The sequence below is a fragment of the Dipodomys merriami genome, unplaced genomic scaffold, assembly GCF_024711535.1.
Source record: "Dipodomys merriami isolate MVZ:Mamm:240054 unplaced genomic scaffold, mDipMer1.0.p SCAF_5, whole genome shotgun sequence".
Lineage (NCBI taxonomy): Eukaryota > Metazoa > Chordata > Mammalia > Rodentia > Heteromyidae > Dipodomys > Dipodomys merriami.
The window spans coordinates 74,068,275-74,308,274 of record NW_027206068.1 but is presented as its reverse complement, the minus strand read 5'-3'; the positions used below and the strand labels follow the sequence as shown (position 1 = coordinate 74,308,274).

At 42.6% G+C, this 240,000-nt stretch overlaps 2 protein-coding genes and 1 non-coding gene across 27 annotated transcripts; 1 reads left to right on the top strand and 2 right to left on the bottom strand.

Annotated features, from left to right (window-relative positions):
* Positions 1 to 31,655: 31,655 nt before the first annotated feature.
* Ezh2 (enhancer of zeste 2 polycomb repressive complex 2 subunit) lies at positions 31,656 to 97,400 on the top strand. 20 transcript variants are annotated; one of them, XM_069996984.1, is made up of 20 exons: positions 31,656 to 31,791; positions 58,255 to 58,378; positions 58,928 to 59,029; positions 70,103 to 70,219; positions 75,515 to 75,635; positions 76,473 to 76,613; positions 77,962 to 78,064; positions 78,936 to 79,099; positions 84,532 to 84,623; positions 85,980 to 86,220; positions 86,855 to 87,024; positions 87,484 to 87,578; positions 88,620 to 88,660; positions 89,092 to 89,217; positions 90,352 to 90,530; positions 92,677 to 92,772; positions 93,398 to 93,479; positions 94,682 to 94,762; positions 94,876 to 94,960; positions 97,062 to 97,400. In XM_069996984.1, the coding sequence occupies exons 2-20, from the start codon at positions 58,262 to 58,264 to the stop codon at positions 97,120 to 97,122; spliced, it is 2,214 nt and encodes a 737-aa protein (XP_069853085.1). In that variant the 5' UTR covers positions 31,656 to 31,791; positions 58,255 to 58,261; the 3' UTR covers positions 97,123 to 97,400. The 20 variants fall into 20 exon arrangements, with proteins under 20 accessions (XP_069853085.1, XP_069853083.1, XP_069853080.1 ...); XM_069996982.1 differs by having other exon boundaries at positions 78,936 to 79,114; XM_069996979.1 differs by having other exon boundaries at positions 58,928 to 59,056.
* A 3,930-nt stretch (positions 97,401 to 101,330) lies between these two features.
* On the bottom strand, positions 101,331 to 179,004 carry Cul1 (cullin 1). 6 transcript variants are annotated; one of them, XM_069996973.1, is made up of 22 exons: positions 178,990 to 179,004; positions 151,702 to 152,001; positions 138,785 to 138,959; positions 135,620 to 135,787; positions 131,318 to 131,368; positions 130,984 to 131,074; positions 130,213 to 130,376; positions 125,056 to 125,218; positions 123,005 to 123,135; positions 117,065 to 117,172; positions 116,879 to 116,985; positions 113,059 to 113,107; positions 112,614 to 112,745; positions 111,563 to 111,680; positions 110,166 to 110,242; positions 109,631 to 109,762; positions 105,672 to 105,764; positions 103,970 to 104,017; positions 103,809 to 103,891; positions 103,223 to 103,328; positions 102,825 to 102,938; positions 101,331 to 101,840 (listed from the first exon to the last, which is right to left on the bottom strand). In XM_069996973.1, exons 2-22 carry the CDS (start codon positions 151,839 to 151,841, stop codon positions 101,760 to 101,762), a joined length of 2,331 nt encoding a protein of 776 aa, XP_069853074.1. In that variant the 5' UTR covers positions 151,842 to 152,001; positions 178,990 to 179,004; the 3' UTR covers positions 101,331 to 101,759. The 6 variants fall into 6 exon arrangements, with proteins under 6 accessions (XP_069853074.1, XP_069853071.1, XP_069853069.1 ...); XM_069996970.1 differs by lacking the exon at positions 178,990 to 179,004 and adding an exon at positions 178,783 to 178,834; XM_069996968.1 differs by lacking the exon at positions 178,990 to 179,004 and adding an exon at positions 178,484 to 178,579.
* A 53,382-nt stretch (positions 179,005 to 232,386) lies between these two features.
* LOC138810263 (small nucleolar RNA SNORA51) lies at positions 232,387 to 232,517 on the bottom strand. The gene has a single exon (XR_011367070.1). It is a non-coding gene; the product is annotated as a small nucleolar RNA SNORA51 (small nucleolar RNA).
* Positions 232,518 to 240,000: the final 7,483 nt, after the last annotated feature.

Genomic DNA, 240,000 nt, shown 5'->3' with positions numbered 1-240,000 from the left:
AGAACTGATCGAAGAGGGGAGATAGGGAAGTTAGCCTTAGGTCTTTTTTTTTCTTCTAGTATTTTTATTTTTATTTATTTACTCTGTGTGTGTGTGTGTGTGTGTGTGTGTGTGTATGCACATACGTGTGTATGTGGGCTTGAATTCAGGACTGCCCCTGAGCTTTTTTGCTCTACTTCCAGAATTTTTGGTAATTAATTGGAGATAAGAGTCTCAGGGGACTTTATTGCCCAGGTGGCTGTGAACTGAAATCCTCAGCTCTCAGCCCCCTTACTAGCTAGGATTATAGGCGTGAGCCACTGGTGCCTGGCCTCTACTATTTGTATAAAACACCAATACAAGAAAAACTGACTATATTTTTATGGGAGTCAAAATGATAAGAAAGGAAATGAGCCAGGCCAGGTGGTTTATATCATATTTCTAGGACTCTGGAGTCTGAGGCATAGGATGGAGAATTCAAGGCATAGTGAGACTTTGTCTCAGAAAAGAAAACCTACTTCTTAGTCCATGCATCTTTCACTCATGTTCATTAAGGCTCTGGATATGGCTTCTGGTGAGGCGAATGCTCAGAAAATGTGCTAAGCAATGACGGGTAGAGTTTTTCTGGGTGGCTTGTTGAAGGCCTTACGGGAGCTGAATGGGGAGAGATACAGGGACAGGTGTGAGGATGGCAGCAAGAGACAGGGACTTCCGTTTTAGGACAGGACATGACTTGCTTTGACCCTGTGAAAAAAATGCTCCTTAGTCAAACACAGTGGTGTATATGTGTAGTCCCAGTTACGGAGAGGCTGAAATGGGCTGAAGTCAGGTGATCAAGATCACCTGATTCCAGTTCGCTTGAGACCCCATCTCATAGGGAACAACTGCACATGTTTTCAAATACAAGTCTGTCTTTTGTTACTGCCAGCTCCCTCCACAGGACCTGAGGTGGGAGATCAGTTGGGTTGGATTAGATTTGGCAGCCGGTGGCTATCTAGGTCAGCTGTCCTAGTGACCAGTAGAGTATTTAGGGGTAATTCTGCAACTGTTCATAGTAAGGAACACAATCAAGGGTCTAAGATTTGAAATTAGTTCTCCTGAAAATTCAAATGTTTAAGGATTTGGTCTCATTCGACACGAAATGTATTTAAGGGCTGGTAGGTGGAGGCAGGAAGGGATGGAGGAACTGACATTTGGTCATTTATTTTCTGGCCTGTTAAAGATATGTGTGTGTGTGTGTGTGTGTACATGCATGTGCATGCGTGCACGCATAGGTGCTGGTACTGGGGCTTGAAATCGGGGTTTTGACAGTGTCCCTGAGCTGTTCATTCAAGGATGGCATTCTACCATTTGAGCCATAGCTTCACTTCCAGAATTTTGTGGTTAATAAGATATGAGGCCCATGGACTTTCCTGCCTGGGCTGGAAATCAAATTGTTGAGCCTTGTACCAAGATGTGTCCTCAGGAAGCTAGAACTGAGCACTTGGGGTTTAAAGACCTGTGATACAGGATTGTGGAGGGCAGTTCTTGGCTCTGGTGTTGGCCTTTCTAAAATGGCTTTTATTGAATGGAATGAACAAATGGCCAACTTAAATCTGAGCTCTGGGCAACAGCAATAGTAGCCTTATAATTCTTGGCCTAGCTGCCTGCCAGTTTGTTTTTTTCCCCCCATAACAAAACCTTGTTTCTTCTTTAAACAGCAGCAGCAGCAACAACAGTAACAAAACTACAGCTCTTTTGGTCCTGATCCCTGAACTCAGATCCTGGGCGCTGTCCCTAAACTTTTGTGCTCAAGGTTAGCACTCTACCACTTGAGCTCCAGCTCCACTTCTGCCTTTTTTGGTGGTTAATTGGAGATAAACACCTCACAAACTTTTCTGCCTGGCCTAGCTTTGAGCGGTGATCCTCAGATATCAGTCTCCTGAGTAGTTAGGATTATAGGTGTGAGCCACCTGCACCTGGCTTGTACTTCTTCACATTGCATACAGTTCATAAAGATGGATGGATTGAGTGAGAGTCAGCCAGCCTACAGGACGTTAGCCATAGAGACCAGGAGGCATGGCCCTATTTTCTTATGGAAAATGGAAGGAATATCATGTCTTCATCCTACAACACAACAGTGCCCCTCTTCTCATGGGGCAGGACAGGAAGATGGATTCAAAGCTTTCAAGGGCCCCAGACTGCCAGAAGGCTTCAATCAGGGGCTGGGGAGAGGGCCTGGGCAGCTGCTGGCAGATGTGATCCTGGGGATTGCTGCAAGTCCTACCTGCGATCAGAGCTGGCACACACTGAAGTCCACTGGGTGATGGGCTGCATTAGAGAGCAGAGAAGATGGGCTTGTGGAGTGAAGGCCTGGGCCAAGGGGCAGAGCTCTAGCCTGGAGTGAGTAAGCCCTGTGTTCACGCCAATACTGGAACAACAAAGAGCAATGGAGGCAAAAATGCTAATTCAATTGACATAGACAGACAGATCAAGGATGGGCAGATGCTAATATCTTCTAGAAAATAACAAGGCTGCTGGGCGCCAGTGGCTCATGCCTGTCATCCTAGCTACTCAGGAGGCTGAGATGTGAGGACTGCAGTTCGAAGCCAGCCTGGGCAGGAAAGACCGTGAGACTCCTATGTTCAATAAACCACTAGAGGCGCTGGGAAGGTGGCTAAGTGGTAGAGTGCTTGCCTTGCATGCATGAGGCCCTGGGTTCGATTCCTCAGCACCACATAAGCAAAAAGAAAAAAGCACTAGCCTTGAGCTGAAGAGCTGAGGGACAGTGCCCAGGCCCAGAGTTCAGGCCCCATGACCGACAAAAAAAAAAAAAAAAAAAAAGAAAAGAAAGAAAATAACAAGGTTTGTCCATCTTTTGAAGGACCTAGTTTATAGACTTATTTTTTAATTCTCTTAATAAAATGTCCTTAGCCGGGTGCCGGTGGCTCACACCTGTAATCCCAGCTACTCAGGAGGCTGAGATCTGAGGAGCAAGGCTCAAAGCCAGCCCCTGTGGGAAAGTCCATCAGACAGTTATCGCCAATTAACCACCAGAACACTGGAAATGGAGCTGTGGCTCAAAGGGGTAGAGTGCTAGCCTTGAGTGAAAGAGCTGAGGGACAGCGCCCAGGCCCTGAGGTCTAGCCCCACAACTGACCAAAAAAAAGCCTTTTAAAAAAATCCTCAATTGTGAGAGGAAGTCCATGCTGCTTTGAGGAGTTCTTGCTGTTGGCTTACCAGCAGCTCTGGGCAAGCCAGGCAGGCAGGTGGGGCCTTCTCACAGACTGGAATTTTCCACAGGGCGAAAGCAGTGGGTACTTTCAATGTCTTGTTCTCACTGTGTGTAAATTTGTCCCAAGAGCAAAAATCTAAATGCCAAATGACATAATTACCATCTAGCTCTCCCTTAGCTTGTTTCATAATCAGACTGAGCAGACATGACAGGCCCAGAGTTTGATACGTTTATTATTATTTTACAGAAGTTACATCATCAGTCTCCGAGTGTCTCCTGTGATGCTGGCTTCACGTGTGGCAGAGTGACAGCTCAGTGAGGTGATGGGACATGTCCCATGTCACCTTCTTTGTGTGGATGAGTCGCCTCGCGCTGTCATAATGGAGGACCACATGCTGGGTGGCTTAACACAGCCACCAGGAATTGTCTCATAGTCCTGGAGGCCAGAATTTAAAGTCAAAGGCCATATTGTCTGTTCTTTGAGACTTTGATAGAATTCTCCTGTCTCTTCACAGCATCTCAAATGGCAGCAATCCTTGGGGGTCAGTGCCTTACAGACGCAGCTCTCCAACTGATGCCTCTGCTATCCTATGACCTGTGTGTGTGTGTGTGTGTGTGTGTGTGTGTGTGTGTACACTCACGCGCGCACACACGCATGGGTTTGTGTTTTGGTCTTCTCTCTTCCTGTAAGGGCTGCAGTCATATTTGATTAGGGCTACTCTACTCCTAATGACCTCATCTTAACTAATTCCATGTGCAAAAATCTTATTTATATCTAAGTCACATTTAAGACTTCACTGTGTGTGTGTGTATATATATATATATATACATATACATATACATATATATACATTATACACACACACACAAACACACACACACGCCAGAGTTGCAGCTTGAACTCAGGGCCTGGGCACTTTCGTAGCCTTTTTGCTCAGGAGTGTCACACTTCCTCTTGAGCCACACCTCCACTTCCAGCATTTTGGTGGTTAACTGGACATGAGAATCTCATAGATTTTCCTGCCCAGGCTAGCTTTGGACCACAATCCTCTCTCAGCCTCCTGAGTAGCTAGGATTACGGATGTGGGCCACCAGCACCTGAGGCTGTCATTGAGCTTTATTGTTCAAGGATAGTGCTCTTTTTTTTGGGGGGGGGGGAGGTCCGGTCGTGGGGCCTGAACTCTGGGCCTGGGCACTGTCCCTCAGCTCTTCAGCTCAAGGCTAGCACTCTACCACTTGAGCCACAGCACCACTTCCGGCTTTTTTTCTTTTTTGCTTATGTGGTGCTGGGGAATCGAATCCAGGGCCTCATGCATGCAAGACAAGTGCTCTACCACTGAGCCACCTTCCCAGCTCAAGGATAGTGCTCTAATCACTTGAGCCACAGCTCTACTTCCAGCTTTTTGGGAGTTAATTGGAGGTAAGAGTCTCACCAACTTTCCTGCCTAGTCTGGCTTCCAACCATGATTCTCAGATCCTCAGATCTCAGCCTTCTGGGTAGCTAGGATTACGAGTGTGAGCCACCAGCTCCCAGTAGCATTTACTTTTTCTAAGTGATATTCTTTTCTGTCTTTGGTGGTAATTAATGCTCCCTTCAGACAGCTGGGATTGGATGAAGAAATCTGAACAATAGCTAGACAAGACAAAGCCTGTTAAGTCATATGTAGGCTTCTCTGAGTACGAATGTAGCTTAGAATTTGATGTTAGGAGCATTGTATACTAGAAGAATATTGATTTCATTTCAGATAATGCAATTTACAGTTAATAAGATAGGTGGGTCCACAGAAATATTTATTTCCTTCAATAGCATTAGACAGAAAGCATAAATAAATACTGCATGAAGAACCATCTTTTTTAGTGAACTTCAAGGAACATACTACCCGATGGCTACATATTGGTGGATTTTCATATTCCTAAAATCTGCAAAGATGAGTGGGAAGGTATCTCAGTGGTAGAGCGCTTGCCTTGCATACATGAGGCCCTGGGTTCGATTCCTCAGCACCACATAAGCAAAAAGAAAAAAGCCAGAAGTGCCACTGTGGCTCAAGTGGTAGAGCACTAGCCTTGAGGTGAAGAGCTGAGGTACAGCAGCGCATAGGCCCAGAGTTCAGGCCCCACGACTGGACCCCCCCCAAAAAAAAATCTGCAAAGATATAATTCTTTGCTTTGTGAATAGCTTCTTTGGAATTGCACTTGCTTTATTTATTTATTTTTTTTGTCGGTCGTGGGGCTTGAACTCTGGGCCTGGGCACTGTCCCTCAGCTCTTCAGCTCAAGGCGAGCGCTCTACCACTTGAGCTACAGCGCCACTTCCGGTTTTCTGGTAGTTTTATTGGAGATAGGAGTCTCACGGTCATCTCTCCTGCCCGGGCTGGCTTTGAACCGCGATCCTCAGATCTCAGCCTCCTGAGTAGCTAGGATTACAGGCGTGAGCCACCAGCGCCCGGCTGCACTTGCTTTAATATCAGAAACCTTTGCCTGGGATTTTGTATGCTACTTTTAATATCTAAGGATGATAGTGGTATAACAGGACATACATTTTGATGTCATTGTTTTAGAAGTCCATACATGTACAAAAAAAATCTCTAAAAGATTAAACACCAGATTTAATGATCATAACAGTACACAGCAGGGTAGAGTAACAGCATAGAGTATAGCTTTAGAGTAAAAGTACACTGTGATATTTGAATTTTTACAATAAGCACATATTGTTCTTTTGTAGTGAGAAAGAGATGTATTAATGTGCAGAGCCTGAGTTGATGACATTGACAAGAAAATAGTATTGCAAAGAGCTTGCCTGTGATCTAGCTACAGACTTGTTGGCAGCCGATTCCTGCTTGCACATAAGAAGAAGGCATGTGCTCCAGCCTGGCTTCAAGTAGCACAAGACCTGCCCCCCCTCAAAGTCTGCCCCAGAGGGAGGGAGAAGATGGCCATGGCGTCCACATAGACAAGGATCATTTTGTAAAGGATGAGTGATGACCATGCAGTTAGGAATGAGTTTTTTTTTTTCAGTTTTGTACCATGGACTTGGGCCTTGTGAAAAAAATTAGGATGGCAGCATGGCTCTCACTGTAGAGTATTTGTCTATACTTGTCTAGTAAGCACGAAGCTGGGTTTAAACCCTAGTACTACCAAAAAAAAAAAAAAAAGGAGATTAATAGGCTAAGCTGGGGGACATAGCATGCATGAGGCCCAGGGCTGCATCCCCAGCATGACACACACACACACACACACACACACACACACACACACACACACACACACACACACACACACACACACACACACACACACACACACACACACACACACACACACACACACACACTTGAAAAAGATGAAGTTTAGATTCATAAATCTAAAAAAGATATATTTTTTTTCAGTCATGGGGCTTGAACTCTGGGCCTGGGCGCTGTCCCTCAGCTCTTCAGCTCAAGGTGAGCACTCTACCACTTGAGCCACAGTGCCCCTTTTGGTTTTCTGGTGGGTTAATAGGAGATAAGAGTCTTGTGGACTTTCCTGCCTGGGCTGGTTTTGAACTGTGATCCTCAGATCTCAGCCTCCTGAGTAGCTAGGTTTCTTTTTTTTTTATTTTTATTTTAGAGATTGTTTTTCTCTTAAAAGTGCTGGGGTTGGGGCTGGGAAGGTGGCTCAGTGGTAGAGCGCTTGCCTTGCATGCCTGAGGCCCTGGGTTCAATTCCTCAGCACCACATAAACAAAAAGAAAAAAGCCGGAAGTGGCGCTGTGGCTCAAGTGGTAGAGCGCTAGCCTTGAGCTGAAGAGCTGAGGGACAGTGCCCAGGCCCAGAGTTCAGGCCCCACGACCAGACCCAAAAAAAAAAAAAAAAAAAAAAAAGTGCTGGGGTTTGAGTTCAGAGCCTAATGCTTGTTAGTATGCTTAAGTGGTATGCTGTCACTCAAGCTCTACCTCCACTTTCTAGCTTTTTACTGGTTAATTGGAGATGAGTCTCACCAATTTTCCTGTCTAGGCTGGCTTCAAACTGTGATCCTCAGATCTCAGCATTCTGAGTAGCTAAGATTAGAGGCATTCCCAATCCTTTTGGTTTTCATTTGTTTTTCAGATAGGGTCTTGTGCTTTTCCTAGCCAGCTTCTTATCTCTGCCTCCTGAGTAGCTGGGATTACAGGCAATCAGAACGTTTTGCCTGGTCTACCAACTATACCTTGGGACGACCACTCTAGCAAGGTAACTTGAACTCTGACTCAGTGAGTTTGCTAGGCAAAATGCAACAGATTTTTCTTATGCTTTACATTTGTGAGGCTTCTGCATAAAGAATATACTAGATGGGGAGGAGGCTGCAATGCTTGGTAAGAAATGTATGCATTATCCTGCCCATGTAATTGTAGCCCCTCTGTACAGTATGTTCTCAAATAAAATTAAATTAAATTAAAAAAAAAGAATATACTAGATGGCACACAGGGGAATGAAGCCTTGTGATGTCATCAAGTAAAAATAAATGCAGTGTTTTCTGATTTCTTGGGACTACCATTTTCACCTCTGAGGAATAGGAACAGTCTTTTTTTTTTTTTGGTCCAGTCATGGGGCCTGAACTCTGGGCCTGGGCGCTGTCCCTCAGCTCTTCAGCTCAAGGCTAGCGCTCTACCACTTGAGCCACAGCGCCACTTCTGGCTTTTTTTCTTTTTGCTTATGTGGTGCTGAGGAATCGAACCCAGGGCCTCATGCATGCAAGGCAAGCGCTCTACCACTGAGCCACCTTCCCAGCCCCCAGTGTCTTCTTAAGGCTGTTGTGAGGCATGAGTGTGAATAGGAAAAATGCAGAACCCTCAGAAGCCCCTGATACTCATACTGGTGAATTCACTCTGGCTGGACTTCATGAAGGCTGGCAGAGAGAGTCTCAGGGTATGGGGAGTCCTAGTTTGTTTCTGTGATGGAGCTGGAGGCAGCTTTCTTCCCGTTTACTTCTCCTCTACAGAAAACTGGGGCTAAGCCGGTGGCGCCGGTGGCTCCCACCTGTAATCCTAGCTACTCAGGAAGCTGAGATCTGAGGATCACAGTTCAAAGCCAGCCTGGGCAGGAAAGTCTGTGAAAACTTAATCTCCAGTAGATCACCAGAAAACTGGAAGTGGCACTGTAGCTCAAGTGGTAGAGCGCTAGCCTTGAGCTGAAGAGCTGAGGGACAGCGCTCAGGCCAACAGTTCAAGCCCCATGACAGACAAAAAAAAAAGAAAAGAAAAGAAAAGTGGGGCTCACTAGATGGTCAGCCCTCAATGAGGGAGATGTTTCCTCTCCTGAGATGGCCCAGTGAAGCCCCTTCGAAAGGTGGAAGGTACTCTGAGTTTCAGGAACTTGTCACTTCAGCCAAAGTGTTTCAGGTCCCTTAGATGACTTTAGCACAAAGCAAAGAGAAAGCACATAGAAAGGGGAGGGGGAAGAGACCCCACAAAACTTGGCATGACGGAGCTGGGAAGGTGGCTCAGTGGTAGAGCGCTTGCCTTGCATGCATGAGGCCCTGGGTTCGATTCCTCAGCACCACATCAGCAAAAAGATAAAAGCCGGAAGTGGCGCTGTAGCTCAAGTGGTAGAGCGCTAGCCTTGAGCTGAAGAGCTGAGGGACAGCGCCCAGGCCCAGAGTTCAGGCCCCACGACCAGACCCAAAACAAAAAACAAAAACAAAAAACAAAACCTTGGCATGTCACCTCTTGGGAGTAAGCTGTGCATTTTCTGGGACCCAAAATGTTTTGAAAGGTAGAACTGGGCTCCCACTAGTTCATGGATAAATATATTCAAGAGGTGCCAGTACTGGTGGTTCATGCCTATAATCCTAGTGACTCAAGAGGATTGCAGTTTGAAGCTGCCCTAGGCAGGAAAATCCACTAAAAATCCATCTCCAAAGTAACAAGCAAAAAGTTGGTTAAGAGGCATGGGTAAGGTGCTTAGTAGGATGATGCTTACTTCTAACAAAAATAAGATGAAAAAAAATAAGATGAAGAGGAAGAGGAAATGCCCAAAGAGAGTATAGCTGAAAGTTCTTGTCTAGTATAACTGAAAAGCAACCAAGCAACCAGCTTAGGCTTTGGCAAGAACCTCTGGGAGGGACATTGTCCTTCAAGTTTGAGTGCCACAATAAAGCAAACTGCTCAGTGGGCACCACAGTGGCACAGATCCAGCCATCTGGGGAAACAGGGATCTTGTCAGTGGCATCTGATATGTGGACCCTACACCCAAGAGTAGACCCAGGAAGGTCTCTGCTTTCAGAGTTCTCTTTCTTGAGACTGCCTCCAATCTCTTTCACAGTTACTCTGAGTCATGCTCTTTATCTTGATGGAGTGCTGAGTGATTCAGGGATTGAGGTGAACTGTGAGAGAAGGCTGTGTCCTCTTGCATTCTGAGTAAGAGGCAGGTGGTGTGGGGCCAGCTGCCTGAAGGCTGAGGTCCAAGCTGTAATTTGTAACAAGAGGCAGGGGAGACAGAAGAGAGGGGAAAAGAGGAGAGGGGGGCAGAGAGAAGGGAGAGAGCAAAATATACAGGCTAACTCTTGGTAGATTTCTGGAGGAACACTGTTCCCACGCTGAATGATTTTAGCTATTCCCCATCTCTCACAACGGCCCACTGAGGGCCTGGGGGACTGGACAGAGATAAACTATTTCACCTACTGTAGCCAGGGCAGTGTCGGACCCCTGAAACAATTTCTCTTCTAGACTCCCAGCCAAATTCGCAGGGAAATGGATGGAACTAGAAGAAATCATGTTGAGTAATGTAAGGCAAGAGCAGAGACAAAGGACACATGGTCTCCCTGATAAGTGGATGTTAAATCCAAAACGTAAGGAGTTATGACAAAGTAAACCAGACTCAAGAAACAAAGGGCCGGGCTGGGAAGGTGGCTCAGTGGTAGAGCGCTTGCCTTGCATGCATGAGGGCCTGGGTTCGATTCCTCAGCACCACATAAGCAAAAAGAAAAAAAGCCAGAAGTGGCGCTGTGGCTCAAGTGGTAGAGCGCTAGCCTTGAGCTGAAGAGCTGAGGGACAGCGCCCAGGCCCAGAGTTCAGGCTCCACGACCAGACCCCTCCCCCCCCCCAAAAAAAAAGAAACAAAGGGCCTTCACTCATCTGGTGAATCATTAGTAAATGACCCCATGCTGCTGACCACATATATGGTATATATGTGCACATTGGAGGGAAAGGAGGAAGCCACAGAAACAGGGAAACGGGAAAACATACAACAGCGGGACCTATCAGCTGCACTGGTCATTGATCAAAATGAACTAAGCAACTCAATGGCAGCAATGGGAGGGAGGGAATGAGTGGGAAAGAGGGAACAGCTGACACTAAGCAAAAGGAAAGAAATGTACATATTACCCACTGTGGAAGAAATAACTGCATTGTCAAATTTCATTGAACTTATAAACATTATAGACCATGATAAAGACAATTTGACCCATGAAGGTTAGAATATGTATGTGACGTTAACTAAGTATCACTACCCCACAATACTGTGAAATTTGTGAAATTTATGTAAGCAATCACAATAAAAAATTGCTATAAAAAAGTCTCCTAGCTAAGAGAGGGAGATAAACTACAAACAGTTCCCATAGATGAGGCCGAGGGGCAATACAAAGGCAGTTAACGAAGACCTGGGAACAGGGACATGCCTGAGAACAAAGATGGGGGTCTTTATGCTCCGTTGGGCCCCCGACCCAGACACTTGGATGCTCCATGAGAAAATATGTCCTGAATGCATCATTTTACAGATGAATATGATTGGAATGCAATGATATATAATTATGTATGTTCCTGACCCATCCAGGGCTCAGCTTCCTGGGCTGTAAAAGGAAGGTTTGGGATGTACGGATCCTTGACTCCCTTTCTATTTCAAACATACTGTAATAGTGTAATAAATGTTGTGGAATGAATGAAGTCCCAGAGGGAGTGATTTGCCAGAGATCATACAGTTGGTTAGGAACAGAACGAATTCTGTTGTAGCCATTGCTTTCTATCGAACAGGTTTCAAGGTTTTAACTTAATCAAGATTCTGATTTTAAAAAACCTCATAGAGATGGTCAGAACACCCTTAAAAATGATACTGAAATCAAGTCAAACTTTAAAGGAGCATATTTCAATTTTCTCTCTTTCTGTTTGTGTGTTTTCTTTTGAAAGTACTGGGGTTGGAGTCTCATACTAGTGAGGCAGGTGCTCTACCAGTTGGGCTACATTCCCAAATGCTTTTGCTTTTTATTGTTTTTCAGATAAGATGTTGCTTTTTGCCCAGATTGGTCTGGAACACAGTCCTGTTTATGTTTCCAACATAACTGGGTTGACAAGCATGCGTTGTGTCTTTTTTATTTTCCTTCTCCTTTTTTAAATAGCTTATGTTACCATTAGTTGAGATGTGGTCTTGCATACATTTTCCCTTTGGTTGACCTTGGGCTGCAATCCTCCTGATTTCAGCCTTCCAAGTAGCTAGGATTTTAAGCATAAGCCACTGAGCCCAGATTTGTGTCCACTTCTTAATCACAGACTGGCTTCCTTCCCTTGTATGTTTAGCTTATAAACAGAAATGCCACAAAAGAATGTCAGCCATTGTCCCCAGATTCTATTGCTACATAGAAAAGTTCTATAAAATGAAGAGACAACAAATCATTAATGGATTGAATTGTGTCCCCTTTTTTCCCCCTGTCTAAGTTTTTTCAGAATCAAAAAGCAAAACACAAAATCCGCTTACTATATGCTGTTTAACACTTTAAAGACTGAGGAGGTGGAAGGAGTGGGGTATGTGGGTGGGTAGGTATTGGAGATGTTGATTCCAGAGATTCAGTACTGATGTGATCTAACTGCACAGTTGCCTCAACTTCCCAAATGCTTGAAGAAACAATCTTTTTGCCTTTTTTTTTTTTTTTTTTTTTTAACTCTGGGCCTGGGTACTGTCCCTCAGCTCTTCAGCTCAAGGTGAGCGCTCTACCACTTGAGCCACAGCGCCACTTCCCATTTTCTAGTGCTTAATTGGAGATAAGTGTCTCACAGATTTTCCTGCCTGGTTTTGAACCGTGATCTTTAGATCTCAGCCTCCTGAGTGGCTAGGATTACAGGCGTGAGCCACCGGCACCCAGCTTTCTTTTTGCCTTTTCCAATTACAAAGTAGTTGAAAAATGAGAACAGAAAATAAAAATTTATTGTAGCAGTTGCAAAATACACATAAATTTCAGCCAAGAAGAACTTAATTTGACTAATGTAGTGGTATAATCAGAACCAGCAAGACTATAATCCTCCTGGGGATGTGCATTTGTTCCAAATACCCTTATCAAACATTTATGGGGACACAGGACGGTATTATTTTTAAGATCCCTGCAGGGGGAGGGCAGTAAGACAGATGGAGGGATGATACTAGCCGTCACATGCTAGCCTTGCTTGGAGAAAACTGATGAAGGCTCAAGATACCAACTATAGGGCTTGGTCTGTAGGCTGGGGAACCTGACCTCCAGAGCCTCTTTGTGACTACAAGGAATGAGACACAGATGTGCCCTGAGCATGTGGCTCTGATTTATATCAGGGAACTGGAGGCTCATGGATGATCCCCTGCCTCAAAGGAAACTGAGAACACCCTTAATCAGTTAACATCTTATTAAAGTCCTGCACCATCTGCTCTGATGGGGCCTCATCAGGAAAACAGGGAGAGATGTTTATATAACAAGTACTCATTAAATGTCTTCTGTGTATAAGGCACAATGCAAAATAATGGAAATATAAAGGAAAATAAGATAGATTCTGTGTTATCAGGCTAAGAATAGACTCCAAACTTCTGCCTAAGAAGTCATAAAATCCAGTTTCTCACTGGGCGCTGGCAGCTCACACCTGTAATCCTAATCAGGAGACTGTGATCTTCGGATCACAGGAAAATCTGTGAGACTCTCATCTCCAATAAACTACTCTGAAAAAGTGGGAAGTGGAGCTGGAGCTCCAGTGTTAGAGAGCACAGGCCTTGAACAAAAGAAACTCAGGGACAGTGCCCAGACTCTGAGTTCAAGTCTCAGGGCTGCCCTTGCCCCCCAAAGGAAAAAAAAAACAAAACAGTTTTTCCACCTGTAAGAGGACAAGCTTCCTAGATGCCTATAGTTACCATGAGATCAATGAATGGATAATATGTGAAGCAAGTGACATATATTAGGTGCTCGTTAGTTGTTAGTCCTCCTCTACATATTTTTATCTTCTTTGGAAGCCTTTTTCCTGAGTGGGCCATTTTTAAATATTTCAAGTCTTGCTCAGTCTGGTCTGTCCTGCTAGGATAATTCCATGAACCCAACCCTTGACCTGACAGCCTTTTCTGCAGGAGGCTTGATTGCATCTGAGCTCATCCTTGAGATGTACCCTACCTTGGAACCAAGGTGTCTCATTATAGGACAAGTATTAATCTGGATTTCATATGTGAATATGTTTGGGTTGCAACAGTGCTTTTGGTTTGTAGATTTCACCATGGTTGTGCTATGAAGTAGTGTTGGGGTTTTTAAATTTTATATGCATTGGAGTCTTTGAAATTGTTCATATATATATATATAGAAATCCAAATGAACTATGAGTTCTATTATACAGAACATCTTTAATACTAGAGTAAAATGGCTTTTAGATTACTAGAATGTCAGGTTTCTGCAGTAAATTCATGCAGCAAAAGGCAAAAAACAAAAAAAACAAAACAACAACAACAAAAAACCCAGAGGAGCTGGGAAGTTGGCTCAGTAGTAGAGTGCTTGCCTTGCATGCATGAGGTCCTGGGTTCGATTCCTCAGCACCACATAAGCAAAAAGAAAAAACCCAGAGGTTTTTTTTGTGACTCAAGCGGTAGAGCACTAGCCTTGAGCTGAAGAGCTGAGGGACAGTGCCCAGGCCCAGAGTTCAGGCCCCACAGCTGGACCTCCCCCCCCCAAAAAAAAAACAGATATAGAACACAAAAGGAAAGTAGAGGTGAAGTCACTGTTCTTTTGATTACATTCACAAAGAAACGTCTATCCTGTTTTCATTGGGCTGCAGACATTTCTCCATGCTACAAAGCCAGGGAAAGGTTTGGATTATTTATGTCAATCTACTGGTACTCAGAGCAGTTTACAACTGCTGGACTTGACTGAGTTGGAGGCCAGGCCAGAAGGAAATGATAAGGCCGGAAGTAGTAAGGGGTATAATTGTAGGCAGTGTCTAACAAACACAGACTTTAGCTGCCTGGCCTCAGAGAGGAGGAAATAGGATCTCACAGCCACTGGGCTGAAACCTTAGCCCGATCCTCCTATGCTTGCGCAGGCCAGCCCATCTGTGAACCACAGTTGGAGGCATTCTGATGTTTCAGCTCCGTGGGTTTCACTGAAGCCACCTCAACAGGATGGCTGGGGCCTGAGGAAAGCCTGCCTAAGGGCCTCTTCTCCGTGAGTTAATTCCTCTGTCTGCCTTAGGCTGTTATTCTATGGGAGATGTTTCATAACTGCTTCTAGAATGATTCAGGTCTTCATGAAGTCAAAACCAGTGCAAAGTGCAAAACTCTGCAGACCAAGAGGAGGAGATGTGGAGAGTGTCTTGTTAGAGAAGAAATGTGATGAGCTGAACCACAAACTTAGAAAAAAAAAGCATAAAGTTGCATATGATGTTAATTACTGAACAAAGAAATAAAATTTGACAAATTATTTCTAGTCATAAGAAAACCTGCCAGGGGGCTGGGAAGGTGGCTCAGTGGTAGAGTGCTTGCCTTGCATGCCTGAGGCCCTGGGTTCGATTCCTCAGCACCACATAAGCAAAAAAAGCTGGAAGTGGTGTTGTGGCTCAAGTGGTAGAGAGCCTTGAGCTGAAGAGCTGAAGGACAGTGCCCAGACTCAGATTTCAGGCACCATGACTAGCAAAAAATGAAAAGAAAAAAAAGAAAAACTGCCGGGTGCCGGTGGCTCACGCCTGTCATCCCAGCTACTCAGGAGGCTGAGATCTGAGGATTGCGGTTCAAAGCCAGCCGGGCCAGCAAAGTCCATGAAACTCTTATCTCCAATTAAACCACCAGAAAACAGGAAGTGGCGCTGTAGCTCAAGTGGTAGAGCACTAGCCTTGAGCTAAAGAGCTGAGGGACAGCGTTCAGGCCCAGAGTTCAAGCCCCACGACCAACAAAAAGCAAAAAAAACTGTATTTATATTCCCTTTCCTCCCACCCTGTTTCTCTTTTCTCCATACTTGCCTTTTTTTTCCTGACAGAGAATCATCATTCTGTCACCAGGAACTTGTCTCATACAGCCTACAAAGTTAGGGACTTCAGGTGCTGGGAAGGTGGCTCAGTGGTAGAGCGCTTGCCTTGCATGCATGAGGCCCTGGGTTCCATTCCTCAGCACCACATAAGCAAAAAGAAAAAAGCTGGAAGTGGCCCTGTGGCTCAAGTGGTAGAGCGCTAGCTTTGAGGTGAAGAGCTGAGGGACAACATTTAGGCCCAGAGTTCAAGCCCTACAACCGACCCCCCCCCCCAAAAAAAAAATCTGGAGTCTGTAACAAATGATTTTTATAATTTTGTATTTTCAAAATAGGTGACATTTCTAAAAGCAAGCATAATATTGCTTAATAACATTATCTTCTCTCTCTCTCCCTTTAGTGAACTAAACATTTTGAGTGATAAATTCTTAGGTAGAGGATGAATGTTTACCAATATAGCTTATTTGCATGTATAAAAATAGAACAATGAATGATGAGGGGGTGATGCATTGTACTCAAACTGACATGGTGAACTGAAACTCCTTTGTATTACTTAAAAGATAATTAAAAAAACCAAAAAACACCCAGAATGATGAAACCTGTTGAGATTGTTTTAAGAAGGGAGAGTGCAAGCCGGGCGCTGGTGGCTCACGCCTGTCATCCTAGCTACTCAGGAGGCTGAGATCTGAGGATCGCGGTTCAAAGCCAGCCTGGGCAGAAATTCCATGAGATTATTTTTAAAATTAATTTTTAATTATGAGAATACCGTACAGAGGAGTTACAATTACATGGGCAAGATAACGAGTACATTTCTTTTTTTTTTTTTTTTTTTTTTGTCGGTTGTGGGCTTGAATTCTGGGCCTGGGCGCTGTCCCTCAGCTCTTCAGCTCAAGGCGAGCGCTCTACCACTTGAGCCACAGCGCCACTTCCAGTTTTCTGGTGGTTTATTGGAGATAGGAGTCTCACGGTCTCTCCTGCCCGGGCTGGCTTTGAACCGCGATCCTCAGATCTCAGCCTCCTGAGTAGCTAGGATTACAGGCGTGAGCCACCAGCGCCGGGCACGAGTACATTTCTTATCAAGATTGTTGCCTCCTCTTTGTTTCCCCTTGCCATCCCTTCCCATACTTCCCCCTTCCCCCACCCAACCCCCCCCCAAAGTTGTAAAGTTCATTTTTCGACATAACGACTTGTACATTTCATTGTTGCAATGGGTCCACCTGTATCCCTAGTTAAACGATTTGTTTTTTTCCATTCCCCTCCATGAGACTTTTATCTCCAAAAAACCACTAGAAAACTGGAAGTGGCGCTGTGGCTCAAGCAGTAGAGGGCTGGCCTTGAGCTCAAGAGCACACAGACAGTGCCCAGGCCCAGAGTTCAAGCCACACAACCAACAACAACAACAACAACAAAAGGGAGTGTGCAGCTGGGTTCCAATGGCTTTCGCCTGTAATCCTAGCTACTGAAGAGGCTGAGATCTGAGGATCATGGAAAGTCCAAGAGACTCTTACCTCCCATTAACCACCAGAACACTGAAGTGGTGCTGTGGCTGAAGTGGTACAGTGCTAGTGTTGAGCAAAAAAGCTGAAGGACAGTGCCTAGGCCCCAGGTTCAAGCCTCACAACTGACAGAGATTTAAAAAAGGAGAGGAGGAGAGTGCCATGGAGGAGTGATAACAGGGAGTTAGACTGATCAGAATACATTGTATGGAAATGTCACAATGAAGTTCCTCGTGTACAACTAATAACCCTAAAGAAAATTCTTAGCAGGAGATAGAGCTATGTTTTCTTGAGTACAGTGGTTTGCAACTATGTACTTGGCATTGGGAATAGTTTAAAATGGAAACTCAAGTTTTTAAGTTTCGGTCTTTTTACTTTTAACCTAATGAAATGAAAATAACAGATTTTTGTTCTGTCATTATAGATCCTGTCAAACTTCTTCCAGTGCAATCTCGGTCACAGAGAGGCGGAAAGATGCAACAATACCAGCAGATGCCCAGCAGCGTGAGTGTGGAAAGGCAGAACAGGGAGCTGTATGCTGTGGAGGACCAGGTTGGGCTGAGCAGACTCCAGAAGCTACCTTCATGTAATCATCCATGGATGGGTTCAAAGGCTCTGGAAATGCCACTGATATCCCATTTGGGAATTTGGGAGTAGAATCAGTAGCTTACGAGATGCACAAAATTTAGATGTCCCCATTCTCTAAAAAGGTCAAAATTACATTCATGCTTTGTTTTCCCATTGAGAAGAACAGCTATTGAAGAGCAGCTCAGGCAATGTGCAGGTGATTATCCGGCTATCCAAGCAATCTCTTTTCTTTCTGCCTGGGTATATGAAATACCCTAACTCAAAAAAAAAAAAAATCAAGAGGGGCAGGGAAGGTGGCTCAGTGGTAGAGTGCTTGCCTTGCATGCCTGATGCCCTGGGTTCAAATTCCTCAGCACCACATAAGCAAAAAGAAAAAAGCTGGAAGTGGCACTGTGGCTCAGGTGATAGAGCGCTAGCCTTGGGCTGAGGAGCTGAGGAACAGCACCCAGGCCCAGAGTTTAGGCCCCACGACCGGACTCCCCCCCACAAAAAAAAAAATCAAGAACACTTGATTGTTTTCTTGAATGTACGTGTTTTCCTCTTATAATGAAACAAGATGCTGTAAAATCAGTGAGCTGGACTGAAGGTGTGGTTCTGGTAATGAGCACACACACGAAATTACAGCGATATGTCACGTTCCCTTCATCCTCCTCCCTTTGTCGTAAGGCTTGAGCTCAGGGCCTCAGGCTTTCCCTTAGCTTTTTTTGCTCAAGGCTGGCACTCTAACATTTGAACCAGACCTCTATTTCTGGCTTTTTGGTGGTTAATTGGAGATAAGAGTGTTTTGGATTTGTCTCCCCAGGCTGGCTTTAAATTTTGATCCCCAGATCTCAGCCTCCTGAGTAGCTAGGTTTAAAGGCATGTGGCCAAATGTCACTTTTCTTTTTTTTTTTGGGTCCGGTCGTGGGGCCTGAACTCTGGGCCTGGGTGCTGTCCCTCAGCTCTTCAGCTCAAGGCTAGCGCTCAACCACTTGAGCCACAGCGCCACTTCTGGCTTTTTTCTTTTTTTGCTTATGTGGTGCTGAGGAATCGAAATCAGGGCCTCATGCACGCAAGGCAAGTGCTCTACCACTGAGCCACCTTCCCAGCCCCATAATTTAACCTTTTAAAAGAAGACAGTGATCCCTCACCTATTGAGGGAGTTATAGTCCAGAGATCGGCGATAGGTGAAAATGCACTAAGTAGCAGCATTAGTCGTCCTTCACTATACTGCAGTTCACTTATTGCTACTTCATGGACTTTACCTATTATAGAGTCTCTGGAGCATAACTTCTGTGATAGGTGAGGGATCACTATTATGTAGTTAAAAAACAAACCTGTGATACAGTGAAGCCAAAGTAATTGAACCATGATATAGCGAGGATAGACTGTAATCTCATTATTTTTGGCTATAATTCAGATTTTAAAAGGACATTCATTGACATATAAAGTAATAGAAGGAATGCTATACAATGAATTTAGGAGCAAAAATGAATAAATCTTTTTACTGAGAAGGTTTGGCTGGTGTTCATTAAAACACTTTTGCTGTCAAAAGATATAAATTATTGAGCCATTGATAATTCTTTTAAGATTACCATGTGTTAGTCTTTGTATGTGATCATTCAGAGTTGAGTGTGCAAGCTTAATATCCAGTGCTATATTCTAAGTTCAGGGCTTCTTTTCAACATAAAATTTACAGGTAAGCTATGTGAGAATATTGTAAACTGAATCCGCTCTATCACTTGAAATATTGCCCTGAGTTTCAATTGGCTGCTTTTTAAACATATGGCTCCCAGCTGAAGTTTCCTCACTGCTACTGTTTCCTTCCCAAGGATTATACACCAGTTTGATAAATTTCATCAGTAGGAAAATACTTTCTCCTCAAATTAGGAATGAGTTTCTGCAGTTGGAAACATTTCTCACGTTTAAAACATGGAAGTGAAGCATGTTCTTCTTTTAATAGTAAGAATAAATCTTTTTTTAAATTGCATTTTCTATTAGCATACATTGGTTGCACATGGGGTGGAAGGGATTTTCATGACATTTCTACAAGTGTTTACAATGTTTCCCAATCAATCTCATCCTCTTTCACATTCTTATCCACTTCTTAAAATAATTTCAGCAATTTTCATTGTCCTACTTTCATATTCTTAATCTACTGTAACCATACTCATCTTTCTTGTTAGGCCAAACCTCTCCCACTTGTACCCACTCTCTAATAGAGCCTGTTTCCCTTTCCCCACTCCTCAAACTCCTAGTGATCAACAGCTTTCACTGGGGGTTTTATGCTGTTTTTATATAGTTGCACTATACTTAACAATTATCCACTCTTTCCATTATTATCATTATTATTGTTGTTGTTGTTGGTCATGGGGCCTGAACTCTGAGCCTGAGCACTGTCCCTGAGCTTTTCAGCTAAAGCTAGTGCTTTACCACTTGAGCCATAACACCACTTCTGGCTTTTTCTGTGTATGTGGTGCTGAGGAATTGAACCCAGGGCCTCATGCATGTGAGGCAAGCACTCTACCACTGAGCCAGCCACCTTCCCAGTCCCCACTCTTTCCTTTTCATAGAGATAAATTTTTAGTTATTAGAACACTGAAAATTGCAAAGTAACATGTCAGATTATTGTGGAACATCTACATTTGTCTATCCAACCAGGTGTTCTGTGCAGACAGACCATAGGTGTCAACAGGGGTTATGTGCCACAGCAGCCCGCCCACTAGTTTGTAGGCAGGGAGGACGTGGTGACAGAGAACTATGTAGTTCCAACCCAGTAAGGACATTCAAGAGTTGGAGGGTGTCACACATACACTGCATCCAGAGTGTAAAAATGTAAACATCTGCTGGGTGCTGGTAGCTCATGCCTGTAATCCATGAAGCTCCAATAAACCAACAGAAAACTGGAAGTGGCACTGTGGCTCAAGTGGTAGAGCGCTCGCCTTGAGCTGAAGAGCTCAGGGAGAGAGCCCAGGCCTAGAGTTCAAGCCCCATGACCAACAACAACAAAAAAAGCAAACATTTTTGAATTGTATGTTTGCCTGATTATACTGTAATTTTGAGTAATAAGTTAACCTTGTTACTTACAAAGAGATTATTTTTATTTTTATTGTTCACATATAGTAATTATATAACATGAGGGGTTTCATTGTGTTTCTATACATGCATATATTTTGATATTCAACCTTCTTTATTACTCTAAGAATACCTTGAGGAGAATGCAAGGAATGTTAAAATATTTTGGGGTTCTGTGAAAAAAAATCCCCAAACACCAAAGTTCACTTTATCCAGAAACTTGGATCATTGATTCATTTTTCAACTTTCAGCCTACAGAATTCCAAATGTACTGTCTTCATTTAGCAGACACTCTTGTTATTAACTCATATCCTTCATTTGTTTCCTTGACCCTTTTGTAAACACCTCAATAGTTCTTGTTTTGAAATGTGATGATAAAGTGTGTTGCCTTTTTAGACCTTACTTTTAAGCAACTAGTTTATCTGATTCCTTCTTATGGATTTTGCCTGACGGCTCATATATTTATCATATGTAGGGGATTTATTTTCATTTGGTTTTTTTTTTTTTTTTTTTTTTTTTTTTTTTTTTGGGTCCGGTCGTGGGGCCTGAACTCTGGGCCTGGGCACTGTCCCTCAGCTCTTCAGCTCAAGGCTAGCACTCTACCACTTGAACCACAGCGCCACTTCCGGCTTTTTTTTTTATGTGGTGCTGAGGAATCGAACCCAGGGCCTCGAGCATGCAAGGCAAGTGCTCTACCACTGAGCCACCTTTCCAGCCCCTGTAGGGGATTTATTTTAACCCCATTTTCTCAAACTTTTCTCTTCTCTTTGCCAGTCAAGGGTTTGAACTCGGCATGGGCACTGTCCTGAGCTTTCTGGTCAAGGACAGTACTTTACCACTTGAGCCACAGCTCCATTTGCCGTTTTTTGGCAGTTAATTAGAAATAAGAGTCTCACGGACTTTCCTGCTGGGCTGGCTTAGAACTGCAATCCTTTGATCCCAGCTTCCTGACTTGCTAGGATTACGGGTATGAGCCACCTGTGCCAAAAAGCTTTCCTGCTTTTAAAAGACTAAGTATACTATAATTTACATACTATAAAGCTCATCTGTTTAAAACTACAATTGAGGTTTTCAGTACATTTAGAATTGTGCAGTCTTCATAATCTAATGTTAGAAGATTTCATAGCCCTTAAAACATCTTGTATAATTTAGTATTATCTCCTTCCCTTCCAATCCCTCCCATACTAGCCCTTAATCGACTCTGTCTCTATAGATTTACATATGCTAGGTAAGTCACATACATGATGGAACTATACTATGTGGTCTTTAATACCTAGTTTCTTTCTTTTTTTTTGTGTCCGGTCGTGGGGCCTGAACTCTGGGCCTGGGTACTGTCCCTCAGCTCTTCAGCTCAAGGCTAGCGCTCTACCACTTGAGCCACAGTGCCACTTCCGGCTTTTTTTCTTTTTGCTTATGTGGTGCTGGGGAATCGAACCCAGGGCCTCATGCATGCAAGGCAAGCGCTCTACCACTGAGACACCTTCCCAGCCCCATTGTGGCTAGTTTCTTGCCCTTAACATAATAGTTTTGTTTTGGATTGGACCTAAGCCTTCATACATAAGCAAATGCTCTGTTACTGAGCTATATCCTAGCCCCAAAGAATCTTCAAGATTATCACTCAGATTTCCATGTGTTGCTGCAAAGTGTTTATCTATATTATTGTAGGGTAATCTATTATGCAAATTTGCCTCAAGCTATTAATTCTTTCATTTTGGGGAGCTAGGGTTGGATCTTGAGCCTTAGGCATGCCAGCAAGCCCTCTACCATGATGGACATTTGGATTATTTCCACTTTGGGCTATTAAGGATAGTGTTCTTATGTACTTGTGTATGTGCTGGTACCAGGGCTTGAATTCAGGACCTCATACTCTTTTCTCACTCGTCTTTCTTACTTACAGCTGGCAATCTACCACTTGAGACACACCTCCAGTTGGGCATATTACTAGTTAACTAGAGATGGGGTCTTGTACACTTTTCTGTATGGGCTGGCTTCAAACTGTTATCCTGCAAATCTCAGCTGCCTGAGGAGCTAGGGTTACATGTTGGAACCACTGGCCTTTAGTCTACACAATACTTTTGTCTTTATTGCCTCCTGTGTTACAGCCTAGAATAATAAGATTCCTGTTTCTTTAAATCCTCAACTGTCCTTTGCAAATGAGTCAACATAGGTTGTTTGAAACTTTTTTTGTGTGTGTGAAACACTAAGTTTCATATTTGAGTTCTTTTTAAGACTGCCAGGTAATTTCTACACAAGGTTTCTTTTTTTTTTTTTGGGTCCAGTCATGGGGCCTGAACTCTGGGCCTGGGCGCTGTCCCTCAGCTCTTCAGCTCAAGGCTAGCGCTCTACCACTGGAGCCACAGCGCCACTTCCGGCTTTTTTCTTTTTGCTTATGTGGTGCTGAGGAATGGAACCCAGGGCCTCATGCATGCAAGGCAAGCGCTCTACCACTGAGCCACCTTCCCAGCCCTCTTAAAACTCTTAAAGGAAAATGGTAGCATCTTGATCAATTCAGCTGCATTCGTGTTTGGGAGTGATTAGTACAGGATAGCTAGAATTTGGGAGTGACAGAGGTATACAAGAGGTGAAAACATAGCCAGTTTTGTCGTAGCAAGGAATATGAGAGGGAGGAAGGAAGTAATTTTCTTACTCATTTTGGAAATGAGTAAGAAAATGATACTTTATTCTTTTGGTCCATATTGTCTCTTTAAAAAATCCTGTTTTCTTTCTTAGCTTATATTAGTTATAGGAATTCATCATGATGTTCTCACTCTACTCCAACCAATCACACCCCATTACTTTCCTTGTCCATTCCCCCCCCCCAGGTTTCATTGTTCCAATCTATTTCATTATTGAACCTTCTTCATCTTCCCTAAGCCCCTCCCACTAATTAACACCCACAGAGTCTGTTTCTTTCCCTCCTCTCCATTCCCTACTTTAACAGCTTTCATAGGGCTTCTCCTCTATGCTGCCCTTATATATACTTGTGATGTTATTCATGCTCTCCCTTTTCCCTCTTTCCCCTCACCTTCTCTTCCCAAGTAATCTTTTAGTTTCTTTTTAGATCCATGTTCTCCTTTTGGGCCATATTCTATCAGAAGCAGGTCACTAGGCAAGCCCACACTCAAGAAAGAGAATTAAAAAAGGCTGTGTAATAAAGCATTTTAGAGGCTGACTACCATATGCCTCTTTGGCATCTGGAGGTGACTTCCAATCTAACTCGGAAAAGGATTAGGCCAGCCTAAATCAAAGCCAAACTATTTTATCACACAAAAAATTAAGGGGTCTCTATACTGCTACATAGCTAACCCAACCCAGCCTGTTCTCAGTCTGAAGTGTAATGCCACTTTTTCTCTTTGTGAGTGTGAGTGTGTACTAGGGTTTGAACTCAAAACCTTATACTCTCTCTTGACTTATTTCAAGTGCTCTACTACTTGAGTCACACTTTGACTTCTGGCTTTTTGCTAATTGGAGATAAGAGTCTCAACAAAGTTTTGTCTCTTGGTGTGGTTTAGAACCTCACATGTGTGAGCCATGAGCAACCAGTCTCCACGCCTACTCCTTATGTTATCCCATCTTTGCCCTTTGATACTCCTTTGGTGACAAACTGTTTCTTTATTTTTGTCGGTCATAGGGCTTGAACTCTGGTCCTGGGCACTGTCCCTCAGCTCTTCAGATCAAGGTGAGTGCTCTACCACTTGACCCACAGCACCACTTCCAGTTTTCTGGTCATTTATTGGAGATAAGAATCTCACAGACTTTCCTGCTCAGGTGGGCTTTATACTGTGATCCTCACATCTCAGTCCTCCCCTCCCCAGTAGCTAGGACTATAGGCATGAGCCATTGGTGCCCTGCTTTCACTCATATTTTACTTATACATCACATCATTTTTTTTTTGTCCTCCAAAACCTTTCAACTATTTAATTTTGCTAAGTACATAGAGCCAAACTCATCTATTTTGTTACTTTAAGACCAAGAAAGGAAACATAAATGCAATGTCATAATAATCTAAACAATCACTTTACCCCAACCAACTCTGCATACTCATTCCCATAATCAATAATGATCTCAATCAGCATCTATATCAATCAGAGCTGATCTTGTCCTAAAATAACTTCTGCACCTCTATTTGTGACCACATACTCTTCATACTCCAAGCCAAGGCTAGCTCCTCTCATCAGGTGCTGAGGCCCATGTACGTTCACCTGGCTCAAGCTTTGGAGCCCATTCTTTCTGACATATTTAAGGATGTTGCTCCAGCAACATTCTTTCTTCCCTGAATCATTAATTTTTCCCATCTGCATTGGATCTTTCACCAGAATAAAATATTTCTCCTAAAGATATTAAAATCTGGCCAGGCGCCGGTGGCACACGCCTGTACTCCTAGCTACTGAGGAGGCTGAGATCTGAGGATCACTATTCAAAGCCAACCAGGGCAGAAAAGTCAATGAGACTCTTATCTCCAATTAACCACTAGAAAACCGGAAGTGGCACTGTGGCTCAAGCAGTAGAGCACTTGCCTTGAGCTGAAGAGCGCAGGGATAGTGTTCAAGCCTAGTTTTCAAAGCCCCACGACTGCCAAAAAAAAAAAAAAAAAAAAATTAAAATCTGGGCCTGGGAATGTGGCTTAGTTGTAGAGTGCTTGCCTAGCATACATGAAGCCCTGGGTTCAATTCCTCAGTGCCACATAAACAGAAAGAGCTCATGTTTGTTGGCTCATGTTGTAGAGTACTCGTCCTGATCAAAAGCTCAAGGACAGTGCCCAAGCCTTGAGTTCAAGCCCCAGGACTGGCACATACACACACAAAGATATTAAAATTTCCCTTGAGCTCACTTATGACTCCAGCTATATCTTTTTTTTTTTTTTTAAAGCAAAGTTAGAGTAATGGTAGATGCTGCTGCAATCAATGGATGGAGGCTTCCTCAGTCATTTGGTATAATAGCTGAGATTAGGTGCTGCCCTGGACGTGGCAAAAAACAAACAAAAAAAACAACTACAGAGTAGGAAGATGGTGAGGAATGGCTTAGCAAAGCAAAGATGAGTATGAAACATGCACCTGTATAAAGGCTGTTGAGATTTGGGGTTTTATTATTCAATGGGATTAGGGTACTAGTTGGTACAGACTGAGGCCTTTCCCTTGTGTTCCCTCCTCACCTGGTCTGACATCACACGCCTGTGCTTTTGAGAAGGTGAAGACAAGTGCCCGAGTATTTGATCTTCTTTGCCCTTCCCAGTTCCTTGCTGCCAGTGGAAGGTGTGACCTTGGTATGGAAAGGAGGCTCCATAAGGATATAGTAGCATTACTTTAAATCACTGGTCTAGGGTTTGGACCATCTGTGGTTTTAAGGTATAGAACCTGGTGGCCCAGGACATTTCCTATCTGCCTCTTTTAACAGTATTTGACCTCTGGTGGAGTTATGCCCCAATAAATCATCACTAATGGAAATGATCATGTAAAAATTGCATGTGCTGAACCTAATGTGTTGTCAATCACAGTTTAGCAGCACAGGATGTTATAGGGCTGGTTCTCCCCTCTCAAGACCTCATGGCTCTCTGGAAGATGCAACTGGATGATTTTACTTAGCATTTTGAGTGGCTATACTGCATATCACTAGTATTGGAAAAGGCCAAAACTCAAGGGATGGTTTCTATTGAATGAATCATAAAGTCAAGTTATCCTGTCAGGGACTGTCTGTAACTGGTGTCTTAATCTTCTCTGATTCCCTATGAAATCTACTCCCACTGGCTCTCCTAGCCGCTGTCCACTGAAATTGTTCTAATCCCAGGTCACTAATAACTTCCATGTTGCTAAACCCAAGGGTCAAATCTTACACTTGTTAGCAGTATGCTGTGTCACTGACTGCTCTCTTTTGAGTCACTCTCTTCTTCTCTTTCCAGGACACAGTGCTTTGCTACTTCTCCCATTCATTTCACTGACTGAGTCTTCTCTGCCTCTCTGGTTTTTCCCCCTCTCTACAACTCCCTCTTCAAGGAATACTTCCTGATTTCAGGTGCCACTTACTCATCAATGGTCCCAACTTCATATTTCTAGTCACAATTTTTCTCTGACTCCAAACTTGTATAACAAAGGGACCAAATGTTGTTAAGAGATCAAATTGATTCAAAGCGAAAACATCTATAAATATGATGTGAACTTCTCTTGTTGACTAAAGCAGAATCCCCAACCCTAGTCTCCCAAATCCCACTGACCTTGGGTACTGACACATTAAAAAAAAAAAAAAAAAGGCAAAACCAAATCTCATCAGGACTTTCACCTTTTGAAGCCCTAAACCACTTCCTTTGCCCCTGTCTGTGAGCTACTGTGTGAGTACTTGAGTATTCGTAAGCAACTTTTCTGTTATAAATTTACTTTTCCTTTTTTTTTTTTTTTTGGGTCCGGTCGTGGGGCCTGACCTCTGGGCCTGGGTGCTGTCCCTCAGCTCTTCAGCTCAAGGCTAGCGCTCTACCACTTGAGCCACAGCGCCACTTCTGGCTTTTTTCTTTTTGCTTATGTGGTGCTGAGGAATTGAACCCAGGGGCTCAGGCATGCAAGGCAAGCACTCTACCACTGAGCCACCTTCCCAGCCCCTACTTTTCCTTTTGCTACAAATGATAATTTGTTATAAATTTACAGAATGTCAGCCTAGGTAGGCTGAGGTCCTAAACTAGTGGAGGAAAGGTTTTCCTTCCAGTAGTAACTTAAAACAGTGTAGAGTTGACATCTCTACTTGGTTGGAAATAGGCATTGCAAACCTTGTTATGTCCCACATTCCACCTGCATCTCCAAACATCCTACAGTCCCCGCTGCTCCCAAGAACTTCACAGGCTTATATCCAAACTTGATATTTTGCTTCTTAAATCCCATCTGTCAGCAAATCCTATTGTCTCTGCTTTCAAAATATATCCCATTCTGATGCCCTCCCTAACTCACTGGTTCCACTTTCCTTGGCTCCATAATCACTCCTTGTCTGGGTTATTACAAGATTTAGCACTGTTGGGCTGGGAAGGTGGCTCAGTGGTAGAGCGCTTGCCTTGCATGCATGAGGCCCTGGGTTCGATTCCTCAGCACCACATAAGCAAAAAGGAAAAAGCCGGAAGTGGCACTGTGGCTCAAGTGGTAGAGTGCTAGCCTTGAGCTGAAGAGCTGAGGGACAGTGCCCAGGCCCAGAGTTCAGGCCCCACAACCGGACCCAAAAAAAAAAAAAAAAAAAAAAAAAAAAAAAAAAAAAAAAAAGATTTAGCACTGTTCTCTCTGATTCGATCAGTGCTCCAATTCCATATCAACACAGATCAAATGATTTTGTGCAAATGGTAAAAATTAACTTTTTGCTCAAAATCTTATCACTTGTCAGTCCTATGTCATCTTCCCAAAGACTTCCCTGATCATGCTGTTTTCCCTCTTCCATGCTCTATTTTTCTCCATTTCATGTATTACCATTTAGGCCTGCATATTTTTATTTTTTCTTTTGGCTGTACTTGAGTTTGAACTCAGGGCATCAAGCTTGCTAGGCAGACCCACTACCATGTGAAACATACCCTTAACCCAACTTAGTTATTATTTTCTTGTGTTAGTCCTGGGGCTTGAACTCAGGGCTTAGGTGCTGTGTCTGAGTTTTTTTGCTCAAGGCTAGTGCTCTATTACTTGAGCCACAGCTCTACTTGTGTGTGTGTGTGTGTGTGTGTGTGTGTGTGTGTGTGTGTTAAACAATTGGAGATGAGAGTCTTATGGATTTTTCTGGTTTGGCTGGCTTTGAATCACCATCCTCAGATCTCATCCTTCTAAGTAGCTAGGATTATAGGTATGAGCTTCTGGTACCTGGCAACTTACTTCTCCCCAAATAGAATGTTAGCTGAGTGTGTGCAAAGGTTCTGTGGGCCCACACTGTACTCCTAGCATCGAAGCAGTGCCCTTTAAAGTAAGCCTTCCATAAGTATTTTAAAATACCGAGTAAACAAACAAAGAGTAAGAAACATATCCCTTTCATGAGCTGAAAGGTAAGGTCTGTGATGTTAACAGACTTAATTTTGCACCTAACTTCTTTGGTATTCCTAGTAAACCCTGAAGATCTAAAGAGTTTCAGTAGAGCTTAACCCTAGGAATATAAAAGCAAGCAAGGTACAACTACTTCCTAACATTACGGTTTAACTTAACTGCTTTTTGGTTCATCTCTTTTTCATTGAGTACATGACTTACTAGAAGTGTCTTGAAATGTGACCATCTTGGTGTGTGTGTGTGTGTATGTGTGTGTCTCAGTTGTGAGGCTTGAACTTGGCCTAGGCACTGGTCCTGAGCTCCTCAGCTCAAGGCTAGTGCTCTACCACTTTGAGCCACAGCCACTTTGAGCCACAGCACCACTTCTGGTTTTCTGGTAGTTAATTGGAGGTAAGAGTCTCAAGGACTTTCCTGCTCCAACTTGCTTTTAACCTCAACCCTCAGATCTCAGCCTCCTGAGTAGCTAGGATTACAGGCATGAGCCACTGGTGACCGGCCAAGCCTTTTCTTTTCTGTCTAAAGATGGGCTAATGCCAAGCGCCTGTGGCTCACGCCTGTAATCCTAGCTACTCAGGAGGCTGAGATCTGAGGATTGAGGTTCAAAGCCAGTTGGGGGAATAAAGCCCTTGAGACTCTTATCTCCAATCAACTACCAGTAAACTGGAAGTAGCACTGTGCCTCAAAGTGATAGAGCGCTAGCCAAGAGCTGAAGAGATTCTGCCTAACTTTCAGCTTCATCTAGGCTTCTTTAGTAACAGGTATTAACATCCACACCTGCTCCCATTTAGGATTCTTTACATTAAATCCTTTTACCCCAGTGAAATGACAACAAAAGAATGTAGCTATTTTCTTCTCCTGGATTGGAAATCTTCAGTTAATTTTTCTATGTAGCAATAACAAAATACTTCTTAACTTTCCAGTACTTAATTGCAAAAATTAGTTGCAAGTCATCAAATGCTCAACATATACAATGAAGCCATTTTGCAAGGTTTCCAGTTACTGATTTATACTGCCTATCACTGTGATCTAAACTATTTGGCTTAACTGGTTAATGTCATCACTAAATAAAGACACTGTTCTGACTCACTGATATTCCCCACCCCTCTGTTCCAATCTAGTCTTTGTATGTAAATATGTACATTAGCTCTCTACTCACTCTTAACAGAAGAGTAAACATTCACATCCATTACAAATGCCCTCCCTACCCCATTCATCTAGATTTATTTGTGCTTTCTTTAGGAGCAGAAGGTTTTTCTAAGTTTTTTTTTTTTTTTCCCAGGAAAATCTTGAGTCATCATTTCTTGATTCTAAACACCTTAACAATTCATTTCTTTACATTTATTTGCTGATAGTTTCTAATGTTTCCTTGAATTTTCTTTATTTTTTTGTCAGTCGTGGGCCTCGAACTCTGGGCCTGGGCACTGTCCCTCAGCTCTTCAGCTCAAGGCCAGGACTCTTACCACTTGAGCCAAAGCGCCACTTCCGATTTTCTGAGTGTTTTACTGGAGTCTCACGGACTTTCCTGCCCGGGCTATCTATGAACCACGACCCTCAGATCTCAGCCTCCTGAGTAGCTAGGATGACAGACATGAGCCTCGGGAGCCCAGCTTCCTTGAAATTTTCTTAAAAAAACTGCGTGTGTTAATATTTAATAGGGGACGGTAACAATCAGCAACATTGTAACAACTTAAGGATAAGTTAACTTTTGGATAAGGTAACTTTTTTGAGGTTTAAACTATTGTTCAGAAAAGCAGTGTGAGGCAGAAGCATTTTATCCTGGAAAATGTATCGGTCCTTGCTCATTAATGAAAACAGCTAAGGTTTGCCACATTATTTTATCGATATGTCTGAGTTGCATAACATCTACTTTTGCACTGATTTATTAATAATTTTTAGACACAAGGCTGCTTTTCCTCTCTATCTTTTAGATCTCCTGCACGTGCACTTATCGCTCAATTTGTTCAAAATATACAGGAAACTGGACGAAAAGAGGGGAACATCGTGAGTTAAATGAGATAAGAAGCCTTAGATCATTAAGTCATAGTTCTATCACTGAAAACTTTAGTCAAGTCATTAAGAATACCAAAGCACCCTCCACGTTTCCTCGGACGTCCCCAGCCTGCCTTTCCAGTCCTGAGTCTCAGAGCCGAAGGGTGGTTGGGATTTTGCCCTTTTAACAATCAATCCTGAATGTCCTAAACGTCACAGCCAGCTGCCAGCGGAGTGTCCCGGGCACAGTATTCCTGTTTCTCCGGGGTTAGGGAGGCTCGCTTCTAACCGTGCGGGCAGAGCGTGGCCATCTTCCCAGCGTCGCGCGGAGACGCCCGCCTGGAGCAGGTGACCCGCTCCCCCTCCACGCCGACGCGGGTCGGAAACTCTCCCGACCCGGGAGGTCCAGACAACTTCCAGAAACCCGAGATCGCTGTCAAGGGGCTCTTTCCGACAATTTCCTGGGGGCGATGGGCTCCGCGAGCTCAGCCCCGTCAAAAGTCACCGCACCGGCCGCGATCGCGATCGCGCGGTCGGACGCCCGACCCTGGCCCAGCCCGGCGGGTCGCGCGGGGCCGGCTGCGCGCCACCCTCGGGGCGGACGCCGCCTCGGCTCCGAGCGCCGGGCGGGGGGGGGGGGGCGCGGGAGGGAGCGGTCAGAGCGCGGCGGTTAAAAACCGTTACCACCGCTGAGTTTTGAACTGGTTCAAACTTGGCCAGGGCGCCCGCCCCTCCCCTCCCCCTCCCGGGAACTCCGCGGCGCCGATTCCCGCCAAGAGCCGCGAGCGCGCAGTCCCGCCCTCCGGCCGGTTCCCGCCACCCCGCCTCCCGCTGGAGGCGGGCTCTGAGCTCTGCCGAGTCCCCCGTCCCCGCCTGCCTGACTGCCCACCGCCTTCTGGAGAAACGTCGCGCGTTCGGCAAAAGAACAAAGACGATGGCCACGGCGGCGCTTCCACACTGCCAGCTGCGTTCCTCTACGCGAGCCCTCGCCCGCGCACGCGCCGCCGCCCGCGAGTCCCGAGCGCCCTCAGCGTGGGGCGCGCTCGACGCCTCCGAGCCCGGCGGGCCCTATGATTGGATAGGCGCCCGCTCGCATTCCGCCAATCAGAAAGGCGCTTAGTTGGACTGGGAGGGGGGCAAATAAAAGCGATGGCGATTGGGCTGCTGCGTTTGGCGCTCGGTCCGGTCGCGTCCGACACCCAGTGGGACACAGAAGGCTGTGAATCCGGAGCGGCGGCGGCGGCGGCGGCGGCGCGCGGGGGCGGCGCGCGGGAGAGGCGCGGGCTGGCGCGCGGGACGAAGGTAACGCGCGCTGTCGGTGGCCGGCCGCTGGGGCTCCGGAGTGCGACCCGGAGCGGCGGCGACGCGGGGGTCCGCACAGTGGTTTCCCGGCCGGTCCCGGGAATCGCCCAAGCGGGGCTTGACCCCGGCGCGGCTTTTGTAGGCGCGTGGAGGGGGGGGCGGGCGAGGGGGACCCCCGCCGCGGAAGGGCCGGTGAGGTGGGGGCCGGACCCCGCGAGTGGACCGCGCCGATCCCCGGAGGTTTGGGCTGGAGCCCGGAGGGCGCGGGGCAGGAGGCTCCCGTCCCCGTGGCTGACTCCGCCGGGGCCGGCGCGGGGGGCGTTCCGGGGGCCGGGCCGGGGCCGGCAGTCCCGGGGCTCAAGTCTCCTTTGTGTGGCCGAGCGCCCGGGTGGGACGGGGACGGACACAAGTTGGTGGGACCGTGCCGCGGGTCCGTACTCAGACAAAGGACAGACCGAGTCGCGGAAGGGCTCGGCGCGAGGGGAGGGCGCGACACCCGGGGTCCCCGCGGAGGCGGCCGGGGGCGTGGGGCGGCGGCGCGAGTGGGCCGGGCCGGTCCCCGCGCCTTCTCCCGCCTCCCACCTCGGGACGGCCGGTGGCGCCCGACCGGGCTGCCCCGGGACCGGCGTGCGCGACGTGGGAACTGGGACTGCCCGGCGGTGACATTTCCCCCGAGCGCAGCCTCGGGCTGCCGGCCGAGCCTTTCCTCCCGGCGGGCTTTGTGCTAAGTTGGAGGGGAGAGTCGATCTGTCCACCCCGCGCGCTCGGGTTGCGGGGTGGAGGGGGGCTTTCTGTTTGAGTCCTCCCGCTTCTTTGTGATCGCCCCCGCTCCACTCACCAGCCGATCTGTGCCGAAGGGATACTTTCTCTTGAAAATGGGAGAAATGGAGAAGCCGGGGCTTTCGGAAAACTTGGTGAACGCCTCGGGAGTTCCCACTTGCTAAAGAACCGTAACCTTAAAAAAAAAATGGGGGCTGTTTTGACCAACTTGTGTGATACCTCAGAGAATGGCGACAGGTGCTAACGAAATCAACTGTCATTCGGTCAGCGATCCCGGCCCGAATCCTGGAGGGTTGAATGTGGATGAGATGACAGAGAGAGGTGATCGAGACGAAATGCCTACGAAAAACGTGGTGTTAGACCAGAGGGTCGGCGGATCCTTCCTAATTGGTCTTGTTTTCCGTGAACAATAGCGTTCAGTGAGTCAGAAAAGACTGGATGTAGAAACGTTCGTTGCTTAAGACATTGAATGTGTGCTGCCCACAGTTCAAACTAAAACTTCCTTTGTTTATCGCACCCGATCTTTAAAATTTACATTCGTTTGGAACTGAAAAAAAGAATCTGTCTTTGGCATTTAAAAACATTTTACCAAAAGGCGTTTTAGGGTTCTGGAGGTCTTTGTCAGTTTAACTTGATGAGGTTTTAATGTTTCTTAAAACATTTACAAAATAAACCTTTCAGGACAGGCATAATGGCACACTCGAATGTAGTTTATACTTGGAGGGTTTTTGGAGTTTATTTTTCAGTATTTATAAACATTAGCCACGAATTAATATTTCACAATAAAATGCAGATGTATGCAATCCTAACTAGATTATTCATAGTATTATTTGCAAAAAAACGAAAGTATTTAAGCTATATTTTAACTTAGTATTCATGGTCTGGAAAATTAGGAATAGATTGGATTTTTGTCCGTACACAAAGAGTCCTGTTCTCTTTTTGAAGATGAGTTGGGGAATGTGATGTTTAAAGTCCCAGAAACAGGAAAATTTCATCTTAAATTCTCATTTTTGTGGGAAGGGACTATATTCCAAGAAAATAAATTAGGAATACTTAGGTCTTTTCTGATTACATTGTTCCCTCTGATGAGGACATCGTGCATCTGCCAACTTAAGGCTCCCTGTAGAAGTGGAGACAAAGAAATACAATGTAAGAATTTGTATTGCATTTGTTTGGCAGTGTTGAGCATCACTGAGCAGACATTCTAGGTGCTGCTTAAGTGGTGAGCTTGTGAAGTAAGGTCTACATTTATACTAGTAACTAATTATATATTTAGAAATCTTATTGATAATCTCATTCATTATATGAGATGAGCTAGTTGTGCAAAGTTTTGGTAGAAACTTGGGTATTTTAGTACTAAAATTCTAATTTTACCCTTTGTGTATTTTGTATTTAGTACTTGGTCTTATCCTTGGCACAAGGTAATTTTAGAACACCTTTTTTTCGGAATTGGTGGGAAATTTTGTTTTAAGTTGTTTGCCTGGTTAAATTGGGAGTCTATTTAGGCAGTCTAAAGATCAATGATAGAAAAGAAAAACACCTGTTGATTTAGTGTAGTTAGGGGGGAAAAAGTTAGCCTTTTGGTACTGGCTTTGTTTAGCCATAGTACCTAGAATGCTCATCTTTGTGTTGGCTTTTTAAAGCGTTGCAGGCGGATTTCTCCAGATCACATTGGAGTTTTTTCAGAACATACTTTGAGAAGCATGCTCAAGAAGTGTAAATTTATTTGTTTTAATCTTTAAAAATAAACAATGATTTAGAAGGTTGATCTGCATTTAAAAATTAGCAAGGAGTTTATGGGTTTAGAAAGGATTTATGAATTAGCGTTGAAGTTTTGGTCTGTATAGATGATTGAAAAATGTTATGAAGCAACTGTGTGGGGACTGAAACTTTGAGGGGGAGCATAAACTGGAGAAACAGTTTCATTAAATTGAGAGAATAGTTCATCAGATGATGTGCTTTCCCTTGTAGAGGCTGTCCCTGAATTCTCTGCACTGCACTCTTGCTTCTCACACAAAGTTTTATTATAGGATCACCAAATTGTAATTGTAGCAACTACACTCAATAATTGAATCAAGGAAATAAGAAAGATAATGAAATAATTTAGCAAAGAAATGTGAAAAGCAAACAGGATATATTTGTATTTATGTCTTCAAGAATTTTGGAAGGTGCTTTCCATTGTTTTTGAAACTGTGTTTACAAAGAAAAATAATTGTCAAGGTACCTAAGTTCCAAGGTCTTCTGTGATATTGTAAGCTGGAGATCTATCTATCTGTCTGTCTATCCATCCTTTTGGTTTTGGTTGTGCTGGGGTTTGATCTCAGGACCTTGTGTTTGCTACACAGGCTTGAGTTCACACCTTTAGCTGCTTCTGCTTTTGTTATTTTTGAGTAGGATTTTGCTTTTTGCCAAGGATGATTCTCATAGCTGGAATGACAAGTGTATGCCATTGCACCCAGGTTTTATTGACTGAGAGCCAGTCTTTCTAACGTTTTACCATGGCTGGCCTAGAAACGCCATCCTCCTGATTGCAGCCTTGTGAGTAGCATGAGCCATGGTGTTTGGCTGAAAATGGCAAATTTTCTAGGTTCAACTGTTGATATTCATGTCTGATATTTCAAGTAACTGGAAAAGGTTTGATGAGTCATCTGGGTGTTCATTATAAAAATGTGTCTTGTACAAAAATGCCAGGTAAAATTTCGTATATTTGCAGTTGATACTGGTAAGAGAGAGTGTTGTATATCTGATATGTGATCACATGTGTGTATGTCTTTTTCTCTTTCTCTCTCCTCTTTAATCAAGGTATTAATATATAGCTGCCATGGATTCACAATCCTCTTAAGCACTAGTATTACATATGTGCACACCTTGCTTTTTTTTTTTTTTTGTATGTGATCTTGCTGTGTTGCCTAGTTTAGCTTGGAACTTTAGGGCTAAAGTGATCCTCCTATCTTGTAGCTGAAATTTCAGGTATGTGCCACTGTGTATGGCTTGGGAGTGGCATATCTTTTAATTGAAGGGTGTGTTGTTGAATTTAAGTTCCTTATTGGCATATTTTCAAGTAGATTTTAAAGCTAAAACTGAAGAGGAAGCATGGTAATGTTAATTGTGGGCCACAATTCTTATAAAATTGTTGATATATAGGTTAGTAAATCTAATGCTATCTCAAAAGCTATAGCTGATAGGGTTCTAAAATGGTTGTATAGTCTCAGATCCTGCCATTGAAACACTACTTGGTATAAAATGTGATGAAGAGTAAAGAAAGGCATTACTGCATGATGAAAATGTACACTGCTTAATACAGTTTGGTCAATGAAGGACCATGTGTATGAGGAGGATTCCCTAGAGTAATTGCCTAGTGATACTGTAGCCATCTTACTTTGTGTAAGTACATTCTATTCTGGTTGTTCACACAATGAAATCATTTACCAGTCCTTGTCATTATCCAACACATGACTAATATAAATAGTGTCTACTATTTTCCAGACACTTGCAGAGTCTCACAGACTTTCTTGCCTGGGCTGGGATCCTTAGATCTCAGCCTCCTGAGTGGTGTGAACCACTGGAGCCTGGCCAGACACTTTGGTTTACTCTAATATTCATCTCAGATACTTTATTTTTAATTACTGTAAAACTACTTGTCATCTACCAACAGATGAAGGAACAAAATAGGGTGTGTACTTGCAGTACAACATTCTAACATAAAAGGAGTGAGATTCTAATATATGCTGTGCAACTTGGGTGGGCCTCTAGGACATAGGTTAAATAGAATGAATATTCCAGTTGCAACATTTTATACACAGCATTAAAAAGTGAGATTCTATTTGCATGATGTAGCTAGATTAGGTAACTTCATTGAAGCACAAAGTACAATTTACCAAGAAATGAACAGAAAGGTAAATGGGGAGTTATTTAATAAACAGATTTTGTTCAGAATAATGAAATAATTCTGGGGATGGGTGGTAGTGATGGTTGGAAAATGAACTAAATATACAGTCAGGGGTTTCATATCTGGATCCAACCAACTGATGATTGAAATACTACTCAAATTAAGTTGTATTTTTCAGCATTGGTGTCTCACACCTGGAATTCTAGCTACCTAGGAAGCTGAGATCTAGAATCAAGGTTCAAAACCATCTCCTTCAGGAAAGTCTGTGAAACTCATCTCTAAGTAACCACCACAAAGCCAAACCTGAAATTGTGGCTCAAGTGGTAGAGCACTAGCCTTGAGCAAAAAAGCTCAGGGATAGCACCCATGCCCTGAGTTCAAGCCCTAGTTACTAACACAAAATAAATTATATTTGTATTGAACATGTGTAGACATTTTCTTATTTCCCCCTGAACAGTACAGTATAACAACTGTTTCCATAGCATGTTAATTGTATTAGGTGCTAGAAGTAATCTAGATACAATTTAAAAGTACATGCACTAGTTGAGTGTCATTGCCTGCCTGCCTACCTCTTATCTACATAGGAGGCTGAGGCAAGGGGAGAGCTTGTGCTCACGAGTTTGAGATGAACCTGGGAAAATGGCAAGAACTTTCAAAACAATAACCAGGAAAAAGTATAGTGTACTAACTAAAGATGTAAGCGATTTCAACCTTCTTAGGTTTTGATATCCCAGGAAGGGTATGGAACTTCCTGTTTTTGGATAGAGAGGGACAGCACTTAATGCCACACAATTGGACATTTAAAAATTAATTAACATGGCAAATATTACATATATTTTTACCAGAATATAGTACTTAACACACTCTGCTAACCTTTACTGATATGGAAATGAAGGACCTTAATGAGGTTAAAGTTTTTCAAAGTACATTTTTTATTTAAGAAGTTGTACGCAGGAGTTGCCATTCACCAAAGCAGTTTATGAATACAATGCATCTTGATCCATGTCCCCCCTTTCCACATTCTCACCCCTCTCTCCTAACATACCCCTTCCTTCACTTAATTTTGTAGGATATACATTGGATTATTGACTGCATTCTCATCACAACTTCTGAATCTTTAATCAGATAGCCTTCTCAGATTATGTACCTCAGCTAACATCCCAGTTACCAAGGAAAGCACAATAAAACAATTACTAAATTACTACTAAATTGTCTTCTCCAAAGCAAGTTTTTAGTAAGATACAACTTGTTTTTTAAGATCAAATGGTACAGCCCAAAGCTTAGTTTGCCTGAATTAAGACTTTGTCCAGAACTGGAATTTGGAGTGAGGATCCAAACTTAGGGTTTTTTATATACCATATCTTTTTCATTTAAAAAATTAATGTTTTATTTTCCCTATATAGAAGTTTGAACTTGGCCTCATGTTTCTTAGCTGATCCTCTTATCATGCCTCCAGCCCTCCATGCTACCAGTATTTGCAGATTACTGATAATTAAAGATATATCTGCTCCAAGAAGAGTACATTTCTTTGAATCAATCAGTTCATCTAAAGGTAGACCATTGTTAGCTAGGTGCAGGTGGCTCAGGCCTGTTATCCTAGCTACTCAGGAGGTTGAGATCTGAGAATCCTGGTTCAAAGCCAGCCTGGGCAGGAAAGTCAAGTGAGACTCTTTATCTCCAATTAACAACCAGAAAACCAAAAGTGGCAGTGTGGTTCCAAGTGTAGAACCCCAGCCTTGAGCCAGAAAGCTCAGGGACAGTGCTAAGGCCCTGAGTTCAAATCCAATGACTGACTTCCCCCCCACCCCCACCCCTGCCTATAATGAAAGATAGACCATCATGGTTGCTTCTAGACAGATGAGGATTTGATTTTTTTTTTTTTTTTTTTTTTTTTTTGTCAGTCGTGGGGCTTGAACTCTGGGCCTGGGCGCTGTCCCTCAGCTCTTCAGCTCAAGGCGAGCGCTCTACCACTTGAGCTACAGCGCCACTTCCGGTTTTCTGGTGGTTTATTGGAGATAGGAGTCTCACGGTCTCTCCTGCCCGGGCTGGCTTTGAACCGAGATCCTCAGATCTCAGCCTCCTGAGTAGCTAGGATTATAGGAGTGAGCCACTAGCGCCAGGCCTTGATTTGATTATTTGTATCTCAGCCATTGCTATAATAGTATGCATGTATGGGAAGATATAAAGTGGTTGCTTGGGCTTCAGTTTCTAGCTGTCAGTTTGTGCTTGGGGTAGTGTCTTCTGGATGTCTTGAGTTTTCCTGTCTATAAATTGATGATGGTAATAATAGCATCTGTCCAATAGGGTGGTTGTGCAATTAGTACTATATCTGCCATAAAGTTTGATCAATGGTTTTTAGTTATTATCGTGCCAGTATTGTTTTTAAATGTTGATGTATTTTTCTCATTAATGGAACCAAACATTTCTTATGTTTAAATGTCTGCTTAGGGACTGGTCTGTAAAGGAAATCTTAGTTTTATCTATTTCTTTTTAAACATGTATTGGTTTTGTTGGGCATAGTGGCTCACTCCTGTAATCATACCTACTTGGGAGTCAGAGATTGGGAGGATTGAGATTCAAGGTGAGCTCAGGCAAAAAGTTGGGAGACCCCCATCTCAGCTAATGAAAGCTGGCTTGGTGGTGCACAGCTGTCATCCCAGCTATGTAGGAAGCATAAATAGAAGGGTCACTTTCCAGACTGGCATTGGCATAAACATGAAACTTTGAGAAGAAGGCAAAAGGGGCTGCAGGTTTGACTCAAGTGGTAGAGTGCCTGCCAAGCAAGCATGAAGCCTTGTATTCAGAAACCCAGTACTACCAAAAATAAAGTCTTTGATTAAAAGTAATAGTGCAGTCATGGTATTCAGAATACGCCCCGTGGAAAATGAGCTGTCTAACTTACAGGCAGGGATGGGAGTGGGAAAATGGGAGAAAGCAAAGGAAGGGGTGACATTGTCCAAAAAAGAATTGTACTCATTACCTGACTTAGGAAATGGTAACCCCTCTGTACAACACCTTAATAATAGAAGTATATTTAAAAAAAAAGAAGTAAGTGTTTGACTTACAAAACGGAGGCAGCGTAGACATTTGTAAAGTGAAAGCCGTGGTCCCTAGAACCCCTAGTCATTCTTCCCAGCCTTTTCCCAGTGTTCACATACAAATTAATGTTTTTACATAAATGCTATAAAAATGAGACCAACTGACTTAGTGGCCTCCCCCCACTTTTCTCTTTAAGATAGGGTCTCATATTTACCTCTGGCTGACCCAGAATTCATGATCTTCCTGCCATAGCCTCCTGAATACTGGGGTTACAGGTGTGGATCAGTTGACCTGGCAAGCTGTTTAGTGCAGACACACTGTCTTTGGTTGATACCAAGAGATCTGTCTAACAATAGCTGATCTTTCTTTAGGGGTTACCATGTGCTTTTCCCTATGTGCTTTACTTTTTATTATCTTCTATAGATAAAATCTTAGTACTAAGAGATGGAGAAATTAGGAGACAAGGACTGCTTAGTAATGATAGAGGAAGGATTTGAACTTGGGCATTTTGGTTTTAAAGTCCTCTGTTTTATCCAGGAGCTGCACCTGGGCAGTAAGGGGATCTAACCTGGAGTATTATACCCTGTGTAATAGACTAATAATAGTGCAATACAGCTGTCAGGCTACATTTCTTTGCACATGGAGTGTACATTATTCCAGTTTATGAATGTGTCACCATACAGTAAACAGATCCTCTGTTCTGCCCTAGCCACTGTTCTATCTCCTCACATGTAGTGAACATACTCATGTATCTTTGAATACCCATCTGACAACTTTCTGTAGGGAGAAATTACCTTTCCATGAACACTGCCTTTCAGTACTGGGTATTGAACCTCACATGTGTTAGGCAAGGACTCTACCACAGAGCCACATCTCAACCAAGGATGATGTCCATTTCACCCCCCGCCCCCCCTCCCCCAACCTGGTCTTGAATTTAGAGGTTGACATTTGCCTGGCATGTGCGCTGCCATTGAGCAGAACCTCAGTGTTTATGCATCTAGCCACTGATATTGTCAGATTTCTTTCTAGAAAGGTTCTAGTTTTTTTAATATATATTTTTTATTGTAAAGATACTGTACAAAGGGGTTACAGTTACATGAGTAAGGTATAATGAGTGCATTTCCTGTCGAGCACTGTTAATCCCTCCTTTGTTTTTCCTCTACCATCCCTTCCCAAAGGTTCTAATTTTTTAGTTTCCGAGTCAACTTTTTACATGAAACACAATGTACACAAGATACGCTCACCCAAACAAACACATACAAACATACACGTATGTAAAATAGTGCCACCATCTTGTTATTCACTCTCAACTGATGAGATTTCACTTTTTAAGAATTTTTTGTGAATGGAATTATAATTATACAGTATATAATTCCATATTTTGTGACTAACTTATTCAGCATGTTTTTGAGATGCATCTGTGTGGTTTTTACCAATAGTTTATTTTCAGGTCCTTATCCCATTATGTTAGAATACTAGACTTTTTGTTTTGATAATTCATTTATCTTTTGATGAATACATGGGGGCTGTGTTCAGGTTTTGGCTATTAACAGTTTTAAATATTTGTATAGGTCTTCTAGATATTTAGTTTCTCTGGTAAATAGAGGTAGATTGCTGTGTCATGTGGTAAATATTAATTTCACTTCCTGAGATATTGCCAAATGTTTCCAAAGTATTTGTGCCAGCTGTGTTGGAAATTGCGGTTCTAGTTGTAATTGTGTAGGGCCTACAGTGTCTCCATATTCTCAAGATCTTGGTGTTGTCAGTCTTTAATGATGGCCACCTAAGTGTTAATTATTTCATTGTATCTTAATCTATTTCTTATATGATCAGTGATCTTGAATATCTTTTTATATGCTATTGGCCATTTATACATTTTGTGTTCAAACATATCACCCACTTTAAAAATTAGATTGTCAGGGCTGGGAAAGTGGCTTAGTGGTAGGGTGCTTGCCTAGCATACATGAAGGCTTGGTTCAATTCCTCAGTACCACATAAACAGAAAAAGCTGGAAGTGGTGCTGTGGCTCTAGTGGTAGAGTGCTAGCCTTGTCCAAAAGAATCTCAGGGACAGGACCCATGTTCTGAATTCAAACCCCAAGACTGGCAAAAAAAGAAACAAAATCAAAAACAAAAAAACATTGTCTCATTGAGTTGTGGGAGATCATTATATTCTCTGTACATATTCTTTTTTTGTTTTTGTTTTGGTTGGTTGTGGGACTTGAACTCTGGGCCTGGGTGCTGTCCTTGAGCCCTTCAGCTCAAGGTAAACTCTCTGCCACATAAGCCTAGCGCCACTTCTGGTTTAGTGGTTAATTGGAGATGGGAGTCTCACAGACTTTCCTGCCTGGGCTAGCTTTGAACCTATCCTCAGATCTCAGTCTCCTGAGTAGCTAGGATTACAGGCATGAGCCACCAGCTCCCGCCTCTCTGTACATATTCTTTGTCAGGCTGTATAACACATATCTTTTTAGTTTGATTTTGAGTTTTAAAAATGATATAGGGGCTGGGAAGGTGGCTCAGTGGTAGAGCGCTTGCCTTGCACGTCCGAGGCCCTGGGTTCGATTCCTCAGCACCGCATAAGCAGAAAAAAAAAGAAATAATCTTATAAATGTGTTAGAAACACATGCATGAAAGAAACGAAAGCATTAAAATACATATTTAAGGGTTCATTTTCCTATCATCACATTATCTGACCTTTTCGTTGCTTTGTATGTCCCTCCCCCACAGTGCAACCCCCGCTTTCACTATATTTGATGTCAGTATAACATGTGGAGGAGATGGGGACAAACAGGTCGTTTAAGGATTCAGGTGGACCTGTTGTAACAATGAGAAGTACAGAATGTCATGTCAAAACCAGCTTTACAATGTCGGTGTGGGGGGGGGGAGGGGGGTATGATTGGGTGGGGGGAGAGGGGAGGCGGGGAAGGGAGGTGAGGGGTGAACAAAGGAGGAGGCTGCAGTGCTTGGTGGGATATGTATGTGGTTGTGGCCCCTCTGTACAGTATGTTCTCAAATAAAAAAAAAAAAGCCGGAAGTGGCGCTGTGGCTCAAGTGGTAGAGCGCTAGCCTTGAGGTGAAGAGCTGAGGGACAGCGCCCAGGCCCAGAGTTCAGGCCCCATGACTGGACCCCCCCCCCAAAAAATTAAAATGTTATAGATCAAATATTAATACTGGCAGTATAATAGTTGAAATTCAGTAAAACTATATGAAAATTCATTTTTAATTCACAGATGATTTAATTTTTAGTGGGACAAAATACTAGGTGTTTACAGAAATGTAAACCCAAAGTACATATTATATGACTATAGGCATGGCTGGAAGAATTTTAAAGTTATGCGAATTAGTTTTAAAAGCTGTTCTTTAGCAGTTAAGTTTTTCATTTTGCATTGCTCAGATCTTGACATAAGTTAAACCTTAAGTTTTTTCTTAAAAGGACAAATATTATTGTAGTAAATTAAAAGTAATTTTTATGTTAGCCTGTGGTATGTAGAAATGAGGATTAGATTAACAGCTTAGTTTACTTATTGTGATAGTTCAGTAATTTTTTGTTGTAGAAGTGTAGTTTTTCAGAATATATACTAATTTGTTCCTGCAGTAATTTTTAGCTTCCTTCAAGTGAGGCGGATCCTTTCCTTTCCTTGTTAAATGATGAGCTGGGGAAAACCTTTGGGCTTCTTTGCGGGGGGGGGGGGGGGGTGTTTGGGGGGGGGAGCCCTGAGGCTTGAACTCTGGGCCTGGGTGCTGTCCCTGGATTCTTTTTTGCTCAAGGCCAGTGCTCTACCACTTTGAGCCACAGTTCCACTTCTGGTCTTTTCTGTGATTAATTGGAGATAAGAGTCTCATGGACTTTCCTTTCCAGGCCGGTTTTGAACCGTGATCCTTGGTGACCCCCCCCCCCCCCCTTTTTCAAGTAACTAAGTTCTGAGGCCAGCATTTGAAATAGTCTACAAAGTAGTCCAAACGTTAGCCACTCTCATTCCGAGTAGTTTTCTTGTATCTTTTCCCTGTTGATCTCACTTGGTCTTCCAACGAGTCTATAGGAAATTTTTTTTTTTTTGTTGGTCATGGGGCTTGAACTCTGGGCCTGGGCGCTGTCCCTCAGCTCTTCAGCTCAAGGCGAGCGCTCTACCACTTGAGCTACAGCGCCACTTCCGGTTTTCTGGTGGTTTATTGGAGATAGGAGTCTCACGGTCTCTCCTGCCTGGGCTGGCTTTGAACCGCGATCCTCAGATCTCAGCCTCCTGAGTAGCTAGGATTACAGGCGTGAGCCACCAGCGCCCGGCAGGAAGTTATTTTTGAGTACATCTGAGGGATGAGATTATTGGGATATGTCACAGAATCATTTGTTCTCTGGAATCTTTTCCTCACCATTTTGGCACCTCAAGAATCTGTTTAGCCTGTGGTTCCAAACAGTTCTCTTCCTGTCTCAGACCAATTAGGTGGCTTTTTTCCTTTAAAAGTAGTGCCATAATGCACACAATGCACATACCTAGGTATGCTTTTCTCCTAGACCCTTTCATGTTAAGCCCCCCCCCCCTTTTGTGCCTCTACTGGGGCTTGAATTCAGGGCCTGGCCACTGTTGCTTAGCTTTTGTGCTCAAGGCTAGCAGCTACTCTACCACTTGTGCCACTGTGCCACTTACGGTTTTCTGGTGGTTAATTGGAGATAAGAGTCTCATGGACTTTGCTGCCCAGGCTGGCTTTGAACCGTCATCCTCAGATCACAGCCCTCTTGAGTAGCTAGAGTTACAGGCGTGAGCAATGGTTGCCCAGCTGACTACCTTGTTTTAATGGATACAGTGAGATAGGCTACCATGAGAATTATGGGTCAGAAAAGGGTGGAAACTACCCATCTGGAGTGGTCAGGGGTATTTGGAGATGGCAGAAATAATATTTTTGGGACAGGCATGGAGGATGAAGGGGTTTGCTAGAAATGTCTAGGGATGTTAGGCTGTTATATAGGAATAAGGATACCAAATTGAAAGGAACTCAACACGGCAGAGTGCACATCATCAGCTAAAAATCTGGCAAGCAAGCTCACAGAGCAGGTAGGCTGTTCTTTTTTATTTATTTTTTATTGGTCGTGGGGCCTGAACTCTGGGCCTGGGCTCTCAGCTCTTGAGCTCAAGGCTAGAGCTCTACCACTTGAGCCACAGTGCCACTTCTGGCTTTTTTCTGCTTGTGTGGTGCTGAGGAATTGAACCCAGGGCCTCATGCATGCAAGGCAAGCGCTCTACCATGGAGCCACCTTCCCAGCCCAGGCTATTCCCTTTTTATCCCTAATTCGGCAAGCCCTGCCCCTCTGCTGAATTGTGGGAGCTCAGGTTCACTGTCTGTTCTTGATTGGGTAGTTTTAAGAGGGTAGGCTATATCTCCATAAATAGACCATAAGATTAATTATTCACATCCTTTGTTCCTTTCTTGAACAATCTAGGGTGTGTCTTACTCCTTTTGGGAACCATCAGTTTAGACAAAAACCTTACATTTCAAAAACCTATGCTTATTCCAAAGCATTATCTCTTTCCTTTCCTTGTTATTGTGTTGGCAGAATAATCAACAAGAGGCTAGCCACCGGGGCAGAGCAGGAATATGTAAGCCATCCACTTTGGTAGAAAAGGTGGATTTTCTTCAATGTTGAGCAGTTGTCCTTTATTTAGTAATTTTGCCTCTTTGAAGAATGTTTACCTGAAGTAGAGATTTCAAGTTAAATTGCTATAATAAAGATAGTTCTCTATAGACTTTTTTCTTTCCCATCAACAGTATGATGTTACACACACACACACATGTACACACACGTGCGCCGTACATACAAGGCTGTAAGTGTGGTTGTGCCATTAAATTAGTATTTCTGTGGCTTGTACACCTTGGATTTCATCTTCATTGTGAAACAAATGAGATGAGCATATAAAGAATTTTCCTACAGAAAGCGAGTCTTCATTTTGCAGCTGATGAAATGGAGGCCTGCTGAACGTTCAGTAACTTGCTTAGAACCAATGGACCTTCAAGGTTGTATCAACAGGCTTTTGTTGCCTTAAGAGTCCTTTTTAAGCTCAAATCCTGGGACTCTACGCGCTTGATTTCTGTCACCCAATTAAAACTTCTCTGGAGAGTTGGGGAAATACTGGCTTAGGTTCATATTACCATTAGAGGTGGTTGTGTGATTCTCCCTAGCTGGCACTTAATTGTGGTTATATGTATTATGTGTATTTCTCACAAAGTCCTTATAAATTAATCAATTCATAAAACATCTAATGCTGGTTATAGGCCTGTTTTTTCTTTTGTGTCTCTGCATTACGGATGTAATAGAACCTAAAAGGTTTTACCACAAAGAATAGGCACTGAGTTGCTTGACTGCACTAGCTTTGTACATAACCAAATCTAAGCTGGCTTTTTCAAACTTACTAGTTTCTAACACTTACAGAATTTAAAATTTTAGTTGAAGAAATAAAAGTTTCCTTTGCCTTTGTTTGGTGACTGTTGCAGTATAGAAAATAAAATGCCTTCAAAGTACTTTATGGGTGGCGTACCTCAGTTCCCCAACGCTGGGTTGGGGAATGCTTGGTCCATACTCCATATAAGGCCCAAGGAATCATTTGGTACATGAAAGACTCGAATTTGATGAGAGCTAAGCCTTGGGCTGATTCCCCCATAGGCACATGTGACTTCTGGTCACGGGGCAGTGCATACATGTTTGGTGTTATCGTTACCTTTTCTATAAGTTGTACCAGAGCATCCTAAGTTCTTTTTTTTTTTTTTTGGTCCGGTCGTGGGGCCTGAACTCTGGGCCTGGGTGCTGTCCCTCAGCTCTTCAGCTCAAGGTGAACGCTCTACCACTTGAGCTACAGCGCCACTTCCGGTTTTCTGGTGGTTTATTGGAGATAGGAGTCTCACGGTCTTTCTTGCCCGGGCTGGCTTTGAACCGAGATCCTCAGATCTCAGCCTCCTGAGTAGCTAAGATTACAGGCGTGAGCCACCAGCGCCCGGCCTATGTTAGGTTTTTAAAAAGAGGTGGCCGAGTAAGAGCCGCACCATGCACGTGGTATTCAGGTAAGGGGTAGGTTTATTCATCATTCCGACTGGCACCTGGCCCTGTTGGGCCTCCACCCGGCTGCAAAAGAGAGTGTCTGGGCCTGGCTAAGCCTTATCTAGGGTATGGGCGGAGAAAGGTGTGGCCACATCAAATTCAGATGTGACCTCCGCAGATGCAGATGTGATCTCTTCCAGGTGTGCCAGTTGCCTAGGTAACACAGTTACTGGGTGGAGACTTTGCTGGGAGGAGGGTGGAGTCTGCTCACCATCCAGGAGTGGACCTTACAATATGCTTCTTGGCTGTTCATCGTCTGTATTGGTAATTTTGTATGGCCCTCCAGTGATGTTATAAATATCCTACTAGAGCTACTCAAATAAAAGGTGAGATAGCCTCTAGAAAGAAAATACCAACTTTTAAATCTAGACTACTAAAAAAGCCGTCTGGAGTCTGCATTGCTTGAATGGTAGCCACTCATCCCACTCCTCCATTTTGTTCATTTCCTGTATGGGATTATGGGTCTAGCAATGCCTTCTCCACCTCCACCACATCCTAGTTTTAGTCTAGAAATGGTAGGTGATAACTTCAGGAGTTATAACTGGCTTGTTGTAAGAGCCCATTTTCCCTCTGGAAGGAGAACATTATGTTGTGGGTTGTTGGTGTACATTTTAGGGGCAGTGGTAGCTTGTTTTGAACTCTTCCTCGTGGTTGCCAGGTCCATACCTCCAACGTGTGTATCTTCATATCTGCAGGCACACACACACACACACACACACACACACACACACACACACACACACACACACACACACACACACACACACACACACTTTTTACACACACACACACACACACACACACACACACACACACACACACACACACACACACACACACACACACACACACACACTTTTTCCCCCCTGAGATAGAATCTTGTTTTATGCCCAGGCTAGCCTGGCTTTCCTGTATTGCTGTGGTGACACTGCAGGCCACTGCTGGCTGTTGTGTTTCCCCTGTGGCTGGGAGAACAGGCTTGTGCCACTGCCTTCAGCCATTGGTGAGATGAAGTTTCCTGAACTTTTATGCCTGGCCTGGCTGGCCTGGAACTGTGGTTACCCCTCAGATCTCTGCCCTCTAAGTAGAGAGGATTACAGGTGTGAGCCATTAGTTCTCTGTCTTCTCTGTAAACAATTGGATCACTCTCTGTGGCTGAGGCCTTGGTAAGACACCTGTAGAGAGCAGGCCATGAGCTTCAGATTTTGTCCTCATCTCATGCTAAAACAGCAATAGATTTCTGTACTCACCTAAATTGTACTTTCTCTAAAATTTTGCTCTATGTGTTAGAATTGTGCAAGATGAATGGAGAGAAGAGGGCAAATACAGTCATTATATTCAGTGTACATGTGTAAAAATGGAACCAGGTAACTTGAGGGTATGGATAGTGTTGGGAAAGGTGGGGAAAATGATGGAAGGGATGACATTAATCAAGGACAATTGTACTTATAAACTGACTTGTTGAATTGAAATCCCTTTGTACAAATAAACCCTTTAGATGTCACTTTAGTGTATCTGTTTTATCTGTTGTTCAAGCACATTCTTTAAAGTATTTATAATTCATTTTCCTAATTGGTTTCTTTTCTTATCAACTTGTAGTACTTTTCAAACAAAAGGAGTTCCATGTTGAATTCGATGAAATAACTTTTTTGCTGGAGGAGCAAAGTGATCTTTTTTTTTTTAACTGAAGAATCTAACATTTGCTATAATGGTCAAGTTTATGTTTATCATTCAGCTAAAATTGCTAAATTACCATAATTTTCTAACTTTAAATTTTTTTTAATGGTACTGGTAAACTAACCCAGGGTTTTGTGCATATTAGGAATGCCTTCTACACTGAGCTATATTTCCAGCTTTTGTTTTTGTTGTTTTTTTGGCCAGTCCTGGGGTTTGAACTCAGCCTGGGCACTGTCCCAGAGCTTTTTTTTTTTTTTTGGGTCCGGTCGTGGGGCCTGAACTCTGGGCCTGGGCGCTGTCCCTCAGCTCTTCAGCTCAAGGCAAAGCACTCTACCACTTGAGCCACAGCACCACTTCTGGCTCTTTTCTTTTTGCTTATGTGGTGCTGAGGAATCAAACCCAGGGCCTCAGGCATGCAAGGCAAGCGCTCTACCACTGAGCCACCTTCCCAGCCCTCCCAGAGCTATTTTGTTGTTGTTGTGTTTTCTTTGCTTTAGGCTATAAGCATTACGCCCACCTTTGATCTTCAGCTCCACCCAGACCTGAGCTCCTCCCTGCCCTGGAGTTCCTGACAAGCAATGGCCCCTCCCTCTCTCTACCCAGACCCACCAGAGCTCCCACCTATCTCACTTCCTACCCTCTGACCCTGCTGTGCTGCTACCTAGATAGTGGAGGCTGCCAGGCACTCTTCTAATAAACCTTGTAATAATCTTTCTCCTGTGCCTGCCTGCCTCTGTGTGGTTCCCTGGGATGGATGTGAAGGATCCTTTCAAAGGCTTGTGCTCTACCATTTGAGCCACAGCGCCACTTCTGGTTTTCTGGTGGTTAATTGGAGATAAGAGTCTCATGGCCTTTCCTGCCCAGGCCAGCTTTGAATCTTGATCCTCAGCCTCCTAAGAAGCTAGAAGCCACCGGTGCCCAGCTAATATGGTATTTTTTAACACTTGTTTTGAATGGAATTTTACAACTAACTTGATTTTGATTTTATTAACATGATTCCTAAAAACGTACAGATACAAACTCCATGTGGTAAAACCAAAGCATATTTATTAAATGCCATTACATTAGCCATACATTTTAAACAATCTTGTTTTAAGGCTGAACAGCAAATGTTAGAGCTTACAATAGAATGATATAGCCTTGAGACTAGTTTTATAATAAATTGGTATCTTAATGCAGAGAAATACTATTTGCATAAATGTTTTATAATACAATCTTACTTAACTTTTAGTCCTCTTTATTCAGGATAATTGGATATACTAAGCAGAACAGTGCCAGCTAGCTATTCTTATATGCCAGTCTTAATGTCAATGAAGAGACTGTAAAGCTTTGTTGATCATTGAGGCATTGTAGAATTCCTGAAATCTTAATGAATTAAATGGACATTTAGTTATTTTTGGAATTCTTATTAGAGAAAAGTATTGACTTTTTACTATTAGATTTGTTAATTAGAGTTATTTGTTATTATTTGTTATTAGAGTTGTTGCTGGTTGATGTGTCTTAATTCCATCTTGAAAAGACACCAGTTTAAGACAAAACCTTAAATTTCCAAAACCCTTCCTTATCCCGAAGCAGTTCCTCTTTTCCTTAACGAGAGCCAAGCCACTAGGCAAAAACAGGAACTTGTAAGTTTTCTATTTTGATGGGAAAGGCAGTTTTTCTTGTAGGTCTATTCATAGATTGTTGTCTGTTAATTTCTGTTGTAGACCCTGCCACAGAGCCTGCCATATATTAGAAATTCAATAAATACTTGTTAAATGAAATGAATATGTAGACATTTTCTGTTCAACTCCCTATTCAGATGCTCTTTTCCATGTCGTAGGCTCCTAGCTGGGGGCAAAGGTGATGTTTTTCTTGGACCAGTTTAAAAACAACTATTAGCTCTGAAATATACATCATCGGTTGATTTGTTTGATCAGTCCAAGTACCTTGGTGGCAGAGTTGACCCCCTTGATTCAGATGTTGTATTCCTAATGATATAACTTAAAATGGATCGTCATCTCAAATAGGTGTGCCATCATACAGGCTGTCTCTCCCGTACACACAGCATCGTAGAGGCGTGCATTGAAAAAAATAAAACAATGCTCGTTACTCATTCCAGTGTTCTAACACATTCTCCCTACGTATTCTTTTTATTTTATTTTGGTTGGTAGTGGGTCGTGAACTCGGCTTGGGCGCTGCCCCTGAGCTCTTCAGCTCAGGGTGAGCACTCTACCACTTAAGCCACAGCACCACTTCTGGTTTTCTGGTGGTTAGTTGGAGATAAGAGTCTTATGGATTTTCCTGCCCAGGCTGTTTTGAACCACCATCCCCAGATCTCAGCCTCCAAAGTAGCCAGGATTATAGGAGTCAGCCACCGGCACCTGGCTCTCCCTATGTTTTCTTAAAGGAGTGTCATAGTTTCAGGTCTGTCTTTGAGCCTGTGGTCCATTTTGAGTTGATTTTTTTTTTTTATTGTGAAAATACCGTACAGAGGGGTTACAATTACATGGGCAAAGTAATGAGTACATTTCTTATCAAGCATTGTTGCCTCCTTTTTTTCCCCTTCCCATGCCTTCTCAACCCCCCCCCCCCCCCCCCCCGTTGATTTTTGGAAGAGTTGGAGTGTAGTCTCTTCTCCTGTATGACACTCATTTTCCCCAAGTACCTTTTACTGTTCTAAATGCATGGTTTTGGCACTTTAGTCAAACCACTTGATTGTAGATCATGAATATACTTCTAGGCTCTCCCCTGGCCCGTTGGTCTGTAGATCATTTTTAATGTTAGTGCTTTGCAGTTTTCAGTATTAGGGGAGGTTGAACTCTGGGTTTTGTGCTTAGTGCTTTACCATTTGAATCATTCCTCTAGCCTCATTCTATTTTTTTTGCCATTATAGCCTGTATTGTATTTTGATGTCAGGTAGTGGAATGCCTCTTTCTTCTTTGGTGGTACTGGCATGAGACTTGAATTCAGGGCTTTGAGCTTGCTCACCTTGCTCACTGCTGGCACTCTACCACTTGAACAATGAATCCAGCTTAATGTTTTTTTTTTTTTTTTTGGTCTGGTCATGGGCCTGAACTCTGGGCCTGGGCACTGTCCCTCAGCTCTTCACTTCAAGGCTAGCACTCTACCACTTGAGCCACAGTGCCACTTCCGGCTTTTTTTTCCCTGCTTATGTGGTGCTGAGGAATTGAACCCAGGGCCTCATGCATACAAGGCAAGCGCTCTACCACTGAGCCACCTTCCCAGCCCCCAGCTTAATGTTTTGCTGGTTAAATAGACATGGAGTCTCCTGAACTTTTTTTTGCCTGGTTTGGCTTTGTACTTAGCTTCATGAGTAGTAACTAGAATTTCAGGTATGAGCCATCTAAACCAAGCACTCCTCTGTTCTTTTTGCTCAACCAAGGTTGTTTTGGCAACTTTGGTTATTTTTAGAAGGTCCACTGCGGCGAATGCCTTCTCGACCAGCGAGGAAGAACGACCACCACACCAGGAGTCTTCTCAGATCACACTTTATTGGAGAGCCTTCTTACTTGTAGGAGAGCTTGAGCGCGAGAGAGCGTGCACAGAAAACATGGCCACTTATATAGGGAATAGGAACACGTGTCGTCCTATCATTGGTCGTCTGCCTTTCACCGTCACCAAGTGCCACGGGATTGGCTGGGGACTCTACGTGGCTCACGCATGCACAAAGCCCAGGACCCGCCAAGCACTGCCTAACATGGAGTTGTTTACCTCAACGCTGGAAGGGAGTGGGCGGCGCCATGTAATGGCGTTAGCCCCGGCTCCCCGCAGTCCACATGAATTTTAGGATTATTTTTCCCTCTTCTCAGGTAGACAGATGGTCATAGAGGCATTTTAATAGGAATTACATCTAATCTATAGATCACTGTACATAGTACGGATTTTTTTAACTATTGATTTTCCCATTCTGAACACAAGAGTGTCTTTTTCGTGTGTGTATCTTCAGTTTTTATCATGAATGTTTTATGTTATTTTTCTCTGAGAAATTTGTCTTATATTACCTACGTTTTACTTTAGTATAGATGTAGAATATTTTCATATTACAAAGATGTACCCTTGTGAGACACACATTTGTGATGTTTAGTGCAGTTCTTTTTGTCTTAACCTTCTTCTGTCTAGTTGAAACATTTTCAAAAGTTACATAGGTTAGCACTCTCGCTTTTCTAAGAAGTTATGAGAGTGTAATACATTTGGATTTATTGTATAGTCTGTTCCAACCTGAGATCTTGTAACTTTTCAATGTTAGTTTGTTGTCTAACCTATTTAAATTGAAGATCTTATTTATTTGTCATTTTTGTTAGTTGATAGCCATAGAGTGCTTACTCTTTTCCAGGCATTATCTATGACTTTCTATAAATTTACTTCTCATTATGACTATGAGGTTGATGCTGTTGAATTAAGCTCTTTTTAATGAGCAAAGTGAGGCACAGAGGTGTTAAATTACCTGGCCAATTTCATGCACAGCTAGTTAAATGGGAGAATGGGGGTATGAACCCAGGTAGTGTGGCTTTGGAATCTGTGCTCTAGTATAGGACTTAGAGTCTGAATGTGGTTTGTTTGGAATGGAGACTGCTGCTGGGTCCATTTTTGCCTTCTATTCATTACAGGAACTATTAATCATGAGAACACTTTCTCTTGAATTAGACTAGGCCTGGCTTCAGAATCCTAACAGATGTAGCGATCAAAGCATGTAGATGAGATGAAGTGTGCTTTCATCTCTGACCTTATCTTTCTTGAATCCTGATTCTCTTAGTGCATAACATTTTGCATCTGATTTCTTGAATTCTTAAGTCTTCCTTTCCAAAGGCTGAATATTACAAGCATTTCCCCTCAGATCTAAGATCCATCCCTGAGGTAATTAATAGTTATATGTCATTATCTTTACTTATGATGTCATTAATATACTTTTCATTTAAATATTTAAATACTATTAACATTTAAGCATTTAAACATTTAAATACTATTAAGGACTGGGCTGATTTTTCAAAATGGGAGTGTGTGTGTGTGTGTGTGTGTGTGCGCGCGTGCGTGCGTGCGCGCGTGTGTGCGCGCATGCGCGCACTCAGGTGGTGGGGCTTGAACTCAGGGCCTGGGTGCTGAGTTCCCCTAGCTTTTTTGAAGTCTTGAGGCTGGCAGTTTACCACTTGAGCCACAGCTCTACTTCCAGCTTGAGGTTAATTGGAGAATAGATGCCAATCGTAGACTTTCCTGCCTGCATTTACTTCCAATCTTGTTCTTCAAATTTCAGCCTCCTGAGTAGCTGGAATTACAGGTGTGAGTCACTGGTGCCTGTCAAAATAGGCAATATTATGGCAATCTGGTCATGCAGTGAATGGTTTTTAGGAAAGATATTGTAATCATACTATATGTCATTTTTTTGTTTGGATTTGACTTTATTTAGCCTAATACTCAGTTAAGAGGAATAGTTAATGCTATTTAATTTGGTTTAGAAAGATAAATAGTATTCGTAGTTTATTATTTCATTTTTCTAGACAAGTAGAAACAGACTTGTACTTGGCAAGATGAAGTAGAGGGCTGCTGCCTTGATTTGGCAGATGTGTTAAGACCTTGTAAAGCATCAGGGACCACTGGCAGTGAAGCAGCAGGACCCACTGGCAGTGCCTAGAGACTTTCTTTGCTCCTTTTCAGCTTTCTTAAGTTTTTAAATCATTGACATCTGAGTACAAAGAGGTAGGGTAAAGGCCTGTTTAGGAATAAGTGGAATAAGTTTGTACTTTACGGGGAAGATGACTGGATCCTTCAGTTTCTGTGGCCTGGCTACCTGCTAGGTTAGGAGGCTATGTGCTTTTCGGGCCTCCATCAGTCTGGAAGGATGGAAGAGGATGGAGGTGGCTCCTTCCTGGGTGAGCAGAGCAGAGAACCAATGTGCAGTTTGGGGTCACTTTGATAATCCATTCGTTACCTACCAACCAGATCCTTCCGCTTTTAGTTGCCACCTGTCTAGCTTTCTCCTGCTCAGGTCTTTCGTTTGCTTCCCTTCTTCCTTTGTGTTGGAATCAGCCCAGCTTGGGGTTGAGTTCATTTGTCAGCTTTCCATCCTGTATTTCCTAGTTTTCTTTTCTTGCCTCAAAATCCTTTTACATATAAATTTTATAATGTAGCTTAAAAAATTATATTTGGTTGGGCCGGGAAGGTGGCTCAGTGGTAGAGCGCTTGCCTTGCATGCCTGAGGCCCTGGGTTCGATTCCTTAGCACCACATAAGCAAAAAGAAAAAAGCCGGAAGTGGCACTGTGGCTCAAGTGGTAGAGTGCTAGTCTTGAGCTGAAGAGCCGAGGGACAGCGCCCAGGCCCAAAAATAAATAACCGGACCCCCCCCCAAAATAAATAATAAAAAAATTTATATTTGGCTTTATTGTCTATGGTTAAGTGCAAACAAAAAATGAGACGTATTTTATTTTTTGCGTGTCTTAAAACTTCTTAGGAGTATATAAGTTCCATAAAAGCAAGATTGTATTTTTTTTTCCCCTTGGCTCCAGTCCTGGGGCTTGAACTCATGACCTGGGCACTGTCCCTGAGCTTCTTTTTTTTCAAGGCTAACACACTCTACCAGTTGAGAGCCAAGCACCACTTCTGGCCTTTTCTGTTTATGTGGTGCTGAGGAACTGAACCTTGGGTTTCACGTATACTAGGCAAGACTTATCACTGAGCCACATTCTTTTCATATTCGTTTTATTCAACTTTGTGTACCTTCTGCCTGGTTCATAATGCTTATTCCATGCTTAAGAAAATGAATTTCACTGGGCGCCGGTAGCTCACGCCTGTAATCCTAGCTACTCAGGAGGCTGAGATCTGAGGAACTTGGTTCAAAGCCAGCCTGGGCCAGGAAAGTCTGTGAGACTCTTATCTCCAATAAACCACTAGAAAACAGGAAGTGGTGCTGTGGCTCAATAAGTAGAGCTCGAACCTTGAGCTGAAGTGCACAGGGACAGACCCAGAGTTCACGCCCCATGACCGACAAAAAAAAAAAAAAAGAAAAAAAAAGAAAAAAAAAAGGAATTTCTTTGCTTCTTTCGACTCTGTCCCATTGGTGGTTGAGTATTCTGAAGAAAGATACCCATTGTGGCTAGTGAGAGAAAAAGGAAGATACCCTGGGCATCTTACTTTTGTATAGCTTTGCTAAAGTACTTGCAGGAACAACTCAAGGCTCAAGGCTTCAGGACATTGCTTTGTGTCATGAGTTTGGCAGTGTGTGCTGGTGTGGTAGGGTTGTAGTGGAGGGAGTTCCTCACTTTGTGGCAACTAGGAAGCAGAGATCAGTGCCCTCACCCTTCAAAGACACGCCTTCCCTCCATCGGGGCCTGCTTCCTGCGGACCCTGCCTGCCAGTCTCTGTCGCTGCCCAGATGAGTGCCACCCGCTGGCACTCACCGCTGGGTGGATTGTGGGTGATGTTTCATATTCAAATCCCAATATCCAGCAACCTCAGGGCTTTTTCTCTCCCTCTAAATCTCCACAGAAGTTCTCTCTATTCCTGAGGGTGTTATAACAAATGCAAATGAAGTTCTATGTAGGTAACTCAGATATATTGGAAAGTCATTCCCCCCGCCTCATTTGTCATATTTAAATCATGGTGGAAAAATGTCCTAAGTAATTTTTATTTTGTACTTTGGAGATTGAACTGAGGGCTTCATACTGTTTTATGGTAGGTATTCTACCACTTGAGCCATGCCTTTAGTGCCTCAGTAACTTTAGTTCACTTTTCTTTCCTTGCCTGTGTTGTCTAAAGCGTGTGTCCCCTCTTGTTTAGAGACTAGACTGCTGCACAGCCGGTTACTACATGCTGTCAGCTTGGTCTTTTCAGACGTGAATGAATAGCCACACCTCCCCTTTTAAAACAGTTTGATTTCCTCTTGCTTTTAAGATAAATAAAAAATCATTACATAGTTTAGGAACTTTTTCACTCCCCAACCGTAAGCTGTCCTTCTAATCTCTTGAAGATACAGTATGTTTTAAATAATTTTAGGAGAAAGTGTTCTAGAAAAGGACACTTTGTTAGATTTAAGGTAAACTAGACATTGGGTGAACTATATGGCTGTCTTCCCACAAACATAATTGGTTCTTAGAGCCTGCAAGTAAAGATAAGACTTAACATTTACTTTGCAATCAGTTGATGTATTCCTCTTTGCTCTTGCTAACAGGTATATCTGGTGTGAATAGAAGTGGCATAAGAAGCAGAAAAACAGACTATCACAGTGTTTAAATAGGAAGCATGGGAGTCTTTAACGCCCGTTTCTTGCATGGAGAAGAGGAAAATTTCTTCGGGCTGGGAAGGTGGCTCAGTGGTAGAGTGCTTGCCTTGCATGCTTGAGGCCCTGGGTTTGATTCCTCAGCACCATATAAGCAGATAAGGCTAGAAGTGGCGCTGTGGCTCAAGTTGGTAGAGTGCTAGCCTTAAGTTCAAGAGCTGAGGGACAGAGCCCAGGCCCAGAGTTCAGGCCTCCCATTACCAACCCTCCCCCCCCAAATTCTTCTACTTCAACACTTATACTAAAATCCTTGATAAAGCTTATACATGGGAGCTGGGTGCTGGCGGCTCACACCTGTCATCCTAGCTATTTAGGAGGCTGAGATCTGAGGATGGTGATTCAAAGCCAGCCTGGGCAAGAAAGTCCATGAAACTCTTATCTCCAATGAACCACTCAGAAAACTGGTAGTAGCACTGTGGCTCAAGTGCTTGCCTTGAGCTGAAGAGCTGAGGGACAGTGCCCAGGCCCAGAGTTCAAGCCCCACAACTGACAAAACAAACAAAAAACAAAACAAAAAACTTACATGTGGGAGAGAATATTTTAATTTGTATGTTCATTGTATGTCCCGTTTTATTGTTTTACACTTTTTATGTTCCATGTGAATTCTACTTTTTCACTTTCATCTCTGTCAATTGCAGTAGTTCCTCATTAGTGGAAGGGAATTGGTTGCATTACTTGGATACCAGAATCTGTGCTAAAGCCTCTTTACAAAAAAATGGCAAGATATTTGTTGTCTGTATATGTTAGGTCATTTCTAGGTTAAATTGTTTTTGTTTTCTTTTTTTTTTTTTTGTGGTCATGATGCTTGAACTCAGGGCCTGGGTGCTGCCCCTGAGGGTTTTTTTTTTTGGCCACTTTGAGGCCACAGCTCCACTTCTGTTTTTTTGATGGTTAATTGGAGATAAAAGTCTCATGGCTTTCCTGCTCCAGCTGGCTTCAAACCTTGATCCTCAGATCTCAGCCTCCTGAGTAGCGAGGATGACAGGCAGGAGCCGCCAGCGCCCGGCTTTCTGTGTTACTTACAGTGCTGTGGGAGGAGTTGTTAGGTTAGACTTGTACAGTTTTGCGTAGGGAACAAAGACAAAAGTCTGTCCATGTTCAGTACAAAGACACCCTCTGTGGACACCTAGCTACACAGAGCAAAATGAGATGTGAGGTGACCAGTGCCCAAAGGACAAGCATTGAGAGATTGAACCTCTGTGAAATGGCTGGAGACTTCCTTGAACCCATTCATTGGCGTGCTTGGCATACAACCAATTCCAAGTTCTGTTTTTGGGACTTTCTGGAGACATTTTTTCTAAATATTTTTGATCTTAGGTTGGAGGCCTTGCATATGGAACTTGTGGCTATGGAGAGTCAACTCTGTGTTACACATCACATCTTGTTTCTATAATAGCTATCTTAGTGAGAAAAGAATCTTGTGCATGTTTTTGCTTCCACTTAGGTGGACCTCATACAGTAAAAAGCAGCTTGTGGTATGGTATAGTTAATTCCTGTAACGAGCTCATACTTCTGTAAGACTGTTGTTACTTTGAAGTATAGAATTTTTGTAAATAAAAGTGTTTTAATCCTTAAAATAGCTTAAGGTCTTAACCATAAAAATCAATTCAGCACCTTTCTATAAATCTCAATGGTATATGTTGTTTGTTTTTAGTTTTCTGGGGGTTAAAAGACATTCAGGCTGGTTAATTAGTGATTTTAATGTGAAATCATTGCTTTTAGAATAATCATGGGCCAGACTGGGAAGAAATCTGAGAAGGGACCAGTGTGTTGGCGGAAGCGTGTAAAATCTGAGTACATGCGACTGAGGCAGCTCAAGAGGTTCAGACGAGCCGATGAAGTAAAGGTATAATTCTATCTTTCATGGAAATGCATATACAATTTGGGCTAGTTCCCCTCCTCCCATGTTAAATGAATTATAATTTGAAATAGTACATTTCAGCCAAGGTTTACAGTGAGGCTATTGGAGACTTGGAAACTGAGGTTCTTAATCTGTCTTAATTAACATTGTGTTGTCACACTAATGATAATGGAAATACTATTTGGAAATCAGTTTTTTTTTAAAGTATATCTTTGCATTTCATTTGTAGACTCAGGGCCCAAATACAAAGAAATGTGTTTCATAACTGTTCCTTACTATTTTTTAACAGTTAACAAAGAAAGGATAGGAATAATTTCCTGTTGCTTTTTCACTTGGGATGAAATAATACATGTGGTATTTTTATTATTTGAATGTGGTAAATGATAGCCTCATTCATATAATCTATATGCATTTGAGAAAATGTTCCTGACATTTTTTGAGTAATTATATTTTTTAACCTGCTTTAGAGATGTTACACATTCTAACAACGAACAATTTCTCTTTCCCCCGTCTCTTTTTTTTTTTTTTTTTTAGAGTATGTTTAGTTCTAATCGCCAGAAAATTTTGGAAAGAACAGAAATCTTAAACCAAGAATGGAAACAACGAAGGATACAACCTGTGCACATCATGACTTCTGTGAGCTCATTGCGCGGGACTAGGGAGGTTGGTTAACACAACGTGTTGTCATTACCAGCACATTTTGGTTTTCTGCTTATTGGAATGTTGGTTTATTGGAAGAAAGTCATTGTCCTCAGGATGACCTTCTTTTTATTGCTATTTCCTTTTTAGTGTAAAATTGTTAATGGATGCCTTACATTGTACTAGTAGCAATTCCTTAGAGTTCTAAGTATTAAGAATATATTTTGTTATGGGTACAGTCCTAGTTTTTGTAAGACTACTAATTTAAAATAACAACAAAAAACAACTCTTATCTCAAATATTCTTAATGTGCTTATCAGATCAGAATTAGAGCAAGGCTTTCTGACTCATAGTTGCCTTCATTCTCCTTTTCTCCACTATGAATTAACCATGTGGTGAGAAATTTTTCTTTATCTATCCATGGGTTAAGATGGTTATATTTTATTTAAAATTTTAGGCTTTTAATAAGAATTTAAAAATTCACTGTTGGGATTGGAATTTCTTTTTCTATAGCATTTCCTGAGAGAGGTAGATCGTAATCACTCCAGGCATCTCCTGTTTTCAAAGAAAGCAATGAATCTGCCAGCAAGATGAGAGGAAAATGGCAGAATCCTAAACAGGATAGAACTAGTCAGTGGGGTTCTGGTATAGGCACTTGTGTTTTAAGTAGCTTATGTTTTAAAGAAAGACACGGTGTAGGATATTACCTGAAAGCTGAAGGAAAAGGAAGGGGTAAAGATTTAAGAATCAAGATTAAGTTATGTAGTAGATGTTTATCTGCATATCTAAACATGAAAAGCATATAAACTGAGCTTTAAAAATAATTTTCAGTGAGCAGTCATTTTAAAAAACGCAATTTTATTATAAGAAATAAATAACCAGTAATGAACTACAATGGGTTTATCAAGATAGTTTGACATACAGGCTTTAAACAGTTAATGTGACATCTCAGTAGTTGCAGACATGATGCGAATGATGACTTTGGTCATCTTGATGGCAGTAGATAATTAGGAACGGTTCCTAGTATCTATTCATTTTGTCAGGTGAAAATCTTTTTTTTGGTGTCTATTGCTACAGGAGCTTAAACTTAGGTCCTTACTTCTGTTTTGCTTTTTTTCTCACAGCTGGTGCTCTACCACTTGAGCCAGACCTCCAGTTCCAGCTTTTTGTTGGTTATTTTGGAGATAAGAGTCACGGATTTTCCTGGGCTGGTTTCAGACCACATCCTCATATTTCCTCCGCCTCCTGAGTAGCTAGGATTATAAATGTGAGCCATCAGTGCCCAGCTAGGTGACAACTCCTTAAAGCCTGACTTTCAGTTGATAAATATGTATTTTGTGCTGACATCTTCCTCATGATTTGATTCAGAGTCTAGATATTAGAGTAAATGGCATTTTATTAACACTAAGGGTAACATTCTCAGAATAGGCATGGGTAGAGCTTATTCTCTTTGAAAGTTTGTCTGGTGGCTTTTGGGAAATTTTGAGGTAAAAAAACCCTTAAAATTAAATTTTCTCCCTGGAGGAATAAATCTTAGAAATTTAGAGGACTGTGGTGGAAATAACATGAAATACTTATATTTGATATACATTATCAATATTATGGAGCTATTGACAGCATTATGGAGGTATATAATAAAAGCTAACAGCAGCACTATTTCCAGCATTGTGCTAGGTCCTTTGTATGCAATTTCATTTCATCTTTATAGTGATTATGCCTTTTACCCTTACAGCCTTATAGCCATAAAGTCACTTTGCTTTCTCTGATCATCTGATATCACTCAGAAGAATACATTTTACATAATATGGAGTAGTAAAGTCCATTATTTATGTGCAGCTTGAATTGCTCCTGATAAAATATTGCTATTAAATTGAGGAGTATCAAGTACTCAAGAAAATATTTATTTACTAGTTAAATTGTGTTTTTAGTTTGTCAAGTGAAGTTATTGAATGTAAACATTCTTTTTTGATGTGGGAATTTATGAGATACTGTGAAGAGATTAGCATTTTAATAAAATGGCTTTCAAAATTTAGTACTCCTACAGTACCCCAGAAAAGTTGAGGAAATTAATTTTTTTAAACAAAATATTGGGTAGAAAGAGGAAAATAGCCCTCAGCCTGAGGAATTTAATTTTGTTGCCCCAAACTCTGACTTGGTCAAGGTCATTAGTTTTTCTGTTGAGCCCTGTTGCTGCCGCTTCTTTTCAAATGATTCATCTTTTATATTCCCTACCCTGACCCCTAAAACCCAACAGCCCTTCCCCTGAATCTATTGTAAATAATTTTTGAAAAAGGAAGATTTTGTAGTTTGTGAAGATTTGTAGGCTTCTTGGTATTGCCACAATAAGTCATGAAGTTTCATGACTTTAACCAGAAAGGACTTTACTGATACTATAGTCTAATCTCTTCCAGACTTCTTGGATGAGAGTATTTCCCGATGATTCTTTCTTTGTTTGAACATTTCCTTCCTTCCTTCCTTCCTTCCTTCCTTCCTTCCTTCCTTCCTTCCTTCCTTCCTTCCTTCCTCCCTTCCTTCCTTCCTCCCTCCCTCCCTCCCTCCCTCCCTCCCTCCCTCCCTCCCTCCCTTCCTTCCTTCCTTCCTTCCTTCCTTCCTTCCTTCCTTCCTTCCTTCCTCTTTAAGTGCTTTAGAAGTTAGAGTATCAAATAGGTCAACCAGGAGGAGAAAAATAAAAGTAAAGCCTGTTTTACAGAGATGGTTTGGCAGAAATTCAGACTGCAGTGTTGCATCCAAACATGTGATATCTATAAGCCATTTGAAGTGGCATAGATGGAATTATTTTAGTTATCTGCTTATTTTTATGTAAGTGCTGTCACCTTCAATTGAGAGTCTTTGCAACATGACAGATGAACAGCATTTTCTAGCCTTCAAACAAGCCTTATGCTTTTACTCCCTTTGTAGTTGTAGAAGGAGATAGTAAATTTTGCAATGAATTTTAGGTTATTTTTGTAAAGAATGTCTAACCAGAGTTGACTTTCTGTCCTCCTGGAATTCCGCTGTAGGCATTGACTTAGATGCAGGAACTTTTTATTTTGTTACTAGATTATTGGTAGAACCACTGTTTTCCTGGTTTGTTTGTTCATTAATTTGTATTCTCCTTCTGACTTGAAAATTGTGACTGTATGTTTTATTTCCTTTATACTGGAATTTGAACTCAAGGCCTTGTTACTTACTAGGCAAGTGCTCTACTAATTAAGCCATGTCCTCAAAGTCCCAGTTAATCTTTTTAAGGAACATCCAACTTAATTTGTCATTCAGCCAGGCATTGGTGGCTCACACCTGTAACCTTAGCTACTCAGGAGGCTGACATGTGAGGATTAGTGTTCTAAGGCAGCCTGGGCAGCAAAGTCCAGGAGACTGTTATCTCCAGTTAATCACCAAAAAGCCAGAGGTGGAGCTGTAGCTCAAGTGGTAGAATGTTAGTCTTGAGCAAAAAAGCTCAGGGACAGCACTCAGGCCCTGAATTCAAGCCTCAGGACTGGCACCAAAAAACCCAGAACCAAACCAAATCAAACAAAAAAGAAAATGTCATTCAACAATAAGGCTAAAAGATGTCCTACCACATTGCCATAATAGATGGCTATTTAGAAATCATTGATTTCTGTGTGGTGGTTATTACTTTGTCTGAACCAGTAAAAATTATTTTCTGTAAGGCTTCCTATTAGTTGTCCTATTTTTTCAGTGTCTTTTTCTAGTTTTAGTGAAGCAGTTGCCATTGGAGATTCTCTTGATGTTTTCATTAGTTTCCCTCTCCCCCCCACATCCCCCCGCCCCCCATCTTCTTCATGTCTTGCTAGAAACTGCAAGATACTTTTTCCTGGATACTTCCTTTGATTTTGTTTTTTAATATCTAAAGTTTTCAGCTGGCATAGTATATCATCCTAGCTATGAGGAAAACATAAACGAGAGCACCATGGTGCAGGTTAACTGGCCAAAAGAGAGACTATTAAAAAAAACCCAAACAATCTGGGCACTGGTGGCTCATGCCTGTAATTCTAGCTACTCAGGAGGCTGAGATCTGAGGATCACGGTTCAAAGCCAGCCTGGGCAGGAAAGTCTGAGATTTTTTTTTTTTTTTGGTCAGTAGTGGGGCTTGAACTCTGGGTCTGGGTGCTGTCTTTCAGCTCTTCAGCTCAAGGTCAGTGCTCTATCACTTGAGCCACAGTGCCACTTTCGGTGTTCTGAGTGGTTTATTGGAGATAAGGGTCTCAACGGCCTTTAATGATATGTGAGACTTTAGTTGGAAATACTAGTTAAAATTTTTTTTTTTCCATTTTGATATTTTGCTATGTTTGGTTATATATAGTACTCCCCCCTCCCCTTTTGAAAAAGGTTTTATGTTTCTTATGAGTTTAGGAAGTTTTTTTCCACTTAAAAGATTGCAAATCGGGCTGGGAAGGTGGCTCAGTGGTAGAGCGCTTGCCTTGTATACCTGAGGCCCTGGGTTCAATTCCTCAGTACCACATAAGCAAAAAAGAAAAAAGCCGGAAGTGGCGCTGTGGCTCAAGTGGTAGAGCGCTAGCCTTGAGCTGAAGAGCTGAGGGACAGCGCCCAGGCCCAGAGTTCAGGCCTCACAACCGGACCCTCCCCTCCCTCCCCCCCCCCCACCAAAAAAAAAAAAAAGATTGCAAATCGAGCCATGCAAATCGAAAACAAAAACGAGAGCACCATGGTGCAGGTTAACTGGCCAAAAGAGAGACTGTTAAAAAAAAAAAACAAAACAATCTGGGCACTGGTGGCTCAGCCTGTAATCCCAGCTATTCAGGAGGCTGAGATCTGAGGATCTCGGTTCAAAGCCAGCCTGGGCAGGAAAGACCGTGAGACTTTTATCTCCAATAAACCACTAGAAAATCGGAAGTGGCGCTGTGGCTCAAGTGGTAGAGCACTGGCCTTGAGTTGAAGAGTGCAGGGACAGTGCCCAGGCTCAGAGTTCAAGCCCCACGACAGACCAAAAAAAAAAAAAAAAAGGATTTCAAATCATCCCATCTTTAATTTTTTTTTTTCTTTCATTGTCGGTAATAAGGCTTGAACTCTGGGCCTGGGAACTATCCCTCAGCTCTTCAGCTCAAGGTGAGTGTTCTACCACTTGAGCTACTGCACCACTTTTCTATTTATGTGGTGCTGAGGAATCAAATCCAGGGCCTCATGCATGCCAGGCAAGCACTCTTATCATTGAACCACCTTCTCAGCCCCCATCTTTTAGTTTTGTGTTTTCATTTTGGTGTTCTAATAATTATACACCCCACTGAGAATTTCCCTTGGCATAAAAAGTGAGCTGTCCAGTTGCCTCAGCGCTCCTTATTGGCTAATCAGTGGACAGTTGTGGACAGTTGTCAGTTTGTCGGTGGCCTTCGATCCCAAGACTTGAGAATGGCTCAACCACAGTCCTGGGACAGTCCTGCAGTTCTGCTTGTGCATTTCTAGTGGTGATCTGGATACTCTCCCTTTCAGTAAGGCTTTGAAACACCAGTGCTGCCCCGGCTTGTGGAAACCGTGGACTCACATAACACTTGGTTCCATTTTTAAATTTTTGTTTCAGTTTTTTTTCTTTCAGAAACACAAACTTTTATTTTGTCTACATAGGGCCATTTTTGGGTTAGATACTGGAGTTTGCATGTAATAGATGAGTTTTGCTCTGGTTTCCTACTATATATATAGACATATACATACATATATATATATAAACATGTACTATTTAGTGTGTGTATATATATATACATACATACATACATATATATATATATATATATATATATATACACATACATATACTTTTTTTTTTTTCTTGTCAGTCGTGGAGCTTGAACTCTGGGCTTAGGCGCTGTCCCTACACTCTTCAGCTCAAGGCGATTGCTCTACTGCTTGAGCCACAGTGCCACTTCCTGTTTTCTAGTGGTTTATTGGAGATAATAGTCTCACAGACTTTCCTGCCCGGGCTGGCTTTGAACCATGATCCTCAGATCTCAGCCTCCGAAGTAGCTAGGATTACAGGCGTGAGCCACTGGCGCCCGGCTCTATTTAGTATATATATTTGTGTGTGTGTGTGTGTGTGTGTGTGTGTGTGTGTGTGTGTGTGTGTGTGTGTGTGTGTGTCTGTCTGTCTGTCTGTCTGTCTGTCTGTCTGTCTGTCTGTCTGTGTCTGTTTGTGTATGCAGAGAGAGAGAGAGTGTGTGTGTGTGTGTTAGAGTTTACCAGCTTATATTTGGTGACTGCTATTCTGAGAGCTACGTGTAATGAAGGGGCAATTCACCCTAACAGCTCCATTCAGACACAGACTGCCTTGTTTTTTAACCTAAGATTATTGTGTTTTTAAGATTCCTGTCCTTCAGAGTCAGCCTTCTGAAACTGAGGTTCTGGGAGAGGTTTTAGGGGTCTAAATTTCCTAACGTTGTATTCTGCCTGGTCTGTGTTTTCTATTAAATAGGCATATTATCCCCCCAGGAGGAAGTAGAAGGACTGATACAAAACAAAGTACAGTTGGAAATAAACAGCCTTATGGTCTAGGTGGACGATCTTTTCCCAATCTGAAATGACTCTGTTACAAACATTTAATAACTGCAAGAATGGAAATAATTTACAGTGTTAGATGAACCATTTTTTATTCCTTAACACCAACATCTTTGATTAATTGCTTCCATTAGCATATTTGCATTAAGATTTACCTGGATTTTTTTCCTCTCATTTTTATTTCTGCTCCTCTCTTGTTTGAGACACTCATTTTATTCAAGAATTCCTCTTTCAATCCCCTTTCTCTTTTGCTTTCTAAATCTTGTTAGGAAATTTACCACCATTAGTGAGCTTCTTTATCCAAACTTGGTATTTGTCTCATTTCAGTTTTTTCTTCAGTTCTTCACCTAAAAGTAGTCTGAATTAAAATTAAATGTACTCATTTCACCAGAATGGCTAATTTAAGACCTGGGTGTGTGTTACCTTTTCTTCCCTCAAATCCTGAAGGAAGAATAGTTGCAGAGATGGCCTTCAGCTCTTTCTGTAGACTTGGTTATTACTCCTGACCCTTCCCTACGAGGCAATGATCTTCCCGCACTGTTCTCCCGTTCTCACGTGGGAAAGCTAAAGGATATTAGACAACAGCACGGTTTCTTGTGTCTCTGTATGAATTAAGTGGACCAACTAGTATCTAAAAACATGATTTTTCCAACCTGCCTACTTGTCTGATTAGTTGCCCGTACCCTGCCCCTTTATGGAAGTTGGGCTTAATCTCTCCGATGTTAAAAATTATTCAGAGACAGGATAGCTATAGCTGTTGTCCTTTTGAAAGTCCTGTCTTAAAGTGGGAAGTCCTATCTGCCTCACAGGGAAGTTGTGAATTTAAAGGAGTTAACTTTGGTAATTCTCTAGCACAGTGCTTGGCACATAGTAGGTGTGTTAATTTCTTTCCCTTCCCTGCAGGCCATTCACCTGCTCTTCCCTCTACGATTTTCCATAACACTGTTTTTCCTTGGAGCCAGTCTTCTGCCAAGAGTCTCAGTTTGGTTGTGTACTCCTACAACTACTATTTTTGGCTTGACTTCCCTCTCCAGCTCCCAGTGGTCCAGCCACACAGTCGCCTCTTGTACCAGCTGGTTGATGTAAGTCTTATCGATCCTTAGCAGTCAGCTGTGCTTCTCTGAAAATGCAGCATCCTTGATGCCTGGGTTTTTTCCTTCTTCACTATTGTTGACAAATCATCTAATCATTTCCTTGTGTGATCCTCAAGCTGGAACTAGAATTAGAGAGCTTAATGTGCTGATCCAGGTCTCCTCATGATTTCCTGAGTTGAGGACACGTAAGTGATCAGGTGAAGTGCTGCTTCTGTCACTGCTCCACGTGATGGGGCACTTACACAAACCGTAAGGATGACACATTTTCAAAGAAAGTATAAGTTGCTGTTAAGTAACTGGGATTTTTGAGTAATTTTCCTGTTAAGTAATTACATAAGAGTTCCCAAACTTGTTTTACCAGCAAATAGTGGTGCATTGGAGCATTATTTCATAAATGGGAAGGATCCAGTTATGAGTGGTTAGTGGATTCTAGTGGGTAGTCTGCAGAGGCTCTGACTGCAGAGCTCATGAGGGATGGGGCAGACGCAGTTTTCACTTAGGTGCTCTCCGAACTTTTAATAGCTCCAACTCCCCATTAGCAAGAGTCAGCAAATGCAGTATGTTGATTCCAGAAACACTTTTTTGAGTGTCTTCTTTCCTTTTTTTTTTTTTTTTAGAGTGAGTATTGTTTTAAGACAGAAAGGTAAAACCACACTTTGGCTTAGTTGCTTTTGCCTTCAGAGAGCTTATTTCTTGTCCCTTGGTGATTCTTCTATGACTCAGATCTGGGAATATGGAGGAGGTATGGGATTGGAAGTAGTATTTAGTGCTGTAGCTGGTGTCTTCTTACTTCTGTGCTTCTGTGAGTTCTTCCTGTTCACAGAGGAACCCAGCTCTCATTTGGTATGCCCAGAGCAAACATGTATGATTGGAAGGAAAGCCAACACCCTTCCTATCGTGTAGTTGGATATTCAACCATCTAGCCTTATGTGTGACACCTCAGAGTCAGATGCTGTTTACACAAATGGGAACCTCGGAGTTGATGAGGTAACTACTCCCAAGCAGTTTTTTTTTTTTTTTTTTTTTAATGCCAGCGCTGGGGCTTGAGCTCAGGGTTTGGGTGCTGTCCCTTAGCCATTTCTGATCAAGGCTGCTCTACCACTTGAGACACAACTCCACTTCTGGCTTTTTGCTGGTTAATTGAAGATTGAAGATAAGAGCCTCACAGATTTTTCTGCCTGGGCAGGCTTCAAACTGATTCTCAGAGCTCAGCCTCTAAGTAGCTAGGATTATAGGTGTAAGTCACCAGGGACAGGCTCTCTAAGCTTCAGCGACAGTTTCTCTGCAGAATTAAAGACACAGAATTAATTTATTCCTATAAATAAAAACCCTGACAAGTTTGCTTTTAAGAAATGAAATAGATTCTATACATAGTATCAGTAGGCCATATATTATACTTTATTTAGTAATTACAATCCTCCAAAATACCTAATTAATGAGAGAAGGAAAGAAGGCATGACAGTAAGGAAGAAGCTGGTGGAGGAGGTGTTCTGTGCTGATGCCATGTTGGTGTTTAGATAGCATATATTGCTGGGCTATGATAGTGATTTTGCCCTATGAGTTGAAGGGCAAGAATTACAACACAGTAATAATTAGCTCTTGGATATTGCAGGTCAAGACTTAAGTTTTAATCTGGATTTTGTAGTTTACTTTTCTGGCTAGGTAAATTTAGTTTCTCTGAACCTCTGTTTTTCACTTGTTGGGGTTATGATGTTGAAATTGCATGATAAGATAGGAAATATTTAACATGTATATAAGCACTTAGCACAGTGCCAGAAATATAGTATGTGCTTAAGAAATGTTAATTGCTGTTATTATTGGATGGTTGGGTGCATAGATTAAGGATTGCACTAGAGGCTAAATAGCCAAAAAGAAAAGATTGTGGATTTGGAATTAGTCAACTGTTCATACCTTATTATTTACTTGACCTGTCAGCTTTCTATTGTTATCTCTATCTTTCCCTGTTTGGAAAGCCAGTTAATGACTGAATCGTAGTCACAGTTCTTTCTGAATCCTCTATCCTTAGCTTTTACTTCCATGATAGAAGGGATTCTTTGTGGGTGTGAGATTAATTCATGAGCCTGATATGCAGGGCCTGGTGTGGCCTTTGTGCATAAAGATTTCTACTCTGATCTCACAGGTCCTGGTCTTGTTATAATTAAGCTATCTTAAATAAAAATTAAAACACTGTATATATGGTTGATTATTTAGGTTACACTTCATTCTTTTTTTGCTGTGTTTTCACTGATTATAGATTATGAATCCATGGTTAGGGGCTTTTTGAGAAGGCTGTAAAGGCCTGATAACTCAGTCATAATACTTTTTAAAAGCTGGATTCCTAGACAGGATAAAAGAACTGTAGTTACTTGGGGATAAAATTTTATTATATTTCACAATATGAATGATGCAAAATTTTTAATGCTTTTAACATTTTAAAACAATGTACTTATGATAAGATAGATAGCATTACATCAATTTAGTTGGCTTTATTTTCTTAGTGATAGAGAAGAAATAGTTTGTGTCAATATTATATAATTGTGTCACGATTGCATAAATGAAGTAGACTCAGATATGGTGCCATGGGTGTGGATAAAAGAAGGGTCTTGAGTCAGACTTGTGGGGTTTAAATTTTAGCCTTATGAACTGGACCTTGAACAAAGCACTCATCCTTTCTTTACCTTAGGTTTTTCACCTGCAAGACAGGAGCTTCGTCCCCATCTTATAATGTTGCAGTGAACACTATGATAAACCATGTAACATGTTGGAAGTAGTAGTGCCTAATACAGGAAATGTGCTAGAAAATTACCTTTCAAAAACAGTTGGAATTCACATGGTTACAATGGAAACTCTAATACTTTAAATATGACAGTGTTTTCAAAGGGCAGATGAAGATAAAAATGTTTAGCCAGGCATGGGGGTTAGTGCTTGTAATTTCAGCACTTCCTAATAGTCAGAAGACAGGAAGATTCTAAGTTAGAGGCCAAGATGAGTTCAAGGCCATTCTGGGCTGTGTAGTGTCAACAACAAAACAAGGCAAATCTTCCAACAAAAACCCCAAAATAACAGAAAAGGTTAGTATTCACAAATGTTCTTACTCATATGTGTGTAGTTGTGTGTTGTGAGGTCAGAATGTTGAAGCAGGAACTATGAAATTGAGAGTGAATGTGTGGAACCAAATCACGTTTTGGTTCTGATTGTAATTGGTAAGTAGGAAACAAGTTGGAGTGTTTTGAAAATTTGCAAAATTTGGAGAATTTTTTTTTCATACTTGAGGTTAAGAAAAAACAAGAGAGGATGAATCTGTTTGGTTTTTATGAATTTTCCTGTTCTAGGTAAAGAAATTTTCTTTTCCAATTATTTGAGTAAGCAACATCTCTTTACAGTATGGTGGCTACAGCTTAAGATTTTCCTTTTATTCTTAAGAGAAAATCTTATTTTTTTTCTATGTTAGTGTTCGGTGACCAGTGACCTGGATTTTCCAACACAAGTCATCCCATTAAAGACCCTGAATGCAGTTGCGTCAGTACCCATAATGTATTCATGGTCTCCGCTACAGCAGAATTTTATGGTATGTAAGTAATGTATCTTCTGCTTATTTGGTAATAACTTACTTGAAATAAGAACTATAGATTACTTACTTGTCATAGTGAATCAAGGCAGTATTAAGTATAAACATCTTTCAAAATGATAGATGGTTGGAAGAGATGGGAGAGAATTAAGAAAGGGGTTACATTGATCAAGGTACATTGTACTTATAACTTGAGTTCTGGAATTGAAACTTGTAGTACAGTGCATTGTATTTATACACTGTTAGGTTGAATTGAAACCTCTGTACAACTACTTGATGATAATAGAAAATAAAAATAAGTGAATTAAAAATGATAACTAGGCTGGCCATCAGTGGTGCACGCCTGTAAATCCTAGCTACTCAGGAGGCTGAGATCTGAGGAACGAGGTTCAAAGCTAGTCCGTGAGAAGTGATGGAAGCCCGGAAGTGGCGCTGTGGCTCAAGTGGTGAAGCCCTTGCCTTGAGCTGAAGAGCTGAGGGACGGCGCCCAGTCCCAGAGTTCAAGCCCCACGACCGACTCCCCCCCCCCCAAAAAAAAAAAAAAAAAAGGTAATTGGGCTGGTTGCCAGTGACTCACTCCTGTAATCCTAGCTACTCAGGAGGCTGAGATCTGAGGATCTTGGTTCAAAGCCAGCCCCTGCAAGAAAGTCCATGAAACTCTTTTTTTTTGGTCGGTCATGGGGCTTGAACTGTGGGCCTGGGCGCTGTCCCTCAGCTCTTCAGCTCAAGGTGAGCGCTCTACCACTTGAGTTACAGCGCCACTTCCGGTTTTCTGGTGGTTTATTGGAGATAGGAGTCTCACGTCTCACGGTCTCTCCTGCCCCGGCTGGCTTTGAACCGCGATCCTCAGATCTCAGCCTCCTGAGTAGCTAGGATTACAGGCGTGAGCCACCAGCGCCTGGCTCCATGAAACTCTTATCTGCAGTTAACCACCAGAAAACCGGAAGTGGTGCTGTGACTCAAGTGGTAGAGCTGAAGATCTCAGGAACAGTGCCCAGATCCAGAGTTCAAGCCCCACGACCAACCAAAAAACAAACAAACAAAAATATATATAATATAATTGGGAGTGATTCTTAAAAATTAATAGTTTTTTTTGTTTGTTTGTAAAAAAGCCTTTTCTATTTCTATTTCCCTATACTTTTCAAGAAAAAAAGATAAACAAAAGCCCAGAGTTAAACACATTTAAAAGCTGCTGCTGCTTATCATTCCTATGCTTGGAAGGTCAGTCTGTGTCCTGTCATTTCAGTCTCTCTCTTTTTTTTTTTTTTTGGGTCCGGTCGTGGGCCTGAATTCTGGGCCTGGGCGCTGTCCCTCAGCTCTTCAGCTCAAGGTGAGTGTTCTACCACTTGAGCCACAGCACCACTTCCGGTTTTTTTCTTTTTGCTTATGGGTGCTGAGGAATTGAACCTAGGGCCTCAGGCATGCAAGGCAAGCACTCTACCACTGAGCCACCTTCCCAAAGCCCCTCAGTCTTAGTTTTTGTTAATTGAAAACTTACTAGCTTAGTAAGTTGCAGGATAGCCAGTGATAATGTGCGGTGGAAATATTCTCAGGATTATACAAGTGCAGACACATCTCTAGATAACACTGCCCTCAGCTTTGATAATAAAATGCTCATATTTAATTCTTTATAGAAAGAGACCAAAGGAGTGTGGAACAAAAAAAATTCAGATGTGCATTCTTGACTTGTATTGTTAAATAAACATGTATGATTTACCCACTAACTTGGCACACAAGGTGAGAAAGTAAATGAAATGCTGAGGACTAGGGACTCCCTATCCTTGGTAAATTTAGAAAATTGCTTTACGGAATTGCTTACTGGAGTTTTTCAAAAAACAGACATTTTTAATGATCTTTAGTGACTTTTGTCTTCCACATCTTACAGTGGAGGCTTAAAGGTAGACTTGAGTTAGTTTGTGTACATTTGCATTTAAGGCTTTATTCAAAAATTTGTATTGTTAAACTTTTAGGGAGGTTTAATATTTCAGACTGGAATTCTGAAAGCTGTAATATTTAAGTATTAACTGTTCCTGTGTTTCTCTGGTCACTCGTCCAAGCAAATTTGGTAGTCTATCTTTATTATGGCTAGAACATATCTTGGGAACACATGTAAGAAGATACAGTTGAGGAAACAGAATAAGAAAGTATGATCTATAATTTTGGCCTGATCTAAACAAATGAATCTTAGTTTAAGTGGAATTAGTACAAGCAAGATGTAATAAAAACAGGACTCTAATGTGTACTTGCATCTGAATAGATGAATACATTAAAGTCTAAATTTTCATTTTGAATTTCATATTCTTTTATCTCAATTTTCCTTTTTGTTCTTTGTTTGAGGTACTGATAAATTATGGACTTTCCTGTTGTCCAGAATTTTGTTATGCAGCGATTATTTGAGTAATTTCTTCTTCGCTGTGTGCTGCTGCCTGACACCCCCGTGTGTCGTGGCTTTTCCCATTGTGTTCTTCCCTATTGATTGTGATCACAGTCTGGTTCCAGCTCTTCTCATCTTACCCATGTGTGCCTCTGTAGTGCTAGCTAGTTTATTCTGTTTATCAGCATTATCTTTCTAAAATTGCATTTTTAACCAATATCCTGTTGAAAAGCCTTTTAAGAGTTAGGCCTGGGCTGGGAAGGTGGCTCAGTGGTAGAGTGCTGGCCTTGCATGCATGAGGCCCTGGGTTCGATTCCTCAGTACCACATGAGCAGAAAAAGCCAGAAGTTGTGCTGTGGCTCAAGTGGTAGAGCACTTGCCTTGAGCTGAAATGCTGAGGGACAGCGCCTAGGCCCAGAGTTCAAGCCCACAACTGGCCCCCCTCCCCCCAAAAAAAGACCACTTTAACTGTCTGAACTGTCTTGTCTTCACCTATAGTTACTGTTGCTTTTGTTCTTCTTGAGCATTCTGTTTCTCCTGTGAATGTCAGCTTTCTGACTGGGTATCCCTTCCTCCCTCCCCTCCCCTACACGCCCCCCTCCCTCCCCAACTGAGAACCGAACTCTGGGCCTTACACTTGCCAGGCCAGCCCTCTTCCACTGAGCTAATCCCCCAACCCCAGCTCTGTATTTCCTTCATCTTTCCCTTTCCCTTTGGTCATGGGGCTTGAACTCTGGGCCTGGGTGCTGTCCCTCAGCTCTTCAGCTCAAGGTGAGTGCTCTACCACTTGAGCCACAGCACCACTTCTGGTTTTCTGGTGGTTCATTGGAGATAAGAATCTCACAGACTTTCCTGATGGGGCTGGCTTTGAACCAGGATCCTCAGATATCAGCCTCTGGAGTAGCTACGATTACAGATAGGTGTAAGCCACCAGCGCCTTGTCCCTGTGTATTCTTGAGTACTCAGTGCTGCCTGGATTCTTCTTTGACTGACTGTTCCCTGTAAGACTAGCATACTTTTTCTTCCCCTGTCTTCTAAACCATGATGTCAACCCACTCATCATCTTACTGGTACAGTGAACTTAGACATACATTTTATTTATCAGAGTATCAAATAGTTTATTCAATTTGTTTTTTTCTTTTGTGGGTCGTGGGACTTGAACTCTGGGCCTGGGCACTGTCTCTCAGCTCTTCAGCTAAAGGCAAGTGCTCTACCACTTGAGCCACAGAGCCACTTCTGGTTTTCTGGTGGTTCATTGGAGATAAGAGTCTCACAGACTTTCCTGATGGGGCTGGCTTTGAACCAGGATCATCAGATCTCAGCCTCTGGAGTAGCTAGGATTACACAGGTGTGAGCCACCGGTGCCCAGACAATATTCTTATTTTACAAGGTTGAATCCTTTTTGGTATAAAATTTAAAGAGGCATTCAATATTCTATTTTACATTCATACAGTTTTATTATATCAAATACCTTAGTAGCTTGGTCAAATGAAATTTAGAAACCTTTTCTTAGTATGGTTTTCTTTTCACATGGACATTTGTATTTGATTTCTGACAAACAGTACTGTCACTTCTAAGACATACATCTCCCATTCTAACATGAAATAGGAATGGCTTAAAATTAATATCTCCTCATAATCTGCAGCATTTTCTCCTTCTTTTTCTTGTGCCAGTACTGGGGCTTGGACTCAGAGCTTCCCAAGGCTGGCATTCTACCACTTGAGCTACATCTCCACTTTCAGCTATTTGCTGGTTAATTGGAAATAAGAGTCTCTTGGATGTGTCTGCCTATGCTGGCTTCAAGCTGAGATCCTCATAACTCAGCCTCCTCAGTAGCTAAGATTACAGTGCCTGCCTTTTTTTCGGGGGGTGGTTAGGGAGTGTGCTAGTAACAAGGCTTTTACTCATGGCTTTCAGTTTTCCCTTACCTCTCTTACTAGTGACTGACGTTCTGCCATACCTCTACTTTGGCATTTTCCTCGTTAATTGGAGATGGAATCACATACTTTTCTGCCTGGGCTGGACTTAAACCTAGATTCTTGGGGTCTCAGCTGTCTGAGTAGCTAGAATTTCAGGAGTGTGACACTGGCACGTGGCAGCTTGTTTCCTTTGTTAGAGGTACTTAAAGTTTGATGGTAAAATATATTAAGTACAATATTTTTCTCCCTTGCCCCATTGATAGTTTGCTTCGTGACTGATATTAGAGAATGGAGTAAAGACTCTCCTGGAGAGCAGTTGTTCTCTTCTCGTCATTTCCCTTTGTTTTTGGTGGTGGTACTGGCCATCAAGCCCAGGACTGGTTGGTACATGTTAGGCAGACACTAACACTTAGCTACATCTGTAGGACCTTTCACATTGAATTAAAAAAAGTAATAGTTAATATTCATCTGTTTTTGTTTTCATGCTGATTCTGGGGCTTGCACTTGGGGTCTGGGCATTGTCCTTAGCTTTATTGTTTGAGCCACAACTTTATTTCTGGCTTTTTGGTACTTAATTGGAGAGAAAAGTCTTATGAGCTTTCCTGCCCAGGCTGGCTTCAAACTGGGATCTTCATTCTCAGCCTCCTGAGTAGTTAGGATTATAGGTGAGGGCCACCAGAGCCTGCTCCAGTACACCTGGGTTTTTTTTTTTTTTTTTTTTTTTTTTTTTGTCGGTCATGGGGCTTGAACTCTGGGCCTGGGCGCTGTCCCTCAGCTCTTCAGCTCAAGGCGAGCGCTCTACCACTTGAGCTACAGCACCACTTCCGGTTTTCTGGTGGTTTATTGGAGATAGGAGTCTCATGGTCTTTCTTGCCCGGGCTGGCTTTGAACCGCGATCCTCAGATCTCAGCCTCCTGAGTAGCTAGGATTACAGGTGTGAGCCACCAGCGCCCGGCTTACACCTGGGTTTTAAATAATATTTTTGTTTTGTTCTCACTTTAGGTGGAAGATGAAACTGTTTTACATAACATTCCTTATATGGGTGATGAGGTTCTAGACCAGGATGGCACTTTCATTGAAGAGCTAATCAAAAACTATGATGGAAAAGTGCATGGAGATAGAGGTGAGCCCCGTGATTACTGTTTCGAGAAAGAAAAAGCTAAGGAATTGACCAGAGTTTATTAATGTAAAACATAAAAGACATTTTTAAAACTAAACTTTATTTGACTGGCCTGGACTCATAAGCCTGAAATTTCTAGTGGTTTTATTTTTTTTAAATCAGACAATTTTTTTGACATCCAATAATTATTCATAGTTGGTTATGGGATAAATTGCAATAGCAATGGTGTAAATATAATAGAAATTGTGTGTAGATTATAAGACTGATTAGTAGTAAAATTATTTAGAATTAGGACTCTACTTATGTGGCCTCCTGGGCTCCAAAAACCCCTCCCTGCTTGAAAACGCCTGCCCTCAAGAAGGGAAGCCTCACTCCTGAGACTCAGTCACCACAATCCTGGCTTTGTTTCTGTGTCCAGGAGGCTCTGTTAAGTGTCTGAATGGAGGGTAATGTCCTATTAGCATCATCCATGGCCATTTTTAGCGGAGAACAAGGTCTACAGCAGTCAGGTCAGTGACACACAGATTTTTTTTGGAGGAGATGAAAGTATAGTTGGTTTTCAGAGGATTAGGGTAGTACCAGCTTTGGTACTGTCACGAGGACTGACACTGTTATAGAAGACAAATTTTGCTTCTTAACTTTACTAAAGGCCAACCCTGAAAATGGTCTTATTAGCCCTCTCCATTGCAATATTAATGTTATAGTGCTCATAGAATCGGGTATTTCTTCCAAATTAGGGAAGGACTATAAAGACTAAAGACCTTTTATAAAGTCATAAATTAACCTTGTCATTACCGCTTTCTTTGGTGTGTTTCTGACATTTGCTTTAATGAATTTCAGAATGTGGGTTTATAAATGATGAAATTTTTGTGGAGTTGGTGAATGCTCTTGGTCAGTACAATGATGATGACGATGAAGAGGATGGAGATGATCCTGATGAAAGAGAAGAAAAGCAGAAGGACCTACAGGATGGCCGAGATGGTATGTCTGAGAACAAATTTTTGTGCAGAAATGCCATTCTTTCAAAACAAACAAAAAAGTCTAAGACTGGCACCAATGGGTCATGCCTGGCTGGTAATCCCAGCTACTAGTGAAGGTGACATCTGAGGATCAAAGCCAGCAGGAAAAGTCCTAGAGAGCTGTTGTTCAAGTGATAGAGGATTAGCCTTGAGCAAAAAGAGCTCAGGGTCAGTGCCTAGTCCTTGAGTTTAAGCCCCAGCACTGGCACAAAAAAACAAAAACAGAAAAAACCCCACCAAAAAACAAAGAATAACCACTGGTGGCTCACGCTTATAGTCCTAACTACTTAGGAGGATGAGATCTGATGATTGCAGTTCAAAGCCAGCCTGGGCAGGAAAGTCCATGAGACTCTTATCTCTAATTCACCACCAGAAAACCAGAAGTAGCACTGTGGCTCAAAGGGTAGAGCCCTTCGCTTGCCTTGGGCTGAAGAGCTGAGGGATAGCACCCAGGCCCAGAGTTCAAGCCCCACGACTGACAAAAAAACCAAAACCAGTCCAAGTAGAAATTAGTTCCTTCTTTCTCCTCTGTTAAATATCACATCAATAATATTTGCCACATCTCACTTGAGCATTTTTTTCTTTCCTTTGGCTAATAAAAGAACACAGTCCTTACTTTTTTGGACTGCACGGAGCAATTTGCATAATCATCATTATAATGATAGCATTGCTTTGGTATCTACAAGTTGTATGCTAATCACTTCCAAGGCATCCACTTATTTAATCCTCACATCTTCAAAAGGTAGATGTTATTATTAGCTCTATTGTATATTTGAGGAAACAGATTTAACGAAGTGAAATCCTGAACCCCTGAGATGTTAACCTGAGCCAACTTGCCTCAGAGCTGTGCGTTTTCCCCTGACTACTATGGCTTCCTATAAACCACCTGCTCTCAAGCCCTGTTAAAAGCAGTATGTATGGATGGATTCAAGGGAAGAATTGAAATTCCGAAGCAGCATCCATTTTTTAAGAAAACATATTATAATGATAATCTACTTCAGTTTCTTCATATTATAGATGAGGAAACATCTAAATGGCTTAAGTAATAGCAGACAGTTGAAATCTGGGGTCTGTGTATGTCTCTGTGCTCTTGAGCCCTTCAGAATTGACTTTTGTGTTTGATCTGCAAGTATTCCACAGACTTCTATGTTAGAAGTAAGTGCAATACAGGGCTGGGCCTTGAACTTAAGTATTTTACTACTTGAGCCACAAAAGACTAAAGTTATTGAGATACTACTATGTGGAAAAATTGAAGGGTTGAAAACTTATTTCCATTCTCCTTCCCCTCCCTTTCATAATTCTCTATGAAGAAAAAGAAAGCCGCCCACCTCGGAAATTTCCTTCTGATAAAATTTTTGAGGCTATTTCTTCAATGTTTCCAGATAAGGGCACAGCAGAAGAACTCAAGGAAAAGTAAGTAAAATTTGCTTTTGAGGAATTCTTGCCTTGTGCTGTTCCAGGTGATAAGCCAGCCACTCAAGTTTCTTCGTAGTGTTCACATGATATTGTAAGTAGAGTATTTATTTGTAGTATTCTGTGCTACCGAATGCTATTCAAGGGGGAGTAAGTATTTATGCACATGTAATTCACAGTAATGAATTATAGAAAAACTTTTCTGAATACTGGTGGGAATTTCAGAATAGTTGATGCTTAATAAAAATGAAAACAAGTCCAGGATATACCCAAACCATCAGGTCAATTGTTATGCCACACATAATATCTTAATTCTTAACAGAGCATACATAATGTTTATGCATAATGCTTCTCTTTCTTTCTTTCTTTCTTTCTTTCTTTCTTTCTTTCTTTCTTTCTTTCTTTCTTTCTTTCTTTCTTTCTTTCTTTTTTAAAATAATTAACAAATGGGCACTTTATTGAACAGTTCACAAAAGAAGTACAAATAGCAAATAGTGCTTACTTATTTCTTTTTTTTTTTTTTTTTGGGTCTGGTCATGGGGCCTGAACTCTGGGCCTGGGCGCTGTCCCTTAGCTCTTCAGCTCAAGGCTAGCGCTCTACCACTTGAGCCACAGCGCCACTTCCGGCTTTTTCTTTTTGCTTATGTGGTGCTGAGGAATCGAACCCAGGGTCTCAGGCATGCAAGGCAAGCGCTCTACCACTGAGCCATCTTCCCAGCCCTGCTTACTTATTTCTTGAAGTAAAGACTTTTTGTAAGGGGTATGTGTGTGTATGTGTTTCAGTCAGTAATCTTTAAAAAAACATGGAAACTTTAAAAGCTTTACATTTTTTTCCTGATTCCCTCCTATTCTTCTTCTTGGTTGATATTAGATATAAAGAACTCACTGAGCAGCAGCTCCCCGGTGCTCTTCCTCCTGAATGTACCCCCAACATAGACGGACCAAACGCTAAGTCTGTTCAGAGGGAGCAGAGCTTGCATTCATTTCATACGCTTTTCTGTCGGCGATGTTTTAAGTATGACTGCTTCCTACATCGTAAGTGCAGTTATTGTACGTTTTCATTTTCTATCTTTGTTGTGGAATTATGTTTAAACTAGCTTGAAAAGTGTTGTAATGTATTACAGTTAGAATTCAAATTTATCATTTAGTTTTATAATATAAAAGGATTCTAGTATTGTTACTTCTATTTCTTATACTTCATTAAGAGAGCACATTATCTTTTGCTGTAATTTAAATGCAGGTATTTAAAAAGCTACTTACTCGGAGAATCAAAAATTAAGGACTTAACGTGAAATAAAAACTTGTTTATAGAAACATCTTTTTTTCTTTTAAATTTCTGGATTTGTAGTTTTACTGTTATTAAAATAGATGCTAGGAGTACCTTTTTCTTTTTTTCCTTAATAAAGAAGATGTTTGGATGGTAGAGGACTGATAATCCAGCCAACCTACAGGCCCTGTATAGTAGACACATTTCCATCAAGGGGATGTAAATGTTCTAACTAGCCTGAGGGATAAAGGGTTTTAGTCAGGAACTAATCACACTTTTATGTTCCAAAATCGCTTTAAGATACAGTTCTTTTTTGTAAGTTGGAGGCTGGCAGTTCTGACTTTGGGCCATGGAAAGTCTTTATGAAAGCTTTAGCCTAGAGGAATCAGGACTTACTACTAGACTGACTTGGGTGTACACAGATAATAGCATTTCTAGTGGGAGGAAGAATGAGTGTGACAAACCAGGATGGGTATCTGCGCTGTTGAAACAGGACCCAGAGTAGAACTTGTCATAGAAAAATGTTCTGTTATGCTTCCTCGTAGTTCAATATCTTTTGGGAAAAATCAAATTTAAGTCTCATACTGTGTCAGTTTGTCCCTTTAGATGTTAATGTGAAAATCTTGTTTTTAATATTCTTTCAGAATGTATATTGATGTTGCTTGTAGAAAAGATAATTTCCCAAATGGTTAGAACTTCAAGGAAAATATTTTTAAGTTTATGATCAATGGTTAACATTTTAAAGAAATATTTTGGAATATGTAACGGTTAAACGTTCAGACATAATGTAATAACTAGCAGCCGTCTTTGCCCCTCAAACCTGGGATTTTCTTTTTTCTTTTTTTTTTTTTTTTTGCCAGTCTTGGGGCTTAAACTCAAGGTCTGGGCACTGTGCCTGAGCTTCTTTTGCTCAAGGCTAGCACTCTACCGCTTGAGCCACAACACCACTTCTGGCCTTTTCTGTGTATGTGGTACTGAGGAATTGAACCCAGGGCTTCATGCATGCTAGGCAAGCACTCTACCACTGAGCCACACTCCCAGCCCCCTGGGATTGTCTAATGTACGCGAAGATTAGATGAGATAATGCCCCTAGCCTAGTGTTTGCTTCAAATAAAGAAGTTATTACTAGCCTCTCATTACTGCACTGTCATGGTTGTTATCTAGGTTCTGGTGATCGCACTCTTTATGAGGTATTCTTTGTAAAAGTCCAGTATATGTGATATACACTGAAGAATTTCAGTGAAAGTATAATTCAGTAAGAATTTATTCTTTTTATTTGTGATGATCCTGGGGCTTGAACTCAAGGCATGGGCACTATCCCTGAACTTCTATCACTTAAGCCACAGCTTCACTTCTGTCTTTGGTACAGGGGGGTTACAATTACATGAGCAAGGTAATGAGCATATTTCTTACCAAGCATTGCTGCCTCCCTTGTTTCCCCTTACATCCCACAGCTTCACTTCTGTCTTTTTAAAATAGTTTATTGGAGATAAGAGTCTCATGGACTTTCCTTTTCCAGGTTGGCTTCAAATGATGATCCTTAGATCTCAACCTCCTAAGTAGCTAGATATGAGTTTATTCTTGCCACTGAATTTACTGAAGAGTGGTTGAGATCAGTAATTTAACCAAAAGTTACTAAAACCGACAGGGGTGTTGATCTATGATCATTTTTCACATGCCACCAAGCTTTAAGAGGTGTTCAGAAGAAGTGGGGTTTGCAGTAATATGATTACAAAAAATGGAGTAGAGAAACCTGAAGTTGTTTCCCAGTGGTGGCGAGCCCTTTTTCTGCCAAGAGCCATGTGGATATGGCAGCGTCATTTACAGGCCATGCAGAATTAACACTATGGGCCTTGGGGAGCTGACAAGAAGCATATGTGTCTGTCCTGTCATGGACCAAATGATTTAAAGCTCAAGGGCCAGATGTTCCCCATTTCTGTAGCATAGTAAAACAAGTACTGAGTGAGGTACTTAGACAAATGAGCTCTTTGTTCCTTTTTCCTAATTTGAGCAATCACCACTGGAAACAGGTAATGGCTAAAGTTTGATCTCACCATTCTGTACTTAATGTATCACTTGGTGAAATATGAAGATACTAGGGAGTTACTGTGGGTACTGTAGAGCCATTTTCTAAAGCTGCCATGGATCTCACATAAGGGATAGAGAACAGATGGAATTATGCACTATGATTTCAAAGTTTTCTTGTCTTGGTTTGAAAACACTTAAGATTTCTTATCAAGCTTTTGTAGATTAACTTTGATAAAGAAATGCCCTCAACATTCCTGTTTTTGCTTTTTTGTACAATTTTAAAAAGTGTCTTTAGCTGTGCGCTGGTGATTTAGGCCTGTAATCCTAGTTACTTAGAAGGCTGGGAGATGAGGATTGTGATCCAAAGCCAGGCCAGACAGAAAACACCACTGGATTCCATATCTAAAATAACCAGCAAAAAAATGGGCTAATGGCATGGCTCAACTGGTAGAATGCCAGTTGTGGGAACAAGCAAAACCCTGGTACCAGGGAAAAAAAAGTAGTGGAATAGCTGGGCGCTGGTGGCTCACGCCTGTAATCCTAGCTACTCAGGAGGCTGAGATCTGAGGATCGCGGTTCAAAGCCAACCCGGGCAGGAAAGACCGCGAGACTCCTATCTCCAATAAACTGCCAGAAAACCGGAAGTGGCGCTGTAGCTCAAGTGGTAGAGCGCTCGCCTTGAGCTGAAGAGCTGAGGGACAGCGCCCAGGCCCAGAGTTCAAGCCCCACGACCGACCAAAAAAAAAAAAAAAAAAAAAAAAAAAGTAGTGGAATGTGGTGAACCGTGCCTATAATCTCAGCACTCAGGAGGTGGAAGCAGGAGAGGCAAGTTCAAGGCCGGTCTGAGCTGTGTACAGAGATCCCATCTTAAAACAATGTAAGGGGGTGTAACTAGGGGTGTAGCTCAAAGGTAGATCATTTGCCTGCCATAGGCAAATTTAGGATTCATTCCCAGCAGTATATAAAAAAAAGCATCTTGCATAATTCTTCCCTTTTCCTGATGGGGAATTTAATGTGATTTTCCCCATATATACATAGTTTGACCCCTATGGGTTAGAGAAACCTTGGGCCAGTGATTAGATAGAGTTTGGGTTATTTGATAAACTTTGAATCCTGACAGGAGTGTTTGGAAGCTTTGTGTTCAGTCCTCCGGAAACGAAAAACACTGAAGGCATTTTTCTCAGCAAGAATGGTTTATATAAGTAGTTTTTCTGGTGATTTAAGGTTTGGGATTCTTTCAAATCTAGTTATAAAGATTTTTTTTGTTAATTTTAGCTGAATACAATGTTAAAAACAACATTTTGTTGTTTGTTAGTTTTGTGTGGGTCCTGTGACTGAACTTTGGGCCTCAGTATTGTCTCTGAGCTTTTTTTCTCAAGGCTGGCTAGCTAGCACTCTGTCCTTGGGCCACCCTTCCACTTCAGGCTTTTTAGTAGTTAATTGGAGATAAGAGTGTCACAGACTTTTTTCCCTGGACTTGCTTTGTACTGCAGTCCCACAGTCTCAGATCGCAGCCTCTCCTGGCTGCTGTTTTAAAATTGTTTAAAGTACCATTCAACTATTACTGTGTTAAGTTTTCCTTTTCAGCTTGACTTGCTTGTGTGCTAGATTGCATAGTTGTAATTTACGAATGTTCTGTGTTCTTGTTCTGATCTGATGAGACACCTAGTTCAGGACCAGCAGAAGGCTGCTGTGCCTTAGCTGTGCACTGTGTGTGTCCATCTGTTCTCTGTACGCTCTAAATACAGATGTGCTAGAGGAGGCGACCAAACTAAAATAGTCTTCTAACTAATGAAGATCTGGGTTTTTAGATGAATACGTTTCCTTGCTGTTGATAACTTTCACCTTCTATATACTCAGTGTTTGTATGGATAATAAATTGCCAACTGAGCCATCTGGTATTAGGTTCTCATTCTGGAAGAAACAGCTCATAACATACAAAACTGACTCATCCCAGCTCCGCAAAAATAAAATGTTTCTCGGCTCTCATTATTTCTCTTTAAATGTAAGTTTAAGTTCATGTATTTTTAAATTTGTTTTGAGCCCTCCCCACATCTCGAACATACCAAAATGTGTGGTAACACACTTAGAATCGTAGCCTTGGGCTGGCTGGGTAAGGCCGGAGGATCGTGAGTTCACGACTAGCTCGGGCAACATAGTATGACTCTGCCTCAAGAAAAACATCCCCAAACTCCACCAAAATGTTTTCTGAATATATCACTTTTTAAAAATACAAACTAAGTAATAATTCTGAATGGATGATTTTAAGCATTTGCTTTTATCTATGAGGAAGCAAGCTCCTGAGAATTTGTGAAGTTGGCACTAGTGTGTTTACGTTGCTTTTCCTATATTTCATGTGCTAACATTTGAATCTATTATTTGGAAATTTTGCTTCAAAGATTTTTTTTCTTGGGGCTGGGAAGGTGGCTCAGCAGTAAGAGTGCTCGCCTTGCATGCCTGAGGCTCTGAGTTCGATTCCTCAGCACCACATAAGCAGAAAACAGAAGTGGTGCTGTAGCTCAAATGGTAGCATGCTAGCCTTGAACCAAAGAGTTGAGGGAAATGCCCAGGCCCAGAGTTCAGGCCCCATGACTGACCATCCCCCCCCCCCCCCAAAAAAAAAAAAAGATTTTTTTCCTTTCTAAAATCTGTTATATTTGATGATTTTCCTGTGGAAAAGCCAAGCCCTCATTAGGTTCTTTCATTGGTTGTTCTTCACAAAAATTGAATGTTGGTAATTTAGGACTGTTCTTGTAATTGAGTTTTAAGTAATATTTTAAGCAATATTTCCTACTATTCCCATGTTTTGGCTGTTCTGAAATGAAGAAATTGTAGATTGCAGAATTTACTTGATAAAATAGGAAGTCTAATTTATTTGAGATGGTCTACTGCTTGTGTGGAAGATGTTGAAGACAATATTTATAATTATAGTTTCTGTACATCAGTTATTAACGCAAAAAATATAAGCAAGAAACTCATCACTCCATAGTTGACTATTTCTACCTTGCTTAGAGGAAACTGAAAGTTCAGTAGAAATTTGGAGGCAAGTTGTGTAAGGTAATGTAAACCATCCACTAGCAAAATACAACCAGTGATTCAGGGATCTGGGGAAATGAAACATTAAATTTTTTCTACTTACGTTCAGATACTTTGTCTTTAACTTTCTTTCCAGCTTTTCATGCAACACCCAATACATACAAGCGGAAGAACACTGAAACAGCCCTCGACAACAAACCCTGTGGACCACAGTGTTATCAGCACCTGGTAAGATGTAGTTGTTTATTATTCTGGAGGGTTCGTAATGCTGAGCTCTGGTGGAGGTGGTGAAGCCAGCGTTCATATCGTCCATCCCTGCACTTCTGTTGGCCAAGAGACAGGCAGTGCTCTTACCCATGTTCTTTCCTAGCTCATGTACTGCACAATTTAGTCCTTCAGGGATCTTTGTTGTTTATCTGTTATCTCTTTAGCAACATCTGAAGCCCCATAGGATCCGAGGCTCATAGGTCTTCCACAAAGTGACAGTTGTGAGATTCGGCCCACTTCACACCAGAATCTCAGCAGTCATGCGCAGTAGCCCCTAAGAGTTCTCAGGACCATATCCATTCCGCGAGTGCTAGGCCCTAGGTAGTTAGAACTACTGTAGAACCAACGTACAGATTCTTTTTAAGTGATGGAGAAAAGGTAAGGGATTAGGAAGATATAAGGTAGGAAACTTGTTTTTACGGGTACTATCTTATTGTTTACCGTTTCCCCTCTTTGAACCAAGCCACTCCTACCTAGGAACTAAATGGGTATATATTGCCTGTTGGATTTTGGAGAGAAGATTCAATGAATGGCACCTGCAGAAGGTATCCTATTTTTAAGCAATTTGGTTTTGTAGACTGAAGTATAAAACTGTTAGCTGCTCTCAAACTTTTCCCTTCTATTTCCACTAAAAAAATGGAATTCTTGAGCACTGTTGTATTGTATTCTTTAAAGGTAGAACTATTATTTGGCTCATCTAAAATGTTTCTGTGGTCTCTCTGTAAAACATGCTCTTACCATTGTTTTATACTTTCTGAGACTGGATTACTTCACAATGCAAAGTGTAAGCCTTGGAGTCTGTTCCTGAAGTTCCTTTCATGTCTTCCTGTGGCTGTGCCTCCTTCACAGGAAAAAAATATTGGATGTTTTAATAGTAAGACAGAAAGTGACAAGCAATGTATGCATGTTTCTGTTTTGTACTTTTCTTGTATTCTTTAAATAGTACCTTTAAAGAGGTAAGTGTTACCATAAACTGTATAGGAACTCTTGACTCGATGCTATTAGATAGGTGATTCTTTTGGCAAAGATTCACTTTTAAATGAACTGTATTTTAATCTTCTAATGTGTGTCACAAATTCACCGTGTAGAATTTTCTTGCTTGATTTCATGCTACTCTTGTAAGATATCAAACTCATTTACATTCTGAAGTTTTCAAATCATCAAAAGTGAGTATATTTAGATATGCGATGATTGTGTGATAAATGGGTACATTGTGATAAATCTCTGCGCCCCTTTGCCGTATGCAATGTCTTTGTATTCTTTTTTCAAGGTGAGGTTTAGATCTGGACACTGATGCAGACCATTTTCATTTTTCAGGAGGGAGCAAAGGAGTTTGCTGCCGCCCTGACTGCCGAGAGGATTAAGACTCCACCGAAGCGGCCTGGGGGCCGTCGGAGGGGCCGGCTTCCCACCAACAGCAGCAGACCCAGCACACCCACCATCAATGTGCTGGAGTCCAAGGACACGGACAGTGACCGGGAGGCAGGGGCTGAGACTGGAGGAGAAAATAATGACAAAGAGGAAGAGGAGAAAAAGGACGAAACTTCTAGCTCCTCTGGTGAGACAGAACTCCTCTCTGGGTGTTTCAGCATTGCTTTGCCCGTTCACATTGTGAAGATTAAGGACGTGGATACATGCAGTACTTGAGGTGGTTCTTTTGATTAAACAAGCAGTCTAAGATGAGGGAATTCTTTTACGAATGTAGCTGAATTGTTGCAGATTTTCCTCTCCCATGAGGTTTGCCCTTCAGGGCTTCCAGAAGGTTCAACCCAGAGTGCTCTCACCCTTGGGTGCTTTCTTTTCTCAGGGCACTATGAAATTCTGATCACGGGCTTTTAATGTTCTTGATATCATAGGAGTAGATTTGGTTAGAAAGACAACTAGAGAACATGGATGAATATTTTACTGATTGGGCTTTAGTTGTCCTTTCAACTTTAGGAGTTATACCACTACTAGCAAAATGCTAGAAAATGAACCGTGTTCATTTTCCTAGAATGTGGCCTTATAGTCCACACAGAAGAAAGGAGCAACTTCATGATTGGGATGGGAGAAGAACCTTCCCATGATTGTTTGTAGCTTCATTTTATTCTAAGATACAATTCACTTCCTTCTGTGGCCTTAAGCATACTGTGAATTTTACTTCTTACACTGTTCATACATTTCCTGACTTGTGCTAACATTTGGCTTTATAGAAGCAAATTCTCGGTGTCAAACCCCAATAAAGATGAAGCCAAATATTGAACCTCCTGAGAATGTGGAGTGGAGTGGTGCTGAAGCGTCCATGTTTAGAGTCCTCATCGGCACTTACTATGATAATTTCTGTGCCATTGCTAGGCTAATTGGGACCAAAACATGCAGACAGGTAGGTATTTCTGGTAAAAATAATGACATATATTCCTTGTCCAAACAAGAATTGCCTTTCTTTTTTGCCCAGTGTGAATGACATAATGCCATTTTTTTTTTCACATTTTTTTTGAGGTGGGAGAGGTACTGAGGCTTGAACTTGGGGCCTTAATGCTGACTAGGCAGTCACTCTACCACTTGTACCAAACCTCCAGCCCTTTAATGCCATTCTTTAGTTGAGTTAAGCATTTCCTCATTTGAGATGTTTAAGGTGGGGCTAATAGATGTAAAAAGCTAGTAAGCTGACACTAGACACCACTACTCGTGACCAGAATGTTAGTGCTGTCCTTCTCCTGAAGTGGTGGAGGGGCAGAGGCGTCCACTGGGCCCCATTGCCAGCAGTGTGTGGTGTGTGGGAGCATGGGCTGGTTCCCTGACGTCAGACGGTCTGTAGAACTCCCTGCCTGTGCCTCCTCAGGTGTATGAGTTTAGAGTCAAAGAATCCAGTATCATAGCGCCTGTCCCCGCCGAGGATGTGGACACTCCTCCACGGAAGAAGAAAAGGAAACACCGGTGAGTGCGTGGCTGAGTTCTAGGCAGGCACAGAGAAGGAAGGCCTCTGTAGACTGGGGGTGGACTCTGCCTTCCCTCCACTCGGACTGTTGAAGTAAAGACCATAAACTGTCCTCAGAGACAGGCCAGTGGAAGGTTGCTGGTATTTTTCTGTAATGTACGGCAGCTTCCGTTATTTTGGCATGTTGTAAGTTATACAAATTTTGGTTTACCATACTGCATCTTGGTTAAGAAAAACAAATTAAGCTTTTGTAGTAAAAGCTACATAAACAATTAGCCGTTTGTTAAGAAATGTTCTAAGACAAGTTTTGTGCTTTGAGATCTGAGCCAGGTTTTAGAAGTGACTGGTAGTCTAGGAGCCCAGGCTTTCGGGAATGCCCTTGCATTCTGATGTTCTTAAGGACCCTTTTCTAAGCACTTGTGGACGCTATTTTTTGCAGAGGCTTCTGTAAGTGATGATGTTTTTAGCCTGATGTGATTGGCAAATGTAGAGCCCCCCAAAATGGTGCCTGGGTTCCTAACCCAACCCACCTTTTTAAAACGAGAAGCAAATTTGGATGCATAAGGGAACAATTAGATTATGCTTCAGAAATTTTGTATAGGCTCATTTACTATGGTAGTTTACTAAATAATTTAGAGCTTTTGAGAAATTAGGAACTTTTCCCATAGGAATTTAGGCGTTAGTAGCTTCTTCTGAATTTTTGGTTGAAAGGTTTCTGATGGCGTAGCGTGCTTACATGGTTAATAAGACTGGAAATTGACCAAGTGTGAGCATGCGTATACCCCACATCAGTACGTCATTTAGCGAGGCACAGCCCTGCCACAGGAGGCTCCTCAGCCCTGCCCAGGTGCTGTGGACAGGCACAGGAAGTGGTTCTCCCATCGGGCTTCGCACTGTGGCCCAGCAGCATCAGTGAGCAGCTGTTCGAGTCACTGAGCTGATGGGGTAGCTTATTAGGACTCCTTGGCTAGATTAATGCACAGGCAAGCCCAGCTAAGTAGCTTGGCTAGAAGGTGATGTGTTTTTCTCTGTTTTTGCAGGTTGTGGGCTGCCCACTGTAGAAAGATACAGCTGAAAAAGGGTGAGGAGCTTTCCATTTAACTTTGTGGTTGTAACAGTGTCTACTTCCTTCTCATGTTTTAGAATAGTAACTGGATTGGAGTTGGGATTTAATTGTTTTCTATACAACAAACTAATTTAATTCAAAGATAACCTGTTGCCGAGTCTCCAGTCAGTTAACTTTTGGAAAAAAAAAAAAGCTGATTGGATGGAGTGAGCCAGTGAGAAGCGCTTTGGAAATGGGCCAGAGATGTGAGGCCATGCTCTTGAGCTCTTGGGGGTGGGAGGTGATTTTTGCCATTTGTCCACGGAACATATGCAGCACTGTAAGTACGGTAGCAGAAACCCAGTAGGGTGCTCCGAAGGCAGTGGGGAAGGATGTACTCTTGTTAACTGTGTGATCATTTCCCATCTCCCTGGATTCATTGGCTGCGTGCTGTTGTCTTTACTCAGACGGCTCCTCTAACCATGTTTACAACTATCAACCCTGTGACCATCCACGGCAGCCTTGTGACAGTTCGTGCCCTTGTGTGATAGCACAAAATTTTTGTGAAAAGTTTTGTCAATGTAGTTCAGAGTGTAAGTATTTGTTGCTTTGATGCAATTGCATGAGAACCGAATAGGCCTTTGGTTGGCAATTTAACATAGCAATTTACACCAAAGCATAAAGACATGGCGTGTTCCTTGTCATTTACTTTAGGAAACCTATTTATTCTACACGTATTGATTGAACCCCTAATTGCACTGTCTTAGTGTCCGGTCAGTCTCGTGTGTGTGTGTGTGTGTGTGTGTGTGTGTGTGTGTGTGTGTGTGTGTGTGTGTGTGTGTGTGTGTGCGCGCGCACGCGTGCGTGCGTGCGTGCGTGTGTGTGCATGCAAGTTAGTCAGAGTTGTAGTGAAGTACTTGATTTTTCTTTTTTTCTTTTTAAATTATTCTTTGATGACTTAATTGAGTGATAGTATATTGGACATAGACTGTAAGGGGAAATCTAGAAGTAGCTGCCCAAACATTTTGGGGCACTAGCAGTTGTCAGACTTAGGGTTTTAGTCTTCAGAATGAAGAAAAAGTAGCATAAGGGTAATGGATTTTTTAGTCGTTTAAAGGCATTGCACAGAAAGCTTGCATTCTAAAGAGCAGGCTCCAACTTGCAGGGCTGTCAGACTGGTCAAGGACCATGGATGCTCTTTAGTTCAAAGTTGAATAAAATTCATATACTCCCCCTCCCCTTTTTTCTGTTGCCAATACTGGGGCTTGAACTTCAGGCCTGGGTGCTGTCCTTTGGCCTTTTTTGCTCAAGGCTGGCCTTCTACCACTTGAGCCACACCTCCAGCCTTTTGGGGATCAGTTGGATATAAGAGTCTCATGGACTTTCCTTCCTGGGCTGGCTTCTAACTGGGATCTTTAGATCTCCGTCTCCTAAGTTGCTAGGATTGTAGGTGTGAGCTGCCGGTGCCTGGCTTCACTCAGCATTTAATAAATATGAACTTGGAAGCAAACACTCACCAATCACCTTCCTTGGTCCTAACAGTTTTTGCATTTGCGGTTCCGTCCTTTCCTCATCTATACAGTGGAATGATAAGATGGTTGTGAAGGGGGAAATGAGTTCATCAGGTGCTGTGCACAGTACTTGCCACTACCTTTATGCAAGTGTTTGCCTGGTGATGAGTGGGGGTGATGGTGATGGTGATGATGATGAACTTGTTATCTCTGAAGGTCAGAACCGCTTTCCCGGATGCCGGTGCAAAGCACAGTGCAATACCAAGCAGTGCCCGTGCTACCTGGCTGTCCGAGAGTGTGACCCTGACCTCTGCCTCACCTGTGGAGCAGCTGACCACTGGGACAGCAAAAACGTGTCCTGCAAGAACTGTAGTATTCAGCGGGGCTCCAAAAAGGTAAGCAGCCGTCACCGCGGGAAGGCTGTTTGTCTTCTGATGTCACCCAGCTTTAGACAGACCATTGGCTGGGGCAGCCGAAGTAAAGGTGCAGTTGATGAGGGAGAACACGACCACATTTTCTTGGGGGCTAACTATCGTCTTTTGCATTTCCCACTTGGTGGGAAGATAAACTAGGGCTTAGGAGTTATTTTCTAGTTGTTTAGTAATTTTAAATATCTCTTTCAGTTAATATAAGTTTTCATCACTTCAGTCCAAACACATGCAGTCCGAACACAGTAGAGCTATCTGTTCTCATCAAGTGGTATCTTTAGGTTCTTTTCTTTTCAGAATGAAAGGTAAACTTTCCCATGCAAGATTTTGTAGACGTGTTTTTATGTAATACCTGTGAAAGGAGGTTGTCCGTGGTGGGGGGGGGCGCCTGGGTGGCTGGGCCCTGGGGCGAAGGCAGGAGGAGGTCTCCAGTTTCTTGCTGGCCTGGCTACACTGTGACTCACAGCTCAGGCCGGGCTGTATCACGAGATCCTCACATACAATCAAATAAAAGCTTGGACACCATACATCCAGGCGTTAGGAGTTTGAAATTTGAGAATAGCATTGTAGGTGATTTAAAATGAAATAAACATTAAGCAGTTACTGAGCAAGAGAAACTTTAACAATCATCTTTTTAATCATAATAGCTGACACTTCTTAGCTACTTAATATTATATATTTAATAAACAGCCCTGAGTGGTGTGTGTATCCCTGTGAGTTAGGATTATCATAAATTCCGTTTTATAAACAGGGAAACCCCAAGTCACAGGACTCACAAGTAAAGGAGCAGGTGGTGAGCTTTGGGCTCTGTGTGTTAACTACAGCGCCATCCTGTGTTCCTCCGGGGGGGTGCGGTGCCTGCACAGCCCAGCGCTTCTGTCTGAGGTCACCCCGCTGTTCAGAGCCACTTGTGCCAGAAATCCTGCCCCATGCAAAACATTTAGCGTCTCTTGATTTCCTTCCCTGCGGCTCTGAACCAACACCTGTGATCCTACCGGGGGCGTCTGGATTGGCTGTGCAGGGTGATTTTCGTTTTAGGTGCTTGCACCCGTTTGCTCTGGGTGGCTTACCTATCCTTTTAGGCCCTCCAGAACGCCCTGACCTGCTCACTGTCCTGACGTGTACCAAGTCAGACTTGTCACTGTTGGACAGGCATTATCTTCCCATGAAACCCACGGAAGAGGGTGACGTGGTTCGGGCTGACATGTGCTCTTGGCTGATATCTTTCACTTCTCAAAACAAACCTGGGTTACTAACTGGGTTCCACTTAATTAAGAATATTTAATTTTGTTTATGATCAGGAGAGTGTTTGGGAAGTTCACCTAATGGGAAAATATAGGATGGACCAGAATAGGCATAGTTCAGGAGCTTGGTTGATCTTGGAGCCTTTTTCATGGTCACAGGAAGATTCTGGATGCAAACAGTAATGGGCCATGAAGAAGCATTAGCACATGGAGGGATTAACTGAGCACTTTGCAGCAATGGGGACGTTGGGTGGGATTCTTTGCTGAAAGTGGAACATGGGACTGCTGAGATGAGGGCCGTTGGTGTGGTTCCCATGGTTCCGTGGGGAGTGCTGGGAGAAAAGACGCCACGAGAAAGCAAGCCACCATGGCAGGACGACAGAGCCCTCCGCTCCCGCAGCCCACCCCCGCAGCGCAGCGCAGCGCAGCGGGCAGGTGGGGGAAGATCCACCCTTTAGCCACCCACTTTAACGGGGTCCCCGTCTGCTTCTGTAACCTCCCAACAATGCCGTCAGTGAGTTCTCATGCCTCCTCCATCAGCGCACAAGGCTTTTGGGGACACTTGGATGATCTAGACTAACAAAGTGGAAGCTGGGAGGGGGTGTAACTCCGCAGCAGGCCCTGAGTATCCCACTGCTGTCGCTTTAGGGGGCCCATAACAGCAACGGCTGGGGTTCCCTCCGTATTTCCTTCTGAATTTGTGAAACACGTTGTTTTGGTAGTTTGCAGCTCTGCGCAGTTGCTCTTGTGCAGATTGGCTCTACCTGTGCCTTGCTGCTGCTCCTGGCTCGGGTTTCATTGGGTGCGGGGTATTTGTCGCCAGTCTGCGCTCCTCCTCCTCTGATATGTGGCTGTGCTTCGTTCTCTAGCACTTACTGCTGGCACCATCTGATGTGGCAGGCTGGGGGATTTTTATCAAAGATCCTGTGCAGAAAAATGAATTCATCTCAGAATACTGTGGAGAGGTAAGGCAACACTCAGGATTAGAGGGGTATTATTTATAATAGCTGTGTGTTGGGATGATTTCATTGGAGAAATCATTGGGTTTGATTAGAATGAACCGTCATCAGAGGTGAGGAGTGTTGGCCTGGATTTATTCTGCTTGTGGATCTGGTTTGCTTGGCAACTGGATTGCTTTAGATTTCACCATGGGGACTTTAGCTTTCATCCCCTGGGGACTAAGGTGGGCAGGGATGACGAGAGCTCTGCTCTCTTGAGACTGTTCTGCTCAATCCACAGCCTCGCTGCCAGTGACCTGCAGACGTTAGGGTCATGACATTCTCCTGTTTCTAGCTGTCGGGTTAGGGGCCATACTGGAGGGCTAGCTTCAGTTGCACTGAAACTACAGTTTGCATTTTTTTAGCCAAGATACTTTTGGTGGTCATTTTCTCTAAGCTTGTTATTTGAGATAGAGAAATCTCTGCCTTAGAGGCTTTAAAATACCTTTGAGGCGTGCAGACCAGTGGAGCCGAGGAGTTGGCTTTGTTGAGGATTCTCAGGAAGGACCAAAATTCTCTAGAAGGGCTCTTACTTGTTCTCACAGGCTTGATCCCTCACTCCAAGACATTGTCTTCCTGTGTTTCTTTTCAGATTATTTCTCAAGATGAAGCAGACAGAAGAGGGAAAGTGTATGATAAGTACATGTGCAGCTTTCTGTTCAACTTAAACAATGGTATGTGTTTCTGAGCCTGCAGGCACTTTGTTCTGAGTCGGCTTGAGAACCTTCCACAGACAGAGGATTAAGAATAGAGGCCAACGATTGGCCAGAGGAGGCTGGCTACAGCAGCAGTCCTGCTGTTTCTCATTGCCTGTCATAGCATCAGAACTGAGCGGCTTGTGGGCGGGACGCGGAGTGGCTGGCTTCCTCATGGAACAGAGGGACAGGTGCAGGACGTAGCACCCGGTGGGCTGCCACACTGCAAGGGGACATGCACATTCTTCTGTGCCCCGCTGCATTCTTCTTGACTCATCTTCCTGAGAACTTGGGGGTCTTGGACGCATCGCTTCCTCATTCTCATCCATGAGAACCTCTTACCTAGAAGGAGAATGAGGGCCGTATCTGCGAGCACCTTTCAGATCCGCCAGGATGCCGGCCGCGTGAAGTAGAAGTGTACTGAAAATAGGACGGCGTTAGAAATTGAGTGGGACTAGCGAGTGAGCTTTCTGGCAGAGCTGCTGTTTTTAAAGTGTGAAATGCCAGTTCTTTTTTTCGAGGTGGGGGTGGGGGAGTCCTGTGGCTTGAACTCAGTCCCTGAGCTTTTTCTTTTTTTTTCTCTCAAGGCTGGTGCTCTACCATTTGAGCCACAGCTCCACTTCTAGCTTGGAGATAAAAGTCTCCCAGACTTTCCTGCCCAGGCTTGCTTTGAACGATCACCCTCAGATTTCAGCCTCCTGAGTAGCTAGAATGACGGGTGCCAGTTCTTGGTATTGGAGAGAAATTATTATTTTTTTTTTTAAGCCATGACTACATGCTTTTTTTTTTAAGCCATGATTTTTCTCAGCTACTCTCTCTCTCTCTCTCTCTCTCTCTCTCTCTCTCTCTCTCTCTCTCTCTCTCTCTCTCTCTCTCTCTCTCTCTCTCTCTCCTTCTCCCTCTCCCTCTCCCTCTCTCTCTCTCTCTCTCTCTCTCTCTCTCTCCACCCCCCCCCCGAAAGTGATAGCAGTTAAAATATCCATTGTTAATCATTAAGGATTAATTTTGACCTAGAACAACAGCATTTTTTTCCAAATGTCATTTCATGTTGAATGATTTGCTTTTGAAGTCAAGCCTTGAAGAACTGTGATTGGTTCTGTTTCCAGAATCCTGTGTTTAATGATCTAAAACTGCAGGTCCTCACTGGATTGTACTTGTTTTATTTTCTTTTTTCTCTTTAGATTTTGTGGTGGATGCAACTCGCAAGGGTAACAAAATTCGTTTTGCCAATCATTCAGTAAATCCTAACTGCTATGCAAAAGGTAGGTCCTCCGGAAGTCAGCATGAGTAGCGGGACGCTCCCTCACGGCGCGCGCTGGTGGATGTCAGGCTTCCCATGCCCCCTGCCCTCTGACCCCATGTGTCCTCCTTCTAGTGATGATGGTCAATGGCGATCACAGGATAGGAATCTTTGCCAAGAGAGCTATCCAGACTGGTGAAGAGCTGTTTTTTGATTACAGGTTGGTAAAGAACATTTTCAGTATGATCTGAGGGCTTTTCCTTCCTGCATGGTGAGATGTGGGCCAACGCTACTTTGCTTTCATTGAGTCTTGTACTGATCTGCTGTCCCAGAAGGGGTCGTTCTGACACTGCTGGCCATCAGTGTTGGCTGCAGCATTTGCTAGGGGAGTGGTTATGCTGTCTCTTAATGTAGCTACTCATTGTCTTTGCATACAGTGGTGCTTTCTGTTTGCTTGTGGTCCTGGAGATTGCACTTAGGATCTTGAAACTCAAGAGGCAAGCACTCTCCTAGCTGAACCTCAGCCCCAAGAAATGCTGTTCTCCGGTGCCCGCCGCGCCCCCCCCCCCCCCCCCTTTGGTCTGTTGTGGGTCTTAAACTCTAGGCCTGGACGCTAGTTCAAGGCGAGTGCTCTACCACTTGAGCCACAGCCCCACTTTCGGTTTTCTGGTGGTTCGTTGGAGTTAAGAGTCTCATGGACTTTGCTGCCCGGGCTGGCTTTGAACCATGATTCTCAGATCTCAGCTTCCTGAGTAGCTAGGATTACAGGTGTGAATTACCAGTGCCCGATTTAAAAAAAAAAAAAAAGACGGGTACAGAATACATTTCTTTTTGGACACTGGCACCCTTTCCCTCACCCTCTCCCAGTTTTAATGTTAAAAAACGAAACCTGTGCAGCAAGCCCTGTGTCTTGCCCTGCCGTTGGCAGCTGGTGTGACCCTGGACCTTTTTACATCACGTCAAAGATGCATTGTGTCACTAGGTTTGGTGCCTTTTCTAAGGGAAAACGTCACTACTGTATTTATATAGATTGTTTTGAGAACACCATACTATACTTTGACAGCATTGCTGTCAGTACGTTTATATCTTTTTAAATTATTAGAGTACTTACACACATCATATTTTTTTGGCGTGTCTGTAAGGCAGTGTGTGGTGTGTGGTATTTTGTATGTATTTCTTACGGTGCTCTGGATTGAACATAGGCCCTGCCTGTGCTAAGCTTGTGCTCTGTAGTGCCCCTGGCCCAACGCATCATTAGTGGTTGCATGTGTGCACGTGCATGTGTGCTGGTCCTGGGGCTTGAACTCAGGATACTGTCCCTGAGCTTCTTTTGTTCAAGGCTGGCACTCTGTCACTTGAGCCGCCACAGCTACACTTCTAGCTTTATTGGAGATAAAGAGCCACGAAATTTCCTGTCTGGGCTGGCTTTGAATTGTGCTCCTCAGATCTCAGGCTCTTGAGTAGCTAGGATTATAGGTGTGAGCCACTGGTGCCTAGCCATCATTTAGTATTTTAAAAGTCAAGCACTGTGGGCAACTGTCCACTTGGTTGTGCTGTGTTTCTTTTGGGGAGAAAGGGCTACTGGGGTGCTGGAGACACAAAGCCACTGACAGCGCTGAACTGTGGGTCGGCATCTACCTTGCAGTTTAACCTTACCGTACGTTGATTTATTTACATGCTGTCAGATACAGATGAGTGAATTGGTGATTTCTGTAGCTGAGCCGGCATCCTTCGCGGAACCGTTTCTTGAGGGCTGAGTTGTTGCAGATTAGGGCCCACGTTCCCCTGCGGCAGTGCTGGAGGGGACGGATGGAAACTCGGGGCTCCCAGGCCGCCTCCTGGGAAGTCCTTTACCTCAGGCTCCCTCCTCAGGGGAGGCAGCAGGAGGTCCAGGGTCCGAGGCAGCTCCATCTGGCCTCTCCATTGGAGGAGAGCGGAGGCTCCCGAGGCCAGGACCCTCAGGTGCCTTCTCTGGCTGGTTTGTGCGCCCTGGGCGGTGCTCTGGCTTGTGGCCTGGCACCTGCTCTTCCTCCCAGCACAGCGCATGTGAGCAGAGGCGTGGGGAGGGCTGGGCAGGGAGAAGCTTCCAGCGGCTTCCAGCCTGGATTTGTTCAGTTCAGAGCCAGGCATGTCCTCATCTGGAAGGTGAGCACGGGCGTGGATGCCTGCCTTGCCTGCCACATCTAGGCCTGTGTGGGTGTCGTCGTACAGTTGGGGAAGGGCTTTTAAAAAGACGTTTTAATGCTCCACTAAGTTGGGCAGGCTTGGTGTGCTAACTTCCCTGCGCATTGGATGCATGCTCCTTCCTTGTTCTGTTTCAGATACAGCCAGGCCGATGCCCTGAAGTACGTGGGCATTGAACGAGAAATGGAAATCCCTTGACATCTGCTACCTCCCCCCTCCTCCCGGAAACAGCTGCCTTAGCTTCAGGAACCTCCAGTACTGTGGGCGCGGCGCACCGCACCGCAGGAAGAGAGCGTGCAGTGTGAAAGTCGGAATCTGCAAAGTACTGTAACAATAATTTATAGTAATGAATTTAAAAATCAACTTTTTATTGCCTTCTCACCAGCTGCAAAGTGTTTTGTACCAGTGAATTTTTGCAATAATGCAGTATGGTACATTTTTCAACTTTGAATAAAGAATACTTGAATTTCTCCTTGTCTGGCGTCCACTACCACAGGTTCATTGAATGACGGTAGAAAAAGACAGATCCTCTTTAGTGGGAAGACACTCCAAGACTTAATTCCTTGGGGTATTTGGTTTTCTTCCAAAGTGTGATTTATTTATTTAACAAACGAATCTTGCCTATTGGCATCAATAGGCAGGGTCAATTTGCCTAATTTATAAAGATCTTTTCCTATGTTAGGTCTAAATATGTAACATAAAACATACAGTTCATATTAGTATTGCCTGGCACTGCGTAGAAGGCGTGGGAGCCGGGACAGGCTGTGCTTGCATCGGTATAGTCTAGAGAAAGTTGTTTCACTTCCATATGAAAAGTGATAGAATTGAACTAGGTGATTTCTAACGTCCTGTCTAGCTCGAAATTCTACTAGTCTAGATTTAGTTCTCAGGAATACAGCAGTGTAACGAGGAATTCCTCACCTACTTAGAAAAGATGAACGGGCCCTGGGCTTGGTGGCGCACACCTGTAATCTCAGCACTGTTACCACATGGGAGGGAGGCAGGAGGATTGTGGACCACATAACACATGTGCACACACGTGCACACGCGCATACACTCACACTTCAGAGGTTGCTCCTGCCTGGGTCACGTAGAACTGAGGCTCAAGTTCAGTTTCTCCCTCAATTTGGGCACTGCCGCTTCTCTGTCTGTCTGTCCTTCCAGTCCTCACCAGGCAGTTGTCGACTGTCAGGTGCTGGAATGTGCACCGAGCACGCAAGTGGAATTACAATGAGGTTAAAGGCTGGCAGTCACATCCGGCTGGTGGGGGCCCCTCCGCTCGAGCTTCCGGCCTGTGAGATAAGCAAGGTCGGGACAGGCATGAAGTAAGTACACTGGGGAACAACATTTGCCCTCCAGTCTCGGGTCATAATTCCAAGAGAAGCATTGGAGTAACTACACACGGTCCAGGCCCTTGCTGGGATATTTGCCCCAGGACGTTGGGGTTTTACCAAAGGGGTCGTGGTTCAAAGAAAAGTGAAGGCAGCACTTTCAGTGCAGCTGCACCTTCACTGGTGCAGCTAGCAATGGTACCAGGGCAGGCTAGAGAGGCATCGGGAGCATGATGGCTGGAGGCTGCGGTGGGGCACTGCAGAGCTGGGCTATAGTGTGGCCGGATGTCATGCAGGACTGCTCAGACGTACGAGCAAGGTGATCACTCAGACATTGGGGACTAGCATGGCTGACAGCCCCTTGCTGTGTTACAGTGACATCTTTCAAAACTGGCTGCTCCCATCATGCATCTGACTCAGCACGGAAAGGACAAGGGGAGCAGAGCTTATTCTGGGAAAACCTCACCGGCTCCTGGAGCTGCCGTCCCCCACTCTTCCCCCAGCTCATGAGCAACCCACCACCAGTCTGTCCCAGTGTTCCCACAGTCCTGGGAATGCACTCCGTGTGTTTTTGCTCTGAAATCAACTTCCTTCCAGTTCTGTGCTTTCATCTCCAAATTCTAAAAACACTGGGCAGAGGTTACAATCTGCTAAGATCTCTCTAGGCGACGTCTCAAAACGCGAAACAGTATTTGTGGTGTTGTAAATTGTGTTGTTTCACAAGTAGGAAGGGCTGAGAATTGGGGGCGTGGGGTGGGTTTCCCATGAGCTGAAGTTCTAAGGCACCCTCTGCAGGGCAGACACTTCTCTAGGTACTGCACTGCCTGCAGCAGGCCCCTACCCTGCAGCAGCTACACAAGGTGAGTCACCCACGTGGGCCTCAGTGTAACTCTGGAACTGCATTCTTTTGGCCTACATTTCAAGGCCGCTCATCTCATGTGTGGCTAGGATAAGAGGAAAAGATCTTGGGTGGTCTTGACCGAATGGGGGCACGAGCAGGTGTGGCGTGTGAAGATGATGTGGCATCAGTTCTTACCTGGCCCATCTGCAGTTCTTGGCTTCCGGCTGAGCCTATACAGTGCGTACCCAAGGGCCTACTGGACCCTGGAGCAATTGCAAGCCTCCACGATGGGCTTTTCTATTTCTGGACTCAAACACAGGTTCTGAAAGCGGGTCTGAGGGTAGCAGCTAGCCCTGCAGAAATGCAGAGAATTTAAAGGTGACCAGCCCGTGTGGCCCATGGAAGCCACTGAATGTTTGGGGGGATGGGAAGGGCACTCAACTCACTTTAAGACTAATGAGAAGATTCATTCCAGCCAGGGTCAAAGAAGAGATCTGCAGCTTACCTACCCAGGCAGTAAGACGCAGCCTAAAGTCAACCCATACACCCTCAACACTGCAGCAAGGGACTTGGTCTCAAGGGCTGGTCCCCAGGTGACTTAATCCTCTAAGCCCCTTACACTTCAAGAAAAATCCAATTACCACTCTCACCCTAGAGATGAGCAGTCTATTTAAAAAGTATTTCTGCTGGTGGGTGGTGGCTCACACCGTAATCCTAGCTACTCTGGAGGCCTGGAGGATCTGAGAAATCAGTGGTTCAAAGCCAGCATGGGGAAGAACAGTTTGTGAGACTCCATTTCCAAAGTTTTTAAAAAAAGTTACTTCCTAGTTGCACTTTATGGCTTGTTTGAGAATAGCATTGACTCTGGCAACAGAACCATTTTGTGTGTGTGTGTGTGTGTGCGCGTGCGCGCGCGTGCACGCGCTGCTATAGCCCTTGTTTAGCTTCGTTGCTCACGGCTGATGCTGTACCACCGGAGCCACACCTGCAGTTTGGCGTTTTTGCTGGTTAGTCGAGTCCCTTGGACTTTTGTCCTGGCTGGCTTTGAACCACCATCCTCAGATCTCAGCTAGGATCTCTTGCTAGGATTATAAGTGTGAGCCGCCAGCACCCACATACATGGTGTTTCTTTTTAGTATCACTTATCCCAGGGACAGAAAAATGAACTGTTAGGAAAAGTTGTCACTTCCCGTTTGTACATTAATGGGGCAGTGTTCAAATCATGTCTGTGACCCCCCCCTGGGGCCTCAGTGTTTGGCTTTGGTATAGTTTGCTATTAAGGAACCTGGGAGACATCTTGAGCTTAGAGAAGGAAGCAATTAAGCTGCCTGGCTGAGAAAATTCCCACCCCGCCCCATTGTCTTGCCTTTTGGCCAGGAAATGATTACAAGGAGGGTGGGGCTCGGCATCAGATGACAGTAACTCTCAAAAGACCAGGAACAACAGGCCCTGCTGTGACGTGTGGACCAGCAGCGTGGAGTCCTGGGATCCCCGCACGTGTCTTGATTTAGGAGGGTGTGCACCACGACCCCCTGGCCTGGGTCCTCCTTCCAGGGAGACACATCGAACAGCCAAGAACACGGTTGGACTTACCAGTAGGTGCCTGGCACCTGACAGCACTGGGGTAGGGAAGGCCACTTGTTCTCTCCACCCGATGCTGCCCCTCAGTGTGGGCTCCTGGCAGCCAGCGGGGGTGCAGCCTCACCACGGCTTCAGGCTTCAGCAGACTCCTCGGACTCGTGTGCAGGTTGTGAAGGCTGTGCAGACTCTCCTTCACCACCCGGCCTCTGCTTCTGCTGTTAAAGGGGCCCGGCTACCCCTGGGACAGATCCTCGGTCGGGGAGCTCACTAGAGGAAACTCACCAGACGGAACTTGCTTGTGGTCACGGCTCAAGGCTGTTTTCCCTGTCTGAGTGTTACAAAAGAAACATGAAGGGTTGGTGTGGCGGAACACACCTGTATCCAGCGCTGGGGAGGCCAGTGAGCTTGAGGCCAGCCTGGGCTATACAGCAATACTGTCTTCAAAACAAAATAAAAACCAAAGGTAATCCAAAAAGGAAAAAAAAAGGAAGCAAGGAAGGAGTAAAAAAGGAAGAAGGGGAGATTCAGGTTAACTTTTAAATAAAAACGCAGCTCGTTTTTAGCTATAGGAAGACGCTGGGAATAGAAAGTTGCACAATCATTAAATCTTTTATTTACATATAGAAATTAGCAAAACTCAAAACAAAACCAAATGCAACTTGTACAGAAATCCTTTAATTTTCTTTATTTTCACACATTAAAAAATGAAACACACTATACAAATGGGTTTTCATAGCAGATCACAGCGGGTCCGTTCAGCTGGCGCTCAAGGCGCTGCTCAGTGGCAGCTGGAACCAGGCGGCCAGGGTATTGATTTAAAAGCAGACGCATGCAGCCCTCAGCATGGAAGTCACTTCCCCTCGGTTCTTAAATTAGGTTAAATGGCGTTGGTGTTGTATTTACAGACTTGAAATGTATCAGTCCTGAGCAGTTCTGCTGAAAGTCCGAGACCAGCTGATGGGAGTCCGGGACTCAGTTTATCAAGGGAGGTCCACATGGCGGCAGGCTGGCTGCTATGAACTCGTTGCTCTCCTCTCCACTGGAACTAATTTCTGAGGGTCCCACAGACCCTTCTAGAAGTGTTAAGCCAAGTAACTGTAGGTGTCCTTTTCACCATCAACTCGCTCCAAATATTCTTTCTCAATGAGAATGTCGATGCATTTCTGGGCATTAGGTTGGAGAAGGAAAGGGGAGGGGAGGGAAGAAAAAACATCCATGAGAACAGGTCACACCACCACTGCAGCCCTCTGCTCTCAGCAGGGGGCCAATGGACCCCATTTCTACTTCCCAGGAGTTTTGCTGACCATGTAAATGCTGCTTTCTCAATTGGAGGACACTTTTTTTGGGGGGGGCAGTCTTGGGGCTTGAACTCAGGGCCTGGGCACCATCCCTGTGCTTCTTTTGCTCAAGGCTAGCACTCTACCACTTGAGCCACAGAGCCACTTCCAGCTTTCTCTGTGTATGCAGTACTGAGGAATGGAACCCAGGGCTTCATGCATGCTAGGCAAGCACTCTACCACTAAGCTACCTTCCTAGCCCCTTGCTTTCTCAAATGGAGTCCCTTCAAATGTCCCCCAGCAGGCACCCTAGAACAGGGCTCAGGGGCCACCGCCCTGGCACATTAGCAGCAGCAGGTAGGTAAAGAAGACTAGCATGTTCAGAACACAGACTATCTCTGAGATGCAAACAACCTTGCCACAGCTAGACACTGCAGTCTGGACACGGTGCCCATCACAGCGCAGAACCAGTTCTTCCCAGGCCCAGGAGAGTTTTTTACAAGCTGTACAAAGCATGCCAAAAACATGCCACAGAGGCAACTGTGTGGTCGCAAGTAAGGGTGGCAGCTGCTGGGGCTTCTGGTTGGAGGGGAGAGGAGAGGCAGGGCGAGGAGGGGTGGAAAGGATGCGGGTGACCCCACAGCCTTTGGCGCTGGCTACCCGAGCATGTTTATGAAAAACAATACTTTGGATTTGTCTCTACAGAGACATCAATCCAAGTGACAAGCATATTTTCCTTTGTAGAAACCTATTACATAAGAAACCTATCATATCATCTATTAAGTAAGCCAGTTTCCTTCATGAATAGCAGCGGGCCAGCTTTTCTCTTCTAACATGAGAACTCAACACTAGAACCACAAGCTTTCTTACCTTGATCACGGGGACCCGAGGCTTGAACCTGGAGGACAGCTGCGTGAGGACTTCGCCCAGGAGCTGCTGGTGTTTTAGGACCTTCCTCATCTTCATGATTCTCACGATGGCCGCCTAGAGACCAATGAAGAGTGCAGAGTTTACAGGTGCGCACTCACCGAAGGCAGGGTTGACAAGGCCCTCAAAGGGTCTCAGGTGGGCAGCAGGAAGGGGACAGGGGCTAACTCTACTTACCTGTGTTTCAAGTCTAATGTCACAAACCCCCTCCCCTGACCTTTCAACCTGCCACACCCACTTGCTCCTCCAGGGACCAACGTCCTGGCTCCCGGCCAGGCCAGCCCTCCCCACACCATGGCCCGTCCGGGCGAGCTGCCCGCACAACACAGATGTCCAGTCACCTGAATCAAGAGCTTGCGGTCTTCCTCAATGTTCTTGTGCGTGGTTTCTTGTTCCTGCTTCTGTTCAGTTTTCATTGGCACATTGATGTTAACCCTTAATTTCTTACTGTCAAGAAAATGGAGAAACCAAGTCACTGTGACTTTGAAGGGCAGGCAGGCTGGCTGCCCCCTCTGTGTGTGGTGAAGGGCCTGGTCCCGCTGGACAGGAGCGGGAGGTGTTGTGCATTTCTTCCAACCTCCCCCCAGGCCCTGAGCTCGGTCCCCAGGGGCTGCCTGCCGTGACGGGCGTGACCGGAGCAGCACTGGCAGCGCAGGAGAGCCTGCTCCTTAACTCCCAGGGTTTGTCACGTGTAAGAAAACCAAGACACTTGGATATAAAGGCCCAAAGTCTTGAAGGGAACCATTTAAGAATTCCTGGTCCTTACATAAAGAGCAAACCAAAATACAAGCATCAAATGAAGAAGCATCTAGAACCACCAAGTAGCCTACCCAGCCCTGCATGCAGCTTACAGTGCCCTTTGGTTTGTGCCCAGGGTGTCAGGGTAAGTCAATGGTCTAGGCCCATCTGTTTATTAATTTTTCTTACTTTTTATAACCAAGAAATAGCTTTATTAAGGTATCTGGCTTCAATTCCACTTCATCAACATTTGCATTTTCATCTTCTAAGACCTAGAAGGAAATAACTGTTATTAGGTAAGTCACAGGCAGTCTTTCTTCTGGCTTAGCGTACAAAGTGCATGAACATACCAGTAACTTGGACTTCAATAAGATCTGTAGGACTTGTGCCAAAATGTCCTGCAGTGGAAAGAAAAAGAGAGCATTAGAGGAATGGCGCCTCCTCTCTGCAGCCCTCCACGTGCCACAGTCCTGCCCCTCCCCTCTCCCCAAACACACCAGCATGTGCTCTAAGGACAGAGCTGCTTCCATTCCTCCCTTCAACCCTTTCTGGCCTTCACCACCCACACATAAAAATCATCCTAGGTGCTCTACCGCCTGGGCTGCGCGTAAGCACATTCAAGTCCTGGGGAGCATCAGCAGGACTGAAAAGAAAGCTCTGCTCGTGAGCCTGTTGGGCTCAGAGGCAGGGGCTGGTGCTCGGGTGGCTTGTCAGTGGCGGGGTCTGATCATTTCTGGAGGTATTAGCCTCAGGGGCACTTCCTCAGCAAGGACGGGCAGAGGTCCAGTCTCTAACCCAGAGATTGGGTGCTCATCTAGTGGAGGACACGCAATGAGCAGGCAGGGTGCTGGCTCTAGCTGCTGGCCGACTTCCCCTACTAGGAGTAGCTCTGAGGCATGGAGGAGAGCACGGCGTCCTATGCGAAACCCAAGCAGACACTGGCATGGCAGGCTTAGAAAGGCAAGAACTCATTACACAAGCATACCACCCGCCTGACCTGTACACAAGCGGGCACTGCACAAGCACTCAGCCCTGTACACAAGAGGACACACACAAGCACACTCAGCCCTGTACACAAGAGGACACACACAAGCACACTCAGCCCTGTACACAAGTGGGCATTAGTCAAGTGCATCGTGAGCCTGCACCATGGGCCCAATGTGTGAAACCTTCCCCAAAAGTCTGGAAGCAACATAAGCCTCCCAGCAAAGCCGAGCCTTTTATCATTCTGGTTCAGGAGAAGGGGAATAAGGAAAAAACCTGTCCATTCCAAGGGGAAAAATCATCTGGTTATTAGAAATTGAAGGTTTATTTGGGAGTAACATGAAAAATACCACAAAATAAAGGATTTTCCTGACTCACAGTTCCCAACTTTGTTCTTTTTCAAAATCGCATTATCTACTCTGGTTCCCTTATACTGGCAAATAAATTCAGAACTGGCTTGTCCATTTCTACAAAAAAGTCAGCTTGACACTTTCTTGACACTGATGGCGTCAATTTCTTAATATACAACCGTATCATCTGTAAATGCAAAGTTTCAGATTTTAAACTTCTGGATTACGGATGTTCAACGGGTAAGGCCTATGCAAATACTCCAGAACTTCAAAATTTGCCAAATTAGAAATACTGCAACTGTTTCTTGTCCCAATCATCTCAAAGAGAGGAATCCAACCCATAATTTGCTCTCAGGTTTCACAGTTATATTGATAAAATGTGTCGGTCTTTTGTTTGCTCCTTTTTATTAGCTTCTATTAGTGTTACAGGAAGGACTTTATGATTTCATTTGCACGTTTGCAGTGTATTCCAATCAATCTCCCTTCCTCCATCACGCCTGGCTCTCGGTTACTGTCTCCTTCTGATCTTGTTTCAGGATCAGGGTATGTTTTTGCCCCCAGCCCAGTGAGCCGGCTCTGCGGGTTATACACTATGCTAGGTTTTCTCCAGAATGGAACAAATTCATGTTCATGGTGCAAACACCCATACCTCTGCTACAATGTCCACAAGAACAAGAAAAGGCAGCTGGCTACAGAGAGATTGTGAAATGATGAGTACCATTTTGATCTGCGTGCTGTCGGTGAGCTGCTGCACGGTGTAGGCGTCCTCCGTGTTGTACTGAAGCAGGATCGCCATCTGGAACGTGGACGCCTGGGAGGCCCCGCAGAGAAGAGAAGAAACATTCACACATGAGGAGGCGCCACAGTGTGTATAGCTTAAGTTTATGAATCAAATGCTTCCAACAGAGGCAGAAAATAAAGAACACAAAGTTAAGGTTCTCTTAAGAGAACACAAAGTTATTGAAGTGAAAAGACCTGAATGCAGAATTCTAATATATACCAACTTTAGTCCTTCATTATGAATACGTAAAGTAAGGTAAAAAACAAGAAAAGGGGTCCAGGATCGTGGTTTGAGGCCAGCCCAGCAAAAGGCTCACAAGATGCCCGTGGGCATGGTGGCTCCAGCCGACTTGGAAGACTGAGATGAAGAGAATCTCAGTTCCAGGCCAGTACTGGGGACAAGTGGCCAGGGGAGCAGGGTTCAAATAATGGAAGGGCACCAGGGAAGCCCAAGCCTGTCTGGCATGAAGTGAAATCCTACTTCAAAAAGATCAGTGCAGCCAGATGCTGGTGGCTTGTGCCTGGAATCCTAGCTACTCAGGAGGTAAGATCTGAGGATCTTGGTTTGAGTCTCTGAGACTCTCATCTCCAATAAACTACCAAGTGGTAGAGTGCTAGCCTTGAGCAAAAAAGCTCAGGGACAGAGTCCAGGCTCTGAGTTTGTCTCAGGACAGGTGCACACACGCACACACGTGTGCACACAAATGGTGGAGGCATGGCTCAAGTGATAGAGGGGGAAACTCTCAGTGCTATCCCAACTAGCATGCAAAAAAAGGTGTCTGAGACTCCATCTCCACCTATAAGCTAGGTGCCGTGATGTCTCCAGTCATGTCAGCTACTTGAAAAGCAGAGGATTGTTTGCTCAGGCTGGTTTGAACAAGTATAAGACCCTAACTGTAAAAGCAAACTAAAGGAAAAAGGGCGGGAGGCATGGTTCTATCAAGTACAAACTACATATAGCCATTTAAAGAGAAGAGGTGTACGCCAGTGGTTCACGCCTCTATCCCTAGCTACTCAGGAGGCTGAGACCTGAGGATTGTGGTTAAGAACCAGTCCAGGCACACAAATTCTCAGGACAACTCTGATTTCTGATCAACTAGCAAAAAACTAGATATGGAGGCATGGCTCAAATGGTAGAGTGCCATCCAAGAGAGGAAAAAGCTGAGTGAGAGTGTGAGGCCAAGTTTAAGGCACTAAAAAAACAGAGAAGAGAAAAATGGTGTACGGCAACCATGACGGCCACTTCTCACTAACATATGTAGCAGGCAGTTCAGGCTGGCTCCGTCACTTGGTTTGCTCACTGGGCTTCCCTACTTTCTTCTCTTAAAGACCCACTACCACAAGTAATGAGCCAGCACTTGCCTAGGCAAGACTGTGAAGAAACAGTGAAGATATAGTCACCCAGGATGCCTGTTTTAGAGTATATCACACGGCAGACTGAAGTAAAAAGGCTTTTGAAGTCTATTCCCAAGATGGCGAATAGGGTGCCCGTGAAGAAAGGAAACTATGATCTATCTTCCCAACAGCAGTGACCAAAATCAAAACAAACTCTGTATATCTGCCACAGTGCAAACTGTAGTGCTTAAAATACATGCCTTTTACAGTATGAAAATAAAATCAATGACAGCCAGGTGTCCATGGCTCATACCTGTCAGCCTAGCTACTCCAAAGGCTGAGATCTGAGGATCACAGTTTAAAGCCAGCCAGGGGAGGAAAGTCTGTGAGATACTTATCTCCAATTAACCACAGAAAAGGTGAAAGTGGAGATGTGGCTCATGTCTGTAATCCTAGCTACTCAGGAGGCTGAGATCTGAGGATGGTGGTTAAAGCCAGCTGGGGCAGGAAAGTCTGTGAGACTCTTATCTCCAATAAACCACCTGAAGACCAGAAGTGGCGCTGTGGCTCAAGTGGTAGCGTACTCACCTTGAGCTGGAGAGCTAAGGAACAGCGCCCAGGCCCAGAGTTCAAGTCCCATGACCGACCGGAAAAACAACAACAACAACAACAACAACAACAACAACCAAAAATCCTCCGACACAGTACCTAGGACCTGAGTTCAAATCCCAGGACTGACTGGTACAGACACACACACATACACAAAGAAAACAAAGCAAAAAAAACCCCTCTGCTGTCATTTTGTGTGTGTGTCATGAGACTTGAACTCTGGGTCTGGGCTCTTTAGTTCAAGAATAGAGCTCTACCACTTGAGCCACAGTGCCATTTCTGGTTTTCTGGTAGTTAATTTAAGAGTCTCATGAACTCTGCTGCCCAGGCTGGCTTTGAACCTCAATCCTCAGATCTCAGCCTCCTGAGTAGTTAGGATTACAGGTAGTGAGCCACTGGTGCCTGGCCTGCTGTCAAAATTTTTGAAGAATCGAATCTAAAACAACTTGGTGCAAAGTGCCTTCCTTGCTCTTGTCTTAATCCCACCAGCGGGAACACGCCCCCACTTCCGGCATTTCACACAGTGCCAGGAGGGGCTGGCACGGCGGGCAGCGGACAGTCCCTGTGTTAAGCTCTTCCTTGAGCAGAAAAAGGAACAGATGCATTGGGTATGACAGACTACACACAAGGATTCTTCTATGTGAATTTGTAAAACAAACTCCAGTTGTCTAATCATGAGACATTCTTGTTGAAAAAGATCTCTGGACCCCGTTCCTGTACCTTAACTGCTTTAATGACTCAAAGTCTCAATGAATGGGCATTCTGAGCGTGCTGAACCCAGCCTGAAGTCTCTTAACACCCAAAGAGTTACAATAGACTACAAGTTCACCCATGAGCCCTTGCAAACACTGAATACATTACATGGTTATTTGTCAAGTCCGCCAAGTACAAACTTGAGGTGGAAAGAATCTGGATTTTTTTTTTTTTTTGGTGCCTACTAGGGCTTGACCTCAGGATCTCAAGCTCTCTCTCGGCTTTCTTTGCTCACAGTTGGTACTCTATCATTTAAGCCACACCTCCAGCCCAGTATTTTGCTGGTTAATTGAACCTGGAGCCTCAGGACTTTTCTGCCTGGGTTGTATCTGAGCTCTTCCAGGTCTCAGCCACTAGTAGCTAGGACTGCATCACAGGTGTGAGCCGCCGACACCTGGCGAAGCTGGGCTGGTTAAAGACAAAAGAGCTCAGTTGAAACTTTGGCTTTACCACACATGAACTGAGACGCGGTCACGTGGATTAAACAGAACTCATTTTTCTCATCCACAAACTGAAAACACCATGAGTACTGCCACAATTATCATCTAGTACTTAGAACTGTAAGAAGAAGGAGTTCTTATTAATGTGAAAATGCTGTCAAAGAAAAAAAGGATGGTAGAGCTGAGTAGATGCAGTGCCAGCCTTTTAAGCCTCCCTCCCTCCTGGCAAGAGCCATGGGAACACTTACTAAGAACATTATTCTGCTAATTCTCACCTCACCACGGAGCTTTAATATGCCCATTGGATAGAGAGGACTGAGGCTCAGAGTTATCAAGTAACTACCTCATCCCCTCAGCCAGTAGGATTAGACTCAGCTCATCTGACTTCATTAAAAAAAGCTTTTTTTTGGTGCTGGTCCTGCGGCTTGAAATCAGGCCTGGGAACTGTTACTGAGCTTTTTTGCTGAAGACTAGTGCTCTACCACTTGAGCTATAGCACCACTTACAGCTTTTTGGGAATTCATTGGAGACAAGAGTCTCACAGACTTTCTAGCTTGGGCTGGCTTCAAACTATGAACCTCAGAGCTCAGCTTACTGAGTAGCTAGGGTAACAGGGGGAGCCACTGGCACAGTCTGACTGTATTGCACCAAAAGCTTGAACTCTACATTCTGGTACACGAGTAACTTGATTATTTCTATAATTTGTCTTATGTTCATTTAGAATTACTTTTTTCTTTTCAAAAAGAAAAGGTTATCTTACCTGCAAAGTGTATCTGTTTTTGAAGCAGTTTGTTACCAATTCTCCTTTAGATAACTGATACAACCATGTCAATTTTCTGCCACTGTGCCGGCTGGCATAGAAAGCTGTGAACCGCTGGTAACTGCGCTCCAACTGCACAGAAGGACAGGGTTATGTGGACTCCATCAGCCCTCACGTTCCATGCCCAGCCGTGCTAATAAAGCGCCTTGCCCTAGGTTTACAGTACAAAGTGAGTGTCCTTCCTGAGCAATGGGGTGAACGGAGACAGGGCTCTACTCCGGGCCCAGCAGAGGCCATTAAGCGCTCAATAGAGAACAAATTAGGTTCTTTTTAAAGAGTAAACGGACATGCTCTGCTGACTGGGACAGAAATGACCACCTTCAGCTGTCTAACCAGTCTGCTCCGCCATCACCCTCCAGGGCTAAATGCTGCCCTGTCTGCTCAGCATAGAGGCCAGCGCCCTGCAGGAAGGCTTCTGCAGAAGCCACGGCTGTGACCACGAATGGACAGGCTGCCCGTTCCTTCCCAGCCTTACCTCGGATGGCAAGGCGAATGTGCAAGATTGTTGAAAGGGCCATGACCCGGAACTCAGAACTTGAATACTGAAATCCACTGGGAGGTCGGCGGAAGGTGTTGGGAGAAAATTCCAGAACATATTTAATTAGTCTTAGAAACTGAAAAATTCTGTCATTCCAGTGACATGCAGAGAAGTGTTCTTTATTAAAGGAAAATACATGAAATTAAAAATCCTGCTTGAATAGAAAAGGAAAAATTGAGCACAGTTTTAACTCCTTCAGTTAAAGGGGAAGCCGTGTATGTGGAGGGCATTGCCCGTCACGCGGAGTCTGAGGATGGCCGGAGCCACAGGGAGAGCTCCTGGGTCAAACCGAGGCATAGCACAATGGTTCCTAACACAAGGACCCGCAAAGCTCACAAGTGCAGCGTGTGGACTCTACTACTATGAGAGATACACAGGGCCAGAGCACGGCTCGAGAACGCCTGCACTAAACCCCAGCACCCTCCCCACAAAAAAAGCACACCCCGACATAGACATTCATAACCTAGGAATTAAACCATCCATTCATCTTAGCAGATGGCTGGAAAGTCCAGTGGCAAAGCAGTGAAGCTAAACAAGGAGATAGCACTTTGGATTCAGGAGAGGAAAACTTTGTTTTTCATATAAAAGACAAAATTTCATCACATGATGATGCTGGCATAAACCCGCCACCCCACGACTGCAGCCAATCTTAAAATACCAGTCCTGTCACCTCTCTGCAAAGAGCATCACTCAGGCCACATTCAGTTTTTGGTTTGTGTCTACACAGCCCAAAGAGTTTCTAATTAATAATAATAAAAATAAAAATAAAAAGCCTGTGACAGTAGCTTATGCCTATAATCCTAGCTACTCAAGAGGCTGAGATCTATGGATTGTGGTTGGAAGCCAGCCCAGGCAGGGAAATTTGTGAGACTATTACTGCAATTAACCACCAAAAAGCTGTAGCTCAAGTGGTAGAGCACTAGTCTTCAGCAAAGAAAGCTCAGTGACAGCGCCCAGGCCCTGATTTCAAGCCCTGGCACCAGCACAAACACAAAAAGGACCAAAATCCAGAATGGACCCAAACTAAGGATCAAAAGAAGGTAAGGCAAAATAAGCCGCGCATGTGCTGTCCACATGTGGGATGATCATGAGAAGTCTGAACTTGGGACCCAGATGCAAGTGACCTCCTGGCCTCCAGCTCCCAACCACACGAACCCTCATTCTGGCAAGGCTATCATCCAACACACCCCTTGGAAGTCAGGAGGGGCGGGGCACTGGGGAGGCACTTCCTGCTGCTTGACAGACCATTGACCTTCCACACTTCATGTTCTATCGTTTCTCTCATCTGCTGCGAGGAAACCCTGCGGAAGTAGCCACAGACCCTCGATACTCACAGTCGAGTGGTTCAGAATTTGTTAGGTGCTTTTTGAACTGTTCATTCAAATCTTTGCTTACACCAATGTCTTGAAACATTCGTTGAAGTTTGGAGGTATACTCAAAACCACAAGCTTGCTGAAATAAATCCAGAGAACACTTACTAATTTTACAGCATATTCATGTTTACAAGGAATCTTAAAGAAGTCACGTTATAGCACATATGCTTAATTGTGTGGTATTAAATAAAGTTACTTTTATGCTATACACATGTACTGATTAAAATCAACATTAATGAAAATAATTAACATCTGAACAGCTAACTCTCCTAACACAATAATCACGATTCAAGCACCTCAGGAGCAAGGCATTCTATCACTGTGGTAGAATACTAACAAGTAATTTGCCTCTTATCCTAAGACTATAGACTGAACTCCTCAGCCTGTCCAGGTGGGTCCTGGAGAGGTCAGGAGGGTGGGGCACAGACTGAATGGGCTTTAGAGGAGACAGAAGAGAGCTCTACCAGCCAGCACTCTGTGCCAGCGACAAAGCTCACCAGCAACCCCAGGAGCCACACTGATTTTGGCCTTCTGGGAGACTCAGTCTGTTGTCTGAGCCACCCAGCCCATGGTATTTTGGTTTGGCAGTGTGAGCTGACTACGATACGCACCGAGTCTAGGTCAAAGTGGAATATGCTCTGAGGCATATATGACAACACCAAAACACACGGACGGACAAAGGAGGCAGAACAAAGGAGAGCAGCAAAGGAACACCAGGACCTCTGCTCCACCCACGGGAAACAAACCCAGAGCAAAGCAACTGCTAGTCCACTCACAGGGACTAGAGCTATGTCCCAGGTATGTCCACAGCAGGACTGGGCACAACAGAACGACCCAAAGAGGGCTTGGCCAAGGTAGAAGGCACTGGCGGCCCCACAGGAGACCTGCTCAGCGTGGCGGGTTTCCAGCACAGGGGCAGCAGAACACCTGCTGTACAACTCCTCTGCCACGGACAACCCAGGGAAACCAACAACCACATTCACAAGGCCTGCGGGCAGAAGCAGAAGCTCACCTTCAGCTTGGAGATCATGCTCGCCTCAGCATCGTCACTCGCACTGTTCTGGTGCACAAGTCTCTTGGCCAGCATCTTTGCATAGAACTTCTGGAACACATCCTTGTCCTCTATGTACTTGAACACGACCATCTGGAAAGTCAAGAAAACACAGGAGTGAAGCACACACCTGGCGCCAAGGTATGCCTAGTTCGGGCGGGGTCTGTGTGCCATTGCATATGATGGCACAAATCCTGCCCCAAAGGATTTATAGTACACATGTCTATCCATCCCTCAAGCCACAGTAAGCTGGATTAATGAGAGTAGTACTAATGCAATTTAGGGAATAAATGACAGATTCAACATTGAGACTACTTCCCACTTCAGACGCCCTGGCTAAGCAGCCTCATAAGCGTGTGTGGCACGAGCAGCTATGGAACACGTGCACAGTTGGGGGGCACCTTACCACTTGATTGAGCGTGTCTTCTAATTCTGCCTCTTCTGGGTTCTTGGAACTGAAATTTAAAGATACTATTTTAAAACAAATAAGTAGATTGTTATACAAGCACCACATGGTCAAAATGCCACACTGGAGTGTGGTTCCAAGCGTTCAAATGATCAGTTCTCCTTGGATCAGGCCATGGGGAAGGGAGGGTGACTCCTTACCATGGCAGTTTAGCAATCTTACACTGTCATGAAAGAATACACTATGAGACACTCATGAACATGTCCAAGGTGATGACTAGGGTTCGACTCCAACAGCAGAGGGCCTGCCTGGAAAACACCAGGTCCTAAGTCCAAACTCTCCCCAGCTGGAGGGAAGGGAGGGGGCGATAGGGGGAGTGAGAGAGAAGGAGGGAAAGAGGAGGGAAGAGGGGAGAGGGAGAGAGATCCAAGGTGAAAACCAATGAAGATATTTTAAAATCTTCATGAATTATGGATGACATTTTCCTTTAAGATAACCCATTTAAACATTAGCAAATAATCTTAATTTCCCAACTCCTTTGTAGAGCTCATTATAATCAACTTTGGGTAGCAGATATACTCTAGTCTGACGATTGAAGTGTGTTCTTTCTGAGCCACAGACAGTATGATGACTGGACAAAGCCTCATCACAGGACCGACAAAAGAGTGGAAAGCACGGGGAGCTGGGAGGAAGCAAGGTTGGGTTTTCTGTAAACAGTGTGTAAAAGTTCCTGTCTTAACTCCTTCTGAGAAGAGGGCCACACTATTCTACCTACTGCACACAGTGATCCCAAACTGGGTGGTGGTATTAAAGTGGAAATGTGCTCTAATAATAATAAAAAAAATACCTGCTGTTTTACAAGGAAGAAAAAATAAGCAGACGCATAGTTTCATTTTATGTGTGTTTATCATGGTGCCAGGGCTTGAACTCAAGACCTCATGCTTTTGCGTGGCTTTCTTGCTCATGGCGTGTGCTACCACTTGAGCCACCTCTCTAGTCTGATATTTTGCTAGTTAACTGGAGATGGAGTCCGATGCACTTTTCTGTCCAGGTTGGCTTCAATCCATGATCCTCCAGGCCTTAACCTCCTGACTAGCTACTGCTCCTGGCAATAGTTTCCTTTTAATGGCCTAATAATGAAAAGATTTAAGCCATGACTGAAGTGCCACCTTCTGTTTGTTCTGTGTGTGTGTGTGCTTGTATATGCATTGGTCCTGGGGGCTGGAATTCGGGCTTGGAAGCTGTTCTTGAGCTCTTTGCTCAAGACTAGCACTCTACCACTTTGAGCCACAGCTCCACTTCCAGCTTTTTTGTGGTTAAAGAGATAAGAATTCCATGGATTTTTCTGGCTGGGCTGGCTTTTTGAACCACAATCCTCAGATCTTAGACTCTTGAATAGCTAGGATCATAGGCCACCAGCGCCCAGCTCGGATGATTGTCCTTTAACAACTCATTTATTCAGTCTATGGACAAATAGTAATCTAAGGTGAATTAAGGGTAAATCAATTTTGTAAGGATGTGGCTAGAAGAGTCTTTTATAAACAAAACCCCTTAATTTATATCAAATGAATGAGCTACTAAACAAGGTCTGAAGAGGCATTTCAAACTTGAGAACAGCTCAGAGAATCCATTTCTGTTGTTTACTAGCAGGCTAGCAGCAGCTCTCTCAGTGCTCACTGACTCTATTTACCAACATATGCCTGCCAAAGAATATTTGGGAAGCCTCTCTCTCAGCAGCCTTAGCTGATACGTCAGACTTGATTAGGACCATCTATGAAAAGGTAATGGGTAAAAAGTATTGTTAAATCAACTGAAGTCCTCATAGACAACCTCAGTATTTAAATTACTGAATTATATTACAATAGCCAGAAAAAGTGACATCAAGTCACAAAAGACATTTCAGTTTCATTCTTAGAATATATTAGTGCATCTGATAAGAACTGTTAAATATTACAAAAGACCAGTATGACAATAAACAGAAAATAATCAACTATTCAAGTTCTCGCTGGGCTTTGGAAATGGCTTTCTAGCAAAGTTAAGAGATGGCTCTAAGCTGGGAACTGATGGCTCACTCCTATAAATCCTATCTGAAGTCTGAGATCTGGGGTCAAGGTTCAAAGCCAGCCCAGGCAGGAAAGTTTGTTTTTGTTGGTCGTGGGACTTGAACTCTGGGCCTAGGCGCTGTCTCTGAGCTCTTCAGCTCAAGGCTAGCTCTCTGCCACTTAAGCCACAGTGCCACTTCTGGTTTTCTGAATGGTTTATTGCATATGAGTCTCACGGACTTTCCTGCCCAGGCTGGCTTTGAACCATGGTCCTCAGATCTCAGCTTCCTGAGTAGCTAGGATTACAGGTATGAGCCACCAGCGCCTGGCTTCTGTGAGACTCCTATCTCCAATTAACCACAAGAAAACCGGAAGTGGCTTCAAGTGGCAGAGAGCTAGCCTTGAGCAAAAGAGCTCGGGCTCTGAGTTCAAGCCCCATGACCGACAAGGAAAAAAAAAAAAACTATTAAAAAATAGATTTGGGGGCTGAGGATGTGGCTTAGTGGTAGAGTGCTTGCCTGGCATGCATGAAGCTCTGGGTTCAATTCCTTGGTACCACATACACAAAATAAAATGCATCTGCACTGTGTACAGGCTAAAAAGAAATAAAAAATAATTTTAAGCCAAAGACAGCTACTGACCTTTATCAAAAGTTTCCCATTATCTACCAAGCTTTTCATGTAGTTCTTAATTACCACAGCAATTACATTGTGCATGCTAGCTGAGCTATTCCTAGAAAGCTATACCTGCTATATTTCAAGAAGTTTTCTTGCGCTCACTGGTGAACTTGTTTTGCTAGTGTTAGTTTAAGACTTCTGCAGTTCTCTTCTTAAGTGAAAGTTGTCTGTGGTCTCTTTCTCAATCTTTTTTGTTCTGAAGTCACATTCACCTCAAAGAGCTGTTTAAAGTACAACTTATGGACACTGTATTAGAAACAGTACAATTTTGAGGTACAGGAAACTAGGGTGACAGAAAGCTGAAGTCTTCAGCTTGCGGATGGGGCTGACGGCGAACCAGCCTGGAGCCTGGAGGAAGCTGTGGACAGGAAGACGAGCAAGGGAGCAGGACCCACCTCCCCAGAGGCTGGCGACACAGAGAAGAGCCAGCTCTGAATACCCCAGGGAGAGCAGCAAAGTATTCAGTTGAGAAGTAATTTACAAAATGAAGAATATCAAACAGTAACACAACAAACTCATCAAATAAAAATTGGTAGGGTAAAGAAGTTCTGCAGTACACAGAAAGTCTTCTTTGGGGGGTAGAGAAGACGGAAGAGAGTGCTAGCTCTTTGAAGTCAGGTCCTCATGCTTTCCAGACATGGATTCTACCATGGCCCAGGCTATATCCCAGTGCTTTCTGCTTTAGATGTTTTATGAATATGGTCTCCAGTTTAGCCAGGAGGCTTGGACTGTGGTCCTATTTATGCTACTCAGGTAGCTCACTGGTCAGGCACGTACCACCCCCTCCAGCTTTCACTGTTGAAGGGGTCTTATGAACTTTTTTGCCTCGCTGGCCTCAAACTATGATCCTCCTGATCTCTACCTTCTAAGCAGCTAGGATTACAGGGAAGAACTACTATGCCTGAGTCTTGTTTTTTACAAATAGCCAGTGGAAGCTGATGTAGATTTCCAACTGGAAATGTGTCTTATTAATTTTATTTTCTCAGAAGATACAAAAATTACAATTTGATGGAGGTAAAGCATAATATAAACATTAGTTCCTTATATAAAAGCTGAGATTTGATAGGTATATTAAGAATAAAACAAAAAAACATTTGATACCTTTTCTTTAACAAGGAGTCACAGTATCGAGCCAGCAACTCTGGGGATTTACTGGATGACTGCGCCATTTTGGTAACCGCATTGTTGTTTATGAAGCGACCACAAGCCTGTGTCATATAAAGGACAGTTAGAGAACAATGTCCCATCCACACACACCGGAGGAAGTTATAACTGCAACATGCCTACCTTATCAAGTGCAGCCACAAAGCCAGCATCATTGTTAAATGCCGACATCACCAGGGCGTTGTATTTTTTATGAACATCCAGCACAGTCTGTACATACATTTTAGGGTCCTTAGTGGAAAAAACAGAAACTAAAGTTGGGAACTAAATTGTGTACATTAATGTCTCTCACAAATTCTATAATTGTTAAGGGATTAGATATATCTTCAAAGAAATTAGTGAATATAGTCAGAAATGCTTTTGGTTCTACCACTGAAACATAGGACATCAATATTTATAAAATAATATAAAACATTCTCAGGCTCAAAAGTAAATACTGAGCTGGGTGCTGGTGGCTCACACCAGTAATCCTAGCTACTCAAGAGGCTGAGATCTGAGGATCGAAGTTCAAAGCCAGCCTGGGTAGCAAAGTCTGTGAGACTCTTTTTTTTTTAATTTTTTTTTGGGGGGTCTGGTCGTGGGGCCTGAACTCTGGGTCTGGGCACTATCCCTCAGCTCTTCAGCTCAAGGCTAGCGCTCTACCACTTGAGCCACAGCGCCATTTCCGGTTTTTTTCTTTTTGTTTATGTGGTGCTGAGGAATTGAACCCAGGGCCTCATGCATGCAAGGCAAGTGCTCTACCACTGAGCCATCTTCCCAGCCCTGTGAGACTCTTATCTCCAATAAACCACCAGAAAACTGGAAGTGGCACTGTGGCTCAAGTGGTAGAGCACTAGCCTTGAGCTGAAAAACTGAGGGACAGCGCCCAGGCCCAGAGTTTAAGCCCCACAACCAACCAACCAACCAACCAACCAACCAACCAACCAACCAACCAACCAACCAACCAACCATAAATAAATAAATAAATAAATAAATAAATAAATAAAAACTGATTTCAAGCCTAAATTAAAACAGCAAAAACTCAAAAGGATCATGCAAATTAAAAATGTTAAGTGACAGCTTTGCTAACCAGTTCTTTTGTTGTTAAAAAATTCAAGTGCTGAACAAGAGATTTTTTTTCTTTTTTGCTATTTTTGTTTTGTCTGTTAATGTCTTTGGGAGTGTAAGGGGAGCACAGGATTGGAGAAACAAAGGGTAACATATGCAGCAATGGTACTCATTGGATGCTACGTTGAAAATTAACTATACAATTTATGGGTGGGAATGGGAGGGAAAAACTGGGAGAGAGAATGGGAAGGGGTGACACTGTTCAAAAAGAAATGTACTCTTTATGTGACTTATTTAACTGTAACCCTCTGTACATCACCTTCATAATAACAATAAACATTTTAAAAAATTCAAATGTTGGACTTCGTTCTGGACAGTGAGACTGACAATCTGGAAGTCAGTAGGTCTGAATGGGACAGGGAGGTCTGAGTGCATGCATTCACAATGGGAGAGAGCTGGACAAGCACTGGAACTTGGCCTACCTGGGCCACAGGGAGCTTCCAGACAAAATGACAATTGGAAATGGAATGTAAGGATTGGCACTGTAGGGGCTGGGAAGGTGGCTCAGTGGTAGAGCGCTTGCCTTGCATGCCTGAGGCCCTGGGTTCGATTCCTCAGCACCACATAAGAAAAAAGCCAAAAGTGGCGCTGTGGCTCAAGTGGTAGAGCGCTAGCCTTGAGCTGAAGAGCTGAGGGACAGCGCCCAGGCCCAGAGTTCAGGCCCCACGACCGGACCAAAAAGAAAAAAAAAAGGATTGGCACTGTGGGAGATGATGCAGTGCCAGGTAGGCTGGTACTGGTGTGGGGCAAAGGAGACAAAGCTCAGGGATGGTAGGACCACCACAGGCAGTATGACGCAAGCACTGCGTCTATCCCCATTTTATAGATGAAGAAACCAAGGCACAGGTTAAGCCTCTTGTCATGGGTAAGAGGTTGCAGAGCCAGACAAGGACCCAGGCAGGGGCGCCTACATCTGACGAGCTCTCTACCACTTGGAAAAGGGTCTGGTGCCCCAGCAGGACACGCAGCACAAGCTGAGCCCACCCCCAGGCCGGGGCAGTCCTGATGCCCAACTGACAGTGAACAGGAGGAAGGCCAGAGGCGTCTGATTCTCCCATCACAAGCCAAAGGCTGCAGGTGCATGGAACTGAAACGTTCCACTGATGTTTTGCTTTTGAAATAGAAACTCATTGTGCAACCCAGGATGGCCTCAAATATATGATCCTCCTGCCTCAGCCTCTGTGCTGAGGTATACCCCACTATGCACGGTGTAGAATACTTGATATAGTTATATGCAGCATTAGGAATGAGAAACCAGAACCCCCTAAATTCCAATTATTCTGCATTTTTTGGTAACATTTTGCTTGTTTATAATTAATGAGTAGTAAGATTACAACCCTATCACTAAAACAATCAAGGTTTTCTGTAAGTAAAAAACAATAAATAAATGTAAGGAGTATTATGATGATGAATATATTGTGAAATGTTAAGAATTTTATAGTCTTAACTTCAAGACTGTGGCGCATGCCTGTAATCCCAGCTACTCAGGAGATGCAGAGAGGACGGTGGTTTGAGGCAAGCCTGGGAAAAAAGGTAGCATGGCTCTAGCTCAAAAAAGGCCAGATGAAGCCACCTTTTATCCTAGCGACACGGGAAGCTGAGGCCTGAGAATCGTGGTTTAAGGCCAGCCCGGGAGGAACATCTGTGAGGCTCTTATCTCTAGATGATCACTAAAAAAACCCCTACAAGTGGAGGTGTAGCTCAAGTGGTAAAACACTAGCAAAAAAGCTCAGTGACAGAACCTAGACCCTGAGTTCAAGCCCCAGGACTGGCACACACATACAAAAAAGGCTATGTGGGGCTGGGTGCCAGTGGGCTCATACTGTAAACCTAACTATTCAGGGGGCTGAGATCTGAGGATTGTGGTTTGAAGCCAGTCTGGTCAGAAAAGTCCCCATGAGGCTTTTAGCACCAAATAATCACTCAAAACTGGAAGTGGAGCTGTGGTTCAAAGTGGCAGAGTGCTAACCTTGAGCAAAAGAGCTCAGGGTCAGAGCCCAGGCCCTGCCTGAGTTCAACCCCTGCCCCCCCCCCTCCCCCAAAGGCTATGTGTGGTTTTACAGGTCTATAATCCTATATACACAGTGGTAGTGGGTGGGGGAAGGTAGGATTGTGGTCCAAAGCTGGTCTAGGTACAAACAGAAAACCCTATCTAAAAAACAAACTAAAGCTGGGTGCTGATGGCTCATGCTTGTAATACTAGCTACTTGAGAGGTTAAGATCTAGAGGATCTTGCTCTGAGGCCAACCTGGGCAGAAAAATCTGGAAGATGCTATCTTCAAAAAACAAACAGCCGGGCGCTGGTGGCTCACGCCTGTAATCCTAGCTACTCAGGAGGCTGAGATCTGAGGATCGCGGTTCAAAGCCAGCCCGGGCAAGAAAGACCGTGAGACTCCTATCTCCAATAAACCACCAGAAAACCGGAAGTGGCGCTGTAGCTCAAGTGGTAGAGCGCTCGCCTTGAGCTGAAGAGCTGAGGGACAACGCCCAGGCCCAGAGTTCAAGCCCCACGACCGACAAAAAAAAAAAACAAACAAACAAAGAAAAAAACCAAACCTAAAACATACACATAAAACCCAGAAGAAAGCAGGGTAAAGGTATGGCTCAAGGTGTACAGTTCCAGCCAACTAAGCGCAAGCTCTGGTACTACCAAAAAATAAAAGAAAAAAGAAAGAAAGAAAAAAAGAAAAGTAACAAGCAAAAAGGGAAGAGGTATAGTGTAAGGAGTAGAGCACTTGTCTAATAAGCATCATGAGTTCAATGCCCAGGACTGAGCCTTCCCCTCAAAACAAAACAACCCTCCTCCAAAAACAACAACAAAAAACCCAAAAGGATTGCTATTAGTTTACTGAGAAATGAAAATATTTCTTGGGATTTCATCTGAAACATTTGTGGGGTTTAAGTTGTAACATCAACAGCATCATCAAATAGCTAATTGTTTCGGGAGATAAAAAAGGGTAAAAACCAATTATTACAGGGCCAGATACCCATGGCATTCTGCATTTTTTAAAAATGATCATGGGAAGGTATGGTCCTTGCTTTCAAAGTGCTCTCCAAGTATGTGGGGCCCAGTCTCTTCGGATGCATTTATACAGGTTATATTTCTATAAATGCTTACTATACTGCCAGCAACAAACATAATTTTCCTTTGGCTTGTTAAAGCAAGCACACACAGGTTTTTGATTTACCAAAAAGGCAGAATGTCTCATAACGTAAAACATGCTAACTCAGTTTGCTACCCCTTTCTCTTTCCAATCTAAGTCAAGCATTGGGTAAATTTTCCTATAAAAAAATTATGCTACCTTTGCTCTGCTCTAAACCAGTTTTGAATCTTCTATTTGAATCTCTATATGTGTGTGTGTTGGTAAATACATACACACATCAAGCATCTCATATCCCATTTGTTCTGCAGCACAGCAGTGGGGCATGAGTGTTCCACCCCAAGGTGAGGCTGGACAGGGTTCTTCAAACACTCTGGGCTCTTGCAGGTATGTATGACAGGCCCACACCAACCACCTCCATGTTATGTACCCAGGGAGGCTGATGGAGGTAACCCTGGTATTCCCAGAGGGCTGGCTTGTGTCTGGCAGGGTGTTACACATCCAAAAACAGCACTGAGTGCAGGGTTCTTCTTCCTGCACTGCAGGGCAATGCCAGCTTTCATCAGGTGCTGGGAGTGAGGCACCACGGGAAACTCTCCCCTCAACCTTTCCTTCTTAATGGTTCTAACTATTTGAAAAAGCCTTAAGGAAAGTATCTAACCACTACAAATCTGCTTGAATCACATCATAAAACCTGCAATAACTTTAATCTAGGTCAGGCATCAATTAGCAGTACAACTGGTTTTCAAACTAAATTATTCTAGATAAACAGAATCACAGAATGACCAGATAACGAACCTTACTTGGGTCTCTTATTTAAGAACACTCTGGGTATTAACATACAGCAGAATAGTACAAAGCAAGGAGACAGGACTAACATGAAGAAACTCTTTTGCCCTTAAACGTTCAATTATAACAGAGTGCTTTCTTGGTATAAAATATACTCATCAGAACCAATTCTCTTATGCTATGACCCAATTCAACTGGGCAAAGGTTTCCAAAGTTTAAAAACCACGTTCTCACAGTAATCAAATCTCATCAAAACTTTTATATAATAATTGTGATTTTAATTCAAACAACTTTTTGCTGCTGTTTTATTTAATATTCATGAGGCAAACCATATGGTTTGACTTACTACTCAGATCAAAGTTACTGAGAGGCACAACTTAAGCCACTACAAGTACTAGTGGCCGAACATACATTCCTAGGATTTTTTTCTTTCTTTGTTTTTGGTGCTAGTCCTGGGGCTTGAACACAGGGCCTGGGTGCTGTCCCTGAGCTTCTTTTGCTCAAGGCTAGCACTTTACCACTTGAGACACAGCACCACTTCTGACTTTTTGTGTAGTTAAATGGAGATAAAAGTCTCATGGACTTTCCTTCTCAAGCTGGCTTCAAACCATGATCTTCAGATCTCGACCTCCTGAGTAGTTAGAATTACAGGTGTGAGCCATGGGCCCAACAGCTTTCTATGGAAGCAATAGGCAATAGGGAAAAGAGATAAATGGGAAGAGTAAATTGACATCCCCAATGCCCAAAAGATGCCAGAGAATGATTTATAGAGATATTTGCTAAACAAAAAAATGTTTGTGAACTTGCTACTTCAAAACCCCAAAATAGATTTCCTATGGGAATTTTAGCAATATCTTTGTTGTTGGTTGTGGGGCTTGAACTGAACTCAGGTCCTATGCACTGTCCCTGAGTTTTTTCGCTCAAAGCTAGTGTTCTACCACTCTGAGCCACAGTGCCACTTCCTTAGCAACATCTTGATTGCTTGGATTTTCATGTGGAGAAGCACAACACATAGCTGCTGCTGTACATGAAAAGTTAATTTGTTATTCAATCAAGGATTACTTACATTTAATGCAGCTTCGCCACACTTCTCAATTGCTGCAAGACCCTGATTATGAATGTGTGTTTCCAGCAGTTTTTTCAATTCTCCTAGGCCATCCTGGATTCTAGATACAAGATTATACATACGGCCCAAATCTGAAAGAGATGGTCACCTTTATGCACGGAAACCAACTGTATATACCTGTTCTGCTAATTATATATTTATACTGGGATGAGATCATGTGAAATAAGCTGAATGTTATTAGCTCTTACTAATCAAAAGTATACACAATATTTTATACATGATTATACTTTTCTAAAAGTAATAGAAATTACGCTATTATAGACATTGATTTCCCCCCTTTATTATGTGCATCTACTAGCATAGGAATAGAAAAAAGGTTTTATTTTTGGTCTGTCATAATACTTAAACTCAGGGCTTGGGCTCTGTCCCTGAGCTCTTTTGCTCAAGGGTAGTGGTCTATCCCTTTGAGACATAGCCCCACTTCAGATGCTTAATTGGAGGTAAGAGTCTCATCGATTTTCCTGCCTTTTAACTACAGTCCTCAAATCTGGCTTTGAACCACAATCCTTAGATCTCAGCCTCCTGAATAGCTAGGATTCTAGGTGTGAGCCAGCAATGCCTGGCTTAGAAAAATGTTTTTCGAGGGGTTTTTTTGGGGTCAGTACTAGGGCTTGAACTCAGGGCCTCACATTCTCTCATTTTTTTTTTTTAAATTATTGCTAGAGCTCTATCACTTGAGCCACATCTCCACTCCTTGCTGGTTAAATGGAGATAAGATTCTTTGAAATTTGTCTGCCTGGGCTGGCTCCAAACAACTATTTTCAGACCTCAGCCTCCTGAGTAGCTAGGATTCTAGGTTATAATTCACTGGTACCAGGAGAACAAGATTTTTCATAATTAGAAACTACATTTAATCCTTTTTAAAATCCTCAAGATTGAGTTGTTGTTTACATTTGATGAATAAGCATTCAAACATTTACATTGAAGTATAAATACACTTAAGGAAAATGTACTCAGTTTTTTCAACTATTCCAAATGTGGAACAAATGGGCCCTCCAATTCTTTATTCTTTGTTCGTTTAACTTACAAGGGTCCAACATAAAAGACCACAAATCCAAACATCAATGAGTTTAGTTCCTAAGGATTAAGGGAAAGCAATTAGAGGAAATATAAAACAGCTCATGTTATCACTAGCTTATATTAGTTATACATTCCCATATGTTTGCAATGTATTTCAATCCATCTCAACCCCTCTATATCTTTCCCTTTCTCATCTTCCTTCCTCAATCATTCAACAGGTTTCTTTGTTCTATCTTCATAGATGCAGACAATGTACCCTGATTGTAATCAACCTCCTTGTTAGCCCCAATACCCTCCAGACAGTCATGCTCCATAGAGCTTGTTTCTTTCCCTGCCCTTTCCTCTATTGATCAACAGCTTTCACTGAGGTTCTTTAGGCTGTAAAACAGAAGTGTGTTCTTATATCTCGGAGAGCTTTCAAAGGAGGAACTCAGAAACATTACAGGTAAAACCATTTAACATTAACGTGTATGGGACAAATTATAATCCAAATTAAATCAGAGAGATGTTTGTCCTCCACTTGTTCATGAAACACTCCCCCTGGGAGCACTAGTGGCTCATGCCTGTAATCCTAGCTACTCGGGAGGCTGAGATCTAATGATCACAGTTTGAAGCCAGGCCAAGCAGGAAAGTCTGTGAGACTCATCTCCAATTAACACCTGAAAAAACTGGAAGTGGAGCTGTGGCTCCAAATGGTAGAGTGCTAGCCTTGAGCTCAGGGACAGCACCCAGGCCCTGAGTTCAAGCCACACAGCTGACAAAAAGCCCCACTACTTACAAAAAACAAACAAACGAAACCAAAACAAAAAAACCCACTGCCCAGAAACCTGAAATAATTCTGTAACAAGGCCCATACAAGGTATTTTTACAAAAAATGCTAACACTGGAGATGCTAACTCAGAGAAAAGAATTTCAATGATTCCCACACTTCAGATTATAGAGAACACTTATGAGGAGTCTTAGTAGCTTACCTTCATTCTTGTCAGCATCCAGCAAATTCTGGAACTCTGTGTGGAAAATCTCCAAGTGTTTTTCGATGAGGACCTGTTCACATTTCCTTGCTAGTTCATCCTGTGTGCTCTCATGAAGATAAACCTGTACTCTTCGCTGTTCCTCAAGCAGACGAGCCTCTGCCTGCAGAAAATTATGTGAATAATAGCAAATTCAGTTCACAAATCTGCTCCAATACAATATGATTCAGGAAAAAAAGGGCAACAGGCTTTCTGATTTTAGGTAAATGCTAACCATATTTAAATAGCCACTGATATATTCCATTTTTTCTCTGTAATGTGTATGCTTCAATTCTTCCTTAAAATGCTATCGTAACCAGTTCAAACATCTTCAACATTAATTTTTTCCTTAAGTGATATTTCATCCTCAGAGGACAACATGCCACCTCCTGACCCTCTGAGAAACCTATAAATTCTCTTCTACATGTTACAAAGTTCTACATCTGACTGAAATAGGCCTCAAGTCAAGGATCACATCAGCATAATCCTAGGAAAGAGCCCTTAGTATTAAGACTCTAAAAATTAAACAACAACAAAACTATTACCAATCACTGAATATGTACATATCTCAAATCTACTGGGTTATTTACATATCTCAACTTCTTGTTTCCCTCCATGGAAGACAGAAAAATAGGCAATTTAATACAGCAGCAAAATGAGTGTCAATATATATTAGAATCCATCACAAAAATAAACATGTTTGGTGTGAAGAGTTACTTAGGAATCACCAAATCACCAAAGCAAGACAGAAATTTCCTAATAAACTCAAATTATCCAGACAAAATATAGACAAAAAAAATTACATTTTGAATTGTAAAAACTCTAATACCCGGGGCTGGGAAGGTGGCTTAGTGACAGAGTGCTTGCCTTGCATGCATGAGGCCCTGGGTTCGATTCCTCAGCACCACATAAGCAGAAAAAGCCAAAAGTGGCGCTGTGGCTCAAGTGGTAGGGTGCTTGCCTTGAGCTGAAGAGCTGAGGGACAGCGCCCAGACCTAGAGTTCAAGCCCAGGACTGGCAAAAAAACAAAACAAAACAAAAAAACCCCTCTAATACTCTCCAAATGATTTTCAGATTTGGTATAATCTTAAGACATATCTGCAAAATTCAACAGCCAAGAAAACACGAGCAACTAATTAGGCAGCTTTGCATAGTCAGTTGCTGCACCATACAGAGAGGCTACTGTCTAATTATACACTCTATCGAAAGGCCTAACCAAGAGAAATAAATTTGACAATATCTACAGTATATATCAAAAGCCCAGTACCTGGGCTGGGAAGGTGGCTCAGGGGTAGAGTGCTTGCCTTGCATGCCTGAGGCCCTGGGATCGATTCCTCAGCACTGTATAAGCAAAAAGAAAAAAGCCAGAAGTGGCGCTGTGGCTCAAGTGGTAGAGCGCTAGCCTTGAGCTGAAGAGCTGAGGGACAGCACCCAGGCCCAGAGTTCAGGCCCCACGACCGGACCCCCCCAAAAAACAAACAAACAAAAAAGCCCAGTACCCTTAACATACAATAGTCTCTAGCAAGTCAATATACATTTATCCAAATGAAAAAATTGAGAAGGGAATAATTTACAAATATATAATAAAAACTTGACTTTTGTTCAATTTCCAGTAAAATTAATTTAATTAATTTACAAAATTAAAATGTGCTGGGTTGGGGGCATGACCCAAGAGGTAGAGTGTCTGCCTGGCAAGAGCAAGGTCCTACAAGAGCAAGTTCAAACCCCAGTGCTGAAAACAAAACAAAACCAATAAAATGTTCTAAAATAGGCTGGGAATGTGGCCTTGTGGTAGAGTGCTTGCCTAGCATGCACGAAGTCCTGGGTTCAATTCCTCTGTACCATGTAAACAGAAAAAGCCAGGAGTGGTGCTGTGGCTCAAGTGGTAGAGCGTTAGCCTTGAGCACAGAGAGGCTCAGGGACAGAGCTCAGGCCCTAAGTTCAAGCCCCATAGCTGGCAAAATTTTTGTTCTAAAATAAGTTACAATGTATTTGGGAAGTGAAATATCACTATCCACTAGATTAAAATACTTACATATATGTTAACAAATCATTAATGAAAAAGGTTACAAAAAAATCTGTAGCCTCATTCCAAGCGGCTTCACACCTATAACCACTAACAGTGCCCCATGCCTTCCATGTTTATATCGTCCATATTTTTTCAGAACATCTATAATTAATGTGTAATTTTGTTTCTCTTCCAAGAATCCTCGTGCACATGAACCCAGAAGTGCTATGTTGATGTCTGCTGCTGCATTTCTGTGTTTCAATAAACCTGATACCTCAGAAGGCTGAGGAGAACATGCAAACCAAATAGCATTACTTTCTCTGCTTCATGTTACACATGTTTCTTGGAAAAGTATCACTCTGAGCAGCAAAACAAACTTTTACCCCTTCCCAAGAGGAAAGATTAGCATGTTGGTGTTACTGATGATTCATTCTGAGTATACTGTCTTTCTTCCTTTTTAGCTAGAAAAAGTAGTTGCTTTCTCCAGATCTTTATTGCAGGGGAAGAGAAGCAGGTACCTACATGATTAGGGACCCACTGTGGCCAGAAGGGCCTCCAACATAGCTTATTTCATATATTGATTGGTAAAGAAACCAAAGTCCTGAGTGTTTCATTAGGTTTTTGAAAGGACAGCCATGGTTTTTAGAGCTCAAATTAGTCTCAATCACATGAAGCAGTATATTTTAATAATACTAACATGGGGGCTGGGAAGGTGGCTCAGTGGTAGAGCACTTGCCTTGCATGCCTGAGGCCCTGGGTTCAATTCCTTAGCACCACATAAGCAAAAAGAAAAAAGCCAGAAGTGGCACTGTGGCTCAAGTGGTAGAGCACTAGCCTTGAGCTGAAGAGCTGAGGGACAGTGCCCAGGCCCAGAGTTCAGGCCCCATGACCGACCCCCCCCCCAAAAAAAAATAATACTAACATGACTTGCAGTGTTCAGTCATCAAATCCATCCTCACAAAGATGGGTCAAAGATTCATGCTTGCACTAAAATATTTCTAGCAACAGCAAAGTGAATAGAAATTCTTGGGAGTGTGACTATCAACCCAAACTGCTATTGGCACCACAGAACGTGAGGAGGGAATGTCTAAGACCAAGCCCTCTCATTAGGTTTGTTTTTGTTGTGCACTTATGCTAGGACATCTTCATACACAGATGCACATACACATACACACACACCTTTACATCTCATGCTACTTAATTTAAAATTACAGTTCATTTAGTTGTCATTATTATCCTGTATTATTTACCCTTTACAGGTGAGAAAACTGAGGAAAATAGTAAATGATGGCTCACAATCTAGCTTGAGATGCAAGACTAAAATGTATGAGAAGTTTCTGTGGTTAAATTCTGGTTTCATGCTTGTAGCTTCTCTGTGTTACGGTTGGAAGTCAGGTTTGGTGTGAACTAGTAAGTAGATATGGGACAAACCTAAAACTCTTCTAACAAGAAATGTATTTGGGGCTATGAATGTGGCTCAGTGGTAGAGTGCTTGCCTAGCATACATGAAGCCCTGGGTTTGATTTCTCAGTACCATATAAACAGAAAAAGCCAAAAGTCATGCTCTGTTTCAAGTGGTAGAGTATTAGCCTTGAGCAAAACAAACTCAGGAACAGTGCCCAGGCCCCGAGTTCAAGCACCAGGACTAGCAAAAAGAAAAAACAAAACCAAAAACAGTATTTGATGGGAACTAAATGCACAAAGCATTCCTTAGGAACAGGACTCAACACTGGATGGAAAATATCCAGGCCACTGGACATTGCTGTTCCCTATCTGCCTGCCCTGCTTCAGGAGTAATCACACTGCTTTGTCTAACAAGCTGCGTTCCTTACAGCAGTGTGCTACCCCTTCTATAGCTGGATAAGAGAGTGAAGGCACAACAGAAGAAGAAGTCTACAGACAGGCAGGTCTTCACGAGAGGTGTGAGCCTGACAGAAGTTCCACTTTAAAAACCTATGGTTTAAAAGAATCACCACGGATGGCAGAATTCAACAAGAAACCTGCTTATGAAAACTACATTGCCACAAGAGGTGCTACGATTCTAAACAGATCATGTTTCAAAAGTCCATTTGTTGGGCAGTTGTCTGAAACTCTGAATGAACTTCTTAGGTTTCAGTCAGCATACAAAATCAACCCAAAATATACACAAAGAACTATTACTAGTCTAAGCATAGTTCCATTTGTTAGATTTTGAGATACCAAACTTTGTAGAGGACTTTCACTTTAAACTTGGAAGCCCTACTTACAAACACTGTCTCCCAAATCACAAACTGGGTAGATTTTATGCAACAGGAACAGATCGGGTGCTTTTACTTTCTATCTCTGCAGTTCATTCACTAGATCTACAAAGGAGTAGGAAAGAAAGGAAAAGCAGATATCAGACTTAGCACGAGTCAGATTACCTGGATATCTAGTACTTCTAGGTCAGGGGTCAGCAAACTATAAGCCTGTATGTCAAATTCTGCTGCCTATTTTTGTAATTTTTATTTTGAAAATTAACTTTTATCTCATGGCAGAGTGGAATTAGTTGTAGCAGAAAGCAAAGACAGCTTGCAAAGCTTAATGTATTTACTACCTGGCTCTGTGGAAAGGTAAGTGTATTGATTTCTGATCTGGTCATTCCCCAGAGCCTATATCCAGAACACAACTTTTGGGAAAGAGAATAAAGAATAATCCTTCTAGAACTTCATGGGAGCATCACCTAGTACAAAAGGAATGTATGACACATGGCTCTATCTTGGATCTTATTCTCTCCCAAATCAACATTTAGGTCCTTCTGTTGCAAAAGGACCTGTCCCTTATTACAAATCCTGTTTCTCACTGACATGGAAGACTGACATCCATTACGCATAGATCCACATTCCAGAAGAGACACTTCAAAATACACAAGGCATGCAGCTATCAAGAGTTTTTCATTAGGACAGTCACAGGAACACTCAGTTGTGATTACCAGATCAACTTATAAAAGTTCCCTGGAGAAGAAAAGTGCCTGTGCTTGCTAACAAAGCTGCCTGACTGCGGTGCCCACACATGGTCTTGCGCCCAAGAACTTATTGAGGAGCAATAACTATTTAACTTAAGTCTACTTTATGTACTATAGTCACGCTTACCTTTTTCATATATTCAGTAACTGGGTTCTGCTGCAAGAATTCAGTACTCTCTCTGGTATAAAATCTCTCTGTGTCAGCCAAAAATTGAGATTCAAAGGATTCTTTATACACTGTTAACGTAGGGCCCTTTGCAAATGCATCATCTTCATTCAGCCCCAATTCCACTAGAAATAAATATGAGCTATATTTCAATTACCCTATTTTTTGTTATATTTCACAGAAAATACTTAGGTGTAGCATTCAGTTAGTTATGTGTAAAGGTCAGTGTGAAATGGAGGGTGCAAGGTCACTCTTAGTTGCTAGTATTAAGGTACACTTGTTTCAGTAAAAGTGAAAAATTCAAGATATATAAAACACAAATAATCCTGACTTATGGCCAGATATCTTCAAAATTATCAGGAAGTTCAGAGAATTTAAACATTTCCAAAACTAGTTAAAATTTTTAATTTTAAGCTTTCAAAGAAATACAATCTCAATTTTTCAAGCTGATATAGATTTCTGGTTAACAGTAGCTAAGTAACTCTATCATATTTTATATGAGACTAGAAAAGAATTCAAATTTCTTTTTCATTAAAAATGTCCTTAAGGCACAAGGTTAAAACAACTTTTATGATGGACAAAATCTGATTAAAATCACTGACCTAAAGAAAATGATAGGTATTTGTAAATGCTAGCAAATTCTAGTAAAATGTTTTAACATAAATATGTTAGGACATAGTTACAATTTCCATGTGATATGAAAGCTGAATAAATTAAAAAGAAATTATTTACCGTAAGATTGTACAACTCCACTAATCAGTCTTGTATTGATGGTTTCACCATTTCTTTCTTTTTCAATCAGTTTTAAAACAGCATTTGTTACCTTTAGAAAAAACACAGGAAAATGTAAGATATAGATTGCACAACACAGTGACTACACAGCCCTTAAACATTCCAAAGACTAAGGAAGATGAAGGCTATGTGATGAAAGTCGGAAAAGATTCTAAAAGCAAAACACACTCACACACACAGGTATGAACACACAGAGGAATGCATGAATGGACAAGTGCCTATGAGAATGTACCCATGCACACACATGAATGCACATATGCACACAAGTAGGTACCTGTTTATTCAATGGCCTGAACAGACAATCTCTCCAGGTCACCAATGCAAGCTGGATGAAAAGAGAAAAGTATTAAAAAAATCTATGTTTTCCTCAAGACTAATAGAAAATAACTTAAATCTTAATTTTTTTCTCCCCTGATCCTGGGGCTTGAACTCTGGGCCTGGGCGCTGTCCCAAGGTAAGTGCTCTACCACTTGAGCGACAAGGCCACTTCTGACTTTGAACCATGATCCTCGGCTCTTAGCCTCCTTAGTAGCTAGGATTACTGGTGTGAGCTACTGGCACCTGGCTTAAATCCTAAATTTTATAAAATTTGTAGACTATAACTTAGTAAAAATGTATCATCAGAGTGAAGTCAGAGTGTTGGTCTTGAGGTTGACTACTTTAAGCAGTATAGAAACGCAGATGATTATCAACTCACCCTTTAACAGTAATGATACCAAAAAACCCTCTGATTTAAGAACTTTCCTGTCAGTTTAAAGGATAATAGTAGCTTCATGTATAAATTTGTTCCCTGGACCAAACAAATTTAATTTTTGAGGTAGCACACTTGATAACAACTAATTTCATTTATTAGCATAGCTTCTTAAAACTCAGTAAGAGAAATCACTGATTATTAAAAAATTTGAAGTCCTGTGAAGTTTTTATATACTTGTGTAAGCCAAGTAAATGTAAACCATGCTTTAAATGTGTACAGTATTGTACATAATTATTTAGACTTCCCACTGTACTTGTGTTTCTGTCTGAGACACATGTATAAATTGAATATTACCTATTATCATATGTTATATTTTTCCATTTCCCTAAACTTCCCACAGGAGTAATGCTAAAACTAATTATTATAAACATGCTCTCTAAAAGAAAGTGTTAGATTCCATACATGACTTCCCCATTGATTAATTAGGTAATGTGTTTGTTTGTGATAGGCAGGGATTACCTAAGTAGCAAGTCATGACTTTCTGCCTCAGTCTGTGGAGCACTGGAATTACAAAAGGGTATGATCATGCTTAACATGACTTCAAAACTGTTGGGAAAAGAATTTGTCCATTCAAACAATATTCAAGTTTTTAAGTTTAACAGAAAATACCTAGGGAGCTGGGAATGTGGCTCAGTGGTAGAGTGCTTGCCTAGCAAGCGTGAAGCCCTGGATTCAATTCCTCAGTACCACAAAACCAGAAAAAGCTGCAAGTGGTGCTGTGGCTCAAGTGGTAGAACGTTAGCTCTGAGCAAAAGAAGCTCAAGGACAGTTCCCAGGCACTGAGTTCAAGCCCCAGGACTGGCAAAACCCAACAACAAGAAAAGCCTGTTGAGAAAAATCATTTAAGCCTAATTGTTACCATTCTTATAGTCCCTAAATTTAATTAGAGATAAAACTAGATTTATAAGGATTATACCCTTCTGAAAAGATGATATGTAAATTTAATACCTATAAAGAACTTTCAAAGTGATATCTTCACCAAATAAACAGCATGGATGTAGAATTTCAACATAAAACCATGTGTAGTTCAAGGCTAACATCAGAACAAAAATAAGATTTTATTAAATTCTGTGCTATGATGTTTGGAAGGTGCTGTAGTAGCACCTTCCACAAGACTGTTCCACAGGACAATGCCACCTGGGGTAGGTGGTGCTCCGAAAGTCCCCTCTTTCTCTATACGGAGTTTTAGCGGCTACCCCTGGACTCTTCAGCCCCCCTCAGCTGAGAGGAAACCAGCAACTTTCTATAGCTAGAAAGCTACAGCATCGTTGTGGGAGGGGAGGAAGGTTCTCCCTAATTTGTTGTGAAATGATTTTATGCCAAAATTGCCCATTTTCTGGAGACTCTGGCACTGTCCCAAGTGCCATCCACACTGTGCGGCTCAGCAGGCTCCCTGTGGAGCACTTTCCAGGTGGAGAAGCTGACTGGCCTTGGCTAGAACTTAGGTGGTGTTTCTGAACAGTAGCCACAGATGCAGAGAGGATGCAGAGAGCACTTAAATCTGAATTGGTTGGGATTGGGGGGGGGGGAGCTGTGGGGGGAAGATGGGAGATGGGAAGGGATGGGAAGGGGAAACAAAGGAGGAGGCAATAATGCTTGATAAGAAATGTATTCATTATCTTGCCCATGTAATTGTAACCCCTCTCTCTATACATTATTTTCACAGTAAGAAAAGAAAAAGACAGACAAACAATTTGGGAGTCTGCAGTGCTGCTGGGTTCGCACAGGACTTTGGATCAAAGTGGGCTTCTCAATGGCGACCAACCAGACCATGCCGACTTGCCAACTCAGCCTCTAGAAGGCATCTTTGCCAAGGCGAAGCACACCTGCTATTCCACAACACACACTTCCAACATGCTGTACACGATAATTATACATTATTTTTGTCAACTATAAAAACACATTTTTAAAAAAGGGAAACATAAAAATTTCAAAAAAAAATAAACCTAAAGCTTTGTTGAAAGTCTAACTCGGTAACAAAGTGCCACTAGGAAGCAACAGTTGTGGTATAGAATATAAATATAAACATAAACAATACGTCAGGCCAGGTGTGGTGGCTCAGGTTCACAATCCTAGCTACTTAAGAAATTGAGATCAGGAAGACTGAAGTTCAAGGCCAGCAGGTAAAAAAAGTTAAGAGACCCCCACCTCAGTGAATAAAATGCTAGGCTCTGTGGTGCAGGCCTGTCATCCAGCTCCAGGGGAAGCATAAATAGTAAGATAGTGGTCCAGGCTGGCTAGGTCGAGAAGTGAAAACCCTATTCAAAAAATATCTAAAGCAAAAAGGGCTAGAGTGTGGCTCAAGAGACAGAGAAAGTAACTGCCTGGTAAGCAGAAGACCCTGAATTCAAACTCCACTGGGGGGAGGGGGTAGGCGTGGGGAGGAAAGGAATGTGGAGCAGGTAAGTTAAGCCAGGTGCAGGTGACTTATGCCTGTAATCCTAGCTACTCAGAAAGCTGAGATCTGAGTATCCTGGTTCAAAGCCAGCCCAAGCAGGAAAGTTAGGAGACTCCAATTAACTACCATAAAACTGTATGGCAACATTGTGGTAACAGCAGTAATCTTGGATAAGGAAGAGGTTTCATTATGTAGATTTTGGCATTTTAAGAACAGCAGCCCCCAAACACTACCTGTTTCTCTGACAGCACAATTGTAAGTAGACAGACAGCTTGCTTTCAACAAGTTCTCTCTTACCAGCTCTATACAATGGTTCTTAGATTTGTATGTTCCTGAGAATTGTTTAGGAAACTTTTAAAAACAGATTTTTGGAGCCAGGTGTCAGTGGCTCATGCCTGTAATCCTAGTTACTGAGTAGAATAAGACCAGAAGTATTGAGGTTTGAAGCCAGTCTGGATAGAAATGTCTGAGGACATTTCCAAAATAACCAGCAAAAAGTTGGACTGGAGGTGTGGCTCAAGTGATAGAGCACCAGCTGAATAAACAAGCCTGATGCACTGAGTTCAACTCCCAGTACTAAAGCAAACATGCAAACAAAACAGATTTCTTCTCCCTCTCTATAGCGTATCTATATAAGTCTAGGATGAAGTCTGAGAATTTGTACCAGGTCATATTGATGCTGTAAGTTTTGAAAGCCTCAGTGAAGTCTCAGGTAACTGACTTGCCAGTCTCTGTCAGGATTCAGGATTCCAGTGTTGAAACTCAGGCAGTTCCAGGCCAACCACGAGTACTGTATATTATATACTATATATTATATATATAGTACTGTATATTATATACTGTATATTATATATATACTATATATATATATATATAAATAAATATATCAAGTTACAGATAACACTTTTAAAAAATAAACACAGCTGGGCCCACCGGGGCTTAAGCCTGCAATCCTAGCTACTCAGGGACCTGAGACCTGAGGATAATGGATGGAAGGCAGCTGGGGCAAGAAAGTCCTTGAGATTTTTACCTCTAATTAACCACCAAAAAGCCAAAAGTGGATCTGTGGTTCAAGTGGTAGAGCGCTAGCCTTAAGTAAAAAAGCTCAGAGACAGTGCCTAGGTCCTGAGTTTAAACCCCCCACACAAAAATAAGACAAAAAAAAAAAGGCACAGGAAAGTACAAGAGTATTGTAGAATTCCAGTTTTCCACCCTTCTACTTTCCTAGCCTGGAATATTTAATAACCATTTATAGATAATTACTATGAAAACAGTGAAATGGCTTAGATTCCTTTACTTTCTGAAAGATAACCATTTATAGATAATTACTATGAGAACAGTGAAACAATGGCTTAGATCCCTTTACTGAAAGATAATATGTCACTAAGAAACTCACATCTGAACTATTAAAAAAGAAAGCTTACCGAATAGATTTCATATATTCCTTTCCGTCCTTCATCACATTCACGGCGGACCCAATGTCTATTGAGGTAGGCACAGATTCCATTTAGTACTTTGCTGGAGAATCGGTAGTCTTCCCACTGCTGGGTGTAGAATTTCAGTACGCTCTCATCCATCAAATCCTCTCCATCCTAAAAATAAGTCCCCAAACTGTAATGACTTTGTCATGTAATACATTAAAGATAAAAGTTAATGACATACAGTGTCTTTAGGTGTAACAGATGTCACTAACATATCCCAATTTTAAATTTACTTTTTTTTTTTTTTTTTTTGCTGATTCTGGGGCTTGAACTCATGGTCTGGGTCCTATCCCTGAGCTTTTTTGTGTTCAAAACTAGCATGCAGCCGGGCGCTGGTGGCTCACGCCTGTAATCCTAGCTACTCAGGAGGCTGAGATCTGAGGATTGCGGTTCAAAGCCAGCCTGGGCAGGAGAGACCGTGAGACTCCTCCTATCTCAAAATAAACCACCAGAAAACCGGAAGTGGCGCTGTAGCTCAAGTGGTAGAGCGCTCGCCTTGAGCTGAAGAGCTGAAGGACAGCGCCCAGGCCCAGAGTTCAAGCCCCACGATCGACAAAAAAAAAAAAAAAAAAGAAAAGAAAGAAACTAGCATGCTACCACTTGAGCCACAGCACCATTTGTACTTTTTTTTTTTTTTTTTTGAGTAGTTTACTGGAGATAACAATATTATAAGAACTTTTCTGCCTGGGCTGGCTTCGAATGGCAATTAACAGATCTCAGCCTCCTGAGCAGCTAGGATTACAGGTGTAAGCCACTGGTGCCCGGCTAAATTTACTAAAAAGTCATAAAAAGATAAATCTATGTATGTTTCATTTTATAAAAACAAAATGAATACAATGGTACAATATCTCCTTTACATGACAAACATACTTACCAAGATCATTAAACTTATTGAGATTTCTACAATTAAACCTCAAATTTCTAAATGGAGAAAATGAACTTGAAATTTTTCCTAGGTACTAATGGCATCTACAAAGTATGTCCTGACTTTAAAAAGAGCCAAAGGTAGATGGGCACTGGTGGCTCACAACTGTATTCCTAGCTGCTCAGGAGGCTGAGATCTGAGGATTACGGTTCAAAGCCAGCTTGGGTAGTAACTCTACAAGACTCTTATGTCCACTTCACCACCAGAAAACTGGAAGTGGAGCTATGGCTCAAAGTAGTAAAGCATTAGCCTTGAGTGAAAAAACTTAAGGACAGCACCCAGACCCTGAGTTCAAGCCCTACAACCAATAACGAAAGAAAAAGATAAAGAGCCACAGGTCTGCAGAATTGAAGCTCCACAAATTAGGACCTCAAGTGACTCATTCATCCGTGTAAAAATATGATCATATCCAACACACCAAATTTCTGTTCATTTGAGTATCATGAAATGACCTTTAAGATGTAAAGCCAAACTGCTCTAGATGATGGTATAGCCTTTTTAAAAAATGCAAACACATCATTGATGGCCTGGCTATCTCGTTTTAATTTTTGTTTGTTCTTTGTGCCAGTCCTAGTGCTTGAACTCATTCACTGAGCTTCTTTTGCCTACAGCTAGTGCTCAACCACTTGAGCCACATCTCCATTTTCAGCTTTTTTGGTGGTTAATTGGAAGTTAAGAGTCTCACAGACTTTCCTGCCCTGGCTGGCTTTGAACCACTATCCTCAGATCTCAACCTCCTGAGTACCTTGGATTATAGGTATGAGCTACCGGCACCCAGCTCGGACAATCTCATTTTTATACAGCACAATACACTGTTCCTTCACTTTGGTACCAAACAGTAAATATGATGTGTTATTTACAAAGAGTTGTAAATACCAAGGACATCATGAACACAATGGCGGCCTCATAAACACCGAGGAGTATGGAAGTCATACTATACTACTCACAATCTGTGCCAATCAACTATGGTCTGTTAGGATGATGTGTTCCTAATTAGTTTATAAAATAATTAAGGAAAGCAATCTGCAGCATGATGACTTTTTTGCATATAATTTCTGCCATGCTGGGTGCTGGTGGCTTATACCTATAATCCTAGCTACTCAGGAGGCTGAGATCTGATGATCACAGTTCGAAACCAGTCTGGGCAGGAAAATCTGTGAGACATTTTTCTCCAATGAACTACTCAGAAAAGCTGAAAGTGGTGCTGTGGCTCAGGTGGTAGAACCTTTAGTAAAAAGATCAGGGACAGTGCCTAGCCCCATAGGTCAAGCCCAGGACTAGCTAAAATAAAATATATAATTCTGGCCATATTCAAGGAAGTCTGAGAACTCCAGAGAAGTTTTTGCTCACTGACTAACAGATGCACAGAATAGATGAAGGAGTTGCCTGCCTACAGTAGCTGATGTCAAGTATCACACTGTCTGAGTATGGAGACTGAAGAAAAGAGCAAAGGTGAAAGGGAAAAGACCCCTCCTGCTGTCCAAGCAAAGGCTTACAGCAGAAGAGCTCCCTACTTTGTAGAGACATCCAGACTAGTAATTTATGGTAGCAGTTTGAAATATATTTTGTGACTATAAAGCAGCTATATTACATATGACAACATGATGGCTAAAATAATCTTGGAATTTTTTACATCTTTCTTTCTTTCTTTCTTTCTTTCTTTTTTTTTTTTTTTTGGAGAAGGCAGTGCTGGGGATGGATGGAACCCAGGGCGTTGAACATGCTAGGTAATGCTCTATAATAGAGTTATACTTTTTTCTTTTTTTTGCCGGTTGTGGAGCCTGAACTCTGGGCCCGGGTGCTGTCCCCCAGCTCTTCAGCTGTAAACCAGCGCTCTACCACCTGAGCCTCAGCCCCACTTCCAGCTTTTTCTGATTATGTGGTGCTGAGGAATCGAACCGAGGGCCTCATGCATGCAAGGCAAGCGCTGTACCACTGAGCCATCTTCCCAGCCCCTAGAGTTATACTCTTATTTATGGATCTTGAAGAAGAACAAATACCACATTAGACTCAAAATATGGCTTTTTTCATAATAGGTAAAACACTGCAATATTCAATCATCTCCAAGCACATGTTCAAGTGAAACAGTGCAAGCCAAGTGAAAGATTTAGCTGTTAAGGTATAAGAATGGCTACTTTTTAAACATTCCATCCTATGCTAAATAGAACTACAAATCATCTTACCTTAAGAAGATTTGTCAAGTAATTCTTCAAAAATTCCTTGAGTCGTTTGTAGAGCTCCAACCCAACAAACTGAGCTCCTCCAGGTGTCTGCCCCTTTTTCGACTTGGAAGGAGGGACTCCAGCCCCCCGTGCTTGATTGGACTGGTGTACACTAGTACAGTAGTTATAAACATGACTTGGAGAAGTTAAAGAAATTAATATGCAACACAATGGCAACAGTGATCAATATGAACACGTTTCTTTCTATGTCAATACACTCCCAATATAGACAGAATTTGTCAAAAACCAGAATAGAAAAAAGATCCTACTCATACTATCAATAAAGCTGAAAGGTAAGGTGGGTGTTGGTGGCTCATACCTGTAATCCTACTCAGAAGGCTGAAATCTGAGGATAGGGGTTCAAAGCCAGCTTGGGCAACAAAGTCCGTGAGTCTCTTATCCCCAATTAACTACCGGAAGTGGCACTGTGGCTCAAGTGGTAGAGCACTCACCTTGAACTGAAGAGACTCAGGGACAGCACTCAGGCCCAGAGTTCAAGCCTCACGACACCTCCCCGTCCCACCTCACAAACTAATAATAATTAAAAATAAATAAAGCTGAAAGCTAGCAGCTCCATTTACAAGTATGTCTACAAGCCTGGAAAAGAACGTATCAGGAAGAACAGCAAGAAAACCTGGACTTTGACTGGGCATCTGGAAACTTCAAGAAAGTTTGAGAATGAAAAACAAAAAAGCAATTGTAATATTTACTTCAGAAAAAGGTGCCAGGTGCTAGTAGCTTACACCGGTTATCCTAGCTACTCAGGAGGCTGATATCTGAGGCTCATGGTTCAAAGCCAGCCAAGGTCGTAAAGTCCATGAGACTCTTACTTCCAATTAACCAACAGAAAACTGGACATGGAGCTGTGGCTCAAAGTAGTAGAGCGCTAGCCTTGAGCACAAGAGCTCAGGGATATCACTCAAGCCCCACCACCACCACCACCAACAACAACAAAAAACTAATAAACAGTAGATAACAATAATTAGTCATAAACTAGTTTTTCAGAATGTATACTAAAACTAAATTTTTTTAGTTTTAAATGGTTTTCCATTTTGAAGATGAAGAGCATGCCAGCTGGACAGGTCCTATCTACAGACTACAATAGTCACAGATGTTTAAAACAGATTTGATCAATGTTACTAAGAAAGGTGTGTAAGTAACAATGAAAACAGCAGAGGGTAGAGCCAGCTGCTTCTTTTCCAGGGCCCACGATGGTAGCATGGTAGCGGGGGGATAGAAACAAGAAACGCAGCAAACCTCACTGTCATAACCTTTAGAGATTTTTTTTTTTGCAGTGCTTAGAATGCAACCCAGGGCCTTTTACACGCTAACATGTCTACTCTATAGCCTGTTATAACCTTTGTTTTATTTTTTTAATATAATCTTATTGTTATTATTGTCATACAGAGGGATTACCATTTCATAAGTACATTTCTTTTTTGAACAAACCTTCCTTCTCTTTCCCCCATTTCCCTCTCCCATCTCGACCCACAAGTTACATAGGTCATTGTCCACAGAGTGTATACTAAATAGCATAATTGCATTTAATTACCCTTCCTCCCTTGCTTTCTGTGCCCATAAGCTTTAAATATCAACTCATCTGCATGTATTATTATTATTATTTGGAGAAATGTAGTAGAAAGAAATGATACTCAAAAACCATAAACATGTATCAACATAAACATTATTCTCGGTACTTAAGAATGTACTATATAAAGGCACTTCAAATCAATAGGTGGTATGTTAATAAGTGGGATTAAAAAAGATTAAATATAATTATGAGTGATTAAAGATAAAGATATAACTGAAACCATAAATCAGGAAAGAGTACTTACTTGTTCTTAGTTTAGAGAAATCCTTTTAAGGAAAAAAATCACAGAAATACATAATTTGAAATTCTGACTACATTAAAAACTATCTATCATTAATAAATTAAGGCAGTTTGGGCTGGGAAGTACTGTAGTTGCTGATAAAAGTATTCACATATCAGACTAATTAAGGTTAATTTAAAACAATATGAAAAAATCAATTTCTATGGAAACATGACCAAAGCATATCAGCAGATAATCCAAAACATAAAGATAAATTAGTGGTCAACCTAACAAAACATCCAACTTCCACAGTTGTCCCATATTATTCCATGTAGCTACTTCTCCCTCAACTTTCTTTCTTTTTTTTTTTTTTTTGTATGTGTGTGTTGGTCATGGGGCTTGAACTCAGGATCTGGGAACTGTTCAGTCATAGCTCCATTTCTAGCTTTTTGGTAGTTAAGTGGAGATAAGTCTCATGGACTTTCCTGTCAGGGATGACTGAAACACAACCCTTCAGGTTTCAGCCTCCTGAGTATCTAGGATGCCAGGCACAAGCCACCAACACTTAGTTCTCCTTAAACTTTTTAGGGAAAATTACAGGTTTTAATGTATGGCTTCCTAACCCTCCTCCTCCTTTCTCTTACCCTATGTGCAAATATCCCCAATTCCCAGGAATGTGTTTATATTTTACCTGACACATATGTGTAATGTACTGTTTTGCTCATTTTACATGTTCAGATTAACAAGTTTTCTGTTATTGGTCTGGTGACTAGAGAACTGCAGCTGTATGTAATATGCTGTGTAGCAGTATTTACAATAATGTCTCTATTCTCTTGATGGATGTTGCTAGACATCATTTTAGCAGGTACTAATTTTTTTTTCAGAAAGTTGCACACATTATTAACATATCCTCTTGCAACACAGGTACGAGTTACCAGCATATCTTTATGACACTTGTCGGATTTATTCTGCAAAGAGACGACACCACTGGTAACAGTGCACCAATGTTTTCGTTGCATTTGACCTCATCCACATATGTTCTGTGATTCATCATGCTTTCAATACAATTTCAATTGTTTGGATCACTGTCTGCTCATTTCCTGCACAATGAACAAAACCCTGCTCAGAAATTAGTGACAGGAGCACCAAACATCATCACTTTGAATAAGTAATTTTAAAAAGTGAACTGGTATGCACATAATGAATGAATCTCATAAACATAGTGAATGAAAAAAATCAGACACATTATTATTCTCTTTACATGATGTTCCACAATAGGTAAAACTATGGTACAGAAATTGGGAAAGTGATTTCTTCTTAGTTAAGACTGACCAATGGGAACTCAAGGGAACTTTCTGTACTTAGATTACAGTGGAATTTACAGGACTGTCAAAGTGTGAGATCTCATATTGAACCCCTAGTTCTGCCTGCCCCCAAATATTCAAATTGTACACTGAAGATCTGTACATTTTGCAATATGTAACTTTTCATTAAAAAAAAAAAACCTCACATTTTGAAAAGGCTATACACACAGAAGTGCTTCTGCTACTCACTGAATAACAAAGCTCTCTTTTGGACCTGAAGTTAATTGGGAACATCTTTCCATTAATGAGATCCCCCAACTATCTTACTTGTGATATAACCTGTTCTGGTGGAAACCACAGGGAAAGAAGGAAATTCTTAATCATTATCAAGTCTATCCTAATGTTCTCTGATGGCTTGTACTGCTTTGTGCCAGCTTCAGGTAATCCTCCCCGCTGTCAAGTTAACTACTGTCTGCTCAGTCAAAACTGACTTCCTCAGGTAACACCGCACTTCTTTCTGCTCAGATGACCAATGCTTTATAAATCTCGAGTTAATTAGCTGCTCCACCTTTCTACACTGTAAGTTCTTCTACTTGTAGAAAACTGCCCATTTCAAACTCTGTGCGAGTGCACTACCTTAATGCTTACTCTTTTCTTTAAAAAAAACTTCTAATGCCTATTTGCTGAGTATACTGCATATGTAGATACTTAGCTCTACTCAAGTTATAGCAAAGATTTATTTCAGTACATAACAGGGTAAAAGTAGGGAGAAATAGACGAAGAGACAACAAAACAAAACCAACAAGCAAAAAACACCCCCTGCATGGGAATTAAAGTCTCAAAAGAGTGGCACCTATTTGTAGTTTTTATCCTTTTGAGCTTGGAGACAACATGGTCATGTCAATGTAGTGACTCTACTTCCTTAGACGATGGTTCTTGGGTGGGTAAGACAGGTGAGGCCCACCAAATACAGAAGACCTGCAGGACTTTTTCTGCCAGTCGCGTCCTCTGTTCTTTATGTAAGATCAACTCTAAAAGTAGAACTCTATGTCAATTTATATGCTTCATAAATCAACTAGCTTATTTGTTACAGTAAGGTCTTGTATCCCAATATCCATTTATCTACTGAAATTTTAAAAAGAAAACAAGAGGACACTGAGGGTGTTGCTTTTTTTTTTTTTTTTTTTAAGGCAACAATGAATATCTCTAACTCCTTTTTACATACTGAATTGGAGTCGTTATCTCAAGTGAATGCACCATAAAGCTACTAGGTACAAAATAGTTAAAATTAACTTGCAATTACTCTTGTCTCACTCCCCATTACATCTAAGTAGCAAACACTTTTGCTTTTATAAATGCTTGTTTCAAGATTAAAGTGCAAATTCATTTACAACTTTTTTTTTTTTTTTTGCCAGTCCTGGGGCTTGAACTCAGGGTCTGGGCACTGTCCTTAAGCTTCTTTTGCTCAAGGCTAGCCCTCTACCACTTGAGCTACAGCGCCAATTCTGGCCTTTTCTGCTTATGTGGTATCAAGGAATCGAACCCAGGACTTCTTGCAGACTAGGCAAGCACTGTACACTAAGCCACATTCCTAGCCCCATTTATAGCTTTTAAAATTAGTTAAATAGTGCCACCGTAAAGGTCCAATAATCTACATGGAAAAATCTTAGATGAATAGAAACAAAGACTGAATAAGGCCATCAGATTACCTTATATTACATATAACGGCTACCCAATGGTAAGGAGAGGCAGATATCAGACAGACAGTCATAACAGTAAAAAATTCTATCTACCCTTAAGCTTTATACTGTGAATAAGACATTTAAATAGTTCTGTAGTACATGTTTATTTTTTCTCAGAAAAAGAAAAGCTGCTTTTATGATACCCCTCTTTCAGACTTCCAGGGTGATTTTGAAACTTGAACACTCCCCCTTCTACCCAGAAAAAAAAAAAATCACACAGAGCTGCAAGTCTTACCGTATGTTGAAGATATTGGAATGAAACCACTGGTGAGACTTTTCCCATGCTGGGAAGGAGAGGAAGTGCTCAAGTACCCCATAGGGGCCAGAGGAATGCCATTCTCTAGCTGTTGGGTAGACTCCTCAGAGACAGCTAGTCAAACAGTTTTCAAATCTTTTATAGTTACTGACTTGTCTGTTTATGATTGAGAAAGTATTACTGTACTTCACTGGCCCAATAATGGTCTTGTCAATTTCTTCAATAATTTGGTAGCACCCCTCCTATATTTCAAGACATTATCAATTTAAATTTGGAATTATGTTCCTGATGACTTGGGATTTTTACATTAGGAGGTAGTTGTATTTATTCCTAACAACCCTGCTTTAGCATCCTATTGTATTTCATATTGATGTGGTTTATACCTATCTTTTGGTTATAATTTTCCCCAAATATCTTTGGTCTCTCTTTTTAATCATAATTCTATGTTTTGGTATGTATACTGAAAACTACTAAAACATAATTACCACTTAAAAAAATTGAATGTGATAGTCTCTAATGGGATAGTTTGATTTTATAACAAGGCTGTTTTGTAACGCTATATAAATTAGCCTCCATCATCCTTTGCATTCAATATTTTAATTCTTTTTCTAGGCTTCTTGTTTCTCCCCCTTTTTCCTTCAACTGCAATGGACTTCATTATAATTCTGGAATGTTTTGGCCAGGGAAAGCCAACCTGAAAGGCTGAGTGGTGATGGTCTCCTAGAGGTCTGCCAGGGTCATGTCACACAGGATGTGGGCCATGCTTTTTAAGCTGGTGGATCCTTGTCAGAGCGGAGCGCAGTTCAGCCTCTGGAGCAGGCCCTACCACTTCCCTGTCATACTAGAAGTGCCGTGTTTTTTGTGCTTGGTTGGGACAAGCTGATGTGACAGGGTCCCTGTTGGAGCTGTCCTGCACTGAGGGTACCTTCTGTGAACCAGGCAACAGGAGTTAGAATCAGAAGAGAAACAAGATTACTGCCACAGTAACTTATGTGGGCTCTCGTTCCAAAATGGATGCACAATTTCTCAGTGTTTTTGTGTGTGTGTGTGTGTGTGTGGGAAGAGGCATGCTGCAGACTAAGCAAAATTAAAAATAAATAAATCAGTGACCCTTAGTATATATGTGTATGTATGTGTTTTCCCCCTTTTTGCTGGTACTGGGGTTTGAACGTAGGGCTTATGCTTATTAACATAGCCCTCTACCATTTGAGCCACATCTCCAGTCCTGCTTTTCTGCTGGTTGGAGTTGGGAGTCTAGTAAACTTTTTTGCCCAAGTTGGCCTTGAATCACATTCCTCTACATCTCAGTGTCCTGAGTGGCTACAACTATGAGCCACTGGAGCATGATTATTTACTAGTTATGTTCTTTACAGCCTTATTTTAAAAGTGTGGATGAATGCATACAGATGAAAATGGTAGTTTGCATAGATGAGCAAAGTTGAAGAGTAAAAGATCTAAGATTCAAATATGTTTGTTGGGTAGATGCTATTCCAAATCATAATCATCTGTTATTCCTTCTACTTGATCTGCTTTTAAATGAGGTCTGATTTTTCTACAAAGGAAATAGGTTGGCATCAGGCAGGCAGAAGTAGGAAATCTGTCACCTAGAAAACTACACCCAGAGTGCCTACAGCTGAAAAGGCCAAGGGAACCGAGAGCTGATAACAACAGCAGTCGTGATGTGACTGAACTTGGCAGGTGCGCAGCAACAGCTGGTATCAGCAAGTCCTGACATGTTGTCTGCACAGTGTGTGCTGCAGGCAGGCAAGAGCTCAGCCCACTGACTGGATAAAAAGTGCCCTTACCTCTAAGTCATCACAAACCACAGTACATAAGAACAGAGGACTGTGTATAGAATACACTGTGCTACAACTTACTAAGAGATGTGAAGGCAAGGCTAGGAAAAATGAATGAGACCATTATAGCATTGGTGGGGAAAAGGGGTCTTTAGAAAAACAGACTGAAGAAAGGATTTTCATTCAAAGCACTATGTAGAGACAAAACAGAAAGTTCAAAGTTCATGACAATGTATTCAGGAAAAAGAAAAACAGAAGACATAAACCCAGGCAGGGATTGGGGAGCCTCAGGTGATCAAGTTTCATTGCCTGTACCTACTCTGTTGAAGAGAAATTCACAGCAGGGCATGTCTGCTACCACAGGTTCACATTAAAAGAAAGACTTCTTAGCGAGACTTTGACCAGGTAGTTACGAAGATTGTCTATATGGAGGTGCAATAGCAAATCTGGGTAAAGCTTTCATTTCTCTACCTCATTTATCTTTTTGTGTAGCTATAATCTTCACTTCCCTCTTATATGACCTCTGAAGTAGTGCCATGCCTGTCTGAAAAAGAACTGATGAACAGCTGAAGATTGAAGATGTTTCCTGTGATTTCTTTAATCCCAGTTTACACATGTGATAACATTGAACAATGAAATGTTGCTCTCGGTTTAATAAGGATGGAAAGAAAACCCAATTTCTGAATGGAGAAGTCTTTCTCTTCTACATTGAAAGGCCTTTACTGAAATGTGGATCAAGACTAACAGCGGGTTTTTTTAGTTATTGCACCTAACTTTGAGATCTAAAACCAGTTTTTGCCAAGTTGTGCTTTTCTTTCTGAAACTCTAAGTGAACAGAGTAGCAGTACAGAGAACACACTAGTGGTTTCTCTGCAAATGTTGAGCTACAGAGAAATACCTGTAACTCTAGCTACTGATGTTGGCGGTGAGCTGGCTGGCTGCGGTTCTGGAGGCTTGAACCTGGTGCCTTGCACTTGCCTGTTCACAGGTTCCACTCCACCACCTGACCACACTTCTAGCCCACCTTTGTTCTGCTAGTTAATTGGAGACGGAGTCTCATGGACTTTTTTTTTTTTTTTCCCTGCTGGCTTTGAATTTCAATCCTGAATATTAGGATTACACATGTGAGCCACTGGAACCCAGCAAAAATAAATTTTGGATACTTTTATCCTCTGAGTGAGAGGGAGTTCCCTTGACATGCAAGTTTAAATAATTTGAAGAGAAACTAAAATTATAGCTCCAAGGCACATGACTGCTTGACATAATGCGCAAAAACAGATGGGCCTGATGCTTTGCCAAGCATCCTTTTGAGCCCCCTTTGAGCCCTCTTCACTTAGCTGTTTATTTTCTGGACCCAGTATATCACATGAAATAAAATGGTATCAATAAAAAGACAAGAGATTTCAGCCGGGTGCTGGTGGCTCACGCCTGTGATCCTAGCTGCTCAGGAGGCTGAGATCTGAGGATCACGGTTCAAAGCCAGCCCAGGAAGGAAAGCCCAAGACTCTTATCTTCCACCAGAAAACCAGAAGTGGAGATGTGGCTCAAAGTGATAAGAGTGCTAGCTTTGAGCAAAAGAGTTTAGGGATCGCATCAAGCCCCACAATTTCAAAAAGGGGCGGGGGGATATTCTGTACTCATTTCAAGTTCACAGAGGAACTACTGTTATTCACCTACCTACATTGAACATACATCCACTATATTGAATTGTATGTGCATAAGATATGATAGAAAACTAGAGGCGAATGCTGGTAGGAAGTGCTGAATGGACAAGACAGGTGCGAGGATTTAAGGCTCTTTAGAAGAAAACCCTCTGAGTTTTGAGGAGAGGCTAGAAACAAAGTTAATGAAAGCCCATCTTTTGTTTTATAGATGTTTTGGGCTATTTTCTCCCTTTTCTCCACTCCTTTCTCTCTTACCATTTTGAGTTGAAAAAAAAATCAAGAAAAATGTTTAATAACCCTTTTTCTGTTATAACAAAAACAATTGTGAGAGGTCCCTAAATGCTCTAGGAACATTTGTTTTGCAAGGAGAAGTATGCTGTTTCTCTAGAAAAGACTCATTACTGAAGATTTTCCAACATCAATAGATGAAGGTTATACCACCAACTCTCATGCTAATAGGCCTTATGTGAGAGGTGCATGGTTTCTAACACAGTGTCTGATGTATAGGACTCAAAGAGTAGCTACTATTTTAGAAATACTGAAGAATTAGATTTTCCACTTGGTTAGATTCTCCATTTTTTGTTGTTGTTGTTAGTCATGGGGCTTGAATTCTGGGCCTGGGCACTGTCCCTCAGCTCTTCAGCTCAAGGCTATCACTCTACCACTTGAGCCACAGTGCCACTTCTGGCTTTTTCTGCTTATGTGATACGGAGAAATTGAACCCAAGGCCTCATGCATGCTAGACAAGCACTCTACCACTGAGACACCTTCCCAGCCCCTAGATTCTCCAATTTTAATACATGAGGTTGTTGCCTTCTCAGATAAGAATGGAAAGAAAAAGGAATACCCAATTTGAGTGGCAGTACTAAAACACTGAAGTTGTATGTATGAATAGATACACAGCATAGTTCCTTGTAGAATAAAAGAACTCAGTAGTATCTGCTAGAACACAAAGTCTCTACGCCCAAAAAAAGAAAAAGGACTAAGCTGATTTAGTGAGAAATTATACATTAACAAATTTCCCAGGGCCAGGAGCAGTGGCACATGCCTATAACCTAGCACTCAGGAGGGTGAGGCAGTAGGATAGGAAGTGGTAGTTCAGCCTGGGCTACATAATGAGATCCTGACACTGTCTCTAAACAAAAATTCTGCACAGACTCATCAGCAATGAAGTTTCCTATGATCCTAACAAGTGTCAAGACTCAACACTAAAATCAGAGCTTTCAAGTCTACTTGCTAACAAAATTTACAAAAGAAAAAAAAAAATCAAAACCAGTTATATCCAGCTGGCCAGAACCCTGAGGGAAGACGATCCACACTTGGCAGACTCCGTCTTTATTAAAAGTGTCCCTGACTCAGCAATTCCAAATCAGGCATTTATCCAAGAGAAGGGAGAATTTTCCAGCCACTTGACTAGTGCACCAAGTTATAACGGTATTCTTGAGCCCCAGCTCCACTTCTGGGTTTACTTTTTTTTTTTTTTTCCTGGTGGTTATTTGGAGTTAAGAGTCTAATAGACTTTTCTGCGTGGGCTGGCTTCAAACCATGATCCTCAGATCTCAGCCTCCTGAGAAGCTAGGATTTACAGCATGAGTCACCAGCACCCAGCCTCCCAACAGTAATCTTAACAGCCAATAAGGGAAAACAACTCAGAGGTATTAATGAGGGATGGATGAGCAAAATGTAATATAGCCATACAATGAAGTCACAATGAAGTTTTGATACATTTTTCCAATGAGGAAGCTTGAGAACATACTAAATGAAAGTAACCGACATGAAACATCCTATTTTTCAATTCTGTCTGCAAATTCAAACAGAAACTAGGTTAGTGGTTGCCAGGAATTGTGGTGAGGGGAATTAACATGGGAATTCCCTTGCTAATTGGTACAAGGGTATCTTTTGGGGGGTAATAAAAACATCCTAAAGTTAGACAGTAATGATTATATAACTGCAAATATACTGAAAATTACTGTACTATACCACTTGAGCCATAGCTCCACTTCTGGCTTTTATGGTGGTTAACTCTCTGGAGTTAAGAGTCTCATGGATGTTCCTGTTTGAACTGGCTTTGAACCTCAATCCTCTGATCTGAGCCTTATGAGTAGTTAGGATTTTAGGCATGAGCCATTGGTGCCTAGCTGTATGGTACCCCTTTTTATTAGTTGGTTGTGGGGCTTGAACTCTGGGCCTGGATGCTGTCCCTTGGCTCTTCAGCTCAAGGTGAGCGCTTAACCACTTGAGCCCCAGTGCTACGTCTGGTTTTTGGTGGTTAATTGGAGACAAGAGTCTCACGGACTTTCCTGCCCACCCTGGCTTTGAACCGCGTTCCTCGATCTCAGTCTCCTGAGTCGCCAGGATTACAGGAGTGAGCTACCACCCGGCACTGTGTACCTTTTAAGTGGATAAATTTTATCAGTTGTGAATCTTCTTTTAATAAAGCTGTTATTTTTAAGTATTATACAGTATAAAATATATTTACATACATGAATATGTATAAACTTTAGGGTTTCATATAAAGTAGAATTTATAAACTATATAAATTAATCTTATAAGTACCTTATTAATAAAACAGCCACTAATACTCAACAACAAAATATTTATAAATTTGAGGGCAGGATGGACTATGATGTAACTTTATTTGACTATCCCTGTACAATGTCTTTCAACTTAAATTTCCATTAAACTATAGATTCTGAAGTCCTAGAATTAGTAACACTTTCTTCTGTATGAAGTTATCTTAGCTTTAATCTGTTCTCTACTAAGTTAGCTTAGTTTTACTTTCTATTTTATTTTATTACTATTTTTTGTGCTGGTTCTGGAACTTGAACTCAGGGCCTCAAACTCTTTGCTCAGCTTTTTTACTCATGGCTGCTGCTCTACTGCTTGAGCCATAGACCCTTTAGTTTAATCTCAGTTTCATATTTGTATGGAACCAAGATACTCTACAACTTCAAATGGTGTGCCTCTGAGTGTGTAACAGCAGCAATGACATCACTCAATCCTCCCCGGCTTCGGAGCACACAATAGACCATGGTGGACCAAATGAGGAGAGAAATCCTGTATTAATACTGCATTTATAACACAGGACCCTGAGAGTGAAACATTTGCTCTTTCCTGTTAAGGGCCTATACATATTTTAGGCTTTGTTTCTAATACAACTACTTAAAACTCTTTTCTGTAACACGAATGCAGTCAAAAACTTAATTTACTCCACTGTAACCTACAGAACTTCTACAATGACAGAAATGTCCTATTATCTGACTCCAGAGCACTTAAAATATATAGTTCACACTAAGGAACTGAATTTTTTTTTTTGTCAGTCATGGAGCTTGAACTCTGGGCTTGGCCACTGTCCCTGTGCTCTTCAGCTCAAGGCGAGCGCTCTACCACTTTAGCCACACTGCCACTTCTGGTTTTCTAGTGTTTATTAGAGTAAGAATCTCAAGGACTTTCCTGCCCGGGCTGGCTTTGAACCGTGATCCTCAGGTCTTAGACTCCTGAGTAGTTAGGATTACAGGCATGAGCCACTGGTACCTAGCTTAGGAACTGAATTTTTAAATTAGTCATTCCTCAGTGTCCAAGGAATACTAGTCCCTCTCAATACAAAAATCCGGTGATTCTCCATTTCATCATAAAAAAGCTATAATATCTGCAAGCGACACACACATATCTATTACGTAAAATGCCTAATATAAATGCTATGTAAAGGGGCTGGGAAGGTGGCTCAGTGGTAGAGCGCTTGCCTTGCATGCCTGAGGCCCTGGGTTCGATTCCTCAGCACCACATAAGCAAAAAGAAAAAAGCCAGAAGTGGCGCTGTGGCTCAAGTGGTAGAGCGCTAGCCTTGAGCTGAAGAGCTGAGGGACAGCACCCAGGCCCAGAGTTCAGGCCCTTCAACTGGACCTCCCCCGCCCAAAAAAAAAACAACAAAAAAAATGCTATGTAAAGTTGTTACACTGTACCATTTAGGGAGTAACAAAAATCTAAGTATGCTCAGTGAAGAGATTTCCCTCTGTGGTTATTGAATGTATGACTGCAGAACCCATGGATATAAAGAGGCAGCTGTTTAAATGTAAACAGCCACTTGTACTTAGCGCTCACTCTACTGACCAGTTCTGCCTTGGATTACTAACCAGTCAATTTTACCTCTGCTAAAAAAACACAAAGCTAAACATGAACTTGTTGATTCTATCACAGGGTCAAAAAACAGGGGAGAAAAAACATGATTAAAACTTCTAGTAACTCAGATTTATATTAGGAAACAATCAAAATTCTAAACAAACTAATCACAGCAGCAGGAGGATACGTGTACAGTTCCATATATCTAGACTTCGCCATACTTTGTCTGGTATATACTTGCTGGATTCCAGCTCTGAGGTCGTCCCAAATCTGGTCAAGGCCAATCTGCTTCAGTCCATGGGGATTCTGACTCCTGTTTGATGACATTGTGAATAAGGTTCTAAAGTTGTCCAGTGCAGCAATCCTTGTTCAAGACACGGCTAATTCTCCATTAGTTGAAAATATACAGTATCATTCCAAATTTATTCACAGCAGTTCAGAAACGATGTCTTTAAGTGTAAAGAATGAAATTTCATTGCAGGCAAACCTAAAAAGGAAATAAAGAGAACTGATGAGTTCTTTCTAAAACCCTCAGGTAGTAAGTAATAGGGTGACACACTGTCAGGAATAATCTGAGCATCTGCAGGTACTGCTCTAACCCAGATATTACCTCTCTTTCAATGTGGAAACACACTCACTTTACAATCTGTATTAGCATTCACAACAAAAGCTGAGAAAAACTTTGCAAAGCCCAACAAACTCTGAAATATGGCAAAATAAATCATGTGGCCAATGTAACAATTAGGTAGACAATCTCAAAAGGAAAAAGGTACAGAGGATATGCCTGGGAAATTCCCAACAGAAAACACAGACACCTAAGAAACAGGAGAAGCCCAGTCTCACTAGTTATCTCTCCCTTTTAGTTAATTTTTTCACTTAGCACTTGGCAAGAAACTAAATGCTGGGGAGACTGAAGACGAAGGGAGACTGGCATTCCCTTCTTGGAAGAGGATTTGACCACAATGATTTACAGCAACCCTGGATTCTGGGAGGAAGGTATGGCTAAATGGCTTAACTTGTTTAGGCTTCAACTTCCAAGTTGCAAAATAGGGACAGTTCCTTTCCTCTAATGATTGCTGTAAAGTTTAGGTAAGATCATGTAAACATTTAAGGCATAGTAATATTTAACAAACGGTGGCAGCTATTTTTCCTAGGTATGAAGCTACTGCAAAACACAATGTATAAAGCTTTAGGTACTGGATCCATATATAAAAGACCCCCTGGTGTTTAGTATTCTATGAAGCTAGTACTTCTCAATGTTCTACATCCCAGACCTACTTTAAGGATTATCTATCTACCAAATATTAAAGGTTTTAGTAAGTATTTCTAGTATAAATAATCACTTATTTATTTTAGTGGCTTCATAAAATAAATGTCACTGGGCTGAGTGCAATGGCTCAGTCCTGTAATTCTAAGTACGTAGGAGGTGGAGATAGGAGATTGCGGTTCCAGGCCAGCCCCAGCTTCTGGATCAGGCATGTTTTGAGATACACATCTCAACCAGCAGATGGGTGGTAGTGTGTGTGCCTGTTATGCAGCTACAGAGCAAGTATAAGTAGGAAGATCAGAACCGAGGCAGGCCAGAGCATAAAGTCAGACCCTACCAGGGCTGGGAAGGTCGCTCATTGGAGAGTGCTTGCCTTGCATGCATGAGGCCCTGGGTTCGATTCCTTAGCACCACATAAGCAGAAAAAGCTGCAAGTGGCATTGTCTCTCAAGTGGTAGAGTGCCAGCCTTGAGCTGAATAGCTGAGAGACAGCACCTAGGCCCAGAGTTCAGGCCCCATGACAGACAAAAAAAAAAAAAAAAGTCAGACCCTACCTTAAAAATAACCCAGTGGGGGCTGGGAAGGTGGCTCAGTGGTAGAGTGCTCACCTTCATGCATAAGGCCCTGCATTCGATTACTCAGCATTACATAAGCAGAAAAAGCCAGAAGTGGTGCTGTGACTCAAATGGTAGAGCGCTAGCCTTGAGCTGAAAAGCTGAGGGACAGTGCCCAGGCCCAGAGTTCAAGCCCCAGGACTGACCCCCCACCCCCCCCCAAAAAAAAAAAAAGCCAGTGGCTTACACCTGTAATCCTAACCATTCAAGAGGCTGAGATCTGAGGACTGCAGTTTGAAGCCAGTCCAGGCAGAAAAGTCTGTAAGTTTCATATCCCTAATTAACTTCCAAAAAGTGGGAAGTGGAGATGTGACCAAGTGATAGACTGCTAGCCTTGAGTAAAAAAGCTCAGAGACATCACCTTGGTCCTGAGTTCAAGCCTCAGAACTGGTGCACATATGCACACACGCATGCACGTGCACACACATATATCAAGCCAATACAAAAAAGGGCTGGAGAAATAAATAATTCAAGTGGTAAGAGTAGTTGTCTAGCAAGTCCAAGTACTGAGTTAAATCCTCAGTACTACAATATATAAATTGAAAAATACCACTGTGAAGTAAATGGAATATGAAATAACTTTAAGTATACATTACTAAACTCTGCGAATCCAAGTCTAGACATTTCACCCAGTAACTCAGTGTATCCTATTCTCCTTGACTGCACAACAGAACTCCTCGAGACGCAGGCCCCTTTAAGGAAGAACAGGCAGATTTATGGATTGTTTAAATTCCTGAAAACCTCAATCATCTCTACATTTATAATGAATTATAAATTCAATATTTTGTGAAATCACATTAGCTTTCCTAGTCCTGAAAGTATTCTATTTCAAATAGGTAGGTTCATATGTTAAATATAGAGATACCTGAACACAAAGATTGTCTCTCATGTAAAGAAACAAACTGCTTGGCAATCTGCAAATGTTCCCTATGCAGTTTCGATCTTTCCCATGGTGACACTCCACTTGGTAACAATCAGCGTGTCTGGTCTGGTGCTGCCACCTGACAGCAACTTTTAAACCTATCCTTTCCGTCCCCATTTAATTTTCTTCTGCCAGGAAATTATCAATTAAATTGAATTAACTACAATTAACAGATGAGTTACTTCTATCTTTGATGAGCTTTCTCATACCCATCTTGACACTCCTTTTCTAAGTTCTACCAGCAACCAAGGAAGAATCCTCTGTCCCGGTAGCAAGCAGCACAGCACCGTATCCGCCTGTCAGGAACCCAGGAGGAATTCTGGTGCCATCTTTCATATTCAAATACTGATGTTAGGGCTGGGAAGGTGGCTCAGTGGTAGAGTGCTTGCCTTGCAAGCCTGAGGCCCTGGGTTCGATTCCTCAGCACCATATAAGCAAAAAGAAAAAAAGCCGGAAGTGGCGCTGTGGCTCAAGTGGTAGAGCGCTAGCCTTGAGCTGAAGAGCTGAGGGACAGTGCCCAGGCCCAGAGTTCAGGCCCCACAACCGGACCCCAAAAACAAAAAAAACAAAAATCAAATACTGATGTTAGCTGTCATAGTCACTTCAAATCCATTTGTTCACCATCATTTTTTTCTTTCTGCAACCATTGTCCTGACTCTTACTTGAATACTATTTTAGTAGTCTAAAGTAGACTCTCCTATTGCTATCATCCATTCGCATCTTCATCTCTTCTTAGGTAGTCTAAAATTACTGTTATCCTAATTCTGAATAATTTGCTATCCTAAAAGTAAAGGGGAGAAATCTACTGTGGTTCAATCAGACCCCTTTCTCTGTCTCCACTTGCTTACAAAACCTTTTCATCCCTTTGGGTACAGCAGCATAGGTTCTTCACCCTTCTCTGGATATACCTTTCCATTCTGAGAACCTTTGGCTGCTGCACCTCTCCTGTCCTCTGAGCTGTCTTTCAGTCACACTGTACCACAGGTGAGACCCATGGGCAAGTCCCAGAAGAAGTTTGGTTTGCTCTTCTTGTGGGGCATTCCCTTCTCAGCACTTACCCCATGCCTGCTTCCTTATTGCTGCTTCCTTATTGCAACTCCCTGCTTCACTGGTGAGGGGCACAGGGAACAGGGACTATCTCTTTTTTACTATGGTATTCTCAAGAACCCACTACAAGGTACAACAAACAGCTTAAAAAATGTTTTGCATGAATAAGTCAAAGAGTAAGTTAAGAAACTAAAAAGCTATAACATTTCAAAGGATTTTGGAGTAAGAAAAACCAGTACCATCAAGTATCTGAATTTGCTCAAATCTCTCTTTAGAACCCAAAAAATTCTATTTGGTTTTTTGTTAATTTTTCTTTCAAACACTGGATCTTAGGCTTAAATTTATTTCTCATTTAAATCATGTTTTATGCTGTCTAGTCATTATGCATATGCATGTATGTATGTGTATATATGTATATTACATATACATATATAAAAGGCCAGGAGTATTATACAGATAATATATATTATATATAAGTAACAATGATGTTGTTATTGTCATTATGTTATTATGGTATTAATAATAAATAATAATATATTGGAGGAGGCTGTTGAGCACACACCCCACATCAAGACCCTCCTTAAAGGGTCACTGATCAGGCTGCTCCAATGGATGTTAGAGGCTGTCCTAAGGTTTCCAGTCTAGCACAGTGCCTTGCCTAATTCTGCTTGTGTGTCACTCAACTGTTGGTGAAATGAACCCACTGCATAAAACAACAACAACAAACCTGCTTGGAGCACTGAAGTGGAACACCGATGTCCACAGAAGACTGGCTTATCTGTCACTGTTCAACTTTCAGAAACAGACTACTTTGCAATCTACATATCCTCCAGCTTATAACCAGGTTATTAAAAACACGAATAATCTCAAGCAGATTTCACTACCTAGAAAGGTTCAAATAGTTTTCAGGCAAGAGGCAAAAATCTCTTCCTAATAAAACATTATTGTAAGATAGAAAGCTTAGGCAGTTCCCCCAACCCTATAAATAATCAAAACAAAATATTCCTAGAAAATGTACCCCTGGCATTGCAGGGTTTATGAAATGTGATGAAGATGCACAAGTTTTAGAGGATGTATGCGCTGCAAATCTGCTGCTTCATGATTTGGGAGGATAGGCAAAGCAGGGAATGAGAAAAGCCCTAGGTGACTGGGTCCTCTTACTACCTACACCTCAGTGCTCTCTGGGAGTCCTAGCCTTCGTTTTCCTGTAAAAAACCAAGCTTCAAAATGCCAGCAACAGAGGACAAGGACAGATGGCAGAACCACAGCCACATATACTGACCACTGGCTTATAAAACCTGCATAAATTATTATAGCACATCTGCCATTCTTAGTTTTTAAGGTCACCTTAGGAAAACAAGAATGGAATGGATAGAAAGAAGACAGTTGGGGCTGGGAAGGTGGCTCAGTGGTAGAGTACTTGCCTTGCATGCATGAAGCCCTCAGTTCTATTCCTCAGCACCACAAAAGCAGAAAAAGCTGGAAGTGGGGCTGAGGCTCAAGTGGTAGAGTGCTAGTCTACAGCTGAAGAGCTGAGGGACAGTGCCCAGGCCTAGGGTTCAGGCCCCACAAATGACCAAAAAAAAAAAAAGAAAGAAAGAAAAGACAGAAGACAGTCAAAATAGACAGATCTAATAGAAGAGAAGCTGCATATTTAAGGACTTGTCTCATTGAAAAGATTATTCCAAAGGGAGATGAAAGTCAACAGAATCAATACGAAACAAGCTTTCTAACAATTCCAGCTGTGAAGTAATCAAACAGCCTATTTTTCAAGATTAAAGGTGCATATATCATTCCTTCACTGAGACGTATTAACTAAAAAACTAAATGATGTTCACGAATATATCCTCTTTAATTTTAATAACTCAGTTCCATCCATGGATAGAGTAGAAAGGTTTTTTAAAAAGAGCATTTGCAAGTCTTCCATGAGACACTAAATGAGAATATTACAGGTTCTTATAAATATTTACTCATAAATAAGAAAATGTTGCTGCAAGACTTCAGAGGTTATTGAAAGTAAACAACTCTTGTGACTCTCCAATGACAAAACACAGTACAATATGTTCTCACTGAAATTTATTTAGCTATAGACTATTTTATTGAGAACATATCTTTTGGACTAGTTTTTTTTTTTCCTATTTTAAAGAAAATGCTAGTATTTTAAGGGAACATGGCAAGAAAAAGAAAGAAGGTGGCTCAGGCTATTATCTTAGCTAATCAGGAGGCTAAGATCTGAGGATTGTGATTCAGAGCCAGCAAAGATAGACAGATCTTAGAGACTCTTATTGCCAATTAAACAGCAAAAAATTGAAAGTGAAAAATGTGGCTTCAAGTGGTAGAGAGCCAGCTTTGAGTGAAAAAGCTAAGCAAGAGCATAAGGTCCTGAGTTCAATCACTAGTAGAGGTATATGTGAGCACACATAGACATACACACACAGACAGAATAAGCTATATATCTCAATACACCTCATTACTCTTGTACTCTTGTACAATATATAATATTCTATACTCATCAAACTAGTCATCTGAGAACAAAGATTCCAGCTGTTTACTTTTGAACAACTATACCATAATGAGCAGCCTTGTGTTTATTTTTTTGCTTGAGTGAATGTATATGATAAATACCTATATTTATCCACATAATAACTGTAATCTGGATCATGACATCACCTACTAGGACAGGAAATGGTGGGAAAGACTGGGTTCCAGGCTCATCTCTGATAAACACCGTTTGGTTCTTGGAACCATTCAGCAACATTACAGAAAAGCAATGGGCTGAAACTGAGTTCTAAGTAAAGTTAACAACTGACAAGGAGCCCATAGTTTGTAAAGGTGAAGTTACAGCCAAAAACAAATGTTAGAGTCCTATCCTGAAGCCAGGGGAACAAAAGGCAGTGGTAAGTTGGGACTAACGAGGGCAGGAAAAAGTGCTATTTTCTTGTATGACCGACTTGTAGGGCAAACTCAGCCATGTCACTAAACCTACCTGCTTGGTGTGGGTTTGTAATGATGCTATTAAATAAATGGATATAACTTCTAGGTGTACCTTGGGGGGGGTTGTTTTGTTTTTTGTTGGTCATGGGGCTTGAACTCTGGGCTTGGGCACTGTCCTTAATCTCTTCAGCTCAAGGTGACTGCTCTACCACTTCAGCCACAGCACCACATCCAGTTTTTCTAGTGGTTTATTGGAGATGAGAGTCTCATGTGGACTTTTCTGCCCAGGCTGGCTTTGAACTGCAATCCTCAGAGCTCAGCCTCCTGAGCAGCTAAGATTACAGGCGTGAGCCACCGGCGCCCAGCTACCTTTTATGTTACACTGCTGGTGCCTTTTGTGTGTGTGTGGGGGGGGGGGAGGGTTGTACTCAGAGCCTGAGTGCTGTCTGTGAGCTATTTTGCTCAAGACTAGCACTCTACCATTTTGAGCCACAGTGCCACTTTCAGCTTTTGAGTGGTCAATTGAGATATTAATAATGAGTCTCATGGACTTTCCTGACTGGGCTCGCTTCAAACCACGATACTCAGATCTCAGCCTCCTGAGTAGCTAGGATTACAGGCGTGAGCCACTGATACCTAGTTATGATCCTGACTGGGCTCCCTTCAAACCACGATCCTCAGATCTCAGCCTCCTGAGTAGCTGGGATTACAGGCGTGAGCCACTGATACCTAGCTATGATTTGGTTTTAAGACTAATATCAAACTGAACAGATTAGGAGGGTCAGGAAAGTAGACAGTCTGTACAAAGAAGCAGAGGAAGCTGTACATGGATGTATACCTGTACTGACAGATGTCAGAACAGGAGTCTGTGGCTGGCAGGCAGACTCAAGAGCACCACTCTGGAGAGCAGCCACAGTCCAAGTGGGCAAAAGATTGTCATCATGTGATCCTATTTATGATGTGAAATCTCCCATCAAGAAGAGGCAAGTCCATTTAGAGAGAGATTACTGGTGGCCTGGAGTAGGGATGGGGATGGAGGTAACACAAATAGACACAGGAATCTTTTGGGGGTAATGGACCTATTCCAACACTGGATTGTGGTGATGACTGTATAACTCTGCATCTTCCTTTAAAAAAAAAAATCACTGAATTTTACATTTAAAATAAATGAATTTTAAGGCATTTCAATGCTATCTCCATAAAGCTGTTAAGACAAAATAGCAAACTTAAAGCTCGCTATCTCCAAATTCTGTTCACTCATAGAAATGATTGTCTACATGTAGGTCATAGCATAGCAATAAAGGCAGTACTACTGAATATTCTACCATAGGGAAAGCTGAAATCATCCACAGAAGGGCTTATACTATCTGGCTGTTGCCAGGTGAAAATGCAATTTAAAAGATTTGCCTGAAGGTGCTAAGTGACCTATTCATACACAATTCACTTCCATATGAAAAACACATACAAAAGTGGCACCACATCAGAGGGGAAAGAAGTCCTTCCTGTCCAGAGTGATGAAGATTTTCAAATAAATTTTCCGAGTACTGTATAAAAGCAGGGGGCAAGCCGGGCGCTGGTGGCTCACGCCTGTAATCCTAGCTACTCAGGAGGCTGAGATCTGAGGATCGCGGTTCAAAGCCAGCCCGGGCAAGAAAGACCATGAGACTCCTATCTCCAATAAACCACCAGAAAACCGGAAGTGGCGCTGTAGCTCAAGTGGTAGAGCGCTCGCCTTGAGCTGAAGAGCTGAGGGACAGCGCCCAGGCCCAGAGTTCAAGCCCCACGACCGACAAAAAAAAAAAAAAAAAAAAAGCAGGGGGCAATTTTGTGCTGGGGGCCTCTTGGCATCACCAGTTACTGAGTCCACGGAGGACCAAGCTCGAGCTTGCAATAAACAACTCTTTGCTGTTTGCATTGGAAAAAAAAAAAAAGCAGGGGGCAAGAAAAACAAAACAAAACAACAACATGAAGCTAAAAGAAGAATCTGGGTAAGAGATTCTAAGAGGTAGGATGGAGGGCCTGTAGTCAGTGAACATAGGCCTTTACTCTGTGTGGGTAAGAGTTATGGAAGGTTTCAGAGAAGAGAAGGGGTACAAATGACCTGACTTTGAAAACACTGGGTCTGACAGTTCTGTGGATGCATAAGAAAGGACATAGGCAAAGACTAACCAGGACACAAAGAACTCAGATTAATAACTCAACTTAGACCAACAGCCATGGAAAAAGAGAGCCCCAATGCAAAAAAAAAAAAGAATTATGGTAGCCGGGCACTGGTTGTAATCCTAGCTACTGAGGAGGCTGAGATTTGAGGATCATGGTTCAAAGCCAGCCCAGGCAGGAAAGACTCTTATCTCAAATAAACCACTAGAAAACTGGAAGTAGTGCTGTGGCTTAAGTGGTAGAGCACTTGCCTTGAGCTGAAGAGCACAGGGACAGTGCCCAAGCCCAGAGTTCAAGCTCCACAACTGACGAAAGAAAGAGAGAAAGAAAGAGAGAAAGAAAGAAGAGAGAGAGAAAGAAAGAAAGAAAGAAAGAAAGAAAGAAAGAAAGAAAGAAAGAAAGAAAGAAAGAAAGAAAGAAAGAAAGAAAGAGAGAAGAAAAAAAGAATTATGGTAATGAGTGGCATAAGTATGTAAAAAAAAAAATCAAGGCTGGCTGAGCCAAGTGACACATACCTTTAATCCCAAAATTAGGAGGCTGAGAAAGGAAGGAGGATTTGAGTCTGAGATCACCCTGGACTACAGAGCGAGACCCTATCTCGAGAAAAAACAAACCAAAACTGAAGTTGATAAAAATGGATTCACCTTTGCGCTTTCAAACCTTCAACAATGTACTCCCAATTACCAGTTACAGAACTTGAAAGACAATAGATTAATAATTTAAAACAACTTAGCTATCACTGTTGGAAATGCTCTATGATCCAAACAGGAATTTGGCTTTTTAAAAATAACATTCCAGAAGCCGGGCTCCGGTGGCTCACCCCTATAATCCTAGCTACTCAGGAGGCTAAGATCTGAGGATAGCGGTTCAAAGGCGCCCCAGCAGGAATGTCCATGAGACTCTTATATCCAATAAACCACTCAGAAAACTGGAAGTGGTGCTGTGGCTCAAGTGGTAGAGCACTAGCCTTGAGCTGAAGAGCTCAGGGACAGTGCCCAGGCCCAGAGTTCAAGCCCCACAACCGACCAAAAAAAAAAAAAAAAATAACATGCCAGATATATTTTACCCTTTGACCCAATAATCCACTTCTAGGAATCTATCCCCAAATAAATAGGCCAAAACCACAAGAAGTTGTAAACTCAAGCTTAGTCATTGACAAAGACTGAAAATTGACTCAAAAATCTATTGACAGGGACAAGAATGAATTTTGGCAAGTTTTACAGTGGTGCCCTGTGCAGTATGCAAATCACTGACGAGGGCCTCCCAGTACTGACCACAGGGGTTTCTCCAGACGCAGAAACAAAAGAACAAAAAGCACCAGACCTCTATGTATAGTAGAGGGGGGTAAATGCTAACATACGCATACAGATAGGTTCTTTTTTTAAAAAATAAAAACTAGGAGAATAAACTGGACATGAAAATAACTACCCACTAAAGAAGAAGCACAAAGGTTAAGGGGTGGGGATGGCAGGTGAATGCAAGACTTTAGTGGTTAGTGGGACCACAGACAAGAGAATTTGAGGGCATTGTGAATGCAGACAAGGAAGAAAGTCACATCTTTATTTCCACTAACTATGGACTGAAATCTGACAGTTTCTCCAATTATGAATGCTGGCAACAGACCATGATAGTTTTTGTTCTGTCAGGAAAAAAAGAAAAAGAAGTTTTCAATGTCTCATGACAGCCATCATTCAAGCTTATTTCCGAAGTATAGTAATCATAAGACTCATCCATTAGCTCTTTAACAGGAAGTAAATATGTTAACTTAGGAGGTATACAGGTTTGCTGTGCTTTGGTATCTTTAAATTTTTTTTGTTATTATAAAGGTAGAGTACAGAAGGGTTACAGCTATATAACACTCTAACATCTTTTATGATTTAAAAAAAAAAAAGCAAGCCAGGTGCCAGTGGCTGTCGTCTGTAATCCTAGCTACTTAGGAGGCTGAGATCTGAGGATCTCTGAAGTTAGCTCAGGCAGAGATTTCCTAGGAGACTTATCTCTAACCACTCAAAAACCAGAAGTGGAGCTGTGGCTCAAAGTGGTAGAGCGCAAGCCTTGAGCAAAAGAGCTCAGGGACAGGCCCTGAGTTCAATCCCCTTGATCAACCACAAAAGATAAATTAATACAGACAGAAGGTCAACAAGAAGCGCATGAAAAACATATGTCTGTCCTGTTTCATACCAAATGAAAGTCTTACACAGCCTGAGGCTTGGCCATTCCTCACTCCTGATCTAAAACCAACTGTACTCCTTGCTTTAGATAATCACGTGGCAATAATATTTAATTGTAAATATAAACTCACAAGTATAAAACCCCATTAACAGTTCTAGGTAGACTAGACAACCACTCAGATAGTTATAAAACTGTATCAAGGTCTTTCTGTCAACTGAATACTCAATTTAAAAATTCCTATGCTGGCCAAATCCCAGGGGGAAAAAAGGAGTTTGAAAAAAAAAAAAGAAAGAAAGAAAAACCAAAACAACCTTATAGGAAAAAGTGGGGATTATGAAGAGAAGCAGCAACATCCTGTAAAAAGTCTGAAGCTAGAGGGGAGATCAAAGTTTAATTTTAGATAGGCTGAATATAATTTTAAAATGACATCAAGATAAAAATGCCCAAATAGGAATTTTAAAAATACAAAATACCTGAAAAAAAATCACACCTGAAGAAATAAATTTATTCACTAGTCAAAATGGCAAAATTATGCATCAGCTTGGATAAAACATTCAAAGTGTTAAGAAAGAACAGAGATAAAAACTGAATTTTCTATTACAGGACATAGGGACAATGAGCTTCTTCAGTCCCTCCTCCAAAAAATGGGGGAGCGAATGCTTCTATGAGACAGAGTATGAGTGGGAGAGGCACAGTTAGAAACAGAAAAGCTAATGTAGCTTCCAGTTCAATAGTATCAAAGGTCACATACGAAAAAGTCATTGACTGCCAAGTGCCAACAGTCTGCTGACCTTAGAGAATGAGACTACACATGGCAGTAGACCAAAGTGTAAAAGGCCCTGAGCTCAAACTCAGCACCAGCAAGAGAGAGAAGTGGGGAGATGGATAGATGGATGGATGAATGAGTGAATGAATAAAAAAAAAGCAATTAAACCAATTGTAGCCCAATGGAAATGGAATATAATGGTGAGATGAATGCTTTCCTGACAGCTGGTGTCATAGCAGTTGGGTGTGATGACTATTACCCTCACTCATCATTACACATGTTAGTATAGATGACAACTGAGTTTTCTTCTGAAGCTCTAAAACTAGAATAACTATTACCCATTTACAAGAACTTAAAAGCTAGAATAGGGACTAATAACTATTATAAACTTGCAAATGAAGATATGGCAACTCTCATATGTCAACTTGCAAAACAAACCACATATCTTATAAAACAAAACAAAACCAAAAAGACCAAAAGACAAAACTGGAGGGGCTGGGAATGTAGCTTAGTGGCAGAGTGCTTGTCTAGCATGCATGAAGCTGTGGGTTTGATTCTTCAGTACCACATGAACAGAAAAAGCCAGAAGTGGTGCTGTGGCTCAAGTGGTAAAGTGCTAGCCTTGAGCAAAAGAAACTCAGGAACAGTGCCCAGGTCCCCAGTTCAAGCCCCAAGACTGGAAAAAAACTGGAGGCATGGCTCAAGTGGTAGTATACCAGCCATAAGCGAGAAAGCCAACCTAGAGTGTAAGGCCCTGAGTTCAAGACCCCATTACCTATACTCCTCCTCCCACAAAAGCAGGAGAAAAACTTCTGTACATTTTTCACACTTGAATTTATACAACCCTGAATGTGAATGTGGCACAGGCCACATGCTACATAAGTGCTCATGCTTCCAACTGCCCCTAAAATTCCCTTTGGCAACTTCATCAAGATGACCCAAACTCAGATTACCACCACATGGCACTGAGTAAATATACCAGAGACCTATACAGATTCCAAAACAAGCAAGGACTCTTCATCTAGAAGGCACCCTTTGCTTCCTTCTGTAATGTGAGTTTTAATTCTGTTCACTTAGTTTAAAGCAATTCTTAAAAATTAAGTGAGGAGGGATGTCAGGCAAAGTCCACCAGTTACACAGGAAGAAGCTCTGCAGATCTAAACAGGAAACTGGTTTATGGTCTACATACACTTTATACACATGGACTGAAGGCACCTGTGTGCTATGACAACTCATATCACATGTGTGGAATTTTCTACTTGTGACGGCCCTCAACTTTAGATCTAAAGAGCATTTATTTCAGGTTTCAGGTTTCTGGGTTAGGGAGGGTCAACCTGACCTATTCAGTGCATCTTTTTCAGTTATGCCTGTGAATGCCCTGGCTTGTTCTACAGAATGCATGTCTTATTACAACAGTGACTCCATAGGGCACTGACTAACATTATACTGGGAAAAGATTATTTCAAAGGACTTATAAATACAGGTATTTGCAGCACTTAAAAATTCTGGCTTCTAACTCTCTAGTAGTGTAAGCCTGGGCAGATTTTTGACACTCAATGTCAGTGTCTATACTTCATTATTTGTAATAGGAACAAAAAATGCTGTGTTTTTAGGTCAAAAAGAAGTAAATTAACATTGCCTAAAAAAATCCACAGTATCTGTAGTAATGAAGACACTGAGGCAGTTGTTTTCTCCAAATTCCTGCCAAACCATTCCTATTTGTAGAAGGCAAGATGTCTTTGTTCTCCAACAGGCCTGGGGATCCAGCTTAAGCAGCTGACTGATAAATTCCCATTTTCTTTTAAATTTCCTTCTATCTTTAAATATATATATATAACAATCTTTCATTCAACCGTGAAATATGTACTTTTGTGAATAACATGCTTTCAATACAAGGTCAGCCCAAAGTGTTTGCTACCTATCTTGTCTTACTAGAGATAGGTAAAATGAGCTGCTGTTGCTGTTGCTGCTGCTGCTGCACTCAACGATATAAGCTTTTCAGTCTTGTGTCAGAACCCAGGCTAACACAAATACACAAACAGAAATGGGTCCTGGACTTTCAAGACAATCGGGAAGTAGGGGTCCAGGGAACATTGTCAGACCTTGGAGAATGCGAGTCCAGATGTGCACCACCCACACAATCTAAGGGGTAGACAGAGGATCACGACCCCATGCAATTAGCAAGTCTTCCTCTATCTCCCTCCTCTAGGGAGACCTGCTTCAGTACAGGACACACAAATGCTGTGACTACCATTTAATTCAATTCTATACAATGAATCTACAAGTGTCCCACGTGCGTGCATATGACCAGTTTGTCTTATAGTTGGTTGGTGGTCGGTCTGGAAAATCTTAACTGCTCAGTAAGATTTAAAAAGTTAGTGCCTCATGAAGTGAACACTATCAAAGTTTTCAACAAAACCCATTTCCATTTCTTGTCTTTCCACTAAGGTCAATATTAAAATGCTAATTAGCAGCTTTTTCTAGTTATTCTAAGGTTCAAACACATTCCCCATTTCAGTACCAATTGGCTTAAAAGAATACACATGCCCACCACTCCTTTAGCTTCTATAGTTTGCCTTTGACAGTAATTTACTACTGTGTCTACCCTTGGGAAGGAAATGAGAAGTACACTCCCTCAATGCTTCAAGGCTCACAATGAGCTTGCTGTCATCTCCTGAACCTGGGGTTCCACCATTTGGATCTGTACCTGCCCCCAACATGGTCTCCCTGCATTTGCCAAAAACCCTCTTGATTTCCTTTCCAGGTACTGAAACAGCTAGTACTTAGAAACTAGTATCTTCAGAAATTATAACATTGGGGAAAGGGCATAAAGATATGGTTATACAATTTGTGAAATATGTACACACAAATGTACATTTAAACATGGGCTTTAAATCAATACAGGATAACTAGGTTAAATACAATCTCTGAATCAATTATTGCTGTTATGTCTTTTGAGATTATGAAAACAAACCACTGGCAATAACCTGCAATAAGAGGAAATGTACTTCTGAGGAGAAGCTTTTAAAAAACCTTGCTTCCCAGAAACAATCTGGCTGTATGTGTTACAAAAGAGAAAATCTAGTAAACCCTGTAACATTAACTTCCCTTCAGAAGATGGTTTTGGAACAGGTACGTCCAGCATTTTATACTTGCTTAAGGTTTTTAATTAAACTGCTCCTTCTCTAGATGCACCTTTCTGGTTTTTTGTTTTGCTGGTCCTGGGGCTTTAACTCTGGGCCTGGGCGCTGTCCCTGAGCATCTTTTGCTCAAGGCTAGCACTCTTCCACTCTGAGCCACAGCACCACTTCCAGCTTTTTATGAGTAGTTTATTGGAGATAAGACTCTCATGGGCTTTCCTGCCCAGGCTGGCCTCCACTGTGATCCTCAGATGTTGGCTTCCTGAGTAGCTAGGATTATAGACGTGAGCCACTGGCGCCCAGCTTCTGCACTTGTTTTTACCTGCCAGCATACAAATGACGGGCTTTTAGAAGGTTACTGTTTTGTTTCTGTGAGATGTGCCCAGGCTGGCCTCACAGTCCAGGACTACAGGAATTTTTCCATCACAGCCTCTTCAGGAGTTGGGAGTACAGGTACCTCTGGCCCCCAGATCACTATATAGGGACAGACAAAAGACAAAGCCACTCATCTGCACTCAGCCATGCCTGAGGTTTGTGTTTCGTTAGCATAAAGCACACCCCATACACATATACAAGTGGAGATGCTAAGACTTTTATCCCTGCACCGGTTGACGGTAGATGGGAGCAGTGCCAGTCTTCACTGTTGCACTGGAATCTAAGAAAAAAAATGCCATTATTATTCTTCATTTCACACAACATTTCATTAACTTCTCAAGAAAGGCTTTCTACTCATCAGGTAACCTACTCTGAAAACCATCATCTATATTTCTAGGTGAAATATAGTAAAATTTCTTAGTAAAATATAAGCTAGTTATCTTACAAAAACAACAAACAAAAAATAGTAACAAAAAGTGAAGAATGTTAAAATCCCAAAAGACATGGCTCAGGTGGTAGGGTGCCAACGTAGCAATCAAGAACCCTGAGTTCAAACCTGAGTACCACCACAAAAAAAAACCCAACTAACTTATAACAGAAATCTGAGGACTTTGACTTCACAAATGATGCTTCAACTTCTAAAACAAAATTCTGTACATAGTGCTTGCTTGGGCAGCACCTGTGCTAGAACTGGACTTACACAGTGAAGGCTGGCCTACACAAGGCTCAATGCAAGGAGAAAGCCAACATTTATCATGTAGAATGAAATCTCAAAATTAACAGAACTTTCATAAGTTGCTTTACTGAAATCGTGTAATGTTATTACTAGAAATCACAATTTAATCTTGAAGAACCAGGATCATGAGAAAAACTGAGAACTAGCACTTTCCTGTAGCAGAGCAGAGCCAGTGGAATGGGAGGGAGAAGAGGGAGCATATTAGCTTTGCACACATTGCTTAGGCCTTCGTGTTTTTCTCAAACAAGATGAGAAGGGATTACTGGGAAGTGCCTGCAAAGATAGAATAGACACCCCCCCCCACACACACAAAAGGGATGCCTTGGTCCAAAAGTATGGAAATAGGTATTACATTTCCTTCTGAGACAAGAGATTCTAGAAAAGCGAACTACTTTCCCAAACCAATCTGACTTAACATCATCATGTAAACAGTGTTCACACTCTAGATGTCACTGAGTTAGAAATACAACTAATCTCACAAAACAAAAGAAATGTGAGAGAACTTTAGAGAAGTACTTATATACTTTTAAAATTTGGAAGTTTCAGACTTTTTTTTTTTCAGGCATAAGGGAAGTGAGCATTTGGATATGAAATCCAGGTCCTTGTTGAATGTGCTAGGAAAGCATTCTACCACTGAGCTATGCAACCAGACTCTAGATTTTTATACAACAAAAACCAATTAATTGGTAGTATCTTTGTAGTTAATGGTTCAAAGCAGTATTTTCTAAGTCTAACAAGTGCTCTACTTGATGCAACCAATAAAATGTGAACAAAACATGCTTTGTGTTGTTTTGTTCCAGTAGTAATTATTGCAATCCATACATCTGGAGAAGAAATGTTAAGATACTTCCTGAAACAGCACTTAGATTAAGGGGTTGGAGGCATAGCTCAGTTGGTAAAGTGCTAGCCAATGAGTGAAAGTGGCCACAGGTCCCCAGTCGGAGTCCTGGTCTTGGACCAGGGAGAAAAAAAAAAAGAAGAAAATACATGATGAAGATAAGGAGGACTAAAGTAAGAGGAAAAAATTCCTATGTCTTGCATGTACCAGGTACTTGATTTGATTCTCAAACCACTCCCGCTCCCCACATATACAAATTAATGAAGAAAAAAATTTAAATTCTTTCTAGACAGCTAAACCCCCAACTGAATAATTCATTAGGATACTGGCCTCTGTGACACATCCCACACTATGTTCTAAAGAATGAACACTAAGTGCTTCCAGGGGCCAATCATGCTCACCACCAAAGACAGAAAAAAAGGTACATATGGATTCACTCCATACCACATTGCTACTGTAAGGCACATCATTTTCCACATTCTTTGATTTTTAAAGTCTGTATGCATTCTTCAGAATGCTCTTTGATGTGGTATGTTTCCTCTGAAAGTTATTTAAGTTAAAGTGTCCCCCCCCCACATACACAGACAATCTCTTTAGGCTCATCGACATATTAAAGCTTATTAAAACATACATAAAGCAGTACTTCCTATACTTATTAACAAATCTTCCCTCCCACTTCTACACCTAATGTCACAGAACATACATGGGGCAAAACAACAAAAACCTGGCCTAAACAAATATAAAAATTCTGAAAATGCAGTAGGTAGGTAGTGATAGCATCACAGACCAAAACTAACAAAAAGCTTTATAATGTCCCAGGTGATGAAATGCATTACAAAGAAAACAACCATGCAAAGGTGCTTAGACAAGTGAACCTTTGCCATCCTTTCTGAATGTCTGGGTCCCTTGTTGATAATGAATGACTCTTTACATGAGATGCATTGAATTTTGGGAGTCTCTGTAAGAGTACTCATCTCATACAAGCCTTTAATGAGGCTTTAACGTTCTTTTTTTAATTGTGAAAATACTGTACAGAGGGGTTACAATTACATGGGCAAGATAATGAGTACATTTCTTACCAAGCATTGTAGCCTCCTTTGTTTCCCCTTCCCATCCCTTCCCATCCTCCCCCCCCTCCCGCCCCCACCAAAGTTGTGAAGTTCGTTTTCCACATAAGGACTTGTACATCTCATTGTTGCAATGGGTCCACCTATATCCCTATTTAAAGGATTTGTTTTTGCCCTTCCCCTCCACAAATTATACCAACATCAAATACAATGACAACAGGGGTTATACCGTGGGGGAGGGTCATACAAAGCAACAAAGAAATCATCTTATAAATATGTTAGAAACAATCGCAAGAAAGAAAAACATTTGAATACTTATCTTGGGGTTCATTTCACCTAACATCAACTTATCTGACCTTTTCTGCTTGTCTCAGACATATACTAGTTATTGCAAATAAGGGAAACCATGGGACCTATGTTTCTTTGGCCTTGCTTACTTCACTTAATATAATTTTTTCAAGTCTTTCCATTTCCTAACAAATGGGGCCATATCATTCTTTCTGATGGAGGCATAGAATTCCATTGTGGATATATACCACATTTTCTTGATCCATTCATCAACTGAGGGACATCTGGGTTGGTTCCATATCTTAGCTATGGTAAATAATGCTGCAATAAGCATAGTTGTGCTGGTAGCTTTAGAATGGTCTTGTTTGTGATCATTTGAGTAAATGCCCAAAAGTGGGATTGCTGGGTCATAGGGGAGCTCTGGAGTCTTTTGAGGAACCTCCATACTGCTTTCCAAAGTGGCTGAACAAGTTTACACTCCCACCAACAATGCAGTAAGGTTCCCTTCTGTCCACATCCCCTCCAGCCTCTGTTATTAGAGTTCTTGATTATAGCCATTCTAACTGGGGTGAGGTGGTATCTCAATGTTGTTTTGATTTGCATTTCTTTTATGGCTAGAGAGGTTGAGCATTTCTTCATGTGTCTATTGACCATCCTTCTTTCCTCTTCAGACAAGTTTCTCTTTAAGTCTTTAGACCACTTAGGGCAGTGAGACAGACATGCAAGAAGCAGAAAGCTGAGGACCAGCAGCCACTAAGTCACAAAAGGTGTTCAGAAGGTCTTTGGCATATATTCTATGTTGAGCACTAAGCGCTATTATTACACGTGAGAGAAATCTACAAGTAACTAACTTTCAAAGATTTGATCCTTTCTCCTTCCTTTTTTTTTTTTAAGTGGTATTGGAGACTGAACTCAAGACTTGTACTTTTTGGACACTGTAATACTTGAGCAGAGCCTAAGATCTTTGCTTTTAGTGTTTTTCAGATAAGGGCTTGGGTTTTGCCTGGGTCACCTCTGATGACAATTCTACCTCTTGCCTCCCAAGTAGCTGAGACTGCAGCTGTGTGCCACAATCCAGGTCAAGATTTTAAGTCAAAATCATTGCACTTATTTTTCTCCTTCTTCCCTCTCCCCCAAAGATATGCCTCCCCGTTTCCAAAACTGATGGAATGAATTGGAGAAGGGGTCTGGGAAGAGAGAAATGGTCTAACTCTGCATACACTCAGATTTCTGGGGAAAGATGAACCTGGTGTGTGGGTCCATACTTTTCCTTCCATTTTTCCCAGAGCTGGTCTCCTTCCATCCCTCAGCAAGGAAGATCTAAGCTCTCTTGCTTTTTTTTTTTTTTTTTTTCCTGTCGGTCGTGGGGCTTGAACTCTGGGCTTGGGCACTATCCCTCAGTTCTTCAACTCGAGACTAGCACTCTACCACTTAAGCCACAGCGCGCCACTTCCGGTTTTCTAATGGTTTATTGGAGATAAGAGTCTCACGGACTTGGGGCTGGGAAGGTGGCCCAGTGGTAGAGTGCTTGCCTTACATGCATGAGGCCCTGGGTTCGATTCCTCAGCACCACATAAGCAAAAAGCTGGAAGTGGTGCTGTGGCTCAAGTGGTAGAGCGCTAGCCTTGAGCTGAAGAGCTGAGGGACAGCGCCCAGGCCCAGAGTTCAGGCCTCACAACCGGACCCCCCCCCCAAAAAAAAAGAGTCTCACGGACTTTCCTGCCCTGGCTGGCTTTGAACCACAATCCTCAGATCTCAGCCTCCTGAGTAGCTAGGATTACGGGCATAAGCCACTGGCGCCCAGCTTAGCTCTCTTGCTTTTTTCCCCACATTCTAACTTTCAGATAGCTATCAGACATATGCAAGCATTTTACTTAGTAGTAATTTCTTAGTCAAGGCATTTGGCGACCCAATTCTGTGCAGCTATTTCTTCATAATATATCAGCATTCCTATGTTAAGCCATTTAGAGGATCTTTCTTAAAATAAGCCACAATAATCTTTCAATTTTTCCAGGCTAACATACAGACTGTGATAAAGGCATTTTAAGTTCAAATATTCAATTAGAATTGCATCTACCTAAACTATCACTAGGAGTTAGGAACTAAGCAAAACAGAACAGGATGTTCAGTTATCAATAAAAAAGGAAACTTCTGGAATGTAATTATCAATGCTTACTCTGGCGTTTAAGTATGAAAACAAGAGAATTTTATAAAATTATAAGACAGTTTGATGAAGGGGACCTGCAGTGTCTACAGGATTGCAATACAGGGGTATAAATAGGGAGACCAGACAAAGGAGAACCTGACTACTGGAAACACAAGGGACAAAATCAGATACTTAATCTTGTGCACTCACAAACTAGCAGAGGAGCTACAGGAAAAGCAAGTACCCATAATTTCAGTATTATACAAGCAGAGTATTTCTCTTGCAGGTGGTCCCTCTGCTTCTGTTTTCTCAGAAGTTTTGCAAATTAAATCCCTGGGCGGGGTTTAGGACAGTGGTAGGCACCTGCCTAACAAGCAAAGGCCCTGGGTTTGGTCCCCCATCACTGGGGAAAAAAAATCTAAAAGAAAAGCCATGGCTGAGAATGTATTATATGTTTACTTTGTTTTAGTGTTTCTGTTCTGTATTTAACACTCAAATACACTATTATGGAAATGCAAAGGTTTTCCCAATCCTTGTTACAATAAAGATTCAATAGTCCCAAACTAGAAACAAATGTACAATAAGAGGGCATTAAACAATGTAACCAGGACAATTAATCCATTAATCACTTTTTTATATTGTTAACTGAATTCCTAGAAGCAGATTAGCTATTTAAAAAGACATACATATCTCATGAGTTTTGGTTATACTTTGCTCTTCAAATCATATTAAATCAGTCTTTCTAGCAATAAGTGGGCTCAGTTCTCCATATTCTCAACAGAAGTAGTTTTTTAATCCATGTTAATTTTTCTTTAAAAAACTCACAGATTTGATTTGGGGGAATATTATTAGCAAAGCTGAAAATTCTTCATGTTTCCTGATCCCGTGTAAGTTAATGGTTTGCTCATTTTCCCCATAAGCAAGGAATATAACTTTTTATTATTTTGTACAATAATCAAATAAATCTTCTCCTTTACAACTCTGTTTTGGTATTCTTAGGTTTTCTCCATCTTATTCTTTTGGTTCTTAATCTTTTCCTGAAAAGTATTAAAGCAAAACAAAACAAAACAGAACAAAAACAAAATCAATCACATGGCCGGGTGCTGGTGGCTCACACCTGTAATCCTAGCTACTCAGGAGGCTGAGATCTAAGTAAGGATAGAAGTTTGAAGCCAGCATGGGCAGAAAAGTCCCTGTGAGACTCTTAACCACCCCAAAACTGGAAGTGGCACTGTGGCTCACAGTGGTACAACACTAGCCTTGAACAAAAGAGCTCAGGGACAGCTCCTAGGCCCTGCGTTCAAGCCCCACAACTGCCAAAAACAAACAGTAAAAAACAAAACAAAACAAAAACTTAAAATTATAACTGTTTTATACTTAACTTTCCACCAGTGCATGCACACTTTATATGTTCTAAATAGCTGTACCCATTTCACACAATGTTTCCTATTTTTTGTTTTTGTTTTTTTGGGGGGGTCCAGTTGTGGGCATGAACTCTGGGCCTACGCGCTGTCCCTCTGCTCTTCAGCTCAAGGCTAGCACTCAACCACTTGAGCCACAGCACCACTTCTGGCTTTTTTTTCTGCTTATGTGGTACTGAGGAATTGAACCCAGGGCCTCACGCATGCAAGGCAAGCACTCTACCACTGAGCCACCTTCCCAGCCCAATGTTTCCTATTTTTTTACATAGGCCTTTTTAAACATCACAGCTTGTTAAGATTTGAGTAGCTGCCGGGTGTCGGTGGCTCACGCCGTAATCCTAGCTACTCAGGAGGCCGAGATCTGAGGATCACGGTTCAAAGCCAGACCGGGCAAGAAAGTCCATGAGACCCTTATTTATCTCCAATAAACCACCTGAAAACCGGAAGTGGCACTGTGACTCAAGTGGTAGACTGGTAGCTTTGAGCCGAAAAGCTGAGGGACAGTGTCCAGGCCCAGAGTGCAAGCCCCACGACTGACAAAATAAATAAATAAAATATTTTAGTAGTCTTAAATGGGTGTACAAATTTTTGCAAGGCCAATGAGTCATAACCTCACACCCAATTTAACAATAGCCCCAAAGTTCCAGAGCTGTTCACGGCTATGCCATCAGTGCCCAATTATTCTCCTTCAGTGTTTACTAAAGACTAGGAAGAATATGCTCCTTCTAGTAGTCAATAGTAATTCTGCATGATGAGTTCTGTTCAGATTATTAGACATTAATCCTTCAAACACTTCTCTCCCTCTGAGTTTTCTCCCACCTTTTTAGTAATCAGCTGAACCCTTAGGCAGATCACTTGGTTAAAAGCTCAAGCTCTGGGATTACTCTCTTGTTCTAATGTGGGTTCTACAGAGCCTTTCTAGCCTTGACCTTAAGCCATGCAAAACCTTAACAACTTTACTCCACAAACAGGGTCAAACCATAGTACATACAGTTCAGAGGGCTTTGTAAAGATTTCAAGAGGTACGTGAATGCTGTCATGAGCAGTGTGCCATGCACTAGGGCCAGATAGATGCCAACTGTCCCTAACCTAAAGGCCAGTCTAGGGAGAGAAACCACCACCTACCATCAAAAGGTTGTTGGGCACTAAGGCAGTAACCCTGGCAGAATATTACAGAATCCAGGGAAGACTCCTAACCCAGCCTCGGTGGAAGGGCCGGCTTGTCAAGAGATGGCAATGCCTGAGCTGTCAAGAGGTAGGAAGGGAAAAGGAAGAGACAAAAATTTTGGGGTACACAGCTGCAATCATGTTGAAGCAGCACAGAAGCCATGGAAATGCTTACTTGGTCCAAGTTTCCCAAAGAAAAACTCAAATGACTGTCCAACTAACTCTGCTTTTCAAATATAAACACGTTATGCTCTAGAAGGTAGCTTTTCCAATGCCTCATTGCTTGTGCTTAAAAGCTGTGATATTCCCATAAAACCCTCAAGCTTTAAGGCCTAAAGAAATCTTAGAATAGCAATTAACCATCTTAGGGTTACTGCACAACAGTAGTACTCAGGAGGCTTAGGCAAGAGGATCTAGAGTTGGAGGATGGCATGAGGTACCTCAAAAAGCAAAACACAAAACAAAACATCAACCCCCAAGCCCCCCAGCAACAAAAATCATCTCTGGCTGAAAGTACAGCTCAGTGGCAGAGTACTGCATAGCAGGTTCAAGGCCTTGGGTTCAATTCCCAGCACCACACAGAAGAGGGGGGAAATCTCATTTTTATACATGAGGAAATACAGGGCTCTTTTCACTCAAGCATAATATCTAAGCAAAAATAAATTACAACTTTGCATGCATGAGGCCCTGGGTTCGATTCCTCAGCACCACATAAGCAGAGAAAGCCCAAGTAGCGCTGTGGCTCAAGCACTAGAGTGCTAGCCTTAAGCTGAAGAGCTTGAGGGACAGCGCCCAGGCCCAGAATTCAGGCGCCACGACGGATAAAAAAAAATAAAAAAAATTAAAACTTCTTTTAGAAGCTACAATATTTCTATGAATAAAAAATTTAAGGCAAAAAATGTTATCGTTCTTACTGTGGGCAATAGTAAATGCACATATTTTTAAGTGTACAACCCTTAGTAACAGAATAAGCGTAAGGTTTATCCAAAGGATTCATTATTCAACACTCATTTCTTTTTTTGGGGGGGGTCCGGTCGTGGGGTTTTGAAGGGAGGGATAAACAGATTATTTATTTTTCAGTCGAGGGGCTAGAACTCGGGCCATAAATGCTGTCCCTGAGCTCTTTTGCTAAGGCTAGTGCTCTACCACATTGAGCCACAGTGCCATTTCAGGTTTTTGAGTGGTTAATTGGGTGCCCAGCTCATTAGGGAATTTTTAAAAAGCAAAATAGACTTTGAATTGCCCTAAAAAAGCGAGCAGCTTTTTCTCCAGACATATCTAAAAGGTAAGTTCAAGAGGAAGCCACAGTTCTCCCAGACTGACTTAACGGCTAGGGGTCTCTAGAAAGGCTGTGCTTCGGAACCTGTGACAGGCTCATAAAGTTTCTGGCTTTTAATTTTTTTTTTTACTTTGAAGACCAACAAGTAACAATTGGATTAAAAAAATTTAAAGTCCATTCATTTTAACATTTTGTGCTAAAAGGTTGGCACACCTTTCAGCACAAAAAACCATGGCCCTGAGTATCCTGGGAATAAAGAGGTGCCTCGGATCTTATACAAAAAGAGTATCTTGCCAACCTGGGAGATTCTCCATCACCAAACTGCCTCAGTTCTAAGTGGAATTTCAGCCATGGAGAAAATCAATTTTATTTCAAATGAACAAAATGAACACCAAAACCCCAAAAAGTTGGTTTTTTAAAAAACCTGAACCTTAAAACTAGATTTGTTAAAAGTTTCTCCTTGTTTTGTAAGGAATCTCCTGCTGGGGTACTGTAATCAGATACTGGGGAGAGGAGATGAGGGACCACAGGCTTTACTCTCAAGAAGCATCCTGCAGCATAATAAAGCTTATATTGTTAAAGGACAGTGACGGTGTTCTCCACAGAGCCAACATTAGGGCAAGTATGGTCAAACCCTGTAGGTAGAATAAAATTATTTTTTAAAATTCATTCATTTACAAGGCAATCTAATCAAGCTGTTCTTTGGGGATGCAATATGCCATGAAGGGTAAAGGAGTTGATGCATATCTAAGGGCACCTCAGAGAACCAGCTTGGACATTTGTCTCAGAATGGGGATGTGGCTGTTAGGAGTGGGGGAGGCATACCGGGCCTGAGCAGGCTAGAGGAGAATGCTAGCATATCTAAAGTTGGTTTGTTTTTTGGACAAAGAGGTTTTTTTTTTTTTTTTTAAAGATACCAATGAAACAACAACAAAAAAAGGACTGGCATTAAAAAAAAAAAAAAAAAGCAACTCAGCCATCCCCTTCTTCAAGCCTAATGGGCACTCTCCTGCAACCTCCAAAAATGGGCATAATAGAAGTTAACGCCAGCCAGCCTGGTGTTTGCATGAGGTCTGGCATTTCAAAGTTGCGATGCAATTAGAAAAGCAACAACTACAACTTTCAAATGGAAAACAATAACAACTAATAACCGCCCCCCAAACCCTTTCAAAGAAGAATCCCGCAGCCTGATTTTCGTAAAACCAATGACTTTACTTGTTTCACAATCTCCTCACCTACTCTTGCTACACAGAAAACTCCCGAGGTCTTCCGAAATCCGCCACATTTTCAGGTATCAGCCCAAAGTAACTAAACCGAAAACCACACGCGCTTCACTGGAGAGTTAGGATCCGACTGAGCTGCTCTCCGGCTACCCGTGCGAGTGGCAATTCAAAAGCGTGGCCGCTCCCTCCCAACTTCTGACTGTTTCAATGCAGGAAAGAGCCAATAATACCCGGGTAAGCCGAGTGCGATTCGTACTTGCGCCCCTACCACAAGCAAAGCTGGTGGCCGATCGGAAAGGAGGACCCTCGTTTTGGCCGAGATTGCTGGACAGAAGGGGGGGGTGTCCATGGTGGGGGGGGGGTCTCGAGTGTAAGCATTTCGGTCTTTCTTAAATCATCTTAGTTTTGCACTACACATCGGGGTACACGGGTGACAGAGAGAGAGGGGGGCTCCGGGACCACGCGTGTTCTAAGAGCCAGGGATGCGCAGACCCCGGGCCCAAGGACCGCCCCCCGCCTCCGACTCCCGCAGCCTGGCGGGGCGCCCGGTGCCCTCCGGGGTCAGGGCGCGCGCTCCCGCCGGGGCCGGGCCCGCGCCGCGCTGAGCCGAGGCCCAGGCGCCGGGCCCGGCCTAACCCGCCAGCGCCGGGGAGCCCGGTCCAGCCGGGCCGCCAACCCTTGCATCCCCGCGGGTCCGGCCCGGCCAGTGCCGCCACAGAACCGAGCGGGAGGACGACCATTACCCAAGAGTAGCGCCTGGCAACAATGCGAGCGGGGCGGGGAGGGGGACCCCGAGAGCCGCCGCGGGCCGGGAACCGGAAAGCCGAGGCGCCCGGCTCCGAGGCTCCTCCGGAGCGCGCGAGTCCCCGGCTCCGGGACGGAGAGCCGGAGCGCGGCCGGCGGCGACGTCCGAGGGCGAGGAGGGGGTCGGGGGGAGGGCCCGAGCGGGGCCGAGGGCGGAGAGCGCCCCGCGGGGGTCGCCGCACGAGGCGGCGGCGCGGACGCCCGGGCCCCCCAGGGGGGCCGAGCCGGCTCGCGGCGGGGAGAGGCCGGCCCCGCCGCCAGGCCGCCGCCCCCGGGCGCGGTGAACCGGGCGGGTTTTGTTTCCTCTCTTTTTCCCAGTGCGTAGCCGGGCCTGGCCACCGCCGAGGCCGCGGCCCCGCCAGGCCCGAGGCCGGCCTGAGGTGACTCAGGCCCGGAGCCGCTCGCTCCCCTCCGCCTCCCCCCTCCCACCTCCCACCCCAGCGTCCTCCACCCACGAGCGCCCCCGGCCCGGCCGCCATTCCGCCCGGCCCCGACCCGGCGGCCAAGGCCTCGCTCGCCGCGGCCCCAGTCACTGCGACACCGCGGCTCGGGCCCGGCCTGCGCCGCCGCCGCCTCGCTCGTCTCCGCGGTGCCGGCACTCACCCGCATCTCCCAGCTGCCCCGGAGGCTCCGGCGACGTGTCCGCCTGCTGGCTGGGCCCGGGCCCCGAGAAACCCCGTCCCCGCCGCGTCCCTCAGCCACCCCGGTGCCCCGCCTGGAGCTGCGTGCGACACGGCGCCCGCCTCCGCCTCCCCTGCCCGCTCGCCCGCCGCCGGCCCCGCTCCTCCTCCTCCTCCTCTTCCTCCTCCTCCTCTTCCTCCTCCTCCTCCTCCCGCCGCCGGCACCACGCAGCCGCCGCCCTCCCGCCTGCTCTGCGCCGCTCCCCGCCCTCCCGGCCTCACCGGCTCCGGCGACCGCGGGGAGACGCGGGGGGCGGGGTGGGGGAGGGCCGGAACGCATCGCCATCGGCGTCCGGGGCGGGGGAGCCGGGAAACCGCCATGGCCGCGCCGGCCGCGGCGCGGGAGGGGGCCCCGAACCCCGCCCGCCGGCTGCGGCCGCCGGCGACCCCGGCCCCGGCCCCGGCCCCGCGCGCGGGGACGCTGCCTACCTGCCGGCCATGGCCCCGGGCCGCGCCGGATCCTCCGCCGGGTTTTACCGCCGCCCGCGCGCCCCGGGCCCGGGTTCCCGCCACTCGGGACACGCGGGGGCTGACCCGGGCGGGGGGGGGGGGTCGGCGGGGAGGGAGGGCTGCGGACGCCGAGACACTTGACGGAGCGCCCGGAGGAGGAGGGGGGGATCCCGCACCTCCACGAGCCGGCCGGGACCCCCGCGGCACCGGGGCCCGCGCCTCCCGGGGCGAAGCGGGACCCGAGGCCGGGTTCCCGGGGCTGGAGAAGAACGTCAGCGGGGCAGGTGGCTCTGAAGGCAGCCGGGCCTTGGCGACCAGCTCCCGAAAGCCGGAGCTTACCTGTATGAGTGTGCGTGAGTGGGGGGGGGGGGGTCTGTGTAAGTGTGTCCGTCCGTACGAGCGTGTGTCTGTCGGTGGACTGCTCTCTAAAGCTAGGCTTCACCACGCGCTTCTGGTCGGCTCTTTTAGGGGGGCCAGTCTGAACCCCCCCCCCCATCCTTCGTGTGTGTAAGTCAGCTTGTGCAGAGGACCGGCAGGAAGGTGTGAGCCTCAGGACCGTTCCCGCTGGATCCCACTTGTTTGATTGATTAGTTATCATAATGATTAGTTATCATAATTGGGAATTTGGAGGTCAACAGTGGCTCCACCAGCCACCGAGGTGATGGCAGGATCCTGAAGAAAGCACGGATCTAACCCCACACCAGCCAGAGGCAGCGGATTGGACGCACAAGCCCGTGGGCTAATTCCTAGAGTAAGGAAGGATTTCCCTTTAGCCCATCCTCTGGACCGAAGATGTGACGGATGTCACTTCCTGTCCACCCCCAACCTAGAACACTTCAGTTTCTCTAGTACCCCTTTAAGGGAGAAGTCAGCCAGGGCAGAGAGGGCTGCCCCCAGGCTCCCAGTGGGTTACTCCCAGAAGAAATATCCCCTTGATATATAGATGATCCCTTGTATGGAAATGAGATCTTTTGTCAACCTTTGCTAAGTATCTTTAGAAGTCATGTTTGCATATCCTTATCCCCAGATTATGTAATCTTTTGAGGTTTCCCTCCCCCCCAGAAGATTAAAAGTTCTTGTTTTGGTGTCCCATAGTTTTAACTAACCTAGGCAAAAGCAACTTCTTTGAAGGCCCACTGGTGACCAGGGAAAGTTTGTCCCTGTGGACCATTTCCACTGTGCCTACAAGCCTTTAGTTTTTATATTTTTGTGCTAGCCCTGGGGTTTGAGCTCAGGACCTGGACCCTGTCCCTGAGATTTTTTTTGTTTTTGTTTTTGTTCTTTTCTCAAGGCTGGCACCTTTCCACTACTCCTAGCCTTTGGTGGTTAATTGGAGATAGAAGTCTCACAGACTTTCCTACAAGGGCTGGTTTTAATCCTCAGCCTCCGGAAAGCTAGAATGACCAGCATGAGCCATCAGCACCTGTCAAGTCTTTATTTTAGAATATCCTAGTTTATTTTACTTACTTGACCCTAAGTGCTCCTCAGTTGATGATGACCTTATCTCTGTACTCCCTAACCTGGCTTCTCAAATGTTATAATTCCAGTCAGTCTTTTCTGTGACTTCCCACAGCTAAATATGAGAGTATTTTCTCCAAACTTATTTTTCTTCAAGGGTGAATACTTGATCCACCTGTATTCCCTCTCTATTTCTCAAGGCCTCTGTGTAACTGTCCTTAGCACTTGTCTGCGTTAACCATCTTCAGCAGCCAGATTGCATCTACTGGGGCATGAAACTTTGCCTCTGTACTCAACAAGGCAGAGCCATCTGCTCAAGTTCAACTTAATGTTTTTAAAACATTCTTCCTCCATCTTAAGCTGCCCATGAAAGCAAAGTTGGGTCTTCAGTGACCCAAAGTTTGGGAAAATTATTTGGTAGACATCAAACTCAAAAAGTTCAATACAGTTTCAAAAACTAGAATATCAAGTGGGCACCAGTGGCTCATGCCTGTATTCCTAGCTACTCAGGAGGCTGAGAGCTGAGGATTGCGGTTCAAAGCCAGTCAGGGACAAAAGTCCGTGAGACTCGTATTCAAAATAACCCCCACTCAGAAAATCGGAAGTGGCACTGTGGCTCAAGTGGTAGAGCGCTAGCCTTGAGCTGAAGAGCTCAGGAATACCACTTAGGCCCAGAGTTCAAGCCCCACGACCAACAAAAAACGAACAACAACAAAAAAACTCCCAAAACTAGAATATCAGGCCAAAGTCAATTAGATGATGAATAGGTTTTCAAGTAAAAAAATAATCACGTCAAGCCCCATCAACAACAACAAAAAGCATATAATTGGAAAAGCTCAAAAATTTAAGATTTGGACTGACTTTGGTTCTTATTAAGACTCAAATTACTTTTTTTTTTTTCAGTCATGGGGCTTGAACTCAGGGCCTGGGCACTGTTCCTGAGCTCTTTTGCTCAAGGCTAGCCCACTTTGAGCCACAACAGTACTTCCAGTTTTCTGGTGGTTAGTTGGAAATAAGAATCTCATGGGCTGGGCGCTGGTGGCTCATGCCTGTAATCCTAGTTACTCAGGAGGCTGAGATCTGGGGATCACAGTTCAAAGCCAGCCCAGGCAGGAAAGTCAGTGAGACTCATCTCTAATAAATCAACAGAAAACTGGAAGTGACACTGTGGCTCAAGTAGTAGAGTGCTAGCCTTGAGCTGAAGAGCTGAGGGACGGCACCCAAGCCCAGAGTTCAATCCCCATGCCCAACGGGGAAAAAAAAAAAAAAAAGAGAAAGAATCTCATGAACTTTCCTGCCTGGACTGGCTTCAAATCTGGATCCTCAGATCTTAGCCTCCTGAGTAGCTAGGATTGCAAGTGTGAACCACCAGTGCCCTGCTTCAAATGACTTGTTTTTTTGTTATTTTTTTAAGTTATCTTTAGCTATACAAGGTGTTCCAATTTAGCATGTCAGTTTGTGACGAGAATGCATTTAAAAAAAAATTATACAGTTGTACAAAGGGGTTTCAGTTCAAGTCAGTTTCTGAGTACGATGCATCTTGATCAAAGTCACTCTTTCCGTTGTGTTACTCCATCTCTCTCAACCCCACCTTCAAATGACTATGTTTTGCTCTAGTTAAGTCAGCTATTAATTGGGAATAAAACTGTGTATCTCATGAGTGTGTGTATATGAGAGAGATATTTCACTAATTTCCCTATTGCTACTCATATTTTCGAAGTGATACAAGCTTGGCAATAAATGAAAAACACCCATTACCTGACATCCTAGAGCTATAGGTGTCCTAGAGAAACCTTTATTTTGGGGGTAGCCATCATCAATGAGAAAGCCCATAGGCTTCAAGCTTCTGGAGCTGGCCAGGGGCTTAAGCAAATTCATGCATGTCCACTGTTACCAAGATATTTTCCTACCTCAAATTGTTCCTCAAACCTTTTAAATGGTTTTCCAGGTTTTGGTTTCTTTCCTGTCCTTCCACTTGCATTGTGACCCACCATAATCTGGGAACCATTGATTTAATGATCCATTCCCACTGCTTCCTCTCTTCCAGTTTCTAAGGTTGAATTTTCCAGTATTAAGCATTACCAGATGTCCTAAAAATTGTTTTGAAACAGTGTAGTTATTATAAGAAAGATGAGCCAAATAAATCAGATTTTGTTTTGTTCCTTTGTTTTTGAGGCAGGGTCTCAGTATAGGTAGCTCAGGTTGGTTTTGAAGAACTGGCCTCAAGCAATTCTGCCTTAGCTTCATAAGTAGCTGGGACTATAAGAAGGTATTGGTACAGGGCTTGAACTCAAGGCTAGAGTGCTCTCCTTTACTATTTTATGCTCAAGGCTGGCACTCTGCCACTGGGGCTACACTTCTTCCGGCTTTTTTGGTAGTTATAAGAGTCTTACAGATTTGTCTGCTCTGACTGATTTTGAACTGTGATCCTCAGAGTAGTTAGAATTATAGGTATGAGCCATCTGTGCCCAGCTTGCATAATTTTTAACAGGCTTAATAATTACATTTTCATATGTAGGGTACTTTCATCATAATCATCTCCCCGTCACCCTCTCCTTTCAACTTTAGAACTGAACTCTTGTCAGTCTTCATTGTTTTTTTGTTTTGGGGGGATTTTTTTGGGTCCGGTCGTGAGGCCTGAACTCTGGGCCTGGGCGTTGTCCCTCAGCTCTTCAGCTCAAGGCTAGCACTCTACCACTTGAGCCACAGCACCACTTCCGGCTTTTTAAAATTTATGCTTATGTAGTGCTGGGGAGTCGAACCCAGCGCTCTACCACTGAGTCACCTTCCCAGCCCAGTTTTCATTGTTTTTATTTGTTGTTTGGGAGATGTTGTTTTGTTTTCTTTTTGAGACAAGGTTTTGCTGTTTCCCAGACTGGCCTTGAACTTACAGACTAAGGGATCCTCTGCTTCAGCCTCCCATATAGGTGAGACTACACAGGCAGGCCACTTCTCCCCTCCCATCTGACTTCTAAATTATGTATTCAAACTACATAAAGGCCTTGCTTTTACTGCCTAGATTTGCAACAAAGATTACCAAGTACTGTTTCTTAGAAGACTCAACTCAGCGAGTAAGATGACTCGATAATCATTCACACTTTCCTATTATCTACTTGAATCGATTGTTTACCTGCTTTCTAACATCAATGGGAATGCTTTGGGCAAATCAAGTTTGGCAGAAACATTAAGGGCCTCAGGCAGGATGAAGGGCTTGGTTCAGGTTCTGGGAAGAGGAACCTTAAACCAGAAGAAGGGAGTGCAGGGTAGGAAATGGAAAGATTTAAACTTTAGATTTTTTTGTGTGTTGCCAGTCCTAGACCTGTTTCAGAATCACAGAGAATGCTGCCATAAGGTAGTCATGAATGAAGTCATCTTTTGAGGTCTATGCTGGAAACCAAAACACTAGCACTTTGCTTCCGATGGATGGATCTCTCTGGTTTGTCCTTGTTGGTTTCTTGTATGTACCACCAAGGTCTAAACTGGATTTCTGATGCCTGTAAATGCACAATATGGCCCTCATACGTTCTCATACAACTGTTTCCTCCATAGAAGTTGCTCTTTACCAACCACTTTTTATCCTGAAGGAATCTATCCTGGGTTACCTCAAGTGCAGTCTCCTTAGTGGAACCTTTCTGGCTCCACTACTGGATATGAAGTTCCTCTCCTTTCTTGCACTGGGTAAGTTTCTTTTTCCTTTTGTCAGTGTGGGGCTTGAACTCTGGGCCTGGGTGCTGTCCCTCAGCTCTTCAGCTCAAGGCGAGCACTCTACCACTGGAGCTACAATGCCACTTCCGGTTTTCTGTTGGTTTATTGGAAGTAGGAGGCTCACCGACTTTTCTGCCTGGGCTGGCTTTGAATGGTGATCCTCAGATCTCAGCCTCCTGAATAGTTAGGATTATAGGTGTGAGCCACCAGTGCCTGGCTGGGTAAGTTTCTTTTTCTTTTTTTTTGGGGGGGGGGTCCGGTCGTGGGGCCTGAACACTGGGCCTGGGCACTGTCCCTCAGCGCTTCAGCTCAAGGCTAGCACTCTACCACTTGAGCCACAGCGCCACTTCCGGCTTTTTTTCTTTTTGCTTATATGGTGCTGAGGAATCAAACCCAGGGCCTCGAGCATGCAAGGCAAGCGCTCTACCACTGAGCCACCTTCCCAGCCCTGGGTAAGTTTCTTGAAGACACTCCTTTTCTGTTTCTGGTCCTGGGGCTTGAACTCAGGGCCTGGGCACTATCCCTGAGCCTTTGTGTTCAAGGCTAGCCTTCTACCACTTAAGCCACAGCTCCACTTCTGGCTTTTTGGTAGTTTATTGCAGATAAGAGTCTCATGGACTTTCTTGCCCAGCCTGGAAAGATCTTCACATCTCAGCCTCCTGAGTAGCTAGGATTATGGACATAAACCACAAACCCCTGGCTTAAAGACATTCTTAAGTAGGGTTTGTATCTCTATAGAACTATATTAGGGTTCTCCAGAGAAAAACAACAGAAATGGATGCATGACGGATGGATGGTCAGATATTAATTTTAAGATAGATAGGCAGACACTGATTTTAGGATAGATAGGCAGACATTCATTTTTAGCACGGATATTTATTTTAAGGAATATAATAATCACCCATGTGATTATGGAGGCCAGCAAATACAAATTCTGCTGGGAGAGTTGGCAAACAGGACACCCAGGGAAGAACTGACTTTGCAAGTCTGGCAGCATTCCTTCTTTGCTCAGGGAAACACAAAATCTCTGTTCTAACCTGGCCTTCAACTGATTAGGTAAGGCCCACTCTCATATTGTGGATGACAAAAATCATCAGTAGGTGAACTCATCAGTAGAGTGTTAAAATGTCCTCACAGAAACATTTAAAAATGTTTGATCAAATGTCCAGGCATGGCAGCCTAATAAGTTGATACATACTATTACTCACCAGTAGGATGGTTAATTTCTTTCCTTGGAGTACTCCAGCCATGTCTACCTACCTAGAATTTCTCTTCTATCTTGGATATGGTGCTTCTCCACCTGCAAGGTACTTACCTTTGATACCCTAGCTTCTTCATTCTTGTAGCGTATTGATTTAGTATTTTAGAACTACTGTGTCTTGATCTCAGGGCCTTGTAACCCTGCCTGTCTTTTTCTGCTTAAAGCTGCCATCCTACCACTTAAGTCACAATTCTGCTTCTGTCTTTTTGCTGGTTAGAGGTAAGTCTCCTGGACTTTTCTGTTTAGGCTGACTTCGAGCTGTGATCCTCACATCTCAGCCTCTTTTTTTTTTGCCAGTTGTGGGGCCTGAACTCTGGGCTTGGGCGCTGTCCCTCAGCTCTTCAGCTCAAGGCTAGCACTCTACCATTTGAGCTACAGCGCCACTTTTTCTGCTTATGTGGTACTGAGGAATCGAACCCAGGGCCTCATGCATGCAAGGCAAGCACTCCACCACTGAGCCAGCCCCAACATCTCAGCCTCTTGAGTAGCTAGTATTATAGGCATGAACCACCAGCACTTGTCTTGTGACTCTTCTTTAGAGGATAACTTTCCATGTGGCTCTTTCATCCATCACTTGTATATGGGTTTGAGGATGCATAGATCAAAGAAAATGAGGCATGGAAAACGGAATCCAAAATTTCAGAGACTGTAGGGAGGGAACTGTGAAGCTGAGCTGTGAAACCTGGAAAAGGTTTGAGAGGTTGGAGCGCCACCTTGACAGCACTGGCCACACTGAGAGCTGGCCGGAAGGGTCAGAACAGACAGACGGCTCTGGAGAGGAAGAAGAGACTGGGGTGCCGCCACCACCCCCATCCTTGGGCTGGCAGCTGTGCCGGGGACCTTGACAACTTAACCTTGGGCTAAATATATGAACACTGTGTCTGAACTTTCCCTGGGCTGCAGTCTCCTGCCTCCAAAGAATAAGGAAACCAATGTCTCTCATGAACTCTGTTTTAGCACTGATTGTAATATTAATATAGATGCTTTACTTTTCGCATGTATCCATGGTAACCTCCCTTGTGTGAATTCAAATAAATATGCTTGCTTGTGGGTACTCAGGGCCCAAGTTCCAGAGAGCCTTGGGACTCCTGGAGCCTGCTGATGCTCATCTCTTACCTCTCTATCTCTGCCTTTTCTAGTTTTCTTCGGCCTGGTATCCTGTCGTGCTGCGGTATCCTGTCGTGTTGTGGTTACCAACAAGGGACAACTACTAGATTAGTGAGGAGCTCTATTAGAAATACAGAAGCCTATCTTCTTTGCTTTCAACCTTACACTCCCTCAGAAGCTGCAGTCAAAGAGCAGCTCTTTCCTTCTGACCTTGCCTGCTGGCCCAAAATAAGTAGCATGCTCTGGAAACTGAGCAAGGATGTCTTACAAGATACTTGTCCTGGAAAAACAAACACCTGGGAAAGGTATTTAGAAGTTTTACTTATTTCAAGGACAGATACCTGTCTTGAAGGGAGTATGTGACAATATCCACCCTTTCTTTAAAGGGATGTACAGATATCAGTGACCAAAGTTTAAAGAGCACATCAGCATTAAATTCTCTGAACCAAACTGATAAAAGTATAACAAGAGTGATTAAATGTACCAGGTGTGAGAACAAAGGAAAACACGTTTCCTTAAGATAAATTTGAGTCAAACCCCAACCTTCTTTTCACATAAATACCAGCCATGTTAAAGCTTTCCTTGCACCTGTTATCAGACGTGCCAGCACCTATGTCTGGGCAGGGTACTAGCTATCGTTCTCTCACTTTGTTTTACTAAGAAGCTTTCTTGGTCTCCACTTTGATGTGTTCTCAAAAAGAATTTTTTTTGGTCGGTTGTGGGGCTTGAACTCTGAACCTGGAAGCTGTCCCTGAGCTACCACTCTACCACTCTGAGCCACAGCTCCGCTTCGGATGGTTAATTGGAGATAGAGTCTCATGGTCTTTCCTGCACGGGCTAGCTTTGAACTATGATCCTTAGATCTCAGCCTCCTGAGGAGCTGGGATTACAGGCGTGAGCCACTGGTACCTGGCTAATGTGATATATTTTAAAGAAGTGCCTGGCTCTCAAATTCTTTTCTGTGACAACATCAAGAGCTTGGTACCCAAGGGGCAGGCAGAGGCCTCCTCCCATCGGAGACCTTCCTCCCTGGAGCATCACCCTTCACCAGTCTGGTAACAGGCTCCTCAAGGTTCATTCTTGGGCATTTTTCACGCTACCTTTTCTTACTATGAAACTTTCTCAATCTCAGTTCTTACCTGGGTCCAATGATCATTTCCAGTTCTATCTGGGGACATACCTACATTTTGTGGTACCTGAATTTTATACAAATTGGAAAAATACTTTTTTGTAATTTTTAAAAATTGTTATCATAAAGGTGATGTACAGAGCATTTACAGTTACATTAGTCAGGTAAGGCGTACATTTCTTTTTGGACAATGTCTGTTTTGTTTTTCTTTGTGTCCGTCATGGGGCTTGAACTCTGGGCCTGGGAGCTGTCCCTGAGCTCTTCAGCTCAAGGCTAGTGCTCTACCACTTTGAGCCACAGTACCACTTCCAGTTTTCTGGTGGTTAATTGGAGAAAAGAGTCTCACAGATTTTCCTGCCCAGGCTGGCTTTGAACCTCGATCCTCAGATCTCAGCCTCCTGAGTAGCTAGGAGTACAGGTGTGAGCCACCAGCGCCTGGCCTTTACTGGACAATGTCACCCCTTCCTCTCTCAGTTTTCCCCTCCTGTCCCTACCCACATATTGAATAGTCCATTTTCAACAGTGTCTAGTGAGTATGACTACTACATTTGTTCACCCTTTGAAAAGATATTCTTTGGATAATTTCTTTCCTAGGTTTGTTAACATAGAAATCATACACGGAAACCTAGATGTATCCTGGGAAACTCAGACCATACTACCCCTCTAATATAACGATAGCATTTCTTTTTAAAGGTCCTGGAGCTTCTGTGCCTTCTACCAAAAAGTAAGATTGAGATAGAGAAAGGGGGAATGGAAAGATATTAACAGATTTACACACACACACACACACACACACACACACACACACACACACACACACACACACACACACACACACACACACACACACACACACACACACACACACACACACACACACACGCACACACACAATGGTAGGGCTCCTGTCAGGAGCTTGGAAGAGTGCATACATACTAGGAGTGCAGAAGTTTAATTTCTCTGTCTTAGCTGGGAACCAGTGGCTCATGGCTGTAATCCTAGCTACTCAGGAGGCTGAGATCTGAGGATCATGGTTCAAAGCCAGCCCTGGCAGGAAAGTTCCCCAGCTCCACTTCTGGCTTTTGCTGGTTAGTTTTGATAATAAAGAGTCTCAGATTTGTTTTTCCAGGCTGGCCTCCAGCCACGACCCTCAGATCTCAGTCTCCCAAGTAGCTAAAATTACAGGTTTGACCAACCTACCAGTGCTCAGCTTTACAGGGTAGTTTTAAGAAAGAAGTGTGGGAGATGAGTGGGATATTTCATGGTGTGGGATACTTGATACACAGGAAGTATTAACATTTACTCTCATTGTTTAGTGGTGCCACAAAAAAAATAACTTCCATGTTTTCACATTCTGAAAGAAGCCCTTCAATAGCGAATTCCACAGTGAGACCTCCTTCTCTCTTCACCGCAGCTATTCGAGCCACAATCCTCCCAGACAGTGCGCTGTAGTCACAAACTAAGGCACATGCTCTCAGGCCATGTGGATTCTTCTGGTTGCTTCTTTTCTTGGAAAGAAATATTTTTCTCTGAAGAAAAATTAATCATTTTTTCCAGATCCTGATTCAACATCAAATTTTCTCTGAAGTTTCCTCAGCCTCCTCTCTCTCTCTCTCTCTCTCTCTCTCTCTCTCTCTCTCTCTCTCTCTCTCTCTCTCTCTCTCTCTCTCTCTCTCTCTCTCTCTCTCTCTCTCTCTCTCTCTCTCTCTCTCTCTCTATCTCTCTCTCTCTCTCTCTGTCTTCACTGTGTTTTGAGGATTATTCCCAAATATCTGAGAAATTTTTTCATCCCAGACTTTCTCAGTGCATTGCCAAAAATAGAGTCTAAGCTTGAGGACACTACTTTTGTATGAATGTGCTTATATAACATGGCGTAAAGTATCTCTTGGATTATTCTAAGTTTTTCATGGCATAAACTGGAGTGAATATTCTAGGCATGAATGATGAAGTGTATTTTCCAGATTACAGTATATTCATGCCAGAAAAAGCTTTTTCTTTTGCTCAAGGCTGGCTTGCTACCACTTTTGCAGACAATAGTCTTAGGGACTTTCCTGCCTGGCTGCAAACTTTGATCCTCAGACCTCAGCTTCCTGGTAGCTAAGATTACAGGCATGAGCCACCGATGTCATAACAGGAAAATCTAATAATGTATCAACACTGTTTATATGATATATTTATTTATTTATTTAGTCGGTCTGGGGCTTGAACTCAGGGCCTGGGCACTGTCCCTAAGCAGTTTTTTTCTGAAGGCTAGTGGTCTACCACTTTGAACCACAGTGCCACTTCAGTTTTCTGGTGATTAATTGGAGAAAAAAGTCTTTTGGAGAGAATTCAAAAATTTCAATGACCTTTGTTTTTTCTTTATTGTAAAGTCAATTGCTTTTGAGTCTATATTCACTTTAGAGGTAGAAAAATGTAGTAGAAGGAGCCTATAAACTGGGGTCATTTATTTAAAAAGAATAACCAGGAAAAAATTATACTACTTTTTTATTGGGGAAATTGCTTTTTCTCCAAATTATTTTTTTGTGAGAAAGCAAATGAAGATCCCTCTTTAGAATTTGCATAATATTTCTAACCAATTTTTAATGACCATGTGTTCAATTCAGAGTTGGAATCTGGATTAATTGCTCTGGCTAATTCTACTGATTGAATTAGTTCAGAAACCAAACTTCCATTTGTATGATGAGATACAGTGGCTTTTTGGTGATTAATTGGAGATAAGAGTCTTATGGACTTTCCTAGTCAGGCTGGCTTTGAACCATGATCCCCAGATCTTAGCTTCCTAAGTAGCTAGAAGTACAGGCATAAACCACAGGTGCCCCATCTCTCCCTTAGCTTTTGTACTCAAGGTTGGTGCTCTACCATTTGAGCCACAATTCTACTTCTGGATTTTTGCTGTTTTAATTGAAGATAAGAATCTCTCCTACTTGTGAGGGAGAGTTTGGCTCCCTCGGTAGTTAGAGAAAAATTGGCAGATGAAACATGTCACAGATGTGGCCCATCATGGTGCTTCTTCTTCCCATAAAGCCCTGGGGCCTCCTCAAATGCTTCTCCCATAATGCCATGGGCTCCTGCTCAAACGCTTTTCCACATAATTTACTCAACAAAAAGACCTGGGGTGGTACCGTACATAAGCCATCAAGCAGTCAGCGCAATAACCAAGGGAGGAGGCTTGGGAGAAGCCCATATTATCACAGCCATCTTCTGAGAGGACTCCATCTTACTCCTGGCTCTGGGCCTCTCTCACTGTATTCTCACTTTCCGTGAACTTGCTGCTTCTCTGCATTTCACTGTTTCTCTTGCTCTTAATTCTTTACCTGGTGGAGGAAAGGAGCTGTACTCTGAGATAACATTTGTCTGGGCTGGCTTTGAACCTTGATCTTCAGATCTCAGTTTCCTGAGTAGCTAAGATTGTAAACATGAGTCACTAGGGCCTGGGATTTGTTTTGTTTTTCTTCTTTAGTCCTAGAGATCAAAACCAGGATCTCTACCTGCTAAGCAGGTGCTCTGGTAAATATCCAGCCATCTGGATAAAAAAAAAAACCAAAAAGCTGCTGACTTAATTGCCTTTAAATTAGGAAATGTTCCTTCAGTGGTGCTGAAGGGCTTCTACTGTGAAGGCACCAGCAAGAATACCTGGAAGAAGCCGGCAGTGGAATAACATTTACCTAGGGCTGCAGACACTTAGGGTACAGTTTCCTCTGGTAGAATTAGGTGAGTGGATATAAAGGGTGGTTATAAACCTCTAATGGTCAAAATAAAGTGATCTTTTATCACAGCATGGGCACGGGTTTGAAAAATAGAGTGAAACATTTACTGAGATGTGTTTCTTGAGTAAGCACTTCATGAACCACTTACTAACTGACCTACTTTTCTTCTTTCTTCCCTAAATCCAGAGAACTACGCTGTTGCTCAGACAGTAGGGGTGGCTCTTACCTTGAGGAGCTGGGTGTGTTCCCACTGGGATTGTGCAGCAAGTCAGCTGTTTTCCAGCTCTTTCCACAAGCTGAGAAGGTAAGGAGCTCTCAGGGGACAAAGACAGACTCAATGTCCCAGCCTCCGCCCAGGGCAGGAGGCAGCCAAGGGAAGGCACAGGGTGGAGGCAGCGTAGCCTCCCTGTCCTATCCCATAGCGGATGGATATCTTTCAGAGTGACCCTGGCTAACCAACCTCATTCTTCTGACCATCCAGAGTTCCCACCTGCTGGGGTTGTCTACATCTCTTATTGTATTTATCATAGTCTAGCTAGAAGCAGTTTGGAACTATAATCAGGGTTTGTCCTTCCGCCATGTGTCTCAGCCATCTTTCCTCTCTCTTGTTCTTTAACCTACACTGGGCTGAGCACTGTCTCAACAGTCTTTGTGCTTTCTTCCTCCTAGCTTTTGCTTCTCTTCTTCCTAATCAATTCTTCTTGTCCAGTTCCCACATCATCAGATTTCTGAGTGTCTCAATGTTGTCCTTATGGTACTGTGTCTAGATTTCTATTACAGCTATGGCAGTTTGTGGTTGTCTTGACAAGTTCTAGGCTCCTGGTCTGTCTCTTGTCCTCCTTTTTTTTTTTGGTGTAGTACTGGGGCTTGAACTCAAGGTTTATGCACTTGCTTAGTCCTTTTGCTCAAGGTTTATGCTCTACCACTTGAGCCACACCTCCACTTTTGGCGTTTTGCTGGTTAACTAGAGGTAAGAATCTCTTGCATTTGTTTACCCAGGTGGGCTTTAAATCTAGATCCTCTAATCTCAACCTCCTGGGTAGTAGAACTACAAGTGTGACCCACTAGCAGCTGGAAGTTCTTCCAAGGAACAGAAAAGATTTTCATTTTAATAATTTCCAATGCAGTATTTTTTTCTTCATCATGCTTTTGCTGTCAAGTATGAGAAATCCTCACTGGACTTTAGGTTCTGAGATTTTTCTCAGAAGACTTTTTTTTAAAGCATGTTATAGTTTGGGAGCTCTACATTTACCTGTGGCACACATTTTGAGCCCACTTTTGGTCTAGGGTGTATAGTTTAAATGGAGGTTTGATTGTTCACCTGTGGAGATCCGCTTGCTCTAGTTGAATTTGTTGAAAAAAGCTATCTTTCCTCTGTTGGATTGTTTTTATAACTATTAATAAACTGGTGAAACATATTTGTGAGCTACTATTTCTAGGTTTCAAGGGCCAAGTATGTTTCATTTTTATAGTGCCTTTGATATATTGCTTTACAGATAACTCACAGTAGGTATTTAATAAACTTGTATTGAAAGAGGCAATAATAGATGTCTTCTAAAGGTGAGTAAAATGATTGCTGATTTAGTTTGTAGGATTTTGAGAAGCAGACTTTTGTGTCCTTGTCGCCTGACCCTGGTAGAGCTTCTTTTGCTCAAGGCTAACACTACCGGTTGAGCCAGAGCTCCACTTCCAGCTTTGTGGTGGTTTATTGGAGAGGAGAGTGTCACAGACTTTGCTGCCAGGGCTACTTAGGAACCATGGTCCTCAGAGCTCAGTCTCCTGAGTAGCTAGGATGACAGGTGTGAGCCACCAGTCCCTGGCCTTTCCCAGCCTCTGGACATCAAAAACTAGAGCCTCTACATATCCTGAGCAGTCCAAAGGGGTCTTGTCCATGCAAACGAGTCAGCAGCTACCTGCTGTGACTCCTCCCACATCTGCCTCCTCCCACACAGCTTTCATCCTAGCCCACTGGCCACCACACTGCCTGTTGCTGATTCCCCTTACTCTTAGTTCCCCACTTGTAGTCCCAAAGGCGGTTATTACCTGCCCAGCCCCACCAGACCAGCTCTACCTGGCTGGTCCACCTCAGACATCTGGTAGACCAACCTGTCCATTCTTGAGTGAGATCTGATTTTGTCCTCCCTCACTGTAGGTCACAGAGTAGAGTTTCATTTTATTGTCAATCTTTCATCATAATGAATAATTCTTTATGTTTATTTTTGCGGTACTGCGGGCAGGGGGTAGAGGGAGCCTGAACTCAGCGGTCTCATGCTTGCTAGGCAGGTACCACTTGAGCTAACACCACCCGCAGCCCTTTTTGCTTTAACTATTTTTCACATAGGGGCCTGCATTTATGCCTAGACCTATCAGGACTGATTCTGTTTATGCTTCCCAGACACATATGACTATACCCAGATTGTATGGATTGAGATGGGGAGTCTTTCAGACTTGTTGCCTGGGCTGGCCTGCAACCATGTTCCTTACCATCTCAGCCTCCCAAGTGGCTTGGATTATGGGCCTGAGCCACCATACCTGCTAATGAATAATTCTTTACATTTCATCTTCCCTGTCTACTTTGCCATGTGGACCTGGACAGCCATACTCAGTTAACCCACTTCTTTACTAGTTAGCATCTCGTGATACCTTCTCCTCTCTCAACCTGTGTAGCAGTGCTCCCGAGCACACTTCTGACAGCTGCAACTTATCTATTGGTATAAATTGAGTTCACTTGGTACAGTGGAAAGACCCAGGACTTGGATAACAAGCCTAAGTGTTTGAATTTAGCCCCAACTAGTTAGGAGCTGAGTGAGATTCAACAGCTCTCAGCCCTTGTGGGCCGCATTACTTTTATCTATGGAGCCTTAGAAGGAGAGTAATGGTGATGCTCTTGTTAAATGCTGGTCACATGGGACAATGCTTTCAAAAAGCCTTCCCCAGTGTTTTGCTCTAAATAAAAAAAAAAGTCTTAATCTTAAAACAAATTGTGAATGAGACCACGACTGCTGCAGAGGACCTTCCAAACCTTGGGACCAGTGGAGGATTTCCTCTGATATAATACCAGGGAAACCACAATCTTGGAGTAACACTGGGTCCTGGCACATCTATCTGTATGGCTTTGTCTCCCTAAAAACACCTTGCTGGGTAGAGTAACAGCAGATTCAATAACGATTTTTAAAAATTAAGTTGCTTTTTCCCTTCTTTTTTAGACAAAGAAAGGAAGTGAATTGTAATGAAAATATTATGTGTTTTAGTCAAAACTTTTTTTGTGTGTGTATGTGTGCTTGTCCTGAGCCTTAAACCTCTGGGCCTGGGAGCTGTCCTTACTGCCCTACCACTGGAGCCATAGTGCTACTTAGTGATTATTTTGAGTTAAGCGTCTCATGGACTTTTCTGCCTGCACTGGCTTCAAACGGTGGTGACCCTTTGAGCTCAGCCTCCTGAGTAGCTAGCTAGGATTACACTGCCTGGCTAGCCAAAGCATTTTTTTTTGGTGTGATTTTATAAATCCTTTTTTCCCCCTGTTTTTTATATTTTCATTGACATAGATTAGTTGTACAAGAGGTTCATTGTGATATTTCCAAAGAGTATACCCTGATCAAATTCTTCTCCTCTACCACTTACCCTAATCTCCTTTTCCTTTCTTAAAACAGATTTTATTGTTCTGTTTTCATACATGTGTATAAAATACTTCAACCACATTCACCCCTCTTCACCATCTCCTTTTGTTCTTCCCTTTCTCACAGGAGGGAACCCCTTCTTCTCATATCCCAAGAGAACCTGTTTTACACCCTGTCATTTATTTTTAAGGGTTAGATTCTGCATGAGAGAGGGAACAATCTGATTTATTTTGCTTAAGATAGTTATTTCTAGTTCCATCCTCATTTCGGCAAACATAATTTCATTCTGTATGACTGAACACTACTCCATTGTGTATAAATGCCACAGTTTCATTATACCTTCATGACTGGTGAGTACCTAGGCTGATTCATGTTTTGGCTATTATGACCAATGCTGTTATAAATATCGGTGTGCAGATCTCTTGACTGTATGTTGGCCTATCTACCTTTAGATATATGACCAGAAATGGTATAGCAGGATCATATGGGTAGTTCTAATTATAGCTATTAAGCAGCTTCATGCTGATTTCCACAGTTAGCCAAAGCATAAGTATAGAATAATTATTGTAAAAAAAATGATGTCAAATTAAAAGAAGCAGAAAAATAACAAAAAGGAAAGTTACAGAGATCATTTCTCAAAAATTTCAGACTTTATGATAAAACTTTAGTCTGGCTTTTAAGTCTTTAGTACTTAAGAGTTCACATGCATATTTAATAAGCAGTACATTCAAAATGCTAATAAATAATATAAATTTCCAAGTTACAAGTACAATATGGAACTGGATGTTGGTGGCTGACGCCTGTAATCCTAGCTACTCAGAAGGTTGAGATCTGAGGATTGCAGTTAAAGCCAGCCTGGGCAGAAAAATCTGTGAGACTCTTATCTCAGTTGACCACCAGAAAACCAGAAGTGGCACTGTGCTGCTAGCCTTGAGTGAAAAAGATCAGGGACAGTGTCCAGACCTTGAGTTCAAACCCAATGACAGACAAAACAAAACAAAACAAAACCTAAAAAACAAGTACAATATGGGATTCCATATTTTAGGATTTTTTTGTAAATTATTACATGAAGTATAGTCAAAATATTTCAACAGGATTATCTGAAACATAGCACATTATTAGTAAGGGAATTTTCTGAACATGTTAATTTTTCTTTTTGCTTTGCATTAATAAGGGAAATATAAATGCAAAGAGATTTGCTTATCTGTCTAATTTTAAAGTCATCAGTGATATGGGTTCTACTAGCGTCATCCTTCAAAGACATCATTTGCATAGGTGTATTTTATTTGTTGCAGAGGCTGGGAAGGTGGCTCAGTGGTAGAGTGCTTGCTTTGCATGCATGAGGCCTTGGGTTCAATTCCTTAGCACCACACAAGCAGAAAAGGCCGGAAGTGGCACTGTGGCTCAAGTGGTAGAGTGCTAGCCTTGAGCTTAAGAGCTGAGGGACAGCGCCCAGGATGAATTCAGGCCCCACAACCGACACACACACACACACAAAAATATATGCATATTTGTTGCATATCACTCTGTCCACCTGATGAGATCTCAAGCTCTGAATTGTACTAATGTTGGAATTAATGACTTTATGCAGATAACTTTTTTCTTTGAAGAAATGGAGCTAAATTTCTCCCCTTGAGCAAGTGCTAGATCTAGTGACGGCTCACGTTCTAATAAGCAGAGGAAAATAGAAAGTGACATTGTGACTTTTGGGAGACTTGGTCAGAAAGGCAGTGTGGCTTCTTCCTTGCTCACGCTTCCTTGGCTCGATTGCTCTGCACAGAGTTCGTTGCTGTGTCATGAGGCAATCACCCCGTGATAGAAACCCAAGGCCTAAATGATCAGTCTTGGACATGAGCCATCTTAGACACAGATCGTCCTGCCCATTCTTTCCCACAGAAAGCTACCCACTCTCCAGCAGGAGGTGGGAGAGGCCTGAGACAGAGCCATCCAACGTAGCCACTTTCAACTTCTGGATGCACAGAAAATATGAGATTTTATAATATTTGTTGGAGGATAATTTGTTACACAGCAACAGCTGAGTACTACATTCCTAGACGTAACAAATTCACCTTCCCTCTCCAGATATTTCACCAGGAATTATCTCTTGAGGTAAGGTAACTTCCTACAAATATACTACTTGAATCTCCAAGACTGTGGAATGCCAGCTAGGACCTCAGTAAGTCTAGAGGGAGCTCTTGCTGCCTGTCAACCCAAAACTGCCTCTCATTCCTCTCCCACTGATTAGTTCCCTTTTGCTACTCTAACAAAGTAACATCCATTTATTGATGTTTAAGATCACCAATTTATTTATATACCTTACTGTTCTGAAGATCAGAAGTCCAAAATGGATCAGCCCCACTCTTCCTGGGGCTGGTGGGAGAGAATCCTGGACTTCTTTGTCTTTTCCTCCCTCTGGAAACAGCCCATAATCTTTAACTCACAACTGTATGGAGGCCAACCTCTGCTTTCTATATTATGATATCTCCTTCTCTGGCTCTAATTTCCTTCCCTCCCTCTTATAAGGACTTTGTGAATACTTTGGGCCCACTTAGATAACCCAGGATCATCTCCCCAGGAGGAAAGGTCCTTGACTTAATCACTTGCAAAATGATTTTTTTTTTTTTTTGCCATGTAAGGTCATATATTCTCAGGTTCCAAGGACTAGGCCTGGACCCAAAGGTATCCATTATTCTGCCTACCACGCCCATTGCCTTCAGTTCAAAGTGCAGGTTCTGCTGGCATTGGGGCCTCACCCATTTGCTGAGCAGCAGCCCTCTCCCTTCTGGCTTCTCTTGCCCTCAGGGCTTCTGATTTCCTCTTTTCCCACAGGCCCAAACTCTTTGGAAAAGGCCCTTTATACTGCTTGATTTTAACTGAAACCTGAGGGTTTTTTCTTTTTCTTTTCCTCAGCCTTTCCCTCTCCTTGTATTGACCACAGTATGGGATAAGCAGTCACTGCATTTGGGTACAATGTGTCACTGAGTCACTCTTCTCTCTGCCTGTCACTCAATGTCTTTTCCACTTCAGAATCACACTACCTTCCCTGTTTATTACTGACATTTATCAATCACAACTGTTATTTTACATTTGATTCTCTAAGCGGAGCATTTCTCTTCCTTCTGCTGTTTTTTTTTTTTAAAAAAAAAAACGGGAATTAGAGTATAAAGGTGGGGCTGGGAAGGTGGCTCAGTGGTAGAGTGCTTGCCTAGCATGCATGAGGCCCTGGGTTCAATTCCTCAGTACCACATAAACAAAAATAAGAAGAAGAATAGAGTATAAAGGTGACTTGTTCCATACAGTGTCTTGAGGCTCCTCTCAGCTTCTGTTCTAGTGGCTTAACCTCTCCTTTTATGGTCATACTCTGGACCTTTCTTCATCAGTCACCTGGAACTATTCCTCTTTGAAAGTTGAAAAGACTATATTCCATGCTCTCATTGTTTTTCCACATCATTCTAGCCATTCATCCCGCATCCCAACAACATTACTTCACTGCTACCACCCAAAACAATGACAAATCAGATGTTTAGAATGGTTTAAAATCATCACCACATGATCCTGCAACTCTGCTTCTATGTATGTATCCCAAAGAATTGAAAACTGGGACTCCGACAGACACTTGTCTATTCTTGTTCATGGCACCATTATTCACAATAACTAACACGGAGAAACCCAAGAATCCATCAACCAGTGTGTAGATCAGCAAAATGTAGTCTCTCCCCATAATGGGTATTATTCAGTGTTGGAAAGAAAGAACATTCTGGACTTGAGAGATGATTGAAAGGATAGAAAATGCATAAAGCCCTGGGTTCAATTGAAGTACTACAGAACAAAATGGAAGGGAATCCTGATACAATATATAACCACTTGAATGAGCCTTGAAAAGATTATGCTAAATGAAATAAGCCACATCCAAAATGCCATATGGTTCTCCTGATATGAGATACCCAGAGCAGTCAAGTTCATAGAAACAGAAAGTAGGTTATAAATTACCAGGGGGTAAGGAGGAAAAAATTGGGAGTCATTATTTAATGGGTACAGAGTTTCATTTTTGGAGGAAGCAAAAATATGAGACATGGGTAATAGTCATGGATGAACAACAATAGGAATGTGCTAAATGCCACTGAACTATACATCTAAAATGATTAAAATGGTGAGTTTTATGCCATGTATATATTTTACCACAATAAAAATTCCAATATTTCACATGGGAAAACAAAGGCTCAGGAGATCATATGTGTTATTTGAGATCAGATGAAGGCCATCTCATTCACCAAGGTCAATGTAACCTTGCAGAAGAAAAGGAGGGACATTCTGACACATTCTGACATATTGTCAATATGCTTGAATATGGTCTCCTGCAATTTGATTGCAGAGTTGACACCCTTGGTCAATATCTTATTAACAGTGACTTGAAGCTGAGCATGGTGTCAAAAGCCTAAGATCTTACTAATCAGGAGGTGGAAGCATGAGGTCTCAAGTTTGAGGCCAATCTGGGCCACATGGAAAGTTCAAGGCCAGCCTTAATATATAGTGAGACCCCCATCTCAAAACACCAAGAACTGAGATAGAGCTTAGTGGTGAAACTTTGCCTAGAAGGTACAAGGACCTGCGTTTGATTCCCCTTAAACTCCTAAACACTTCTACCTTTACCTCCTCACACTCTGATTCTCCCAGTCTCTGCCGGAGTAGCTGGGCTTGCAGACATATAACATTGTGTCCGGTTCTGCTGGCATTTTGATTAAATTTTCTTTTCTATCATTTGAATCTGTTTCTTTTTCTCCATCTCCACCCTAATAGAAATCAATAAATAGCAGTTTACCAAATGCTGGTCCATCTGCCTTCAGTGGATCCCTCCCCGATCACTTATTCATCATGCATTTGGAATTACATTTTCAAAATACATATGAGATCATGTCACATACTTCAAAAGAGTTTACTTATTCGTATTAAAATATTTAACAGCCCGTATTGCACAGGTACTGACTCATCAGAACAGGCCAGCATACCAGACATCTCTCTTTTGCCTGCTGGGTTTTGGGGAAGTACAGAAAGGGTGGGATAGTGTCTGTGGGGTACCAAAAACACTAGGGTAACTTAGTACAACAGCTATTTATCACTCTGTGTGGAAATATGTAATGTCTTTTTTTGTTCCTTGTTTTAATTTCATTGTACTATTTTCCCTCTTTCTATATCATTCTTTGCATAGTTTGTTTTTGCCTTCATACATATTTATTTATTGTACTTTATCATTCTTGTAAAGGTGAAGAATTCTAGTTATCTAAGTCAGGTAAAGAGTACATTTCTTTTTGAACAATGCCATTCTCTCCCAGTTTTCCCCTCCTGTCCCCACCCACTAGTTGTATATTCATTTTCAACATAGTGTATTTGTTCACCCTTTGTCCTACCACTTCTGTGCCGCCCCTTACCTTCCTAAAGAAAGTTAAATGAAAAAACAAGAAGAAAATAAAACAAGAACAGCAACAAAGAAAAACAATGCTCTAGTTTCCACTTCCTGGAGTTCATTTCAATAAATATTATTTTGTATGATCAGATACACATAGCTATTGTGCCTATGTGATCTCCATTCTTTGTGAATGCCTAGAGACCTCTATAATTTATCATGTCCCAGGATATATTTTTTTCTTTTGAAATATGTAATGTCTTAATGGCAGCCTGGCCACATTGTGGGTAACTTGGCAGTCCATCAGCTGCTTCCATCGCTGCCTGTGATCTGGCATCTGTCCACATTTCCAGCTTCATCTCCTCCTCTCTCAGCCCTACCTTATTTCTACTACAAAATCCTTGGAGAGCCTTTCTTCCCTTCATCACTTCGCTGGCTCTCGCTCATCCTTCCCATCACTACCCAAGACTAATTCCTCAGGAAGTTAACTTGACCCCCTAAAGAGACAAAAAAAAAATTCTCAGTGATTAACCCTCACAGCCCCATGATCTTTCTCTGTTCTAGCAGTCACGACAGTGGATGTGTCCACACATGTACTTATGTGATGACTCAATCTATCCTCTTTTGTAAGCCTAGTAGGTCAGGGATCTTGTCTATCTGTTTATTCTATTCAAAGAGGCAGCCTCGTATAAACCAGATGGCTAATAAATATTGGTTGAATAAAGGAATGAAAACCCAAACCCAGGCAGGCTGATGGTGGTGGCATATGCTCACAATCCCAGCACCTAGGAGACTGAGGCAGCTTGGCTAAATGAAGACTTTTCTCAAAACCAAACACACACCTCAATACTTTTCCTGTCAAGCCCATCCTTTCTGAATTCCCCATCATGGTTAAAGGCATCATTTACATACTTGTCCTAGTAAAAATCCTTAGAAATCATCCAAGATTATTACTTATTTATTCCTTCATTAAGATGGACACCAGAGGGCTGGGAGTGTGGCCTAGTGGTAGAGTGCTTGCCTAACATGCATGAAGCCCTGGGTTTGATTCCTCAGCACAGAAAAAGGCAGAAGAGAAGTGGTGCTCTAGCTCAAGTGGTAGAGTGCTAGCCTTGGGCAAAAAAATCTCAGGGACAGTGACCAGGCCCCGAGTCCAAGCCCCAGGACTGACAAAAAAAAAAAAAAAAGATGGACATCAGATCCTAAATTCATTACCACCTTAACTCATATTGGCATCATTTTTTGTTTGAGCTAGGAAAAGCTTCTCCAAACTTCTCTTACTGTTGGTGGTTTTTCCTCTGCCCAGTTCACTGCTCACACTGCCCTTCGGATATCTCTGGAATGTCATCAGATTACTGCTCATGAAGAACACTTCAAGGTCAAGTCCAAAAGTCCCCCATGATCTAGTTCTTGCTTACCTATCAAATAGCACTTGTCTTGGACCTCTCACTGTACATTTCCTGTGTTCTCAAGTACCATCAGCATCATTCGTCTCTATTCTTAGAGTCCAACATCATGCATGACACGGGGAGGGAAAACAAACAGTTTGTGGCATTGAAATGAGCAGGACTTATTTTTGTCTTCTGTCACCACAATGCAGCACAAAGAGCAATGTTCATGATGATAATGGCAAGTCATTAAGAAGTGATTATATGTATACATTTAATATAATACATCTTGAAAAGTATTCAATTAAGAATGACTCAAGGTTTGATTCTTGAAGACATAGTTATCCAACTGCTTGAGAAAATCAGCTATGCAAAGATCATATTCTGTAAATCCTGGGGATATCAGGAAAATTTAATGATAGTTTAAAAAATAGCATGTTTTCCTGTGTATATGGGGAGAGGGAAGGAGATTCTGAGCAACATTTGTGAGTTTGGCACAAATAAATTCCACATTTATACAAATTTCTGTGCCCTTCATATTGTCGTTAGATCAGAAATTTGCCAACTTCTAATTACCTGTTTTTATTTGCTGCTCTGACATGTTGTGCTTAGAATGAAAATTGAATTTAGCTAAAATTTAAAGCATAGTTAGAAAAGCCCATAGACAGAATCACATGCAATTCAACATAAAATGGGAAGAAATGACGCCAGCAGGTACCTAACAGACGCCGCCTATTAGTGGGACAAAATTTCCATCTGCTGAAGGCAGCTGGCCCAACAAGGCTGAGAAATGAAAATGAAAAGAACAGGGCTACAGATATATGGTATGAATCTCCTTTAAGCTGGGAAATTCTGGCCAGAAACTATTTTAGCAAGAGGAGGGGGGAAGTGTCTAGGGAACAGCTGTACCACAGAGACTGAATAAGACGCTGTAATTATAGCATTGGAGACTCTGCGACTGGGTCTAATGTGTGGCAGGAACAATTAAGATGATTAAGTGATAATTGTTTCAATTTTTCTTACCAGAAAAATGACTTTGCCTCCAAAGGGAAGTAAAATGATTGTGTACTATTCTAGGACTGAGTCCCACGTTCCACTTGGAATTTCCATGTGGAATTAAAGTGTAACATTAGGTTCCATCCCAAGAAACAGGAGACCTGTTTTCTAATAGCTAGTATAAGACATTGGCCTCCCAGCTCTCTTTTAATAATTCTGTGTATTTTGCAAGTGTGGCCAGCTTTCTTATTATGTTCAGTGGCCCTAAGAGGTTGACAAAGAGAGAGTGGATGCTGTTAATTTTTATTTACAGTGACATCTCCTGTAGTTGGCCCTGAGAAAAACATAAATTGAGTTAATTTAAATAGAGCCTAACTTGCAGTTATGAAATGATAGTCTCTTTGTGAAACCAATTGGAGAAGTAAATTTGCATTCTTTATTGAGAAGGTTTCAAGGAAAATTAATGTTTTTCAGGTGCTCCTAAGGATTTAGATGTAGCATTTAAGTGTAATTTACTTTCCTGATTATCAGATTACCATTGTCTTTTCATAAAACCAGTTGTTGTATTTCTGTTTTTCATATCAGCATACTTTTTATGGAATCTAGTCTATTTAGTTAATACTGTGCTTTGCACTACTGAGGATAAAGATAAGCTTTCAGAAGCCAATAGGATTCTTAGCAGAATAAAACGCTCACCCACAGATACTTGTATAATAAGAAAGCATAGAGAAGTATAAACTGTGCCATGATTGAGTATTGTAGTGATCCAGAGAGGCAGGACCTAACACAGTCTGAGTTACTGAGGAGAGACTTCATAAAGGATTTTTTTCCACCTCGGAGGTACTGTGGTTTGATATGCAATATTGAAGGCTTTGTCCCCAGTGCAATGTTCAGTGGTAGAGCTTTGGGTTATTAAGTAATTTAGATCATGAGAATTCTGACCTAATCAATGGATTAATATATTAATGGATTCATAAGTTTATGGCTTTATTGGAAGGTATGAAAACAAGAGGTGGAGCCTGATTAGAGAAAGGTTGTTGGCTACATGTATTTAGACTATGTCTTTTCCTTGGCCCCTTCCTGCCATTCTCTACCTCCTCTCTACCATGCACTGAGTAACTTTGCTCTATCACATGATCGATCCCACCATGAAATCCAGCTTCACCACACATGAGGCCAGACAGAATGGAGTCAAGTGGTCATGGATTGAAATCATGATCCAAAATAAATCCTTCCTTCTTTAAGTTGTTTCCATGAAAAATTAAAAAAAAATAGTAACAACTAACACAAATCAAAATGCAACTGTACTCCTTTCCAAAAGAAATGATCCATACTTCCATCAGTTTACAAAGGATTTTTCTTCATTTTTTTGGTATGTATATATGTGAGTGTGTATGTGAATGTGTGTGTGCAAGTGTGTGCATATGTGTGCATGTGTGCATCAGTACTAGAGCTTAAACTCAGGGCCTGGACACTATTCTTTAGCTTTTCTGCTTAAGGCTGAAATTCTACCACTTGAGCCGTAGCTCCACTTCTGACTTTTTGATGGTTGATTGGAGATAGGAGGAGTCTCATGGACTTTTCTGCCTGGGTTAGCTGCAAAGTGTGATCTTCGATTTAGACCTCCTGATGTAGCTAGGTTTACAGGCACGAGCCACTAGCACCTGGCTTGTCTGTTTTATTTCAATATTAATATTGACTTTTATAAAAGGTCTAAGTGAGAGTAGAGTATACTGGATGTTCCATGTTCAGAGTCATGTGTATTGCCCATTGAATTTTTCTTTTTTTTTTTTTTTTTTTTAATTGTATTTTATTTTATTTGAGAACATACTGTACAGAGGGGCAACAATTACATGGGCAGGATAATGCATACATTTCTTACCAAGCATTGCAGCCTCCTCCTTTGTTTACCCTTCACTTCCCTTCCCCGTCTCCCCCCTCCCCCCACCCAATTTTACCCCCCTCCCCCCACCCAATTATACCCCCCTCCCCCCCCACACCGAAATTGTAAAGCTGGTTTTGACATGACATTTTGTACTCCATTGAATTTTTCTTGTATCAAGCCATCCACCCTTAGGGCTTGAGAAGGAAGTCAACATAGGAGGAAGCCAAAGAGAAACATCCTTTTTCAAAATTTTTTATTTTGCCAATCTTCCTGGAGCTTGAGCTCAGGGCCTGGGCACTATCCCTAAGCTTCTTTTGCTCAGGGCTAGCACTCTACCACTTGAGTCCTAGCTCTACTTCTGGGTTTTTCTGTTCATATGGTACTGAGGAATGGAACCCAGGACTTCATGAATGCTAGGCAAATACTCTATCACTAAGCCACATTCCCAGCCCCGGAAATTATATTCTTAATGATATCATTTAACATCTGGATCTAAGCTTGTCTGAAGATATTGTATCTTAAACTTTTCTGTTACATAATTCAGGCCTTTGCCCCTCTCTTTATAGTCTGGGCCAGTTTGGATCAATTTTCTTTTTTTTTCTTTCTTTTTTTTTTTTTATTGTGAAAATACTGTACAGAGGGGTTACAATTACATGGGCAAGGTAATGAGTACATTTCTTATCAAGCATTGTTGCCTCCTCCTTTGATTCCCCTTCCCATCCCTTCCCCCTCCCACCTTGGATCAATTTTCTATCACTTGAAACAAACAAACAAAAAATTACAAAATAAAAGAACAAAGCTGGGCACTGGTGGCTTAGGCCTGTAGCCCTAGCTATTCAGGAGTCTGAGACCTTAGGATTGTGGTTCAAAGCCAGCTGGGGCAGGAAAGTTGGTGAGACTCTTATCTCCAATAAACCACCAGAAAATTGGAAGTGGCGCTGTGGCTGTGGTAGAAAGCCAGCTTTGAGCTGAAGAGTTGAGGGACAACACCCAGGTCCAGAGTTCAAGCCCCATGACTGACAAAATAAATAAATTAAATAAATTAAAAAAATAAAAGAACAATGATCATTTGAAGGGACATAGACAAGGTGACGGCTTGCTGAAAGGACACCACTTTCTATGTAGCCATGAATCCAAAATATAACTGGAGCTACAAGGCCGTCAACAGAGGGTTGGCGATATATTTTTCTACCAGAAGACTGAAGTATCAATCACAGTGTGAACAAGGCAGCATTTCACTGAAGGAAATAAAGCTGGAAAAAAACATCAGTTGAGGTTGATCTGAGTTCTCAGTCACAATAAGAGGATAACAAAGGCACACTTAATAATCTAAGAGACTTTTCTGGCAAAGCCAAATTCATGTGTGAACAGGTTTGCTAAATTCATAGCACTTTCTGATTGCTTTGGATGACTTAATCTTTGGTTTGATTTGTTTATTGACAACTGTGCCTTATCTGTATTCATTCTAATCCTGTCAACACCGAGCATGAGAGGAGAAGTTTAGGTTGCTTAGGAAATACCACTGGTGGTGCACAACCTATTCAAGCTCAGTTTCACATTTCCTTAAACATTATGTCTTGAAGCTGAAAGAATACTGTAGTATGTGGAAAGATCCTTTGAATGTAAAGACTTGTGTTCTAACCCAGATTTTTCCATGGCTTTAGACAAAACACCTCACTTCTCTGGGCCTCAGCTTTTTAGAGTGAGCTGATGTCAAGAATGTCTTTCACTATTCCAAATTCTCTTTTCCAACTTTAAATATTTATATGACTGAATACTTATTCTCAGTTTCCCTAACATTTTTCTGATTAAGTGAAAACAAAATAGTAAGACAATCTGCCACATTTCTAGAAAGACTCATTTTCACCCTTTTAATCCCAGAGAAAGTGGTAAACCAAGAGTGACAACAAATACATGACAAATGTCTTCACCATGCAAGAGATGGAGGAGAATAGGCCTAGCAGGATGCGGACTATGGAGGCAAGATTGCACAGCATTTAGCTTTGGCTTTTTGCCCTCACACCAGCAGCCTGAGATCACAGGTGCTAATTAAATTAATAAAAAGACATTTTGTTAAACATGTATCCCACACCTGTTGTGTCATCAGGCACAGGTTTCTTGTCTGTTGTGATGGAACAGTTTTATAACTAAACAATGAAGGCGGAAAGGAATAAACAGCTCGAGGGAAAAGTCAAATTGTAGCCAATATATCTCTGATTACACCTCCCCCCTCGCCACCACACAAATGCTTATTAATTTATGATGACACATTAGGAAGACACAGGTTTGGGATCTGCCATTCTCAATTGCTTAGGGCATGACAATGTTGCCTTAGAGTTACTATAATTACAATAAATAACATCCTGTCCTCATCCAATTAAGAATAAGGATGATAAGCTAAGAAGTTACAGCTTATAGCCGGGCGCTGGTGGCTCACGCCTGTAATCCTAGCTACTCAGGAGGCTGAGATCTGAGGATCGCGGTTCAAAGCCAGCCCGTGCAGGAGAGACCGTGAGACTCCTATCTCCAATAAAACCGGAAGTGGCGCTGTAGCTCAAGTGGTAGAGTGTTGGCCTTGAGCTGAAGAGCTGAGGGACAGCGCCCAGGCCCAGAGTTCAAGCCCCACGGCTGACCAAAGAAAAAAATAAATAAATAAAAAAGAAGTTACAGCTTATAAAAATAAAATTTTAGGGGCTGGGAAGGTGGCTCAGTGGTAGAGTGCTTGCCTTTTATGCGTGAGGCCCTGGGTTCGATTCCTCAGCACCACATAAGCAGAAAAAGCCGAAGTGCGCTGTGGCTCAAGTGGTAGAGTGCTAGCCTGGAGCTGAAGAGCTGAGGGACAGTGCCCAGGCCCAGAGTTCAGGCCCCACAACTGACAAAAAAATAAAAAATTAAAGCTTTAGATAGAAATAAGAACATTTCTGTATCTCTATAATAATACTTGTGCTTACTATTTCAGGGGGTAATATTTTGAAATAAATAGTTCTGTTAGAGTCTCCTCTTTCTTCCTCTTCTTCTTCTTTTGTCAGTCATGGGGCTTGAACTCTGGGCCTGGGCACTGTCCTTGAGCTCTTCAGCTCAAGTCCAGTGCTTTACCACTTGAGCCACAGTGCCACTTCCAGTTTCCTGGTGCTTACTTGGAGATAAGAGTCTCATGGACTTTCCTGCCCAGACTGGCTTTGAACCACAATCCTCAGATCTCAGCCTCCTGAGTAGCTAAGATTACAGGCAGTGGCTCACGGCTCTTCTTTAAGTGGGATGTTTCCTCTTCAACTTTCCAGTTTCCACAAAAAAAATCAAAGGACCTTGAGATCTACTTGTAAATATTTTTTCAAGGGATCTTAATCTGAGAGACTCACAAAGATTTGTTTATTTTTGTGCAACAGGATAAAATAGAGAGAAATGGGGAGGGGGGAAAAAGAGAAACATTCCTGGCTTCCTGGACAGGAGATGGGACTTAAAGACTTAAAATAGTGGTTTCTATCTGTACAACCTTTACAAAAAGTAAAGGCTGAATTTGCATGTGGTGGTGTGGTTTAGTAACTCCTAATCCTCAGACAATGGCTCTGGGTATGTAAGATGGGTGCTGTTTCTGTGAATGGGGCTCATTCAACACAGGGAGAGTAGGTAATTGTAGAACTTCCAGTTGCCAGGAATGCCTTCCAATTCTCAGTCTCTTTGCCTGTTGCAAAGAGTTTATAGCTTTTTATTTTTATTTTGAGCTCTTCAGCTCAAGGCTAGTGCTCTACTACTTGAGCTACTGCTCCACTTCCAGTTTTCTGGTGGCTTATTGGAGATAAGAGTCTCATGGACTTTCCTGCCCAGATTGGCTTTGAACCGTGATCCTCAGATCTCGGCCTCCTGAGTAGCTAGGATGACAGGTGTGAGCCACCGGTGCCCAATTTTTTTATTTTTATTTTTTAACATCTTAGAGAAGGCAGATTTAGATAGCCCCTTTATGTCTTCTATTCTTGTAACCTAACATCTAAAAGTAGGTGTGGTGGGAGCAGAGCTAGTTTTGGGTTTTCAGCTTTTACTTCCTGATTTCAATGTCTGAGTCTATCCCCCCTCCTTTTTTGCTTTCTTTGGAAATTATTATCTCCAAATAATCGCACATGAAGGTTTCGATTTACCACATCCGTTCATGTGTACAGTGTATCTTTACCAGTGCATTTTCATCCCTTCAACCATCCTCCCCTCTCTACCTTCCCCCTCCACCCTCTCCACCCCCCTCTTCACCACCCTCCACCCTCTCCACCTTCCCCCTCCAGTCTCACCAAGTTTCCTAGCTCGGTTTTCATCTGTGTACCCCGAATTTTATGACTGTATTCACCTGCCATCCTTTTTTTTTCTGTTTGCCCATTCCTATCCTTTTAGTCCCAACCCTGCCAGTGAAGACACATTTCAGCTTCCTTGTATTCATTTTGTTAAACTGTCTGTTCTTTGTTCAAAGGGGTTATATCATGGAATCTTGCTCCTGTGTATACTAAATTTTAGGCATTAACCCATAACGTTTAGTCACTTAATTCTGAAGTTTCTTTGTTGGGTTTTTGCCTTGATGAGTGCAGAATGTCTTTAAGTGTGTTCTATTGTACTGGTTTCATGGTGATAAATTGTTATAGTTTTTGCATGTCATGGAATTTTTTTAACATGAAATGTTTTTATTTGCCCTTCTGCTATGAATGATAGCTTCTTCATTGGGCAGAATATTCTTGGTTGGCAGTCTTTCACTTTCATTACTTGAAATGCATCATTCCAAGCCCTTCATGCTGTTAAAGTTTCTGTCGAGAAATCTGCTTGTTATTCTGATGGGTTTCCCCTTTAAGTCATCTGTTTTCTCTCTCCTATAGCTTTTATTATTCTTTCCTTCTTTTCTGTGCTTATTGCTTTAACTATAATATATTGGGGAGAAGTTCTTCAATGGTCTGGTTTGTTGGATGTTCTAAGTGCCTCTTGTTTCTGGGTGGGCTTCTCTTTTTCAAGATTTGGGAAGTTTCCTGCTATTACTCTGTTGAATATATTTCCTATACGATTAAGTATCCCTTTTCTCCTTCATCAGTACGTGTAACTTGTAAATTTGGTCTTTTACTTGAGCTCTGAAGTATCATATTTCCTTGATCATCTACATTTTCTAGTATATTTTAACTTTTATCTTTTTACCTTTATCTTCTACTTTTTGCTAGTATATTTTATCTACCTTTTTTAGTATATTTTATCTTTAAGCTCTGAAATTCTGTCTTCTATATCATTTACATTACTAAAGAGGATTTCTACTTCATTTATTTATTTATTTATATCTCTTGGCCTTCAGTTTGATTTTTTTCAGGATTTTTAATTTATTATTTATTTTCATTTTTAATTATTATTTTAAAGGAGAGGGCTATAAGTAGAGTACTTTTCTTTTTGGACAATATCATCCCTTTCCTTTGTTCTCTCATTTTTCATTTTTCCCCTCTCATTCTCTACCCCTGTCTTTTTTTTTATTGTGAAAATACTGTACAGAGGAGTTACAATTACAATTACATGGGCAAGATAATGAGTACATTTATTCTCAAGCATTGTCGCCTCCTCCTTTGTTTCCCCTTTCCATCCCTTCCCATCCTCCCCCCCCCCTCAATCCTCCCCACGCCTGCCCCGCGGCGCCCCCCCCCCCCCCGCACCAAAGTTATGAAGTTCGTTTTCGACATAAGACTTGTACATCTCATTGTTGCAATGGGTCCACCTGTATCCCTATTTAACGATTTGTTTTTCCTCTTCCCCTCCACAAATTATACCGACATGAAATACAGTGAAAGCAGGGGTTATAGTGTGGGGGAGGGACATACAAAGCAACAAAGAAATAATCTTATAAATGTGTTAGAAACAATCAAATGAAAGAAAAAAAGATTTGAATACATATCTTAGGGTTCATTTCCCTAACATCACCTTATCTGACCTTTTCTGCTTGACTCAGACATATACTAGATATTGCAAATAAGGGAAACCATGGGACCTATGTTTCTTTGGGCCTGGCTTACTTCACTTAATATAATTTTTTCCAAGTCTTTCCGTTTCCTAACAAATGGGGCAATGTCATTCTTTCTGATGGGGGCATAGAATTCCATTGTGTATATATACCACATTTTCTTGATCCATTCATCTATTGAGGGGCATCTTGGTTGGTTCCATATCTTAGCTAGGGTAAATAATGCTGCAATAAACATAGTCATGCTGGTAGCTTTAGTGTGGTCTTGTTTGTGATCATTTGGGTAAATGCCCAAAAGTGGGATTGCTAGGTCATAGGGGAGCTCTATGTGGAGTCTTTTGAGGAACCTCCATACTATTTTCCAAAGTGGTTGAACAAGTTTACACTCCCACCAACAATGCAGGAAGGTTCCCTTCTGTCCACATCCCCCTCCAGCATCTGTTGTTTTTAGAGTTCTTGATTTTAGCCATTCTATCTAACTGGAGTGAGGTGGTATCTCAATGTTGTTTTGATTTGCATTTCTTTTATGGCTAGGGAGGTTGAGCATTTCTTCATATGTCTATTGGCCATCCTTCTTTCCTCTTCAGAGAAGTTTCTCTTTAAGTCTTTAGCCCACTTATTTATTGGACAGTTGTTTCTTTGAGGATTTGTTGTTGGGGGATTTAATTTTTTGAGTTCCAAGTATATTTTAGATATGAGACCCTTGTCCGTTGTATGGCTAGTGAATATCTTCTCCCAATCTGTGGGCTTTCTATTGATCTTGCTAGCTATGTCCTTTGCCATGCAGAAGCTCTGCAACTTCATGCAATTCCATTTGTCCAACCTTTCTTTGATTTGTTGTGTTTCTGGGTCTCTATTAAGAAAATTTCGGCCTGTGCCAAGGAGACCTAGGGTTTCTCCTATTCCATCCTGTAATGTTTTCAGAGTGTCTGTTTTGACTCCGAGGTCTTTCATCCATTTGGAGTTGATTCTGGTGCAGGGTGATATTTTGCCAGCACCATTTACTGAAGAGGCTGTCTTTTTTCCATTCTATTGTTTTAGCTCCCTTATCGAAGATTAGATGGCTATAGGTCTGTGGGTTCATTTCTGGATTTTCAATTCTATTCCATTGGTCCTGAGGTCTGTTCTTATGCCAGTACCAAGCTGTTTTGATTACTATGGCATTATAGTAGAGTTTGAAATTTGGTATTGATATTCCTCCAGCAGTGTTCTTTCTGTTGAGGATCATTTGCTATTGGGGTCTTTTATTGTTCCATATGAATTTTTGGATTGCCTCTTCTATTTCCTTGAATAATGAGGTTGGAATTTTGATAGGTATCGCATTGAATTTTTAGATAGCCTTGGGAAGTATTGCCATTTTCACGATGTTGATCTTTCCATTCCAGGAGCATGGGAGTTTTTGCCACTTTCTAAGTTCTGTTTGATTTCCTTTTTCAAGTTTTTAAAGTTTTCATCATAGAGGTCCTTCACTTCTTTGGTTAAGTTAATTCCTAGGTATTTTATTTTTTGTGGGGCTATTACGAATGGAGTTGCTTTCCTAATTTCAGCCACACTTTTCTCATTGTTGGCATACAGAAAAGCCATTGATTTTTGAGGGTTAATTTTATACCCTGCTACTTTGCCAAAGTTTTGAATCAAGATCATGTCATCTGCAAAGAGGGAGAGTTTTACTTCTTCTTTCCCTATTTGGATCCCCTTTATGTTTGCATCTTGTCTTATTGCTGTAGCTAAGCATTCTAATACTAGATTGAAGAGAAGTGGAGAGAGTGGACATCCTTGTCTTGTTCCTGAGTTAAGAGGAAATGGCTTTAGTTTTTCACCATTAATCTACCCCTAAGTCTTATAGTTCATTTTCAACAAGTGTCCAATGAGTACCATTATTGCATTTGTTCACCCTTTGTCCCTCCATTTTAGTTTTTCAGGAATTCTATCTCTTTATTGAGATCTGTTTCATTCTTCCATTGAGTACTTTATTAATGTGTTTATTTGTATCTTTATTCTCTTTTTTAGCTGCTTAACTATATTCTCCTTGAGTTGTTTTCACTGTTTGTTTGTACTTAGCTGGAATTCACTTAGATTTTTGTCTGTGTTCTCATTAAATTCCTTTGTGTTCTCTTGTGTTCAGGTATTTGCTTGTTTATATCCTTTTCTATTTCACTGAACATTTTAACAACTGTCCATTGAGCTCAGTATATGGGGTTTCTGTACTTCATTATTATGCTGATCCTTTTTTATGTAATTGTTGATTTCTGAAGGTGGTGTATTTCCCTGTTTGTTTTTTTAAACATACTTTTTGTATCTTATTAATTTATTTATTTAGTCAGAAAAAATAAGAATAATAGAGTAGGGAAAGGAGGAGTTGGGTTGATTATTAGTGAGGAAACAAAGAAAAAGAAAAAATGGAAAAAAACCCTCAAAAGTAAGCAAACAAATGCACAAATGAACAACAACAACAATAAATAGCTGGAGGCTGGGAAGGTGGCTCAGTGGTAGCGTGCTTGCCTCACATGCATGAGGACCTGGATTCGATTCCTAAGCACCACATAAGGAGAAAAAGCCAGAAGTGGTGCTGTGGCTCAAGTGATAGAAACTAGCCTTGAGCTGAAGAGCTGAGGGACAGTGCCCAGGTCCAGAGTTCAGGCCCCACGACCGACAAAATAAATAAATAAATTAATTAATTAATTAATAGCCAGGTACTCGTGGCTCTTGCCTGTCTGTAATCCCAGCTACTCAGGAGGCTGAGATCTGAGGATCACAGTTCAAAGCCATTCCGGGCAGGAAAAGCCATGAAACTCTTACCTCCAATAAACCACCAGAAAACTGGAAGTGGCACTGTGGCTCAAGTGTAGAGCGCTAGCCTTGAGCTGAAGAGCTGAAGGACACTGCTCAGGCCCAGAGTTCAAGCCCCATAACCTACAAAAACTAAACAAAGCAAAAAATAAATGTTTTTGTCCTTGTTGCTAGCAGGGCTCTTTTATCAAAATGGATCTACATTTTCAGCCTCAGATCTCACTCCAGGATCTGGTCTGAACTTGACTAATGCCCATCGTAGGAGAGAAAGAGTGTTCTGCCTCCCTTAAAACCTACTCCTTGCCTTCCTCAGGTTATTCTGTGTATTCTGGCACCACCCCAGGATTAGGTAGGGTTCAAGGAAGGCTCTAATACTGCTGTTTGAGGAGAGGATTGTCTATCCCTACTGTTCATTTCCAGACTGCCCAGAGCTGTCAGGGGCCCATCTGATTGGCTACTTCCTCTCCTGGATCTATATGTGCTCACTCAGACCCTCTAGGTCAATGCAGTTGTAGGAAATTCTGGCAGCACTTGGATTTCCGTGCTCCAAAGGGATCATGGGAGTTCACTGCTACAGCTCTGTGAAGCAAGCACTTTTGCAGCATTAGGTACTTTGCTGGTTTCCTTTTGTGAGCTGAGAGTTCCATTGTTCTTCCTCTTTTGTTGCATTATCGTGGAGCTTCAGGTGATGGCTGCCCTGTGCTGTTTCGCACAGTTGCAGGTCTACACTGTCTTTCCCCTGAAGCTGAACTTAAGGTTTCCGATAGTTGAACTGTTGTGCTTGTGTGTAGGATACGTGGTTCCTACCAGGAGAAAAAAATAAAATAAGAAAGGAAAAGATGGCAAAGGGTCCAGGACTTCATCTTGCTGCTGAGACTGTGTTCTCCCTCTAGGCTCCAATTTAGTGAAGTTTTTTAATGAATATTTTTGGTCCTTTTAGAGGTTTAAAATTCAATAGTTTTATTTGTTTTGTTTTGTTTTGCCAGTCCTGGGGCCTGAACTCAAGGCCTGAGCACTGTCTCTGAGCTACTTTTGCTCAAGGCTAGCACTCACCACTTGAGCCACAGCACCACTTCCGGCCTTTTCTGTGTATGTGGTACTGAGGAATCAAGCCCAGGGGTTCATGCATGCTAGGCAAGCACTCTACTACTAAGCCACCTTCCTAGGCTAAAATTCAATAGTTTTGACTCATAGTCTCTGTTAGTGTATACTTCATTTATCATCTTTATTTCTTAAGCTCTTTAGCTTATATTGGTCTGCAGAGACACAGAAGGATCAGAAATCCACCATCCCTTCCCTCCCCCTCCAAGCTGACATTTTACTGTTTTTAAACATTTAATTTCTTTGTCTCTCCATCTTTCTATCCTGCTTTAATCCTAGCTATTTGGGAGGCTGAGGTCAGGAGGATCACAATGCAAAGCAAGCCCAGGAGTGGAGGGTGGAAGTTCAAGAGGCTCCATCTCACTCCGTTTAAAAATAAAAGAAGCAGGGTCTGGGAAGGTAGCTCAGTGGTAGAGCACTTGCCTTGCATGCCCGAGGCCCTGGGTTCTATTCCTCAGCACCACATAAGCAGAAAAAGCCAGAAGTGGCGCTGTGGCTCGTGGTAGGGCACTAGCCTTGAGCTGAAGAGCTGAGGGACAGCAGCCAGGCCCAGAGTTCAGGCCCCACGACCAGACCCCCAAAAAATAAAAAATAAAAGAAGCATTGGACATCATGGCATATGCCTGTCCATCCCAACTATGTGGGAAGTGTAAATAGGAAGATCACAATCCAAGCAAAACCCAAGGCTATATAAAAAAAAAATAATAAAAGCAAATGCTAGGGGCACAGCTCCAGTGTTAGAGTACATGCTTAACAATGGGAAGACCTGAGTTAAAATCCCAGTTCAAAAAACGTTCTTGGGTTTGACTACAGTTGATGTTAATAATAGACATCCCTCAATGTATTGGAATTGTATTTAGTGGCGAAATACTAAGAATAGGAAATCAGGAGAATTTGTGTTCCTCTCATCTAGAAATTTTGTCAGAATGTCCATGTCTAGAACGAATGCTTCATGAATAAGGGATCACGCTGCTCCTACCCTATTACTCCATTGGACCCAGCCTTAGTTCTCAAGCTTATTTCATGGCTCCAGACAAAGTTGTACACAAATTTCCACTTATATTTTATTTGCAACATGGCTTTGTGAAAGATGGGAAATTAAGTCTCTGTTCCAAGAGTCTCTAGTCTAATATTCATTTGAAGTTGTGCATTCTAGGCCCTATGCATGGCTTACACCTGTAATCCTAGCTACTCAGGGGATGGAGGTGGAGAGGATCGTGGTTCAGTGCCAGCCAGGACAAAAGTTCTCAAGGCTGTATCTCAGCCAGTAAAAGCTTGTTGACTTGGTGTGCACCTTTCATCCCAATTCTATGAGAAGCATAAATAGGTCAGGTTATCCCAGGCGAAAAAGATCCTATTAGAAAAATAACAAAAGCCAAAGGAGATAGGTGGCTCAAATGATAGGACAAACGTGAGGTTCTGAGTTCAAATTCCAGTACTGCCCAAACAAGGAAGCTGTATGTTCTATTATAGAAGAGAGTTGGTAAACTTTTTCTGGAAAGGGTAAATATTTTAGGCTTTATGAGACCATAACTTGTGTCCCTCTGCCGTGGCAGTGAGACATGGTATTCTATAGGTGACTGTTTGTGGCTCTGTTCCAATAAAACTTTATTTATATAAAAAATAGGTGCCAGGCTGAAGTTGGTTTACTAGGTGGCTTCAAGTATAAAAGATGAGTAAAACATATTCTTTTTTCCCATTTATCTACGATGGGAGTATAGTTTCCATATCTTCCGTACTGGCACAGTCCATATTTAAAGCCCCCTTATTTGATTATTACACATTGTACAGTATGTATTATCACATGATAGACCATAAGTTTATACAGTCAAATTATAAACTAGAAGAAAATGGGTGAAATTAATAACTAGTAGTTTCTGCTTCAGTGGGTAATAAAAACACTAACAATATTAAACCCCTTATTACAGTTAGTTGAAAGTAACAATTTCAATAATTAGTAAATAGTAAATAGCAAAATGATGTGGTGGGCATCTTTGTTCAAGGTTTTCTTTGAAAGATTAGTTAGTGATTTTTTTTTTCAGACTAGTTAGTGATCTTTTGTTCCACCTGCTGGTTCTTTTGCTTAAGCAAAAACTTCTCTCTCTCTGACCTTGGTAAGAGAACATTGTTTTCCAAATGTTCCAAAGAGAATTCTGATGCTGAGAGCATTCCCTGGGGAAATAATTATGTCCTTCTCTCTTGTTGGCACAGTGGGATAGGCTGTGAACATTTGTTAAATGACACCTCACTTTAAATGCTCTCTTTCTTGGTGGACAGTGGGAAAGGGAGCAGGACTATACCAGACAGTTCCTGCTAAGCAAATAAACCCTGTAGGAACTAAAAAAAAATAATGTGGTTAATTCTACTTTTCACTAATTTTACTTATCCTTTCCCCCGCAGTGCAAATCTTCAGCAAGCTAATTCTAATAAATGACTACAGCATTGACTCTTCCATCTTTCACCTCTCCTAGTTTCAGATTTTTTTTTACACCTGTCAGAATAATCAGAGCCTGTACCAGAAGAGACTGTGACAGTTATTTCTGTTACTTCCAGAAGTAGGATAAGTTACTTTACAAACTTAGTAGAAGGTATTTACCTGCAAGTTTGTCCTTTTTTTTTTAAAATATAGTAACTGACCACTACTAAATCTTTTAGATCTCAAACTTTGCACTTGCTGGAAAAGATATTCAAGTTTCATGAAACTTGCAGGACATTTTTACTTGTAGACTGGAATGCCAGTGGCCTTACTTTTTCACATTCCTGGAAGGAGACTTGGGAAGTTAGAATGCCACAGTAGAGCTGAGAGAGGCTTTGAGATAATTTAGGTTTAATCCCCTACTTGACAGAAACCTGAAGCTCAGAGAAGAAAAGCAATGTGCCCAGTTTTCTGGTTCATAGGAACCTGTGAGGACTTGCCCTGGTCCTAGGGAGTGTGACTCAGGGCACAGAAGCCCTTGTTTTCTGCTCCTTGGAACCAGAGGGGCTGCCTGCCAACCACCAGGCAGTAAGGAGTGGGAGGGGAAGATACGTGCTTTTCCATTTCTTCTGGCAACAGTGGTAAATAGTATGGACCTTAGTTGCTTCTGGAAAGATCGGCTGGCTTCTGGGATAAGGGCATACAAATTAGCCCTTAGAAGGATTTGTGAGCTGGCTCTGTAACAGTTTGAGGTATCTATCCAGTTTTCTTTCCTTCTTTTTTTTTTTTTTTTTTTTTAATGTCAGTTGTGGAGCTTGAACTCAGGGCCTGGATGCTTGCCCCTGAGCTTTTGTGCTCAAGGCTAGAGCTGCTCTACCACTTTGAGCCACAGCGCCACCTCCAGTTTGCTGGTGGAGATAAGAGTCTCATCCACTTGCTTGCCTTGGATGGCTTCAAACCATGATACTCAGATTGCAGCCTCCTGAGTAGCTGTCACCCAGCTGGGTTTTCATTTTGTTAATTTTTAAAACTTGTTATTATAAATGTGATGTACAGAGGGATTACAGTTACATAAGTCAGGTAATGAGTCCATTTCATTTTAGACCATGTCACTCTTTCCCTCTATAGGGGTTTCTTATGTCCCAAATAGATAGCACATTGAATTTACTTTCTCTTCATATGACCATGTGGGAAGAAAGGGAATGTGTCAAATTTAAACCACATAAAAAGATTACTAACAGGGCTTAGTGGTAGAGTGCTTGCCTTGCATGCATAAGGACCTGGGTTCGATTCCTCAGTACCACATAAGCAGAAGAAGCTGCAAGTGGCACTGTAGCTCAAGTGGTAGAGTGCTAGCCTGGAGCTGAAGAGCTGAGGGACAGCACTCAGTCCCAGAGTTCAGGCCCCATGACCGAAAAAAAAATTTACTAACATATCCTCTCAAACGGTGGTGTATACTAGGCAATAAAAATTCAACCTAGCTGGGTGCCGGTGGCTCACGCCTGAAATCCTAGCTACTTAGGAGGCTGAGATCTGAGAATCGCAGTTCAAAGCCCAGTCAGGAAAGTCTGAGACTACCAGGAAACTGGAAGTGGTGCTGTGGCTCAAGTGGCAGAGCATTAGCCTTGAGCTGAAGAGCTGAGGGACAGCGCCCAGGCCCAGAGTACAAGCCCCATGAGTGAACCAAAAAATAAAAAAAAAATCAAACTAATGTATATAGAGGCTTAGTTTTCTAGCAGACATACATTTTTAATATACTCTGTTTGTTTTTAGTTTATTTCCAGGGTCATCTTTACAGATGAATAAAATTTCCATAGATGCATATGAACATGAGTACATAAATATTTCTGTTCATGTCATGTATATTTAAATCACACAAGTCACATATATGTACACTAGGAATAAAATTGATATAATATATATTTTATGTATGTATATGTATATATTTTATGTATGTATATGTGTGCTTATATATAAACTCTGTAAAAATCAGTATGTGCATACTGTTTATAACTATATATGATAAATGTATACATTATACATATATATAGTGTATGTACATATGATATAGGCACATATGTACACACACTATATATATGTATAGTGTATACATTTATCATATATAGTACATATGTTCATATGTAACCATGGAAATTTTACCTATTTATGAAAATATCCTTGGAAATTAACTGATAAACATGTTTTAATTTACTATTTATGCAGTAATGTATTAGGTACTATTTATATTTATATACACATATGCACACATATAAATAGACTATATATACATATGTGTAAATCCTTTACTCCATGGGATGAATATATTACACAAACAAGGGCTGGTGATATGGTAGATTGCTTGCTTATTATGTGTGAGGCCCTGTACTTTACCCCTAGTGCCTACGTATGTAAAAATGCCTAGATTTTAATATGAAAACTGAATAATTATAATAATGCTTATTTGGAATTTCATCTATGTTAGCCTAAAGGAAATGCTTTTTTTCCTACTTTCTGAAGCCAACATTATCTACCTCAAGTCATTACCACAGAAGCATTAGAAAGGAATGACTATTTAGTGAGTGCTATCATTCATTTACTAACTAGTCCCTTGAACCTCATAAATAATTTTAAGTAGAAAGCTTGTCAAATGTGACGAAGGTCATCCCTTCACGTTTGAGTAGCCCACAGACTTGTGTGACATTCCAATTGCCACCAAATGAGTGAGGGTTTTTACAAGGTCTTTGGAGTCTGTTTCATGAAGATTCCCTGCAATAAAGACTGGAGAGTGGAGGATTCACTGAGAAGATTGTACCAGGTTTTCTCAGAATGAAACTCTCAACAAGAACAGACTACAGCTGGTGGCTCACGCCTGTAATCCTAGCTACTCAGGAGGCTGAGATCTGGGGATCGAGGTTCAAAGCCAGCCCGGGCAGGAGAGACCGTGAGACTCCTATCTCCAATAAACCACCAGAAAACCGGAAGTGGCGCTGTAGCTCAAGTGGTAGAGCGCTCGCCTTGAGCTGAAGAGCTGAGGGACAGCACCCAGGCCCAGAGTTCAAGCCCCTCGACCGCCAAAAAAAAAAAAAAAAAAGAAAAAAAGAACAGACTACATCATGTAAAGAAGATTTGCTAGGTGTCAGGAGGGACTGCGTAGCAGAATTACAGACGTTGGTCTCTGGAGCCAGAGCAGGGTTTACAACTACAGATTTCAGGACATCAGCGTGGGTTGTAATGGGAACCAAGAATAGAGGAAATTACTGAGAGACAGTATTGAGAGTGATCAGAGAAAATTGCCTAGCTCTCCTAAGGACAACAACATTTAAGGAATGAATACAGCTGGGCACTGGTGGCTTGTGTCTATATGTCTATAATTCTAAATACTTAGGAGGCTGAGATTTGAGCATCTTGGTTCAAAGCCAGCTCCTACAGAGAGAAATCTTTAAGATTCTTATGTCTAATTTACCAATGAAAAGCCAGAAGTGGATCTGTGGCTCAAGGGGTAGAGCGCTAGCCTTGAGTGAACAAAAGCTAAACAAAAATGTGAGTTTAAGCCCTAGTATGGGGGCGTGTGTGTGTGCATGCGCGTACACACACACACACACACACACACACACACACACACACACACACACACACACACACACACACACACACACACACAAATGAAGAATGGATATGAGAAAATGAATCTTGAAAGTGAATCTGACAGTATGTGGTTAGAGAAGCCTGAGAAAACCAGAGGACTTTGGACTCCCAGCTAGCAAGCAATAGAGTGTTTCCAAGAGGAGGAGATCCTGCTGGCTTGGGGGAAGTGCTGTCTGGCAAGAGAAGGACGAATACACTCCTGGTAACTTTAGCAATTGTCCTGGGAGAGCGGCCAGGCTGGGGTGGAAAGTGCGGATAATGGCAGTCCACAATGGCTTGCACGAGAAGCTAGCAGAGGTGGCTGGGGGAAGAGAACACAGGGAGGCTTAAAATTTAACTATCAGAGCCACAAGCTACAGCTGTGCAAGTGCTTATGCTATGCAGTCCTTCAGGATGTGTGGAAGATGGAGCAGAAAGAGGATAAACAGAGCAGGAGTTCTTTGGAGAGGAGATAGAATTCAGAGCGCAGCGGGAGGACAGGGCCCAGGAAGGGAGGGCGGGTGTATCCACTGGGTGTGGAGGTGCTGCCGTGGGATTATGTACCTTTCCTCTCCGACAACTTCATTTCAGTAAGACCCTGAGAAGGGGAGGCCATAGGGCGGGAGGTGGAGAGCAGATGAACTTACAGAGTGCTTAGTGTTGGAGACCCGGAGATTGGAAAAGGGCCTTGGGTGCTGCCAAATCCAGCACTCATGGGCTCTTGGGAGCATCGTGGATTCAGGCTGGAACCAGCAGACGTGTTTATGAGTCCCTATCTCCATGGAAGGGAAGCTGGGTCCAGTGGCATGTCTTGTAATCCCAGCAACGTGGAGAAGTCTCAAGGAGGTGGATCGCAGCTTCTGTGTATCCCTCAGAGGAAAGGTAGGCCTATCTCAGTAATAACCAGTAAATAACAGGGCTGGAAGTATGGCTCGACTGGTAGAACACCAGCTTTGGCAAGCCCTCAGTTCAAAGTCCAGTACAGCAAAAGAAAAGAAAAGAAAGGAAGGAAAAGAAAAGAAAGGAAGGAAAAGGAAAGAAAGGAAAGGAACAAGAAAGGAAATCTTGGCCTGATCCAAGTTGAGTTCCACCTGGAACAAGAGTTAAGGGTCCGCAAGGGGGTCACAGACTTTCTGCTGATGGGAGCAGAAAGGGAGAAGATTCATGCTGTGGATTTCAAACTGACTGCTAATGTGGGCACATTTTCAAACACCTTTGGACTTCACATTTTCCCTACTTATTTATTGGTGAGATGATGGCTAACATCCCTTCCATTTCCCAGACTGTGTGGTTTAAGTTGGAAGAGTGTGAGCGCTCTCAGACCACGGGAGATTCTGCCTACTTCTTTTAGTCGTTGGGGCCAGACCACCCTCACTCTGCTGGAGGGGAAATTCCATTGACCTTTCCAGCCCATGGGTGCCATGCTCTCGTTTTCTCATGAAGTATGCAAACTATTCAGAGCTCTTCCCATAAACAACAACAACAAAACATATCTTATTAACTGGGCACCAGGTGCCTCATGCCTGTAATCCTAGCTACTCAGGAATCTGAGATCTGAGGATCACGGTTTAAAGCCAGCCCGGGCAGGAAAGTCCGTGAGACGCTTATCTCCAATAAACCACTCAGAAAATCTGAAGTGGCGCTGTAGCTCAAGTGGTAGAGCACTAGCCTTGTCTAAAGAGCTGAGAGACAGCACCCAAGCCCAGAGTTCAAGCCCTACGAACCCCACCAACAACAAAAAACCCATATCTTATTGCTGTTAGTAATCCAAATGTCATACATTTTTCAGTCTGTATTTAATTCAATTCAACTCAATTTAAAAACATAGTTTTAGCTGGGAGCTGGTGGTTCATGCTAGCTACTCAGGAAGCTGAGATGTGAGGGTCACAGTTTGAAGCCCTTCTGGGCAGGAAAGTCCATGAGACTCTTATCTCCAATTAACTACCACAAAGCCAGAAGTGGAGCTGTGAATCAAGTGGCAGTATGCTAGCTTTGAGCAAAATAGCTTAGGGACAGTGCCCAGGCCATGACTTCAAGCCCTAGCCCCAGCATGTGCATAAAAATCCCCCATAGTTATTGAGTAGCTGCTTTGCAAAATTACTGTCCTAGTAGTTGCAGGAGACATAAAGACAGGAGAGCAACGTTCCTTGCAGGAAGCATAAGACCCATACCGAAATAAATATGTCCAAGGTATAGATATTAGTATTCAACCTAGGTACAAATATTTTCTTTCTATATAATTCTTTAACAGCTTAATGTCTGTTTGGAGTTCTACTTGTTACCAAGTTGGAATAAACTCAGCGGGGGTCCCCGCCAGTTTTTAGGTCATAACTAAATCTAGGGGCTTACCTAATCTGAAGCATCAGGAGGGGGTGCCTGTCTGGTTCTGAATTTTGTCTGTCAGCACTTTCTTCTGAGACATCACTGTCTTCCAACCCCAACCCTACCGTGACTTTGTGTTATGTGCTTGTGCAGGTAGCCCGAAGAACATCTCACTGCTTGGCTCTTCAGGACCCATATTTCATCTCTGCTACTTCTATCCTTTCTGTCTTATATGGTAAACATGCCACCCATCCATTTTCTTTCTTTTTTTGTCAGTTGTGGGGCTTGAACTCTGGGCCTGGTGGCTATCTCTGAGCTCTTCAGCTCAAGGCCAGCGCTCTACCACCTCAGCCACAACGCCACTTCTGGTTTTCTGGTGATTAATTGGAGATAAGAGTCTCAAGCCTTTCCTGCCTGGGCTAGCTTCAAACCTCCATCCTCAAATCTCAGCCTCCTGAGTAGGATGATAGCCTTGAACCAGCTGGTGAGGTAATCTTATAGATGGTATTGGCTTGTCTGTCTTTTGTCCATGCTATGAGCTATGTCTGGTACTTGGAAACTTCTTTCTCTCTTTCATTTCTACTCCATCCCATCTCTCAAAGGCAGTGAGCCATAGTGTATACAAAGTTGGCTAACTACTTGGATGTAAGGGAAAAAGAATGAGGAGAAGGGTGAAAGCTATCTCTAAGCCATCCAAGGTAGATATAGGACACGGTGTGTTACTGATTTTTTACTTAGAAAATGCCATTTTCAACCAGGCACCAAAGGCTTACTTCTGTCATCTTACCTACTCTGGAGGCTGAGATTGGGAAGATTACTTTTCAAGGACAGCCTAGACAGAGATTATTTTTCAGCCAGGAGCTGGTCATGGTGTGGTGTGTGCCTGTCATTCTACCTGAGGACAGGAAGCCTAAACTAGGAGGACTGTGGCCCATGCAAACCCTATCTCAGAAATAACCAGCACAGCTGGGCGCCAGTGGCTCACACCTGTAATCCAAGCTACTCAGGAGGCTGCGATCTGAGGATCATGGTTCAGAGCCAGCCCAGGCAGGAAAGTCCATGAGACTCCTATCTCCAATAAACTACTCAGAAAACCAGAAGTGGCACTGTGGCTCAAGTGGTAGAGCACTAGCCTTGAGCTGAAGAGCTGTGGGACAGTGCCCAGGCCCAGAGTTCAGGCCCTATAACCAACAACAACAACAACAAAAATAACCAGCACAAAAAGGGTTGGATGCATGGCTCAGTGGTAAGAACACGTACCTAGAAAACATGAGGTACTGAGTTCTAAGCCCTAGCACTACCATATGTACGTGAGTATGTGCACATGTGCATACACACACATACATCTCTGAGTTGCTAGCTGATGTCATTTTTTTCCCCTTCAGTTGTGTGGCTTGAACTCTGGGCCTGGGCGCTGTCCCTCAGCTCTTCAGCTCAAGGCTAGTGCTCTACCACTTGAGCCACAGCACCACTTGCAGTTTTCTGAGTGGTTTATTGGAGATAGGAGTCTCATGGACTTTCCTGCCTGGGCTGGCTCTGAACCATGACCCTCAGATCTCAGCCTCCTGAGTAGCTTGGATTACAGGTGTGAGCCACTGGTGCCCAGCTGTGCTGGTTATTTCTGAGATAGGGTTTGCATGGGCCACAGTCCTCCTAGTTTAGGCTTCCTGTCCTCAGGTAGAATGACAGGCACGCACCACACCACGACCAGCTCCTGGCTGAAAAATAATCTCTGTCTAGGCTGTCCTTGAAAAGTAATCTTTGTAGGCTAAGATGACAGAAGTGAGCCTTCGGTGCCTGGTTGAAAATGGCATTTCTAAGTAAAAAATCAGTAACACACCGTATCCTATATCTGCCTTGGATAGTTTAGAGATAGCTTTCACCACTTCTCCTCATTCTTTTTCTTCTGGTGGTTAGTTGGAGATGAATCTCATGGACTTTCCTACCTGGGCTGGCTTCAAACCTCCATCCTCAGATCTCAGCCTCCTGAGTAGCTAGGATGACAGACATGAGCCACGGGCGCCCAGCCCTGATGTCATTTTTAATATGTGTGATCTCTTAACACCTTGGGCATTTCCCTCCTTTGGTAAGTAGCATTGCGGGGTGAGGGCATGCAGGAACTGGGGCTTGAACTCAGGACCTTGAGCTTTCACTTGGCTTTTTTGCTCAAGGTTTGTTCTACCACTTGAGCCACTCCTCTACTTGCGGCTTTTCTCTCGTTAATTGGAGCTCAGAGTCTTATGGACTTTTCTGTGCAGGCTGGCTTCAAACTGAAGTCCTCAGAGCTCAGCCTTCTGAGTAGCTAGGATTATAACACCAGTTTCCAGCTAAATATTGTTTTGGAAAGGAAGAGTTACTACTTCGATTCAGAGAAATGAATGGAGAAACAACTAAAGGAGAAATAGCTTTTTAAAAAGGTATTGTAGAATGAAAAGAAGGATGGAACAATGATGAAAAGATGAGAAAAAATGAGTGTGAAGAAAATAGAAAACTATCTTAATTATTGTTATTATTATTATTTTTTTTTTTTTTTACCAGTTCTGGGGCTTGAACTCAGGGCCTGGCCACTGTCCCTGAGCTTCTTTTTGCTCAAGGCTAGCACTCTACAACTTGAGCCACAGTGTCACTTCTGGCTTTTTCTGTGTATGTGGTACTGAGGAATCCAACCCAGGGCTTCATGCATGCTAGGCAAGCACTCTACCACTAAGCCACATTCCAGCCCTAGAAAACTCTTCAAATACAGTATTTTATGCTAAGGAAAAAATTCCATGCTAAATCTATTCAGCATTTTTATTATTTATTTATTTACTTATTTATTTTTGTCTGTCATGGATCTTGAACTCTGGGCCTGGGCATTGTCCCTGAGCTCTTTAGTTCAAGAGGAAAACTCTACCACTTGGGCCACAGTGCCACTTCCAGTTTTCTGTTGGTTAATTGGAGATCAGAGTCTCACAGACTTTCCTGCTCTGGCTGGCTTTGAACTGCCATCCTCAGATCTCAGCCTCCTGAGTAGAGGTGTGAGCCACCAGTGCCTGGCCAGCATTTTTTTTAAAATAACATTTTCTTTTATTGTGAAAATATTGTACAGAGGGGTTACAAGTACATGGGCAAGATAATGAGTACATTTCTTATCAAGCATTGTAGCTTCCTCCTTTGTTTCCCCTTCCCCTCCCATCCCCCCCCCCCCCCCCCCCCGCCACCCCACCCAGCATTTCTTTTTTCTTTTTTTTTTTTTTTTTGCCAGTGATAGAATTTGAACTCAGGTAGGGCTGGGAAGGTGGCTCAGTGGTAGAGTGTTTGCTTTGCATGCATGAGGCCCTGGGTTTGATTCTTCAGCACCACATAAACAGAAATAGCCGGAAGTGTTGCTGCCGCACAAGGTAGAGCACTAGCCTTGAGTTGAAGAGCTCAGAGACAAGCCGGGCGCTGGTGGCTCACGCCTGTAATCCTAGCTACTCAGGAGGCTGAGATATGAGGATTGCGGTTCAAAGCCAGCCTAGGCAGGAGAGACCGTGAGACTCCTATCTCCAATAAACCACCAGAAAACCGGAAGTGGCGCTGTAGCTCAAGTGGTAGAGCGCTCGCCTTGAGCTGAAGAGCTAAGGGACAACGCCCAGGCCCAGAGTTCAAGCACGACCAACAAAAAAAAAAAAAAAAAAAGAGCTCAGAGACAGCACCCAGGCCAAGAACTTAAGCCCCACAACCGACCAAAAGAAGAAAAAAAGAATTTGAACTTAGGTCCTCACACTTCTGTTCAGAATTTTGTCCAAACCAGTCAGTGGCACCCCCTAGTACCACTAATTGCAAACACCTTATGAGTATTCAGATGTCTAATATGTTTTGATATACTCAAAATGTATTCATTTCCCAATGAACACAAATTAATTATAGTTCAAAAGGAGCAGAGTTAGTCTTTCAATTTAGGCTCTAAGCAATCATATTAGTGATTATTTTCCTGTTTCTAATACCCCAATTAAGTTCATTGGCTGCCAGCTAATTGAATTACTCACAGATAAGGGAATCATAACATAACACTAAAGAGAGAATGAGCTAGTCTAGCTTTTAAATAATGATCTCGCTGAGGTTGGAGTTCTTCAGTTTCCTGTGTTATGGCAGTAGATTGAGTCTCAAGGGTTGCTTTTAAGGGAAGGAAAGGCATTTAGGCCGTTCTGAGGCTGTCAGTTCTTATGCACTGGGGTGGGAGCACTGTGGCTTTCAGACCCGTGGGCATACACCTGTGGGAATCAGACCACACACAGGCCTCGTACAGAGGCCGGGGCACAGCTGGAAGCCCTGCCAGGCTTCTTATCACTGTCATCTGAAACCAGCCAGCAAGGGAGGGAAGTCTTTACATTCTAGGTAGAGCTAGGAGCCATTTAATGGTTTAACCCTTGAGAAGAAAGCCTTTTGGAAGACTGGGCAAGACATAAGAGATTGCAACTTTTCCAGATATCATGAGGTTTTTTTTTTTTTAGACAAGGAAGAAGATCAAACAAGTTTGGTCAAAATTGGACCCCTCAAAGCCAGGAACCGGGTGTGAGGAGAGGAAGAAGGAGGTGACAGAATGTCTTGATTTGAAGCTGGGATGGAGAGAGCTACAGAGGTGAATGGAGAAACTCTTGAAAAGCTGATGACATTGGCCCCATCCGGCTTTTCAATTCAAGTTTGTGCACAGAGAGAACCACTTACCTCTGCATGCCCCAATATCATTTGTCCACTTCTTTGGTAAACCTGAGAATGTCTACCCAGAGACAGAATTGAAAAGGGGGTTCTTCCAATCTGCTGAAAAGGGACATTTTCAATTTTTAAAAAGACGGAGCCAGACACTGGTGGCTCAGGCCTATAACCCTAGCTACTCAGGAAGCTGAGATCTGATGATCGTGGTTCAAAGCCAGCCAAGGAAGAAAAATCCATGAGACTCTTTATCTCCAATTAACCATCCCCATACAGGAAGTGGAGTTGTGGCTCCAAGTGGTAGAGCACTAGCCAGGAGCAAAAACAACTCAAGGACAGTGCTCAAGCCCCAGGACCAACCAAAAAAATAAAAAGACAGTCATAAGCGAACCCAAGCACTTTGGCATGGGTTGTCATCCAGGAAGGGATTGACAGACACCTGTACATTCACCTTTGAAACTTGGTATATGCTTGACAAAGAGATGTCCCAAATATTTGGTGTATATGTGCAGCAACAGATCTGCCTATCTACTTTTTCCCCCTTTCCTTCTTGACTCTTGGTCTCTGAGTAAAAGGAATTTTCACATGACTGGTGTCAGCCATGGCTTAAAGCTCCATGGGATTTCTACTGTGTCTGGGGTGGAAGGGCCACTAGCACTGGGAATAAGGACCCGTGTGTTCACAATGCTCAGTGCTGTAGAGTAGGAAGTGTTAATTCCCCAAGTAGGGGTTGGGGTGAAGGCAAGGGAGTCATTCCAATTTCTGTGAACATAGTAAAATATCACAGCTGTTATGTGATGCTAGTAGACGATGCTCTGTCTTCACAGGATATTATTGCTAGCTGGTCTCCCCTCCCTAGCCACTTCTTTAAAAGGACCTCCTTTCTCATCACTGGCCTCTTGGTGATACGATATCTAATAGGATCAGCAATCACATAGTTTTCATGCCCATGGCTGTAGCCAGCACAGTGAGTCTTTTGGTTCCATTTGGCTATGAGACATTTTATTTTAGTAGCTAGAATACTTTCGATCTTGACTACAGACATTGAGATCTGGGAAGGAAAATGTATATTCAGTATCCATGCCATCCCAGCCAGATGAATTTCTGTCTTTTCCAGGGAAGAAATGACCCAACCTGCAATGGACTGGTTGGTCTCCTCAGAGGACAGTGCCACACTGTGGCTGGAAGTTTGGATATTTGGCTCTGGCAGTAGCTAGAGGAGCTTTGGTGAGAGAGGACCTGTATGTGAGGCTCACCATGTTGTTGGGTATGGTTTGATAGTTCTTTCTGTTGTTTATTTTATTCCTATTTATTATGATATTTCATTCTATGAATGTGTCAGTTTGTTCATATATTGTGAGGCATTTAGGTTCTTTCCATGTTTTATTTTTTGCTATTATGAGTGGTGTTGTTAGCATTTTTTAAATTGGGATAAGACGTGGGAAGCTATTATTTAATATAGCTTGATTCTTTTTTTATTTTTTTATTTTTATTATATATATATATATATATTTTTTTTTTTTGGCCAGTCATGGGCCTTGAACTCTGGGCCTGGGCACTGTCCCTCAGCTCTTCAGCTCAAGGCTAACGCTCTACCACTTGAGCCACAGCACCACTTCCGGCTTTTTTTTGCTTATGTGGTGCTGAGGAATCGAACCCAGGGCCTCATGCATGCAAGGCAAGCACTCTACCACTGAGCCACCTTCCCAGCCCCTACAGCTTGATTCTTAAACATATTCATGTTTTAGAACTGATCAATTAGGAAGTCTTCTTGCTTTCTTCTGAGGTGATGAAAGAGATAGAACCCAGAATCCGGGACCTGACAGAGCCACCATATTTTGATGTGTATTTGGACTCTGATTTCTTTCTTTCTTCAGTTGGCTATGGGGCTTGAACTCAGGGACTGGGTGCTGTCCTAGAGCAAAAAAGCTCAAGAAGTAGAGCCACAGCTCTACTTCTATTTTTTTTCTGGTGGCTAACTGGGGATAAGAGTCTCACTGAGGGGGGTGTAAAGGATAGTAGGAAAAAAATAAAGGATGGGGTAATAATGCTTGACAAGAAATGTACTCATTACCTTACTCATGTACAGAATCTGTACAGAATCTTTACAATAAAATAAAATAAATAAAAAGACAAAAAACAGAGTCTCACAGACTTTCCTGTCTGGGCTGACTTTGAACCATGATCCTCAGAGCTCAGCCTCTGGAGTAGCTAGAATTATAGGTGTAAGCCATCCAATTTGTTCCTGAGCTTGAGGCTCACCTGATTATTTCTTCAACTATATGTTTTTTGAGATATTTTTGAGATAGGATCTCATTATGTAGCCCTGGCTGGTCTCAAACTCATGATTCTAGCCTCCTTTTCTTTTATATACTACATGTAAATCCATTTCTGTGTCTGATTGGAATCATTTTGTTGTTCTGTTGGTTTTCTTATTAATGACCATAAAACAAACTTTGATGAGCTGGGCAAGGTTTAGGTAAAAACTTGTAATGCTAGGATTTCTTAGGAAACGGAGCCAGGAGGATTTCAAGTTTGAGGCCAGCCTGGGAAATTAGCATGATAGTACTAAAAATAAAGTTCGCATTCACAGAGTGTTTATTGTCCATGTAGGAAACCTTGAATTCAGTCCTGTGTATCACCAAGACAAGAATAACAGCAACAAACAAACAAAAAACCAGCCCTTGGTATGAGCACATATATTTTTTATTTTTTTGTTGTGCTGGTACTGGGGCTTGAACTCATGGCCTGGGCGCTATCCGTAAGCTATTTTGCGACAGCCCTACTTCCAGCTTTTTGGTGATTAATTGGATATAAAAAAAATCTCACAAACTTTCCTGTCCAGGGTGGCTTTGAAACACAATCCTCAGACCTCAGCCTCCTGAATAGCTAGGATGACAGGCTAGGATGATGAACCTCTGGTGCCCGCCCTGTAGCCTCTTTTGCTGTTGAATTCTATTTCTTTTCATTTACTTATTTGTTTGTTTGTTTATTTATTTATTTTGGGGTCCAGTCGTGGGGCCTGAACTCTGGGCCTGGGCACTGACCCTCAGCTCTTCAGCTCAAGGCTAGCACTCTACCACTTGAGCCACAGCGCCACTTCCAGCTTTTTTCTTTTTTTGCTTATGTGGTGCAGAGGAATGGAACCCAGGGCCTCATGCATGCAAGGCAAGCTCTCTACCACTCAGCCACCTTCCTAGCCCCTTCTCTTCCTTTATGGTGCCATTTAATTCTGAGTTTCTTTTCTGGTTTTGTTTTGATGACCTGTCTATTTGTGAGAGTGGGGTATTGAAGTCTCCCACAGTCATTGTGTTGGAGTTCTTCCTGTGCTTTTAAATCTAGTACTTTGTTTAATGCAGTTGGGGACACTGAAATTTGGTGCATAGATGTTGTTAATTGCTATTTCCTCTTGACTGATTGTTCTCTTTATTAATATGAAATGATCTTTGTCTCTTCTGACTCATTTTGGTTTGAAGTCTACTTTGTTAAAAATGAGTGCAGGGCTGGGAAGGTGGCTCAGTGGTAGAGCGCTTGCCTTGCATGCATGAGGCCCTGGGTTTGATTCCTCAGCACCACATAAGCAAAAAGAGAAAAGCAGGAAGTGGCGCTGTGGCTCAAGTGGTAGAGCACTAGCCTTGAGCTGAAGAGCTGAGGGACAGTGCCCAGGCCCAGAGTTCAGGCCCCACGACCGGACACACACACAAAAAAAGAGTGCAGACACTCCTGCCTGCTTTTGGGGTCCATTTGCTTGTAGTTTTTTTCCCATCCTTTAACCCTAAGCCAATGTTTATTTTTGCCATTTCTTATAGGCAACACATGATGGAGTTATGCTTTTTTTCTTTTTTTGGGTCAGTCATAGGGCTTGAACTCTGGGCTTGGGCGTTGTCCTTGAGCTCTTCAGTTCAAGGCGAGCCCTCTACCACTTGAGCCACAGTGCCACTTCCTGTTTCCTGGTATTTAATTGGAGGTAAGAATCTCACAGCCTTTCCTGCCTGGGCTGGCTTCAAACCTGGATCCTCAAGACTCAGCATCCTGAGTAGCTAGGATTACAGGCGTGAGCCACTGGCATCCAGCCATTTTTTTTGGGGGGGGGGGTCTGGTTGTGGGGCCTGAACTCTGGGCCTGGGCACTGTCCCTCAGCTCTTCAGCTCAAGGCTAGCGCTCTACCACTTTTGCCACAGCGCCACTTCTGGCTTTTTTTCTTTTTTGCTTATGTGGTGCTGAGGAATCGAACCCAGGGCCTCATCCATGTTAGGCAAGCGCTCTACCACTGAGCCACCTTCTCAGCCCCCATTTTGTTGTTTTTGTAGTGTTTGATTCTTTACTACTCTTCATTTGTTTATTTCCCCATCTGGTTGGATTTATTTTCTTCCATTTTTCTAGTTATGTTTATCTTTTCTTTTTGTGTGTAGGATTCTTTTAAGTCATAAATTAGGTTAGATGGCTGGGAATGTGGCTTAGTGGCAGAGTGCTTGCCTAGCATGCATGAAGCCCTGGATTCGATTCCTCAGTACCACATAAACAGAAAAGGCCGAAAGTGGTGCTGTGGCTCAAGTGGTAGAATGCTAGACTTGAGCAAAAGAAGCTCAGGGACAGTTTCCGGGCCCTGATTTCAAGCCTCAGGACTGGCAAAAAAAAAAAAAAGTGAGATTTATTTAGCATGGATGTTTCTTATTTGTCCTTCAGTTATGAATATTGGCTTTTTGGGGGGGTAGAGCAATCTAGGTTGACAGTTGTTTACTTTCAGCTCTTCAACTATATCATTTCATGTCCTATTTGCTCTTAAGGTCTCTGGTGAGAAGGCTGCTGTTTTTATTTTTCCCTAGCCAGTGTCTCCCCATTCACAATACAGACTAGGCCCAAGGCCTGGGCTGAGGTGTATATGAAGCAAGTTTACTCTGCCTCCTCTTTCTTACAGTTAGTGTAAGAACACAGCCTGTGGTAAGCATCAGGAGGCCTTATACCATTATTGTGATGGGCTTACCATTCCATGTGACTTGGCTCTTCTTTCTTACAGTTTTTGGTATTCCTTTGTTCTGAACATTTACTATTTAAACTATAATACATATTGCAATGGTTGTCTTCTGGTCTACTGTTGAGTATCTTGAAAGTGTTCAGTACCTGGTTGGCTGTTTCCTTTGCAGGATTTGGGGAATTTTCTCTTATTTTGTTGAACACACTTTCCAGCCATTAGCTTCCACATCTTCTTCTTCTATGCCCATCATTCTAAAGTTTGGGCTCTTAATAGCATTCCAGTGGGTTTTTTTTCCATATCTCACTCACACTTTTTATTTTTATTTTTCTTATGTCTTCTCTTAATTGTTCTAATAAACTTCTACCTTATCTTTGAACCCTGATCTTCTGTCTTTAGTTTGATTTACTTTACTGGAGAGACTTTCCACAGAGTTGGTTCTTTTTGGGTCTGGTCGTGGGGCTTAAACTCTGGGCCTGGGCGCTGTCCCTCAGCTCTTCAGCTCAAGGCTAGCGCTTCTACCACTTGAGCCACAGTGGCACTTCTCCACAGAGTTTTAAAATTAATTAATTGAACTTTTCATTTCTAGAACTTATTTATTTCTCAGGATTTCTATATTGAATTTCTTACTCAATGTCTTTTTCATATCCTGTACTTCCCGGCCCACCCCCCCCCCCCCCCCAATCCTGGAGCTTGAATTCAGGGTCTGGGCACTGTCCCTGAGCTTCTTTTGCTCAAGGCTAGCACTCTGCCACTTGAGCCTCAGTGCCATTTCTGGCTTTTTTTTCCTGTTTATGTGGTACTGAGGAATGGAACCCAGGGCTTCATGCAAGCACTGTATTACTAAGCCACATTCCCAACCCTCCTGTACTCTTTTTTTTATTACTATAATTATTTGTATTCTCTTTGAGTTTTTTCAGCTGTTCATTTGTATCCTCTCCTCTGTGTGTGTGTTTGTGTGTGTGTGTGTGTGTGTGTGTGTGTGTGTGTGTGTGTAGGGGTGGTGCTGGGGCTTGAACTCCAATTCTGGGCACTGTCCCTGAGCTTATTTGCTCAACCACTTGAGCCCCAGCTCCATCTGTTTTTTGTTTGGTTTGGTTTGGTTTTGTTTGGTTTGGTGAGATAAGTCTCATGGACTTTTTCTGTCTGGGCTGGTTTAAAACCACAATCCTCAGATCTTAACCTCCTGAATAGCTAGGATTACAGATATGAGCCATCAGTGCCCTACTCTTCTCTGAATTTATTATCTCTTCATACTTGTCCTTATTCATTTCATTGGTCATTTTTGTGATCCTGTTTTGGAGTTCTTCTGGGCTTTCTTCCTTTCTACTACTGTGAGATTGTTGACTTTCAGAAGTGTCTTGCTGTCTTTTTTTTTGTCAGTCATTGGGCTTGAACTAGGCCTGGGCACTGTTCCTGAGCACTTCTTGCTAAATGCTAGTGCTCTGCCACTTTGATACACTGTGCCACTTCTGGTTTTCTAGTGGTTCAATGGAGATAAGAGTCTCATGGACTTTCCTGCTTGCACTGGCTTTGAGTTAAGATCCCCAGACATCAGCCTGCTGAGTAGCTTGGTTTATAGGTGTGAGCCACTGGAGCCTGGTACTACCTTGTTCTTTTGTTTTTTGTTTTCATATTTCTTATGTTACTGCACTGGGATTTATGCATCTGAGACCAGTTTGTTGGATGCAGGTTTTAGTAAGTGTTTTTAGGTTTTAGTTAGAGATATTAGGAGGGATGCATTTTTCTCTCTGTGGACTTGGGGATAGCTCAGCATCCCAACTTTTGTCCATATGGTACCAGGTCAGGCCTCCCTACACTGCTATTATAGTTGAGTAGTAGCTGTGTCTCTTGTATTGTCTTGTATATGGATTAGTGCTAGATGTGAGCTGAGGTCAAGGGTCAGCTATGCACTTCTGTGCATAGCATTCAATTTAGATATGCACTTCTCTTTTTTTTCTCCTTTAACCATTTAAAAAAATCTATTGTGAGAATACCGTACAGAGGAGTTACAATGACATGGGCAAGATAATGAGTTTATTTCTTATCAAGCATTGTTGCCTCTTCTTTGTTTCCCCTTCCATCTCTTCCCATATTCCCCACCTCTCCCCACCTGATCCTCCCACCCCCACCAAAGTTGTAAAGTTTGTTTTTCGATATAATGACTTGTACATCTCATTGTTGCAATGGGTCCACCTGTATCCCTAGTTAAACGATTTGTTTTTTCCATTCCCGTCCACAAATTATACCAATATCAAATACAGTGAAAGCATGGGTTATATCATGGGGGAGGAACATACAAAGCAACATAGAAATCATCCTGTAAATATGTTAGAAACAATTGCATGAAAGGAAAAAAAAACATTTGAATACTTATTTTGGGGTTCATTCCCCTAACATCAACTTATCTGACCTTTTCTGCTTGTCTCAGACATATACTAGTTATTGCAAATAAAGGAGACCATGGGACCTATGTTTCTTTGGGTCTGGCTTACTTCACTTAATATAATGTTTTCCAAGTCTTTCCATTTTCTAACAAACGGGGCAATGTCATTCTTTCTATGGAGGCATAGAATTCCATTGTGTATATATACCACATTTTCTTAATCCATTCATCTACTGAAGGGCATCTGGGTTGGTTCCATATCTTAGCTATGGTAAATAATGCTGCAATAAACATAGTTGTGCTGGTAGCTTTAGTATGGTCTTGTTTGTGATAACTACTTGTAGAAAACTAAAGCTAGATCCTTATATATCACCCTGCACCAGAATCAACTCCAAATGGATGAAAGACCTCGGAGTCAAAACAGACACCCTGAAATCATTACAGGATGGAATAGGAGAAACCCTAGGTCTCCTTGGCACAGGCCGAAATTTTCTTAATAGAGACCCAGAAACACAACAAATCAAAGAAAGGTTGGACAAATGGAATTGCATGAAGTTGCAGAGCTTCTGCATGGCAAAGGACATAGCTAGCAAGATCAATAGAAAGCCCACAGATTGGGAGATCTTCACTAGCTATACAACGGACAAGGGTCTCATATCTAAGATATTCACTTCTTGTTATGCTAGAAACCGTGGCTGATACTTAGGGGCCAGGCCAAGTTTGTGCCTCCTGTGGTGGCATGTGGTCAGCTCTCAGGCTGTCTCCATGATGTGTCCATGTGAGTGAACAGCTAGGGTGCTGAGTACTGAGCTTGCTAAGAGCTTTCAGTTCTAACTAGCAGCAAACCCTCAAAGCCACCAGATGCCAAACACTCTGCCAGCTGGAGACTTAGCATTGTTTCTGCAGTGGTCCTGGGGCACTGGGACTTACTCAGGGATAGCAGGACGGCCATCCCTCAGGCCTGTCTGTCACTGCCTGAGATCCTGACGCTGCTTTAAGCGCTCAGCTTGCCTGCGTTGGACAGGGAGGGGATCCTGACCACCAAGCCCCTCGCTGCTTCCATAGCTCCCACCAGATGCCCTCAGCTTGCTTGAGTCAGAACCTCTCACCCCATACCTGCCTCCGGACAAGCAGCAACAGTGAGCTGATAACTCTGGAAGCCCCTTAGTTTGTGCTTTCTACCTGTGTGGTGGTTGTGGACTTTCTTCCCAAGTTCCCACTGTGAGCTCTCAGTTTGCCTCTAAGGGAAAAACCTCTGCTGAGCCATGTCCACCTCTGGTGAGATTCTTCCCTCTGAATGCTGTGGGTAGGTGATTCAGAGTTCCCTGGGTCGCGGTTGTATTAAGTTCTCGGGTGCAATGGACTAGTTGCACACAGCTAAATGATCTGATCTCCTCTACAGACTCCAGTAGGAGGCACAGGATGGCAGGCACTTCCCTGCTGCTCTCTGAGATGTGGGGAGCTAAAGGCTTTCTCATCTGAGGTTGGCCTGTCACATGGGGAGACATCGACCTCCCACATCCTTCCACAGAGGTGAGGTCTGTGGGCTCCATGGGCTTACGCCATCGTGACCTCTGATAGTTACTGTGGAGGTTGCCTGGCTTATTTGGTTGTGGGGCTTTGGCTGCCCTTTCCCCCCGGGGAGACTGAGCTGGAATCGCAAACTCTGTTTACCTCCCTCTGCCATTTCTGATTCACCACACTTTCCAGCTGAACATTTTTCCTTTGTGGATCTTAGTACCCATCCCCACTTTTGCTCTTCCAAAATACAGTCTTTCCTTTGTTTCTTAAATTCTTCTCATTCATGTAGTCTGATTTAAAAAAAAAAAAAAAAAGGTTCTACCTTGCCATTTTGCCTTGCCCTTGCCCACATTTTTTCCCCCCAGTCCTGTGGTTAGAACTCAGGGCCTGGGCACCGTCCCTGAGCTTCTTTTGCTCAAGGCTAGCACTCTACCACTTGAGCCACAGCACCACTTCCGGCTATTTCTGTTTATTTGATATTAAGGAATCGAACCCAGGACTTCATGCATAGGCAAGCCCTTTTCCACTAAGCCACCTTCCCAGCCCCTTGCCTTCCTTTTTTTAATTTTTTACCCTCACCTGACACAGTAGTGCTTAGCTGTAAATACTCAGTATATGTATCATATCTCTCTGTATCTCTCTCTCTCTCTCTATCACTGTGTATATCACTGTGTTTATCACTTCCCTCCCCCCCTCTCCTATGTCACCACGCTGGTCTCAAACCCGGGGTTCTTCTGCCTCCAATGCCTGAATGTTCGTATTATAGGCTTGTATCACCATACCTGGCCCATACCTCACTTTGGACAAGTGAGTAATAGTTGAGTATTTTATTAGTCTTGCTTGGTGTTTCAAGGCTGCTACACTTAAGAGTTGAAGCAATAGTTATGACAGTCTTTCCCATGTGATTTTCCTTTTGGAGCTTATAGTGGTAGTGTCTGTGCATAACCAAGGCTCCATTTTGTATTAATTGCTTTTGGCTCCTTTGCTGATATTTTCAGAATTCTGCTTCTTTAAAGCCAGTGGGAACCTGTTGCAGAGGAAGAGACTTTGACACTCAGCAAATATCTGAGTAGATTTAGCCACGCCTCATGTGTTTCTTAGTCACCTTGAACTTGCCAATTCATAGAGCCTCTGCTTAATTTGCTCTTGTCCCAGAGACTAGTCTTCTTTAGGCTTGTCCTGTTTTGAACTTAATGTATTCGGATATTCATTTTTCTGTCCTCTGCTCACCCTCAGATCTGCTTTTCTTCTTTTCATGAGGTGTTGGCATCATCAAGTGCTCGACCTCAGCTCAACTTGCTCTTGTTTTCGTTTTTCTAGCCTGACAGGACTTCATGAAGGAATCTCACTCTTCTACAGAGGCATAGTGTACAGCTTGCCTGAGTGAGAGCTTGCGTTGTAGCAGGAAATAAAATAGACTTTGTGTGAGTGCATACGTGCGTACCAGTTCTGGGGCTTGAACTCAGGTCTTGGTCACTGTTACTAAGCTTTTTTTTTTTTTGGCTCAAGGCTAGCACTCTGCCACTTGAGCCACAGCTCTACTTTTGGCGTGTGTGTGTGTGTGTGTGTGTGTGTGTGTGTGTGTGTGTGTGTGTGTGTGTATTCATGAACTTCCCGCCTGTGCTGACTTTGAACTGTGATCCTCAGATCTCAGCCTCCTGAGTAGTTAGGATTACAGGCATGAGCCACTGGGACCCGGCTGGCATATTATATTTTTGAAGGGAGCAGTATGATTTCCCATAGGCATTATTTTCATGATACTTTCTCTTCTGCTTCTGTTGTAAAATATTCATTTTACCATATTGACTGGAATATTCCAGTCAGTACCCAAAGCTATACTTTACTTTTAGTTTTCTTTTTCAACTTTCTATTCAAAGGGGAAAACTTTTATTTATTTATTTATTTATTTTTGTCGGTCATGGGCCTGACCTCTGGGCCTGGGTGCTGTCCCTCAGCTCTTCAGCTCAAGGCTAGCACTCTACCACTGGAGCCACAGCGCCACTTCTGACTTTTTTGCTTATGTGGTGCTGAGGAATTGAACCCAGGGCCTCATGCATACAAGGCAAGCACTATACCACTGAGCCACCTTCTCAGCAGGGGAAAACTTTTAAAGTTGTGTTAGGACTATGGAGTCTGGTGCCTCTATAACTAGGTCCTCCACAAAATCATTCCACAGGGTTTTAACAAATACTTTATGGAGATATTTTCATAAATTACAGCAATCTTGGCTGTAGACAACTTGAAAATGGCCATTAAGAAGTTCAAGTTAATTCCTAGCTTATTATTAACAAGACCAGAAGTTTATTAGAAAGCCTCCAGGAAATATAGTTTGTAAAAGAAAATCAACTAGCCAGGCGCTGGTGGCTCACGCCTGTAATCCTAGCTACTCAGGAGGCTGAGATCTGAGGATCGCGGTTCAAAGCCAGCCCAGGCAGGAGAGACCGTGAGACGTGAGACTCCTATCTCCAATAAACCACCAGAAAACCAGAAGTGGCACTGTAGCTCAAGTGGTAGAGCGCTCGCCTTGAGCTGAAGAGCTGAGGGACAGTGCCCAGGCCCAGAGTTCAAGCCCCACGACCGACAAAAACAAAACAAAGAAAATCAACTATCTACCCAGGAACTGATTATGATTGCTTACAACTTTGCATTATGGCTTTCCCCCCAAACATCAGTTTGGATTTTATTTTTTGGTTTTTGCTTGGTGTTGCTTTTTGTCAAACCATGAACATCATCTCATATCCCTTGGTGCATACTGTTCATTCAAGGTGCAGAACACCTACCAACTAGAGCCCATGAGATACCACTGGTGCATGACCAGATATACATATTTGTGGTGTTCCTGAGGTGAGGAGGACTTGCACTGAGAAATCAGCCTGGTCTGAAGTGTGGTGTGCACACATACATACCCTGGATTTCAGACAGGTGATTTTACAGTTTCCCTCTTCTTTTGCCATCAGCTAGCCACTTCTTTGTCTAGCACTGAGCGAACAGGACAAGTGACCATTCTTAAAATGTTCTGGCTGGCTAGAGCACTCGTTTCTTTTAGTTACTTTTCATCTGTGGTGTATCACCTTACCTTGACACCCATATCTGCTCAATTTACCTTTAAATAAAGCATTCACATCAACCATGAACTAAAACCCAAGCTATCCTGAGGGAAGAAGGCTGTTAAAAATGGGGTGTCTTCAGCTGGGCTTGAGTGGCTCATGCCTATAATCTTAGCTACTCAGGAGGCTGAGATCTGAGGACCATCATTCAAAGCCAGCCTGGGAAGGAAAGTCTGTGAGACTGTTATCTCCACTAAATTACAAAAAAAAAAAAAAGCCTGAAATGGAGCTAATGGCTCAAATGGTAGAGTGCTAGCCTTGAGCAAAAAGGTTAGCTACAGAGCCAAGGTCCTGAGTTCAAGCCCCTGTCTTCCCCCTCCCTCTCTCTCCCCCTCGCTCTCCCTCTCTCCCTCTTCCTCTCCCTCTCCTTTTCCCTCTCTCCCTCTGTCTTTCTCTGTCTCTGTCTCTCTCGTACACACACACACACACACACACACACACACACACACACACAC

Coding starts and splice junctions, on each gene's coding strand:
- Cul1 (XM_069996973.1), bottom strand. CDS start 151,841: ATGTCATCAAACAGGAGTCAGAATCCCCATGGACTGAAGCAGATTGGC. Junction 123,136..125,055: donor GGATGCTGACAAGAATGAAG/GTAAGCTACTAA, acceptor CATCTCTTTCAG/ATTTGGGCCGTATGTATAAT. Junction 110,243..111,562: donor AAATTCTGAACCACTCGACT/GTGAGTATCGAG, acceptor CCGACCTCCCAG/TGGATTTCAGTATTCAAGTT.
- Ezh2 (XM_069996995.1), top strand. CDS start 58,262: ATGGGCCAGACTGGGAAGAAATCTGAGAAGGGACCAGTGTGTTGGCGG. Junction 76,614..77,961: donor CCTACAGGATGGCCGAGATG/GTATGTCTGAGA, acceptor TTCTCTATGAAG/AAAAAGAAAGCCGCCCACCT. Junction 89,218..90,351: donor TTGTCAATGTAGTTCAGAGT/GTAAGTATTTGT, acceptor TTATCTCTGAAG/GTCAGAACCGCTTTCCCGGA.